Raw genomic sequence first — 235027 nt, 5'->3', positions numbered from 1 at the left:
GCCCCAGCCGAAGCACCACGGGATCTGATAGTCCGCTTTCGGAGCGAAGGGGACGGGAGGGCAGTCCTCGGTGCCCTCAAAGACCGCACACACTACCAGTTTGAAAATATGTCACTTACAGTGTACTCGGACCTCTCGGGAAGCACTCTGGCATGGAGGAAATCCTTACTGCCCTTCACGTCCCTGCTCAGACAACACCACCTCCAATATCGGTGGCGCACGGCACACACCCTCATGGTGCTCAAGGACGAAGAAAGATGGTTCGTACGCGACCTGGAGGAAGCCAAGGCTCTACTGCCGACTTTGAACATACCGCAGAACTCTCAGGCTCCCACGGGAACCCGGGCAAAGGAGCGGGTACCTCATCAGTGGAACCCGGCTACAGCACGACCCTTTGTCCCTCAACGGTCCATACAAGAGCGATCAACAGTGGACTCCACCTGAATACCTCGCCGCACTGCGGCCCACACAGACACATAGTAGTTGCCCACCTTTCTCAACCTTTTTAGTTCTCTTTGGGACTTACTATATTCAGAATTGCGGTTCAGGCAATAAGCCTGATAACACCTATTACCCTCAGCTAGAAAGGTCTTTAAGGCCGTCCACACCCTCCCCTCCACCCCCCGCCTATTGACAACGCTGAATGCCATTATATCTCAACTTAGAGGCGTACAACCGCTATGTCTCCCCCATTATATATTATTGCGACTAGACATCCCAGGTCTCGCTTTGAAACTCCCAACATACCTTACACTGCCCACTAGCATAGAGAACAGGGAGGCCATCGATGCTCCTAATTATCAGGGAAGCACATATCCCCTACCTGCAGAGTATTAATTAAACTTCACACTTTCACATAATGACCCACAAGTTAGAAAAAGACAACACCTACTGAGTCCCCCTTATCCCTAGCTAGCCTCACTGATGTATGTTAATCTGCATGTAAAGTTTCAACATGTTTGTTGAGCAAGATTATCCTATACTCTAGTCAAACGGTGCATGACTTCATAATTCTTTTGACCTCACAATGTACAATGTTGATGTCTATGTAAAATGCCAATCAATGCTATATTAACAATTAAGCACCAAGAAAATAAAGAATTAAAAAAAAACAAAAAAAACTGGTTGAACAGAGAGATCTGCATATCTGTGGTGACTGAATTTTCTTATAGGCAGCAAATAGATAATAAATAACAAACAAATAGGTGAGAGCACACACAATAAGGGGATACTACCTGTTCTGTAGTCAATTATTATAGACAGAGCCACTTAAATAGCTTTGATGCCTTGGATATATAGAACAGGACTTTCACTGGGAACTTCTTCCTCCTTAGGATGTAAATATTCTCCAGGACGCAGAGTGTTCTGGAGTAAAACACACTTTATTCTTCCAATCAAATAGTAAATAAAAACAAATACAAGTAAAAGTCCCAAAAGTAAAGTCCAATCACTGCCAGGTCAAGGCAAAACCTCTTAGGTGAGTCCTGCACTGACCTTCAGCTGCAAGGGAAAAAGCAAGTAGAAAACTAACCAGCCTAGCCAGTCCTAAATAAGACTCAGGGAATATAAACTCACCCCTATTTGGTGAAAAACCCTATATAAAACCTTTTTTTTTTTTTGTTTTTTTTTGTACATAGGCTACCTGAACACACCCAAAGACCACATTTTTTCCCAGGTATAACAAAATTTGGGCAAAATGAGCAAATTTCAAATACATTAGCAATTAGGCAAATTTGAATGAAATTTCTTTATTTAGATCAACAGAGCATAGCTTAGTGGAGCCGCTTGCAGGAGCTTCCGGTTTCAGGGGAGGCCAGAGGGCGCCAAGTACATTGTCAGACTGTTTTCTTTGACTACTTACAGCGGGCTCTATTGATGATGGTGCTTTGTGCGTTCCTTTAAAAATCAATAATTGCTTAAGGAAATCATATAAAAAAAAATATGTAATTTTGTAGATTTTTCAAACAGGAAATTTCAATCAGATTCACTAAAAATCCAAATCCAGTTAAAGGCAAGATTGCAATATAAATGTGCCCGCATTTTGCAGGAGAATCTATTTAAGTCCTATTTGTTCACTAGCAGCCAGTAGATCTATTTGGCAGTGAGAGGATTCAATATGCTATTTGTGGGCTATGGCCCACAAAAGTATGGTACCAGCCGTCCGCTTAACTCTTAATACCACATCCCTGACATATTGAATGGGATATTAAAGTAACATTCCTACCCTATAACAATTTAAACTTATTTAAAAGAACACTCAATTTGATTATTAGAACTATTTAGTATATACACCCCCCAATGAAACTTGCACATCTTTTTCTTTCCTTTGGGGTATGTGTAAAAAGAACTTGCAGGGGGCGTGGCTTGGACGCCGAGGCTAATGGCGGCGTAAACCGGGAGCTCCCCACAGGCTCAGCACAAATCCTCACCCGACAAGCGATAACGACCGCATAAATGGGAAGAAACCATCGGACATCACAGGCCAATCAGCCCTCCAGCACCCCGAAGGGGGCACAACATTCAGCCATGAGGCAATTTCTCGTGCCGCCGGCCGAGCCGCCAGCCCAGGCCTCAAATGACTCCGAGGCCTCAGGCCTCTCCCGCCCGACATCACCACATGTCGACCACCCAGGGGGAAACAACACCCATCACCCCCAGCCTGAATGGATCGAGATGATCCGAAACCTGCCCACCAAAGCCGACCTGAAGGAGGCTAATGCCGCCCTCCATAAGTCCCTCTCAGAGGAACTGCGCACCATGCGGGAAGACATCCAGGGCACCCAACAGAAGGTAGCCCAATTAGAAGCCGACTGCGACCACATGGCAGCGGCACAATCTGCAAATACCTGCAAACTCCAACAACAGGGAGTCCAACTCCGGCAAATGGCGCAGCACATAGAGGACCTTGATAACCGTGGGCGGAGGCAAAACATACGATCAGAGGTATGCCAGAGGAATTAGATCAAACCACCCCTATCAGGGACACGTTGTCGGAGCTATTTAACAACCTCCTCGGCCGACCGCCAACCACCCACATCGAATTCATTAGGGCACATAGAGCCCTCAGGCCGAGAGGACCCCCAGATGCCCCCCCTAGAGACATCATTTGCTGCCTTGCCCACTTCCAGACAAAGGAAGACATCCTACACAGAGCCAGGGATACCAAACAGGTGATCTCTAATGGGGTAGAGGTACAACTGTTCCCCGACCTATCACCAGCGACACTTGCCTACAGGAGAGCGATGCGCCCTCTCACACGGGCACTGCAGACTAACAAGGTCAGATACAGATGGAACTTCCCCACGGGACTACAAGCAACCACACAGAACGGACCTTTCACTGTGAAAAGCGAAGGGGACATGGAAGACCTCCTGAGAGAACTACACCTCACACCGGTCCAAATGACCTGGCCCGACCCTCTGAACTTTTACTCCTTTCCACAGGGGCCGAACCCCCCAGCCCCAAGTCAACAGCAACGAGTGAGGAGACCCCGACAACAAGCCACGAGACCGTCAGGCGCAACGCACTAACGGCCCGAAGCGGCTATTACCCGAGGTTGGACATTGTGAAAGACTTAGCCTAACACTGCACGGCCCTCCTGAACACTCCCGACCACGTGCCCCCCAGAGACACTGCCTGAAATGTTCACCACACGGAACCAATACAGCACTGTGGAACTATTATTGCAAGCGACCCTCCTGACGGGCCGCGCCACCGCACCAGCGGAACCACCGAGAACTGGGGTGGACTGAGACTAATACTGCCGGAGCCGGCATACAGAACTGCTGAGAGCCCTTGCTCGCAAGTACACCAGGGCCGAAAGGGAGGGGGAGGGGGGTGGGGGAGACCTAACTCCCTGGCTGGGGCCTGTCGCCGCCACCCACCCAGCCAGTAACGACCCTCGGCGAGCGGGCCGGGGGGGGGGTGATGCCGACGGGCCACACCTGGGGAGGGGGATCCGGGGAGACCCGGAGCTACTGGAACTCGGGGTAGCCAGATCACAGACTAGACACAACACTGATGAAGTGACGACAAGGACTCACAATGCCAACACACACAGAGGGGTGACGACAATGGGGGAGACCTCAAGATCACTCACTATGCACACCCCGGAGCCAAGACAGAGCGGCCAGACTACTGACGGACAGGGAACACACAACACACACTACCCGCTGAAGTAGAGACCAAAAAGGGGGCCTACACAGAAAAGGGGGGGAACGAGCGGGCGGGGGAGGCGAGGGAGGGATCCGGGATAACGCACAAGGTAATAGGCCTCTACAGGCAAGCTTCACAATAACCACAGCTAGTTAGCCAAACCTCTGTTATCGTTTTGATAGACTCGTTGTCTAATGTACGTAATGTTAATGTTTTAATGATGTTTTCGATGTTATTGCTAAATTCCGATGACTTTACTCCCATACAGGCCACGAGGCCACACAACCTCAGGCGAGGATTACGACACCAACCACATACGAGACGCGCATTGGAGCCGCAGGGGATCGACACGGGTCTGTGACGGCAGTAGGTGACTAAGGAGAGATCCGACGGTTACGGACCGGACTCAGACGTTGCCCGCTAGGTGAGCCTAGACCTCCTTTCACTACCCCACGGGACGGGGCGTCAATCCAAGGTGAGCTGCCCACACGGGTCACAAGTGGAACCGTGCGCCGCAGCTCCCCGACGCCTACACCCAGACGCCACCCCAAGGTGACGAGACCTATATATCCCCCCACCCCCGTTACTTCCCCCTTCACCACACCCCTTCACCCCCCCCCATCCTACACCCCCCCACTACTGACAGAGGGGCCCCACCAGGCCAAACATGGCACTAACCCCCGCCCACCTCACCATCATGACTATTAACGCCAGGGGACTCAACCAGCCCGAAAAACGGACTGGGGCCCTGAGGGACTTCCATGCCCACAGGGCCTCAGTGGTCATGATCCAGGAGACACATTTCAGGAAAGGCGACAGACCGAAACTGACGGACCACCACTACCCTCACGGATACTTTAGCGACTTCCAAGGAGGCAAATCTAGAGGAACAGCCATCCTAATAAACAAACGAGTGCCGTTCCAGGAGGGGGGGTGCCTCACTGACGACGAAGGTAGATACCTCTTCCTCAAGGGCAAGATAGCTGAGCAGACCTACACATTTGCAACCATATACGCCCCTAACAGAAGACAGTGCCGCTTCCTACTCCAGACACTACGCAAACTCCACACGTTCGCTGAGGGGACACTGGTGCTAGGGGGGGACTTTAACATCACACTGGACCCAACCTGGGACTGCTCCTCCGGCACGTCCCATACCCCACTGCAACAGCTGCACTCCCTCAAGTCACTCCTTAGGACATACCGGCTGGTAGACTGCTGGAGAGCTCATCATCCCGACGAAAAAGACTACACGCACTTCTCCCACCCTCACCAGACATACTCCAGAATAGATCACTTCTACACCACACAATACGCACTACCCCTTGTAGAAGAAGCGACGATTGGTGTGGCGACGTGGTCGGACCACGCACCCGTTACCTTACGCTTAAAATCCCCGCTCTACCGACCCTCCATCACTAAATGGAGACTCAACGAGTATCTCCTGACCAGAACAGACCTCACGAACCACATCGGAGAAAAAATCAAGGACTATTTCCTGGACAACCCCCCAACAGAGACGTCCCCGACGCTTAGATGGGAAGCCCACAAATGCGTGATTCGGGGACACTTTATACAACAGGGAGCCCTACTCAAAAAACACTCCGAGGCCCGCCTGACCCAGATCCTGACAGACATCCAACACGAGGAAGACCTAAACAAACACTCACCACACGCCACACACCAAACGAGACTCCTACAGCTAAGGCGCGAGTTAACCTCGCTGCTCCACTCTAAGTTCCACAGGGACGCGATAAGACACAAAGCATTCTTCTCCATACACGGGAATAAGAGCGGAAAACTTTTAGCCAAAATGCTTACCAAAAAGAGACAGCTCACATACATCGACAAAATTAGAGACAAAAGTGGCAAACTCCATCGCCTCCCGACCGACATACTGACCGCAATAAGGACGTACTACGCCGACCTCTACTCCCTACCACAACCACACACAGAGACGGCGAAAACACGATTACGGGACAAAATACGCACATACCTCAACACCCACACATCCCCGACTATAGACGATACAACGGCAGCACTGCTGGACGAACCAATCACATTAACAGAGATGACACGGGCGATTAAACAAACTAAACCGGGCAAGAGCCCGGGCCCTGACGGCCTCCCATTAAAATACTACAAGACCTTCGCGGACAGATTATACCCGCCACTAGTAGACTTCTTTAATGCGGTGAGAGAGGGCCAACCCATCCCCAAACAAGCCCTGACAGCCCACATCACCATAATCCCCAAGGAGGGTAAAGATGGGGAACACTGCGGGAGTTACAGGCCAATCTCCCTCATCAATTGCGATGTCAAACTCCTTGCAAAGATCCTGGCGTCGCGGCTGCAGTCGCACATCCCCAGATTGGTCCACCCAGACCAGGTCGGGTTTGTGGGAGGTCGCGAGGCCAGAGACAACACCACCCGTACACTTACCCTCATGCACGGCAGGGGGGCGGGAGTCGGGGGCCTTCTCCTGCTGTCCACGGACGCGGAGAAGGCCTTCGACAGAGTCGGATGGACATATCTTTTCGACACTCTGGCACACGCGGGCCTGGGAACCCACATGATGCGATGGATCACTGCCCTGTATCACGAACCGACGGCACACGTCCTGGTCAACGTTGCGCTGACCCCCGAACTCACAATACATAACGGCACCAGACAGGGCTGCCCCTTATCCCCCCTCTTTCGTCCTAGCCCTAGAACCGTTCTTGACACACATCAGAAGCAACACTGACATCACAGGCATCACGACGGGCGACGTCCACCATAAAGTGGCCGCCTTCGCAGACGACCTGTTATTCTTCATCACCAACCCAGAAATAACCCTGCCCAACATCCAACAGGCCTTTAAGGAATTCGGAGAGATCTCCAATTTAAAAATAAACTATGCTAAATCCCATATCCTGAACGTCAGTGTCCCCAAAAGACGCGCTGACCCCTTACGCCAGAGCTTCCCATTCCAATGGGCAGACCAAAAGATCAGGTACCTAGGAACCTGGCTGACCAGGGATAGCAAAGACCTCTTCCAAGCCAACTTCGCCACCACACTCACCACCTTCCAAAAAGACATGAAAGAATGGGCGCACCCACATATATCCTGGCTCGGGAGGGTCCAAGTCATCAAGATGAATTTCCTCCCACGCCTGCTATACCTATTTCAAACCATCCCAATTAAACTCCCCGGGGCGTTTTTTGCCACATTAAACACAGCCATGATCAAATACATCTGGGATGGTAGACGTCCCAGGATGAAAACCACCACTCTAATGAAACCAAAAGACATGGGGGGCCTAGCACTGCCGGACTTCCGCTCGTACCACACGGCCACACATCTCCAGAGGGTGATGGAATGGACGAAGAGCGGAGTCCACAAAATGTGGAAAGTGGCGGAGGAATCGGAAGCGAACATGCCGCTCGCAACCATACCCTGGGGCAGGAAGGACCCAGACACCCGAGCCATGTCCCCATACATTAAATCCACTCTGGACATCTGGCGCAAAGCGGCGAAAACACATAGCTTGGCGCCCTACCCATCCCCCCTGACACCTCTGGTACATAACGCAGACTTTAAACCGGGCTTCGACCCGAAAGCATTTCAACACACCCCCCAGACCCCGATTCCGAGACTACACCACATCATCACTAACGGCAAATGCACACCACTAGCAACCATGCTAGGGGGTGAGACACCCACCTTCACACAATGCTTCAAACATGCACAACTTACCGCCTTCATACGCACCCTACCACAAGGAACCGCACTCACCAGAAACCGGACAACATTCGAGACACTGTGCGATAGCCCAGACCCACTACCACACGGAGTCTCCCTCATATACACACTATTACTGACAGGGACACCCACTGCTAAACCTCTATTCATGGGGAAATGGGAAGCGGCACTGAACACAACGTTCACAGACGCAGAATGGGAGCAGATATGCTACCTCACTCACCACTGCTCGACACACAGCAAGACCCAAGAGACAGCATTCAAACTCCTGACAAACTGGTACCGCACCCCACACCTCCTCCACAACATAGACCCAGACCACACCAACCTCTGCTGGAGGTGCGAGAAGGAAACAGGGACCGCAATCCACGTATGGTGGGAATGCGAAACAATTAGACCGTACTGGGAAGACATACACAACATTTTAAAGATGTTCTCGGACGCGCCCCCCCCCCCCCTGGAACCGGCAGCAATGCTCCTTCACCACACCACAGTACCTAGATCCAGATACAAGAGATCCATGACGGTTAGGATACTAAACGTAGCTAAACAGATAGTCCCCCTCTATTGGAAACAAAAGACCGCACCCCCGTTGAGGGTATGGTTTGCCAAGATGGAAGAACTTAGGGCCATAGAAAACCTGATCATGTCAGCCTCAGACAAACCCCAGACCTACGCTGAGACCTGGACAATGTGGCTCCTCGAAACCGCCAAGGACACCTTCCTAGACAAGCTCAAGGACAGGGACATGACCGAACCCCTCCCCTCCCCCCCCCAATACAGCCTAGACTGAACGCGACTCGAGACTGGAACCCAGGACCGAACCACCCTGGAGCTCCAATGCGCACCTCCACTCTACCAAAACAAAGAAACGTTTACTCTACGCTGCTTCCTTCACAGCAGTACCCATCACATCACACTTCTAGACACAGGTTAAAGTATCTACCACAGCGGACACACATAACGCCCAGTTGCGGCACACATAGCCAACAGATCCCGAACGGGAAGGAGACCCACTACCAAGTACTGCAGCACTCCTCCCCAGGAGGTGAATGCCACCATGAGACTCGAACACACACTAGGGACGCAACTAATCCACACGCATTGAATACGATTAACACAATGCTGCATACCCATATGTTACACGGGACCTGCGAGTCCGACACTAAAGGGGGCCTGCGAGCCCAACTGTACATGCAAAGTACTGTCCCTAACAAGGGACATGGCACACAGTATGCTCTCGCTCAAGCACCTGTGAAATTGTATAAACCTGATAACTCACCCGTGAGGGCCTGCGTGCCCGATGCCTTCTCTCAATGTAAGATAAACCTGTCTACATATTCTAATATAATAAGAGACCTGCGAGTCTCAAAACCCTGAACGAAAACAAAATAAAAATTATATTTACAAAAAAAAAAAAAAAAAAAGAACTTGCAAAATCTGCAGACCTGCTGTGCCAGAGAATACACTAATCAGGTGCTTCTCGTTGAGATTGAGGTTTTCCAGTGCTTCTCAAACAGCAGTAGTTTAGATCATTGAGAAGGGGAGAACGTCTGATGTAGCCCAGCTTGCCTGACACTACTGTTAGGCCTGTGGAGCTAAAGGAAGCAGAAGAAACCCTCCCTGGCTGTCAATCAGGTACTTCTGCCCCTAATTATTTCTTTTGGAATCAGCAGCTTTATTAACTTTTTAAAAATGACAGTCTCTAAACACATAAAGCACTTGAACAAGCTGAAGTGCTTTATGTGTCTGTAGTATTTCTTTAATGAGTTTTTCCAAGCACATGAGCACTTCTGTGGTGTCTGTTGTACTTTGTCTTGCATGGAATTGCAGTTAAGCCAGATGCACTAGACATCCAGAATTGACTCGTCTAGACACTAGTCACTTCTGGGTGACGCTCGCCGAACTATGGGCAAAGCAACTTTTAGTATGTTATATTGAAAGCGGCCAAATCCTACTTGACGTCACTTCTGTGTGACCCTGAAACTAGAAGGCCTACAGGAAGCCACTTGTGAAGATCACCAGGATCACATTAATGGATATTAGACTGCCTATATATACCTGGACTTATGATGAACCAAGCACACTTCAGATGAAACCAAGGTGAAACACATTAAGTGTGTTCTGTAGTTTATTTTTGACCATTTCATTTTAGTTTTTGTTTAATTTCCAATAAAGTTTATTTCTTTACCATATTGGAGAGAGATTTATCTTTTTATCTGTCTATCCACCGTCTTCCTCCTTCCAGCATATCCCAGATGGAGATTATATTACCAATTCTTATGTCAATAGAGCATTATATTGCTCATAAAACTGTAAGTAGCATACTTTTATTATTTAGCATTTTTGTTCTTTGGTAATATATATCATTGGATGTCCAGTTTTGTGTATTTACACATCACATTGCAACTGGAAGTGGAGATTACTCACAACTAGAGTTGAGCGAACCCGAACTGTAAAGTTCGGGTTCGTACCGAACATTACGATTTTTGAACCCCGGACCCGAACACGGACATATCACTGTATGTTCAGGTTGGAGTTCGGTGTTAATGACGCTTTTTGAAAGGCTGCAGTGCAGCCAATCAATAAGCGTTTGACTCGTGTGCCCTTAGAAGCCATCACAGCCATGCCTACTAATGGCATGGCTGTGATTGTCCAGTGCAGCATGTGACCCAGCCTCTATATAAGCTGGTTACTTAGTATTATTAAATTATGCCCCTACTCGCTATACCGTGAGTAGTGGCATGTCTATTAAACAGTGAGCAGCCTGTGGCTGCTCACTGTTAAAAAAAAAAACACAACATCCCCCCCTCCTGAGCCCCCACCCGCGATGGGGGCTTTTAAACTAAAGGGGGGACCTATTTCTCCCCCTGGCCCCCACCCCTGAGCAGCGGGTGGGGTCCCTAAATACCAATACGAGGGGGGACCTATTGCCCCCACCCCTGAGCGGTGGGTGGGGGCCCTAAATACCATTAAGGGGGGGACCTATTGTCCTCCTCCCTAGCCCCCACCCCTGAGCGGCGGGTGGGGGCCCTAAATACCAATAAGGGGGGGAACTATTGTCCTCCCCCCTGGCCCCCACCCCTTGAGCGGTGGGTGGGGACCCTAAATATCAACCTATTGTCCTTCATGGCGACCCCACCAGTGATTCAAGTTGCATCACAGGCAACGCTCCCTTGTAAGCCCACCCGCTCATCCCAATTAAATGTACACCGTTGCTTTCAAATGGAAATAGTACATAAAATCACACAACTACATTCACACACAACTCCATACAAAGGCATACTTACTTTCAAACACAGAAACACAGCTCAGTGCTAAATGCAACCCTGCAAGGAAAGACAAAAGGTAGATCCCCAGCCTGCAAAGCATTACTAGGACAGGTGGGAATCTACCTTTTTTACATCTTTGCAATAGGGGGTGTGGAGGGCCCTCTCTACCTCAGTTCGCCACTGACTAAGGCCCTACGTCAGCTTTGTCAAACAGCAGGTTATACCTAAAGAAAATTAGTAAGTACTTTTCCTTAGGTGTAACTTTAACCCCTTGACGACCGATGACGGTTCAGGACCGTCATCGGTAACATACAGTTAAGGACCGGTGACGGTCCTGAACCGTCATAACGGTCACATGTACTTACCCGATCACTTGCTCCCGGTGTGGGGAAACTGCCTGCAGCCCAGACAGTCTCGCCATGAAGAATTAGGACCCCGGGTACCCCGTGGACCATGTGATTGCTCAACGATTGCGTATTTATGTTATATTTTTACATAATTAAGTAATTTTATTGATTCCAATTTGAGGGACCTGCCTGACAACCCAGGCTGAAAGTCCAGAGAATTTAATTTACTAGCACTGTATTTTACCCTGTAACTTTCTATGACACCCTAAATCCTGTACATGGGGGGGTACTGTTTTGCTCGGGAGACCTCACTGAACACAAATATTAGTGATTCAAAACAGTAAAACATATCACAGCGATGATATTGTCAGTGAAAATGACTTGTTTTGCATTTTTCACACACAAAGAGCACTTTTACTGATGATATAATTCTTGTGATATGTTTTACTGTTTTGAAACACTAATATTTGTGTTCAGCAAGGTCTCCTGAGTATAACAGTACCCCCCATATACAGGTTTTATAGCGTTTTTGAAAGTTACAGGGTCAAATATGAGTCAACTATTTTTATATTGAAAATTGCCAGGTTGGTTACATTGCCTTTGAGAGCATATGGTAGCCCAGGAATGAGAATTACCCCCATGATGGCATGCCATTTCCAAAAGAAGACAACCAAAGGTATTGCAAATGGGGTATGTCCAGTCTTTTTTAGTAGCCACTTAGTCACAAACACTGGCCAAAATTAGCATTCAATTTAGATTTTTACTTTTTTCAAACACAAACAAATATGAAGGCTAACTTTGGCCAGTGTTTGTGACTAAGTGGCTACTAAAAAAGACTGGACATACCCCATATTGAATACCCTGGGTTGTCTACTTTAAAAATATATATATACATGTGGGGTGTGATTCAGAGATTTATGGCAGATAATAGTGTTACAAAGTCACTATTGATACATTTTAAAAATATATATTTTGAAACAGCAATTTCCTATTTGTACTTGTAGCCCTATAACTTGCAAAAAAAAAAGCAAAAAAGCACGTAAACACGGGGTGTTTTTAAACTCAGGACAAAATTTTGAATCTATTTAGCAGTTATTTTCATTAGCTTTCGTTGGTAAGTAAAAGATTTTTCAAGCAAAATTAAAATAAATACATTTTTGTTTCAATTTTTCACCATGTTTTATTATTTTTTTTTAAAGTCAATTATATGACACGATACAAATGATGGTATGTGAAGAAAGCCCTTTTTTCCCCTGAAAAAAAAATATAATTTGTATGGGAACAGTAAATGAGAGAGAGAAAAATTACAGCTAAACACAAACACCACTAAAAGAGCCCTGGTCCTTAACGTACAACATCGCAAAAACAGGCTGGTCCTAAACCCCTTAAGGACCAAACTTCTGGAATAAAAGGGAATCATGACATGTCACACATGTCATGTGTTCTTAAGGGGTTGAAGGGTTAAGGGGTTAAAAATAAGCGTTATAAAAATAAATAAACAAAGGTGCTGCTCAGTGAGGTAATTTGAATATCCCCCCCCCCCCCCCCCAAAAAAAAAAAAAAAAAAGCCGCTTTAAAAATACTTTTTTACGTAGTTTAATTGTTTATATTTCATCGCCACAGGGCAGCTTGCCTTCCTCCAGTTCAGACTGTTCTATCGGTGTTCTGTATTGCGGATCTTCACACGGAATAAGAATCTGCACTGTTATAGAGACCTAGAATGACGGGAGAGAATACTGAGAGCGATGGGGACTGGCAGCCCCTGGAGGAGAGCTCGCCTCTCAGGGGTAAGTCCAGCTGGATCCCCCGGTGTCTAAGCCGGATGCTGCCTCCTGGCTTTCTGGATGAAGTGAAGGAGCAGTGTGCGCTGGCGGGTCCTGCGGTAAGTTATGGAAACCGGCTAGTTGTTTGTCTATTTCAGTAAGTAAGGATGCTTGATGCATGTATTTTCTGTAGTTTTATTTATAATGTCCTACCCTCTATCAAATAACATTTAAAAAAAACACCCGTCGGTTTTACCCGGTCATGTTGTAATTACATTTATATATACACAAACTCTCACCGTGACATTCTCACACTCGCTCACTGCCTCATTTATAATTTTGTTTTTTATCGTTGTTTTTTTTAATTGCATCTGTGAAGCATTATAGATCTAACATTCATAAAAATAATCACTATTTTGTTGTCAGTCTAAATTAAAAAAAAAAAAAAGCTGATATTGAAACGATGTGCTATTTGAAAGGTCACATACTTTCTCACTGTACATACCGTACCTCTGTCCGTTCATAACTCGGCTGCCAATTTCAGATCACAATCTTAGACTTGGAACCCTATAGAACTCTCCGCAAGTTTTACAACTCTGAACATTCTCTCATACACTTCAAACCATTCCTGGTATTTCAACAGTTTCTACACTGCAGGGGTAAATGTCAAAAAGCAACCTCACCTGTTGAAAGGAATGGGTAGTCAAATATATTATAGCTGTTATTTTTTTACATAACATATGCATCTGCTGTCAAGTAAAAAAAAAAAAAAAAAATTTTTTTAAAGAATGCCTCATTGAATATTTATGTGCCGTCACTTCTCTGGAAATTATACCATTTAATAAAACATTTTAAAATAAATCATCCTTTTTAATGATGCCATTTTCTTTCAAATTTCTATTAAAATATTTTTTTTGCAAATTACAATATAACCCAGTTTAATCTAGGCACAGACAGAGCACACATTGCAAATGAGGAGGAGAAAGAAAAACACTGTTTCATTTCCCTTTTTCTCCATATGCTTTCTGCCAGGTGCAAAGGGGACCTTTCATTCAAAATGTTTTAAAAAGTGTGGGGGGGGGGGGGGGGGAGAGGGGGGTGGTGGTGGTGGTGGTGGTGGTGGTGGTGGTGGTGGTTGTTGTTGTTGTTGTTGTTGTTGTTGTTGTTGTTGTTGTTGTTGCTGCTGCTGCTGCTGCTGCCCAGGTTCATACACTCCAATCGTGTATATATGAACCTTGAAGGTGTGCACACAGAGTACTAATAAAGGTCTTAACAAATACCGCATGTAGTGCAGGTTATTGAAGTTCCAAGTCAACTTTTCATTCTATTCACAGGACTATTATCAAGATAACAAAAAAAAAACACACCAAAACTGAATAAAAATAGGGGATGTAAGGATGAAGGACTGTAAGCTTGTTTGAACAGGGCCCTCATCTACATATTGTTACTGTGTCATGTAATTGTCTCATTTATTGTAAATCCCTCCCCCCTTTAATAATATTGTAAAGCTCTGCGGAATTACTTGGCGCTAAGAATAATAAAAGAGAGAGTGATAGGATGAAAATAACACTAATGGAATCAATAACACAAAAGATTTATGACACACCATTCTGAATTAACAAAGAAGGTGACTATATACTGGGATATAGCATCAGGACCACACCGAGAGTGTTGGTATTTAAGATATAGACTGATGTGAAAGATGAGACGTAGGATAAAGACAAGCAAAACCCTATACACCGTTTGTACATTAACATTAACAAAGCTAATGAACTCAGGAGAGAACTCAAACATATGATACCTCAGTGGCTACCATAAAAAAAAAAACAAATTGAACATGTCTAATGATGTATAAACTGACAAGCCAGGCAGGCTAACTGACAAGCCAGGCAGGCTGCTGGGCGGGGGGCCGGCGAGGCAGCACTTTCCCCTGAGTGCTCTGCTCAGCTCCCTCGCGCGCTGCCCGACCGCCCAGCAGCCCCACTAGACCCCAGGGAGAGAGAACCCCCCCCCCAGCATTCCCAAAGGTAAGGAGGCTGGGGGGGGTTAAATAATAAAAAAAAGTGTGTGTGTGTGTGTCTGTGTCTGTGTCTGTTAGTGTGTGTGTCTGTTAGTGTATGTGTGTGTCTGTTAGTGTGTGTCTGTTAGTGTATGTGTGTGTCTGTTAGTGAGTGTGTGTGTGTCTGTTAGTGAGTGTGTGTGTGTGTGTCTGTTAGTGTGTGTGTGTGTGGGTGTGTTTGCCTGTTAGTGTGTGTGAGTGTGTGTGTCTGTTAGTGAGTGTGTGTGTGTCTGTTAGTGAGTGTGTGTCTGTTAGTGAGTGTGTGTGTGTTAGTGTTTGTCTGTTAGTGTTTGTCTGTCAGTGAGTGTGTGTGTGTGTGTGTCTGTGAGTGAGTGAGTGTGTGTCTGTTAGTGCGTGTGTGTGTGTCTGTTAGCTAGTGTATGTGTATCTGTCAATGAATGTGTGTGTGTGTGTGTATTTAGAAGGTGGGGCAGGGGGGAAGGGTTGGGGCATTGGGGGGAAGAGGGGCTGTAGCGGAGTGTAATAGTAGAATCCACGATCTCCGCTGGTACCACAGGTAAATCCACAGTCAGCGCTGAAAAGTAAGGCAATATCCCAATCCTCCCAATAACCGGACGAAACACAGTTTGGGAGTCAACTAACTGGCTTTATTTACAGGCTTGTATATTTATACAGTTCCCCATGCAAGGGGTTTCCGGACAGAAGTTTTAGGGGATTTCTCCCATAATGCAGTGTAATTCTCCCAGGGTGCATTGCTACGTCGAACGAAGTACTTGCATGCTGGTAGCTTACGGCTGCCAGCATGCGAATCACCATAGCATAGATACACAGTACATTTACATCTACCACACAGGATACATAGCAAAATACACACAGCACATAGTACGGACAACCTTTCTATATTACAGTCCAGAAGTGGCTATGTTTGCCACAGGGGCGCCTGAGTTTTGTCCTGCCTAGGGCAGCACAAAACCAGGATACACCACTGCTTTCAGGTTTTATGTATTATACACACACATATACATATATACACACACAAGCTTGCAAGGGCACAGCAAACAGAGCACTATGTGAATAGTGGTGCAAGTAATTAGACGCTAGCCATATGGTATATTCTTTCCCTCATTTCGGGTGGTGAATGGATCATGTTATTGCAAGCAGTGCATTTTAGTCATCTGTAACAACTAAGATTGGAATTGAGTCATTGTGCTTGAATATGTGTTTATTGATCCATGTGTACCAGCATTTCTCGTAGGTTCACTCCCCTCTTGTAGCTGAGTAATTTGGGGAGTTTGTGGAATTACTGCAGCAAACTCTTGTTCTTTTGAGGCACTTGCCAATTCTTAAAAAAATGCTTTAGTAAATTCCTGGGATATGGTGTTATATACCTGTTGAAACACAATATGGTTGTAGAGGGCTGGTGTATCGACTTGATCCAGTATTGGTTGAATATCCACGTTGTGCAAATGTTTCAAAATTGTAAAGCTTCAATCAGGAACATTGCATGAAAACCCATGAATAGAAAGGATAATAACTTCGGGACTATACTTTTTATACCTGGTACATTAAATGGAGTAAAATGAATAAAACAAATACAAATTTATTATATTTATTTTTACTTTTTTATTTTACTCCATTGATCCAATATTGTTCAGCTTGGTTTTAATCTATTATTTCTTATTGGTGCACCCTGTACCTATTTGGTTTTTCTCTCTTTCAGCTACTCTTAGGGTTTTTTTGATGGAACCCCTTTCACGGTTTGCACCGTGTCATAAAGACAACCAGGTGTGGCCACCACCCAGTTGGCTCTACGGGGATTTGAACTGTAGTCTTTTTCTAGCTTGGTGCTGCTGTATTGCATATTAGACACACTTCAGCTCATTATTCAGACTGATTTCCAATCACGCCTTGTCCTGCCTTCAGCACTGAGGGCTGGAATCTGGTTATATGCTTAGCCAGACTCACCTGTCTAGATTAGCCAACGGTCTCAGGATTACCTAGAACACCCCGCTTGTTAGCAACTCGTTAACAAGGTATTTAATCTCCACCTTTTCCATTTATCAGCTTTAGTTCATTGTTTCTGGTAGATGTGTTTGGTTCCAGCTATTTTCTCTCCTGATCTTGTATTCTCCAGACTAACCATGGCTTCTGATCTTGGCTCCTATCCTCGTTTATTCTGACCTCTGGTATCCTCTGATCATGGCTACACCTCTACAATACTTTTGCTTGTGCCCTTGCCTGCACTGTGTATTGGAGCACTTTTCTTGTCAAGCTTCCGTGCACAAATTCCCTGCCTGGTCACCTTGGGCTGTGTGTATCTCTAAGGATGAGCGTACATTTCTGCTCAGCTTCTTAAGCACTGGTCCACCTATGTTTTTGTAAAAAAGTTAGAAGCCAGGTTTTTTTTTTAAACTAATAAAGTTTAATTTGCAACGACAAAAATACAATTCTTAAAAGAACACTATAGTCACCAGAACCACTACAGTTTAACATAGTGTTTCTTGTGTCTATATCCTGTCCCTGCAGACTTTTAATGTAAACACTGCCTTTTCAGAGAAAAGGCAGTATTGACATTGCTGCCTAATAATACCTTTAGTGACATTCACTCAGAAGGCCAGTAGAGGTAATTCCTAGTCTCCTAGTCTCCACACTCTGCACTGAATGTTAATTAAATGCATCTCTATGAGGAGATGCTGATTGGTGCAATGTTTTGTTGTGCATGCATGTAATAACCCCCCACAATATTGCCTGGGGACCTTAACCTTTTCCTGCCATCAGTAACATCGCTCCTTTACCTAAGAACAAAGACTGTTCGTGTAATTGACTTCGTTTACTGGATGAACAATAAAAGACTGTTCGAATACCGAATTTTTACCGAACGCCCGACCACCCAGACAGAAGTGTGGCACTCATTTACCTCCCTGACTCTAGTATCAACGTGAAAACCACGAACACTCCATTGGTTTAATTGTTATACAGGGTGGTCGGCGTTCGTTTGCATGAACACGTGGCAGCGGCCATTTTGTTTAGTCGAACGCACTCAGCGGTGTTTGGTCGTCAAACACGTGGAACGATTTACGGCAACACTTTACCGCTGAAACATCCATCCTCCGTGCGTTCGGCTAAATTCATCCGAACAGAGCGCTCTTTCTCCAAAATAAACCCACGAACTAGCTGCATCCAAAGAGACTAAGCACGAATCAATCCGTTTGTGCAAATTGGGATTTTAGTCGAATGAAAGAATAGACCGACCGCACATCCTGAATCAGTGGAACTGTTTTGGGCATACACACAGGCGTGCGGTCGGTCCAAAGAGACTTTTGACTGTGTCCTGAACCCCTAAACGGATTTACACAAATTTTGGATATGTTTGTCCCCAAGTTGCGCTGTTCGTAAAAATATACGTTTTATTCATGCACGATGTAAAACCAGAAAGTTATAAAAATGTATAAAAAGTATGATTTTTTTTAGCTTGGAGATAAATGAGTATCTACTCATTTATCTCCAAGCTAAAAAATCATACTTTTTATACATTTGTATAACTTTCTGGTTTTACATCATGCATGAATAAAACTTATATTTTCTATAGTAAGTAACTCAATTATCCCCTAGGCAGAGGGGAGGGAATATGTGGGTTGTAACCATTGTTTGATTGGTCAATGTATAATTGTCTGTCTGTGGGTGTCTCCCTTGCATGGGAGCACTGCATAAAAGGTGAGTACCTGTCATTAAACTTCAGTTCTACTTTACCCTTCAAAACGTAGCTTTGTCTCGTTATTGAAAGGGAACCTGCCCAGCTAATCACTAGCTCTTTTAAGAGCTCTACCTCTTGGATCCAGCTGATGGAAATAGAGCTACTCCATGACTACACAGCATCTTGCCGGGAAGAAGGACGTCTCCAACGGCTGATACCCCCTCTCCACTGGGGTAGCCGTTACAATGCACAATAGCCTCCCAATGGATTCTTATGGGAAAGCATTGGCTTGACTGAGATCATCAAGATTGAGTATCTCAACCATGGAGGCGAGATTGGCATGACATGGGAAAAAAAGGTGAGTAAAAACACCTTTTCCATGAGATCAAGGCCGGCACCCTAAACAGACACACTGCCATAAAGACACACACACTCATTGACTTTTTCCCACACTCAATATTTTTTTTTTTTAACTTTTAATTTATGTCCACCCAGCCTTTGGAAGAGCTAGAGTAGATTATTTTCCTGGCGTCCAGTGGCTTGTGTAATCTTCACACTCTTCTTGCTCTGCTTCCTCACGTGCGGTTTAGTGATACAGGGGCCTGGTGATGTCATATTCTGGCTCCCGGCATCACCGCAGGGGCCATTTCTTCAGATTGGGCGGCGAAACTCCTCTCCTCCCCTGAGCGATTAATGGCGCTATTTGGTTCGCGCCTTTTCAGCTGATTGGTTTTGGCGCAAAGTTTCAATTCGTCGGACTAAACCAAGCAACTCCATGGAACTAATTTCGGGGATTTGGGGATGTACAGAGCGTTTAGATGTACTTTAGATACTGATATCTTGAGTTGAGTATTTTAACCTCCAGAACTGTGTGTCGTCTGGTCAGGGCCGGATTAAGAGGCCAGTGGGCCTGGTGCTGATAATTATGATGGGCATAATTACAAAATCTTATTGACCAAAAACACTAAAACAGTCCTACCTCCTAAGCGTCATGTATCTGATGGAGATGGTGCTGGAGGGAAACTCATAGGATGCAACTATGAGAAAACACAAACCCTTTGCTAATCTCACGCTTTCATCTTTCAAGTAAACCCATACCCCCTAACAGCAGTGTCCAGTAAAGCAGGAAGTCTATGGATGCGGTAAAAGGGTGGGCCACTGACACAAATCACATAACCAAAACAAACTCAGACTGGAACTGCTGCAAAGCCACTGCCGCAGAGACATACTAGGAATGGCAGATGGATTACTGTAGGATCTGGTAGACTTGGAGTTGTGGATAAAAGGCATATTGCACAGTCTGTTGCTCTACATAATTCATTTTCTGCACTTTCAGAGTGTAGTGGTGTCGTGGAGAGAGGCACTGAGGCTAGTGGTGTTGTGCAGAGAGGCACTGAGGCTAGTGGTGTTATGCAGAGAGGCACTGAGGCTAGTGGTGTTGTGCAGAGAGGCACTGAGGCTAGTGGTGTTGTGCAGAGAGGCACTGAGGCTAGTGGTGTTGTGCAGAGAGGCACTGAGGCTAGTGGTGTTGTGCAGAGAGGCACTGAGGCTAGTGGTGTTGTGAAGAGAGGCACTGAGGCTAGTGGTGTTGTGAAGAGAGGCACTGAGGCTAGTGGTGTTGTGAAGAGAGGCATTGAGGCTAGTGGTGTTGTGAAGAGAGGCATTGAGGCTAGTGGTGTTGTGAAGAGAGGCATTGAGGCTAGTGGTGTTGTGAAGAGAGGCACAGAGGCTAGTGGTGTTGTGCAGAGAGGCAATGAGGCTAGTGGTGTTGTGCAGAGAGGCAATGAGGCTAGTGGTGTTGTGAAGAGAGGCATTGAGGCTAGTGGTGTTGTGAAGAGAGGCATTGAGGCTAGTGGTGTTGTGAAGAGAGGCATTGAGGCTAGTGGTGTTGTGGAGAGAGGCACAGAGGCTAGTGGTGTTGTGGAGAGAGGCACAGAGGCTAGTGGTGTTGTGAAGAGAGGCACTGAGGCTAGTGGTGTTGTGCAGAGAGGCTTGAAGACTATGGTGAGGCCTAATAGAAAGCAGTTGTTGGTGGGGGATTCCATCATAAGAGGTGTGGAGATGGACAATGGTGGTCTTGTGAGGTGTCTTCCCGGAGCTACTGCTCGCAGAGACAGGAGACGTATCTGTAATATTGTTAAGCAAGCAAAGCAGGAAGGGGAATTACATGTACTTGTCCATTTAGGGACAAATGACTTGGCTTGCAATGAGGTTTCAGCGGTTAAGGAAGTTTTTAGTGTTTTTGCCAATGATATACGACAGGTTGCTTCCACATTGTCATTCTCTGAAGTTCTGCCTGTGCATAACACTCAGAATGACAGGCGGATGCGTATTTGGGACTTTAACTTGTGGCTTGGTGAATGGTGTCGGGAGCAAGGATTTGGCTTTATTGCTCATGGTAGCTCTGTTTGGAATGGAAATAAACTGTACAAAAAAGATGGTTTGCATCTTTCTCAAAAGGGAACAAATGTTCTCAGTGAGCAGTTCAGAGGTTTTGCTAGGATGTATTTAAACTAAGAGGGGGGGGCAAAAGGGTGATAAAACATCAATCCAATTGTCCCCCAAAACAAGGACAGAAGGTGCCTGTAGCAAGTGTGTTAAAAAATGATAAGCTTAGAGCCATGTCTACAAATGCTCGCAGTTTAGGGAATAAGATCCATGAACTTGTGGCAATAATGGCAACTGATAGTGTAGATTTAGTCGCTGTTACTGAGACATGGTATAATGAGAAAAATGACTGGGACATAGCAATACCAGGGTACTCTTTATATAGAAAAGACAGGGAAGGCAAGAAAGGGGGAGGGGTGGCCCTGTATGTAAAGAATAGCATAAAATCTAGTCTAATAAAGGTTAGTGAGGCGAACATAGAGTCCGTTTGGGTTACGTTAGAATTTGGTAATCACACAGTAACTCGTGTAGGTGTGATTTATAGGCCCCCAGGACAAATTGAAGAGTTAGATAATCTACTAGTTGAAGAAATCGCTAAAATGACAATGAAGGGGGAAGTTATCATCATGGGTGACTTTAATCTTCCTGATGTAAATTGGAAAACAAAAATAGCTACTTGTGCCAGGAGCACACATATTCTAAACTCCCTACTGGGATTGTCTCTAAAACAAGTCGTTGAGGAGCCAACTCGTAAAGAGGCCATACTAGATTTAGTGTTAACAAATGGAGATTTGGTATCAGATATTACTGTAGGTGAAAGTTTAGGATCCAGTGATCATCAGTCAGTGTGGTTTAATATAAGAACAGTGACTGAGTCACACCACACAAAAACAAAAGTTTTAGACTTTAGAAAAACAGACTTTTCCAAAATTAGAATATGTGTAAAGGAGTCATTATCAGACTGGAGCAATTTAAATGGAGTCCAAAAGAAATGGGATTATTTAAAAGTTGCACTACTGAAGGCAACAGAAAATTGCATTAGGCTTGTCAGTAAAAGCAAAAAATTCAAGAAACCACTGTGGTACTCCACAGATGTAGCCAAAATAGTAAAAAACAAAAAGTTAGCATTTAGTAATTATAAAAAAACCCAGAGTGAGGAAGACAGAATGACCTATAAGATTAGGCAGAAAGAGGCTAAGCAAGTTATAAGAGCTTCCAAATCACACACAGAAGAGAAAATAGCACAGTCAGTAAAAAAGGGGGACAAAACCTTTTTTAGATACATAAATGAGAAAAGAAAAGTAAAACGAGGATTAGTTAGATTAAAAACAAAAGAAGGAAGGTATGTAGATGAGGATAAAGGTCTAGCTGACTGCCTCAATGAATATTTTTGTTCGGTATTTACAGATGAAAATGAAGGAAAGGGACCTCAGTTAAGAAAAAGGATAAATGAGTCATTTATTACACGTGAGTTTACAGAGGAAGAGGTTCTATTTCAACTGTCAAAAGTAAAGACAAATAAGTCAATGGGACCTGATGGAATACACCCAAAGCTATTAAAAGAGCTTAGTGGTGTACTAGCAAAACCATTAACAGATTTATTTAACCAATCATTGATAACAGGAGTAGTCCCAGAAGATTGGAAGTTAGCGAATGTTGTGCCCATTCACAAGAAAGGTAATAGGGAGGAGTCGGGCAACTATAGGCCAGTAAGCCTAACTTCAGTAGTGGGGAAAGTGATGGAAACCATGTTAAAGGATAGGATTGTTGAACATCTAAAAACACATGGATTTCAAGATCAGAGACAACATGGGTTTACTTCAGGGAGATCATGCCAAACTAATCTTATTGATTTTTTTGATTGGGTAACTAAAATTATAGATCAGGGTGGTGCAGTGGACATTGCTTACCTCGATTTCAGTAAGGCTTTTGACACTGTTGCACATAGAAGGCTTATCAACAAACTACAATCTTTGAGTTTGGATTCCAATATTGTTGAATGGGTAAGGCAGTGGCTGAGTGACAGGCAACAGAGGGTTGTAGTCAATGGAGTATATTCGAAGCTTGGGCTTGTCACCAGTGGGGTACCTCAGGGATCTGTACTTGGACCCATTCTCTTTAATATTTTTATTAGTGATATTGCAGAAGGTCTTGATGGTAAGGTGTGTCTTTTTGCGGATGATACTAAGATATGTAACAGGGTTGATGTTCCAGGAGGGATAAGCCAAATGGAAAATGATTTAGGTAAACTAGAAAAATGGTCAGAGTTGTGGCAACTGACATTTAATGTGGATAAGTGCAAGATAATGCATCTTGGACGTAAAAACCCAAGGGCAGAGTACAGAATATTTGATAGAGTCCTAACCTCAACATCTGAGGAAAGGGATTTAGGGGTGATTATTTCTGATGACTTAAAGGTAGGCAGACAATGTAATAGAGCAGCAGGAAATGCTAGCAGAATGCTTGGCTGTATAGGGAGAGGTATTAGCAGTAGAAAGAGGGAAGTGCTCATGCCATTGTACAGAACACTGGTGAGACCTCACTTGGAGTACTGTACACAGTACTGGAGACCCTATCTTCAGAAGGATATTGATACCTTAGAGAGAGTTCAAAGAAGGGCTACTAAACTGGTTCATGGATTGCAGGATAAAACTTACCAGGAAAGGTTAAAGGATCTTAACATGTATAGCATGGAGGAAAGACGAGACAGGGGGGATATGATAGAAACATTTAAATACATAAAGGGAATCAACACAGTAAAGGAGGAGACTATATTTAAAAGAAGAAAAACTACCACAACAAGAGGACATAGTCTTAAATTAGAGGGACAAAGGTTTAAAAATAATATCAGGAAGTATTACTTTACTGAGAGGGTAGTGGATGCATGGAATAGCCTTCCAGCTGAAGTGGTAGAGGTTAACACAGTAAAGGAGTTTAAGCATGCGTGGGATAGGCATAAGGCTATCCTAACTATAAGATAAGGCCAGGGACTAATGAAAGTATTTAGAAAACTGGGCAGACTAGATGGGCCGAATGGTTCTTATCTGCCGTCACATTCTATGTTTCTATGTTTCTATGTAACCAGAACGTCCGAAAGGTCGAACATACACAAAAAGGGCGCATGTCTGTGTCCCCATGTCTCCAAGTCCCTTAGTGTCTGTGTCACCATGTCTCCCAGTGTCCCCATGTCACTAGGACACTAGGGGACATTGAGAGACATTGGGACACTGGGAGACATGGGGACACAGATACTAGGGAACACTGGGAGACCTGGGGACGCTGAGACTCTTGGGGACACTGGGAAACATGGGGACACAGGGTGACAGACACGAGGGGACACTGGGAGACATGTGGCACTGAGACACTGTGATATATGTAGGGGGCACTGGAAACTTGATAAAGACCTGGGTACAGGTCAAAATGTTGCAGTGTACAATAAACCTGCCTAAAGCTATCACAGTGAGTGCCTGAGATTTTTTTATTTTATACTAGGGGACACTGAGACACTACGGGCACTAAAAGACATCGGGCACTGAGAGACATGGGGCACTGAGACACTCTGATACACAGGAGACACTGATACCTAGGGGACATTGGATACTTGATAAAGACCTGGGTACAGGTCGAAACGTTGCGGTGTCCAATACACCTGCCTAAATCTATTACAGTGAGTGCCTGAGATTTTTTCTTTTATACTAGGGGACACTGAGACACTAGGAGACATGGGGACTTTGGGAGACTAGGGGACTTTGGGAGACTAGGAAACACTAGGGACACTGGCACACTACAGACACTGAGAGACACCAGGGACATATGGGGATACTGAGATACTAGGGACACTGGCTGGGACTAGTGGCCACTGCGAGACATGGGGCCACTGTGTCCCTAGTGTCTCAGGGTCCCCATGTTCCCCAGTGTCCCAATGTCTCAGCATCCCCATGTCTCGGAGCTGCTGTCTGGACTCTCTGTGCAGAGCTGCTCCCCCGCGGATAAGAGAATAGAGAGAGGCAGGGAGGAAGATGCCGTAACTTCTTATCGCTGCCTCTATCCACACAAACAGCGACCCCTACTGGCCGGCGCTGGTACTGCAGAATAATCTCTGTTTATACTGAGACATTTGTATTGCTGGTATTACTGCAATACCAGCACTGGCTAGGCAGCCTCAAATACCTGAGAAATACTTCTGAGAAATACCTGGCAACCCTAAGAAATACATGAGAAATACCTGGCAATCCTAAGCGTAGTGTGTAAAAAAAAAAATGTAAAAAGAAAAAAAAAATGTTGTTTTTTTTTTTGTTAAATCAATGGGCCTATTCCCTGGGCCTGGAGCTGCAGCTCCATCAGCCCCTATGTTAATCCGGCCCTGCGTCCGGTTACTGGAGGGATGGAACATTTAACCCCTGTGTCTGCTGTTCTTTCCAGTTGGCAGGGGATGCAACGGGGAAAGTCCTTGTAAGGACTAAGACTTTCCAGGACTGAGTGCCGTTCAGCCCTGGTAGCGCATAGAGGTAAGTCCCCTAACCATGCAAGAGTTCCTGATCGGCTGAAGGAAGGGGACTAGCGGGGATAACCGGTCGGGTTACCAACTGTCCCGCTACAAGAACACTCAGGTTAGAAATTAGGGTCATGTACTTGCATGCTCCGGGGCATACTAACAGAACTTCTATGCTTGATAGAACATGACCAGAAGCGGGGAAGGGTGAGTATTGAGATAAAAAGACAGTTTACAAAGTTAACTTCTGTTGTTATATCCTGGAAAAATTAGGATATAGCACATAGTTTGGTGTATCACAAAAACAGGGAACAGATATGGTATAATCTGCAAGCTGACACGGTAACTACCAGGATGTAATTGTAAAGATATATGCTATACCCTGCATACGTAAAGTCTTGTAAAGAGTTCCAGTAGTTGGGAGGTATGTGATTGCACGATTATATAGACCAAGGTTAGAACGAATTTGGGCATCAACGGAAATATAGTCAAATCTTCTGACTAGTCCCTTTAGAATGCCTTGTCCACTTCGAGGTTTTAGTAAGCAATAGAAAGTCTCTGCCTTCTATGGACGGGGAAGAAAATGTGTTGGTGTAATTGTCACATCCTGTCCCTGCTGCGGATCATTTCTGGCGATGGCTTCTTGTATCCAGTACTCTTTCCAGTACTCTTTCTTGTTTATTTTTTCCTGGTTTTACTGGTTTTCTATTCTCTTGTTTTCTGGGTTCATTCCTTTTATTCCGTTCCTGGAATTCCCAGTCTCTTGGATTCCTTTAAATGTTTGTTTCTTGTTGCCACACCCATTCCTTTACTAGTAATCCTTTTATTTCATACTGGTCCTGCAAGCAGTGGTCTCATTACCTCTGCTCCTTTCTTAGCTGGTAAGTGCTGTGTATGTTTTATTGTTGTTTATTTAGTCATGCATATCTAGGCAGTTAGGACCCACCGTAATTGGAGTACTTGGGTGCAGTGGTGGGCTGCATACATCTTGGCCATTTATGTATGTCTAAATCTCCAATGTTTTACATATATAGTACTTAGTTATGTCTCCTCTTGTTTTGCCTTGTATCTCTTGTCCTGTCCATGCCTTGTTCTGGTTTCCCTCATGTCTTGTGCACATGTTCTGGACTCTGCTTTCTGTCCTGCTCTGGGTTCATCTAGTCTTAGCTTGTTTGGTACCTGTTCTAGTCTTGCCTTGCTTCTAGTACTGGATACATATCTGCTGCAGAGCCATCCTATCCTGATCCTGGGAGGTCTGCATATTTTCTCCTAGTTCCTGGGATCTGCAGAAGCTGCATCAGGGCCCTGGTATGTGGCCGCACAAACCCTGGTGCTCAACACCAAGGGGTGTGTGGTTACCCTGCACCAGGCCCTGATTGTTCATTTCCACGAGGTTGACTCCTATCATCATCAGGCACACAGGGGTCCCGGTCTCCGTACCGACACCCGTGACTGTAATGATGTGAGAAGGGGGAACATGAGTAGGATTGTAACAAGTGATGTTATTGAGAGTTTGGAAGTATGGGGTACAAAGTAGGTACACCCCTTTTCAAGTGAGTTTGCCACAAGTTCTTGGAGGGGCCTGCTTGCCAGCCTCCTGCCCACAGACTATGGGCCCTGCAGGGAATCCTGTAAAAGACTACTGAACTTGACCAACAGTTAGCACTGATTTACCTGGGCAATGGGCCATGCTTGCGGTCGGTCAAAACTAGGACTTCCAGGAAATTCCTGAACCCCTGAACCGATCTGGGTGATTTTTGGATATGTTGTTCACCCAGATCAGGGGATGTGACTTTTATGGTTATTTTTTTTTTTTTTTTTTTTTAATTTACATTTTTTATTAATGCCCAAAAAAATGAAAGCAGGCAGTACATCACATTTTGATTTACATATTATTCATCAGAAGAGAACAAAGGAAATCCCTTTCCTTCAACCCACTTACCCTACATACGTGCTATTCTTTGCAGTACCAAATACCACCTGATTGTCACCTTACAGTACGCCTCCCATAGCGATAAACTACGTGAGGCTTGCTTGGTACTGAGCATAGCTAAGTGCCAGTCTTTCCTTGATGCCCAATTTCATTCTCCCATTGTGTCATATATTTTAATTTATATGGTGCAGCACTTTCCGTCAGTGCATTATAGCACCAGGAAAAGGGTTTAACAGATTTGTGTGACAAAATAAATTCTGGTGTAGGTAAGGTATTTACATGTGCCTTTATTATATTCTTGATCCTTAAATACACAAACAAGTCTTTAGCTTCCAAATGTAATTCTTTTTGAAGATCAGGAAATAGCTTTACTTGTGGCCCATTCATTAAATTGCCTATTTGTCTTACCCCCTTCTCTTGCCACCTTCTCATCTGAAGGTCCAAAGAGAGGGCCGCTAATGCCATTATTGGTGCAGCTCTAAACATCAGATTTAAATTTATTACATATGGACACCATTTTTTCCATAAACTTAGCAAGAGTTTTGTACTTTGTAACAGATTTTAAAGGAGACTGGGGAACCGAACATGTCCATAGATAATATGTTATGTTATTTCCGTCTAAACATGCATTTTCAAATGTTAACCAAATTGGGTATTGAGAGGTTTTCCTCAATCTCAGTAATCTAATCCCTTCTGCTAGGAAAGATGCTGTAACAGACCGTTTTGCATACAAGAGGTTAAAAACCGTTTAGGCGATATTCCCCTTTCCAGATGCACTGACAGCTACTGTAAGCAGCAATCTCCCGAACTGCAAACTACACGAATTCACCAACTCCCGAACAGGAAACACACGAATACTGGAAACAGCAGAACAGGAAAAGCATACAATCAGCTTACACTCCTGGCAATCAGCATACAATCCAATTCCCCCAATAACGAGACGACACTTTGTTTTGAGGGTCAAGCAGGAACTGATTCACTGGGGCTACCTGCCTGACTTTTATGCAGGTCTCCCACCTGGTGGACACTCCCCTAGGGGACCAGATGGGAAACTGGGAAACATATTGGACATTGACCAATCACAGACAGACACCTTTAAACACTCCCACAATGCATCGCAATCCCTCGTCTCTGTCCTGGAGGTAATTAGGAAGTAATCCAATTATCTCCAAGGACAGAGGCAAAACTCCATTAGCCACATGGCAGACAAAGGACAATAAAATACATAAAATTACATACTGTTACATTTATCACATAGAACATACACATTCTACCTATCCCCAGATAGCTTAGATCTGAGCGCACATTATTACCGGATGGCGCTCAGATCACATACATACAGTTCAATCGCCATGGAGCCAAAGTCTTTCATACAGTCTTTCAGTATACGGCTGGGCTCCATGGCATAGCTATCTGGGGTAGCATGGCTTTAACGGTCCGCAGAAAGGCACGAACCAGCCTTTCTGCAGGGAAAAAGAACAGGGGCCATAGTCCAGCGGCAGGAGGCGGGCGACCAGGCTCCTCCAGTGGACAGTGGCGAGGCTGGTTTCGCCACAGATGCCCTATAATATGTTTTAATGTCTGGCAACCACAGACCTCCTTTTACATATGAAAGACCTGAGCTCCCTCGTGCTACTCTAGGGGGTTTAATCTTCCAAATATGAGCATTTATGGTACTCTGAATTTGCTTAAGTAATTTGTTGGAGAGTGCTATAGGTAATGTTCTAAAAAGATATAATATCTGAGGTAATATCATCATTTTAATGAGATTTATGCGTCCCAACCACAAAATCTCCAAACCCTCCCATTTTGCCATTGTATTTTTAATTTGTTGAAGCATTGGATAATGATTTACTTTAGTTAATGTTTTAGCTGCTTTAGTGAGTTTAACTCCCAAATATTTTATAAATGAGGTACGCCAGTCAAAATTATATTGTCACTTCAATTTATCTATTAGGGTTTGTTGTAATTTAATAGGTAGCACCTGTGTTTTAGTTGCATAATTTTTATAGTATTATACCTGCCCATACTCTATTAGCAATTGGATCAATGATGGTAGGGAAGACTCCGGATCTTTAATAAAAAGCAGAATATCATCCGCAAACAGCGCTATTTTTTTAATGCCCCCTGGTGTAATCAAACCTTTAATGCTAGTGTCATGTTTAATAATTCTTACTACAGGTTCCATATATATAATAAAAATAAGAGGGGAAAGGGGACAGCCTTGGCGAGAACCATTACCTATTCTTATTTTATCAGAAAAAAAGCCAGTGTTAAGCACTCTTGCGGACGGATTTAGATCTAATGTTAATATGCTGGCTCGAAAAACTAATGGGAAACCCATTTTAGTAAGCGTAAGTGACATATACGCCCAATGCAGGCGATCAAATGCTTTTTCAGCGTCTAATGCTAAAATTATTCCTTGTTGTGATGAAGTGTTGACCCATTCCACCAAGTTCACAAAATGTCTGGTATTATCCCCTCTCTGTCTCTCAGGTATAAACCCTGCTTGCTCCTCCGAGATAAGATCTGGGAGGAGGTATTTAAGCCGTGAAGCTATTAATTTAGCGTAAAGCTTAATATCCGTATTAAGTAGAGATATCGGTCTCAGATTTTCACTCTGTATGGGTGATTTATTAGGTTTAGGTAAAGCCACAATATGTGCTTCCAACATTTCTTGGGGAATGGCACCAGTATATTTTATATAGTTAAAAAGTTTTGTAAGGATTGGGGTCAATTGTTTTTCTAATTTTATATAATAATAATAATTGAAAACCCATCAGGCCCGGGAGCCTTATGCTTAGAAAGAGAGTTTATTGCTATTACTACCGCTTATTCCTCAAATGATTTTTCGAGGAAGGTACATTGAAATGGTGTTAACCTAGGTAGAGGGACCCTCTCTAGAAAATTCTGTATCTCCTCCTCCGTTGGTTGATGTGTATTAGTATCTTTCTCTAGTTGATACAGCATTGAATAGTAAGTTGCCAATTCATTTGCTATACCCTGAGGATTATATAATGTATCACTCCTTTTAGAGACTATATAAGGGATTTTAACTTGTAATTTTTTTTGTTTAACTTTACTAGCTAAAAGTCTACCAGCTTTATTTCCCATGACATAATGTGATTGGTTTAATAGTCTCATATGTTTCCCTGTTTCCAAAAGTTGTAAATCATGTAAGGCTGACCTAATCATCATCAATTGTGAATGTGAACGTGAGGTAGGAGCAGCTTTATGTATGGCCTCCACTTTAGTCAACTCCTGTTCTAATTTACTCATTTCCTGTAAACATGATCTCTTAACCCGTGCTCCTTGCTGTATTAACATACCTCTTATGACTGCCTTATGGGCTAGCCATTGGGTAGTAACATTAGTCTGCCAGTTAGCATGATGTCTAAAAAAACATCTCTACCTGAGATTGCAACTTTGGGAGGTATTCATTAGCATCTAATAAGCTATCATTTAAATGCCATGCACTTTTCCCCCTTACGGAAAATGGCACCTTTATCTTAATACTTAAAGGCACGTGGTCTGACCACGTTATTGGGCCTATTTGTGCACTAATTGCAGAGGGCAGGGTTTTAATATCCAGCAGACATAGATCTATTCTAGTAAAAGTCTTATGTACAGTTGAGTAATAAGTAAAGTCTCTTTCACTTGGGTAGAGATTGCGCCATAGATCATAATAGTCAAAATCATGCAGTAAAGTCTTCAAATATTGACCGAGGTGGACCGATAGCTGTTTCGGTGGTTTATCCTCTACTCTTTTAATATCAAAAGAAGGGTCTGGAACACAGTTAAAATCACCGCAAATAAATATATGTCCTGCCTTATATTGTTCTATCTTTCGAAAAGCCATAGTGAGAATTTGCTTATCATTTGGTGCATATAATGACACTATAGTTACTGATAATCCATTTAATAATCCAACCAATATCAGCAATCTCCCATCTTTTCTAGCATATTGTTTGTCAGGAATAAAGGACCAATCGCTATGAAAATAAATCGATACCCCTTTAGTTTTAGTCGTGAACATAGAATGATAGCTTTGAGGGTAATGTTTAATATTCAATTTAGGTGGGTTCTTAGCATACAGATGTGTCTCTTGAAGACATACCACGGCTGCTTTTGATTTCAACATTTCATGCTCTAATATTCTGCGTATATGAGGGCTATTTAGACCTTTAACATTTACAGGGAGTGCAGAATTATTAGGCAAATGAGTATTTTGACCACATCATCCTCTTTATGCATGTTGTCTTACTCCAAGCTGTATAGGCTCGAAAGCCTACTACCAATTAAGCATATTAGGTGATGTGCATCTCTGTAATGAGAAGGGGTGTGGTCTAATGACATCAACACCCTATATCAGGTGTGCATAATTATTAGGCAACTTCCTTTCCTTTGGCAAAATGGGTCAAAAGAAGGACTTGACAGGCTCAGAAAAGTAAAAAATAGTGAGATATCTTGCAGAGGGATGCAGCACTCTTAAAATTGCAAAGCTTCTGAAGCGTGATCATCGAACAATCAAGCGTTTCATTCAAAATAGTCAACAGGGTCGCAAGAAGCGTGTGGAGAAACCAAGGTGCAAAATAACTGCCCATGAACTGAGAAAAGTCAAGCGTGCAGCTGCCAAGATGCCACTTGCCACCAGTTTGGCCATATTTCAGAGCTGCAACATCACTGGAGTGCCCAAAAGCACAAGGTGTGCAATACTCAGAGACATGGCCAAGGTAAGAAAGGCTGAAAGACGACCACCACTGAACAAGACACACAAGCTGAAACGTCAAGACTGGGCCAAGAAATATCTCAAGACTGATTTTTCTAAGGTTTTATGGACTGATGAAATGAGAGTGAGTCTTGATGGGCCAGATGGATGGGCCCGTGGCTGGATTGGTAAAGGGCAGAGAGCTCCAGTCCGACTCAGACGCCAGCAAGGTGGAGGTGGAGTACTGGTTTGGGCTGGTATCATCAAAGATGAGCTTGTGGGGCCTTTTCGGGTTGAGGATGGAGTCAAGCTCAACTCCCAGTCCTACTGCCATTTTCTGGAAGACACCTTCTTCAAGCAGTGGTACACGAAGAAGTCTGCATCCTTCAAGAAAAACATGATTTTCATGCAGGCCAATGCTCCATCACACGCGTCCAAGTACTCCACAGCGTGGCTGGCAAGAAAGGGTATAAAAGAAGAAAATCTAATGACATGGCCTCATTGTTCACCTGATCTGAACCCCATTGAGAACCTGTCGTCCATCATCAAATGTGAGATTTACAAGGAGGGAAAACAGTACACCTCTCTGAACAGTGTCTGGGAGGCTGTGGTTGCTGCTGCACGCAATGTTGATGGTGAACAGATCAAAACACTGAGAGAATCCATGGATGGCAGGCTTTTGAGTGTCCTTGCAAAGAAAGGTGGCTATATTGGTCACTGATTTGTTTTTGTTTTGTTTTTGAATGTCAGAAATGTATATTTGTGAATGTTGAGATGTTATATTGGTTTCACTGGTAAAAATAAATCATTGAAATGGGTATATATTTGTTTTTTGTTAAGTTGCCTAATAATTATGCACAGTAATAGTCACCTGCACACACAGATATCCCCCTAAAATAGCTATAACTAAAAACAAACTAAAAACTACTTCCAAAAATATTCAGCTTTGATATTAATGTTTTTTGGGTTCATTGAGAACATGGTTGTTGTTCAATAATAAAATTAATCCTCAAAAATACAACTTGCCTAATAATTCTGCACTCCCTGTAAAGTAAGTATAGTTAAATAATTGTCCATGGTCCCATGCTCTCACACACACATCACACGCAGCCCTCTCACACACACATCACACACAGCCCTCTCACACACAGCACTCACACACACAGCACTCTCACACCCATCACACACATCACCCTCACACCCATAACACACATCACTCACACCCACCACACACAGCACCCTTACACACAGCACAAACAGCACCATCACACACAGCACCCACACACACATCACACACAGCACCACTCAAACATGGCATCCATCACACCCACTGCACCCCTCACACATACACACTGCACCAAACACACACACAATACTTCTGAACATATTCATATTCTATATATAATATACACACTACAGCACCCCTCACACACATACTGCACTCCTAAACACATTACGTTCCAGACACACACTAGATCCCTTACCCAACTCTGGATCATATACACACACTAGATCCCTTTATACACTCTGAATCCGTATATACACACACTCACTAGATCTACATATTCTGGGTCCTTCAAATACACACTAGACTCCTGTATATACACACACTGCACCACCTACACACACACACTACATTCCTAAAATACACACTCTGGATCCCTTATGAACACACTAAATTCATTGTAAACAAACACATACTACACCCCTAAACACACACTCTCTACAACCCCAACAAACACTACATCACCTATATATACACACACTATAGCCTGTATGCACACACTTAGTACATCCCCTACACACACATTCTCTACAGCCCCTAGCCACATATGCATTACATTACAACAAAAACACAACATGACTAAAACCGACCTTATTACACAATACCACACCACAATCAGCTCACTCTACACACACGCAATCCCACAAGCAGGCTCCAAACACATGCACAATACTCTTTCCTGGCCCTTTTGTCTCCTGGTATCCATTTATAGAGACACCAGAGACAAGTTGCAAGGAACCACTGTCCAAGCATGTTATTAAATTTGGATACAAATGCAGAAAGAAAAGTCCTGCGCTCACTCCCATCACTGGGCAGCTGCAATGACACCGGTACACATCAGCCCCAATATATAGTAAAAACCAAAGAAAAACAAGTTACCTGCGCTCTCTCCTTAATCCCTATGTATTTTTAAACAAATGGAGGTTTTTTAGTTACCTCCAATGGCCATGAGAGGATGAGCCCACCTGCCAACGTCAAGGCAGACCCCCCTAGGTGGGTCCTAACTCTAACCATTCACCTTGCTTCCTTGAGCCTCTGGCAAAAATCTCTAATGAGACAGAAAGGGGTATTTTTTATATACACCCCTATACATTATTAACCCTTAATAGGGAGCACATGGGATGGGTGGCTGCATTGTAACAAGGCTTAGTAATACAAAAAATGGATACAAATGCTGAAAGAAAAGTCCTCTGCGCACTCCCATCACTGGGCGGCTGCAATGACTACAGTACACATCAGCCCCAATATATAGTAATCTTAGTAACGTTGATGAATTCTCTTCTTTTATTCATAGTTGATGCTGAGAGATCAGCGTACAGTTGTATGCTGGAATATGGTTCAGGTAAGGCTGATATGTTCCTCGTCGCTTTAAACAGCGCTTCTTTTGATTTATAATATCGAAAATGTGCTATTACATCGCGCGGTATCTCAGAGCCCACTCTTTGTGGTTTTGGTAAGCGATGTATACGATCCCTAAGCCAATCTGACTCAGCGAGTTCTGGAACCAATGACCTGCAGAGTGTCATAACAAATCCTGAAAATTGTTCTTTTGAGACGCTCTCCGGTACTCCACGAAAGCGGACATTCCTCTAAATCCGCCAATTTCCTCTATAACCCCTTAAGGACACATGACATGTGTGACATGTCATGATTCCCTTTTATTCCAGAAGTTTGGTCCTTAAGGGGTTAAGAGCTTACACTCATCGGTAAGAGAGGCTTCAGTCTCTGCCAATTTATTCTGAGCTTGGCAGATTTTATCCAAGCGGTTTTCTAAGCTGTTAGTTCTCTCACCCATCTCAGCCACCTCTTTCTTAATCTCTTTTATGGGGTTTTAAGGTACTTTTTGGGGTTTCATAAAATTGTATGTTTTTTCTTGCTTGGAGATAATTGAGTTAGATTAGTACAGTTCCTGATTCAATTATCTCCCAAGCACAGAGGAGGGATTCTATTGTTTGTGTATGGGAGTGTCTCACTGTATGACTCTGTTTTTATTGGTTTGTTCACTCTGTGTCTCTGTGCCCAACAAGGTCCACCTGGGTGTCACCCTTGTTGGGTAACTTGCATAAAAGGCCAGTGTTCCTCCATTAAAAGCTATTCCAGCTTACACTCCAAAACTGTGTGTCGCCCTGTTATTGGAGGGAAAGAAGATTTACTCCTGTGTCTGCTGTTCCAGCTTGCAGGGGATTCAACGGGGAAAGTCCTTGTAAGGACTAGAGCTAATTCACCATTCGGCTTCAGGAAGGAGCAGTTCTAGGGCCCCAGTCAAGCCACGGCGAATGTGGGCAGTAGTGCTGCGGTTTGTCTCCTGTTCCAGCTAGGAAGCTGTCTTTGGCGGAGATACCCAGCCAGGGTCCAGGGAGCTTCGCTTCAAGGAGATTCTGACTTCTCAAGTCTGTTGTGATTTGTATGAGGGGTGAAAGATGTATGTAGTCACAGTGTGCATTTCTGCCTTGCCATCTACATATTTAGGAGTTGGTAATACATGAATCTATGCTGTAAGTTGTAGCTGTGAATGATATTCCTTTTTATCTGTGAATAGCAGCATTCAGGACTGATCCAGGATATCAAGGGACTGGCCTAGCAATATCTTGTTTATGGTAGAGTGTGCGATATGTTTGTGGAGGGTCTGTCAGGGAGTTCAGGGGGGAAATCCTCCTTGTAACTAGGTGTTAGACGTACTGTGATGCAAGAAATAACACTTAAATGTGTCAGCCGTCAGAGTGATGTATCGATCGTGCATGGCTAGTGTGGTTATGTAGATTTCAGGAGCCGTATGATGGCCAGGGAAAAGGAGAGGGCCATATATAATACCCTCTATATGAACTGGTCTAATATGTAGCGGTGTAGGCAAATAATCAATAATTGCATGGGCTGTTTATGATGTAACGGTGGCCGACTAAAAGGTCGAAGCCAGGTAAATTTAAATGACCGACATTATACATTTAGTATGTGTCGCGATGTAGGTGGCTAGGTTAAAAAAGAAAAATAGAGACTGAAATGGGATTTCCAAAAGGTGCTCCCAAATATCAGGCCATATACCCTTAAATGATGCTGTTCCACTAGTATAAGGTGACAAATTGGCAGTATTGGAACATAAGGAAAACTTATAGAAAATAATTAATTTTTATTGATCCCTCTTGAGGAAAAAATTTGCAAATAATAATAATAAAAGTGTATATACAATAAAGTGAAAAGTGTATATATAAAAATGGTCTACTGTTCTATTAAATAGGCAATATATACATCACACCAGGTAGCTCCTTCTTTTAGCAACTGAGATTTTAGTATAAACTGTTGCTAGTAATTCATTTGCAACAGTGTCTCAGTGGCCAATACAACATTTGTGTGAATCTGAGGAAGTCAAGGTTAACCACTGAAGCAACATGACTTAAATAAAATGCCTCACACTAAGCAATAGTGGACAGTGTTAACACCTCCCTGTCTATAGAACAGCGTAAAGCCATTCTCTTTAAAATAGAGCCGAAGTTGGCCAACCTCGCCCTCACCGAGGCGGGCAAGGACGGCCTGTTGTTTGGGGACTCCTTTATAAAGGACCTGGGGCGCTTTGTGGAAGCTTTTACAGCCCTGGATAAAGCCCAATCCTCCATGAAGAGGGTATTTTAAACGGTGGATCTCTACCAGGGCCAGCAGAATCAGGGGTTGTCTGTCTGGCCGTTCCAACTACCACTCCCGTGGATCGAGACGAGGCTCCTACACCCAGCGAACGCCCTACAAGCAGGTGAGAAACCAGTCCCCCTTCTTCCCTTCTCGAGGAAGACCATGGCGATCCAGAGGCTTCAGAGGGAACTCTGGTTCCAGACACCCTTACGGTAAGCTTGCATCTACCCCATGTTTTTTCCAATATTTGTGTAGGGGGCAGACTCCGTAATTTTTTCCACACTTGGTTAGCCATCACCTCAGATGTTTGGGTTCTGACCACCGTTCAGGGCTTCCACATAGAATTGGTCAACACTCCCTGTCACATTCCTCCTCCTTGCCCTCCTTCACTCCCAGTGAATGACCGCATCTTGATAGACTTGGAATTGTCGGCCCTTCACAAAAAGGGGTGATAGAACTAGCCCCCATGTCCACTGCAGGGGTACTCGGCAACAGCTTCCTGGTGGAAAAGAAGGGCGGTCAGATGAGCCCAGGTATCAATCTCTGTTCCCTCAATGCCTTGGTGCGCTACCGCCATTTCAAGATGGAGGGCATCTACCCCTTCGCGGGGACTGGATGGAGAAATTAGATCTAAAGGACGCATACTTGATGGTCCCAGTGACCGAGACATCCAGGGACTTATTACGCTTCCTCTGGAAAGGCAACACCTGGCGCTTTACATGCCTTCCCTTTGGACTCTCGTCGGCTCCTTGGTGTTTCACAAAATTGATGTGCCCAGCCATGGCTTGGTTGTGCGGTCGAGGAGTTCGGCTTATTGTCTACTTGGACGACATCCTAATCATGGCACAGGATCGTTCAGTCCTCCTGAGGCATCTGCAATGGACGTTGGACCTCCTCTCCCACCTTTGTTTCCTCATCAACTGGGAGAAATCCTGCCTGTCTCCTTCGCAACGCATGGAGTTCCTCGGGTTCACCGTAGACTCCGAAGCGGAATCACTCAGCCTTCCTCTGTCCAAGATTCGGACCATCCGCAAGAAATGGCGCCACGCTATAGCGCGCCCCCAGTTACCGCTACGCCATCTGGCACGGATCATTGGACTACTGGCATCTTCAATCCAGACAGTGTTCCCAGCCCCTCTCCATTACCGTGTCCTCCAATGCCTGAAGATTGCACCTCCGCAACGGGGCATCCTATGCTTGGAATGGCAAGGCCATCTTCGGTTCCCAACCGGAGTTCACAGTGGATTTGGATGCAAGTCTCCATGGTTGGGGTGCCCACTGCAACAGTGTTACTACCGGGGGACGTTGGTCGGACTACAAATCCCGACTCCACATCAATGCTGTAGAACTCCTGGCTGTCTCCTTTGCTATCCGGAGCTTTGCGAATGGGACTGCCAGTGCATGCATCCGGCTGTGCATAGACAACATCTCAGCGGTCCGTCATGTCAATCACATGGACAGCACACAGTCGGAAATGCTGGTCCGCCTAGCGAAGGACTTTTGAGCTTATTGCTTGGCCAGGGATCTGCTTGTCCAGGCAGAATACCTCCCGGGACTCCACAACGTTCATGCGGACTAGCGTTCACAATATCTGTTGGACAGCAGCGATTAAATATTTGTCGTATGGGCGTTCTCTGCTATCTCGTCTCTCTGGGGTCCTTTTGCCATCGACCTCTTCGCATTCTGGCTCAATACCCAGTTACCACGGTTCTAAAGCTGGCGCCCAGATCCGGCCGCGGAGGCAGTGTACGCCTTCCTGCAAGACTGGACCGGCTCACTCCCTTATGCCTTTCCTCCATTTGCCATGATCCCTCGGGTCCTGCTCCAAGTTCACCGCCAACTGGCCGACCTGATTCTGCTGACCCCATTCTGGGGGGACTCAATCATGGTTCCCTCAGCTCCTGGAACTGGCAGTAGATGTGTCCAGACTGCTACCATCCTACCCGGACCTCCCTCTGGACTATGTTGTTATTACAAGCCGTTGTTACATGTTTATCGGGCTACATACCGCAACACTCTCCGACGCCCGACGGAGCAAACCACTACCCATTAGAGGCCTTTGGCCGCCACAGAGTAGGACACTCACACTTAAAGCTGCAGGGGAGTCGAGGGCTCCAGATGAGGTCCGGTTCGGGAGAGATTCGGGAATGAAGGCACTGAGAGCCGCTGAGATCCCGGGCTCCTCGGATAGGACCCGTGCAGAGACTCCCGGCGATATCAAACTGATGGCAAAGATCTTGGCCATGCGCCTACAGCCGCATATCCCCACACTGGTACACCCTGACCAGGTCGGGTTCGTAACAAACCGTGAGGCAAGAGACAACACCATTAGGACTTTTTATAAATGTGGGACTTTTTATAAATGTGTGTTTTTTGTGTTTGGAGATAATTGAGTTTGGTATAGTGCTTCACTCAATTATCTCACAGGCAGAGGGGAGGGATTGTATGTGTGTTATGGGAGTGTCATACAGTTAATTACTGTTCTTATTGGTTTATTCCCTTTGTGTCCCTGTGCCCAGCAAGGTCTACCTGGTGTCACCCTTGTTGGGAATCTTGCATAAAAGGCCAGTGTGCATCCATTAAAATTTAGTTCCTGCTTAACCTTCAACACATAGCTTGGTCTAGTGATTGGAGGGGAACTGCTATATTCAAATTGGGGATTGCTATACTCCTTATACTCCCCTGGGTTCTAATCACTAGCTCTTGTAAGAGCTGTTCCTGCTACGCTCTATGGGGCAGGAGAGATTTTTCCCACATGGTCCTGGATATCCGAGGTTGGTCCAGGGTGGGAGGAAGACAACGAGATCCCAGCTAAGCTACGGCGGTTGTGGAGTCTGCGGTGCTTGTGGTGTCCGGTGCGGTGCTTATAGTCCTCAGTGCCAGCTAGGAAGCATCGCTTGGCAGAGGTGCCCAGTTGGGGTGCCAGGTGATCCGTCACAACGGTTGATTGACATTATTCTCGAGTATCTTCTTAGCCCCCTCTGGGGTGCCATCTCTAATAGGGATAAAATGTGTTATCTTTCCATGTCTCTGGTGAATCGCACTTCAAGTTCATAATTGTTATCTATCGCCCACCCCACCCCTCCCCTGCAGCACCCCCCCCCACCCCACCCCTCCGGTTCACTTTGTCTCTTCCTTAACCATTTATCTGCTTGACTTCCCTACTTCCTTTCTAGTAATATCCCTTCCCTAATTCAGTGTCATCTTTTTCAAAGACACCTTCTCCCCTCATCCTGTCTTGGTTGGAGTCCCCTTCTGTTCTCTCTTTATACTGCCTCTCTCTCTCTCTCTGCAAACTCATTATTGCCTTTGGATTCTGCTACCATCTGTATACCAATGACACCCAAATATATCTCTCCTCCCCTGATCTCTCTCCTGCTATCCTATAACCTGTTACCACTTGCCTTTCATCACTCGCTGCTCAAATGTCCTCCTACTTTCTCCAACTCAATCTCTCTAAAACAGAGCTTCTTATTTTTCCTCCTTATTCGCTGATCCTCCTCATTCGCTTTCCCTGCAAATGAGGAGGATCAGTCCATCCTTGCAAGCTCATATTTATCTTGGTGTTATCTTTGATCCTGGCCTCACCTTTGCACCTCATACCCAGTATGCTGCTAAAACCTGTCGATTCCACCTACAAAACATTGCCCGCACCCGCCCCTTTTCTGACACAAGATACTGCCAAGGAGCTTGTTCATGCTCCAGTAATTTCCCACATGTATTACTGTAATTCTTACTGTTTGGTCCCTCCCAGAAGCCGAACTGCCCCACTACAATATGTAATGATTGCTGCCGCCAGGTTGATCTTTCTCACCTGCTGCTTCTCCAATACCTTGCCCCTCTGTCAATCCATACACTGGCTTTCTGTATCCTATAGCTGTCCATTCAAAATACTAACCCTTACCTATAAGGCCCTTAACAACTCTACCCTGGTTACATTTCCTCACTGATTAGTAGATATGCCCCTTACTGGTCTCTCCACTCTTAAGGTGACCGCTTCCTGTTCGCTGCTCGCACCCTTATTGCTAGCTCGTACTTGCAGGACTTCTCACGGGTGGCTCCTTTCCTTTGGAAAAGCCTGCCTACCCACTCAGACTCTCCTGTAGTCTTAAATTGTTTAAGAATTCCCTCAAAACACATCTGTTCAGAAATGCTTATGGCTTACCAGAGTAATTCCTAAGTCAGATATCTGTCTCTTGCTTTCTCCTACACTCCACTCTCATCTCCAGTTTTGCATCTCTCCTACCTTGTTTGGTTGTCCCCCTTGCTACCTTGCTGTGTTTGGGCAGGGAACTCATGAGCCTATTGCTTCTGTATCATTTTGTAAATGTCTAATTTATTGTTAAATTTCCACCTTTCATAATAATGGGGGCTATTATACAGAATATTAACTCTAGCATATTTATGAGAACTACAGCATTGTTAATCTAACAACTAAAAACTCGTACTCATACAAACACAATGTCATGAGTTGAATGTATTTCAATTAGAGTTTTGCAACTCAATCAGAGGGTTGACCGGTGTAATCGTAAGGTTAACCTCACTGTCAAATAATTATTTTTTTCCTATTAAATTGAACCCTGAAGGTTTTCTACAACAAGGCAAGGAATTAGGTTTTAATGGGGGAGCTGCCACTTCACAGGATTTTTAGTAGTATGTTTACTTAGCCTCTTTATTGAGCAAATATGTGTTTCTAAAGGTCTGAAAAATAGAATTAAATAAAGAACTCAACAGTGCTGTATTTACCTCTTTCCATCTGGCTCTGTCAGTCTTCATTAAATGTTCTTTTCTGCATTTGAACATAATGAAAGAGAAGAAAGTGATTCTTTTTTATTCCTCATTTACATTGTGTGCCCTGGCTGTGCCTAGACTAACGAGAACTGGGCTGATTTTCAATGTTTCATTCACTCAGTGTGATTTTTAGAGAAGCGACTATTTGCTTTTAAAGTATTATAAGAGGGTAATCTGAAAAGTGGTCTATAGAAAATACCTCATTATAGATTAATCAGTGAAAGTGAATATATTCATGCCTGTTTAAAATTGTGATACAAATATGAAATATGTATTTAATATGTCTGTATTTTTTTTTTTTCATTGCAGTTTCTATCTCAGATAATGGTGTTCCTGGTGAATATAGTGAGCTCTATTTTCTGTGGACATTTAGGCAAAATAGAGCTTGATTCTGTACTACTTGCTATTGCTGTATGTATTAAGTATATATTTATTATCCTTAACAATTACTTTTTAAACTTTCCCATTCACACAGTATGTTATGAAATAATGAAAAAATGTGCACAAACCTATTATTTTATTATGGAATGTTAATATTGCTTATTTTTAAACTTGTTACACTCCAAGAAAGGGATTGATTTACTAGTTAGCAGAAGAACACACAAAGCCAGGAAAATGAATGAACACGTTAGAGGAAAACCTCTCGGCTATTTACAAGCATTATCTGCTCGATAAATACCAAATGTAACTTACCATTTCTGGTGTCTGGCTTTTCCAACTGTAAAGGCTGCATAATGATGGAAAAAACACATGGTAGAGGTAATAATTTACAAATGCAAAGATAAGACATCTCTTGCCCAATGCTAGGAACACCTATAATTTGTACATTGTCAGATTCTCACATGGTGCATTCCCAGAGAACTAGTATGTATAAATAATTCCCAGATATGGCTATTTGCCACCATAAATACATGTATAGTATCCTTGACATCCCAGTATTTTCCTTTTGAGAGTCAAGTAAATCTAACCCCCAAACAAATGGATCATTGAAAAAAAAAAAAGTAACTTGGTGTCAAATGCTAACTGTGTGCTCAGAGAATGTCACTCCCTTTTCCACTACATCATGTGGAAGGAAAGCGTAACTTGGGAAGGGATAAAGTATGTGATTTGAAGAAATTCTCCACATTTGAAATGAAATCTTGTTTATTTTAGCTTTAATTTTGCTAAACAGGTGTCAGTTTGTCAGTTTGCTACAGAGTTACTGACTAACCTTGCGTTGTATCCATAACCTGCACTGTATGCAAGGGCTCAAAATTTGCAATCGCAATCAGATGCTGATGAGTGAAAATTCCGCCCTGAATAGTAGAAATGCACCCCTGGAGGGTATACTATGGCTTGCAGGGGCAAGTAGCTTTTAAGGCCTGGCCAGTAGCTGGGGAGTACAAATTGTAAGCCCTGATGCATGCAATCATCTATCTGTAACATTGGGTTTTAGGTATTTTCTACCATGTTATTGGATCAGAAACAAAAAAACATTGCAAACAATTTAAATGATTATACCATTTTTTTCAAACTGAATTTTAATTGAAAATGTGTTAATAGGTTTTAGTGCTGTGTAAATGTCAATAACTTATATTTTTCAGGTTATAAACGTTAGTGGAATTTCTGTTGGAGTAGGCTTGGCCTCTGCATGTGATACTCTCATATCACAGGTACAGTTAAACAATGTAGATGGCATATGTCTAAATGTAGGAATGTATTTATACTATGAGTCTGTGTGTTAATGTAGGTGTGTGTTTGCGATACGTCAGTGAGTGTGTGAATGCAGAGAATTTGTGCAGAAGGTAAGCATGTGAGAATGGATCTTGGCTATAGTGTGTGCAATATGTGGGCAAAACTAGGTAATTGAAGTGTTTGTGATTCTGAACACATTTGTTTTTTCTTTCAATCTTCCACTTCTTCGACCCATGTATACAGGGCCGGCATTAGGCCTTTAGGTGCCTTGTGCGAAAAATCTTCACAGCGCCCCCCCTCCCGTCATCCATGTATGATGTAATGTTTGTGTTGTCTGTGTATGTGATAGTAGGTGTGATGACTGTGTGTGATATGTATGCTGTGTGTGATATTTGTAATGGGTGTATTAACAGTGTGTGATATGCGTGTATTGGTTGTATGTGATATTTGTGCTGGGTTTATTGGCTGTGTGTGATGGTTATTTAATTCAGATAAAAACATGCATTTAGGCCTGTGTGTGAATGCAGGTGTATATTTTTGCAGAGTTATGTGCACACAGTCAGATGCAAACAGTTATACATATACACTGTCAAATCCACCACATGCACACAGTCGCAGGCAGATAGTCACATACACAGGATCAGGCAGAAACACACCGGTTCAGGCAGTAGCACACATGGTAGATAAACACACTCACACACAATTACAGGCAGACAGCCACACACACACACACACAGGCAGCCACAAATACAGTTTTACACACACACAGCCACACATACAGTCTTACACACACATACTTACATGCAGACAGCCACACACACACACAGGCAGACAGCCACACACACACACACACACACACATTCACACACATCCACACAGGCAGACAGCCACACACACACACAGTCAGATGGCCATACACACACAAGAAGACATCCACACACACAGAGGCAGGCAGTCACACACACACAGGCAGACAGCCAAACAAGCACACACAGGCAGACAGTCTCACACACACACACACACACACTCACAGGCAGAAAGTCATACACACACAGGCAGACAGTCACACAGGCTGTCATGCGCACACACACAGACACACACACACACGCAGGCAGTCATAAACACACACACACAAACACACAGGCAGTCATACACACACACACACACACAGGCAGACAGTCATACACACAGACACACACACACACACACACACACACACAGGCAGTCATACACACACACACACACACACAGGCAGACAGTCATACACACACACACACACAGAAAGTCATACACACAGACACACACAGGCAGTCATACACACACAGGCAGACAGTCATACACACAGACACACACACACAGGCAGACAGTCATACACACAGACACACACACAGGCAGTCATACACACACACACACACACACACAGGCAGACAGTCATACACACACACACACACACAGGCAGAAAGTCATACACACAGACACACACAGGCAGTCATACACACACAGGCAGACAGTCATACACACAGACACACACACACACACACACACACAGGCAGTCATACACACACACACATACACACACACAGGCAGACAGTCACACACACACAGGCAGACAGTCACACTCACACTGACAATCACACAGTTACCTGTGAAGTTTATTGTGGAGGCAGTGCAGCTCCTGGAGACTATTTGGTGGGGAAGCAGGGATTCCTTCCTGCTTCCCCTGCAGCAGTTATCCGGCGCTTTTAGCTCCGCCCCTGCCACACTTGATGCTCCATTCCCGTTGCACAGGAAGCTCCGCCCCTGCCACACGGTAAGCTCCGCCCCGCCGCAATTTAAAAAAAAAATTCCAGCCGGTCATTTGTGAGCTGTGTCGGCCACATGGCGCCCCCTTCTCCATGGCACCCTCTGCGACCGCACAGCTCGCACACCCCTAAGGCCAGCCCTGCATGTATATCTCTTAATCTCCCCCACTTGTATTCTTAATCACCTTCTATATCTATTGAGCACCCTTACTTGTGTTGCCCTATCACCACTTACTTTAATTCCAACTCATGTCTTTAGTGATGTCCCGAACGGTTCGCTGGCGAATAGTTTCTTGCGAACATAGCTTGTTCGCATTCGCCACGGACGGCGAACATATGCGATGTTCGGTCCGCCCCTATTCGTCATCATTGAGTAAACTTTGACCCTGTATCTCACAGTCAGCAGACACATTCCAGCCAATCAGCAGCAGACTCTCCCTCCCAGACCCGCCCACCTCCTAGACAGCATACAATTTAAATTAATTCTGAAGCTGCATTCTTTTTTTTTTTTTTTTTACATTTTTTTTTTGGTTGTTTGTGTTTATTATACATTATCCTCCATAGCCAGTAACCTGTGTTTATTATACATTATCCCTCCCATAGCCAGTAACCTGTGTTTATTCTACATTATCCCTCCCATAGCCAGTAACCTGTGTTTATTATACATTATCCTCCCATAGCCAGTAACCTGTGTTTATTATACATTATCCCTCCCATAGCCAGTAACCTGTGTTTATTATACATTATCCCTCCCATAGCCAGTAACCTGCGTTTATTATACATTATCCCCCCCATAGCCAGTAACCTGTGCTTATTATACATTATCCTCCCATAGCCAGTAACCTGTGTTTATTATACATTATCCCTCTCATAGCCAGTAACCTGTGTTTATTATACATTACCCCCCATAGCCAGTAACCTGTGTTTATTATACAGTATCCTCCCATAGCCAGTAATCTGTGTTTATTATACATTATCCCCTCATAGCCAGTAACCTGTGCTTATTATACATTATCCCTCCCATAGCCAGTAACCTGTGCATAGGCGTGCGCATGGGGTGTGCCGGGTGTGCCTGGGCACACCCTAATCCCCGCGGCACGCCTATGTATTGAGACCGGCAGGGGAGATCTCAGGATCTGCGGGGCTAGAGTTCACTCTCCACTGGACCACCAGGGATGGATGGCAGGTAAGAAGGGAGGGGAGATAACTGATCTGCCCCCACCTCCACTGGACCACCAGGGAAGGCAGCAAGGAAGGATCCCCCCTTCCTACATAAAGTAAGAAGGGAGGGGGGGATATTAAGTAATGTACCCCCACCTCCACCCCCCACAATCACCCACACACATACACAGCACACACACACATACACAGCACCCACAGACATACACAGCACCCACAGACATGCACAGCAGCCACACACATACACAGCACCCACAGACATACACAGCACCCACAGACATACACAGCACCCACAGACATACACAGCACCCACAGACATACACAGCACCCACAGACATACACAGCACCCACACACATACACAGCACTCACACACATACACAGCACCCACACACATACAGCACCTACACACATACAGCACCTACACACATACACAGCACCCACACACATACACAGCACCCACACACATACAGCACCTACACACATACACAGCACCCACACACATACACAGCACCAACACACATTCAGCACCCACAGACATACACAGCACCCACACACATACACAGCACCCACACACATACACAGCACCCACACACATACAGCACCTACACACATACAGCACCTACACACATACACAGCACCCACACACATACACATCACCCACACACATACACAGCACCCACACACATACAGCACCCACACACATACACAGCACCAACACACATTCAGCACCCACAGACATACACAGCACCTACACACATACACAGCACCCACACACATACACAGCACCTACACACATACAGCACCCACACACATACACAGCACCAACACACATTCAGCACCCACAGACATACACAGCACCTACACACATACAGCACCCACAGACATACACAGCACCTACACACATACAGCACCCACACACATACAGCACACACATACAGCACCCACAGACATACACAGCACATACACACATACAGCACCCACAGACAAACACAGCACCCACACACATACACATCACCCACACACATACACAGCACCAACACACATACAGCACGCACACACACATACAGCACCCACACACACAGCACCCTCACACACATTACACACATTACACAAATAGCACCCTCACACTCACACAGCACACTAACAGTACCCTCACAAAAACAAACAGGACCCTAAAAAAAACACACACACACACAGCACACTACCAGTACCCTCACACACAAACAGCACCCTCACACACAGTACATTTACAGCACCCTCACAAGTGCACACACACACACACACACACACAAACAGCACCCTGACACACAGTACATTCACAGCACCCTCACAAGCACGCACACACAAACACCCTCACCCACATAGTACACTACCAGCACCCTCACACACACATCACACTAACAGCACCCTCACACAGCACACACACAGCTTTGTGTGTGTGTATATATGTGTATATATACAGGGAGTGCAGAATTATTAGGCAAGTTGTATTTTTGAGGATTAATTTTATTATTGAACAACAACCATGTTCTCAATGAACCCAAAAAACTCATTAATATCAAAGCTGAATATTTTTTAAAGTAGTTTTTAGTTTGATTTTAGTTATAGCTATTTTAGGGGGATATCTGTGTGTGCAGGTGACTATTACTGTGCATAATTATTAGGCAACTTAACAAAAAACAAATATATACCCATTTCAATTATTTATTTTTACCAGTGAAACCAATATAACATCTCAGTATTCACAAATATACATTTCTGACATTCAAAAACAAAACAAAAACAAATCAGTGACCAATATAGCCACCTTTCTTTGCAAGGACACTCAAAAGCCTGCCATCCATGGATTCTGTCAGTGTTTTGATCTGTTCACCATCAACATTGCGTGCAGAAGCAACCACAGCCTCCCAGACACTGTTCAGAGAGGTGTACTGTTTTCCCTCCTTGTAAATCTCACATTTGATGATGGACCACAGGTTCTCAATGGGGTTCAGATCAGGTGAACAAGGAGGCCATGTCATTAGATTTTCTTCTTTTATACCCTTTCTTGCCAGCCACGCTGTGGAGTACTTGGACGCGTGTGATGGAGCATTGTCCTGCATGAAAATCATGTTTTTCTTGAAGGATGCAGACTTCTTCCTGTACCACTGCTTGAAGAAGGTGTCTTCCAGAAACTGGGAGTTGAGCTTGACTCCATCCTCAACCCGAAAAGGCCCCACAAGCTCATCTTTGATGATACCAGCCCAAACCAGTACTCCACCTCCACCTTGCTGGCGTCTGAGTCGGACTGGAGCTCTCTGCCCTTTACCAATCCATCCATCTGGCCCATCAAGACTCACTCTCATTTCATCAGTCCATAAAACCTTAGAAAAATCAGTCTTGAGATATTTCTTGGCCCAGTCTTGACGTTTCAGCTTGTGTGTCTTGTTCAGTGGTGGTCATCTTTCAGCCTTTCTTACCTTGGCCATGTCTCTGTGTATTGCACACCTTGTGCTTTTGGGCACTCCAGTGATGTTGCAGCTCTGAAATATGGCCAAACTGGTGGCAAGTGGCATCTTGGCAGCTGCACGCTTGACTTTTCTCAGTTCATTTTGCGCCTTGGTTTCTCCACACGCTTCTTGCGACCCTGTTGACTATTTTGAATGAAACGCTTGATTGTTTGATGATCACGCTTCAGAAGCTTTGCAATTTTAAGAGTGCTGCATCCCTCTGCAAGATATCTCACTATTTTTAACTTTTCTGAGCCTGTCAAGTCCTTCTTTTGACCCATTTTGCCAAAGGAAAGGAGATTGCCTAATAATTATGCACACCTGATATAGGGTGTTGATGTCATTAGACCACACACCTTCTCATTACAGAGATGCACATCACCTAATATGCTTAATTGGTAGTAGGCTTTCGAGCCTATACAGCTTGGAGTAAGACAACATGCATAAAGAGGATGATGTGGTCAAAATACTCATTTGCCTAATAATTCTGCACGCAGTGTATATATATACATATATACATATACATACATATACATACATATATATAAATATATATATATATATATATACGCCGCGTGTGCTTGTGCTTTAGGGTGCACACCCTAATGCAATAGGCTGCGCACGCCTATGAACCTGTGTTTATTATACATTATCCCTCCCATAGCCAGTAACCTGTGTTTATTATACATTATCCTCCCCCCTGGCCCCTACCCCTCAGCGGCGGGTGGGGGCCCTAAATTGAAATAAGAGGGGGGGGACCTAAAAACCCTGAGCGGCGGGTGGGGGCCCTAAAAACAATCCCCCCAGGTGACTAGGGGTCCCCAAACCCCTAGTCACCCACCCCCCCAATGAAAATTATCCCCCTACCTGCCCCCCTCACCCTAAAAACTAATGAGGGTGGGACCTTTAACTGAGTACCTGTAAAAAAAAAAAAAAAAAAAACTTACCATCAATGTACAAAGGGAGAGAAGTCTGTCCTAAAGATAAAACACAATATGGTGGTATTGGTATCGAAAAGGCACTCCTGATTATGGCACAAAGGTATAGTGTGCTATAGAGGTAAAAGTTAAAAATTGATACTTTAATATATTGGGAAAACACGTTCCTATCGTAAACTGTCACCAATTCATAGTAATTCAGTAATTCATTACTGACATAAGAAAAATGGAGGCGTATATATAGGGGGATGAGAGAGGGAAAAAAAACAGAGGAGGGAAAGAAACAACATAAAAATATATAAACTGAGTTTGTTCAATAATGTGAACAAATATGTCGTTATTCAGTTATTCAGTACAAGAAAGTATATGTGTCAAATGAACAGCTGTTCAAGCTGTTCAAGACAATACTAGATTATTCATATCTGTAGGTCGAGAGGTCTCTAGTGTTTATAGAGCTAGACGTGTATGCCAGTTTGAGCGGGCTCAAAAATGCCATGGCAGAAGACTGCAGGATCCAGCTAAAATGGCGGCACGGACGCGACCTAAGGCCAAGCACCCATGCATCGCACCAAAGCACACAGGGGACTTTCTAAACTTGATATGCTCCTACCTATGGGCAAAGTTCAAAGCCAGAAGGCAACCTCATCGGATGGCAATGAGAGAGATGGTGGCGTGGATCCGCCCGGCCACGCGACGCACCCTGCAATGGCATCCCCCTCGCAAGCACAGAGCGACATCCAAAATCAAGCGGCACCAAAGCTTACGTAAGAGGCGGGAAACAAAGCCGGATCCCTCGATTGCCACAATTCATCGTCCCGGGCCCCGAGACAAGCTTGGATCTACACCTCGCACAGCGGTCCCAGAAACAGAGGACTGGCACAGCACAAGCCTGCACGCTACCATCCACAAAGCCCACGACAACGCAAACCAAAAAGCAGCGAGACAACACCCAGGGAGACGAAACCAGCGGAGAGCCCCTTCACGACCCACTGGGGAAAAGCGTGGACCCCCGTGTGTGCTCGGGACCCAGAAGAACTGCCCGACAGAGCGCCGGCGCTTCCCAGTGTCAGGGGTCGGCTGAACTTTAACCGAACTTACCCGTTCGTGCCAGAGTTTTGCAAACAGATATGTACTTTTACCTATGGTCTACCCTGATTCATAACATGCTCAGAAGCCCTTGCTAGAAATTTTTAATTTGATTTTTCTGTCCCTCTGCAGAATGTTTATCTATGTTTGTCCATGTATAACTGATCAGGCAAGCAACAACACTGCAAAATGTATCTTGCTAGTTAAAAATCTATACCAGCATAAGTACCAATCGATGGGAGCTAGGCCTGTTTAAATAGCCTCCATACTGGCCTATTTAACTACTTATAACAATCTCACTGAAGCCGAACGACTTCTTAACTACAAAGCTTAGCATACTTAATACTCACTACGAGTGTCCTATTCATTACCTTACTAGTAGCATTTACTCTGCTATAACCACGCCAGATGAACAGCTAGTAAATGCTTGTGAATCTTAAAAGGTCTCTAGGACCCACTGTTTAGCAATGTCTGACAATCCTGATGCATAACGTAACCTATTTTTACCTTGTTTCAAGCGTTGAACATTCCTATAAGCTACAGCACATGCAGTTGACCCCTCATGTTAATATATTAAAAATGTGCAAAGTACCTAAATACCCCAATGTTATTAATGTCATTAAAACGTGTGTGGAATGCCGTCGGGGTACCACACACTCACTGTTATACCTTCATGCACTACAAAAATAAAGAATTTAAAAAAAAATTTAAAAAAAATGCCATGGCAAATTACGGGGTAGTAACTGGGAGGCGGTCAGTACAGAATGTTAGCTGACTAAATCATAAGTATGGTGCTGAACCTTCCGATTGATGCGACCAGTGATCTATAGAGGTAATAATGGACGTGGTTAACTGATGATAGCCTACTCCTTTTCCATATATAGGGGGCTGCTCAGTTAATATGTGTCAAAGCAAGAGTTCAAAGAGAATAATGAAGCAAATAAAGAGACAAATTTATCTATGTACATATTCTAGGTAATCTGTATACAAATTAACCACTATCTTGCTCCTGGATATTCTACCGTAATGAGACAGATAGCGGAATAAATACTAAGGTTGGTTCGTATACAAGATGACCTCTATGGTATTATGCCGTACTTAGATAAGTAAAGCGGAATGCCTACTGAGAATAGTCGGTATATAGCCTGTCCACCGGATCGCTTCTAGACATGCTGCTTGGCAATGTAAAGTTAGTAAAACAAGTCATGAAATAGGTACTTAGAGTGATCAGACTTTTATCCACTTACTTCCTCCGAGATATTTAGTTTAGAGCGAAGTGGATGTTAAGACTGATGGGTGTGCAGTGTCACTACTGACTTGCTACTGAAAATCTTGCCGAGCAGTATATAGCGCTATCTCGTCTGAATGGATAGCTCAGTGATTATCGTCAGCTTTTCTACTTTAAATAGCTAGAGACTTTAGAGAAAGGAAAGTGCCTTCGAGGGCACTAGTAATAGTAAAAGAAGAATAATGCATGAAATAAGCCGTGGCAAAAGTAGCTAGGAGGTTAGAAATGAAGACCATCGGTCGGTCAGTTATTCCACACTGCTTGTCGCTGAACTGAATGCCCCAATACCTTGGTCGGTAACTCAGATAAGTATAATTGCTGAAGTTTTCAAAGGGGGCAATCCTGTATTCAGTGTTTCTGGAAAGTGTGCAGAATAATGTCGGAGAACCCGGCGCGCATTTCGCCCTGTTTAGGGGCTCGTCAGGGGGAAATGACTCCCTCCAGTGGTGGAGTTTATAAATCCCGCCCTTGCAGCTGATTGGTCCGATTTCGGCTACCTGGGAATGGTAATCTACGGTGGCTCAGTGGGATCAAAAATGTAATGAACACACAGTAGTTTAGATTGTAAAGTGTATATGCCAGAATTCTTGTATATCTATGGTCCTAATACCTATCCCTGAAATGTTAAAAACTATTTCGGGATGGTGTAATAAAGGAGGTCCTATGTTATACTTTGAGGTGATTGAGTGTGTAGGAAATGTATATAAATACCTACTCAGTTGATAAGACACCTCTTCTTAAAGGCATAGAGTTGAATTCATAGATGTTGTACCCATATATGAGATAAAACAATTAGATTAGATTATAGGAGAAGATCTTTTGATACAGATGTAATTCAAAGATCAATGATGGTTTACTTCCAGTCATTACTGAGATCAATAACAGTAAATCTCACCAATTGCTCATCACAATTTGATGTATAAGGACATGCAGTATATACGAGCACCATTTTGAGTGCAAGGATAATTTTGTAACGAGAGACCAGTGGAGGGAGAGTAGTTATAGTGCTGCTCAATAACCTCTAATTACTGGTGGATAAATGGTGTATAGTTAAAATCTTCGTTTAGACCGTGAGGGGCTAGAGTCTTGAAGGTGAAAATCCAGTGGGATTCTTTTTGTAGTAGAATTTTGTTAAAATCACCTTTCCTTGGGTTAGGCATTAGTTTCAATGGCCTGAAATCGTAAATTATCAACAATGCCATTGTGAAAATTAAGAACGTGTCGTGCTACTGTGGTTGGAGTAACGGTATTCTTGATGGAATTAATGTGCTGCAGAATCCTTCGTCTAAACTGTTGGAAGGTCTTGCCGATATACTGGATTCCACAGCTACAAGTAATAAGATAAATGAGACGAGTGGTGCCACAATTTATCAAAGCGTTGGTAACAATGCTGATCCGCGTTTGGGTGGAAACCGCCGACTTAGTAGGTGAGATATACTGGCAGGCTTTACAATGGCCGCATTTAAAGGTTCCTTTTAGATCAGAGAGCCAGTTTGATGGTGCTGAATGGGAGGAGAGGTGGCTGTGGACCAGTTGATCCTGTAAGTTGGAAGGTCTCCGTGCTGTTAGAGATGGGTGGCTGGGTAATATTTTTTGCAGGATGGGGTCATGTTGGAGGATAGGCCAATTCCTTTTGAAGATGTTAGTCATATGTTCCCAGCCTTGGTCGAAGGTGGCAATGCAGCGGGGAGTCTTGGAATCTTGTACAGGTCTAGTGAAATGAAGGCTGGAGTGTCTATCCGTGCCACTTGCTCGTTGAAATGCCTGTTTTAGAACCCGATTTGGGTATTGTAGTTCTTTGAAACGGGATTTGAGAAGTCTGCATTCTTCATAAAAGGTCTCATCTTTGGAGCAATTCCGTCTTGCCCTTAGATACTGACCATAAGGGATAGAGGATTTAAGCCGATAGGGGTGGTGACTGGTCCAATGTAGGAGAATGTTTGTAGAAGTTTCCTTTCTAAAGAGTTCGGTCTGAATGGTTCCGTCTTCTTCCAAAAGGATCTTGAGGTCCAGGAACACTAGTTGGTGCTCGTCAATCACATGCGTCAATCTAAGATTGATATCGTTGACGTTTAACATCTTGACGAAATCTTCGAACATGGTCATAGAGCCTGTCCAAAAGAGCAACATTTCATCTATATACCTGTGCCAGGTTAAGATGAATTCATGAAACCGGCTGAACCTTGTGGTGGTGACGACATGTTGCTCCCACCATCCCAAGAATAGATTGGCATATGTGGGTGCACACGCTGTCCCCATAGCTGTGCCGGAGATCTGAAGGTAGTAAGAGCCATTGAACAAAAAATAATTGTGCGTCAAAACAAACTCTAATGAAGCCAAGATTAAATCCTTTTGAGAGTCGTTATATGAGGTGTTGTTTAGAAAGAACCTGCAGGCCCTCAGTCCCATCTGGTGGGGTATGTTAGTGTATAGAGAGACCACATCTAAACTGGCCAGTTGTGTGTAAGGGGGGACAGTCATGTTCTGCAACATAAGTAGAGTCGACTTTGTGTCCTGAAGATAGGACGGTAGTTTCAGTACTAGGGGATGCAGGATTCTTTCAATAAATTTAATTAGGTCAGGTTGTTTTTGCAATTCTTTTAAAGCTCTACGTTCAGAGAAACTTAAATTACTTTTTCCGCGATACTGATTCCCATTTGTCTCAAATTCATTGAGTGACATCTGTAAAAATAAGTCCACATGGGGGGTGTCTGAGAAATTGGGGGTAAAATAGCTTGGTGGCTTAAAGTCTGTCAGGGGTCTCATAGGATTGTTTTCTTGCAGAAGACTGTCTAATGTTTTGGACAGTTCATAATCCCGGGTAGTTAAACCTAGTTCATTTGCTGCTGCTTGATCTTTTTTGGCATGCATGATATTGAGAGCTAATTTTCTCCCAAAGAGGTTGAGATCCTTGGCCCAGTTAAACTTATTACAGATGGGTGTCGGTACGAAAGATAATCCCTTGTTCAGCAAACTTCTATGGTGTGCTGAGAGTTGAAAATCGGAGAGATTGATTATTTTCATAGTTGTTACTGTCTTTGGGTCCGATTTTGGGACTTGTATGACCATCGGTCCCTGTCTCTCAGACGACCTCGCAGTTGGTGTGGCTGTACCTGGTCTAAAAAAGGATTTGAGATAGGGACACTGGGTTCAGGGTTATTAGTGTCCCCTGTAATGGGAATGTCAAGAAATGAGACAGTTTTGTCTAAGTTCCTAAGAATGCTCTTATTGGAGTTTGGTTGCGAGCTTGTGTCTCTTGGACGTGACCTGTTCCGTGGATATGGAGGTTTCCGTCTATTTGGTGGTTGTTGGTCCTGGTCTGACCAGTCCGTTTCGCCGGATGATGATCCCCTATAGTTATTTTTGCGTCTAGTGTTGGTTTGCCTGAAAATGTTTCCGTTTTTAAAAATCTTTATAATCTCTTTGGAATTTATTGTGTTTTTTCGTTTTTAAATGCTGTTTGTAAGTGATAATATTTTGTTGTAATTTAATTTCCATAGACGGGTATAGGTCATCCGTCTTGTGGTTTTTAATCTGGGTAATCTCACCCTTCAGTTTGAGGTTACACGCTTCAAAATTACCAGTTTCCAGCTTGACCAAAAAATCCACCAGTTTAAAAGAGCAACCCAGCAAGATAGAATTCCATTCGCTGAGTTGTTCATCGGTTTGAATTTTATCTGGCAATAAGATCTCAGGACGTAAACCTCTTGGCACTAGTTTCTGTTCTAGGTACTGTTTGGCCACGCTAACAAGCTTTTCTTCATAACTGAATGGTGGTTGTTCCCCCTTCCACTCATCTTTCTTCGTTTTCTATCATCCCTAATTTTATCTTCACTAATGACTGACCTCCTTGATAAATTAGGTGACCCTAACTTAGGCCAAGAGGAAATCACGAACGTTTTCTCTACTAACCCTCTATCTCCACATGGAATTAGCAAGGATAACATTAACTCCGCATTTTTTGAAATTCAAAAAACATACCAAGAACAAATAAAAAGTTTTTGGGAACTAACAAGCCTCAAACAGTACCTAGAACAGAAACTAGTGATCTTACTACAGGATGCTCTTAATCAACAGATCATCAACCAGGACGAACTTAAATTTCTATGTCCAAATAGAACCCCCACCATCGCGACATTTTACTGTCTACCGAAAGTACATAAGGGTATTCGACCTCCCCCTGGCAGACCCATCGTCTCCGGAAACAAATGCCTGACCGAATCCTTGAGTAAATTTATTGAAAGAATCCTGCATCCCCTAGTACTGAAACTACCGTCCTATCTTCAGGACACAAATTCGACTCTACTTATGTTGCAGAACATGACTGTCCCCCCTTACACACAACTGGCCAGTTTAGATGAGGTCTCTCTATACACTAAATACCCCACCAGATGGGACTGAGGGCCTGCAGGTTCTTTCTAAACAACACCTCAAATAACGACTCTCAAAAGGATTTCATCTTGGCTTCATTAGAGTTTGTTTTGACGCACAATTATTTTTTGTTCAATGGCTCTTACTACCTTCAGATCTCCGGCACAGCTATGGGGACAGCGTGTGCACCCACATATGCCAATCTATTCTTGGGATGGTGGGAGCAACATGTCGTCACCACCACAAGGTTCAGCCGGTTTCATGAATTCATCTTAACCTGGCACAGGTATATAGATGACATGTTGCTCTTTTGGACAGGCTCTGTGACCATGTTCGAAGATTTCGTCAAGATGTTAAACGTCAACGATATCAATCTTAGATTGACGCATGTGATTGACGAGCACCAACTAGTGTTCCTGGACCTCAAGATCCTTTTGGAAGAAGACGGAACCATTCAGACCGAACTCTTTAGAAAGGAAACTTCTACAAACAGTCTCCTACATTGGACCAGTCACCACCCCTATCGGCTTAAATCCTCTATCCCTTATGGTCAGTGTCTAAGGGCAAGACGGAATTGCTCCAAAGATGAGACCTTTTATGAAGAATGCCGACATCTCAAATCCCGTTTCAAAGAACTACAATACCCAAATCGGGTTCTAAAACAGGCATTTCAACGAGCAAGTGGCACGGATAGACACTCCAGCCTTCATTTCACTAGACCTGTACAAGGTTCCAAGACTCCCCGCTGCATTGCCACCTTCGACCAAGGCTGGGAACATATGACTAACATCTTCAAAAGGAATTGGCCTATCCTCCAACATGACCCCATCCTGCAAAAAATATTACCCAGCCACCCATCTCTAACAGCACGGAGACCTTCCAACTTACAGGATCAACTGGTCCACAGCCACCTCTCCTCCCCTTCAGCACCATCAAACTGGCTCTCTGATCTAAAAGGAACCTTTAAATGCGGCCATTGTAAAGCCTGCCAGTATATCTCACCTACTAAGTCGGCGGTTTCCACCCAAACGCGGATCAGCATTGTTACCAACGCTTTGATAAATTGTGGCACCACTCGTCTCATTTATCTTATTACTTGTAGCTGTGGAATCCAGTATATCGGCAAGACCTTCCAACAGTTTAGACGAAGGATTCTGCAGCACATTAATTCCATCAAGAATACCGTTACTCCAACCACAGTAGCACGACACGTTCTTAATTTTCACAATGGCATTGTTGACAATTTACGATTTCAGGCCATTGAGAAACTAATGCCTAACCCAAGGAAAGGTGATTTTAACAAAATTCTACTACAAAAAGAATCCCACTGGATTTTCACCTTCAAGACTCTAGCCCCTCACGGTCTAAACGAAGATTTTAACTATACACCATTTATCCACCAGTAATTAGAGGTTATTGAGCAGCACTATAACTACTCTCCCTCCACTGGTCTCTCGTTACAAAATTATCCTTGCACTCAAAATGGTGCTCGTATATACTGCATGTCCTTATACATCAAATTGTGATGAGCAATTGGTGAGATTTACTGTTATTGATCTCAGTAATGACTGGAAGTAAACCATCATTGATCTTTGAATTACATCTGTATCAAAAGATCTTCTCCTATAATCTAATCTAATTGTTTTATCTCATATATGGGTACAACATCTATGAATTCAACTCTATGCCTTTAAGAAGAGGTGTCTTATCAACTGAGTAGGTATTTATATACATTTCCTACACACTCAATCACCTCAAAGTATAACATAGGACCTCCTTTATTACACCATCCCGAAATAGTTTTTAACATTTCAGGGATAGGTATTAGGACCATAGATATACAAGAATTCTGGCATATACACTTTACAATCTAAACTACTGTGTGTTCATTACATTTTTGATCCCACTGAGCCACCGTAGATTACCATTCCCAGGTAGCCGAAATCGGACCAATCAGCTGCAAGGGCGGGATTTATAAACTCCACCACTGGAGGGAGTCATTTCCCCCTGACGAGCCCCTAAACAGGGCGAAACGCGCGTCGGGTTCTCCGACATTATTCTGCACACTTTCCAGAAACACTGAATACAGTATTGCCCCCTTTGGAAACTTCAGCAATTATACTTATCTGAGTTACCGACCAAGGTATTGGGGCATTCAGTTCAGCGACAAGCAGTGTGGAATAACTGACCGACCGATGGTCTTCATTTCTAACCTCCTAGCTACTTTTGCCACGGCTTATTTCATGCATTTGCAAAGTCTTCAATATTCTTCCTTTACTATTACTAGTGCCCTCGAAGGCACTTTCCTTTCTCTAAAGTCTCTAGCTATTTAAAGTAGAAAAGCTGACGATAATCACTGAGCTATCCGTTCAGACGAGATAGCGCTATATACTGCTCGGCAAGATTTTCAGTAGCAAGTCAGTAGTGACACTGCACACCCATCAGTCTTAACATCCACTTCGCTCTAAACTAAATATCTCGGAGGAAGTAAGTGGATAAAAGTCTGATCACTCTAAGTACCTATTTCATGACTTGTTTTACTAACTTTACATTGCCAAGCAGCATGTCTAGAAGCGATCCGGTGGACAGGCTATATACCGACTATTCTCAGTAGGCATTCCGCTTTACTTATCTAAGTACGGCATAATACCATAGAGGTCATCTTGTATACGAACCAACCTTAGTATTTATTCCGCTATCTGTCTCATTACGGTAGAATATCCAGGAGCAAGATAGTGGTTAATTTGTATACAGATTACCTAGAATATGTACATAGATAAATTTGTCTCTTTATTTGCTTCATTATTCTCTTTGAACTCTTGCTTTGACACATATTAACTGAGCAGCCCCCTATATATGGAAAAGGAGTAGGCTATCATCAGTTAACCACGTCCATTATTACCTCTATAGATCACTGGTCGCATCAATCGGAAGGTTCAGCACCATACTTATGATTTAGTCAGCTAACATTCTGTACTGACCGCCTCCCAGTTACTACCCCGTGATTTGCCATGGCATTTTTGAGCCCGCTCAAACTGGCATACACGTCTAGCTCTATAAACACTAGAGACCTCTCGACCTACAGATATGAATAATCTAGTATTGTCTTGAACAGCTTTCTACCAGGTCAATCTTTCGTGAATATTGGAGAACAGAGTAGCCACAGCTATTCAGTTACAATTGAATTAAAATTAAAATTAAGATACATATGTTCATTTGACATATATACTTTCTTGTACTGAATAACGACATATTTGTTCACATTATTGAACAAACTCAGTTTATATATTTTTATGTTGTTTCTTTCCCTCCTCTGTTTTTTCTCCCTCTCTCATCCCCCTATGTATACGCCTCCATTTTTCTTATGTCAGTAATTCCGACTGCTAGCTGAGAGCCAGCCGGGATATACTGTACCTATGAATTGGTGACAGTTTACGATAGGAATGTGTTTTCCCAATATATTAAAGTATCAATTTTTAACTTTTACCTCTATAGCACACTATACCTTTGTGCCATAATCAGGAGTGCCTTTTCGATACCAATACCACCATATTGTGTTTTATCTTTAGGACAGACTTCTCTCCCTTTGTACATTATACTTTGAGGGTTACCCCCTCCCTGTCCAGTTACACTTGACAATCTCATGGGCCAATCCACCCTCTATTTAACTTACCATCAATGTTTTCTTTCTTCTCAAATCTTCTTTTTTCAGCCCCAAAAAAGGGCAAACAAAAAAACATAATAACCGACGCAATTATATAAAAAAAAAATGATCGCAAAAAAAAATAATCCTTCTTCACCCGGCGAGGGCTTTGTGCAGACTGAGCTCTGCAGGGCGGGGGAAGGCTTAAAAAGGCCTTGCCCCGCCCTGCAATTAGGCTCAGAGCACTCTGATTGGTGGGTTTGAAATCCACCAATCAGAGTGCTCTGTGTCATTTTACACAGCGTGGGAAAGTTCTTTGGGATTTTCCCACGCTGTGTAATTTGACTCATAACTCTCTGATTGGTGGATTAAGTAACCAATCAGAGAGTTTTTGGCGCTCGTTTTTTATTTTTGTTTTATAATTGCGTCGGTTATTATGGTTTTTTATTTGGCCTTTTTGGGGGCTGAAAAAAGAAGATTTTAGAAGAAAGAAAACATTGAATGGTAAGTTTTTTATTTTTTACAGGTACTTAGTTAAAGTCCTCACCCTCATTAGTTTTTAAGGTGAGGGGGGTAGGTAGGAGGATAATTTTTATTGGGGGGAGGGGGTGACTAGGGGTTTGGGGACCCCTAGTCACCTGGGGGGAACATTTTTTTTAGGGCCCCCACCCGCCGCTCAGGGGTGGGGGCCAGGGGGGAGGACCTTAGGTCCCCCCCATATTAGTATTTAGGGCCCCCACCCACCACTGAGGGGTGGGGTCCAGGGGGGAGGACACTAGGTCCCCCTCCTTATTACAATTTAGGGCCCCCACCCACCGCTCAGGGGTGGGGGCCCTGGGGGAGGACATTAGGTCGCCCCCCTTATTTTACTGTAGGGCCCCCACCCACCGCTCAGGGGTGGGGGCCGGGGGGAGGACATTAGGTCCTCCCCTTATTGTAATTTAGGGCCCCCACCCACAGCTCAGGGGTGAGGGCCAGGGGGGAGGACATTAGGTCCCCCCCTTATTCTGATTTAGGGCCCCCACCCGCCGCTCAGGGGTGGGGGCCAGGGGGGAGGACAATAGGTCCCCCCCATCATTTTACGTTAGGGCCCCCACCCGCCGCTCAGGGGTGAGGGCCAGGGGGAAGGACATTAGGTCCCCCCCTTATTCTGATTTAGGGCCCCTACCCGCCGCTCAGGGGTGGGGGCCAGGGGGGAGGACAATAGGTCCCCCCATCATTTTACGTTAGGGCCCCCACCCGCCGCTCAGGGGTGAGGGCCAGGGGGAAGGACATTAGGTCCCCCCCTTATTCTGATTTAGGGCCCCCACCCACCGCTCAGGGTTGGGGGCCAGGGTCTCGGGAGGGGGGAACTTATTTTTTAGGCTGCTCACTGTTTACTAGACATGCCCCTACTCACGGTATATTAGGGAGTTATCTACCAAGCGGCTCCAAGAGAAGTCCCGAGGTGCCGAAGTCCCAAAATTCCAAAGTGTCGAAGTTGCCTAATTTCCGAAATGTCGAAGTGCCGAAGTTGCCGAAGTCCCAAATAGCGAAAATCCCGAATTTCGGAATTCCGAACCGAAAAGTTTTCCCCATGCACATGCCTAATATGCACCATTCACCTGCCTTTACCTTATAACCCAGACTTTGTTCCTGGTGCTCAATATCCCTTCACTGTGTGAGATTGTCATCCTTCGACCTTTTGTACATCATAATAGGACACTGGAAAGTCAGCACTAATCAACCAGGATAAGAGGCAAGGCAGCAACCCTATACAAGGGTTCACTCTAAACACATTTACTCCATTGATGAAGCCTATTGGTTAAACGCATTTGGATGTATTTAATATTAATAAATAGATTTTGGTCACTACGTTTTTTATTTATGCCATTATCTTTTTAGAGCTAGTTTAAGCTATATTAAATGTGAGTGTAACTTCGTTATTTTATGGTTTTATTCACTAAAATGAACATATTACACTATAAGTTTCTCTGTCTTTTATCGTCCTTTCCTCTCTCTCTCTCTATATATATATATATATATATATATGAGAAGCACAAAGACTACCAGCTTCTGCCTGTAAAGACCCATTTGGTATCCAAGTTTTTTATAAAAGAATTTCCTAATCCGGGACTATATAAGTCATATACCTTTTTATTGCTATATTGTATTACTGTGGCGCAGCCCTACTCCAATTTTGTACTTTTCTCTTTTGTAGATCATGTCAGCAAGAGATTTCTGTCCATTGCTGAGCTATGGGAGCGTTTCCCATGCTTCCCACTTTCATGGTTCGCTTACTTTAAAATATAACACTACTATAATACCATCACTCAACACTTCATGCCTGTTGACTGAGAGAATCTTTTGGATGCCATGTTGTGCTCTTCTGATTCCAATTCCATTTCCAAGCTCTCTATGATATTACGACATATTCCGGACTGGAGCAGCTTACAAACAGGCATAGGCAAGTGGAGGACGCATTTTCTGGATATAAGTCCAGGAGAAATGCTCACTGCACACTCTACTCATAGCCAAACATTACCCATCGTGTATTATAGGGACATGTTCTTTAAAACCCTACACTATGCTTATTATTCCCCCACCAACTCCATCTCATGGCCAGAAGGCAGACTGCGACTTGTTTCAAGTGTACATACACCAAGGCTGGTCTGTATCACTGTCTGTGAGAGTGCACTCTAATCCAATCTTTCTGAGCTGAACTGTTACTTAGCTAGAGGTGGCATGTCCACCTTACTGCTTACCTATGAATTTTTGCTTTTGGGACCCTTACCAGGTCCTCCGTTGCCTAATAAACGATTCCTCCTTATCCTAGCAGCTGTACGACACAAAATCATCCTTCAGATCTGGAACCAGAGGCACACACCCACCTTAAAATTATGTCTATCCAAGCTTGCTTTTATCTTTGAAATGTATTGGTTGGCTCACTAACTAACAAAGAACTCCTTGCCAGAAAATGTATCTTGACCTGGAGTTCATATACTCACCCTAGACAAATCTTTCAAGATCAAAGTTAAAACCACTTTGGCATACACGGCATGGTATTCAGTTGAGGTGGTGGCGGGTCGAGATCCCCTGGCATTTATTACTTGATGGGCTTTCTCACCTTATTCTCGGGCACTTGCTTACAGTGATGTTCGAGGGCAGGGTCTTAGGGAAAACTTGCAATTAGTTTACTTTGTTCTGTTTTATTAAGTTTGGTCTTTCAATTCACACTTTAATAATGACGTAACGGAGCACTTGAACCGTGGACCTCCTTTGGTGTACCTTCTCCTGCTCTCATTCGTTGAAATGCAAACTATTGCATACCCAATGTCATATGTTTCATTGTCCTGAGCAATTGCAGATCGTAGTCCCTGACGCATGCAAGTGGTATCTTTGGAGAGTTGGCAGTAGTTGAACATGTCAGTCACCTTTACTAAATTAATTACTATATTCCTTTGAAATCCTACTGGTAAATGTTAAAGCTCAACCTCTTACTTATTACCAATGACCTATTTGATTTTGTAAAACTTATTTTGTTTATGTTGAGAAAACTACAAAATAGTGAATGTAACTGATTGAATATCACTTTCCAACTTGTAAAGTAGGCCACAATAAAAAATATAGATGCGTAGTGCTCTGGTTAACTAAAGATAGGTCCAAAAGAATCTGATCTGGAAGCAGTAGGGTATACAGTACTGGATACAGAGGTATGAATGGAAGGGTTACAAAGAGAGGATTAGAAATTGGAACATAACCTGTAGAGTAACACTGGACATAAGTTATAAAGGCAGTAGAATCACCAAGCACTGTCTGGAGCTTTCTATGGAATTGTAAAAGCAGGAAATAAGACATTTTACATTAAACATGCTGTAGTTGCTATGGTTCATTGAGTGTTTCTTTAAGGTAAACAAAAGTCAATATTATTAAGTCACACCCTTCTCTCCCAGTGAGATCATGGCCTAGGCAGATGCCCCATTGTTGTATTTATTTCTACCTTCACATTTTCTAGGTATAACCTAACACATCACTTCTAGGGGGTATGAATATAACAATATTTGCTAATGTTATTATTTGGCTGTAAATCCAAATGTGATGTATGTTTTATGTGGCTGCCATTAAGGTCATGCTTGTCGTGCTTTTCCTCCTTTTTGTTTTGTCCATATGTATATTTATTTAGATTTTTTTTGTGAACAAAACAAGGAATTACAACAAAGAAAAGGCATTGCAAGTCCAAACATTATATGACACAAGGTTATGCTATAAAGCTGTACTTCAAGTACCAGTAGGAAAGACACGGAAGCTAAACTTCAGTGTACATTTTGTCTAAAAGGGACACTCCAGGCACCCAGACCACTTCTGCCCATTGGAGTGGTCTGGGTGGCAACTCCCACCACCCTTAACCCTGCAAGTGTAATTATTGCAGTTTTTACCAGTCAGCCACTAGGGGGACTTCTGTGTTCTTAGATCAAGTAAAGTGATCACGTAAAGTGAGCGTGGGCAGAGCCTGACACAGAGCCGAGGGGCTTCGGTGCTGGATTCAGGTAAGTCACTGAAGGGGTTTTAACCCCTACAGAAACAGGAAAATGGATATGTTTTCCTGGCACTGGAGCGTCCCTTTAAGACTTGGTTGTCGCAGCTATAAATAGTTGTGGATTATCAAAATGTGTTTCTCATTAGGAGACTAATGGAAAACAGCTATATAGATGGTATATGGTTCCAACAAGACTAGCCCGTGTCTATCTTGGCTCCATCTCACAATGCTGGCGATGTATCACTGAAAAGACATGATGCTCTTTTTCTTCTTTCCTCATGTCTCTTTTATTGTCTGTGTATATGTGTCATTTGTAGAAAGGCAAAGGACATACTTTGTATTTTAGGATGGAGTTATAGATAGAAATATATATGTTTTCATTGCCACCAGCTTTAGAAAGCAAGTAGCAAGGTGAAAAAGTTTAGGCTTTGTCGAGCTCTCAAACATGTAGTTATTCTTATGCCTAACTATTTTACTTCATTGCTTGAAAGGTGATCAGACTGTATTTTATTTGTGCATGTTTTTATTTTCTCTAAACCCTTTTTTTAGACGTACGGAGGTAAAAATCTGAAACGCGTTGGGACAATCTTACAGAGAGGGATTCTGATCCTGTTACTGTTCTGTTTTCCTTGTTGGGCCATCTTCATTAATACTGAACACATCCTGCTGCTCTTCAGACAGAATCCAGATGTTGCCAGGTTAACCACTCAATAAGCATTTTTATCTGTCAAAAGTAATTATAGAATAATTAACTTAGTGCCACCCCAACCCACTTTACACTCCTCACATTTTTCTACTCCTTGATTGTGCGGCTCTCACACAGATATTATGACGCAGTGCACAGCATCCAGAATGGTTATGTGAGAGCCACAGAGTCATAAATTCCCCACCTGAAGGGCCCCTTCAAAAAGTGCCAGATTTACTTTAACAAAGTAACTAAAACCAAAAACAGTCTTTTAATAAAAATAAAAAAGGGTAAGTTACCAATATACTGACGGACCTTACCTGGTAATAAGCTGCCCCCTTTTATTCCAAGAAATTCCAGGAAATAATTGTATATTATATCCTATAAAAAAAGGTGCTACAATGATCCTGTCCTTAAGAGTGGTAATGAAGTGTGAAAATATCGCAATGTATTACACAGTTGTGGTGCACCCTCAGACTTTATTATTGTTATGGTTATGTGGACCACCAACCATGATTTAGAATAGTTGGTTGAAATAATTCACAGTATTTAACCACTACGTTTTTTTTTTTGTTTTTTTTTAAATAAACCACTGTTTTTAGTTGGAGTAACCATGGATGGTAGGCTCTCCCCTCTTAAAATAAATAATGAACACCATTTTAATAACCTGCTTACACTTTGTTTGCTGGTGGACCGATAAAGAGTGATTTGCATGTATGGGGAACCTGCCAGTGGTGCTGTATGTGTTTGAAAGCTGCTGCGGGATTGTGTGTGTCCAAAAGGGTCTGTTTGTAGTTTACCATGCACTCCTAGAGGCTGCAGCATGTTTGTGGGGGTGCCCACATGTTTAAGAGCTGTTGAGATTGTGTAAATGTCTATGAACTGTAGAGTGTGTATGTATCTAAGGGCTACAGTGTGTGTATATTTGAATAGGGGTTGTAGAGAGAGAGAGTGTGTGTGTGTGTGTGTGTGTGTATGTGTGTTTGTTTTATGAGCTGTAGTGGATTCATATGCATAGGGGCTGTAGTGTGCGAGTGTGTGTATAGAACATGTGTACTGTGTGCATGGAAGTATGGTGTGTGTATAGTGTGAATAGGCAGAATGTGTGTGTACATGGGGTGTGGTGTATACAGGTAGAGGGGGTTTATTGTTTGTATAGGGAATGCATTGTGTGTATAAGGGGTATTCTTATGTAGGGGTTGTAGTATGTATGGATAGTGGTTATAGTTTCTGGGGATGTATAGAGTGTGCATAAGTTGAGTGTGTCTAGAAGCTATATGTGTGAGTGTGTACATGGGATATAGGGGGTGTTGTGTGTAATGAGGGTGTAGTGTGTGTTTAGGGGTGTAGTGTATATGTATACGAAGTATAGTGTGTGCATAGCGAGTCTTAGTATGCTGTCTTGGATTGGGATAGGGGCTTTATAAACCTTTTTTTTTTTTTTTTTTTTTTTAAATAAATTTTCTCCCCCTCCCAGTTGTTAACTTGCTGGTAGGGGGAACATTTAGATCCCTGGTGGTCCAGTGGAGCTTGGTATCAAGCCTTATACCAACTGCATACCATGTGTAACTCTCTTGCGAGCTCCAGCACTTACAGTGCCAAATAGTTGCTGTGGTAATCCACAGCAAGACTCTAACTAGTAAAAGCTTGAGATACAGCTACTCAATGTCCAGCACCAGAAGCTGCTGGGCTCTTTCCTTCCTGCATTACATGGAGCAGATTGAGTGGAGGGGCAACACACTGGCTTAGCCATTGGGTTGTCTTCTAGTGTCAGTGCAGTTCAATGGAGTCAGGAGAGCCTTGGTGTCATCCCATGTAAATAGTAAAACCATTTTAGCATGGTTTCACAATTATCTAGGTCCCACCAGGTGCCTTCAGTCTCTTTGTGCAGGAGAATACAGTTACCTCTACAAAGCAACAGTAGCTGAGAGCTGCTTACCATGGATAGACACAAGGTCACTTCATACATGTATTTTTGTATTTGTAACATTTGTAAAAAAAATGTTTTTTCTTTTAGGTTAACACATACATATCTGATGATTTTTATTCCAGCTCTTCCTGTAAGTTACATGTGGTTTTCATTTGAGGTTTTGTTTTCTGCTCTTCTAAAATGTTAAAGTTAATTCAGTTTGAGCTCTTCTACACAGTGGGAGAGTTAAAGGGAAACTCCAGTGCCAGAAAAACGATCCGTTTTTCTGGCACTGGAGGGTCCCTCTCCCTCCCTCCCACCCACCAATCCCCGTTTACTGAAGGGGTGAAAACCCCTTCAGTCACTTACCTGGGGCAGCGGCGATGTCCCTCACCACTGTCACCGCCTCCGCGACGCTCCTCCTTGTGATTGCATCGGCCGGTGGGCGAGACTGATCTCGCCCACCGGCCGAGGAGACCTAATGTGCATGCGCGGAAATGCCGCGCATTACGTCTCCCCATAGGAAAGCATTGAAAAATAATTTCAATGCTTTCCTATGGGGTTTTGAGCAACGCTGGAGGTCCTCACACATTGAGAATGCTTTCCTATGGACTGCCTGAATGCGTGCGCGGCTCTTGCCGCGCATGTGCATTCAGTCGATGATGTCGGAAGAGGGAGGAGAGTCCCCGGCGCTGGAGAAAGGTAAGTGATTAACCCACTTCCTCCCCCTTCAGCCAGGCGGGAGGGGGACCCTGAGGATGGGGGCACCCTCAGGGCACAATAGTGCCCGGAAAACAAGTTTGTTTTCCTGGCACTATAGTTGTCCTTTAAGTTTCACTGTTCACTTGTCTGGCATTTAGGAGTTAAATCATATTTGCTTCTGTTTATGCAGCCTTAGCCACATCTCACCTCGTTGTGACTCACAGCCTGCATAAAAACAAAATGGTTTGTTTTTCAATCAGGTATAATTACTTTAACCCCTTAGTGACCAGACCACTTTTTGGGACCAGGGCTGTTTTTACATTTCTGCTGTGTTTTTAAATGTTTTAAATTTCTGCTGTGTTTGTGTTTAGCTGTAATTTTCCTCTTACTCATTTACTGTACCCACACATATTATATACTGTTTTTCTTACCATTAAATGGTTTTCCTGAAGATGCCATTATTTTCATCATATCATTTACTATAAAAAAATTATAAAATCTGATGAAAAAATAAAAAAACACACTTTTCCAAACCCCCAAAATGTGTTGCGCATCTACAACCGCCAAAAAAACACCCATGCTAAATAGTTTCTAAATTTTGTTCTGATTTTAGAAATACCCAATGTTAACATGCTGTTAGCTTTTTTTTTTGTGTGTGCAAGTTATAGGACAATAAGTACAAGTAACACTTTGCTATTTCCAAACCATTTTTTTTGTTTTCAAAATTAACGTGTTACATTGTAACACTGATATCCAAGGCTGCCATCAGGGGGTGATAACCATGGCGGTTGTCACGGGCCTGGCGGTCCTGGGGCCCGGACTGCTTTGGCAGTCCAGGCCCCACATTCTCTCTCTGCACATATATATAGCGATGATCGCTATATATATGTGCAGCTTCAGGCCCCCCGCTCCCTGTACTTGCAGAGGGGGCCCTGCAGACTGCAGCTGTACATTACAGCTCTTCCCTCTCTCTAACTCCCGCGAGACCAGGGCTCGAGTCCTGCAGGAACGCATGGGAACGGCATTCCTGCACTTTTTCCAAAGCAGGAACGCCGTTCCCGTTCCCAGTCCTGCAGGACCTGCCCTGCTACCTGCACACAGGGGCCATCACACGCTGTGTTCCCTCTCCGGCTCCAACTCTCGCGAGACCTGCCGTTGTTAGAGCGTTGCCACGGGTTACCATGGCAACGCTCTGCACAGGCGAGTCTCGCGAGAGTTAGAGCTGGAGAGGGAACACAGCGTGTGATGGCCCCTGTGTGCAGCGGCTGCTTCCCTCCACCGGACTACCAGGCGATCTCCCCCCTCCCTGACAAGGTAAGAAGCAGGGAGGGGGGAATAAAGTAAAAAAAAACAACACATAAAGGTTAAAAAGCAAATGCACCCCCCCCCCATCATCCAGCACACACACATAATCCAGCACACACATAATCCAGCACACACACACACATAATCCAGCACACACACACACATAATCCAGCACACACACACATACACATCATCCAGCACACACACACATCATCCAGCACACACACACACACATCATCCAGCACACACACACACACATAATCCAGCACACACACACACATAATCCAGCACACACATAATCCAGCACACACACACACACATAATCCAGCACACACACACACACATCATCCAGCACACACACACACACACATCATCCAGCACACACACACATCATTCAGCACACACACACACACACACACACATAATCCAACACACACACACACACATAATCCAGCACACACACACACATAATCCAGCACACACACACACATAATCCAGCACACACACACACACACACATCATCCAGCACACACACACACATCATCCAGCACACACATCATCCAGAACACACACATAATCCAGCACACACACACACACACACACACATAATCCAGCACACACACACACACATAATCCAGCACACACACACATAATCCAGCACACACACACACATAATCCAGTACGCACACACACACATAATCCAGCACACACACACACATAATCCAGCACACACACACACACATAATCCAGCACACACACACATCATCCAGCACACACACACATAATCCAGTACACACACACACACACATAATCCAGCACACACACACACACACACACACACATAATCCAGCACACACAGACACACACACAATCCAGCACACACACACACACACACACAATCCAGCACACACACACACACATAATCCAGTGCACACACACACACACACATAATCCAGCACACACACACACACATAATCCAGTACACACACACACATGATCCAGCACACACACACACATCATCCAGCACACACACACACACACACATAATCCAGCACACACACACACACACACACACATCATCCAGCACGCACACACACATAATCCAGTACACACACACACCATCCAGCACACACACACATAATCCAGTACACACACACATAATCCAGCACACACACACACATCATCCAGCACACACACACATCATCCAGCACACACACACACATCATCCAGCACACACACACACACACACAATCCAGCACACACACACACACAATCCAGCACACACACACACACATAATCCAGCACACACACACACACATAATCTAGTACACACACAATCCAGCACACACACACATAATCCAGCACACACACACATCATCCAGCACGCACACACATCATCCAGCACACACACACATCATCCAGCACACACACACATCATCCAGCACACACACACTTCATCCAGCACACACACAAACTTCATCCAGCACACACACACTTCATCCAGCACACACACACACACACACACATAATCCAGTGCACACACACACATCATCCAGCACACACACACACACACACACTTCATCCAGCTCACACACACACACACACACACATCATCCAGCACACACACACACATCATCCAGCACGCACACACACACACATCATCCAGCACACACACACACACTTCATTAAGCACACACACACACACACACACAATCACCCAGCACCCACACACACACACACACAATCCAGCACACACACACTGCATTCATTATACACAATCTGCACTTACTACAAATACACTACATTCATTATACACACTCTGCACTCATTACAAACACACTACATTCACTACACACACTCTGCATTCATTATACACACTCTGCACTCACTACAAACATACTACATTCACTACACACACTGCATTCATTATACACACTCTGCACTCATTACAAACACACTAAATTTACTGTACACACTGCACTCACTACACACACTACATTCACTATACACACTCTGCATTCATTATACACACTCTGCATTCACTACACACACACTACATACACTGCATTCATTATACACACTGCATTCATTATACACACTGCATTCATTATACACACTCTGCACTCACTACAAACACACTACATTCACTATACACACTCTGCATTCATTATACACACTCTGCACTCACTACACACTACATTCACTATACACACTCTGCATTCACTACAAACACACTACATACACTGCATTCATTATACACACTCTGCATTCACTACACACTACATTCACTATACACACTCTGCATTCACTATATACACTCTGCATTCACTACAAACACACTACATACACTGCATTCATTATACACACTCTGCACTCACTACAAACACACTGCATTCATTATACACACTTTGCACTCACTACAAATACACTGCATTCATTATACACACTCTGCACTCACTACAAACACACTACATTTATTATTCACACTGCACTCACTAAAAAACACTCTACACTCACTACAAACACACTGCATTCATTATACACACTATGTACTCACTAGAAACACACTGCATTCATTAAACACACTCTGCACTCACTACAAACACACTACATTCATTATACACACTCTGTACTCACTACAAACACACTACATTCATTATACACACGCTGCACTCACTACAAACACACTACATTCACTATACACACTCTGCACTCACTACAAACACACTACATTCACCATACACACTTTGCACTCACTACAAACACACTACATTCACTATACACACTTTGCACTCACTACACACTACATTCATTATACACACTGCATTCACTACACACACTACATTCATTATACACACTCTGCACTCACTACAACCACACTACATTCATTATACACACTTTGCACTCACTACAAACACTGCATTCATTAAACACACTACATTCATTATACACACTCTGCACTCACCACAAACACACTACATTCATTATACGCACTCTGCACTCACTACAAACACACTACATTCACTATACACACTTTGCACTCACTACACACTATATTCATTATACACATTCTGCACTCACTACAAACACACTACATTTATTATACACACTGCACTCACTACACACACACTACATTCATTATACACACTCTACACTTACTACAAACACACTACATTCATTATACACACACTGCACTCACAACAAACACACTACATTCATTATACACACACTCTGCACTCACTACAAACACACTAAATTTATTATACACACTGCACTCACTACAAACACACTACATTCATTATACACACTGCACTCACTACAAACACACTACATTCATTATCCATACTCTGCATTCACTACAAACACACTACATTCATTATACACACCCTTCACTGCACTATATGCATAGGAGTGTAATTTTTTTTTAAGGGGGGGAGGCGGAATCTTGGGTGAGTTCCCACACTTTTTTCCCCAGGACTTGACCCCTGCGCTCCACGTGCGGCCGTCAGAGCGTTGCCACAGCTTACCCTGGCAACGCTCCACGTGGCACACTCGCGGGAGTTAGAGAGAGGGAAGAGCAGTAATGTACAGCTGCAGTCTGCAGGGCCCCCACAATGCCACCGGACCACCAGGGATCATGGAATCTCCCCCATCCCTGAACCAGGTAAGAAGCAGGGAGAGAGGCATAGCTTTTATTACATTTAATGTGGGGGGAGGGGAAAATGCTCCATTTACACAACATACATACACTAGTAAACACACACACTCTGCATTCACTACACTAACACACTGCATCCACTACACTGACACACACTCTGCATCCATTACACTAACACACACTCTGCATCCACCACACTAACACACTCTGCATCCACCACACTAACACACACTCTGCATTCACCACACTAACACACACTCTGCATTCACCACACTAACACACACTCTGCATTCACTACACTGACACACTCTGCATTCACTACACTGACACACTCTGCATTCACTACACTGACACACTCTGCATCCACTACACTAACACACTCTGCATCCACTACACTAACACACTGCATCCACTACACTAACACACTGCATCCACTACACTGGCACACACTCTGCATTCACTACACTAACACACTGCATTCACTACACTAACACACTGCATTCACTACACTGACACACACTCTGCATTCACTACACTGACACACACTCTGCATTCACTACACTAACACACTGCATCCACTAAACTAACACTCTGCATTCACTACACTAACTATACACACAGCATCCAGTACACAAACACTCTGCATTCAGAGACACTGTGTCTAATACACACACTACATCCACTACATACATTGCATCCAGGGCCGGCACGTCCATAAGGCGGCACAGGCGGCCGCCTTAGGGTGCACCGGCTCTGGGGGCGCAAGATTTCAGTGACCGGCAGGAGGGAAGCTCTCCCTCCTGCCAGGCCACCATCTTGACCCCCGGCGCAACTCTGCTGTGATCAGTCGGCGAGGGAGCTCTAATCTCACCACTCTGCTCCCTCGCGCGCTGTCTGCTGATACCGCGGGAGCCGGAATATGACGTCATCTTCCGGCTCCCGCGGTATCAGCAGACAGCGCGCGAGGGAGCAGAGCGGTGAGATTAGAGCTCCCTCGCCGTCTGATCACAGCACAGCCGCATGCCGCCCAGCAGCCACACTGGACCCCAGGGAATGACTCCTCATCCACACCAGCTCTCCAGGTAGGGAGACTGGGTGGAAAATGTTTATTAAAATAATTAGAGTGTATGTGTGTCTGTGAGTGAGTGTATGTGTGTGTGTCTGTGAGTGATTATATGAGTGTGTGTGTGTCTGTGATTGATTGTATGAGTATTGCATGTGAGTGTATGAGTGTGTCAGTGTATGTGTGTGTCTGTCATTGTGTGTGAGTGTCTGTCAAATCAGTGAGAGTATCTTTGTCATTGAGTCTGTGTCTGACTATCAGTGTGTCTGTCATTGAGTGTCAATCAGTGTGTGTGTGTCAATGAATGAGTGTGTGTCAGATCAGTGAGTCTGTGTGTTTGTCATTGAGTGTGTGTGACTGTCAGAAGAACACTAAGGGATAGGGAAGGGAGGGGACCAATAATGGACGGGGAGAGGGGCTGGTTAATAGGCACATAGGTGTAGATGTTATTTGGGGGGGGGGGGGGGAGGGGCGGAAAAATACATCTTCGCCTATGTACCCAAAAATCCTTGCACCGGCCCTGATTGCATCCACTAAACACATTGCATCTAGTACACACAAACACTACATCCACTACACAAACACACACTATATCCACTACTCAAACACACTCTGTTCACTATACACATTGCATCCGCTAAACACACACTCTGCATTCACTGCACAAACAGTATCTAATACACACAAACACTACATCCATTACACACATTATAATTCACTTCCACTATACACACCACATTCAGTCCTGCATCATTGATGCCCTGTTTCCCCTGAATAAAATGATATATAATAAGGGGGGGTGCATTTAATATGAAAGACGTGAATTATGGTTGGACAGACATATAGCGCAAATGCCAGGTTTTGTTTACGTTTTGTTCTGTTCACAACTTGTACATTTGGCTCAGTCCTTAAGGGGTTAAGGAGCAGGGCTATTTTTACATTTCTGCAGTGTTTGTGTTTAGATGTAATTTTCCTCTTACTAATTTACTATACCCACACATATTATATACAGTTTTTCTCACCATTAAATGTTCTTCCTAAAAATACCATTATTTTCATCAAATAATTTACTATAAAAAACATTCTAAAATATGATGACATTTTTTAAAAAAAAACACTTTTTCTAGCTTTGACCACCAAAATCTGTTACGCATCTACAACCGCCAAAAAACACCTGTGCTAAATAGTTTCTAAATTTTGTCCTGAGTTTAGAAATACCCAATGTTAACACGTACTTAGCTTATACTATACTATAAGTAGCACTTTTCTATTTCCAAACCATTTGTTTTCAAGATAAAACACAAGTTTCATTGTAGCACTGATATCTGTCAGGAACCCCTGAATAACCCTTCACATGTATATATTTTTTTAAAAGAAGACAACCTAAGGTATTCAACTTGGGATATTTTGACGCTTTTCATGCAACCATTTTACCACCAATCTATGCCAAAAAAAAATGTTGATTTTTGTGACACAAATGGCAATTTAAGAGTACATGAACTTTAATGGTTACCTAGTACAGCAATACCACCCATGTATAGGTGTGTTGGTTTCTCAGGGGGCTAAAAGACCTTATTTGAAGGGTGCTCATTCCAGTTTTCCGACTTGGAGTTTTCATAGTTGGTCATCATGCACCCTTGTCCTATTTGGGACATTTTTACCCCTATCAAACCATATGTTTTTGAAACACAGACACCCTAGGGCAGGGGTAGGCAACCTACGGCACTAGTGCCGTACATGGCACTCGAGTTGTCTTTGCACGGCACTCAAGGCTGCTAGAGCCAAACAGGCTCTGGCCTATCAGGAGTCCCAGTAAAACTTCAAATATCTGCTAATACGAAAAGATGGTGAAGGACAATCCTCAATTTAAGCATTGCAGCACATAGATCACATAGATCATATCATCTCAGATCACTTCCTCCAAGCACTTATGAATGGGAATCCACACTGTAGTAGAGCAGCCTGCAGCTGCTGTTGCAGCAACTGTCTTTGACCTGTACCAGGCCAGCCTGGTCCCCACTGGAACCCAACCATACTGCTAGATATACACAGATATTGTGGATCAAACCAAGTGTTTATCTGAGTATCTGCTCGTTTCCAAATTGTTAAAATAAACGCTTGCACGCTCTGAAGTAAATCACACTGAGACACAGGTTGGAATGTTTAATCAGGGGGCAGCAAGCCCCTTATAAAGGCAAAAATACTTCATATGCAAAAATGTAGATGACAGAGAGAATCCATCTTTAATTGGTTAGGTGTTAAGTATCTTATCTAATGCACATCCTACGAGGCGTGATGTCACCATCATCCCGGGATTTTACTCCGGATGAAGGCGCCATCTTGTTACACGTGGTAGTTAGTCGGTGGGAGGGGGTGCTCTAGCAGCCATTTTGAGTAGATATTGAATACAGGTATACACAGTAAATAGACATTTTACTATCACTAATTTACATTCATAACACAGAAATGAAGAATAACCCTCCCCTTATACAAATAATACGAACAGCCCACACACAAACACAATCTGCACAAACGTAACCCGCTAACAATCCACATACATGCACACAACCCAACATGCAGCCTCTCACATGCAATACCCCAAACAGCCCAGACACACTACCAAACACACAATGTGACATATCCATCCACACACAATTCCACAAGCAGCCCTCATACACAGCCCACATGCATATGTATCATACACAATACCATAAACTACTAATGAATATATACAATATAATAGCTCATATACGCACAAATACAATGATGCAAAGCAACTGCAGTAAAAATAACACAAGTAGAATACGGTCGCATACACACCTCAATTTTAAAAAAATAGGACCGGCACGCTACGGGACATCACAATCCTATATCGGCACAGTGCTGCTAAAAGGTTGCCTTCCCCTGCCCTAGGGTATTTCAAATGGTGGTATTTTAACACTTTCCATGCACTTATTCCACCACCAGTCTTTGTCAAACTATTGGGTAGTCTTTTTTTTGTTATTGGGGGAGACAGTCTCCCTGTGCCCCAATCCATAGGCATCAAGTGTGTCTATCCTAATATTCATGGTGTTTCCCCTCAGGGATATATCAGGAGGGCTGGTGTCTTCCAATACTCACAGGGTGCGTGACTGTTTCGCTGAAGTGCTGCGGGCGGAGTGTCGGATGTTCAGCAGTGCTTTGAGAAAGTTTTGAGGCCAAAGTCAGAGCCCGGGCAGGAGTCCGGGTAACGCCACAGCTGGGTACTAGGGCTGCAGGGGAAACGCTCACTCCTTTTATTACTTAAGTACTTTATTACTAATATTAGGAATATGTTATGTTACATTAAAAAAGGGAACCAATTGAAGTATTACGTAAATGGTTTGTGTGCTTTATTCCTTTTTGTTTCTTCTATGTAATATTATTTCAGGCGGCGTTTATTTACCAGCTACAAGCACGGTATTTGCAAAATCAGGTAATTATTAATACAAATCTTGTCATGTTATTTTAATAAGGAAACGAACATTGTAGGCACCATAACCATTTCACCAGATTGTGATGAATCGGCATCACAGGTGAATTTTCACCATTTAGTAGAAATGCTCTGTCCCTATCTGCCTGCAGTCTGGCCTTCAAATTTGATTAAAAAAAAAGGAAATCCAGCGCACTCCCATATCCACTAAACAGCAACTTTGGTGCTGACATATTTAGTTCGTTTTTTAAAAAGGCCTAATCTAGGCAAAAATAATGGGGGTTTAGTTGCACTATATGATCATACATTGCATAAGCCTGCCACAACGTCAATGTACCCAATCTTTGACAGGTCCTACTCTAACAGCCTATTGTCTGCTTCATGAGCTACTTACTTTGGGGAAAAAAATCCATCTGGAGTTCTCTGCAGTACAAGGCTGAATAGGGCCCTGTGACACCCCTTACCTGTCATTGTGATTCATTTTTATTTTATTATGAACCATATTTGGTAGATACATTTACAAAACAGAAGCACAAATGTCCTTTTTTAGATAGTAAATATGACAGAATAGTTGAGTAACCCTTTTCAGGGGTCCTCAAACTCCGGCCCCCCAGATGTTGCTGAACTACAACTCCCATGATTCTCTGGCTATCTACGTAATTCAAAGAATCATGGGAGTTGTAGTTCAGCAACATCTGGGGGGCCGGAGTTTGAGAACCCATGCTTTTGAGTAATAACTACACTGAAATAACACATACAGAAGCCATTTCAATGAAAGCATTGCTGTTGTTCATTTGTTTGATTACTTACAGTACCATAAACATTGATTGTCCTAAACAATTTGCTTGGTTGTATTTTAGGGTATAATATGGCCTCAGGTGTTTACTGGTATTGCTGTAAACATTATTAATGCTGGAGCCAATGCCATCCTCCTGATCGTCCTAGAACTGGGAGTTGCGTAAGTTATATTTATATTTTATTCAGTCATAGCTGCACACACTAGTGTCTCCTCTTTTAGACTTAGTGGATTATTTTAAAAACAAAATAAATGATAATATTAAAGAATCCTTTTCATATCTACACCCTGTTCCAAATTATTATGCAAATTATATTTTTCTCATTTAACTAAATAATTGATGTAAAGGAGGACTCTACACCTTGATGTCAGTGTGACTCCAGAGGCACCAGCAGCTTTAAATATCTGTTTGCTGCTATGTAATGGTATTTTAGCAGCTGTTCTCTTGATCCGATGCATGGATCTGGCAGAAATCTTCCTCAATGTGCCTTTATCTGCATGAACCCGTCTGTGCTCTGAATCAGCCACAAATCTCTTAATAGTGCGATGATCACGCCAAGGCATTTAACTATTTCACTCTTTTCGGCAGCAGAGAGATCCTTTTTCTTCCCCATATTGCATGAAAATGGTGCTCTGCTTAATAATGTGGAACACCCTCCTTTAGTAGTTTTTCCTTAAATTGGGCTCACCTGGCAATCTAATTATCACAGGTGTCCGAGATTGTTTTCAGTGATCAAAAGAGCCATGAGACACAATGCCATCCATGAGTTAAACTGAAAAACAAAATATTTAATCTTTGTGACACTTAAATAGAATTTGCATAATAATTTGGAACAGGGTGTAGATTATTACTAATAAATCAATTGCTGCCACCATCAAACATCGAATATAGAATATTCTAGAGACCAAAAGTAATGTAAAAAAGTGGGAGTCACAATAAGATAAAATTCCATTGGGAAAAATATATATTTGTAATCATTTAGTAGATAATATAGGAGAAATTTGCTTGCAATAGCTTGAGATTTAGTGAAGGAGCTGAAGGCTGCCACCCAGGGACGTTTTAGCCGCGAGGCAAACAAGGCATTTGCCTTGGGCGGCATTTTCCAGGGGGGGCAAAAAAAGCCGCCCCCAAATGCCCAGGCTAACTGACATGCCGGTCGGGCGGACGGCTGGCGAGGGAACACTTCCTCTGAGCTGTCTGCTCAGCTCCCTTGCCCGCCGCAGAGTGATACTGGGAGCCGGAATATGACGTCATATTCCGGCTCCCAGCCTCACTCTGTGGCGCGCGAGGGAGCTGAGCAGACAGCTCAGAGGAAATGATCCCTCGCCAGCCGCCCGCCAGCTCCGCCCGCCCTGCAACCAGCCCAGCAGCCCGACCGGCAGCCCCACTAGACCACAGGGAGATAGAGAAATCCCCCCCAGCATTCCCAAATGTAAGGAGGCTGGGGGGGGGGGGGTAAATTAAAAAAAAAAATGTGGTAATGTGAGTGTGTGTGTCAGTCTGTTAGTGTGTGTGTGTGTGTGTGTGTCTGTTAATGAGTGTGAGTGTGTCTGTTAGTGTGTGTGTGTGTGTGTGTGTGTGTCTGCAGTGGTGTATCCTGGTTTTGTGCTGCCCTAGGCAGGACAAAACTCAGGCGCCCCACTGCCACCCCCACCCAACCCTTCCCCCCACCCCGCCTTCTAAATACACACACACACACACACACACACACATTCACTGACAGATAAGCATACATTAGCTAACAGAAACACACACACTCACTAACAGACACACTCACACTCACTGACATACACACACGCACACTCACACACACACTCACACACACACACTAACAGACACACTCACTGACATACTCACACTCACTAACAGACATACACACACACACAGACACACACACACACACACTAACAGACACACTCACTAACAGACACACTCACACTCACTAACAGACTGACACACACTAACAGACACATTCACACTCACTAACAGACAGACATACACACACACACACACTCACATTAACACATTTTTTTTTATTTACCCCCCTAGCCTCCTTACCTTTGGGAATGCTGGGGGGGTTTCTCTATCTCCTTGGGTCTAGTGGGGCTGCCGGTCTTGCTACTGGGCTGGTTGCAGGGCGGGCGACGCTGGCGGCTGGTGAGGGAGCACTTCCTCTGAGTATGACGTCATATTCCGGCTCCCAGTATCACTCTGCGGCACGCGAGGGAGCTGAGCAGACAGCTCAGAGGAAGTGCTGCCTCACCAGCCATCCGCCCGACCGGCATGTCAGTTAGCCGCAAGGCTAACAAGACATTTGCCCTGGGCATTTGGGGGCGGCTTTTTTTGCCGCCCCCTGGAAAATGCCGCCCAAGGCAAATGCCTCGTTTGCCTCGCGGCCAAAACGTCCCTGTGTGTGTGTATGTCTGTTAGTGAGTGTGAGTGTGTGTGTATGTCAGTGAGTGTGTGTGTATGTCAGTGAGTGTGTGTGTCAGTCTGTGAGTGTGTGTGTGTGTGTGTGTGTGTGTGTGTCAGCGTGTGAGTGCGTGTGTGTGTGTCAGTGAGTGTGAGTGTGTCTGTTAGTGTGTGTGAGTGTGTCTGTTAGTGTGTGTGAGTGTGTCTGTTAGTGAGTGTGTGTGTTAGTGAGTGTGTGTGTTTCTGTTAGCTAATGTATGCTTATCTGTCAGTGAATGTGTGTGTGTATTTAGAAGGCGGGGCGGGGGGAAGGGGTGGCAGGGGGGCGCCTGAGTTTTGTCCTGCCTAGGGCAGCACAAAACCAGGATACACCACTGCTGCCACCTCTGCAAGGCCAGTGGAGCAGTAGAAGCAAAATGAGCACAGGAAACTGAAAAAAACCTTAACAGGTGTCTGGCAGCCAGGGAGGTGTCACAGCATTGATTTGTGAAAGCATTCTATTTAAATTGGCACTTCTTTAAATTCAAGAAAAAAAATTACACACTGTGTTTGAAGCATTCATTTTTAACCTAGACTGTTTATTATATTAAAACTGATTAATCATGGGCATATGCAAGACTCCACTAAACACCTGAAATGACAAAAAAGGAATTGGGGGGGCACACTCACAACATGCATTTTGCAGGAATGATGCTGTCGTAGTGACCAAAATTCATACATAATACAGACTAAGGAACAGCGCACAGATAAAATACATTTACAGATTCCTTAAAATCACCTATCTCCGCAAACAAATATGGGGATTCAGTTTCACCATGTGGCCATGTTGCTTAAACCCAAGGGGAATCTGGATTACTGTTCAACTGCCCAGTAATTGCTGCCTAATATTTGATACTACTTGACTGGTGCCATAGTAACAATATAATCTATGTTATATACTTTACATGTCAGTGGTTTTAATGTTGTGGCTGATAAGTGTACAATGCTCTCCTTTCAGCCAATATTTCACTGCTTCATTACTCGATAATATGTTAGACGTAAATTTACATTTTAGTTTTGCATTTTGATTGTTTTATTTTTTGTTGTTCGTTTCAGAGGATCTGCAGCTGCAAATACAATTTCTCAATATGCAATGTGCATTCTACTTTTTACCTATATATGGGTGAAAAAGCTACATGTGGAAACATGGGGAGGTGAGTGACTATTAAACTGTGCCAATTAATGAAAATATATAATTTACATGCAGTTTACACACAATTCATGTTTTTGTCCAAAATATTTTAAATATTTAACTAACAGGGCTATTTTAATATAATTTTAACATTGTTTACGCTTATAAAAAAGCTATGGATGAACAAATTAATTCAGCTCCTGGCTAATAAATCTTTTAATTTAACTCATTATACTTCCTAGAACACTTCCCAGTATGTGTCTGACTGTGCAGCCAGTGCAGATTTCACCTTATACTAAGGTCCACCTTCACTGTGGTGCCACGTCTCTATAACAGTGCAGATGACTAAGCTTCTGTCAAATAGCCTGTTTCCTTTTGCAGTATCTGTGCTTGGAGAAAATGTGTTACACTTTCACATGGAACACACACACAGCTCAGTAGGAGAGAAAGTGTAGTGGAAGAGAACCTAGACCAGCCCGAGCATGCCACTGTAAGCCAGAGCACACTCCTGTCAACCATAGCCAACTACAACTGGATGCCAGGGTAGTCTCTGTATGGGGGCTGTAGTGTATGTTTGAAGATAATGTAGTGTGTGTAGGGAATTTAGTATGTATCTCTGGGCTGTAGAAAGCATGTGTATAGAAGATGTATAGTGTATGTTTGTAGGGAGCTGTAGTGTATGTATTTAGAGGCTGTAGTGTGTGTATATGTAGGATGTGTGTGTGTATAGGGGCTATAGGGTGCGTGTGTTTGCTGTAGTGTATGTATTTAGAGGCCGTAGTGTGTGTATATGTAGGATGTGTGTGTGTATAGGGGCTATAGGGTGCGTGTGTTTGCTGTAGTGTATGTGTGCACGGGATGTAGGGGATATGTGTCTACGGGCTGTAGAGAGTGCGTGAGTATAAGGCCTGTACAGTGTGTGTGTATATATATATATATATATATATATATATATATATGTGTGTGTATATGACAGTGATGGCGATCTTATGGCACGCCGTGCCCTCTCTGTGGGCACGCTGCAGGCGGCGAACATACCGTGGTCGCAGAGGTCGCAGCCCTGTGGACCCCCGCGACCAGGTATCAGCTGCCACATTTTGCGGCCCCGGCCCGTGCGGCAAACCGCCGGGGCCGCATGTTAAGGGGTACATCAGGTGGCCCATGCTGTCAGGGCCACCCGATGGATATAGATTGTCAGGGGGCCCGGTCAGCGCTGGGCGCTTAAACAACGCGACCGGGCCCCCTGTGATTACATCACTGCTGGGAGGAAGTGACTCCTCCCGGTCACTCCTCCCAGCATACAGAGAGCCCGAGCGGGAGGAAGCAGGAAGGAGGAGGGAGTCAGAGTGGGAACTCTGACTCCCATCAGGCTGAGCCCCCACTGGACCCCAGGGAAAGTAACAAAAGTTAGGAAACATTGTGTGTGTGTGTGTGTGTCTGTCTCTGTATGTGTGTGTCTGTGTCTCTGTATGTGTGTATGTATGTGTGTGTCTGTGTCTCTGTATGTGTGTATCTGTATGTATGTGTGTCTGTGTATCTGTATGTATGTGTGTATCTGTGTCTCTGTATGTGTGTGTGTGTCTGTGTCTCTGTATGTGTGTGTGTGTCTCTGTATGTATGTGTGTGTGTGTGTGTCTCTGTGTGTGTCTATGTCTGTATGTGTGTGTCTATGTCTGTATGTGTGTGTGTCTGTGTCTCTGTATGTGTGTGTGTGTATGTATGTATCTGTCGGGGGTGTGTGTTTGTGTCTGTATGTATGTGTCGGGGGGGCCATGGTCAGGGGGGAGAGGGTCAGGGTAAAAGGGGGAGGGAGGAGAGGGGGGGCCCACGGATCAGTTTCGCACCGGGGCCCCATGGATTGTGTGTACGCCACTGCACAAGGCCATAGGTTGCCGGGGGAGGGGGCCGCTGGCTGTCTGCAGTAATGCAGAGTACACACCTGCCTGCCTGAAACGACAGGCACCTACTCTTCTTCCGCGTCCGGAGGCAGGGGGGAGGGATTGAGGAAGCAGCTCTTCCGTCCTCCCGCAAGCAATCTGTGTGGAGCGTTGCCGCGCGTTACCATAGCAACGCTCCACACAGCATTGCGCGGGAGAAAAGGAGAGCTGCTCCTTACAGTACTTACCACCACCGGACCACCAGGGATGGCTGTGTGCCCCCCACCCCCCTCCTTCACCAAAGGTAAGAAGGAGGGAGGGGGTATACAGATCTAATATACCTTTTTTTTATTATTATTAAATGTATCTTTACCATTCCTACACCCCCTCCCACACACACAGTACCCCTATACCCCCACACACAGTACCCCTACCCCCCCACACACAGTAACCCTACCCCCCATACACAGTACCCCTACCCCACACACACACAGACCCCCTACCCCCCCACACACAGTACCCCTACCCCCTCACACACAGCACTCCTCACACAGACACACACAGCACCCCTCACACACAGCACTGCACACACAAACACATACACTGCACCCCTAAATGCAGTATGTGTGTGTATATTCAGCAGTCTGCATGTGTGTGTTCAGCAGTCTGTCTGTATGTGTATTCAGCAGTCTGTGTGTGTGTATTCAGCAGACTGTGTGTGTCTTCAGCGGTTTGTGTGTGTATGTATTCAGCAGTCTGTGTGTATGTATTCAGAAGACTGTGTGTGTGTATTCAGCCGTCTCTGTGTGTGTATGTATTGCATTTGTTGGAAATACTAAGAAAATACAAGCTTAATTTTATCTATTTAATTATTTAAAATTTGTATCATAGAACTCTCTGTTGTTGTGTTCTTCTTTTAAATCAAAAGATGTTAATTAGTTCGGACAACTGTACGAGTTGTGTTTTCTAAACTTAAAGGGACACTATAGTCACCAGTGCAACTACATGTATTTCTGACCCTATAGTGTTAACACAACCATCTAGCTTCCCTGGACCCCTCAAGCCTCCATAAATATAGTAAAAATCTTACTGTATTCAAGCCATAAGCTGTAAATCTGCATGCTGTAGACTCAGGAAAAACAAGCAGTCTGCTGACATGTGATAGCCTGATCCAATCACAGTACTTCCCCATAGGATTGGCTGAGACTGACAAGGAGGCAGATCAGGGGCAGAGCCAGCATGATTAAAACACAGCCCTGGCCAATCAGCATCTCCTCATAGAGATTAATTGAATCAGTGAGTCTCTATGAGGAAAGTTCAGTGTCTGCATGCAGTGGGAGGAGATACTGAATCACAGGATGCTCGTGCACAGCAGATCTGAGTGGATGGAGGCAGCCTCCATCAACTCAGAAGTCCCTCTGGTTCACTCTGAGTGACTGCAACTGGAGATGTTCCTAGCTTTCAATGTAAACACTGTATTGTCTCAGAAAATACAGTGTTTACATGAGAAAGGCTGCAGGGAGCTATAGTTCTCACCTGAACAACCTCATTAAGCTGAAGTTATTCAGGTGACTATAGTGTCCCTTTAAACCTCAGTATTCAGGTTTAATTGCCGTGTTGGCACTTTGAGGAAATAAAAGTTGGCATGTATTGTGGTTTGGGCACTCGGGCTCAAAAAGGTTCGCCATCACTGATATAGGATATAGGGTGTGTGTATATTGGCTGTAGGATGTTTGTGTAGGGGCTGTAGTGAGTGTTTGTAGATGGCTGTAGAGAGTGTGTATGTGTATTTAGAGGCTGTAGTATGTGTGCATAGGGAATGTAGTGTGTGTGTGTGTGCATAGGGAATGTAGTGTGTGTAGGGCCTCTAGGGTTGTGCATATATTGGAGCTGTAGGGTATGTATGTGGAGCATATGTTGTGGGGGAGCTGCTAAACAAATGAGAATGGTGTGGGTATAGGGGATATAGTGTGTGGGACCTTTGTTGGGACCTATAGAGCTGTAATGTATGTGTGTGTGTAGGAGATGTTGATCACTGATCCAAAATTCTTGTAGTTCACCATTTTTAGTTTTCAATCCAGTGTTTAGTGAATTGCACTGTTAGTGTGTTAAATATAAATGCCTTGTTATGTTGTCTGATATAAACTAGCAGGAGGAGGTGGGTGCTTTTTCTCGCTCACTCAAAGTGAAAAAGAGTTCTTCTCATAGAGAAGTAGTCTACTGGCATGCGCCATTGAACTCCAGTGCTTCTCAATGAGAGACATTGGATTCACCTGGGATATACTCGCTAGTGAGGATCTTTTACAGGGTAGAGCAGAGCTGGGGCTGTATTGCTCCTCGTAAGTATCATTTATTTTAAACATTTTAGTGGGTAGGGAGCTTAAATCTGAATCAAAACTTTATTGTAAGTATCTGTAATAAAGGATTGATCAGTAGGTCGCTTGTTTAGTGGATTTTTCATGTATACAGATATACACTACAAGTCATTGTAACATTTTTAGCTTGATAAGTATCACTTCTCAAAAATCATATCTCCTCCAGTCACAGGAATCAAACATACATGTTTTCTGTATGTCTTATTTTTTTTCTTTGTAGGTTGGTCCACAGATTGTCTCCAAGAATGGGGTCAGTTCATTCAACTTGCAATTCCTAGCATGCTAATGATGTGTATAGAATGGTGGAGCTTTGAAATTGGAGGATTCTTAGCAGGTGGGATTACATGTATATTTTTACTTATGTCTGTTCATATAATTGCATGACATTTATATATACATAATGGTAAACTGTGTACTGCGGTAAAATAATGTCATTGAGGTGTTCCAAAGACAACATAGTAAACTGTGGGAACAAAGAGAGGGATTTATAAATTTCTGTCATTATCTTCCCTTTACAAGCCTTCTATATTTTACATGATATTGTTAGGTCAGTGTCAGTGTTAGTGTCAATGTTAGTGTAGTTTAGGGGTTAATGTTTAGTGGTAGTGTACAGGTTAAGGTGTGGACCTTACTGTAAGGGCAGCACTGGAACAAATAAGTCACAGCACGTACCTCCCAATATTTCAAATGGACAGAGTAATGCTTTAATTTTCGGGGTGTGAGTGGCATGTGGCCATGGGCATGACTGTTCTGAAAATTTTAAGTGACTTACTAATTTATACAGCTAATTTACAAGAATAATGTATCTTATCTATACAGATTGATTTATAATCAAATTTATGGTAATTTAAGGATACGTCACTGTGAGTATTATTGCTACAGACCTTGAAATAAATCCAGGCAGGACTGAAATGTGAACCATTGTATTTATGAATTGACATCAATAAAAACAATACTTTGAAATATAAATCCTATGAGTGCGCTCCTTTCCATTTTTTTTATCTGTGACTAGAGTTTCACACCGAGGTACTGACAAGACCTGGGAGATGAAGTGCCGGGAACATGAGGTGCATTTCAATAAGGAGTAAAACTGAAAGGTTTTGTTTTTTTACCAAGTAAACTGAATTATTTTGCATTTATTTTCAGGTCTTATCAGTGTAGTGGAACTTGGAGCTCAAGCCGTCATGCTGGAATTAGTAACTGCGCTTTTTACAGTAAGACATTTTCTGAAGCAGTGTGATGGACTTTTTAAATTATGAAATATAGCATTTAAAAAAAAAAATCTTCTAGACTCTATGGATCTAGCTAGAAAATGGACACCCAGTGATTTGCTTCCTAGACACACCTACAAAGTCTGTGCTTAGTGGCTTCACATTGTAACTCTGACTCATATGGTAATGTTGCATCATAAAAGATCAATACCTTCCAAAATGTTCTTAACCTGACACATTTTGTAACGTGCTACAGCTGTAATCCTTTTACATTTTCTGGTCAGCCAGAAAGCAGGAGAAAGTACCTGATCTAGGGATGTTGAAGAATCTTGTAAATTCTCAAACTTACCTCTTGAGAAAAAGTTTTCTGTGAGAGGAAAGTTGGTTTAATAGAACTTTCAAAACAAATTTTGTTATGTAAATTACATAATCTGTCTGTCCACAAAGCTAAAATATGTGTAGAGTCATGGGCGTAGGAACCGGGGGGGATGGGGGGGACGCATCCCCCCCAGCAAATCATGCGGGGGGGACAGGTATGGGGAAATCCCCCCCAGCTCCGCCGCCCCCCCCCCTGATGCTGCAGCCGCCCGAGCGCTCTGCAGAGAGCCTCAGGCGGCTGCAGCTTTGCCCGGGCTGGTGCGTCCATGAGAGCGCACCGCCCGGGCGCAGCATGAAGAGAGGAGCTGACAGGAGGGAAGCGCTCAGCGCTCCCTCCTGTCACTCCTTCACTGTAGCGTAGCCGAGCGCTGTATAGTCCGCCGGTACAGGGAGCATCTGTCTCCTGTACCCGGCCGGACTAACAGGAAGTGCACACTGAGTGTGCACTTCCTGTTAGTCCGCCGGGTACAGGAAACAAAAGCTACCTGTACCGGCGGACTATACAGCGCTCGGCCACGCTACATCATAGGTAGGGGAGGGAGGGAGAGAAAGAAACAGGAAGGGGGGAAGAGGGAGGGGGGGGGAATAAAGAAACAGGGAGGGAGGGAGGAAGGGGAAATAAAGAAACAGGGAGGGGAGGGGGGGGGAATAAAGAAACAGGGAGGGGGGGGGGGAATAAAGAAACAGGGAGGGGGGGAATAAAGAAACAGGGAGGGAGGGTGGGGAAATAAAGAAACAGGGAGGGGGGGGAAAGAAGCAGGGAGGGGGGAGAAAGAAGCAGGGAGGGGGGGAAAGAAGCAGGGAGGGGGGAAAGAAGCAGGGAGGGGGGGGAGAAAGAAGCAGGGGGGGGGAGAAAGAAGCAGGGAGGGGGGGGGAGAAAGAAGCAGGGAGGGGGGAGAAAGAAGCAGGGAGGGGGGGAGAAAGAAGCAGGGAGGGGGGGAGAAAGAAGCAGGGAGGGGGGGAGAAAGAAGCAGGGAGGGGGGGGGAGAAAGAAGCAGGGAGGGAGGGGGGAGAAAGAAGCAGGGAGGGAGGGGGGGAGAAAGAAGCAGGGAGGGAGGGGGGGAGAAAGAAGCAGGGAGGGGGGGAGAAAGAAGCAGGGAGGGAGGGGGGGAGAAAGAAGCAGGGAGGGAGGGGGGGAGAAAGAAGCAGGGAGGGAGGGGGGGAGAAAGAAGCAGGGAGGGAGGGGGGGAGAAAGAAGCAGGGAGGGAGGGGGGGGGAGAAAGAAGCAGGGAGGGAGGGGGGGGGAGAAAGAAGCAGGGAGGGAGGGGGGGGGAGAAAGAAGCAGGGAGGGAGGGGGGGAGAAGGAAGCAGGGAGGGAGGGGGGAGAAGGAAGCAGGGAGGGAGGGGGGGGAGAAGGAAGCAGGGAGGGAGGGGGGGAGAAGGAAGCAGGGAGGGAGGGGGGGAGAAGGAAGCAGGGAGGGAGGGGGGGAGAAGGAAGCAGGGAGGGAGGGGGGGGAGAAGGAAGCAGGGAGGGAGGGGGGGGAGAAGGAAGCAGGGAGGGAGGGGGGGAGAAAGAAGCAGGGAGGGAGGGGGGGGGAGAAAGAAGCAGGGAGGGAGGGGGGGAGAAAGAAGCAGGGAGGGAGGGGGGGAGAAAGAGGGAGGGAGGGGGGGGAGAAAGAAGCAGGGAGGGGGGGGGAGAAAGAGTGACAAGGGAGGGAGAGAGATTGACATCCACCACACACACACACACACACACACAATCACACAATCATACCACCCTTACACACACAGAAACACACAATTCATCCTTACACACACTCAATGCACCCCGTGCACACACACACACACACTCACACAATCATGCAACCTTACACACTCAATGCACCCCGTACATACACTCAATGCACCCCTTACAGACGCACACACTGCATCCCGTACATACACAGAATCACACCTTGCAGCCCTTACACATACAAACACAGATTCACACAATGCATTCCTTACACACATATCAGGACATCCCCTACACACTCCACCCCCTGTGAACAAACTCATTGGTGGAACATGAAGGTGGACCCTGGGATCCAGACCTTGAGCTGTGTAAAGGACCCCCAAAAAATGGAGCTGCTTCCCGTTCTCACAGAACATTGATTTTTGTGACCACAGTTACAAACAGCCTCCAGAGAGCCTGTTCTACACCAGACCAGTGGAGCCAGACTGCAGCTAGAGCCCATCATCATCCTCATCTGGTTGTAAGTAGGCAATCTAGCATATTATTCGTTGCACTAATCTCTAATTTACCTCACATTAAAGAAACACTATAGTCCCCAGAAGCACTGCAGCTTAGTGTAGTGGTTCTGGTGTCTATAGCCTGTCCCTGCAGGCCTTTTAATGTAGGCACTCCAGCACTGGCGTTAGTTAACATGGCAGAAAAATAATTGGAAAGGGTTAGAGGGGCTACTAATAAGGATAGGGGAGAGGGGTAGGTAGAAAAATAATTGGAAGGGTTTAGGGGGGCTACTAATATGGATGGGAGGAGGGGGTAGGTAGAAAAATTATTGGAAGGGGTTAGGGGAGTACTAATATGAATGGAAGAGGTAGAGTGGGTTCTAATATGCATGGAAGGGGTTAGGGGGGTACTAATATGCATGGAAGGGGTAGGGAGTTAATGTGCGTGGAAGGGGTAGGTGGAGTTCTTTTGTGCATGGAAGGGGTAGGGGTGGTTCTAATATTCATGGGAAGGGTAGGGGTGGTTCTAATCAGGAGGATCCCGGCGCTGTATCCGGGTAAGTAAAACCCCTTCCCTGTGGTGACCCTTTAATGTTGTTATTATTTAATCATTTATATAGCGACTGCAAATTCCGTAGCGCTGTACAATGGGATAAACAACTCCTAGTTTACGGAATAAGAATATACCCGGCGAGTAAAAATGCTATCCCCCCCAGATTTTTTGGGGTTCCTACGCCCATGTGTAGAGTAGGCAAATGTGGTGCCATTTGTAAGAAAAGAAAACAAAAAAGCACATAGTAATTGCTTCTTTCTTGAGATAGTTTTGCTCTCCCCTATGCTATCAAGCAAAAAAAAAAAACACAAAGCACATTTGCACTTTAGATTAATTGGTGTGACCTCATTTGTTTAAAAAGATTTAGTTTACCTTAAAGGATCCTATAGTGCCAGGAAAACAAAGCCATTTTCCTGGCACTATAGGGTTAATAGGTCCTCTCCCCCCTCCCCCTCCCTCGCGCCCCCCCTCCTGCGGGGCTGAAGGGGTTAAAAACCATTCAGCCACTTACCTGAATCCAGCGCTGATGTCCCTCGGGGCTTGACCAGGCTCCGTCCACGCTCATTCCCCACTGAGGTCAGCCAGTTGGGGAGATCTAATGCGCATGCACCGCAATGGCCGCGCACGCATTAGACCTCCCCATAAGAAACCTTCCTATGGGGGAAATCTGACACTGGAGGTACCTTTAAAGGACACAACCTTCCTTAATGAAATAATGCCCTGTCTCTAATTATTTTACAGAGAAGAGTATCTGTGTATGTAAAATGGTGTTGTGGTACACTAATGCTCTCTAAATAAATGTTTCACAGATGAACTCACCTTCCACCTGCACTAAGTGTATGTGTATTTTCTAAAATTACTCCTGTTTCAAAAACAAGATCATGTATTCAAATACCTTAATGTATGGTGACAGAGAACATTCAGCTTTAAAAATGGGAATATACCTAGGCAAAATAGGTTAGGTCCTACAAAAGAGAAACACTGACGGAAAACTTGGATTCAGAAGGATACATGGGATTAAACAATGGGTGAGACTAAGATACAGATTAAGAATGAGTAATGTAATAGGAACAGAGACAGGGCCCTACAACTCAGAAGGAAAGTCTCCAGTGCCAGTCTCGGCACACAAATGAACGTTTGGAAGTACTGTTAGAGCCATCTACTGGCTGTAACTGGTTTTAGCACATTCAATCCACTTTAACAGGGTTCCTCAACGTTTTAAGAAGTACTCTTGTAGGTCTAAAAAAAATCCTATGTACCCCTGCCTTGAGAAAGCAATTTCTATTGATTTAAATTCCAAACGAAACGTGTAGACACTGATATCTACGTAAAACTCATATTGGAGAACAAGCCTAATTAAAGAGAGTAAAGAATATTTTTAAAATAAATATGGCATATGAACATTGTGTATTAACTATTAATCTGAAGTATAAAAGTCACAAAATGGAAATATAATACACACATACTAGTTACACACATTTCCACACAGAGGACATTAACACAGACAGGATACTGGCACACACACATTTACACACAACAGACATTGACACACCTACACACAGAGGACACTGACACACACACATAGGACACCAACACACACGCGCACACACACAGACATACTCTCACTGATTTGACACACTGACAGACAAACGTACTGACACACACACTCACTAAAAAACACACTCACTGATTTGACACACACTGACAGACACACTAACTGGCACTCTCATTATATTAACACATGCTGACACACACACTCACTGACAGACATACACAGTCTCTCACACAGGGGCGTACCTGGAGCATTTGGCACCTGGGGCGGACCCTATATTTGGCACCTTCCCCCCAGCTAAAAAATGTAAAAAAAAAACACCCACAATTTTTTTTAATGTATTTAGCACCGAGCAGTGTTTGTGTGTTTGAATGTTTTTGTATGGAGTATGTGTGAGTGAATGTATGGGTGTGTTTGCACGTATTGGCATTCGAATGCAGGCGTGTATTTTTCTGTAGTGTGGTTTTTAAATATGGTGGTGTGTTTTTATGTAGTGTTGATATTTGGATGCAGGGTTGTATTTGTGTGTAGTGTAGGCAAAATGCTGAGATGTATGCACATTTACACATATACTCACATATACACACACTGGCACACATACCCATAGGTACACATGCAGTTACATAGAAACACAGTCCTACACAGATACAGACAAACACTGACACACACACACATACAGATAGAGACACACGCATACAGATACACATATACCAACACACAAACACATACATACAGATACAGACACACATGTATAAGTGTGTGTCTGTGTGTGTTTGTATAGTGTATGTCGTGTGTTTGTATAGTGAATGCAGTGTGCGTGCTTGTATAGTGGATAATGGTGTGAAGGAGCGGGTGATGGTGAGAGGGAGGGGGGGATGATGAGAGGGTGGGGGGGTGATGGGGAGAGGGGGGAAGAACTAAATACCTTAATTCCCTGGTGGGCTCCCTGGTGGTCCAGTGGCCATAATTTCCGGTCTGCAGCTCCACAGAGCTGCAGACCATGTATCTCACGAGACCCGTCAGAGCATTGCCGTGGGTTACCATCTGATTGCTCAGATCTCGCGAGACACATGGTCTGCAGAGCCCGGTGTCTGTGATGGGCGCAGGAGGGGCATCGCACCCGGCAGCATATCAAGCAAGCCGCCAGGCCCCCTCCTGGTGTCGGGTCAGACCCCTCCCCCCCATTAGTACGCCACTGCTCTCACACACTTACAAATTTAGATTTTTTTAATTATATTTACCTTTTGGAGAGCTGACATGGATCCTCTCCATGAGGTCCATTGGAAATCATTTCCCTGAGGTCTAGTGTGGCTGCTGTCATCTTCATGGTGTTCTTTCTCTGCTCCCTTGCACGCTGTTTAGTGATGCCGGGGCAGGAGTGGCATCATAACCCAGCCCTGGGCATCACCACAGAATGTGCTAGGGAGCAGTACTGGAAGAGCATCAGCACTCCCATTCTCCCCTCCAGACACAGCACATTCAGGCAGAATAGGCACCTGCCATTTGGGTTAGTGCTTGAGCACTTGTAGTGGAGTGTACTGCTTGTAGTGCGCATATCTCCTGGAGATGAGAACCTGTGCACTACAACTTCTGCTGTGAATAGCTAACAATGCTCATATATAACTCTAGCTTTTAAAGACTATTGTCATTTCACAACAACATTTTTTTTGTTAGATTTTTTTATGCATTGACAAAACTACAGAACCATACAATAAGAAAAAAAAAGGTTTGGTGCATATTTGACCTCGATTGTCTCCACATTCCTCAATGTAACATTCCTCTACTTGCAGCAAGGATTAGGCTGTAGGGAGAACTTGGCCTGAGCATTAGATCAGGCTCATGTTTATAACTCCTTTTTTTTGGTAGGATTATGCCAGTAAGGGCTACTCTGACCAAAAGTCCCCAAGAAGCAGCTAATGGCACCTTTTATTCTCCATGGGTGCCGTGAACTGCTACTTATTGACTAATTTCCTTCTGGTTTATAACCCTAATGTTTATGGCTGCTGCTAGTCCATACAAATAAAATAAGTAACATGGCTAAGAGAAAAGTCAAATAAGTGTTTTTGTTTTATTATTTCCTGCCTCTAGGTTCTAAATTCAAGGTAATGGCTTTATCACAGTAACTTAATAGTATTTAATAATTGTAACATTGTGTTTTTCCTATTCTAGATACCATTTGGTTTTTCAGTGGCTGCCTCTATGAGAATAGGAAATGCTTTAGGAGCTGGGAACATTGAACAAGCGAAGCTTTCTACTAAAGTTTCTTTTATATGCACATGTAAGAAACGGATCCATTATTATTCACTCATACCTTACATCAGGGGTGGGGAACCTTTGGCCCTCCATATGTTTTGGACTACATCTCCCATAATGCCAGCAAAGCATTAAGGGAGATGTAGTACAAAACATAGGAGGGCTAAAAGGTTTCCCACCCCTGCCTTACATGAACGCAGCCTTTATCCACCAACTGCAGCTACCAAAAAGTCCACTGTACATTAATAAATTGCATATAGTCATCTGAATAAGGCAATGTGTGTGGTAATCAAAGTTTATTTCTGTAGATTTATGAAGCATTGTCAGTTTGGAACGGGCCATTTGAGGTCCAGCTGTGTTGGCAGCAATGTGTTTGTGTTTGTGTTTGCTGGGAAAGGCACTCACAGACTCTAGGTAACATAACCCCTACACAGTGCTCCTTCAAAGTTCACCTGTCATTCCTAATATACCAACTGTCATTCATAATTAGAAAGAATTTCTTTATGGAATAAAAGTTTTCATCTATAATTATCCTGATATTCTTGGACAATTACAATAACATATTATTCAGCACTCCATTGATTCAATGATACCATGATGTTTATAGAAGGAGAAACCCATCTGATAAGTATTTTTCTGTCTATGCATTTGAAGGTAAGGATTAAATCTATGCCTATCTAAAGGTGAAATTGTTATCTCCATGGTTTGTAGACCACAAACCTCGATGTAATGGGATGCATCTATTAATGCACTCCACTTAGCAAAGAACAGCTGCTTTACATGTGCCAGGCAGACAGTAAGGTTCTTCTGCTGTAGTTAAAGTTTTTGTTTTTGTTTTTTTGGAAATGCATACAAGAGACCAGGTTGGTGAGAGAGCAGCGGAGACATCATTATGACATTAGATCTCATATAACTATAAAACTGTTGCGAACTAATAGAACCTGTGAAGGGATCAGCTCACAGGCATGCATATTAGGACAAGACTGCTAATTAGTAAATTGTAATTGTACATGTTGATACACTGTTGTATGTCATACTGCAAACATGTCAGCTTCAGACGTATAATCATTGCTATTTTATACAGTACTACGATAATCTATTATTACTTGAAATACTAGTAGTAGTATTACAGCTAATGTATTTTCTTTATTTTATTATGTTTCAGTGGTTTTTGCTGTGCCTGCTGGAGTTGTTGTTGCTGCTTTGAAAGATTATATTTCTTACATTTTTACACCAGACAGGTTAGTAAAATATAATTGTAACATTAAGAGTAATTTGAGCCACAGCCACTGAAGGTGTGACTAGGACTGCATTAACAGAAAAAAAAGTAATTTAACTCCTAAATGGCAGAGAATAAAGCAGACAAGTAATCAGTGAGACTGCACAGCACAAATACTGCCTTACCCATAATGAGAAACATCTGAGGAAAGAGATTTAGGAGTAATTATTTCAGATGACTTAAAGGTAAGAAGACAATATAACAGAGCAGCTGGAAATGCTAGCAGAATGCTTGGTTGTATGGGGAGAGGTATTAGCAGTAGAAAGAGGGAAGTGCTCATGCCATGGTACAGAACACTGGTGAGACCTCACTTGGAGTATTGTACGCAGTACTGGAGACCATATCTTCAGAGAAGGGCTGCTAAGTTGGTTCATGGATTGCAGGATAATACTTACCAGGAAAGGTTAAAGGAACTTCGCATGTATAGCTTGGAGGAAAGACAAGACAGGGGGGATATGATCGAAACATTTAAATACATAAATGTAAAGAAGGAGACTATATTTAATAGAAGAAAACCTACCACAACAAGAGGACATAGTCTTAAATTAGACGAGCAAAGGTTTAAAATATCAGGAAGTATTACTTTACTGAGAGGGGAGTGGATGCATGGAATAGCCTTCCAGCTGAAGTGGTAGATGTTAACACAGTGATGTGTGGGATAGGCATAAAGCTATCCTAGACTTAAGATAAGGCCAGGGACTAATTGAAAGTATTTTGAATTATTGGGCAGACTAAATGGTTCTTATCTGCCGTCACATTCTATGTTTCTATGTTTCTATACCCTAAACTACACTGTTCATAATCCTAAAACAGTATTAACCCTAACAAAACATTAAATCTTACCTGAACCTAACACAAACCATAACTCTACAACTTACCATAACCCTACCCCTAAGTCAAACCCTAATCTAAACCATAAGCAGATTGGTTCCCTAGACAAAACAGTAGACAGCTGTGTGTCTCAATATTTTTTTCAGTTTTAAATGTATTTGTGTTTTTTTTGTTTTGTTTTTTTTTAGTTCAGAAAGACAGTTTTATAGTAATATTGTGGCAACACCTATGGATATAATTATATTCTCATCCTGCCCATTAGGACATTTACCTGCATATCTTTAGTTAGAACATTACTGTGGGTTATGCATAGAGCAACATGGGAAGGAGATTTACAGACAATGCTAGTCTGTTGATTATTCTGTTAGTCAGTCACTACTACTTGTATCTTTGTGTACAGACGCAAATCTTTCATTGCTAGAGGTGCACATTTTCCTTTTAGTTTTAAGTGTTAGAAGGAGGAAGTAGATTCAGATGAAGTGGGGGTCTGAATTGATGATAGAGCCAAAATCTTATGGTGGAAAAATGCACTTAGCCAGATCTAGGACAATAACAAACTTCAAATACAGCACTGGCTTTAGGTAGCATTACAACCTCCGTTCAATGTATCTCCCTGTCTGGTGATGTCCATATTCATGCTGTATTAAACTAAAAGTATGACTACATTTAATTGGGTTTCTTTCATTGCAGAGAAATTGGTCTTCTGGTTTCAAAGCTCTTGCTGATTTTTGCTCCTTTCCATATATTTGATGCTCTTTCTGTGAGTATAATGTGATCCCCTTGTTGTGTCTATTAATATATACATGGGTGGGGGCGTGGCTAGCAGCCGACCGGGAAAGGCGCATGGAGTGATAGCTCCAAGGCCGCCGGACCCGAGAACTACAGGCAGACGCTATAAACCCACCAATCCCGACCCTGCAGAGCTCCATCGGGCAGCAAGCGCTCACATGGCGCCCTCCAAGCAGCTGAAAATCACGGACCTGATCAGGTCTTCCAAAAAAGACCGCCTCTGCTCCAGCCATGATGGCGACGGCAGCATGGCGACTGCCTCTTGCGCCGAAGATCAGCCAGACACAGGAGATCCCACGGGCCGTTACACAGACAACCCGGTGAGTGAGAGAAGCCTCTACAATATGCTACAAGAGCCTAGGGTTACCCTGCATGCAGACTTCCAACAAATGATGGCAGACTTCAAACAGGACCTGTCTGAGCTGGGAGACAGAACAGACAGACTAGAAGTCCGCACAGAAGAAATATGTTCAGCTCACAATGATATGGAGGCTAAATTTCAAGCTCTCAGTGAGGAACAAATGCAGCTAAAACGGAAAATGGCGGACATAGAGGATCGCTCTAGGCGCAACAATGTCAGGTTTAGAGGAATCCCTGATAACATCACACATGAGGCTCTGCCCGACTATATCAAAGGCCTGTGTCAAGCCATGCTGCCGGCAAGGGACACCACGGAGTGGCTACTGGACAGAGCGCACCGTTTACCTAGGCCGCAGCGCTTCACAGCAGACACCCCGCGCGATTTGGTAGTCAGGTTCCACTATTATACGGCAAAAGATTCGCTGCTGAATGCCACGTGCAAACTTACAACTCACAATGAGCCGACGCAGAGAATTTATCTCAGTCATGAAGACTCTCCGCAACCATGATGTCCCATACCGCTGGGGTTATCCCACTAAGATTACCGTTTGGAGAAATAACAAAAACCACGTTCTCGAGGAACCAGAGGATGGATTGCGCCTTCTGAGAGAATGGGGACTTTTCCAGTCGACGGACCAGCAAGCGCAGGATCCGAAACCGCAGAGGAGACTCGCAACTGAATGGCACATGGCGGGATCGCCAAGAAGGGACAAATGAACTCTCCCTCCAGAACCCTCCGTCCCACTAAAAAACTGACCACAAGCCTAAATGGAAAGGAAATGGATGCTGAAGCCGACCAGAACGTTGTGTAATGTACATGGCACCAAATTGTATCTGCACCGGGGCACTTATACCTTTCTCACTGGGTCTTATAGCAGATGGGATGGAGGGCACATAAAGGGCAAAAAAAAAAAAGTAAACATAACTACTTAACTGAGAGGGTGGGATGCTCTCACATAAAAGTAACGTACAAACTGGCTGTCTGTACAATGTAAGCTACGTAATATCAAATATAAAAAAGACTAAAGTGAAATTGGGTGTTCCATTACAGTTGGAAAAAATTGGACCCCTGTTTCACTAAAAGATATCTCTAGAAAAATTGAATAAATGTACGGTATAACCTTTATTTGGCCGCTTACGGACAACACAAAAAAACAAAGTGAAGTAATAGTGACACACTCGTGAAAATACAAGTGAATTAAAAACTGAGTAAATGCAATATGGATATTGTCCACAGGTAATGGAAATGGCAGTGATATCTGAATTGTAATTAGAGTATAGAGTACAATATATAGTATGGTATAGATTTAAGTCAGATGTCACATACACCAAATTCCTCTAGAACTAAATATCCACAGTCTGTAAGACTTTATAGGTATCTCGGCTAAAGGGGTGGGATTGCACCGTCAGGCTGAGATGAATTGTGTATCAATACTATTGTTTGTTAAAATCAGTAGTAGTACATAGGAAACTGTTTGGTCAATGAAGACCGTGATAGCAGCACCTATGTATATATACATATACACAACCACACAGAATAGATCAGTGAATACCATCTAATATCCAAAGTTCTCCTCGTAATAGTATACAATAGACGGGAGGTACATTTGATAGTGGATAGATGGTACTTCACTGGGTCAAAACAGTAGTGAGGGGGAGTGTCTCAGAACAACGATAGGGGTATATAATGCATAGGTATAGGTTAAGGGTGAAGGGATTGGTATAGCAAAACGGATCTAAGAGTAAGTTATAGTAACTGGTTAGGCATACAGATCCCATACACAGACTGATACTCGCCAACCACCCCACTATTCCCCAGATATAAAAGCCATTTAAACATATAAACCACCTAGGTAGGTTGTAATTAGCTCAAAAGTAGATTCCTCACACACTGCTGCTTCGAGGCAGCCTAACGCTTATAGAGATAGCTATCTAACTAACTTAAGAGAGTAGCTGTTTCAAAGGCATCCAGTACTGAAAGGGTTGCACTAATACTGCTGTTAAGAGGAGTATCTCGTTCTGTCTCCTATCAGCATTCAGTACTGCTGCTACATCCAGCACTGAAAGGGTATAGACCTGGTGCTGAGCTGGCTCCAAGGCACATCTCGATCTGTCTCCCCTTATCCCTTAGTGCTACTGCTGCATACACTAACGTGCAGGCAGTCTGGTACTGCATATGTCTGAACGTCCAATTGAAAAAGGTTTCTATGTAGTTAAAACCCCCAATCTAGAATAGCCGTTTGCATTACTCAGTATTAAAATAACCGGCAAACGCTCGACGCGCGTTTCGGCGTGGTCACACGCCTTTATCAAGAGCTCCTGGTACAGCTGTAGGGAGGTGAGTATATACCGGGTGAAGGTCCGCCCAGCATTAGTGTACTCCAATCAGCGTTAGCTGAGGAGTGGCTAGGGGCGGGATTACGGCCCGATCAGGTCTGTTCAGAGAAAGTTTATCCGGATGTCAGATAGCTCATTTTTGTTTGGCCATCACCATGGTAATGTAGCCGGTCGTACTATGTGCGCGCGCAGAAGAGATCGTGCGCCTGCGCAGAGACTTAAGTTCAGCGACCCGTTCATTGTACTAGCTACATATGGAAAAACATATATATTAACATAATGTGCATATGCCATAGGTAGGTATTGTTGGTTTTTAAATTTTATATTTTCTTTCTAAATGCAGGGGGTCCGTCTACTTAAAGAGACAGGTAGGTATGTGGGACAAGCATATAGTTTCATACAAAGCCTGGCCATTCTACTAGACCCTCCCTAGTTATTGTCAATTCGTCCACATTCGGACCGATGTTCTAACGTTGAGTTGCATTATGGTGTGGCCACCAGTATTTATATGTTCCATGAAATTAATTGGGTTAAAGGAGACCCAATAGATCACGGATCCATCATATGCAATCTTTAGATAAACCATCCAGACAGACGAATTTCAGTGATAAACAGAAAATTGTACACCTCAATTCTATGGTCATAATCCCCATTGGATTAGACCAGTACCAGGTTAAGGTATGAATACCATAAAGTTATTACAAATAAAGATCAAGATATAATCGTAAATAGATCATGTATGCAGGTCGAAACAGGGAGGGGGTGTATTGATGGAAAGTTATATTCATATATATATATTTACATATTTACATCATTGTTTTTATATACGTTTATATACACGGTCGGAGTCATTGATGTGCCATAGATAGCACATCGATGCCTCGATACAGTTGTATATTCGTTTATATTGATTTACTCAGTCAAAAGTCGTTGCTATGTCTAAGTTATTCAATGAGATCACCCACTGTAGATTTTTCCACCTAGTGGTAGTTAAATGTATGGGTAACCCAGGCCTTTAGGGCTCAGGGTTTTCAGTTTGTATATCCACCTACACTCCTTTTGACGTAGGAGTTTATCGAAATCCCCTCGTCTCTGGTCCCTCTTAACCCATTCTAGGCCGCAGAACCTAATCTCATGAGATATACCATCATGGACGTTTTTTAGGTGTCTGGAGATTGGTGTTTCCATACGGTTTTTTGGGGACCTTACGTGTTCCTTTATTCGTTCCTTGAACGGTCTGAAGGTTTTACCCACGTATAGCATTTTACAGCTGCAGGTAAGGAGGTATACCAAGCCAGCTGTATTGCAGTTGAAAAAGTGGGTAATTTCAAAGGTCTGTTGTCCATCACTATCTTGGACTTTTTTCGAGTCTCTTAGGATGTATTTGCATGCAACACATCTTCCGCACTTAAAGGAGCCACAGGGGGGATTTCGGCCCAGCCAGGTCGTTTTGTTTTGTTTTATTGAGAAATGGCTCGGTACCAACACATCACGGAGGTTCTTACCTCTACGTGCTGTGATGGTTGCTCTAGGGCTAAGGACGTCTTTCAAATGAACGTCCTTCAGGAGTATAGGCCAAAATTTCTCAATTGACTTTTTCACTGTATCCCATCCTGTATCGAAGGTTCCGATCATGCGGATGGATTTATTTGGCAGCATTCTTAAAAAAGGCGTTAATTTTTTAGCCATGGGCCAACAAGACGACATTCCCAACTATCAGACACGCTATCAATCCAGGAATCAGGGAAGGGGGGGAGGGAGAGGGAGAGCACGAAGGAGACGATACTAAACTTGAACCCAATAGCATTGCCTTCCCCTGTACAAAAACCACATGTGATCAATCTATCTACATTTGCCCTAAATGAACATCATATTAAGGTATTGGAAAGGGGACTCTCCTTCGTACCAACACCTGTCTTTGACAAATTCACGTGGATCAAAGACTTACATTTATTTGTACGTAAATTGGCCTTGCACAAGTATCATACTATCAATGAGGAGAAAAAAATCTAGAGCTCTTGGCTTGTCGTGTAAAGATTTAGAACTAGTGAATACACTAGTATCACTCTTGGACGAGAGTGACATCCAAATGCCTATGGAATACACCAAGTTAAAACCCAAAAGCCGGTTTACCCCTAACTTCTCAAGCTTTAGGAATCTGGATTTGTTTCTAGAAGCAGTAAAAAGTGAGATCGAAGGCATAGAGAGTAATTGTTTCAATTCCTTCCCCAATGATAACCTCTCCAGAGCAGAGCAAACAGCTCTGAAGTCACTCAAAGAGAATGAACAGCTGGTTATTAAACCAGCGGACAAGGGGGGCAATGTGGTAGTTATGAATACATCTGACTACGAACATATGGTACAGAGGGTTTTAGGGAATAATGAAACTTATATGCTGTTAAAGACCGACCCTACAAACTTATTTTTAATCAAGTATAAGGAGATACTGGATGAAGGCCGCAGTGGGGGGTTGCTATCCAGAGACGAATACGAATTCATTTTGAACCGGTGTCCCAGGATAGCAACCTTCTACTGCCTGCCGAAAATCCACAAGAACACACAGTATCCTCCTGGGCGGCCTATCGTTTCAGGTGTTGATAACCTAACACAGAATGGCAGTCTGTATATTGAGAAAATACTACGACCTTTTGTTGAACAACTCCCCTCATATATCAGGGATACGAAACAGGCACTGTCACTCTTGTCAAGTCTTCAGTTACCAACGTCAGCAAAGCTATGTAGTTTGGATGTCGAGGCCCTATACTCCTCAATTCCCCACGAAAGAGGCGTTGAACATACAAAATACTTCTTGGACCAGAGAGGTCCAAAACATACTGCCCACACCAAGTTTATACTACAATTACTAGGCTACATTTTGTCTCACAATTATTTCCTATTTCACGACAAATTTTTTCACCAAATAAGGGGGACGGCAATGGGCACTGCGTGTGCGCCCTCCTATGCCAATCTCCATTTAGGCTGGTGGGAGCTACAAGTCATGAAATCCAATACCCTGTCTATCTATATACCGAAAATACATACATGGCTTAGGTATATAGATGACATTTTCATTGTCTGGCTGGGAGTGGAAGAAGAATTCAACGAATTTGTCTCCTTACTAAACGCTAACGAGGAGAACCTCAGATTTACGACAGAATTTGGGGGACAAACGTTTGGATATAACCATCTCTATTAATACGAACGGTTCTTTGAAAACAACTCTGTTTAAGAAGCCAACAGCATCTAATGCACTACTGAGATGGGATAGTTTTCATCCCAGACCATTAAAACAGGGTATACCGGTAGGACAATACCTGAGGGTGCGTAGGAATTGCACAGATCTATCGGATTTTAAGATCAAAGCAGCCTTACTGAGACAACAGTTTCGGGAAAAAGGTTACCCGAATAAATGCCTCAAAAGGGCATATCAAAGAGCCCTTGAAATAGACAGAGACGACCTTATCTCAGATCAACCCAAACTAATGCTGCCAAATAAATCCATCCGCATGATCGGAACCTTCGATACAGGATGGGATACAGTGAAAAAGTCAATTGAGAAATTTTGGCCTATACTCCTGAAGGACGTTCATTTGCAAGATGTCCTTAGCCCTAGAGCAACCATCACAGCACGTAGAGGTAAGAACCTCCGTGATGTGTTGGTACCGAGCCATTTCTCAATAAAACAAAACAAAACGACCTGGCTGGGCCGAAATCCCCCTTGTGGCTCCTTTAAGTGCGGAAGATGTGTTGCATGCAAATACATCCTAAGAGACTCGAAAAAAGTCCAAGATAGTGATGGACAACAGACCTTTGAAATTACCCACTTTTTCAACTGCAATACAGCTGGCTTGGTATACCTCCTTACCTGCAGCTGTAAAATGCTATACGTGGGTAAAACCTTCAGACCGTTCAAGGAACGAATAAAGGAACACGTAAGGTCCCCAAAAAACCGTATGGAAACACCAATCTCCAGACACCTAAAAAACGTCCATGATGGTATATCTCATGAGATTAGGTTCTGCGGCCTAGAATGGGTTAAGAGGGACCAGAGACGAGGGGATTTCGATAAACTCCTACGTCAAAAGGAGTGTAGGTGGATATACAAACTGAAAACCCTGAGCCCTAAAGGCCTGGGTTACCCATACATTTAACTACCACTAGGTGGAAAAATCTACAGTGGGTGATCTCATTGAATAACTTAGACATAGCAACGACTTTTGACTGAGTAAATCAATATAAACGAATATACAACTGTATCGAGGCATCGATGTGCTATCTATGGCACATCAATGACTCCGACCGTGTATATAAACGTATATAAAAACAATGATGTAAATATGTAAATATATATATATGAATATAACTTTCCATCAATACACCCCCTCCCTGTTTCGACCTGCATACATGATCTATTTACGATTATATCTTGATCTTTATTTGTAATAACTTTATGGTATTCATACCTTAACCTGGTACTGGTCTAATCCAATGGGGATTATGACCATAGAATTGAGGTGTACAATTTTCTGTTTATCACTGAAATTCGTCTGTCTGGATGGTTTATCTAAAGATTGCATATGATGGATCCGTGATCTATTGGGTCTCCTTTAACCCAATTAATTTCATGGAACATATAAATACTGGTGGCCACACCATAATGCAACTCAACGTTAGAACATCAGTCCGAATGTGGACGAATTGACAATAACTAGGGAGGGTCTAGTAGAATGGCCAGGCTTTGTATGAAACTATATGCTTGTCCCACATACCTACCTGTCTCTTTAAGTAGACGGACCCCCTGCATTTAGAAAGAAAATATACAATTTAAAAACCAACAGTACCTACCTATGGCATATGCACATTATGTTAATATATATGTTTTTCCATATGTAGCTAGTACAATGAACGGGTCGCTGAACTTAAGTCTCTGCGCAGGCGCACGATCTCTTCTGCGCGCGCACATAGTACGACCGGCTACATTACCATGGTGATGGCCAAACAAAAATGAGCTATCTGACATCCGGATAAACTTTCTCTGAACAGACCTGATCGGGCCGTAATCCCGCCCCTAGCCACTCCTCAGCTAACGCTGATTGGAGTACACTAATGCTGGGCGGACCTTCACCCGGTATATACTCACCTCCCTACAGCTGTACCAGGAGCTCTTGATAAAGGCGTGTGACCACTCCGAAACGCGCGTCGAGCGTTTGCCGGTTATTTTAATACTGAGTAATGCAAACGGCTATTCTAGATTGGGGGTTTTAACTACATAGAAACCTTTTTCAATTGGACGTTCAGACATATGCAGTACCAGACTGCCTGCACGTTAGTGTATGCAGCAGTAGCACTAAGGGATAAGGGGAGACAGATCGAGATGTGCCTTGGAGCCAGCTCAGCACCAGGTCTATACCCTTTCAGTGCTGGATGTAGCAGCAGTACTGAATGCTGATAGGAGACAGAACGAGATACTCCTCTTAACAGCAGTATTAGTGCAACCCTTTCAGTACTGGATGCCTTTGAAACAGCTACTCTCTTAAGTTAGTTAGATAGCTATCTCTATAAGCGTTAGGCTGCCTCGAAGCAGCAGTGTGTGAGGAATCTACTTTTGAGCTAATTACAACCTACCTAGGTGGTTTATATGTTTAAATGGCTTTTATATCTGGGGAATAGTGGGGTGGTTGGCGAGTATCAGTCTGTGTATGGGATCTGTATGCCTAACCAGTTACTATAACTTACTCTTAGATCCGTTTTGCTATACCAATCCCTTCACCCTTAACCTATACCTATGCATTATATACCCCTATCGTTGTTCTGAGACACTCCCCCTCACTACTGTTTTGACCCAGTGAAGTACCATCTATCCACTATCAAATGTACCTCCCGTCTATTGTATACTATTACAAGGAGAACTTTGGATATTAGATGGTATTCACTGATCTATTCTGTGTGGTTGTGTATATGTATATATACATAGGTGCTGCTATCACGGTCTTCATTGACCAAACAGTTTCCTATGTACTACTACTGATTTTAACAAACAATAGTATTGATACACAATTCATCTCAGCCTGACGGTGCAATCCCACCCCTTTAGCCGAGATACCTATAAAGTCTTACAGACTGTGGATATTTAGTTCTAGAGGAATTTGGTGTATGTGACATCTGACTTAAATCTATACCATACTATATATTGTACTCTATACTCTAATTACAATTCAGATATCACTGCCATTTCCATTACCTGTGGACAATATCCATATTTCATTTACTCAGTTTTTAATTCACTTGTATTTTCACGAGTGTGTCACTATTACTTCACTTTGTTTTTTTGTGTTGTCCGTAAGCGGCCAAATAAAGGTTATACCGTACATTTATTCAATTTTTCTAGAGATATCTTTTAGTGAAACAGGGGTCCAATTTTTTCCAACTGTAATGGAACACCCAATTTCACTTTAGTCTTTTTTCGTTTAACACATATGGGGTTCATGCCCTTCTGATATCTCTGTAACCCATTGGGAATTTTTTCGAGATAGACTTGGTCCATCTTGAATATTTCCTTTCTTGTTTCTAATATCATATATAATTAAGGGGTCCCGGTTAAGGCCAAACCACGCAGGTTACCCTTAATCCCCCAGCTGGGCTTGCCTCCCAAGCATTAGGCTGGGTGGTCGCCCCAACAACAATGATTAGCCTATCTATTAGGGAAATGTTGTATATACTTTGTTTGTTTTCTATGTTTATGTTTATTCTGTTATCTGGGATCACTGTATTGAACTATGCTCCACAGGACCACACTATTCGTCAAGAGGGAACACCATTAGACGCAGAGGGGTAAGGGAGACCCCAGACCACCCACACACTATCGCAGGAAGCCTAAACACACCTAATGTCAAAGCAACCCCCACGAGGGACCTCCATTATAGCGGATGCTCACAAATTCTAACAATGGGGACACCAAACACTATGACCCTTTTTTCCCTGAACGTGAAAGGCCTTAATATCCCCCATAAACGGAGGTTGGCAGCACGAGACATCCGAACTTCTGGGGCGGGTATAGCTTGCCTGCAAGAGACACACTTCTGCAGTCGCAACCCCCCAAGATTTGCAGTCCGACACTACTCCCAAGCATATCATGCACACTCCCCAACAAAATCAAAAGGGGTTTCCATATACTTTCATGATGACTGGGCGTTCACACCAAGCCAACAACATACGGGACGAGATGGTCGGCTACTCATTTTAGTAGGCACATTAAATGGCATACTGATAACGATTGCTTCCCTATACGCCCCCAACGAGGACCAAACGGCCTTTCTCACAAAGGCACTAAAGAAGGTAGCAAAATACAAGCAGGTACATGTCATTCTATGTGGAGACTTCAATTGCACCCCAGATCCCCACCTAGACATTCAACGCACACAGAACAAAGGACCAAAAAGGGCATTATTAGCACTGGGGCGACACCTAAGTCAATTACTATTTGAACAAGACCTATACGACTCATGGCGCTGTCTTTATCCAGGAACCAAAGATTACACGTATTACTCCCCGGTGTACATGACACACTCTAGAATTGATCTATGCATCACAGACAAAACCACACTAACACACGTCATGACGTTCGCGATTGGCCCTTTCACATGGTCCGACCACGCACAGCTTATGATGACCCTCCGGGTCCCGTACCCGGCCCGTGGCACGGGATCCTGGCGCCTCAATGAGGCTCTCCTGGACCGCCCCAACACCTACTCCACCATCCTAACCCACCTAACTGACTTTTTCTCACAACACGAATCCTGCACCACACCCATCACAACTCAATGGTTAGCACACAAGGCAGTTATGCGAGGCGTTTTGATACAGGCGGGAGCCACCATAAAAAAACAACACAACAAAACCAAAGCTGAACTCCTCGCAAACTCACCGCATTAGAGTCCCAACACAAAACCACACCACATAAAGCGACCCACAAGCAGGTACAACAAATCAGAACTGACCTACACAATCTTGAAATTGCTACAACAGAGAAGCATATGCGCTACCTTAAACAAACCCATTACACTACAGGGAACAAGGCAGGAAAAGCACTCGCTAAGAAACTAAAGCAGAAATACTTACACACGAAAATACCGTACATAATTTCCAAGTAGGGTGACAAATTATACAACCCACACCACATTGTGTAGGAATTGGCCTCTTTCTACGCCTCCCTATACCAGCTCGACAGGGACCCCCAAAAACACCAACTGTCTGAAGAGGAAATCACCTGCTTCCTGAATACTACCGACATCCCATCCATTACAAGAGCACAACAGGAGCTGTTAGAAGCTCCATTCACTTGCGAAGAAGTAGCCAACACGATAGCTAGTATACCTAAACATAAATCGCCTGGCCCGGATGGGCTGTCCAACTACTACTACCACAAACTAAGCACCATACTACTTCTGCACATCACCAAACTCTTCAATCACATTAAACAAACTGGGCAAATCCCTAAAGAAATGCTGGAAGCGTTTATAGTCACGCTACCCAATCCAAACAAATCCCCCACGATCTGCGCTAACCTAAGGCCTATTTCCCTACTCAACGCAGACATCAAGCTGTATGCTAAACTACTAGCAAACAGACTTAAATCTCTATTCCCAACTTTGATCTCAGAGGAACAGGTAGGATTCGTCCCAGGCAAGCAAGTAGGCGACAACACCAGGCACTTCATTAACCTCATAGAATGGGCCCACTCCACACATCAAGGGGGGAGTCCTGCTAGCGCTCGACGCTGAGAAAGTGTTTGATCACCTAAATTGGAAATATATGCGATTAACACTCGCCCAAATGGGCATTCCCCAAGAGTTCATAACCAACATCCAAGCCCTGTACCAAGAACCTTCGGCTAAAATCTTTAGCACAGGCTTCCGATCGACTCCATTAGCCATACGAAACGGCACACGACAGGGCTGCTTCCTTTCCCCGCTCATCTTTATTCTTTGCCTAGAGCCCTTGATAAGGCACATAAAACAAACAAAAGGAATTCAGGGCATATCTACTCCAAAGGGCGAACAGAAACTAGCATTGTTTGCCGACGATATTCTCCTGTACCTCACAAAACCAGAGCACTCCATCCCACAGCTGCAAAATCTCCTTGCCACATCCAGCGAAGTATCCTTCTATAAAAACAACACTGCAAAAACACAAGCTCTCCCTATTCTGATACCGCACACCCTCATGACACAACTTGAGTGCACATATACATTCGACTGGAGGAAAAAGTCGCTCTCATACTTAGGGATTAAACTCACTAAATCAATAAGCACCCTACAAAAAGAAAACCATTTTCCTCTGATTCAGAAACTCACAACACAATTAACATCATGGGAAGACCTAGAGGTTTCCTGGATAGGCCACATCAACTCAATTAAGATGATGATTCTCCCACACATACTTTACCTGTTCAGAACCATCCCCATAACCTTGCCAGCCCGCCTCCTTAACAGGCTCCAATCTGTTATAAACGTGCACGTCTGGAAACGGAAACCCCCGCAAATTAAAAACAAGACTTTAGGCCTCCACTTCACTAGAGGAGGTCTTGGCCTCCCCGATGTTCGGTTCTACTACCAGGCCTCCTTATTAGCTCAAGGTCTTAGACTACTCAGAGCTTCCGAGAAAGCACCAACCCCAATCTGGCTCTCCTTTGAAGATGCCTGCATACACCCGGCACAAATAACCCAAGCTCCGACCCTCATTAAAAAGCCAATCCTACAATGCACAATGACACTTCTACAGGCCTGGAGAAACTGGGCCTTGAATATACTAGACCCAAAGGAACTGCTAAGGTTGTCTCCAATCACAGCACTACAAACCCACTCTCCGAATCTAGAAATCCACAAGCGGCTGGCAAAAGGTATCCTGAGGGTAGAAAATCTTTTTAACAAAGGTGTAGTAAAACCATTCATAGTTTTACAGGCAGAATTCTCCCTCCCCTCCCGAGACCTATTCCTATACCTAAGGGTCAAGAACATCCTACAGGCCAATACACAAGCCAATGAGACCACTCAAAGACCTATAGCTTACAGCCCAGAACACCTGTTGAACGCCCGCCACATCAAGCCCCTTGCACTGTGCTACAATGCCCTGTGGGAAGCTGCTACCCCACACAAACTCCAATACATGACACAATGGGAGAGGGATATCGGTAGGGAACTCACGGCACAACAATGACACAAGGCCATAACCATCACCAAGAGGGCATCTAGCAGCATCTCTATGTGGGAGGCATATAGCAAAATCACAATGAGATGGTACATGGTGCCTCACAGACTCGCCAAGATGTATAGTACGGTCTCCCCTCTATGCTGGAGGTGCGAGAAATCCCAGGGTACACTGTTACATGTCTTCTGGGAATGCCAAGACATTCAGCCACTATGGTTAAGCGTACAAACACTGATAAACAAGTTAACCCACATAACCCTGCCGCTGTCACCTGAAGGATACTTACTACATGTTGCCAACACTGCACCAGAAGCACCATACCCCTCTTATAGTAAACCTTCTCATGGTCACTAAAATGGCTATAGCATTTCACTGGAAGGACAAAGCGATCCCCTCAATAGAAGAGATCTCAAAGAAATTAGATAATGTCTGTCTATATGAAAACATGGTTCTGAGAATGAAGGGGAAAGCACAACAACATGGGGTGGTATGGCATGACTGGCTCACGCATCGAGGGGCGGGCACTGCATAGCAGGCCAGGTCCGATAATAAAAACATAACCACATAACATAAGTCCCAACCGAGCTGAGCGTATCCAAATGAAGTTCCCTTTGCATTCATTACTGGTCCCAGATCAAGATCAAGTTCAAGTTCAAGTTTAGGTTAAGATGAGTTCACTTCCTTCCCCAGGTTTTCCCATATTCCACACACGCTGACCAATGAGGGACAAGCGATAGATATGCCATGAGCCAAACAAACGCAGGCACCAAGTCATAACTTTTGTGTAGAATTATTCCCAGCAGGCGACCCTGCACATACAATATATTGTAATATAGCGAAATGTGGAGATGTGTAATGACACGGACATAAGTACTAAATATTGTATGCGTAAATGCAAGACCTGCAACGTGTGTTGTCCCAATTGATAGATGTTGTTAACGCAAATTACCATGTAATGTATATTGCAACTGTATGTATATCATAATGTGGAACCCCCTTTTCCTTTTTTTTCGTATAAAACACAATAAACACAAATATGTTAAAAAAATATATATACATGGGTAAGAAACAAATGAATGGGAACTCAAGATAACACCCCACTTACATCATCCTTGTCTTAAATTATATTTTCCCTGGCTAATCATGGCAGCATCACTTATGGGGAGCTCTGCCCCTAACCAGATCAGGACAGGATCAACCAATAAAAAAGAGAGGAAATAGACTGGAGGCATACCTTAGTCTTTTTTCCTGTCCTTAACTGGACAGACAGGTTAAATAAATGTTTTAACAATTTTCTTTTTTATTGGCCACCTTCCTATGTACCATGAGTCTCCCAGGAACAGTTCAGCCTCTTGTGCCTTAAGGACCTAGTAAACAGCCTGAATGAGCAGTACTAACTGGGTCAGATTTATACTAGTGATTTAAATCTACTTTAAGGATTGACTTACAACACGCTAAGGACTAGGCTTCATTGTACTTCAGAATCCTTATATTATTCCCCCTACCGAACCTAGAGGATACTGGGAGATAGACCTCTTCTTTTGGGAAAACTTCCTTTTTTACACCTTTCCTCAGTTCGTGTACTCACAGGTTAATATATTTCCTTCATTTGGGAGTTTGATCTTGTTCCCTTGTGGTAAGCCTCACAATCTGGTAAGTGATTCCCTGTTCGTTCATCTCTTTCAGCCGCACAAATGCTGCGGCGTTCATTTTCCTTTCAAACGAATTCCCTGGCTAACTTCAGTGCGTTTATAGTCTGTTCATATGAATTGGTGCAAGCGGCTCAGCTTTCTAACGAACGATCTGCGCATGCGCGAACAGTTCACCTACAATTACAGGTTTCCATTCGGTTCTCTGTCTCCCATTTTCATTTATATTTTCCTTGAAACAAATTTCTCCCCACTCAGCACTTTTTTATTCCTTTTTTTATAGAGGTCTTCTCTCTCTGCCTCCCAGCACTCCGGTTCAAAGAAACATAGGTCAGCCAAAGGTTATTAGTTTATAAGGGGAATAAAAGAGTGCCATACGGGCCTCATAGTTACTTACATTGCCCTTCTTATTTTTCAGCCCAAACATGTGCCGGGATAGATCCCCCAGGAAACACAATGAAAAAATCTAATCGCTGCTTGAGCTACAATAAAACTGCTCTAGAGGGTAAAATGCTATGTCTCACCTGTATGACAGAAGTGGCAGACATTCAGCCCAGGAAGTGTTCTTCTCAAGAAGAACACCAAACCTGGATATCCCAAGCCATAGCAGAAGGCTTCAAGAAAGCTAAACCATCACCTCCAAAATTAGTTAAAGTGCTGAATCCTCTTCTTCCTCATCTGAGTCTGAGCTGGAATCCTTTGAGGATATTTCTGACGAAGCGGAGGAGGATACAGAGTATGGCCCTAAATCCTTAGACTCAGGGCCGGCGCCACCTGTAAGGCGACCTAGGCAGCCGCCTAGGGCGCAACTTACTAGGGGGCGCCGGATCCCTGTCCCCGGTGCGCCTCCTCATGCTGCGCCGCCTGAGCGCTTTAGCAAGCCCCAGGCGGCGCAGCACTGCTGTGTGAGGGCGGCCGGGTTTGAGTGACCGGCAGGAGGGAAGCGCAGAGCGCTCCCTCCTGCCGGTCTCCATGTAGCGTGGCCGGGCAGCGCGGAACGGGGACAGGAACCTTTGTTTCCTGTACCCGGCCGCCGGCGGAATGACAGGAAGTGCTCACTCAGTGAGCATTTCCTGTAATTCCGCCGGCGGCCGGGTACAGGAAACAATGGTTCCTGTCCCGCGTTCCGCGCTGCCCGGCCACGCTACATGGGCAGGAGGGGAGGGTAAGGACCACTAAGGGGGGGGGGTTAAGGACTACTAAGGGGGGGGGGGGTGTTAAGGACCACTAAGGGAGGGAGGGAGGGTTTAAGGACCACTAAGGGAGGGGGGGGAGGGTATAAGGACCACTAAGGGAGGGGGGAGGGTATAAGGACCACTAAGGGAGGGGAGGGGGTGTATAAGGACCACTAAGGGAGGGGGGGTATAAGGACCACTAAGGGAGGGGGGGTATAAGGACCACTAAGGGAGGGGGGGAGGGTATAAGGACCACTAAGGGAGGGGGGGAGGGTATAAGGACCACTAAGGGGGGGGGTATAAGGACCACTAAGGGGGGGGGGTATAAGGACCACTAAGGGAGGGGGGGTATAAGGACCACTAAGGGAGGGGGGGTATAAGGACCACTAAGGGGGGGGGGGGTATAAGGACCACTAAGGGAGGGGGGAGGGTATAAGGACCACTAAGGGAGGGGGGAGGGTATAAGGACCACTAAGGGAGGGGGGGTATAAGGACCACTAAGGGAGGGGGGGAGGGTATAAGGACCACTAAGGGAGGGGGGGTATAAGGACCACTAAGGGGGGGGTATAAGGACCACTAAGGGAGGGGGGGTATAAGGACCACTAAGGGAGGGGGGGTATAAGGACCACTAAGGGAGGGGGGTATAAGGACCACTAGGGGAGGGGGGGTATAAGGACCACTAGGGGAGGGGGGGTATAAGGACCACTAGGGGGGGTATAAGGACCACTAGGGGAGGGATGGGGGGGTATAAGGACCACTAGGGGAGGGATGGTTGGGATAAGGACCACTATGGGAGGGGGGGATAAGGAGCACTATGGGAGGAGGGGGATAAGGAGCACTATGGGAGGGGGGGGGATAAGGAGCACTATGGGAGGGGGGGATAAGGAGCACTATAGGAGGGAGGGTGGGATAAGGACCCTATCCTACCCCACAAACCCTCTCTTTTACACTACACACATACACAATGCATCCCCCCACACACACAGAAACAAACAATGCATTCCTACTCACACACAGACACACCCGAAACACACAATTCATCCCTTACGTTCTCTTACATAATTAATGCACCCCTTACAGACACACACTGCATTCAATTACATACACAGAAACAAACCTTGCACCCCTTACACACACACACACACACACACACCCAGAAACATACAATGCATTCCTTACAAGCAAAAACACACTACATCCCCTATAAACACACTACATCCCTTACACAAATTGCACACATAAAACATCCCCAACTCACGGATGGGCCATGTAGGTGGATTTATGGGTGGGCATTGTAGGCGTATGCCCCCTGGGGGCCCAGACCTTGAGCTGTGTAAGGGGCCCTAAAAAATTGAGCTGCTTCCTGTTCGTTAATTGTTGTGAGCACTGTTAAAAACAGTCTCTAGAGAGCCTCTTCTACACCAGACCTGTGGAGCCAGACTGAGCCCATCATCAGCCTCTTGTCCTCATCTGGTGGTAAGTAGGCAATCCAATATATTATTAGTGGCACTAATCTCTAATTTACCTCACATTAAATGGATACTATAGTCACCAGAAGCACTACAGCATATTGTAGTGGTTCTGGTGTCTATAGCCTGTGCCTGTAGGCTTTCTAATGTAAACACACTGTCTTTTCAGATAAGACACTTTGTGAAGACTGGCGTTGGCCCATATGGCAGAGCATATGGGCGGGGCATTGTGATGTCACATGGTGGGCTGGACATATGGGGGGGCGGCAAATTTTTTTTGCCTAGGGCGGCAAAAATCCTTGCACCGGCCCTGCTTAGACTCCAAATCTGTCGAAAAACGTATCTTCCCCATAACAAATACTCTAAATTTACAGGAAGAAAAGATGGAATCCCTAGAATCCGGCAAATATTTTGAAGACCTCAGATCTTCAAAAACCCTTGTTTAATGTGCATCCTTCTATCAAGGAAATGATCCTTAATTAATGGGCCAGGCCAGAGAAAAAAGTTACCCTCAAAAATAAAAATACTAGGATCTACCCCTTCGCCTCCAAGGATTGCAAGTTTTGGTCTGCTATTCCAAAAATTGATGCAGCTGTGATAAAGATTGCAAAACGTACTACGCTTCCCATTTACTCCATGGCATATTTATAGGAACCTATGGAGAAGAGACTGGATGCCAATCTAATTAAAGCTTATCTGTCTCTTGGCTCAGCCTTACACCCAGCTATAGCTCTTACCATTCTGTCCAGAGCTATGAAAGTATGGTTAGACAACCTGGAAGAAGATATCCAAAGAGGAAATGAGAGAACATAATCTGTCCTGGTTGGGTCCTAAATAACCTAGACGCATAAAATCTACCATTTAATAGATGTACTTAAAAAAGGTTAAGTAACCTTAGAACACAGGGATACAGGGGATTTGAAGAATATGTACAAGAGGTAAAGATGTATGCAAACAAGGGGTAGTACAAAGTGATAAGCACATTATCCAATGCCAGTAAGGCAAATAGATACTTTGTAATAAGGTTAGTAGCTGAGAAAAAGTAACTATCTGAAAGTTTATATGTAGTCACAATAGTAGGAAAGGTAAGAAGTTTCTTATAGCTTTGTCACCCTTTTTTGTCAAGATATCCAAAGAGGTGTGAGAAGAGAACACCTTCTGGACAGCCTTAGGGATTTTTTGAAACTCTCAGCAGACTTCAGCTCCGAAGCAACCCTGGATATCTACAAGATGATTGCTAAAAGCATAGCATTATCTCTCAGCCAGAAGAGCCCTGTGGTTACTCTCTTGGGGAGCTGACTATTCTTCAAAATCCTCTTCCCTTCCAGGGTGATCTCCTTTTTGGAAAAGTCCTTGATGAGGCTATCCTAAAAGCTGCAGACAGCAAGAGACAACAGAGCATATCGACCAGTTAAAGAATAGATATGCATCTTGGAGATCCTATCTGCCTCCCTAATCTTCCTCTAAATCCAACAGAGGGAGGGGATTGAAAGTCCCTTCTAAAAACTTCTGAAGTTTTAAAGGCCCATACAGACTGCCTAGGAGGAAGACTTCATAATTTCCCTTCTGTTTGGGCCACGAATATATCAGACCCATGGGTCATGTCCATCCTCGACCAGGGCTACAGAATAAAATTCGACTCTTTTCCTCCAATGAACTTCTTCATAAGGTCAAGAAAACCCTCAGGGAAAAAAAGGAGAAGCCATGATCTCTGGGGTCAAAAATCTACTTCTCCAAGGTGTCATAAAAGAGTATTCTTGGCGACAAAACCCAATGGGAAATGGAGGCTGATAATAGATCTGAAGAAAACCAACAAATTCCTGAAGTGCCTCTCTTTCAAGATGGAATCTATATCTACTATTATTTCCAACATCAACAGAGGGGATTAGCAAACTTCCATAGACCTGAGGGATGCATATTACCACGTTCTCATCTACCCTCTTCATCGCAAGTTCCTCCGATTCCATATTATGGGACAGCATTTCCAATTCAGAGGCCTCCCTTTCAGCTTAAGTCTTGCTCCAAGGACCTTCTCAAAAATCTTAGTGGTCCTTATAGCACATCTGAGGAAACAAGGACTGGTCATATTTCACTACCTGGATGACATTTTAATAGTTGCTCCATCTCTTCAAGAAGCCTCTTGTCACACGTTACGGGCCCTAAACTGTCTACAAGAACACAGTTGGATTATCAACAAGGAGAAGAGTGCTCTAATTCCATCCAGCAAGCAATATTCCATGGTGCCTATATCGACACCATAAAAGCAAAGGTCTTCCTGTCACAAGAAAGGATAAACAGACTGTAAAACAAGATTCTCTCGGTCCTTACCAAATATTCCATCACGGCCAAGATGTACATGAACATTCCAGACTCACTAACCTCAACCATAGTATTAGTCCGATGGGCGCAATGGAACTCAAGAACTATCCAAATTAACTTCCTGAATCAGTTCAACCACTATCGCAACAACTGGCTACAAATGATTCAAATTCCTCAAGCGGGGAAAGATCAATTGGAGAGGAGAGGTTTTACTTTAGAAGATCCTTCTTGGCAAATTATCAACACAGATGGGTGCATGATGGGGTGCTTACACAGAATCGATTTGCATTCAAGGCACTTGAAATCCCTCAGAACGGTGCCTTCACTCAAACCTGCAGGAATTGAGGATCATATACATTGCCCTCCAGAGTCCTTGGCTTTCTATACAGATGGACAACAGAGCAGTGGCTGCGTATATAAATCACCAAGGAGGCACAAGAAGCAAACTTCTCCTACAAGAAATAACTCCGCTGATGTCCTGGGCGCAAGTACATATCAAGGGGATGAAAACAATCTACCTCCCGGGGAAAGAAAATATTCTGGCAGATTTCCTCAGCAGAACTAGCATATTACCAGGTGAATGGAGCTTGAACCCCAGAGTTCTTTGGGTTCTGACGAAAAGGTGAGGCATACCCCAGGTGGACCAGATGGCCAACAGATGGAATGCTCAGATGACTAAGGGCACTCTATCCAAGGACACTCTAGCTTTGGGTCAAGATGCCCTTTCCCATCCTTGGGACTTCGACCTGGGGTATGTATTCCCTCCCCTGCCTCTGATTTTCCCAGATAGTGAGAAAAGTCTGGAAAGAAGGTGATTTTCATTATTCCGATCTGGCTCAGGAACCCTGGTATTTCCTTCTCATGAAAATGTCTCTAATTGGTTCCTTCCAATCTCCCCGGACCTTCTAATCCAAGGTCCAGCAACTCACCCCAACACTTCCAGCTGGAACCTGGGGGCCTAGCTGTTGAAAGGAGATCCCTCCTTAACGAGGACCAGTCCAAAGCAGTGATTGATACTTTTTCCTGCTACTACAGAATTTGGGAAACCTTTCAAAAATGGGCAGTGGCAAAGTCCTTTGATTCTCAACACCCTACTCACCTCCATATACTTCTAGCACTTAACCCAGGATTGAGAGGAGGGGACTGTAATGCTCATGTGGTAGTGTTTATACATGTATGTATTCTGATTGGTTATTACAGAAACTTTTCCCAGTTTTCCACCAGGTCCCCTAGGGGAATGTCCCCTGGTGGAAGACCTGCATAATAGCCGGGCATGTAGCCCACATTAAACAGATTCCTGCTTGACCCTCAATACAGAGCCTCATCTCGTACTTGGGGGGATTATTCGTGTATTTTCCTATTCGGCGGTTTGGAATGTTCGGTAGCTGACTTCTCATTCGGGAAGGGAACGTCTTTGGCGGCTTTAACCCCTCTATACCCGGGGAGCCGTTAGACTTAGTTCTTCTATTTAACTGTAACTTCCTAACTTTGAACAACTCCTATGTGTAGAAATAACCCCCTTAACATTGATTGACGCATGTGAGGGTATGTGTCTGGAAATCTATTCATAAACTATACATGGGACACAAGGACACACATTTAGATTAGAAGAAAGGAGATTTAGTATAAGGCGAGAGAAAGGGCCTTTTTAAAGTAAGAACACTGACCTCTAGAGGCTGCCTGAGTTACTGTGACTGGCAGTAGTGTAAATACCTATTTTTTCTCAAAAGGCAGTATTTACATTAAAATCATGCAGTGACAGACTATACATTAAACTGTAGTTGTTCTGGCGACTATAGCGTCCCTTTAAATTCACACCTAATCCTAAATCCCAATCTAATCCTAACACACCACTAATGCTAATCCTACTAAACACCACTAGCCAAAGTTTTACTTTACAACTCTGCATCCCTTCCCTGTCAGACACCCAAAGTTACCTTCCCCAACACCAGAGTTATTTTTTTATTTTTTTTTTACCACTGTTGTATTCCCTGTCAACCAGGGTTTAAGGCAAATAGGAAACTGAGAAAAGTGCATTTGCATAACTAAACAGTAAATATTACAGACAGAATAATAAACATTTGATATTATGATTGTGAATTTCTTTTAGATCACCAGTGGCGGAGTGATACGGGGAGCAGGAAAACAAATGATTGGTGCTGTTGTGAACATACTTGGGTTTTACCTCATTGGTTTACCAATTGGAATATCCTTGATGTTTGCTGTGAAACTTGGTGTAATCGGTAAATAGCACAACCTCTGCATAACACTTGATAAGGTCTAGATTAGCTATATTACCATCTCAATAAGAAATTGTAAATTTCCTTTAATAATTTATCAGTACCTAAGAAGATAGAACTGAAAATAAAAATTTTAGTGTGTGTATATATATATATATATATATATATATATATATATATATATATATAGTCATTATAAGTGTATTTTGATATGGATACATATTATATTATTCACTAACATAATTATATAATTAATAACAGCCCAGCAGAATTACCAGAGAATTTAATTTGCAAGCCCTATATTTGACCCTAACTTGCTAAAGCCCCATAAAACTTGTACATGGTACTGTTGAATTTGTGAGTAGAGTTGAGTGAACCAGAACTGAAAAGTTTAGGTTCATACCGAACATTACGTTTTTTGGAACCCAGACCCGAACACGGACATATCACTGTATGTTCAGGTTGGAGTTCGGAGTTTGGCGATTTAATGACGCATTTTGAAAGGCTGCAGGGCAGCCAATCAACAAGCGTTTGACTCGTGTGCCCTTAGAAGCCATCACAGCCATGCCTACTAATGGCATGGCTGTGATTGGCCAGTGCAGCAAGTGACCCAGCCTCTTTAGAAGCTGGTAACTTAGTATTAGTAAATTATGCCCCTACTCGCTATACCGCCCCATACAATATTCCCCCCTCCTGAACCCACACCCGCAATGCGCGAGTGGGGGCTTTTAAACTAAAGGGGGCGCTGAAAAAAGAAGATTTTAGAAGAAAGAAAACATCAAATGGTAAGTTTTATTTTATCTTTTTTAACAGGTACTTAGTTAATGCCCCCCTCATTATTTTTAGGGGTTAGTTGTTTTTTTGGGGGGAGGGGTGACTAGGGGTTTGGGGACCGCTCAGGGGTGGGGGCCGGGGGGAGGTCATTGGTCCCCCCTTATTGTTATTTAGGGCCCCCACGCACGACGCATGGGTGGGGGCCAGTGGGGAGGACCTTAGGTCCCCACCCTTATTGTTATTTAGGGCCCCCATCTGCCGCGCAGGGGTGGGGGCCGGGGGGAGGACATTAGGTCCCCCATTATTGTTATTTAGGGCCCCCACCTGCCACGCAGGGGTGGGGGCCGGGTGGGAGGACATTAGGTGTCTTTCCATTTTTATTTATGGCCCCCACCCACCCAGCCGGGGGGAGGACATTAGGTGTCCCCCCCATTTTTTATTTATGGCCCCCCACCCACCGCGCAGGGTTGGGGGCCGGGTGGGAGGACATTAGGTCCACCCCCAATTTTTATTTATGGCCCCCACCCAACGCTCAGGGGTGGGGGCAGGGGGGAGGACATTAGGGCACTTGTCCTACTCTTACCTCATTTTACTTTTTACTTTTGTAGCCCTCTAGCCCTTTCCAGGAGTTTTTTAGAGCCATTTTTGTGGCCAAATGTTCAAGTCCCCATTGACTTCAATGGGGTTCGGGTTTGTGGTCAAGTTCGGGGTCAAGTTCGAGCCCGACCCCGGACTTTTTTTCAAAGTTCGGCCGAACTTGCCGGACCCGAACATCCAGGTGTCCGCTCAACTCTATTCGTGAGACATCGCTAAACATAAATGAGTTTTTTAGAGCAGTAAAATGTATAATGATGATGATATCATCAGTGAAAGTGCAGTTTATGTGTGAAAAATGCAAAATCAAATATGAACACTAAATTCTGCCAGGGTTTGTTACTGAGTGGCAACCCTGGGTTGTCTACTTTTGCAAATAGTAAACATAGTATAGTATAAAATAATATCTGGGCTGCCATAAACTACATAGTCCCAGCAAATTATTCTAGCAGATTTCAATGTGTAAAAACTGAAATGGGCAAGCCATATATACTTTACCCCTTAACTTTCCAAAATACCATTAATCTGTACATAGGGGCCATCGTTCTACTTGTAGGATATTACAACATACAAATATGTGTATTGTACTGCAGTAAAAGCCAACAGTGTTATGACATTCACAGTTAAAAAGTCATGCAGAACTTGGAAAATATATTTCTTACATGTTTGTAGATTTTATTTATATTAATTTATGTTTCATATATACATATGTGATGTGAAATAAAAGCCCTATTTCTCCTGAACAAAAATCATATATAAGTGTAGGTGCAGTTAATATGATGTGGCTGAACAGACGTATAGCTCAAATGATCAGTTTGGTTCAGGACTTGTACAATTGCCTCAGTCCTTAGTAGTAACACATTTTTCAGATTTTCAGAGCTCACCATTCCTTAAATTAAATGTAGATGGAGAATTTACCTCTTGAACTAAAGGACATGATATTTTTCTCTTTTGAAGGGCTGTGGTGTGGACTTATTATCTGTGTCTTTCTTCAAGGATCCCTTTGTATTATTTATATCACATGCTTCAGTTGGGACAAAGCATGTGAAGAGGTAATGTTTATCCTTATTTCTTCCAGGTAGTAGTTTTTTTGTTTTTGTTTGTTTTTATAGAAGAAATCCATGTGAAAGTAAAGCCAATGCTGAAGGGTGCTGTGTGTGCGTATGTGTTAAGGGGGGCAGTGTGTATGTGTGTGGGGGGTGGGAGGGAGGTGTGAGGGCAGTCCACTTAAGCCTGCAGCTCCTCTGGCTGTAGACTGACTGTCCTGTTCTCCTGCGAGCACAGCACTGTATCGGAGCATTGCCATGGTAACGCACAGCAACACTCCGACCAGCATGCTTGCGGAAGGAACACAGAACCTCCCAGGCCCTTCCCTCTTCTGCTAAAACTAAGTGCCAGCGGACCGGTGAAGGAGACAGCTTACAGCAAAGCTGACTCTGCATGGGCCGGCAGGGGAGATGAAAGGATCTCCCCTGCCGGCCTTGGTCCACAACTATCGAGCCACACCAGGCATTTTCTGCAGAACCCACCACCGTCCACCTGAAATCTCAAACCGCCCATTAGTAGGTGGTAGGGACCAGGTTGACTATCAATGGTTTAGATAGAGGTGGGGAATGTATATTTTTGAGGCCGAGTAGGGGAAAGGTTTATGAAGCGCAATACACGATAGCATTAAGGTAAGCAAGATGGCAGATTATGGTGAAAAATACATTGTAATGAAAGGGACAGGATGGCAAATGCTAGAAAGAAAGTGAAGGGAAATAAAGGTGAGGCAAATTGTTTCCAAAATACTTAAACTTGCCTTGTGTTAAGGTTAAATTGTCAGTCATCGGAAAAAAACATACTGATTACAACGTCAATGACAGGCAGCTAAATCCATATTAATTACTAAAATAAAAAATTTAATTGTCAGCAAATCTGTTTGTTTATTTTTGCCTCCTCACAGATGCCTCCTTCTACTCTCCCAACTAAATCCTTATATTTCATGTTTATTTTAGCTATTTAATATTGCCTTTTTAATTTTAGTTTGTTAAAGAAACACTATAGGGTCAGGAACACAAACCTGTATAAATCTAACATATAAACACTGCATTTTCTCTGAATAGACGTTACATTAACCCCTTAACGGCGTTCCATGCCGTCGCGCTTTAAATGGGCTTTAAAGCCGTTGCGGCGGCATGGAACGCCGTAACGGCTGCAGCCCCCAGGAGCCAGAAACTACTCACCTCCGCCGCGATCCTCTTATGGGGGGCTGCCTGACAGCCCAGGCAGCCCCCCTCCGGCAAATGAGGCCCCCGGGGGCCATGTGATCGCTCTCAAAGAGCGATCACATGGCCCCCTATAGCTGGCTATGGATCTGCCAGCAGGGGGGCTGTCTGAAATATCAGACAGTCCCCCTGCTGGTAGGTAGTGTAAAAATATTAAACATATTATAAAATAAATTAAATGCATTTTTATATATATAATATATGTATATATATTATATATTATATATATAATATATATACATATTATATATATGTAACGTCATACAAAGTGTATTTTAATACTAATATAAGTATATATATTAGTATTAAAATACACTTAGAATGATGTTACATATATATAATATGTATATATATATTATATATATAATAGATCTACATATATATACGTATGATTAAAATAATAAATAAATAAAATAATAAAATAAATAAATTACATTTTGAAACAAAATTTAATATAAATTATATATCCATATGTAATTTCATTCTAACTGTATTTTGTTATTAATATATATATATTGGTAACAAAATACACTTAGAATGACATTCTATATATATCTATCTATATATAAAATACAAATAACCGCAAATATATATATATATATATATATATATATATATATATATATATATACAGGGTGCGCTGGATAAAATAAACGGAAATGAAAACACGGAAAGGGAAGTCTCTATAGGTACAGTGTAGACCTTGAGTAACTGTTCTTTTCTTCTCGCTTTGGAATCGCAGTAGTTGGATATGAAACACAAAAGCAGAGAAGGGGGGGACCAATAGTGCAAAACCGTATTGTAGAGAGGATCACCAACAACACAGACGTAGAAAAATGCCAACTTACAATTGTTAGAGCTAAGCCCAGCTCTAGGTAAAACAGCTTACAGTGGTATTTGATACTCCCCACATGTAGGATATAACTGGGCAATTGGAGTCTCCACACGATTCTTAAAAACTTCTGAGACAGACGTCAGCATATAAAATATATAAAAGGAAAAAACTCAATGGTGCAATAACTTTGGTAGTACTGCAACGAACAGACAACACAGAGGTCCTAAGAGTGCCAACTTACAATCTAAAGAGCTATATCCAGCTCTGAGTAAAACAGCATACAGTGGTATTTGAACTCCCCACGTGTAGGATATTCCTCTAGTGATGCTTGTAGTGCCGGTCTTATGAAAAATAAAATCACAAGACAAGGCCCATAGTGTTTTCCATATATAAAAAAGACAAAGAAATAAAAAGAAACGTACTTACAGTGTTCAGAGCAGCCACACTGCTCTATGAACCAGGCGTAGGTGGAATAATCCCCACCAGGGATTTCTTTTGCAGTACTGGATCTCGTTAAAAATGATGATAAAAAATCAGCCAGGATAAAACAGCAGCATATAAAGTAAATGAACTAACCCAAAGTAAAAGGTAGTAACAAAATACTTTAATATAAAATAGAGTAAAAATACACAACGCGTTTCGCCAAACAGTAGGCTTTTTCAAGTGTAAAGATAATAATCCTGGCTTAATCACATTATATAGGCAGCTATATGGCATAAATTAAAAAAATTTGCGCCAAAATGGCGTCATTACCATGTGACCGCTGGTCACATGACTTAAAATTATACATATGGTAGGTTAATGTGTTGGAACATTGAAAAAGAATCGTTTTAAATAATAAACATATTGGGCTAATTCTTAACCCACTTGGGACCTATTAGGTAGTTGCAGAGAATCAATTTTGTGAAGTGGGGGGAGAGAAATAACGAAAGGAAGAGACAGGGGAAAGGTCACGGGGGGCGTGGCCATTTTGGACCAATGAAACGGGCGGATCGCCGAAAACGGCAAAATGCCGTGTGATGGTGCACGGCATGCAGGGAAATGTAGTCCGGATCGTGTCTCTGCTAGTGGCATGATCGGACCCGAAATTAGAACGAAAAATGGGGTAGGGGGAGTCCCAATTAGTGAGGGGAAAGGGGATGTTAAGCAGCCATAGTGGTAAAGGGCAGGAGTAGAAAGGGGCAGAGGGGTGACATATAAAAGAAGGACAATAAATAAGGGGGGAAGCATAAAATAATAATACTAATACAATGTCTTCAAATACATATACATATAATGGAGAAAATACATAATAAAATAAAAAAATAGGAATAAAAATAAATAAATAAAAAGAATAAAAAATGTACAAAGACTAAATCAAAAAAATTATCCACCTTGTCTTACGTTAAAGGTTTTTTTAAATGCAGAAAATGCATTGTTTGTAAGACTACCCAGACGTCAGTCCCAAATAAAACCACAACATTTAAATCCAATATTACCAACAAAAGTTATAATATCAAACAGTTCATTATGTGCTGTACGAAAAATGTTATATACCTACTGGAGTGCCCTTGTGGCCTCCAATACGTGGGTATGACGTCTAGATGACTAAAAATTAGGATATCAGAACACTGTCGGAACATTAAGAATGGATTTGAGAATCATACAGTGTCTAAACATTTCCTAACACACCATCAAAAAAACCCTAATGTTCTTAAGTTTACCCCTATTCAAATATGCAATATTCCATGGAGAGGGGGCGATATAAGAAACATTCTGTGAAAAGCCGAAATGGAATGGGTTTTTAATCTTAAAACACTAACCCCAGAAGGCTTAAATGCAGAATTTGATCTTTTTAATTTCTTGTAGGATTTTAACTTTATGCATAGATTATCAGCTCCAGCACTGTTATTATTCTTATTTTATTTTTATTTTATTTTATTGCTATAATTCAATAATCACATATTAAGACCAGCATTTCATATCTTATTGATTACTTTTATTTTTATTCTTTTTATTTATTTATTTTTATTCCTATTTATTTATTTATTTTATTATGTATTTCTCCATTATATGTATATGTATTTGAAGACATTGTATTAGTATTATTATTTTATGCTTCCCCCCTTATTTATTGTCCTTCTTTTATATGTCACCCCTCTGCCCCTTTCTCCTCCTGCCCTTTACCACTATGGCTGCTTAACATCCCCTTTCCCCTCACTAATTGGGACTCCCCCTACCCCATTTTTCGTTCTAATTTCGGGTCCGATCATGCCGCTAGCAGAGACACGATCCGGACTACATTTCCCTGCATGCCGTGCACCATCACACGGCATTTTGCCGTTTTCGGCGATCCGCCCGTTTCATTGGTCCAAAATGGCCACGCCCCCGTGACCTTTCCCCTGTCTCTTCCTTTCGTTATTTCTCTCCCCCCACTTCCCAAAATTGATTCTCTGCAACTACCTAATAGGTCCCAAGTGGGTTAAGAATTAGCCCAATATGTTTATTATTTAAAACGATTCTTTTTCAATGTTCCAACACATTAACCTACCATATGTATAATTTTAAGTCATGTGACCAGCGGTCACATGGTAATGACGCCATTTTGGCGCAAATTTTTTTAATTTATGCCATATAGCTGCCTATATAATGTGATTAAGCCAGGATTATTATCTTTACACTTGAAAAAGCCTACTGTTTGGCGAAACGCGTTGTGTATTTTTACTCTATTTTATATTAAAGTATTTTGTTACTACCTTTTACTTTGGGTTAGTTCATTTACTTTATATGCTGCTGTTTTATCCTGGCTGATTTTTTATCATCATTTTTAACGAGATCCAGTACTGCAAAAGAAATCCCTGGTGGGGATTATTCCACCTACGCCTGGTTCATAGAGCAGTGTGGCTGCTCTGAACACTGTAAGTACGTTTCTTTTTATTTCTTTGTCTTTTTTATCTATGGAAAACACTATGGGCCTTGTCTTGTGATTTTATTTTTCATAAGACCGGCACTACAAGCATCACTAGAGGAATATCCTACACGTGGGGAGTTCAAATACCACTGTATGCTGTTTTACTCAGAGCTGGATATAGCTCTTTAGATTGTAAGTTGGCACTCTTAGGACCTCTGTGTTGTCTGTTCGTTGCAGTACTACCAAAGTTATTGCACCATTGGGTTTTTTCCTTTTATATATTTTATATGCTGACGTCTGTCTCAGAAGTTTTTAAGAATCGTGTGGAGACTCCAATTGCCCAGTTATATCCTACATGAGGGGAGTATCAAATACCACTGTAAGCTGTTTTACCTAGAGCTGGGCTTAGCTCTAACAATTGTAAGTTGGCATTTTTCTACGTCTGTGTTGTTGGTGATCCTCTCTACAATACGGTTTTGCACTATTGGTCCCCCCCTTCTCTGCTTTTGTGTTTCATATCCAACTACTGCGATTCCAAAGCGAGAAGAAAAGAACAGTTACTCAAGGTCTACACTGTACCTATAGAGACTTCCCTTTCCGTGTTTTCATTTCCGTTTATTTTATCCAGCGCACCCTGTATTTGTTGTCTTTTGTTTTCTCCATTTCCTGAAGGGTTTGAGGGTTGCCCTTCCTCTCAGGTGTGCAGCTTTATTCCCCCCTTGTGATCAGTACTATAGCGCTGTTCCCTTCCCACCTTTTCTCAATATATATATATATATATATATATATATATATATATATATATATATATAGATAAATACATATAATTACATAAAAGATTACATTAGTATACACGTAGAATTTAAATACATATATATGTATATTTATTAAAATTCTACATGTATATTTAAAGGGACTCTATAGTCACCATATAAAAGCAAGAAAGACAGGTCCCCCAGCCTTCCTTCTTGCTTTTATATGAACTTTCATTCATTAAAAAAAAAAAAATCGGTGTTTTTATATTAAAAACTTACCTCCGTTCCAGCGCCGAGCTCCCCGCTAGGCCGCGCCCCCTTTTTCGTCAAAATGACGAAATCGCGGGGCCCAATGGGACGGCTTCGCGCTGGACCAATCGCGTTCTTCATAGAGCGGCATTGAATGCCGCCCTATGAAGAACCTGAGCGCTTTACCGCGCATGTGCGCGGAATGCGCGTTCGCGAGCTGAGCTGTCTGACTGACAGCTCAGCTCGCTTTCTAAAATTATCAATAATAATTTAGGGCCCCCACCCGCCCTGTGCGGCGGGTGGGGGCCCTAAAATTATCAATGAGGGGGGGGGACCTACTGTCCCCCCCCCGGCCCCCACCCCTGTGCGGCGGGTGGGGGCCCTAAAATTATCAATGAGGGGGGGGACCTACTGTCCCCCCCCCGGCCCCCACCCCTGTGCGGCGGGTGGGGGCCCTAAAATTATCAATGAGGGGGGGGACCTACTGTCCCCCCCCCGGCCCCCACCCCTGTGCGGCGGGTGGGGGCCCTAGAATTATCAATGAGGGGGGGACCTACTGTCCCCCCCCGGCCCCCACCCCTGTGCGGCGGGTGGGGGCCCTAAAATTATCAATGAGGGGGGGACCTACTGTCCCCCCCCGGCCCCCACCCCTGAGCGGCGGGTGGGGGCCCTACAATTATCAATGAGGGGGGGGACCTACTGCCCCCCCCCCGGCCCCCACCCCTGAGCGGCGGGTGGGGGCCCTAAAATTATCAATAAGGGGGGGGGACCTACTGTCCTCTCCCCGGCCCCCACCCCTGAGCGGCGGGTGGGGGCCCTAAAATTATCAATAAGGGGGGGGGACCTACTGTCCCCCCCCCCCGGCCCCCACCCCTGAGCGGCGGGTGGGGGCCCTAAAATTATCAATAAGGGGGGGGGACCTATTGTCCCCCCCCCGGCCCCCACCCCTGAGCGGTGGGTGGGGGCCCTAAATACAAAGGGGGGGGGGACCCTAGTTAACCCTCCCCCCCCCAAAAAAAAATATCTCCCTACCTACCCCCCTCACCCTAAAAATAATGAGGGGGGACCATTAACTAAAAACCTGTAAAAAAATGAGATAAAATCAACTTACCATTCGATGTTTTCTTTCTTCTAAAATCTTCTTTCTTCAGCCCCCAAAAAGGCCAAATAAAAATCCATAATAACCGACGCAATTAAAAAAAAAAAAAAAAAAACCGAGCGCAAAAAAAAATAATCCATCTTCACCCAAGGAGGGCTCCGCGCAGACTGAGCTCCGCAGGGCGGGGGAAGGCTTATAAAGCCTTGCCCCGCCCTGCAATTAGGCTAAGAACACTCTGATTGGTGGGTTTAAGCCAATCAGAGTGCTCTTTGTCATTTTACAAGCGTGGGAAAGTTCTTTGGAATTTTCCCACGCTTGTAAAATGACACAGAGCACTGTGATTGGATGGATTTCAAGCCATCCAATCACAGTGCTCTGTGTCATTTTACAAGCGTGGGAAAGTTCTTTGGAATTTTCCCACGCTTGTAAAATGACAAAGAGCACTGTGATTGGATGGATTTCAAGCCATCCAATCACCGTGCTCTGTGTCATTTTACAAGCGTGGGAAAGTTCTTTGGAATTTTCCCACGCTTGTAAAATGACACAGAGCAATGTGATTGGATGGCTTGAAATCCATCCAATCACAGTGCTCTGTGTCATTTTACAAGCGTGGGAAAATTCCAAAGAACTTTCCCACGCTTGTAAAATGACAAAGAGCACTGTGATTGGATGGATTTCAAGCCATCCAATCACATTGCTCTGTGTCATTTTACAAGCGTGGGAAAATTCCAAAGAACTTTCCCACGCTTGTAAAATGACAAAGAGCACTCTGATTGGCTTAAACCCACCAATCAGAGTGTTCTTAGCCTAATTGCAGGGCGGGGCAAGGCTTTATAAGCCTTCCCCCGCCCTGCGGAGCTCAGTCTGCGCGGAGCCCTCCATGGGTGAAGATGGATTATTTTTTTTGCGCTCGGGTTTTTTTTTTTTTTTTTTTATTGCGTCGGTTATTATGGATTTTTATTTGGCCTTTTTTGGGGCTGAAGAAAGAAGATTTTAGAAGAAAGAAAACATCGAATGGTAAGTTGTTTTTATCTTATTTTTTTTTTTCTTTACAGGTTTTTAGTTAAAGGGTCCCCCCTCATTATTTTTAGGGTGAGGGGGTAGGTAGGGAGATAAGTTTTTTTTTTTTGGGGGGGGGGGGGGGAGAGGGTTAACTAGGGTCCCCACCCCCTTTGTATTTAGGGCCCCCACCCACCGCTCAGGGGTGGGGGCCGGGGGGGGACAATAGGTCCCCCCCTATTGATAATTTTAGGGCCCCCACCCACCGCTCAGGGGTGGGGGCCGGGGGGGGGCAGTAGGTCCCCCCCCTTATTGTGAATTTTAGGGCCCCCACCCGCCGCACAGGGGTGGGGGCCGGGGGGGGACAGTAGGTCCCCCCCCTATTGTGAATTTTAGGGCCCCCACCCACCGCTCAGGGGTGGGGGCCGGGGGGGGGGGGCAGTAGGTCCCCCCCCTTATTGTGAATTTTAGGGCCCCCACCCGCCGCACAGGGGTGGGGGCCGGGGGGGGACAGTAGGTCCCCCCCCTATTGTGAATTTTAGGGCCCCCACCCACCGCTCAGGGGTGGGGGCCGGGGGGGGGGGGCAGTAGGTCCCCCCCCTTATTGTGAATTTTAGGGCCCCCACCCACCGCTCAGGGGTGGGGGCCGGGGGGGGGCAGTAGGCCCCCCCCTTATTGTGAATTTTAGGGCCCCCACCCGCCGCACAGGGGTGGGGGTGGGGGCCGGGGGGGGGGCAGTATGTCCCCCCCTTATTTTTTATTTTAAGGCCCCCACCCACCGCACAGGGGTGGGGGCCGGGGGGGGACAATAGGTCCCCCCTTATTGATAATTTTAGTGCCCCCACCCGCCGCACAGGGGTGGGGGCCGGGGGGGCAGTATGTGCCACCCTTATTTTTAGGGCCCCCACTCACCGCTCAGGGGTGGGGGCCGGGGGGGGGGGGGGGAGGAGAGTAGGTCCGTCCCCCCCCTCCCTTCAACCACTATTGTGGCCAGACAGCATCCCTGTGGGTTCGGGCTTCAGCTGTCAGCTGAAGCCACGCCCACAGCAGTGCTGACAGGCTGTCAGCACACAAAGCGCGTTCACAGTGCTTTGTGTGCTGATAGCCCGTCTGATGCATTCACCCAGAATGCATCGGACGAGAGGCCTTTTTAGGGCCTCTGAACTCGGAAGTCCCTCTGGTGGCCGTCTGATTGACTGCAACAAGAGGTGTTCCAAGCTTCCAATGTAAACACTGCATTTTCTCAGAAAATACAGTGCTTACAAGAAAAAGGCTCCGGGTAGCTGTAGCACTCACCTAAACAACCTCATTAAGCTGAAGTTGTTCAGGTGACTATAGTGTCCCTTTAAGTAATCTTTTAACATAATTATGTGATTTGATTAATTAAAATTTGATTGACATGCCTGCTGTTGTGGCATGGCACACGTACATGTGAATGTTAATCTTCCTCATGCACTCAAAAATAAAGAATTAAAAAAAAAAAAAAATTTGATTGACATGCCTGACAACACAGGGAGAAAGTGCAGAGAATTTAATTCGCAAGCACTATATTTGACCCTCTAACTCTCCAAGACACCATAAAACCTGTACATAGGGGGTACTGTTTTATTCGGGAGACTTCGCTGAACTCAAATATTAGTGTTTCAAACTGGTAAATTGTATTACAACGATGATATTTTAAGTAAAAGTGAAGTTTTTTGCATTTTTTACAAACGAACGGCACTTTTATGGACTATATTATTGTTGTAATATGTTTTACTGTTTTAAAACACTAATATTTGTGTTTAGTGAAGTCTCCCGAGAATAACAGTACCCCCAATGTACAGGTTTTATGGTGTTTTGGAAAGTTAGAGAGTCACATATAAGGCTTGCATTTCATTTTTTTCACATTGAAATTTGCCAGATTAGTTATGTTGCCTTTGAGAGCATATGGTAGCCCAGGAATGAGAATTACCCCCATGATGGCATACCACTGGCAAAAGTAGACAACCCGAGGTATTGCAAGTGGGGTATGTCCAGTCTTTCTTAGTAGCCACTTAGTCACAAACACTGGCCAAATATTCGTTTTTTGCTTTTTTCACACAAAAACAAATATGATTGCTAACTTCGGCCAGTGTTTGTGACTAAGTGGCTACTAAAAAAGACTAAACATACCCCACTTTCAATACCTTGGCTTGTCTACTTTTTCAAATGGTATGCCATTATGGGGGTAATTCTCTTTCCTGGGCTACCACACCGTCTCAAAGGTAACATTACTAATCTGGCAAATTTCAATTTGAAAATGGAACATTCTATATTTGACCCTGTAACTTTCCAAAACACCATATAACCTGTTAATGGGGGGTACTGTTGTACTCGTGAGACATCGCTGATTACAAATATGTGCATTTTTTTTGCAGTAAAACCTAACAGAATTATGACATTCACAGCTAAAATGGCAGACGGAAATACAAATTTTAAAAAAAATCTTATTTTCTCACATTTTTTTACATTTTATTCATAAAAAAATTATGTTCCATATATGAATAGTTATTGATAAATTAAAGCCCTGTTTCTCCTGAACAAAATGATATATAATAAGTGTGGGTGCACTTAATGTGACAGCGGTGAATTACGGTTTAACAGACATATAGCGCAAATTCCAGTTTTTGTTTACGTTTTGTTTTGATCAGAACGTGCACTATTGACTCCGTCCTGAAGGGGTTAAAAAGCCAGCAGGGACTGACTATACTCACCAGAACAACTACAATAAGCTGTAGTCGTTCTGGTGACCATAGTGTCCCTTTAATATTAAAAACTATTTAACTGCCATTGATTATTAAAATATGCATTCTGGCTTCTGTTTAGGCTCAGCATCGGGCAGGAGCGAAACTAGAGCAAAAGGACCAATATCCTGACATTTCATTGACTGAGACTGCGACTGAAAATGGTGGGTTGGTAAAAATGCTAAGATACAGAACCGAATTTACATGTCGGGTGCCTGTAGGTACAGAACTGTAAGATGTCCAGTGCTTCAATCCTGCCCCCACTCCCCCCAAAAAGAGGCTAATAAATTTGTTAAAAAGGGCCGGGGTCTATATTCCCAGCGCGCGCGTGTGTGTGTGTATGCTGGGATATGTATGTCTTGAATAGTGAAGGGGGCACAAGAAACTCCAGCTTCCACTTCCGGCAGTTTCTCTGGTTGATGATTCCCAGCTGTCAGAGCATTGTCACATCAATGATCCAACATTGTAGATTGCCGGGACTTGCAATAGAGGGAGAGAACTGCTGCCTTCTGGAATCTCCTGGGGACGGTATTTACTATGCAAGCCAGCAAGCTGCTGTCTGTCTGCACAATGCCACTCGACCACCAGAAAATGTAGTGTCTTCCCGGCCACAGGTAAGGAATAGGGAAGCGGAAAAATACATATAACTTTTTTTTTTCCAATTGCTTAATCCGACAACCCCTATCCGTCCCAGAAATGTACACACACACAATGCACCTTCTACACAAACATACTCTTTTTCCACTAAACACACATGCTGCATCCACTACACACACAGTGCCGCAGCTACACACACTGCGTACATAATACACACTGCATCCACTATATGCACACACTCTGCACCCACTACACACATTCTGCATCTACTACACACACTTACACTCTGCATCCTTGTTGGCGGACTCTGGGCCTAGGCTTTGAGCTGCGTAAGACGTCCCAAAACTACTGATGGCAGCCCTGAACAAATATATTTATATGTTCCCTGCTTGTAAAGTATTGTTTGAATCACTGTGAGTGTATAGAGCTGTATAAATTCATACAGTGCAGGGTTAAAGAAATTAGAAATTGATAGGGTAAACGAAGGTGCTAATTTCAGAGTAAGATTACATAGGGTCTAAAATTGATTAAAAGCTTGAGGGGGTTTACAGTTGTGATAAAAGGGGAGTTTAGGATTAGGGGTATTTTAGGATTAGGATCAGTGTTGGAGTGGAATTTAAGGATCACTATAGGGTCAGGAACACAAACATATATTCCTGATCCTATAGTGTTAAAACCACCATCTAGCCCCCCTGGGCTCATCATGCCTCCATAAATATAGCCACATCTTACTGTATTCAAACCAGAAGATGTAACTCTGCCTGCTGTTTGCCTAAAAAAGAACAAGCTGTCTGCTGACCTCATCAGAAGTGGTGGCCTGATCCAATCACAGTGCTTCCCCACAGGATTGGCTGTGACTGACAAAGAGAGAGATCAGGGGCAGAGCCAGCATGATTCAAACACAGCCCTGGCCAATCAGCATCTCCTCATAGAGATGAATTGAATTGAATCAATGAATCTCTATGAGGAAAGTTCAGTGTCTGCATGCAGAGGGAGGAGACACTAAATGTTTGGATGCATTTTAGGCAGCCATGACCCAGGAAGGATCTCTAACAGCCATCTAAGGAGAGGCCAGTGAAGTTATCACTAGGCTGTAATGTAAACACTGCATTTTCTCTGAAAAAACAGTGTTTACAGCAAAAAGCTGTAAAGGTAATGATTCTACTCACCAGAACAAATTCAATAAGCTGTAGTTGTTCTGATGACTATTGTGTCCCTTTAAATATAGTATTGGGGTGTTTAACCTACAAATAAGGTAAACAGGCTTGTTACGAAATTAGACATTGACATTGGGATTAGACAGGATTATTTAGGTTTTGTGATGAGTTTAATTTAGGGTTAGTGAAAAGGATGTTTTTTAGGGAATGTAGAGGTTGAAAGGTTATTTGCAAAGTACTTACTGTTCTATGTCCTCTGTAGTCCAGCCCGCCTCCCACAATTGGTAGCAGAGCTGTAGTATCTCTCATACAGTGTGCATCACTCAGTCCTGTCCCTGTTCCCACGGGCGTAGGAACCAGGGGGGATGGGGGGACGCATCCCCCCCAGGAAATCATCCCGGGGGGGGACAGATAATGCAAAAATCCCCCCCCAGGTCCGCTGGGCTGGTGCGTCCATGAGGGCGCACCGCCCGGGAGCAGCATGAGGAGAGGGGCTGACAGGAGGGAAGCGCTCAGCGCTCCCTCCTGTCACTCCCTCACTGTAGCGTGGCCGAGCCCTGTATGGTCCGCGGGTACAGGGAGCATCTGTCTCCTGTACCCGGCCGGACTAACAAGAAGTGCACACTGAGTGTGCACTTCCTTTTCGTCCGGCCGGGTACAGGAAACAAAAGCTCCCTGTACCCGCGGATCATACAGAGCTTGGCCACGCTACAACAGAGGTAGGGGAGGGGGGGGAGAATGAAATTGGCAGGGGAGGGGGAGAAGGAAATTGGCAGGGGAGGGGTAAGACGGATAAATAAATTGGTAGGGGAGGGGGGGGGGAGGGAGAAAGAAATTGGTAGGGGAGGGGGGGAGAAAGAAATTGACAGGGGGGTGAGAGTGACATCCATCACACATATCAGGACATCCCCTACACACTCCACCCCCTATGAACAAACTCATTGGTGGAACATGAAGGTGGACCCTGGGACCCAGACCTTGAGCTGTGTAAAGGGCCTCAAAAAATGGAGCTGCTTCCCGTTCTCCCAGAACATTGAATTTGTGACCACAGTTACAAACAGCCTCCAGACAGCCTGTTCTACAACAGACCAGTGGAGCAAGACTGCAGCTAGAGCCCATCATCATCCTCATCTGGTTTTAAGTAGGCAATCTAGTATATTATTCGTGGCACTAATCTCTAATTTACCTCACATTAAAGAAACACTATAGTCCCCAGAACCACTGCAGCTTAATGTAGTGGTTCTGGTGTCTGTAGCCTGTCCCTGCATGACTTTTAATGTAAACAGGGTGGCACTGCAGGACTGGCGTTAGTTAACATGGCAGATCATAGGGGTGGGGTATTGGGATGTCACATGGGGGGGGGCGGCAAACTTTACTTTTGCCTAGGGCGGCAAAAATCCTTCCACCGGCCCTGGCCCCGGTCTCCTACAACTGCAGAGCAGCGCCTCACGCTTTCAGCCCTGAACCCTGAGCCCAGAGCACTGCTGGTGTCTTCAGTTCTGTAAGTACAAGAAGATATATTACTTGTTTTATGGGGGTTAGGAGGCTAGGTGGTTGGAGGGGAGACGATTAGGGATGGGTGAATAGAGGGGTTAACCAGGGATATCATACTGATCACATGGAATGCTCACATCTAGACAGGGATATCATTCTGAGCACATGGAATGCTCACATCTAGCCAGGGATACCATACTGAGCACATGGAATGCTCACATCCGGCCAGGTATATCATACTGAGCACATGGAATGCTCACATCTAGCCAGGGATGCCATACTGAGGACATGGAATGCTCACATCTGGATAGGGATGCCATACTGAGCACATGGAATGCTCACATCTAACACTATAGTCACCAGAACCACAACGGCTAAACGTAGTAGTTTTGGTGTTTATAGCATGTCTCTGCAGGCTTTTTAATGTAAGCGCACTGCCTTTTCAGAAAAAGGCAGAATTTACATTACTGCCGAGGAATACCTTATCAGGCGGCCACTAGAGGTGCTTCCTAGTCCAGTGTTGCACAACGTGCAGCACTAGCATTCACGCTGAACACTCCTCATAGAAATGCATTGATTCAACACATCTCTGTGAGGAGATGCTGATTGGTGCAGCGAAGTGTTTTGCCATTGGGTTGACTGATATATATTCAAACACTGTACATTCCTGTGCATTGTATTGATGAGGTGATCTGTAATACGCTCACAAACTGCACGTTCCTGTGAGTTATTTTGCTGTAGAGCTTGTGATACACTCACACACTGCACTTTCCCATGCATTTTATTGCTGAGGTGTTCTGTGATGTACTTGCACCTCACACATTACTGTCAGTTGTATTGCTGTGGAACTATGCGATACACTGATATGCTTCACATTATATTATTTCACACACACACACACACTTAAAATGTAACATTATTATTATTATTTTATTATTTACATAGCGCCATAAAATTCCGTAGCGCTGTACAATGTTTACTGAATACGAATATACCCGGCGATTAAGAATGCTATCCCCCCCAGATTTGTGGGGGTTCCTCCGCCCATGCCTGTTCCTCCTGCAAGGTATTTCCTGTGTGAGAGGCTGTTAATGGTCAAATGAAATTATGTCTTCCACTTTTTGTCCAGCCTTACACACAGACAGTGGCAGAACTACAGGGGTTGCTAAGGTCCTTAGTGCAACTGGGCCCTCTGTGTTCTGACTACCAGGGGGCCCATTAGCTGATCAACAGATCCTTTAGGAAGCAACCAGTTGTGTGCTAAGGCAAAGTAGGCTTATTCTGCTGAAATACTGTGTCTGGGGAGGACTGAACATGGACTGCAAGGGAGCTATAATCTTTCTACTATTCCCACACAGCTTCCTCGCCCTGTCTGTGGTGATGCAGGTACTGGGGATATGACGTTGCTCCGTCATCACTAACTACTTCTCAGTGGTCTTACGTGCTCCCAACTTGCGCTGTCACAGTCCATAATGAATGTGCCGGCAAGGCTCATCTTCCTGTCCGCCTGCACCACCTACGCCTCACCCTTCTGTCAGTCCCAACATTGGCTTACTGTAAGATATAGGGCTCAATTTAAAATTCTGGTTCTTGCTTTCAAATCTTGCTTTAAAAAAATAGCTCCTGGCTGATTCCTCTCTTGCAACTGTCAGTAGTCTAATACTATTTACCCCACTTCCTCTAGCATGTAAGCTCATTGAGCAGGGCCCTCAACCCTCTATTTCTGTGTGTCCAACTTGTCTGGTTACAACTACATGTTTGTTCATCCACCCACTGTAAAGCGCTGCGGAATTTGTTGGCGCTATATAAATAATAACATAATAATAATTACAAGGAGAAAGCTCTGCTCCCTGCCATTTCCTTGAATTAACTCTACAAGCTTTGTTCAGGAGTGATATCGCCTGAACTAAGTGTGAAATGAAACACTATGGGAGTGTTTTTGACCCACATATAATTTTAAGAGAGGTTTACACCTCCCTCACCTCCTTCATGCCCCCTCCCACTGTTTTGCAGGTAGGGACAAGTAAAGTCAGTGGCTGCTTGCTGTGGGTAGCTATTTCTGCCAAGTCACTAATACAATAATGGGGGGACCCGATTACAGGTCTCCCAGTTACCATGGTTGGTCTACAAATAAACTGCATCGGGACATAGTGGCTTACCCATGGCTAGTGCTTATGGGAGGAAATTATTAGAGCCCTCATCCTCTGTTCATGACAGTAGGTGTCCCCCTATTCACTTTATTTAATAGCCCCACCTTCAGGCAGAGGTTGTGGTACGGGTGGATACTATGCTCCCCCTTGGTGTATTATTTATTCGCAGCAATACCTTGGGTTCTGAGAGACTGCTGCCACACTCTGACAGCTACAAAATATAATGCTGGTGGTGGCAAAACTGGCCACCACAATGTAAACACATACAGTCAGACTAGTCCCAGGCTACGGTTGTCCAGTCAAAAAGACCAGGCTTATGATGAGCCTGGATCTCCCACCTTCAATATATATATATTTTTTTTTTATAAATTTAGACCACCTGTTAAGTTATAATGCAAATATTGGTAGGCTGGTCTGTCTCATACCATCACCCCTTTTTCCTATGTCAAAGAAGCAGACATTATGCTAATACTGTGAATTCCACAAGTTATAAACAATTATTTTTTTATTGCATGTTTTTACAATTATGTACAAAAATATAATTTTCCTCCACATTTGTTACTTTGTCTTTAAAAATATTGACCTAAATGTTGACATTTCAAACAAAAAAAAATCTAAATATTTGTGGTGACAATATATTGTAAATGCATCGAAAAGACCGCAAAACCATTATACCGTTACACCATTTATAATAATAAGCTCCATTGCGAAGTTGGGCACATTGTTGTTCCCAGGGCACAACTGTTATTATAGCTGAATTAGGGGAATTCAGTTTAGGGTAGAATTATGGTTGTGGGGCTAAAAAAAATGGGTCTTGGGCTGTATTCTAGATATCATGGACTATAACTGGTATCACTGTTTGAGTGGCTGAGAATGATGTGATTAACAGTTCATAGCATCTTAAATGCAGGCAGCTCTCATTCTAAATTCCTCAATAACCATAGCTCATCCGCTAACTGTAAGACCCCGTCCAAGCTTGTTTAACCTTAAAGAGAAATTGTAACAAGGGTGTCTCCACTGAGTGGAAACGGAGCCTCCCTGGATATACAACCAGTATCCTGAATGGATAGAGATAAGATACAGTATAGTGATATTAGGAAGTAACAACACCAAAACAAAAATAATGACTTATATCTAGTTGTATAGTAAAAGTATATAACCAGCCTTATAAGGCTAACCGCTCCTGTAATATAGTCCAAAAATAAAAATACAGATTAATGCAAATGATCAGCGTATATCTGGCTTTATTATAAGTGGCCAACCTAGGCCAAAAATATAATTTTCCTCCACATTTGTTACTTTGTAATATTGGATTTGGATATATTAAAGGGACTCTCCAGTGCCAGGAAAACAAATCTGTTTTCCGGGTACTGCAGGTTCCAGCGGTGTCCCCATCCCATGTTGCTGAAGGGGTTAAAACCCCTTGAGTGACTTACCTGAATCCAGCGCCGATGTACCTTGGTGCAGGGTCAGGCTCTGCGCATGCATTAGACCACCCCATAGGAAAGTATTATTCAATTATTCAATGTTTTCCTATGGGGATTCTGGCAATGCTGGATGTCCTCAAGAACACGGACGTCCCTCTAGTGGCTGTCTGATAGAGATACAGATACTTTTTTTTTCTGATAGACAGCCACTAGAGGAGGACTTAACCCTGCAAGTAATTATTGCAGTTTATAAAAACTGCAACAATTACACCTGCAGGGTTAAGAGTGATGGGAGTTGGTACCCAGACCACTCCAATGGGCAAAAGTGGTCTGGGTACTTGGAGTTTCCCTTTAAGTATTAGCAAGGATATGGAGGGGGGCTGAACTGAATTATGATTCTCTATGGATATAGTGACCAGCACAGGATATATACGTGTCTCTTAGATGGTATAGAAAAGGAGCTAATGAGATATCCACTAAATCACTACTGAATAGATATTTACACCTAACATGCACAGAGCAATCAGCCCTGTTAATCATTGCAGTCACTGGGGACCTTAAAGTATTAAAATGAGTAAAGAAATAGAACAGCCTCTCTCCCTGGTAAAACTGCTAGACAGGTAGAGGAAAGGAAAAATTTATAAAAAAGATAATTAAGTCATCATGTCGTTGGACATGTTGGAATTAACCTTAAAGGACCACTATTGGCACCCAGACCACTTCAGCTCAATGAAGTGGTCTGGGTGGCAGGTCCCTCTAGTTTTAACCTTGCAGCTGAAAACAACTGCTATGTTTACATCTGAAGGGTTAAAACCTGGGGGATCTGGCACCCAGACCACTTCATTGAGCTGAAGTGGTCTGGGTGACTATAGTGTCCCTTTAACCCTTTAAGTCCGGCGGACGTATATTTACGTCCTTTTAAAAGCGGCTCTGAACGCCGCAGGACGTAAATATACGCCCGCCGTTTTTTTTTAACTTACCCGGTCGCCGGTGGTCCCACGCCGGCGATCGCGGTTGGGGGGACTCCCAGGGAGCCCCCCCGCGGCAGATCTTCCTCCTCCGGTCCCTCCCGGTCATGTGAGAGTGAGGTCCTTGCGAGGACCTCACAATCACATGGCCGGTATAGCTGGCTCAGGCATTGCCAGCAGGGGGACCAACTGTAATGACAGTTGGTCCCCTGCTGGCTGAAAATAAAATTAAATAATGTTAAAAGTGTAAAAAAAAAAATATATATATACTTAGATCATATATATATATATATATATATATTAAATATATATATGATCTAAGTATATATATACACATATACACACACACACATACACCGTCTAGGTGTATTTTAATATTAATATATATATAATTATATATATGTATTAATATCAAATTACACGTAGACTGATACTGATTAAATATATATATAATTATTGTTATATATATATTTATAAATAATATAAAAAAAAATATGTAAATACGTAAAAAAAATTCAATAAAAAAAATAATTAAAAATAAAATATTAAAAAATATATAGATGTGTTTTATTTCGTTCTAACTGTATTGTGATATTAATATATATATATTTATATCAAAATACACGTAGAACGAAATAATATATATATCTATATACATAAATATATACGTATATATCACTATATATATACCTATATATAAATAAAAATATAAAAAAAATATATATATATATATATATATACGTATATATACACATATGTATATATATACATATATTAATTCTACACATATATTTATGTAATAATTTTACATAATTAGGTATCCTAATTAATTACAATTAGCGGGACCTGCCTGACAACCCATGCCGAAAGTATAAGGAATTTAATTTGCTAGCACTATATTTAACCCTATAACTTTCCAAGACACCATAAAACCTGTACATGGGGGGTACTGTTTTACTCGGGAGACTTCGCTGAACACAAATATTAGTGTTTCAAAACAGTAAAATGTATTACAACGATGATATCGCCAGTAAAAGTGACGTTTTTTGCATTTTTCACGCACAAACAGCACTTACAGGGACGATATTACTGCTGCAATACTTTTTACTGTTTTGAAACACAAATATTTGTGTTCAGCGAAGTCTCCCGAGTACAACAGTACCCCTCATGTACAGGTTTTATGGTGTTTTCAAAAATTACAGCATCAAATATAAGGCTTGTGTTTCATTGATTTCACATTAAAATTCGCCAGATTGCTTACGTTGCCTTTATGACCCTATGGTAGCCCAAGAATGAAAATTACCCCTATGATGGCAAAATATTTGCAATAGTAGACAACCCAAGGTATTGCAAATGGGGTATGTCCAGTCTTTTTTAGTAGCCACTTAGTCACAAACACTGGCCAAAATTGGCGTTTTTTGCATTTTTCACACACAAACAAATACTAACGCTAACTTTGGCCAGTGTTTGTGACCAAATGGCTACTAAAAAAGACTGGACATACCCCATTTGCAATACCTTGGGTCGTCTACTATTGCAAACGGTATGCCATTATGGGTGTAAATTTATTTCCTGGGCTACTATACAGTCTCAAAGGCAACGTAACCAATCTGACGAATTTCAATTTCAAATGTAACACGCTATATTTGACCCTGTAACTTCCCAAAACACCATAAAACCTGTGCATAGGGGGTACTGTTTTACACGTGAGACTTTGCTGAATACAAATATGTGTATTTTATTGCAGTAAAAGCAAACAGTATTATGACATTGACAGTTAAAATGTCATGTAGAACTAAAAAAATAAAAAAAAATCTTATTTTCTCCCATGTTTTTCATATTAAATTATGTTTCATAGCTAAATATTTGACATTAAATGAAAGCCCTGTTTCCCCTGAATAAAATGATATATAATAAGGGGGGGTGCATTTAATATGAAAGAGGTGAATTACGGTTGGACAGACATATAGCGCGCAAATGCCAGGTTTTGTTTACATTTTGTTTCGTTCACAACTTATACATTTGGCTGCGGTGTTAAGGGGTTAAATCAAAACAAAAATGGCAAAACTGATTGTTTGTTTGCTAGTTCACATTACATTTATGATTTATAATTACAATGTATTGATAAAAGCTGAAACAGAACATTCATTCAGAAGTGTAGCTCATGTCTGCAGAATTGTGTGCAGATTATTGAAAGAAGTCTATTTCTTGCTTTACTACAGAAACCATTCAATCTATCCATCCTGAGCATGATGACCTCGATCAAGCATTTTCATATGAAAATAGCAGTTTACCATATATCAGTAGTGATGAAAAAATTCCACATCCCATCAATGAAACTACAAATGTTGTAGGAGAAGTCCTCTCTATGAAGCAGATTATTGTTCGTCGTGGCCTGGCTGTGGTTTCAGCCGTTACTACACTGATTATTGGAATATTGGTGAAATATCTGGTGAACAGTAGATAAAACAAAAATGACCTTAATTTCATATTGAGATTATTGTGGTAATATATTGCACAATTTTAATCAAGATGGTTTCTGATGTAATTTGAAAAATGTTTGCTTTTTTAAAGCTAACGATTCCATCTGATGAATACAGATGGAAGATAGTGCTTACATTATATGTGGCTATTCTATATATAAATATATTTTTTCATTTTTAATTGTTAAATATTCTTCATTTAAAAATGTTCTATACACCTCAAAAAAGATGTTATGTACAACAATATTTTATCTTTCTCTATTGTTAAAATGCTGTTGAAATACAATGTAACCTCCATGTTATTACACTTTTTTTTAAACAAAATATGTAAAAAAAGAAAAAAAATCTTTAAGATTATACATTAAGAAAATCAATATGAAATAAAGCAAAGTACACATGTATACCAATCACCACATGTCTTAAATGAATTTGTGACAACACAGGTGCCAAATGTTATAATTGTTGGTCACATTATTATAGAACATATTGACTATCATTCCCGCCATCACCAGCTTCCTTTGGATCTGAGATAGATTCATATTATTACAAATTTTTATTCTTTTTCGTTATGAATATTATACTTACAAACTTGGGTTTCATTTATACTCAGGGTTAAATGGTGGACAATTACAACATACGGGATTGGTATCTCAGCAATTCATTTATCTAAGTTTAATTCATAGCTTAGAAAAAATATTCACTGCGGCACTACACATATATTAAGCATATAAAGTATTAATAATAGCAATTGAGCAAAGCCCTACCCACAGCTCCTACTAATTTACCCATTGGCTAATGAATATCCAATCAATGATAGAGGCGCCCTATCTGAACCTCTATCTCCCCAGACTCTGTTCCCCTGGAAGCGCCTTAACGACAAAACGCGCATTGGGACTTTTACAAAGTATGATGCTGGTCCAAGAGACATGGGGCAACTTCAACAAAGATCTTTATTGACAGCTCCAGCCATACTTTAACTAACTTTAATAATTTTTTTTATCCTTATGTTTATACACAAGTTATTTTTCTTATTTAATTCTTAGTTTGGTTTACACCACAGCCGTACAGCACAATAACTTAACAGAAGGAGGGGGGGCGGGGGATCAGAATTTTTTAAGGGGTGCCCTGGAAGGCACAACAGAGTAGGGAAACTAGAAATATATTTCACTATCTGCAGGGCTTCCCGCTCTATTTCTGCAACATTATATCTCTCCACCCCTGATTAATACGGAATGTAACAATTGCAATTCTTAAAATCCTGTTGCACTCCGTTTAACATTGCAACAATACGGAGAAATTTCTAAACTTTCCAACCTTTTTTGTTAAACCATTATTTTTTTCATTTAGATTACTTATTTTCATGCAATTCCTTTTTCTTTTGACTATATTTATTAATTATATTATATATTTTTTTTCTTTACAGCAATTTGAATATTTTCATTTAATTTATTTTTTCATTATGATCTGATAGGGGCGTTTTCCTATCACAGATACTATTTTTACTTATGATAAGTTCTGCTAATATTTTAAATAATCATATGAAAAGTTACGTTTTATAACTTTATTTATTTTTTGGTTACTCTTTTCACAAAGGGGCTATCGCCTAAACTGTTCCCCCTTGTGATTTGTTCCTATTGTTGCAAACTCTGTCTGGGAGTTACCCCCACTTCCCTTATTAGAGTAACCTGACACTTTTCTCCCTAGAAGGTTACTCTCGTTTAGTATTCAATACAAATTGTACATTAAAAAAAAATCAATATGAAATAAAGCAAAGTACACAATGGTCAACAATACAGGGGGGTAAAAACAAGAGAACAAGTGAAAATAAAATTAAATAAAAAATAAATAATGCTTCTAAGAAATGTCAAATGTTTTACAGCTTCCAAGATGGTCAACATCAAAGTCATCAGCTGCAGACCCTGAATGGCTGCTTCTGTATGGCAATGCTTGGATTCCCCCCTCCCCCCCCCCAAAAAAACACAATATCAATGATGTTGCTTAGAACAGCACGGCCCTGAAGTACCTGGCTGTGCCTCATAGAAAGCTGGTCTACTATAAGTTTGTGCTTGATCGATTTGCCTTTAATATTGACCATAGCAAGTTTATGGCACTGGGACTGCTCATGCTCGGCGAGTCTTGTTGTACTATGTCTCCATTCATTACAACCCTGTAATCATTACAATGAGTATGATGGTATTTTTCTCCATAAGTACATAAGGCAAATTGAACAGTGTAGGGTGTTCTTTAGTATACTGCTGAACTTTAGTATACTGCTCCACAAATGACAGCTAGAAAGCCAATATTTTTGGCAATTACAGGTGCCCTTGAAGGCACAGATTAGTTTAATTAGGAGCAGTATGACTCATGACCCAATTTTTCACTTTATTCATTCGCAAACTGCTTTAATAGTGTGAGTTGTGTGAGTTAGATATTGTTTACTTTAGGTAAACAGGTGCCCTTGAAGGCACAGATTACTAAAGACATCAAGCAGTTTAATCGCTAGCATTTTGGTATTATGATGGGAACTAGGGCTGCAGATCTGAGATAACTAGCATCAGTCCTATAGACTCTAGCACAGACACCCATTTAAGCACAGATCAGATAACAGACTGTTTACTAACCCCTTCATTATTACCTCTGCTAGCGATATAGTACTTGTACCAGTGGTTACTTTGCTTAGTCCTCCTTCAGACCTTTCTCTATATATCCGAGAATTTGTTATACAGAGACTGAGCACTGTTTAGCCGAGGGGCTCCCCTGGCACAGCATAGCAATGGTGACACTACGCTGTATCCTATAGATATTAGTGAGAAATTACACTCTATCTCTTACAGCATATACATTACCGATTAGTGTTTTCACTTAGCTCTGGTAACTACCAGTATTTGTAAATATGTGTATATTTTGTGTTTAATTTGTTAGCACTTGCACTACAATTTAGTAGCATTGTGTTTGGTTATTACATTTCCTGTGTGGTTATACTTTACTGCCACCTAGTGGTCATAAGAACCATTTTTTTTACCAGTTGACACATTAAAAGTTACGTTTTATAATCTGACCAATTATATTTGGGCTAAAATATTTTCTCTCTCTCCTCTTCGTTTACAAATTGGGTTCATGCTCCACCACTTTAGCCCAGAGATTCTATAATCATTCTCCCCCCCCCCCCCCCCCCCTTTTCTTCTTAGATTACAATAATGTATTCCTTAGTACATGAACAGTCTCCCAACACACACCTGGACAATGTAGATGCAGAGTACACTGTACCACTCATCACTGAGAAAAGGACGAGTGCTCAATCCTGGGGAAGAGAGCTTGCAAGACCCATGAAATAAGTACACTATGTGTACCAAGAGCAAAAGTGTTCGTTTCATCCAAATTTGTTGCCTGACACTCTCAGCCAGTTAGAGCCAACCAAATCTGAAAATGCAAAAGTGTACCAATATATGAAGAGGGACAGGCTGCATGCAAATGTATGTGTCAAACCACAGTGCAGCGAGTCTTCCTTTAACCCCTTAGTGACCAGAACGTTTTTCAATTTTCTTACCTTTAAGGAGCAGGGCTCTTTTTACATTTCTGCAGTGTTTGTGTTTAGATGTAATTCTCCTCTTACTCATTTACTATACCCACACATATTATATACAGTTTTTCTCACCATTCAATGTTCTTCCTAAAAATACCATTATTTTCATCATAATTTGCTATAAAAAAACATTCTAAAATATGATGAAAAAATTAAAAAAAAAAACTTTTTCTAACTTTGACTGCCAAAATCTGTTACGCATCTACAACCGCCAAAAAACATCTGTGCTAAATAGTTTCTAAATTTTGTCCTGAGTTTAGAAATACCCAATGTTAACACGTACTTAGCTTATACTATACTATAAGTATAAGTAGCACTTTGCTATTTCCAAACCATTTTTTTTTCAAAGTGAACATAAGTTACATTGTAGCACTGATATCTGTCAGGAATCCCTGAATAACCCTTCACATGTATATATTTTTTAAAAGAAGACAACCTAAGGTAATAAACTTGGGGTATTTTGACTCTTTTCATGCAACCATTTTACCACCAATCTATGCCAAATTAAAAAGAAATAAAAAAAAAATAATTGGTGATTTTTTTTAACACACATAGCAATTTAAAAATACATGTACGGAGAACTTTAAGGGTTACTGCCAAAGAACAACCCAATATGTGTTCAGCAACATCTCCTGAGTACAATGATACTACCCATGTATAGGTGTGTCGGGTTCTCTGGGGCTAAAAGACCTTATTTGGAGGGTGCGCATTCTAGTTTTCCAACTTGAAATTTTCACAGATGGCCATCATGCACCCATGTCCTATTTGGGACATTTTTGAAGCCAGACAATGTAATTTACCCCCATCAAACCATATATATATATATATATATATATATATATATATATGAAAAGTAGACAACCTAGGGTATTTCAAATGGTGGTATTTTAACACTAGTGATGTACCGAACTGTTCGCCGGCGCTGCTTCCTTTGCTGAGTTGTCAGATACAAGTGAAGCGGTTGATGATGATGACGATTCGTCCATGGATGTCACGTGGGTGCCCGCTTGGCAAGAAGAAGAACAGGGCGAAAGTTCAGATGGGGAGACAGAGAGGAGGAGGAGGAGACGAGTTGGAAGCAGGGGGAGGTCGTCGCAAGGAGCTAGTGGCACAGTCAAACAGCATGCATCGGCACCCGGGGTCAGCCCGACAGCACGCCAATCAACGCATGCTGTGTCCACCACCAGAATGCCGTCATTGCAGAGCTCAGCAGTTTGGCATTTCTTTTGTGTGTCTGCCTCTGACAACAGCGATGCCATTTGCAACCTGTGCCAAAAGAAACTGAGTCGTGGGAAGTCCAACACCCACCTAGGTACAACTGCTTTGCGTAGGCACATGATCGCACATCACAAACGCCTATGGGATCAACACATGAGTACAAGCAGCACACAAACTCAAAGCCACCATCCTCCTCCTGGTCCAGCATCTTCAGCCACGTCAACCACTGCTGTCCCCCTCTCAACCATCCGCCACTCCGTCTCTCGCCTTGAGCAGTTCCCGCTCATCTGCCCACAGTCAGGTGTCTGTCAAGGACATTTTTGAGCGTAAGAAGCCAATGTCAGAAAGTCACCCCCTTGCCCAGCGTCTGACAGCTGGCTTGTCTGAACTATTAGCCCGCCAGCTTTTACCATACAAGCTGGTGGAGTCTGAGGCGTTCAAAAAATTTGTGGCTATTGGGATACCGCAGTGGAAGGTACCCGGACGAAATTTCTTTGCACAAAAGGCAATCCCCAACCTGTACTCGATTGTGCAAAAGGAAGTAATGGCATGTCTGGCACACAGTGTTGGGACAAGGGTCCATCTGACCACTGATACCTGGTCTGCAAAGCATGGTCAGGGCAGGTATATCACCTACACTGTGCATTGGGTAAACCTGCTGACGGCTGCCAAGCATGGAATGCGTGGCTCTGTAGAGAAGTTGGTGACACCGCCACGACTTGCAGGCAGGCCTGCTGCCACCTCCTCTACTCCTCCTACTCCATCCCCTTCCATAACCTCCTCGGCTGAGTCCTCTTCTGCTGCTGCGTCTTGCTCCACATCAACGGCACCCCCCCAGCTCCCCAGGTACTATTCCACATCCCGGATACGGCAGTGTCACGGCGTCTTGGGCTTGACTTGCTTGAAAGCAGAGAGTCACACCGGACAAGCACTCCTGTCCGCCCTGAACGCACAGGTGGAAAAGTGGCTGACTCCGCAGCAACTGGATATCGGCAAAGTGATTTGTGACAACGGAACAAATTTGTTGACGGCATTGAAGTTGGGCAAGTAGACACATGTGCTGTGCATGGCACATGTGTGTAATCTGATCGTACAACGCTTTGTGCATAAGTACACTGGCTTACAGGACGTCCTGAAGCAGGCCAGGAAGGTGTGTGACCATTTCAGGCGTTCCTACACGGCCATGGCGCACTTTGCAGATATCCAGTGGCGAAACAACATGCCAGTGAAGCGCTTGATTTGCGACAGCCCGACACGTTGGAATTCAACACTGCTAATGTTCGACCGCCTGCTCCAACAAGAAAAAGCCGTTAATGAATATTTGTATGACCGGGGTGCTAGGACAGCCTCTGGGGAGCTGGGAATTGTTTTGCCACGTTACTGGACGCTCATGCGCAATGCCTGTAGGCTCATGCGTCCTTTTGAGGAGGTGACAAACCTAGTCAGTCACACCGAAGGCACCATCAGCGACATCATACCATTTGTTTTCTTCCTGGAGCGTGCCCTGCGAAGAGTGCTGGATCAGGCCATAGATGAGCGTGAAGAGGAAGAGTTGTGGTCACTAGTGATGTACCGAACGGTTCGCTGGCGAATAGTTCCTGGCGAACATAGTGTGTTCGCGTTCGCCACGGCGGGGGAACACATGCGCGGTTCAATCCACCCCCTATTCGCCATCATTGAGTAAACTTTGACCCTGTACCTCACAGTCAGCAGACACATTCCAGCCAATCAGCAGCACACCCTCCCTAGCAGACCCTCCCACCTCCTGGACAGCATCCATTTTAGATTAATTTGGAAGCTGCATACATTTTTTTTTAATATATATATTTTTTATTTATTTATTTTAAATTCTTTATTTTTGTAGTGCATGGAGGTATAACAAATGAGCATGTGGTACCCCAACGGCATTCCTCATGCTTTTCAAGTAACAACTGTAACATTAGGGTATATGTTAATACCCTAGTCTGCGCGGAGCCCTCCATGGGTGAAGATGGATTTTTTTTCTTTTGCGCTTGGGTTTTTTATTTTATTTTTAAGTTCGACGGGTATGATGGCTTTTTATTTGCCCTTTTTTGGGGGCTGAAAAATGAAGATTTTAGAAAAAAGAAGACGTTGAATAGTAAGTTGAATTTTACTTTACAGGGTAGTAATTTTATTCCCCCCTCACTATTTTTTAGGGTGAGGGGGGTAGGTAGGGGCTTTTTTATTGGGGACCCCTAGTCACCTTTGATGGGGGAGGGATTTTCATTTAGGGCCCCCACCCACCGCTCAGGGGTGGGGGCTGCGGGGGGGAGGACAGTATGTCCCCCCCTTATTGTAACTTAGGGCCCCACCCGCCGCGCAGGGGTGGGGGCCGGGGGGAGGACAGTAGGTCCCCCCCTCTTATTGTAACTTAGGACCCCCACCCACCACTCAGGGGTGGGGGCCGGGGGAGGACAGTAGGTCCCCCCATTATTCTTTTATAGGGCCCCCACCTGCAGCTCAGGGGTGGGGGCCGGGGGGAGGACAGTAGGTCCCCCCCTCTTATTGTAACTTAGGACCCCCACCCACCACTCAGGGGTGGGGGCGGGGGGGGACAGTAGGTCTTCCCCATTATTCTTTTATAGGGCCCCCACCTGCAGCTCAGGAGCCATGTTACTCTGTATATAGAGGGAGCCATGTTTACACTGTATATAGAGGGAGCCATGCTACTCTGTATATAGAGGGGAGCCATGTTACTCTGTATATAGAGAGGAGCCATGTTTTTACTGTATATAGAGGGAGCCATGTTACTCTGTATATAGACAGGAGCCATGTTTACACTGTATATAGAGGGGAGCCATGTTACACTGTATATAGAGGGAGCCATGTTATTCTGTATATAGAGGGAGCCATGTTTACACGGTATATAGAGGGAGCCATGTTACTCTGTATATAGAGGCAGTGGCGTACTAAGGGGGGGGCGGGGCGAACTTTCGAAGGGGCGGCGAAATGCCGCCCTGTGTCTTGTGTAAAGGGACCGGCCGCTAATAAGACTATCTACCAGAGTTTCCCATCCAGCAGCAGCAGGGTCTTCTGTTCTCGCGAACCGCGAGAGCGTTGCCGTGGGTTGCCATAGCAACGCTCTCGCGGATCGCGAGAACAGAGGACCCTGCTGCTGCTGGATGGGAAACTCTGGTAGATAGTCTTATTAACGAGCATGGAGAATACTGGGCCCCTCTAAACTGCCCAGTGATGCTGTGCCACCGGACCACCAGTCGAGGAGGACGGGAGGGACAGGTAAGTGGCAGCACTTATTCCACACAACATACACACTGCATCTGCATACACTCTACACACACTCTACACACACTGCATGCACTGCATACACTCTTCACACACTGCATACACTCCACACACTCTACATACACTGAATACACACTGCATACACTCTACACACACTGCATACACTGCACACACACTGCATACACTGCACACACACTATACACACACTGCATACACTCTACACACACTGCATACACTCTACACACATTATACACACTCTACAGACACTGCATACACTCTACACACACTGCACACACACTATGCACACACTGCACACACTCTACACACACTGTACACACTATACACACACTGCACACACTATACACACACTGAATACACTCTACACACACTGCATACACTGCACACACACTGCATACACTGCACACACACTACACACACTATACACACACTGCATACACTCTACACACACTGCATACACTCTACACACATTATACACACTCTACAGACACTGCATACACTCTACACACACTGCAAACACTGCACACACACTATGCACACACTGCACACACTCTACACACACTGTACACACTATACACACACTGCACACACTATACACACTGCATATACTATACACACTCTACACACACTGCATACACACTGCACACACTGCATACACACTGTTACTCTGTATATAGAGGGATCCATGTTACTCTGTATATAGATAGGAGCCATGTTTACACTGTATATAGAGGGAGCCATGTTACTCTGTATATAGAGAGGAGCCATGTTTACACTGTATATAGAGGGGAGCCATGTTATTCTGTATATAGAGGGAGCCATGTTACTCTGTATATAGAGAGGAGCCATGTTACTCTGTATATAGAGGGAGCCATGTTACTCTGTATATAGAGAGGAGCCATGTTACTCTGTATATAGAGGGAGCCATGTTACTCTGTATATAGAGATGAGCCATGTTCACACTGTATATAGAGGGAGCCATGTTACTCTGTATATAGAGGGAGCCATGTCATTCTGTATATAGAGGGAGCCATGTTTACACGGTATATAGAGGGAAGCCATGTTACTCTGTATATAGAGGGAGCCATGTTATTCTGTATATAGAGGGAGCCATGTTTACACGGTATATAGAGGGAAGCCATGTTACTCTGTATATAGAGGGAGCCATGTTTATACTGTATATAGAGGGAGCCATGTTTACACGGTATATAGAGGGAAGCCATGTTACTCTGTATATAGAGGGAGCCATGTTACTCTGTATATAGAGGGAGCCATGTTACTCTGTATATAGAGGGAGCCATGTTACTCTGTATATAGAGGGAGCCATGTTTACACGGTATATAGAGGGAAGCCATGTTACTCTGTATATAGAGGGAGCCATGTTACTCTGTATATAGAGGGAGCCATGTTACACTGTATATAGAGGGAGCCATGTTTACACGGTATATAGAGGGAGCCATGTTACTCTGTATATAGAGAGGAGCCATGTTACTCTGTATATAGAGGGGAGCCATGTTTACACGGTATATAGAGGGAAGCCATGTTACTCTGTATATAGAGGGAGCCATGTCTACACACACTGCATGCACTGCATACACTCTTCACACACTGCATACACTCCACACACTCTACATACACTGAATACACACTGCATACACTCTACACACACTGCATACACTGCACACACACTGCATACACTGCACACACACTATACACACACTGCATACACTCTACACACACTGCATACACTCTACACACATTATACACACTCTACAGACACTGCATACACTCTACACACACTGCACACACACTATGCACACACTGCACACACTCTACACACACTGTACACACTATACACACACTGCACACACTATACACACACTGCATACACTCTACACACACTGCATACACTGCACACACACTGCATACACTGCACACACACTACACACACTATACACACACTGCATACACTCTACACACACTGCATACACTCTACACACATTATACACACTCTACAGACACTGCATACACTCTACACACACTGCAAACACTGCACACACACTATACACACACTACACACACTCTACACACACTGTACACACTATACACACACTGCACACACTATACACACACTGCATACACTATACACACTCTACACACACTGCATACACACTGCACACACTGCATACACACTGTTACTCTGTATATAGAGGGATCCATGTTACTCTGTATATAGATAGGAGCCATGTTTACACTGTATATAGAGGGAGCCATGTTACTCTGTATATAGAGAGGAGCCATGTTTACACTGTATATAGAGGGGAGCCATGTTACTCTGTATATAGAGGGAGCCATGTTACTCTGTATATAGAGAGGAGCCATGTTACTCTGTATATAGAGAGGAGCCATGTTACTCTGTATATAGAGGGAGCCATGTTACTCTGTATATAGAGAGGAGCCATGTTCACACTGTATATAGAGGGAGCCATGTTACTCTGTATATAGAGAGGAGCCATGTTTACACTGTATATAGAAGGGAGCCATGTTACTCTGTATATAGAGGGAGCCATGTCATTCTGTATATAGAGGGAGCCATGTTTACACGGTATATAGAGGGAAGCCATGTTACTCTGTATATAGAGGGAGCCATGTTATTCTGTATATAGAGGGAGCCATGTTTACACGGTATATAGAGGGAAGCCATGTTACTCTGTATATAGAGGGAGCCATGTTTATACTGTATATAGAGGGAGCCATGTTTACACGGTATATAGAGGGAAGCCATGTTACTCTGTATATAGAGGGAGCCATGTTACTCTGTATATAGAGGGAGCCATGTTACTCTGTATATAGAGGGAGCCATGTTACTCTGTATATAGAGGGAGCCATGTTTACACGGTATATAGAGGGAAGCCATGTTACTCTGTATATAGAGGGAGCCATGTTACTCTGTATATAGAGGGAGCCATGTTACACTGTATATAGAGGGAGCCATGTTTACACGGTATATAGAGGGAGCCATGTTACTCTGTATATAGAGAGGAGCCATGTTACTCTGTATATAGAGGGGAGCCATGTTACTCTGTATATAGAGGGGAGCCATGTTACACTGTATATAGAGGGAGCCATGTTACTCTGTATATAGAGGGAGCCATGTTTACTCTGTATATAGAGGGAGCCATATTACTATCTGAGGTGGTTAACTATGATTGGCCCTGGCATGTGTGTTAGTCTGGCCTGAATGGTTGTCTGGCATGAATAAAAGTAGCATGTTTCAACTATATTAGTAGTTAGAGTAGTTTGCACTAAAACGTGTGCAAATGGGGAGTTTGCGTTTGTGCAAATGGACTGTTTGCGGTTGTTTGCGGTGCGTTAAACAGGGAGTTTGGTCTGTCACTGTGAAGCGGGCGTAACCCTTACACTACCTGATCGATACAACATCATACCTGATGTTTTAAAGCACGTTATTCCAAACAATTTAGGAATGTTAGGTGATTTCTGCCCTTTATGGATTAAAACCAGACTCTGCATCAACTATGTAATTTTCCATGGGAGTTTTGCCATGGATCCCCCTCCGGCATGCCACAGTCAAGGTGTTAGTCCCCTTGAAACAACTTTTCCATCACTTTTGTGGCCAGAAAGAGTCCCTGTGGGTTTTAAAATTCGCCTGCCCATTGGGGCAGTCAATGGCGGTTCGCCCGGTTCGCGAATCAAAAATTTCGTGTTCGCGACATCACTAGTTGTGAATACCAGGAATATGTGCACAATATAGCCAAATCAAGCGTCTAAGGAAACTCATGACAACTACAGAAGGGGAGCGGCCTTTATTAATGATATGACAAGTCGCCTGATTGTCAGAAAAATATTGAACAGTTTGTCCAGACCAGGAGCGACCCCAGGTCGCTGCCGCGTCCACAATAAGATAAACGTCAAATAATGTAGAGGCCCGATAAAAGGCCTCCAATGCTTTGGTTTAGCCAATGGTCTCCACAAATTGCTGCAAAGCTGATGGAAGCTGCGGCATTTGACCAGAGCATTGGGGAATTGTCAGAAAATGGAGGAAAGAACATGGATTTTTCATTCCATTGACATAGACATTTCTGCCACATCCGCAAATCTGCTGTGGCCTGGCCATCAAGAGAAACCCTACTGTCCTCGGAGGGAAGACCCAGTAATAAATAGAGAAGCTTGGAAATGAATGACCGGCCCTGAGGGATGATCATCATTGCAAAATTCAATAAACCCAGCAATGACTGTAATTCCTTATGACTACAGTGACCCAGTCGCAAGTAATTATCAATACATGCTAGGATACGTTCACTTTTGTCCCTCGGCAAGCTGGATTCCATAGCCACTGAGTCAAGTTGAATACCCAGAAATCTATGGCGTCAGGACCCTCTGTTTTGGAAGGAGAAACTGGGACACCCAAACTTTCAAATAGTTGTAAGGCATCTTGTAGACTATGTGGTGGACTAGAATTACTCTCTATGGTGAGACAATTGTTAAGATAGTGAAGTACTGATGTACATCTACATGAGTTAAGGAGTAACAAGCATAAGGCCTCAGCGAAAGTGTCCAAAAATGTTGGGCTACTTTTGGAACTAAATGTTAGCCTATTGAAAAATTAATACGGGTTTCTCCACTTAATACCATGGAGATGCCATAATGAAGGGTGAATCGGGAGTAACTTAAAGGCATTGACAATAATTAGTCTCTTTTTTCCCCATGACAATACCTATTGGGTTTATACGCCAAATAGAAAAGGGGGATGTGGGAAAGGGGCCAAGGATAAACCCTTGAGTGAGCTCGTGTAATAACAGTGTATCAACAGAACCTGGGTCATTAATAGCCAACTGTAAGTTTTTACATTCCAAAATTCTGGTCGGTAAGACTAAGATACCAGTGTGGAACCCATCAGCAAGCCCTGAAACCAAGGAATCCACTAATTTTGGAGATGAGTGTGCTAACAGTTGAGACAACTTAATGTTAACAGATGTGAAATACTGTTTGGAATGTACTTTATTGGGGCACATTGTTTTGGAATGTGCTCATAAACATAGCGTACAGATATGCAATAACCTACAGGCATTGAACCACAAGCACCCGCATTAATATTATTACATATTTGGGATTTGCCAAGGAACACAATTGGTCTGCCAAGTTTATCCTTTATGACTTTCTCTGACCTGGCTGGTAAACCAGGGTTTTGTTGGCCCGAAACATAGGCGTCATTAGGACAGAGATTTGTCTCATGGGAGGTTGAGGAACACGAAGTACAGGCTGGAGTCTTGAGGTCAGCGAAATGCCTACAGAACAACTCTATCCAGTTTACTCCAGTTAACGACCATATTAAACTGGGCCAGAGTTGCTGCTGATATAGCCTGGAAATGACCTAGGACAGTCATAGGAGGCATATCTGCTGTATTTGTGCCCCAGGTCAACCAGCTTATGCATATAAGTATCAAATTCCTCTCTCATCTTTGGCAAGTTGGTACATGTCACATCTCTATAGATCCCAAACACCAGTACAAATTCAAAATGGTCAGTTTCTTACTGAGTCTGGGGTCTCTGGCCTTGAGGGCTATCGATAGGTCCCTATAAGCATACATTTTATTCTCTACTATATCCTGGAAAGCAATCAGAAGTGAGACCAAATTCACATACTTGCCTTCCAGGATATCTTTGCGGATTTAAGGAGGCACCTTGTGTGCCGGTGTAATCATGAGTGTATCAATTGGGGATATAGGGACAGCTATATTACCCTGTAAAATAGCTGTAGCAGCTGCTAGAGATGTAGCATCACACAATGTCGGATTTGTTGCCAAGTGGCCAGATTCTAGACCCATCCCCTGCGCCAGAGTTGTCGGTGTGTGTCTGCATTAATCTAAATAATCCTGCTTTCCTGGCAGTAGCCGGGAATGGAATGCTTCTTCTTCTAAGTTAAGCTTGAATACGTGGTATAGTCCAAGATCTGATAGATGAAGGACTGGCCGATTCACGTCTCCCAGATGGTGAACCCGACCTAGCTGGGGAGCTAGGGAGTGAAAGCTCATCTCCCCCTTCCGGAACTTGTGACATACTAAAATGAGAATTGGAAATTAGGATCTCGTCTCCAGGATTCTGGGTGCTAATTAATGCCAAGTGAGGCCCTACTAATGCTAAGCGGCTTGAGAGGTTCTATCTATAAGTGCGACTGAGGGCCTATTTACCACAGAACGTAGTGGCGGCATGTTGGCCTCTCGGTGACAATTAAGAGAAAGATAGAAATGTGTGTGACAAGTGAGGCCCTCGCTATGTAACTTGCGAGGTGGCTAGCTATGCGTTGGACCCAGGGCCAAATACCTCCAAGTATGAGGATGGGTGTTGGCTTCGCAGGACAACTAGTATGAGGCATAGGAGGCCTTAGAAAGCTAAATATGGAACCTATTTCCCTGACAGCCAGTAATTTTTTTAGTCTAAAGACTGATATAAACAGGGAAGTATGAATATAAGCTAATTGGGGCAATGTACCTGTATGAACTGAATTTTAATTTGTATGCTAAAGGTTTGAAGGTTCAGTAGTTAGTAGTGCACCTAGGGTATGTGGAAAGGAGAATCATGTCTGAGTCAAAATGAACCGTAACACAACAGTATCTCAAAGGAGTAACGTGCATACCTGGTAATAGACAGAACACCAATATGGAAGCTTTGGATTCTCAGGACAAGGCGAATGTTGTGCCAATTCACAAGAAAGGTAATAGGGAGGAGTCGGGCAACTATAGGCCAGTAAGCCTTACTTCAGTAGTGGGGAAAGTGATAGAAACCATGTTAAAGGATAGGATTGTTCAACATCTAAAAACACATGGATTTCAAGATCAGAGACAACATGGATTTACTTCAGGGAGATCATGCCAAACTAATCTTATTGATTTTTTTGATTGGGTAGCTAAAATTATCGATCAGGGTGGTGCAGTAGACATTGCTTACTTAGATTTCAGTAAGGCTTTTGACACTGTTGCACATATAAGGCTTATCAATAAACTTCAATATTTAAGTTTGGATTCCAATATTGTTGAATGGCAGTGGCTGAGTGACAGGCAACAGAGGGTTGTAGTCAATGGAGTATATTCGAAGCTTGGGCTTGTCACCAGTGGGGTACCTCAGGGATCTGTACTTGGACCCATTCTCTTTAATATTTGTATTAGTTATATTGCAGAATGGTGGTAAGGTATGTCTTTTTGCTGATGATACTAAGATATGTAACAGGGTTGATGTTCCAAGAGGGATACGCCAAATGGCTAATGATTTAGTTAAATTAGAAAAATGGTCAGAGTTGTGGCAACTGACATTTAATGTGGATAAGTGCAAGATAATGCATCTTGGACGTAAAAACCCAAGGGCAGAGTACAGAATATTTGATAGAGTCCTAACCTCAACATCTGAGGAAAGGGATTTAGGGGTGAATATTTCTGATGACTTAAAGGTAGGCAGACAATGTAATAGAGCAGCAGGAAATGCTAGCATAATGCTTGGTTGTATAGGGAGAGGCATTAGCAGTAGAAAGAGGGAAGTGCTCATGCCATTGTACAGAACACTGGTGAGACCTCACTTGGAGTATTGTACGCAGTACTGGAGACCGTATCTTCAGAAGGATACTGATACCTTAGAGAGAGTTCAGAGAAGGGCTACTAAACTGGTTCATGGATTGCAGGATAAAACTTACCAGGAAAGGTTAAAGGATCTTAACATGTATAGCTTGGAGAAAAGACGAGGGGGGATATGATAGAAACATTTAAATACATAAAGGGAATCAACACAGTAAAGGAGGAGACTATATTTAAAAGAAGAAAAACTACCACAACAAGAGGACATAGTCTTAAATTAGAGGGACAAAGGTTTAAAAATAATATCAGGAAGTATTACTTTACTGAGAGGGTAGTGGATGCATGGAATAGCCTTCCAGCTGAAGTGGTAGAGGTTAACACAGTAAAGGAGTTTAAGCATGCGTGGGATAGGCATAAGGCTATCCTAACTATAAATGGCAAATGTAAAAGAACAAGAAATAAGCGCTCACTACTTGGGGGTGAGCAGCAGTTCACCAACAAGGTGTTCCCTCAACCTTGTGATAAATGGACAGATAGAATAGAAAGGTGAACAGAGCTAAAACTTAGAAAATGTACATACGTTTAGTAGAGATACTGGCCAATGGGGTAGCTTGAAAAAAAGAGAACAGAAATACAATAATGGTACAGTATGTATGAGCAATATAATTCAGTAAGCCAGAGGAGTTATATTCACACTCACACTTTAAAGAGCTATATCAGCTCGGTGTTAAGAGCCTGGACGGAATAATCCCCGTCTATGGATTTCTTGAGGTTCAGAACCGTTGGTGAATATGTAGGTGTGAATTTTCGTTATATGAAAAACAGAAGTAGAATGCACCACATGGTATAGTATGTAACTGTAAAATAGTATAAAAAAGTGGATAATCCTACTTACATATACTAGAGCAACAACCTGCTCTAGTTTGAAGGGTTTCAGGTGGAACAATCCCCACCTTGGGATATAATGAACCCAGGTACCTGGTGGGGATTGTTCCACCTGAAACCCTTCAAACTAGAGCAGGTCGTTGCTCTAGTATATGTAAGTAGGATTATGCACTTTTTTATACTATTTTACAGTTACATACTATACCATGTGGTGCATTCTACTTCTGTTTTTCATATAACGAAAATTCACACCTACATATTCACCAACGGTTCTGGACCTCAAGAAATCCATAGACGAGGATTATTCCGTCCAGGCTCTTAACACCGAGCTGATATAGCTCTTTAAAGTGTGAGTGTGAATATAACTCCTCTGGCTTACTGAATTATATTGTTCATACATACTGTACCATTATTGTATTTCTGTTCTCTTTTTTTCAAGCTACCCCATTGGCCAGTATCTCTACTAAACGTATGTACATTTTCTAAGTTTTAGCGCTGTTCACCTTTCTATTCTATCTATCCTAACTATAAGATAAGACCAGGGACTAATGAAAGTATTTAGAAAATTGGGCAGACTAGATGGGCCGAGTGGTTCTTATCTGCCGTCACATTCTATGTTTCTATGTTTCTATCTATCAATTGTAGTATCAGATATGTGAGCAACTTCAGTGTGACAACGAGAGTCTACAAATATCATAACGAGACATTCTATAAAACATTGTATGCAAGTCTGAGTAGTGAAAACAGATGACATGACTTATGCCCAGACCCCCAAGGTGGTCCAAAATCAATTTGGGTATCAGTATAATTGCATTTAATATGTAACAAATCAAAATCACATGCCTTCAAATGGGACTAGTTAGGCTCAGAATAACCCGCAACCTAATTGTTTAAAGACTGTAGTGCCATTGCGAAGTGTTACAACCAGGGCCGGTGCAAGGATTTTTGCCGCCCTAGGCAAAAGTAAAGTTTGCCGCCCCCCCCCCTCCCTGTGACATCACAATGCCCCACCCATATGACCTGCCATGTTAACTAACGCTAGTGCTGCAGTGCCACCATGTTTACATTAAAAGGCCTGCAGGGACAGGCTATAGACACCAGAACAACTACATTAAGCTGCAGTGGTTCTGGGGACTATAGTGTTTCTTTAATGTGAGGTAAATTAGAGATTAGTGCCACAAATAATATACTAGATTGCCTACTTACAACCAGATGAGGATGATGATGGGCTCTAGCTGCAGTCTGGCTCCACTGGTCTGGTGTAAAACAGGATCTATGGAGGCTGTTTGTAACTGTGGTCACAAAAATCAATGTTCTGGGAGAACGGGAAGCAGCTCCATTTTTTTTGGGCCCTTTACACAGCTCAAGGTCTGGGTCCCAGGGTCCACCAATGAGTTTGTTCACAGGGGGTGGAGTGTTTAAGGGATGTCCTGATTTGTGTGTAAGGAATGCATTGTGTGAATTTGTGTTTGTATGTGTAAGGGCTGCAAGGTGTGTTTCTGTGTATGTAAGGGATGAAGTGTGTGAGTCTGTAAGGGGTGCTTTGAGTGTGTGTAAGGGGCGCATTGAGTGTGTGTAAGGAATGTTTCTGTGTGTGTAAGGGATGCATTGTGTGTAAGGGTTGCATTGCGTGTGTGTGTGTAATGCATTGTGTGTGTAATGCATTGTGTGTTTTTCTGTGTGCAAGGGGTGCATTGTCTTTGTGTGTAAGGGGTGCATTGTGTATGATTGTGTGTGTGTGCTGAATGTCAATCTCTCCCCCCTTACTCTCATTCCCCCTCCCTCCCCTGTCACTCCTCCCTCCCTGTCAATTTCTCCCCCCCTGTCAGTTTCTTTCTCCCCCCCCTCCCTGTCAGTTTCTTTCTCCCCCCCCCCGTCAGTTTCTTTCTCCCCCCCTCCCTGTCAGTTTCTTCCCCCCGTCAGTTTCTTTCTCCCCCTCCCTGTCAGTTTCTTTCTCCCCCCTCCCTGTTTCTTTCTCCCCCTCCCTCTTTCTCCCCCCCTCTTTCTCCCCCTCCCTCTTTCCTTCCCCCCCTCCCTCCCTGTTTCTTTCTCCCCCTCCCTCCCTGTTTCTTTCTCCCCCTCCCTGTTTCTTTCTCCCCCTCCCTCCCTCCCTGTTTCTTCCCCCCCTCCCTCCTTCCCTGTTTCTTTCTCCCCCCTCCCTCCCTGTTTCTTTCTCCCTTCCCTCCCTCCCTCCCTGTTTCTTTCTCCCCCCCTCCCTCCCTCCCTGTTTCCTTCTCCCCCCCTCCCTCCCTGTTTCTTTCTCCCTCCCCCTGACCTGTTTCTTTCTCCCCTCCCTCCCTGTTTCTTTCTCCCCCCTCCCTCCCTCCCTGTTTCCTTCTCCCCCCCCTCCCTCCCTGTTTCCTTCTCCCCCCTCCCTCCCTGTTTCTTTCTCCCTTCCCTCCCTCCCTCCCTGTTTCTTTCTCCCCCCCTCCCTCCCTCCCTGTTTCCTTCTCCCCCCCTCCCTCCCTGTTTCCTTCTCCCCCCCTCCCTCCCTGTTTCCTTCTCCCCCCCTCCCTCCCTGTTTCTTTCTCCCTCCCCCTCCCTGTTTCTTTCTCCCCTCCCTCCCTGTTTCTTTCTCCCCCCTCCCTCCCTCCCTGTTTCCTTCTCCCCCCTCCCTCCCTGTTTCCTTCTCCCCCCTCCCTCCCTGTTTCTTTCTCCCTCCCTCCTCCCTGTTTCTTTCTCCCCTCCCTCCCTGTTTCTTTCTCCCCTCCCTCCCTCCCTCCCTGTTTCTTTCTCCCCAAATTTTTTCCCCCTGGTCCAGCCCTGTATGTATGTCTAGAAGTGTGTTTGTGTGTAGCAGGTTGTGTATGTGTACAGTAATTAAAGCGCATGTAGTGTATGTGTAGCAGTGCATTTATGTATTATTGTGTAGTAGTGTATGTTTGTCGCAAAGTGTGTGTAATTATCAGTATGGTGGTTGCACTTATGCAGAGTGTGTGCAGGGTCAGTGCCACCGTTAGGCGAACTCGGCATCTGCCTAGGGCGCCGGCCTGCTGGGGGCGCCCACCGGGATATTTCCTGGTGGGCTCGCTCTGTCTTGGGCCGCACCGCTGAGCGAGCGGCTCTAGAGCCGCCCCCCCTCTATATGTCTGTCAGTGAGTGTGTGTGTGTGAGTGTCTGTCAGTGAGTGAGTATATGTCTGTCAGATTTTTGCCAGAGGCTCAAGGAAGCAAGATTGCAACAGAATTTGTAGAACAAACATTTCCCTTGCAAGAGATATCTGTATAATGTAGGAAAAAGCTCCAGCTCTACAAACGTGGCCGTGACCACTGCACCCCAGCACTTTCATCACCTTGCACTTTGAACTGCACTTTGCCCAGGCGGGGAAGACCGCGGGCATCACTGCCTTCATCTTCACAAGCCACCTATTTCACCACTTTGGCGGCCATCTTGATTTGACAGCACCACTGTGGGCGGAGCCTACCCTGTTACCAGGAGGAGGGGCTTGGCATCCCCTTATTTGCCGCCGCGCGCTGCGCGTGAACAAAAGCTCCAGCTCTACAAACGTGGCCGTGACCACTGCACCCCAGCACTTTCATCACCTTGCACTTTGAACTGCACTTTGCCCAGGCGGGGAAGACCGCGGGCATCACTGCCTTCATCTTCAAAAGCCACCTATTTCACCACTTTGGCGGCCATCTTGATTTGACAGCACCACTGTGGGCGGAGCCTACCCTGTTACCAGGAGGAGGGGCTTGGCATCCCCTTATTTGCCGCCGCGCGCTGCGCGTGAACAAAAGCTCCAGCTCTACAAACGTGGCCGTGACCACTGCACCCCAGCACTTTCATCACCTTGCACTTTGAACTGCACTTTGCCCAGGCGGGGAAGACCGCGGGCATCACTGCCTTCATCTTCACAAGCCACATATTTCACCACTTTGGCGGCCATCTTGATTTGACAGCACCACTGTGGGCGGAGCCTACCCTGTTACCAGGAGGAGGGGCTTGGCATCCCCTTATTTGCCGCCGCGCGCTGCGCAGAGCGCAGCGGGCTCCGGCGGCGCTCCGGCAGGGCACCGGAGGCGCGCCAGAGGGAAGCCCGTCTGTGCCCGTCCGTGCCCCGGACGGGCGGACCAACAACAACTTATATATCTCTCACTTTGTTTTTATTAATCTTCCCCCCCATCTTTATTAATCCTCCCCCCTATTGTTTACCTATTCATTTCTTTTAACGCTGTTATTCTTGAAACTTCATCCAGTTTCCAAACTGTAAGTGTTACTCTGCGCATTCTTTATCGCTATCGATCATTTTTATGCTAAATGTTAAGATCATATATCTCTGACAATTGGTAAAACTTGTCGTTATCTGTTATTGTTATATATAATTGATTGTGCCTCAGCTGTTGAAACCTTGTAGCATCATGAGTAACCTGAATTATTCTGCTTCTTATTTAAAGGCTTTAAATACTCATGGCCCAATAAGTATTCGCACTGTCCTCAAATTAAAGAAAAATAAAATATTATCTCACTATGGAAGCTCCCAAATTAAAACCATTCTTGATAGCAGAATCAATAGAACTTTTAGCCCCCATGAAAAAAACTTGTCTAGTAAGACAAGTAGATAAAAACCCTCCCTGGTTTAATCAGGTGACCAGGGAGATGAAATGGCGATGTCGAGCAGCTGAAAAACGGTGGAGAAAAGATTATAATGCCGACCTCAAATTGGAATATTTAAAATCCTTAAAATTATATAAATCTAGTATTAAAAATACGAAAAAACAATATTTTACAGATAAGATTACAAAAGCGAAGAACTCAGCGGCAGAGCTTTTTCGCACAACAAACCTCCTAGCAAATCCTAACTGTTCGCTTCCCCAAGAAGAAACATCTCAAAAGTTTTGCGAATCCCTCTCTCACTTTTTTAAACAAAAAATTGACCTAATTAGGAGCAACATAGTGGTGGAACCTGATACAGAAACTTTTTCACCCTATGATGGCTCGATGTTCTCGAATTTTAAACCCGTTAGTACGCCTGAGATTTTGATCATCCTCAAGTCTCTCAGGGCATCGTCCTCATCGCTTGATCCCTGCACTGCACAGCTGGTGAAGGATGCCGCTGATGTGTTGGCCCCCTATATTGCAGACATTGTTAGTATGTCATTTGCCACCGGAGTTGTTCCTGGCATTCTGAAGCAGGCTGTGGTTATCCCACTGCTGAAGAAACCAACTGTGCCACGCTCCGAGTTGAGCAACAATCGACCTATTTCAACCTTGCCTTTTTTGGCCAAGATCATCGAGAGAGCGGCGGTTTGGCAAATTCAGCCTCACCTGGAGTCTAATCACATTCTGGATGACTTCCAATCGGGATTTCGACCTGGTAGAGGGACAGAGACTGCCCTGGTTAAAGTCCACGACGATCTCCTGTGGCCTTGGACAGAGGGGAGGAAATTGCCCTGGTACTCCTGGATTTATCGGCGGCCTTTGACACCATCGACCATGATAGATTGATAGAGAGGCTACTCACTGTGGCTGGTGTGGATGACAGGGCCCTGGCTTGGGTGACCTCATTTCTCCACGACAGGGTTCAAAGGGTAAAATTGGGAACATTTTACTCCTCTAACATCGCCCTGACGTGTGGAGTTCCCCAGGGTTCGGCTTTATCTCCAATCCTGTTTAACATCTATATGAGGCCACTGACCCATATCATCCGCCGCCACATGCTTCCCTATCATATCTATGCCGACGATACCCAGTTGTACTTTCGCCTGGCCAAGAAAAAGAAAAAGGAGGATCAAATCAATCTTTCCTCCTGCCTACAGGATATCCAGTCGTGGATGGGAGCCAATTATCTAAAACTCAATGGCTCCAAAACTGAATGTATCATCTTCAGTAACCAGGAGGTGAATAGTATCTTTCCCTCATGGCCGGACTCGTTTTCTCCATCTCTGAGTCCTGCCGTCAAGGTCAGAGATCTGGGAGTCATCCTCGACTCCAGGTTGACACTGAAGCCCCAGATTAATCAGGTGATAAGTTCTTGCCACTACCACCTGAAACTTCTGAGGTCTACTTTTAGATTTATTGCCCCCTCCGATCAAATCTCGGTGGTCAACGCCATCATCGGTAGTCGATTGGACTACTGCAATGCTCTGTACCTTGGACTGCCCCAGAACATCATACACAAGCTCCAATTGATACAGAACGCAGCTGCAAGGCTACTTACGGGTGTGGCCCGCAATGACCATATCACTCCATCATTAAGAGCCTTGCACTGGCTGCCCGTTCGTGAACGGGTTCTGTTTAAAACTGGTTGTTTGGTATACAAGGCTATCCATGGCATGGGACCAGACTATCTGAAGAATAAATTCACACGCTATGCTCCCAGTCGATCCTTGAGATCGGCTGATTTGGACTTATTGAAGATTCCAATATTCAAAAAGAAAAAGTGCGGAGGGAGGACGAGTGATGTTCAGGGAGCGCAACTTTGGAACTCCCTGCCCCTGACATTAAGACTTGAGAATGATCTACTGAAGTTCCGCCGGAGCTTAAAAACAGTCTTATTTGCTCAGGCGTACGGGATTACATGAAAATTTTAACCCTGGTTTAAATGCACTTGATTTTAATGCTGTTGTTTGCTGGATATTGTTTTATCTGTTTTTATTGCTGGTATGCGCATCGAGACCCTATGGGTAACAAGACTGCGTTTCTTAAGAATTTTTTAATAATAATAATAATAAGTTAGTGTGTGTGTGTGTGTGTGTGTGTCTGTCTGTCATTGAGTGTATGTCTGCCAGTGAGTGTGTGTGTCTGTCAGTAACTGTCTGTGTATGTGTGTGTCAGTGAGTGAGTGTGTGTGTCAGTGAGTGAATGTCTGTCAGTGAGTTTCTGTGTGTGTGTGTGTGTGTGTGTGTGTCAGTGAGTGAGAGTATGTCTGTCAGTGTGTGTTTGTGTATGTCTACCAGTTAGTGTCTGTGTGTGTATATGTCCGTCAGTGGTGAGTTTACGTCTGTCAGTGAGTTTCTGTGTGTGTGTCAGTGAGTGAGTGAGTGTGTGTGTGTGTGTGTGTGTGTGTGTCAGCGTGTGTGTCTTGTCAGTTAGTGTGTGACATGAAGGGGAGGCAAAATGGATCTTTGCCTAGGGCGGCAGAAATCCGTGCACCCATGAGTGTGTTTCTTCAGCATTGTGTGTGCACTCTCTCTGGAAGTGTGCACATGTTTGAGTGTGTCAGGGGGCTTGGTCAATTGGTTTGTTTTGGCCCCCAAAACCTTTGATAATGAACCCTGCCAATTATAACTACTTTTGTCTAACAAATAAAAGCAATAACTTTATCCACAGTAAAAATGAAAGAAGTGCGTCTTATTTCAGCGCTTGGCACTTGTCTATTGCCCCTGCAGTGGTACCTGCTGCTGTTATCGTTCTAAAGAATAGAACCCCAAGAAACTGTATGAAGGATAGAATGTTACGAGGAATACATTGGCTGTAATAATACCCAGTACAGTGTTCATGACATGTCATTCCACTCACAGAACTTACTCCCTCCGGCTCCCTGCACTCGGCCCGAGCCTGCCTCGTAGTGGGCGTGTCCCCAGTGCTAGAACATGGACCGGTAATAAATGACACATGCCCAGACAGAGACGGGTGTGCAGAGCTGGGCCTGCTGACTTCTACACAATGAGCGGAATGGAGATGAGCGATGGGAACCGGACAATGGAGTGTTCGCTTCTCAGGGATCAGTTCGGCAGGCTCCATCTGTGTATCAGGAGACATGTCCGCCGACTGCTGCCTGCTGGATTCACAGGAGAATTAAAGAAACAGGGAGCTCTGGCCGGACCGGTGGTAAGGGATGTTTACAGTTACATTGCACATACATGTTATATGGGACCGTCCTCGGCTTCTGTAATAAGTGACATTAATTATGTAAATATTAAATAGTCATATGTAGTAGATTTCTTTAGTGTGCTGAGTGAAATTTCCAAATAAATGTTTAGTATAAATCTATCTCCTGTCTGTTTGTCTTCCTGTCTGTCTATCTATGTATTATAAAGGTTTGAATGTTGCAATCAAAGTGATACATAAATAAACACAAGTAAACTTTTTTTTTTCTTTTCATCAAAATATTTTATTTAATAACTTTAATAATGCACCTTGGAGAATGGCCATAAACCTTTATTACGGATTTCATAATTTCAATTAAACAATAACCAATAATAATCAACCATAACTTTAAACCAAACCAACATATTAACCATAACCACTTTCTAAGGCTCCACACCCCTCAAAGCCAAGAACCATAAATGTATCTTAAACCAAATCAACCCTCCAGTGATGACCAGGAGGGTGACTTATATCCCATAATAAGGTCACGTCCTAAAATAAAAAAGGGGGAGGGTGGGTGGGAACAGCAGCTCATATATTTCAATATAGCCAACCTTCAGATTTGTCTGACACAAGCTGAGGTAATTAATTTTGGCGCCTTTACATTTATACCCCTTATTTTCCCTCCACTGTGGTCCTCGCGCTATCTACCAATCAGGGCTCATGCCCTGGTCGTGAGCTTGCCGCCTTTCTATCAGTGCGAGCTGCCCTGCCATTAACCCTAGCCCTGCATTTAACCCCTAGTGCGAGCGCTATACTTACCCCCCACTTCGCTCCATCAAACCTCATGAGGCTACTCCTTATGCAGTCCGCGTGCCCGACATTAACCCCCCTTTCACTGTTTAAGAAATACAAACATGTATTCCAAACATAATGTCGCCTCATTACTTAGATTAGAGATTTTAAGTACCTTATTTTCCAGCACCGAGACTCACTCATTGCTGCCTGCTCCTGCAATGTCATCTAGCAGGTGTCTCGTCATTGCCTTCTTCTCCATTACAATGCTTCTCATATTGAATTGTTGAGATGAGAAGCACATGCATGGCAAGCTTCGCATTGCGCTTCCAATCAAATGATTTGGACGTCCCATAAGAGAGTCAGGCATGGTTATGAGTGTAGAAGCACCTCTGCTGGCTGTCAGCAAGATGTCCACTTGAAGTGTTTTTAGCCCTGCATTCAAAACATTTACATATCTAGTAAACCTCAATGTTTTAAATTGCAGGGATAAAATACCAAGGGTACTGCACCAAGTGCATTGAGATTAAGTGGTCTGGGTTCCTTTAGTGTTCCTTTCAAGCGGCAGTCTAAACACCATAACCACTAAATACCATTGTTAATCTTCCAAAGGTAAATTTAGGACAAATTGGCTAGTTCGGGAGTAGATAACAAGGCATTTGTTTTGTTGATACCAGCTGAACAACATTTGAGCACAAACCTAGTGGGTATTTCACCTACAGGCATTAGGTGTCTCCCCCAATTTTGGGTGTCAAACTATTTTTGAGAGATACACTGCGGGGTCTCCTGGGCATGGTCGCTTGCCATATTTCAAATAAGGAAGTTAAAGGAACACTTCGGGCACGAAAAAATGTTATCAGAATTAAGTTGTCATGATGCGAAGAGGTCCCGGGTTCAGGTTTACTTCAAGTGGTCAAACCATTTGTACCTTATTTTTGCTCCTTTGTATGAATGAGGAGATACAGATAAGCTAAAAACATCAGCTGACACTCTTAAGTGTATCAGCAATGCTCAGTCCTGGTTAAAACCTCGGACCGGAAGGGGCAGAGCAATACAATGCCGGAATGAAGATTTTGAGGGTAAACTGTTTGATAAGTTTAACCCATTGAGGTGAGCCGGTGCCTGGGACTTCTTCGCACAATAACAACTTCATTTTTCTGAAGTTGCTATATTGCCAATTGTGTCCCTTTAAACTTTCACATTATCAATATTAACTTCATTAATATTTGGATGTCAGTGACCGGTTAAAGCATGTAAATTCCACATTGGCAATACTGCAAGTGAGGGGGCATTCTCTATGTGTATTAGGCAATCCAATCCCTGATTTTCCTGAAATCTCTCCGAAAATAGTTTGATTCCTAACCGTGGAACACCACCCATAGCTTACTAGCACTAGAAGTATGATGGTCTGTAGTGATTATTGTAACGGATCGACGGGCACCCCGACTGGGTACCTCCGTTGAAGGATGCTCATAGCGCTTTCTGAGGACTCCAAGCACTGCAGTGACACCACAACCACCGAACCGGAGAAGCATACGAATGCTCTCAAGCATATGAATTCTGTAAACAGCTGAACAGGAAAAGCATACAATCAGCTTACACTCCTGGCAATCAGCATACAATCCAATTCCCCCAATAACGAGACGACACTTCGTTTTGAGGTCAAGCAGAACTGACTGTACTGGCACATACAGCCTCTTTTATTCACAATCCACAAACATAGTACTGCCCACAGGGTTTTGAAATACAACCAATCAATCCGTACAATACACACAGACACTCCCACACAAAATCCTCCCCTCTGCCTGTGATATGATTACTGAACACAATGGGTAATATAATTATCACAGGCAGAGAATTACAGTTTTATAAAACATATCACAGGGACCCCAAAACATGCAATAACCCCATAAAATTCACCCAGATCCGTTCAGTAGTTTGGAAGATATAGTTTAATGCAGATTCCGCAGAACATATACAGGCTATATGAAAAATAATAACTGTATAATGTGTCCCCTGTTGTATAGTTTAAAACTACTGCATGATGTCTTTGTGCACCAAATACCGGTGAGATGGCACCGTGTAGAAAAGTCCAAACAGTGTCTGTGAGTTAAAATGTCCGCCATCCATTGTTCTCACCATGTGCTTCATCCATTGTTCTCACCATGTGCCTCTGATACATTAAATGGTGGCCACCTAGTAACTCCACAGTATGTCCCCAGATGGTTCTTAAAGGCCCAGCAGCAGCATAATAAAATACAATATGCCCAAATACTGTATTTAAAGGGCCATATCTCCCAGGGGCCATAGTCAGCAGGCAGGATGCGGGCAAACAGGCTTCTCCAATGCCCAGTGGCGAGGTTGGTTTCGCCACATTTATTTTGCCTGCATGTATATCTATCTGTGGGTCGGGGGCCCAGAGAAAAAATAAATGACAAAGCCGCTTTAAAGGAACACTTAAAGGACCACTATAGGCACCCAGACCACTTCAGCTCAATTAAGTGGTCTGGGTGCCAGGTCCCTCTAGTTTTAACCCTAGAAACTGCTATGTTTACACTGCAGGGTTAAGCCAGCCTCTAGTGGCTATCTCACTGACAGCCACTAGAGGCCGCTTCTGTGATTCTCACTGTGAAAATCACAGTGAGAAGACGCTGACGTCCATAGGAAATATTGAGTAATGCTTTCCTATGGGCGTTTTTAATGCGCGCGTGGCTCTTGCCGCGCATGCGCATTCTGCTCCACTCGGGAGCCAACGTCGGAGGGAGAGGAGAGGTCACCACTGCCGAGGGAGCCCAGCGCTGGATAAAGGTAAGTGGTGATGGCGGTCTGCCTGATCTCCCAGACAGACCCCGGGATCATGAAAGCCGTCAGGGAAACAGCGGGGACCCGGTAAGCACCCTGGATGGCGGGGTTGTCCTATGCCGCCCGCCGGCGTTTAGGACCGCCCCAAAAAGGACAGCATACAACACCCTCGTCCTTAAGGGGTTAATGTGATATTTCAGTCTTTTCTTTTTACTACATTTCCAATATTTTCAAAAATATGTTGTTGTTTTTCTGCGTTACTATGACAGGGCTCAACAAATCCCAGGCACCTGGTCGCCATGGCGACTAGGAATTGTGCATGTTACAATTCTTAAAGTGACACTCTAGTCACTTAATGTAGTTGTTCTGGTGTCTATAGCCTGTCCCTGCAAACTTTTCAATGTAAACACTGCCTTTTTACTCTAGACACCCCCAGGCACTGGACGACACTCAGTCCTGGGAGCTCTAGTCCTTACCAGGACTTTCCCCATTGAATCCTCCACACTGGAACAGTGATTAAAGAATAGCCCGTTCCCCTCCCAGTAACCAGACGACACATAGTTCTGGGAGTACAAGCTGGAATACCTTTATTGGCAGCCACCACTGACCTTATATGCAGGTCCCCATGCAAGGGACACTACCCCCTGGACCTGAGAGTAAACTACAGTAAAAACATACACATGATTACATTGGCTCTCAGGTCCAGGGCACTCCCATACAAAACAAGATAATCCCTCCCCTGTGCCTGGGAGATAATTGAGTCATCACTGTATTAAACTCCATTATCTCCAAGCACAAAAAAAAAACACATTTCCCAAACACCCCAAAAGTACCTTAAAAAATACATAAAACCCCACAAAAGTTGATAGCCCCGATCTGGGTGACCAACATATCCAAAAATCACCCAGATCGGTTCAGAGGTTAAGGAATTTCCTGGAAGTCAAAATTTGACCGACCGCACACATGGTCACCTAGCCGAAAATAGTTCCATAGAATCGCGACTAAGTGCTGACCGGGAACCACAAAGTCTTCATGCCGAAAATAGTACCAGGGCTTTCGTGGAAAGTGCCAAACCAGGGGAACTAGGGGGAATAAAATATGGGTAATTACAGTCACTGACGTGGCCCATAGTCGGTGGGCAGGAGGCTGGCAAGCAGGCTCCTCCAGGAGCTCCTGGCAAACTCAGAGTTTGTCACAATATCTCAGCCATAGAGGCAGTACCAGTCGAGGGGAGACCAGCACAGTGTAGGGAAAAAAGGTGAGTAAAAACACCATTCCTTTGCGAACAGAAGGGGTCTGGTCACCTAAACTCCTACATAATGACAGACATACTCAAACACACACCATGACAGACATATACACACACACACACGACAGACATACATACATACACACAAACACACACACCATGACAGATAGACATACACACACACACCATGACTGACAGACATACACATACACACACACACACACACCATGACAGACAGACATACACACACAATGACAGACTCATACTCACACACACAATGACAGACTCATACTCACACACACCATGACAGACTCACACTCACATACACCATGACAGACCCCCCCCACACACACACACACACCGTGACAGACAGACATACACACACAATGACAGACTCATACTCACACACACAAGGACAGACTCATACTCACACACACCATGACAGACTCACACTCACACACACCATGACAGACCCACACACTCACACTATGACAGACATACACTCACACTATGACAGACCCACACACTGAAACTGACAGACATACACTCACACATTATTGCTTGATTCAGTACCTGGGGTCCAGTGGGTGACATGCTGGGTGGTCGTGGAGGCGGGCGGCATGCTGGGTGGTCGTGGAGGCGGACGGCATGCTGGGTGGTCATGGAGGCGGACAGCATGCTGGGTGGTCGTGGAGGCGGGCGGCATGCTGGGTGGTCGTGGAGGCGAGGGGCATGCTGGGTGGTTGTGGAGGAGGGCGGCATGCTGGCTGGTTGTGGAGGAGGGCGGCATGCTGGGTGGTCGTGGAGGTGGGCGGCATACTGGGGGTTCATGAAGGTGGGCGGCTGGCTGCGTGTATTGTTGCCGACAGCGAGGAAGCTGTGATGTCCCTGCTCTGCTCCCCCGCTTGCCGCTTAGTGAGACCAGGGCAGAATATGACGTCATATCCTGGTCTCATTAAGGGAGTAGAGCAGCGACATCCCAGCTCCCTTACCGCCCTGCTTCTATTCGCGCAGCTAGCCACCCGCCTCCACGACCACCCAACATGCCACCTTCATACAAAATCCCCCAGCTTGCCGCTGCCCGGCTGCCTTGGAGTTAACAGGTTTGCATATCTCAGGCGCCAAGTCAAAATTTCTAGGCGCCATGGTGCCTGGGATTTGTCGAGCCCTGCTATCTGCTATAGACACCAGAACCACTACATTTAGCTAACTATAGGGTCTCTTTAAGAATTGTACTATTGTCATTGAAAATAAAGCTTTGTTAGGTAAAAAAAGCATGTGTAACACATAGCGAATTCTACGTATTCCCCCGAAACCCTAGAGTTAGTCGCCCACGATGGCACACTCATGTAGTTAACCACTTAGATGAGCTATAAGGAACCTGGGTGCCCTTACCAGACCGGGTCCACCTGACCGCAGAGGAATACCGGTGGAATTCTACATAACCGGGATCCACACTAGATCCGTACTTCAGAGATATGCAAGTTGCTCATGTCGTATTTTGATACAGCTACTAAGATTCATAACCTAACAAGTTGATATGTTCTAGCATTTTATGATTTGCATTACCATTCCACTGCTTTAAGACCTGCGAGTCACACATTCGCCCATATCGCATCGTTATACTACTGTTACTCTATATACTGACCTTAAAGCTTTGAAACAAAAAAACAAAGCTGGTTTCTAACTTTTTTAGCTGGTTCCTAGATTAAAAGCAGATTTGTCAAACCCTGCAATGTGAGGTATTGAGTGTAGATTTATGTGGAAAAAAACGTAAACACTTTTACCATAAGGCTGCAACACAAAAAAAGTGAAAAAAAATAAGGGGTCTGAATGCACTGTATGTGACTGCTTCTTTAGAAGTTCAGCCTAAACTTTAGAGTTCAGCACAGTATGTGACCCACAATACTCAAACTTTGAGCACTACAAACAGAGCATCTGACAGTCTCACGCAATAGAAAGGGTCCCATCTTATAGAGAGGTGCCCCAGGTATTGATTGATACCAGGGACTCCCTGGTGTGAGCAGGAATTTGGTTGAACACTATTCACGACAAAACGTTAAGATGTGTCATTACATCCTAACAGAATTAAATCAAGATACAGTTGGGACATAATAACATATCCTAATGTTGTGAAGTGGTTAATTAGCCATACTCTTACACATACCTAATTTAACCACACTCCAAACATGCCTGACCAACCAATACGATAGTGTTACAACCTGGAATTACAGTTGATTGTAATGGGATTTTACCATTTGATTTAAACAACATACCTAACAGCTGAAATGAACTATATGTATATACAGTCATGGGAAAAAGAAAGCACACCTTGATTGAATTCAATGGTTTTACATATCAGGACATAATAATCTGTTCTTAGTAGATCTTAAAATTAGGCAAACACAACCTCAGACGAACAACACATGACATATTACGCTGTGTCATTATTTATTTAACAAAAATAAAGCCAAAATGGGGAAGCAGTGTGTGAAAAACTAGGAAGAGGCTAAGTAGCAGACATGTGCTGCTAATCAAATGCCCTTGAATAATGAATCATCAGCAAGTGTGACCACCTCTATAAAAGGCATAGTTTTAGCAGTTTGCTGGCCTGGAACATCAAGATGTGTGTTAACACAATGCCAAGGAGGAAAGACATCAGCAATGATTGTTTCTGCACATCATACTGGGAAGAATTATAAAGCCATTTCCAGACAAGTTAAAGTTCTTTGGAAAGGTGTAGGCAAAGGTAAGTTCTACTTGCCTGAACCTATCACTTGTGGGCTCTGCCATCCTTTTCCTCTTCTGCTCCTGGCGTTTCACGTGGTCATGTGAAATGACGTAAGTGCTTACGCGATAAGGAAGTATAGGAAGATTTCAATTGGATCAAAGCTTTTAACGAGTGCCGATTATTCGAGGAGACTGAGAGCCACAAAAGAACAGTTATGCAAATGTACCTTGGTGGAGGTATATAAAGGGGAATTACACTTTATCTGCATATGCACCTTGAAGAAGACTAACGTCGAAATGCGTTGTGCTTATGTGGCTGATTTTAAACCCACATTATTATTTTTAATAAACATTGTAACTTAAAAATAGCAGTGTAATCGGTAAAGCATAATAATTAAGAATAATACTATGTACAAATGTCCATTTTGAAGAAGCGTACATTGCAACATCCATATGAAAATTAATAAGCAATTTATTATAAATAAATATATATATTTATAAAGCTGGACTGTTGTAAAGGGTATTTAGATTACCGTACCTACCTTCCTTTAAAAATAGCGGTTATTTAATCTGATTTAGCAGCCAAATGGCCTCCTTTTTTCCCCTCCACCTTGACCCAGGATATCGTGGATATGATAATTAGGGATGATCTCGCCACCAATCCAATGCTTCCCATAGCAATGTATTGGGAGACTGTACAAGCACAGCAGTTATTATGCTGTGCCAGCATTACTTCTCGTAGTAAAGTCTCACATCCTCAACTCAAACTCAACTCAACGTATGAAAAGAAAATCCACTTCCTGGCAGTTTGATTGACAGTCTGGAGGATGAAATCTAGGAGCTTTTAAAAAAAGTGATTTTTGATTTTGTGTTTCTGTCCCCCTGTCCTGGGTTTTTCATGGATGTCCCATTACATATACTGAAGATCTTAGATGGATAATTTGTATATTAATTCATTCTTGTAATATGTAATCTTCTTTTTGAACAATGATGTAAATTAATGTGCCCTGAGTCGCTAAAATGCACTGCATATTTCACCCGTTTCTTTTTTTTTTTTTAGTTCCTATCTCAGACCATGGTAATTCTCCTAAATTTAGTAAGTTCTGTTTTTTGTGGACATTTGGGAAAGATTGAGCTGGACTCAGTGATACTCGCTGTTGCTGTAAGTATTATTAATCTAAATTAATACTTAAAAAAATGCTGCTTTTGATATCTGAACCAGTATTTTGTTAGTTGGAAAACTGCATATCATCCATATTTTTATATCAGTATTTAACCCCTTAAGGACACACGACATGTGTGACATGTCATGATTCCCTTTTATTCCAGAAGCTTGGTCCTTAAGGGGTTAAGGGAACACTGTAGTGTCCGGAATATAAACATGTATTCCTGACACTATAGTGCCTGTGTGGCTGTTTTGGTGGGCAGCTTCCTTAAATCAGCTCATCTTTTTATTTTAACGCAATGCCAGTGTGCAGTTTGGGCATTTTAGACAAATAAAAAGCAGAAATATGTTCATGTTAAATGACACAGACAACTAAAAATGATAAATTAATAATTACCCATATTTTAACTGCTGCCAAACTAGTTATAGGCAGACACTGGAAGAAATGTAGTGTACCAACCTGGGAAGAAGTCAATGTACAATTCCTATATCAATGGAAGATGGAATTTTTTATAAATAAAAATTCACTGCCAACTTTATCAACTCATAAAATATGGGAAAAAATATTAGAGAAATTGAATGAAAAGTTACATATGAAGTCTGGGAATATACACAAGCAGAAAAGAGTTAGGACTCATTGGGTCTCCCAAATGTCTTTTCTATAATGCATATTGGATGAGAAGCTGTGCCGATTACCCATGCGTTCAACTTGAATGTTTTATGTTTTAGTGGTATTGTATGTAGTGAGTCTTAGCAGCTAAATAATAAGAGAAACAACAAGGGATTAAAGTGCTAATACCCAATTGTACTATGTATAAATGTATATCGTATTGTCTTTTATAAGAAATCAACAAAGAATACATTTTTTTTTTTAAAGCAGAAAGATGTTAAGTGCAACTACAGCTGTATCCTGTGTTAGTCATTTCAAATTACACTCAAACTAAAAAGAAATGTGTGTGTGTGTGTGTGTATTTAGAGATATTGAGACTTGTACTGTTATGCATCACCTGCATATCTCAAATTTTGATGTATAGATCAGGCTTCGTACTGCATTTCTGCAGATACTCTTGTATTGTACACTGTTTTAAAAACAGCCTGTTTTTTTACTTTTTTTTTTTAAACCAAAGCTTGGGCTAAGATCCACAAATCAACCCACAATGAGCTACGATCCACGCATCAACCCACAATTTTAATATACCACCAAGGGAAGTACTAGAGAAACACCAGTGAGGCTTTATACAGCAGTATCTAAAGCTTAAAACATCCCATAGAGCACTCTTAAATCATGTAAAGGAACATTCCGACATTATAAATAAATACATATATTTATAACTCTGGAGTGTTTTTTTGTTTTATTTATTAATTACTCCAAAACAAGCACAATATATTTTAATATTCCTGCCACAGAAGTTAAAAAACTTTTGGATTTGATGTACCTTCCTATTATTTTTTTGACAATTTCTTTTTTATTAGTTTTTTTTTTTTTTTTGAGAGAGAGGTGAGAAAAGTAACAGTTTACAGTAGTTATACAGAAGTACAGGGGTTTTAAAATATGTGGAGAGGACATGACTGATGTATTGCCACCTTCTGTAAGTAGCTTGTTTCTGAACAATGGAGGGCCAGGTACATAATCCCGATAAGAGCACTACAGTGAGCAACCCTGCTTCTGAGCTGTTCCATTGTGCTATCTATCATTACTGTGTTTATTGTGTGTTGACGTCAGCTGCAGGCCAAGTAGTTCGGGTATCGGGACTTTTACTTTCGTTTTACCTTTCCTTTTCCTATTTTCCCCTGTTTTTCCCACTTTTTTCTGGGGTTACATTTGTATTATATGTGGTTAGAGAAAGCCATAAAACGTCTTTACATACAGTCTGCTCATCTATTTTAAATTCTTTATATATCTGAGTAGTGATGTCCCGAACTGTTCGCCGAACTGTTCGCGAACTGTCCGCCGGCGAACAATAGCGAGTTCGCGTTGGGCAAACATATGCGATTTCCGGTCCGCCCCCTATTCGTCATCATTGAGTAAACTTTGACCCGGAACCGCACAGTCAGCAGACACATTCTGGGAGGGAGGGTCTGCTGCTGATTGGCTGTAATGTGTCTGCTGACTGTGAGGTTCCGGGCCAAAGTTTACTCAATGATGTCGAATAGGGGGCGGACTGGAAATCGCATATGTTCGCCCAACGCGAACACGCTATTGTTCGCTGGCGAACAGTTCGGCGAACAGTTCGGGACATCACTATATCTAAGATAAGTTAAAAACTAAATTTGAGTTGGCACATTCCCCATCTCCAATTACTTCAATTTTCTGCAATAAACGAATTACCCCGGGAATGAGACCACATGGTTTTGGAGGTATTAGGGAGGCAGGTGTCTTGTTATATTTACACCTTTGGCCAGAGGGAACAGAGGCGGGACACACACTTGGAAACTCATGATTTCTTCCTTTATCTTCAGTTAAAACATTTTGCACTTCCTGCAGGAATCTAAGAAACGTTGCCTCTTACGTCTTTTGAATTATTATGTAATAAAAGAATTTACAAAAAGGGCCTAATCTCTTTCTTATATAGGCATCTGAGTGAAGAACCCTAAATATGGGGAAACTAAGAATTAATGAATGGAAATCAGACTTGGGTGAAACTCTTAAAGGGGGGAAAGTGGGGGGAAATTTGGCAGGCTACGGCAAAAAAAGTGTCCTGTCTCAGGAGAAAATGTATGACATTTTATTCAGATGGCATGTAACCCCAGTCTGGTTACATAAATAGGTATAAATCTGATTGACCTTTATTGGCGACTATGTGGTCTTAGAGGTACATAACTACACATGTGGTGGGATTGCTGAAAACGACATAACTTTTGGATAAGAATAAGGGACATATTAAGTGGAGTTTTATAGAGACCAATTGATTTGTCTCCTTGGACCTTCCTTTTATTTTGCACGATTGAGGGACTTTCCCAACAAAATAAAAAAACTTTTCAATTCAATCACATTAGCAGCTCGTAGAGTCATTGCAGCAGGTTGGCTCAAAATGGGTCCCCCAAGATTACAATATGTTATTACAAAAATTGAAGATAATGTGGTTATGGAAGAATTGACCTCTAAAGTCATACATTCACAGGATACATTTTCAAAAGGCTGTAATCCCTGGAGAGAATTTACATCCAACGGTCTTTAAGTTTTTTATAATTGACAATTTTGATGGGATACGCACAGTGCTATGTCCTCTCCTCTACCCTATCCCCATCTTTTTCTTTAATTATTTCTATTATTTTCTTTATTTTTTAAAATAATAAGAGCAGATCCTAGATATTAGAAATATAAAATTTATTATTTCAGCAACAGATATAATAAAGAGAGGGAATTTACTTTATATCCTAGATACTCTAAACTCTAATGCAAAATATATTAACATATTTAATTGTTAACATCAATCTTATTTTTTCCCTTTGTCCATGATGTACTATTTATTTATTATATGTAATGCTTTTTTTTTCAAATTGACAATTATGTTATGCACTGTAATCTTATATGATTGCTTACCTTAAAGAATTTAGAATAACTCTGGAGTGTTGTAAAGTGTATTTAGATTACTAGTGTTGCATTGTTAAAGCAAAATACATTATTTAGTGGAAATGTGGATGCCATCATAGCCACTGCATTAGCCATCTTGGAAGAGGTAAAGCATTTCTAACCATATCACGTGTTCTTGGATCTTGGTCACATATTAATTGTAAGCAACTGTCATAGAGTTTACGAATAAAGTTCTGTGCTTTTCATTCAGGGACTTTATGATAAGCTATCAGCAATATGTTGTAAAATTGTGCATAGATAAAGATATGGATATGTCATCAGTAGAGATGATTACTGTACTTTAACCATACAGGTGCAGCAATCAAATGAAACATAAGTGCAGACGAGTACAATGTACCTATAAATATAAAGCTTCAATCCTCAAATTCCCCAGATACACTTGTATTTCAACTAATGCCTAGCACCTTGCACAAGCAAGATTTCGTAGATGTAAGTTGTTAAGTAAAAGACACGCTAAAATTAATTTTAAAAATGGTCTTAGAGGACCAAGTAAAGTTTCATCATTTTGGCACGCACATTATGAAGGATTTCAGAAGTTTACCGGGAAAACAAATATCTATTTTGGGTTTCAATAAATCATCATAGTGTAGCATAGTTAAAGTATGATATATCTTTAGTAGAATATTTCAAATATCTGAAAACAGTAGGTAGAGCCTGACAGCTGTTTCTTTCAGCCACCTCTCTTGCAACATTTACAGGACCAGACAGGGAATAAAAAATAGCCCTAAAAATTAAATAAAAAACATTAGTTGCATGTCGAGTCTTTAAAGTGGGCACATGAAATGACCAGACAAAATCACTATATTGCCCTTGTGCACTGGGAGGACGCACCTGCCACGAGGCATCTCGGTCCTCTACACCAATCTCATTAGGGCTACACGGCCGCCGCCGGCCCCCTACCAGTCACAGTGGGAACAAGCACGGGGACCGTCCTGACGGACGCCGAATGGGAGAAGAACAACGCTCTGACACACCAGGGAACAGTTAACACCAAAATTCGGGAGCTTAATTACAAGCTCCTGACCTGTTGGTATAGGACGCCCGCCAGACTATGCCGCATGGGCCTCACACCGACAGCCCGGTGCTGGAGATGTGGGCCGGCGGATGGTACGGACTTGCACAATTGGTGGACGTGCCCACCCATAGCCGCCTTCTGGCAACAAATGCACGGAAAACTGAGGGAGATCTTGGAGTCGGATGTTCCGCTGCAGCCCCTCCCGATGTTGCTCCACCACACCAAGATACCGCTTGGCAGATACAAAATGTCCCTAACGAAACACTTCCTGAACGCGGCTAAGAGCCTGATCCCTACCAAATGGAAATCGCAGCTGGTACCGACGGTGTCGGAATGGACAGTGAAGGTAGAAGAAATCTTTAACATGGAAAGCCTCACGGCAGACCTACACGGCACAGGAGAGCAATGCGCGCGATTGACTACATGGCACGCATGGTCCTCAGGAGCCGAATCGAGCGTTGCACGCCCGAGTTACTCGTCACGGGCCGCAGGCCGGAGGGCGGCAGCGGGCCCCCTGCTCTTGACCGAGCCCCTTCGCCCTCCCCCCGTCCCTCCCGTCTACCCCCACCCCTACCCTTCCACCGCTAACCCTTACACGCTCTCCGCCTTGAATAGGTAATTGCCCCCCGAACCCACCACAGGAAAGACGGATATACAGGGTGCAACCGACTCCCCCCCCCTACCCACCTTCGGACAAAGAGACAGGAGACTAGTTAGGGTGGCGGATCAGTTGAGGACAGACCCACTGACCGCCGCGCTGTCCATGCTTTTCTCTAGCGAGATACTGAAAGTTGGTGTACGCACACAAATACAGTCACCTTCAGAACCCTGAAATAGGGACAGCCTGACAGGTCGGTCCATATAAGACGTACCCTACATCACACTCCATGACTGTAACGAGTATATACCCCTACACGCAGGATCCAGCCAAACAGAAGACAGCACAGAGGAGGGATACGTCTACCGGACCTTAGAGTGGCCGGACTCGACGTAAAGGAGAAGTACAGAGTCAGGAGCGATCCGAGGTCAAGGGCACAAAGAGACAGCGTAAACGAGAACTAGCTGGGGTCTGGTACACAGGAATCAGCAAGCCGGCAAACAGTACAGACAAGGATAAAGCGAAAACGAAGTCAGAATACAAAGCCAAGGTCAAGTACGGAGAAACACAACTGAATACAACAAGCACTAAAGGGAACTGTAGCAGAAACCACGATAGGGCAAGGAACTAAGGGAAAAGGGTAAGTATAAGTAGCCTTCAAACTAACGTGATTGGCTCCTGTCACTTCCACTCCCCCAACAGGTAAGTGTATGGGGTGATTGGCATGACAGGAGCCAATGGGAGCCTTTTTGCAATTTAGGCTCCCACTGTCTCTTTAAGAGCGCGCCCGAGATTCGCGGCGCGCTCTTAGCTGCAGGCGGGACACGTGACCGCTTCTCGCGGTCACTGCCCGCCTTCCTGTTTGAGCAGTCGGATGAGCCGCAGGACCGCGCGCGTCTTGAAGAGAGGACCGCGGCCGGCCCCCCGATAAGGTAAGTACCGCTACAGTACCCCCCCCTGAGGACACGCCCTCCGGGCGGGCAGGACCAGGTCTGGCAGGAAAACGCGAATGGAAAGAACGTACAAGGCGGGGAGCATGAACAGCATCCGCAGAAATCCAACTGCGCTCCTCAGGCCCATAACCCTTCCAATGTACCAAGTACTGAAGCCGACCCCTGAGGAAACGAGAGTCAATAACAGCAGACACTTCGAACTCCTCATGACCCTCCACAGAGACAGGAGGGGGAGGGGTTGTATGCCGGGTATAGCGGTTGCGTACGTAAGGCTTCAACAACGAGGTGTGAAATACATTGGGTATACGCAGATTCTTAGGCAGACCCAAGGCATAAGAAACGGGATTAACCTTATGTATAATGCGATAAGGACCAATGAAGCGGGGAGCCAATTTCATAGAAGGCACCCGGAGGCGAATATTCCGTGTGGAAAGCAAAACCCTGTCCCCCACAACATAGGAAGGAGCCGCTCTGCGATGCTTGTCAGCCTGAGCCTTCTGGCGGGCAGCAGAGTCCACCAAAGAACGCTGAACCTGCTCCCAAGTATTACGCAAACCAGCCAAATGCTCATCCAGAACTGGCATGCCCTGTGAGGAGAATGCAGCCGGAAGAACAACGGGATGCTGGCCATAGACAACGTAAAAAGGGCTTTGGCCGGAAGAATCATGAGTGGCATTATTCCGAGCAAATTCAGCCCAAGGAAGCAGGTCAGACCAATTGTCCTGATGGTGAGACACAAAACAACGGAGGTACTGCTCCAGAGACTGGTTGGCACGTTCAGCAGCTCCATTAGACTGGGGATGGTAAGCGGAAGAAAATGAGAGGGAAATACCCATCTCCGAACAAAAGGCTTTCCAGAACCTGGAAATAAATTGGCTACCCCTATCGGATACAATAGATAAGGGAATACCATGTAATCTAAACACTTCTTTAGCGAAGATAAGAGCCAGTTCCTTGGAAGTGGGCAACTTGCGAAGAGACACAAAGTGAGCCATTTTGGAAAACCGATCTACTATCATTAGGATGACTGTGTTACCATTCGAAGGGGGTAATTCAACAATAAAATCCATTGATAGATTAGACCAAGGTCTCTCGGGAACGGGTAACGGATGCAACAGCCCACAAGGAACTCTACGAGAGGTTTTCATACATGCACAAGTAGAACAAGCACTTATATAGTCAGTAACATCCTTACGTAAGGTATCCCACCAGAAATACCGAGAAACGGCTGACACTGTTTTGGAAATACCAGGATGTCCAGCAGTCTTAGTATCGTGATACAGTGACAGAATATCCCGTCTCTCGGGAACGTCAACGAACAATTTATCATTAGGCCTCTCGCTAGGTGCCATGCTCTGTTTCGCTTGTATGGCCTGCAAGAGGGACGAGGAAATAGACAATATAGTAGTTGCTATTATCCTGTCTGGGGGAATGACAGGAGTGACATCAATCTCCTGTTTGTCAATAGTCTCGAATTGTCTGGACAGAGCGTCCGCTTTAGTGTTCCGGTCACCTGGCCTATAGGTTATTATATAATTAAAATGAGACAAGAACAGTGACCACCTAGCCTGCCTGGAAGACAATCTTTTAGCTTCGCTAAGGTAGGACAGGTTCTTATGATCCGTAAATATGAGGATGGGATCCTTAGTGCCTTCTAACAAATGTCTCCATTCTTTGAGTGCTAAAATGATAGCAAGGAGTTCGCGATTACCCACATCATAATTCCTTTCTGCTTTGGACATTTGTTTAGAAAAGAAGCCACAAGGATGCAATGGCTTGTCAGGAGACTCTCTTTGGGATAAGACAGCACCTACCCCTATATCGGAAGCATCAACCTCAAGTATATATGGCAATGAGGGGACAGGATGCTGTAAAATAGGGGCAGAGGCGAACGTAGTCTTAAGAAAGTCAAAAGCCTGAAGTGCCTCAGTAGACCAGACACGTGTATTGCCATCCTTTTTAGTCATACGAGTAATAGGCGCTACTATAGACGAAAAACCTTTGATAAAACGTCTATAATAATTAGAGAAACCCAGAAAACGCTGGATGGCTTTCAGACCTTGCGGCAGAGGCCATTCTATGACCGCAGCGAGCTTCTGGGGATCCATCCGAAAACCCTCAGCGGAAATCAAATACCCTAAAAACTGGACCTCGGATTGGTCGAATAGACATTTTTCTAATTTGCAATAAAGACCATTAGCAAGAAGGGTCTTCAGAACTGTCGTAACATGTCTGTGATGAGTGTGAATGTCTGTAGAATATATTAAAATGTCATCCAAGTACACAATAACAAATGAGTGAATAAAGTCCCTTAAGACATCATTAATAAATTCTTGGAACACTGCTGGGGCATTGCAAAGCCCAAATGGCATGACGGTATACTCATAATGACCTGACCGAGTGTTAAAGGCTGTCTTCCATTCGTGGTCCTTTTTTATACGTATCAAATTGTATGCTCCTCTAAGATCTAATTTGGTGAATACCGTAGCATGTTTGAGCCTGTCAAACAATTCTGTTATTAATGGTATAGGGTAAGCATTTTTGATGGTGATTTTATTAAGACCTCTATAATCAATGCAAGGTCTTAAATCACCTTCTTTCTTCGATACAAAGAAGAACCCCGCTCCAGCCGGAGAAGAGGATCTCCTAATAAATCCCTTTTCTAATGATTCTTTAATGTACTCCTCCATGACACGGTTTTCTTGAACCGATAAGGGGTACACCCTGCCCTTGGGAGGTATAGTACCAGGCAACAAATCAATAGCACAATCGTAGGGTCTGTGAGGCGGTAATTTGTCAGCCTCTCTTTTATCAAAGACAGTCTTTAAAGTTAAATACTGAGAGGGTATAGCCGTAGATAAAGGAGGAACAGTAGGAACGTTAATAGAATTCACAGGCGTGACTTCAATAGTACATGACTCATGGCAGGCTTCACTCCATGATTCTATCTGCCCTGTCTCCCAGTCAAAAATGGGATTGTGGGCACGTAACCATGGATACCCTAACACCAACTGTGAAGAGGGAGAGGTGATGACCTGGAACCGAATGGTTTCATAGTGTAGAACCCCTGTGTACATGTGTAGCGGTGCAGTCTCGTGAGTAACAACTGGAGATATCAATGGTCTACCATCTATGGCCTCAACGGCCAAGGGTATCTCCTTCTCCCTGATGGGAATATTGTTTTTCTTTACAAAACCAGAGTCTATAAAATTCTCAGCTGCCCCAGAGTCAACCAGGGCGTATATGTTTTCAACTATACAACTCTCTCCCATATGTAAAGAAACAGGGAGAAGCAGTCGGTTAGGAGGCAATGTAGGAGACTTAGAAATCACACCCAAGGCCAGTCCCCTATAAGGTCTTAGGTGCGAGAGTTTTCCGGGAGCAGAGGACACTCCTTTACCATATGTTCTCTCCTACCACAATATAGGCAGAGTCCCTCCCTTCTCCTATGTAATTTTTCATTATCAGAGAGTTTGGCAACCCCTAATTGCATTGGCTCCTCTTCAGATACTTTTACACTCTCCGGTGGATTAACTCTGGGGTGAATAGGCGTAACAAAACGTCTATTCCTGTTCTTGGTATAGAGCCTGTCCCGAATCCTATTATCTGTATCGATGAGGTAGTCAATAAGGTCCTCTAAGGCAACAGGAAGTTCCTTAGCCGCTACCTCATCCAATATAGAATCTGATAAGCCTTCCATGAAGGCAGTAGTTAACCCATTATTGGTCCAATCGACCTGTGAGGCAAGGGTACGAAACTGTATAGCGTAATCAGCCACAGACCTAGAACCCTGTTTAACCCTCATTAATGCTCTAGCGGCATTCTTAGACCTTTTCATAGTGTCAAAAGTTCTGCGAAAAGCTGTTAGGAAACTGTGAAAGTTATGCACCATAGGTCCATTAGCCTCCCAAATAGGGTTTGCCCATTCAAGTGCTTTGTCGGTAAGTTGGTGCATAAAGAACCCAACTTTGGACCTCTCTGTGGGAAATGAACGTGGATACATTTCAAAATGAAACTCTATTTGGTTAATGAACCCTCTGCATGTCTTAGAATCCCCTCCATACCTAGGAGGAGGCGTTAAATGTGCTGCAGCATTAGGCATAGTCGATACTTCAGGAAGCAGGGGTGTAGGAGGGTTAGGTGCGGTTGCTGGAATGGTTCTAGCTAAGAGCGTCTGGAGAGCCTGAGCTATTTGATCCATACGGTGATCCTGCTCTACAAATCTAGCCTCATGGGTCGCCATCTGTTGAGCTAAATCTGCGGGGTCCATGGCCCTATCGAAATGTAACGAGTATATACCCCTACACGCAGGATCCAGCCAAACAGAAGACAGCACAGAGGAGGGAAACGTCTACCGGACCTTAGAGTGGCCGGACTCGACGTAAAGGAGAAGTACAGAGTCAGGAGCGATCCGAGGTCAAGGGCACAAAGAGACAGCGTAAACGAGAACTAGCCGGGGTCTGGTACACAGGAATCAGCAAGCCGGCAAACAGTACAGACAAGGATAAAGCGAAAATGAAGTCAGAATACAAAGCCAAGGTCAAGTACGGAGAAACACAACTGAATACAACAAGCACTAAAGGGAACTGTAGCAGAAACCACGATAGGGCAAGGAACTAAGGGAAAAGGGTAAGTATAAGTAGCCTTCAAACTAACGTGATTGGCTCCTGTCACTTCCACTCCCCCAACAGGTAAGTGTATGGGGTGATTGGCATGACAGGAGCCAATGGGAGCCTTTTTGCAATTTAGGCTCCCACTGTCTCTTTAAGAGCGCGCCCGAGATTCGCGGCGCGCTCTTAGCTGCAGGCGGGACACGTGACCGCTTCTCGCGGTCACTGCCCGCCTTCCTGTTTGAGCAGTCGGATGAGCCGCGCGCGGCTCGTGCAGCCGCAGGACCGCGCGCGGCTTGAAGAGAGGACCGCGGCCGGCCCCCCGATAAGGTAAGTACCGCTACAATGACATAACCAGAGGGATGACTACAAGACCATCCGCTAAACCATACCCCCAGATAGACTCGAGGGCCCACACCAAACCTGACGTCTAGCCCTGAGCTGGAGCTTTGCGCGCTGAGCCCGGGTGGGGCCTGCAGAACTGCAGGAGACCGGTACACTGGGACCCCGCCGGGCCACCATGCTGGCCCTGCGGTACAGAGTGCAGAGCTTATGACCGACACAAGTAGTCGTCAATGCCTAATCCGGAACCCACTTAAGACACCCCCCCCCCCCCAGCGCACTCCCTATAATTGCAGGGTTTACGAACAGTACCATGGGTCATGTTGGCCTTGCTGGTGCGTACCCGATAGACGCCCGCTGCCAGACCTTGACCGGTTCATTTCCTTACTACAAGTCCGACAGACTACCTTACCTCTTAAGGTCTACATTGTACAAGTGTGGGAGTCACACTCATCACCAAAGATCCCCCCATCACGCAAAGTAGGCCAATGGGTGTGCTTCTTCAGCACATTGGTTTGACGATCTGACATGAGCGGCCAACACGTTTATTGAGTTATACTGCTAGACTTTCAGAGGTCTTAAAATCCAGTGTCAATGCATTAAATGTCTCCTGACAACTCTTGGTCAATGGAATTGAATTGAGGCCATAGGTATTTCCTTGCTAAAACACTGCAGGTAAGATAATAGCTACCCATAGAAAGGTCAAGGTCTAAAAACAAGTCACTAAAGATTCAACATGACACCTTGCAGCTCTGTCGGGAATTAAGTAGGTTCCCACGTGAGACTAGCCACACTTCTGCACCACCCAACATCGCAATGTATGATTACCCATTTATAGAAGTTGATAATTCTGTTCGAACTCGCACTCTCAGTGCCTACTTGTATCTTCTCATGGTTTGAGTGTGAACATTGGTGTACTGCTCTTAGTGTTGTAATATCACAATAACTTTCTTCGATATCGTTGTTCTGAATCTTTGCTCTCTAACGTTTATGTACAACATAAAATGTGAAGGGATATAAAGAATGACATCCACCATTTACTTATCTCTGTTAAGTTACAAAAAAAATATCAAATACATTGTTTTGTACAAATATAAAGACGGATCCCATGCAATATATAGTCAGTGAATAGCCCACCCTCTCTGGGAAAAAAATAGAAAATGTGCTTAAGTTCTAAAATGGTCTTATCATTTACATTTTCATTTGTTAATTACTACAACTTCTGTAACACCCACCTCTGGTCTGCCTACGTTCCTCCTTTAGGTTTCATTGATTTGCCATGCTTGGTTACACTTCCTCAAGCAGGGCAAACCTCCATGACGCCGACACGCTGACTTTGTTGCTGGCATCTGAACAGAGTGATGTCACTTCACTTTATTCCTTTACACCCTAGCTGGCGTTATAAGTGCCAACTAGGGAGTTGCCATAGCAACCACTGTGCATTTGTTGTGGTTGCTATGGGTGGAGAGCAGAGGGACATCATCGACTATCTGCCCAGAAATTGGGAGTCAGTGGGAGAAAACCTGATTTTTAAATAGTTTTTTTTTCTCCAAATCTATACATTTCCTAGCACAGTGTTTAGATGGAATTTTAAGCTCTTGTAAAAGCTAAAGTCAAGAGACACATGACATGTTCCCTTTACATTTCTGACAATTCTCGGTATAGTGACTAGGAATAATTGAATACAGACAATTTTCACTTATATTACAGTGCTTTTCTGTGAGTCAGACTTTACAGCTAGAAAATACTTTGGAATGCTGTGTAACCTTCTTTTATCTTCCTTTTCTTTGCAGGTCATAAATGTTACTGGAATATCTATAGGTGCGGGCTTATCCTCTGCTTGTGACACACTCATATCTCAGGTATGGTTAAAACTTACAGTGAGATCTATAGTAAGGGAAAATGTCTATTGTCTGTAATTCCTGAACATCTTAGCGTTTGGAATACACATGTGCATCCCTAATGCTATAAATATAAAATGTTTGTTAGGCTCTTCAGGGATGACAAAAAGGAAAATAAGGTAAATAATAATCTTTCTGGAGGTGTACATGCCACTCCTCTCCCTAGTGTCCTCACAACAGTCACCAAATATTACAATGAAATAAAAAATAAATATGCAAGGTGCACATAGTGCCAAATGTATGTATGTATATATATGTACAGTCATGGGAAAAAGAAAGCACACCTCTTTGAATTCTTTGGTTTTACATATCAGGGCATAAGAGCAATCATCTGTTCATTAGGTAACTATAACCTCAGAGGAACAACACATGACTTATTACAGCGTGTCTTGATTTAACAAAAATGGAGAAGCCATGTGTGACAAACTAAGTACACTTGTCGGGTTCACTGTTTAGTAGACGGAACCCAAGATGCAGAGGAGCGCTGAAGACAATGGACCAAGTTTGCAGTACAAAAGGATTAGACGAAGAGAGTAGTTGGGGATGCCAAAGGTCAGGACAGGTGGCACAGGTTTAGAAGCGATGACACAGGCAAGGTTCAAAATCAGAATACAACAGGACAGTCACTGAATGTCTTTACACGATCAGGAGCACAGTACAACTCAGCGAGGAATCAAGGGTGTGTGAGGTTTAACCCCTTAAGGACACATGACATGTGTGACATGTCATGATTCCCTTTTATTCCAGAATTTTGGTCCTTAAGGGGTTAAATAGGGAGAGTGGGTGGTCTTGTCTATTGTAGTTCCTCCCTGGTGTCCACCTCCTGTACCTTTAAAAGGCTCTGTTTTGGTGCACATGCGCCCATTGATTCTCCCAAAGCTCTACCTCCTGTGTGGTTGCATGTGGAAGTGGCGGCATTCTCACGAACAGTTGTCTTGTTGTCTTGACATGTTGTCTTGACATGTTCGGTAATCGGCATCCTTACAAGTTCTGCCTTCTGTATTGCAGTGTTAGGCAGGTGGTGTTCGCAGCGAACAGAGGTGGCATTTGTATGAATGTAATCGGTCAGCGTGGGTAATTAAGCCGACCGCGCTGTCTGGAGAGTCACGCTCCAACGCGGCTTCCTTGAGAGATGCGGCGTGGGAGCATGAGGTAGGTGAGTGTTGGAGCGAGGTCCTGCTATCACTATCTCATTTAATAGCTTGTAGAACCGCCTTTAGCAGCAATAACGTAAAGTATTTCATTTTTTGTATGACTTTATCAGTCTTTTACATCGTGGAGGAATTTTGACATACTCTTCTTTACAACATTCATTTACGTTTCATTTATGCACATCTCTTAAGGTACTGCCACAGCATTTAATTAAGGTTGAGGTAATCCTTCCCAGTTTCATGGGCAGCAACAGCTGATTTTCTAAGATCATTGCTAATGTCTTTCCTCCTTGGTATTGTGTTAACACACACCTGAATGCTCCAGACCAGCAAACTGTGGTTGTTGTATTCACCTAATTTTAAGACCTGCTAAAGAACAAATTATGTTATGTCCTCATAAAACTATAGAATTCAAAGTGTGTGTACTTTTTTCCCCCCATGACTGTAGATATATACTGTCAGTCTAATGTTTGTTTGCTTTTTAATACCTTTCTAGACATATGGCGGTAAAAATCTGAAACGCGTTGGGACAATCTTACAAAGAGGGGTTCTGATCCTATTACTGTTCTGTTTCCCTTGCTGGGCAATTTTCATTAATACAGAACACATCCTGCTTCTCTTCAGACAGAATCCGGATGTTGCCAGGTTAACACAACATTAATACTGTTAACAATGTTATAAGTACTGTGTGTTTGTTTGTTTGTTTGTTTCTTTGTTCGTTTGTTTGGTTTTCCAAGATCTTTATTTAAAAAGTACAAAGATTTAAAGATTTCAAAAAATGGGTGCACTTTTTATATGAATAGCTATTGATAACACTTTCATGAGGATGATCCAGAGCAAGTCTCTGTTGAAGAAATATATCATCAGAGAGCAGAAAGTTACAGGATAGTAAGATAGGGCACCCTGCAATCCTTATGAATAGGTATAGCAGGAAGTGAGATTACTGGCACTTGTTCCTTATGTGTACAGCAGCTAAAACTCTCCCAAACCAGAGTCTCTTCTTTCTGGTTGTTGATGCAAGTAAAACGGGAGATGTAGGGAAGCAGTGCTTAACAATTAAAGTCATTGTGTGGAGTCCAATGGAGCCAATATATGGGAGAAAACAAAATGGGACAGGAATACTAATATAGTATAGTATGTCTATAACAGCAGAGGCAGAATATAAAGAAAAGTTATATTGCACTCACACTTTTCTGGAGGTCAAGATCAGCGTTTGATTTCCTCTGGTATCGGATTCATGTGCCAATAATCCACGTGGTGTATTCCAGATGATGCTCCAGTGATATATATATATATATATATATATATATATATATATAGGATATAAGAGAACAGGAATAGCGTTCTCTGTATTAATAAAACAAATAAAATAAAGAGAGAAATATACTCACAATGGATGAGCAAATAGGGATTGCTCAGTCTTTTACAGCATAGATGGTTTGTCCCCCTCCCGGGAATGTGAGATACAGCTTCTCCAATAAATGATGTCCAATGAAGGTCCAGGGGTACAATGCAGATTCATTTTATTAAATAAATAAAAAGTAAGTAACACACCAACGCGTTTCACCTATACAGAAGACTTCTGTGTAGGTGAAACGCATTAGTCAAAACCAGTCATATCTACCCCCAATTCCTTTAACCAATCAGTCATTTCTGCATGCGTGTTCCTAATATAGTCTTGTATTTCACTCAAGACTTGAAGCTCGAGATGGATTTGGCCTGTGTTATTGTCAATGTATACACAGTATGATGTACCTAACTTGTGGCATACCTTTTCTTCGGATGCCAATAAGTAATCTAGGGCCATTCTGTTTTGTAAGAATACTGTGCGTATCTGCTCTTGTTCTGCAGCAAGTAGGCTTAGTATATTTTTTAGTATGATTAAATTCAAGGTCTATAGCGTCAACTAGGTTATTGATCGAGTGCCATATTTTCCATATTTCTGCGCTTGGCAAGATAACTGACCAAAAACTTACAGATTCAGATACCTTTACAGCTTTTATCTTGTTGGAAGTCCCTTGTCTTCACCTACGCATTAATGTTAGTTTATTCGGCTTCGAGAGTTTATCTTTCATGTATAGATCAGGTGCTATGTATCCCAAGACACAGGGTTCATTATGATTGCATGGTATAAACTTAGTAGCCCATCTCCCACATAACCAATACAACCCTTTAGGTAAGAGGAGAATGGGAGAGCATGTTGTGGAGGTAAAGAGCGCTGAGAGCTTTAGGTGTGTCAGGGCACCGCACTCACCCTCAGTCCTTCGCCGCCGGCTGCGGTCTCCCCTTCCCCTACCTGTCGGCGAGCGGCGTCCTCTCAGCACCAGGCGCCGCTCGCGTCCTCCTCCTTGCCTCCCAGCGGCAGCATGTATAACGCTGCACGCTGGGAGCCCGCACGTTTTTACGAACGCCAGGGTCGGTCACGTGACCCGGCATTAAAGTCACAGTACCATAATCACAGTGGGAGGTGTAAATATCTCCCACGTGTGATTGTTAATTCTGATTGGAAGTTATCCAATCAGAATTAACCATTGGATTTATATACTTACCTTTCCTGTCTCTCAGTGCCCTGTTGTGGTCTTGTGATACCTGTATTGCAGTCTGCTCGTGCGTCTCTCTGGTTACTGATTATTTGGCTTGTTATTCCGATTCTCCTGTATTCTCCATTCCTTTGACCTCGGCTTGTTTCTCGTTCTCCTGTTATCTGGCTCCCTTTACTTGGCTTGTCTCCTGACTATTCTTAGTGTGCTTAACCCGGCCATTCTAAGGACCGGTATTGCACCCTTTACTTTCTGTGACCTGTTAGCGTGTTAGGTTCCCGAATCGTGACAAGTTGTATTTATGTTATGACTATTTGGACATATGGCAGTGTCCTGGAATCTCAGATCTTTTTTTGTAAGCACGTGCATAGTGTTAGACAGCATACTATGGAGTAGGGTATTATACCACCAGCGATACCGAGCGGCCTTGGATGTTAGATTATGGTGTAGGGCCATAGCTACAGACTTGCATTCTTCTAGAATTAGAGGTGGGTACCAGGAATGTATAGCCATAAAACCTTTCAGGCCCTCCGGTCTACCCCATGTCTCAGGGGCATTATAAATAAAGGAAAATACTATATTTTCAGGAGGGTCTGCTTCCTTCCCTCCCATAAGGTTTACTTGCATTATGGCACTGCTCATAGGCTGGTTATCTAAGTGTACATTTTCTTGTGAGTTTACTATCCTCTTCTTTCTAGGTGCCTTCCCACTATCAAATGACCAAAGTTGTCCCTGTCTCAGTAGGTCTAGTATACCTATGAAGGCTTCGCCATATTTATTGCTTTGGGGTTTGTATGCACATATCCAGCAAGAATCATTTCTTCCACTCATTACATACGCTCCCTTGCATGCTTTCACAAATGTATTATGTTTTTCCCATGAAGAATCTTGCAACTCTCGCTTCTGTCTATTGTGGCTGGTAAAATTGTTATCAAGCAAGGGCTGGTGTGGATAGACAAACAAAGAGAAAAAACATATTATGCATATCAATATTCCTATTACTAAACTTGGCATGCCAAGGAGGAATCTCCGGTCTGGCTTGTATTCAGGATTCCTGCTTTTTACTCAAATTAGCTTCACTCCATCTCTTTCTCTGTATTCGACTCTTTGTCCGAAAGGCCAGGGGCTAATTTTACTCTGCTGCGGTGTATACATGCTGGTTCTTGGTCTGTTATGACAGCCGTCCATGTAACAGATATCACATTGAATGGAGGCTTAAATGGTGATTCAATGGTTTTCTGCCTCTTGATTTTCTTTATCAAATCTCTGTCTCCTGGTTTAAAAGGATGTGTGGGTTCTGTAACTGGGAGAGGGAGAGACTGCGATAAATCACCATAGATGCCATTCAACTTGTTGATTAGATTGCCAACATATTCAAGTCTTGCTACCTCAACCTCCTCTGTTGTACCCTTTGTTAGCCCAGGGCGTATGGAATGGTCTATCCATCAATATCTCAAAAGGGGACAATCAGCTAAGACTGCAGGGAGATGATTGGGCCAGTTCTCTTTTCTTAACTTGTCTTTTATAGTTCTGTTTGTTCTTTCTACCTGCCCTGAAGACTGCAGATGGCAGGGGACATGGAATTTTCAATCAACACAAAGCAATCTGCTTATGTGTTGAGTGAGCTTGCTTGTAAACGGAATTCCTTTGTCGCTATTCATTTGCAGAGGGCAGCCATATCTACAAATGATATCCTTACATATTATTTGTGCTATCTGTTTTGTGTCTTCCTTTCTGCAGGGAAAGGGTTCGGGCCATTTACTGAACTGATCAACTGTGACCAGTAGGTACTGATAACCGCTTTTTGCCCTTGGCATGTGTGTGAAATCAATTTGTAGTTGTTGCATTAGGCCCTCAGGTGGGGGAAGGTGTTCATGTGTTCGCCTCAGCAGACCATTTGAATTATTCATTGTACTTGTTAAACATCTACTTATTTGAGACTCAACCATTTCTTTTAGGTCCCTGAAAACAAATATTGTCTTTAACTCCTGGTTTGTCATTTCCTTACCCTTATGTCCAAATCCATAAAAGTGTAATATGAACAGGTGTGGAGTTGCCTTTGGGAGCCCTACCCTACCCTCCTTGTCAGATCATAGGCCATGAGGGCCTCTGGTCAGACCATTTCCTTCCCAGAACAAAGTGTCTCTGGGATCGGCGTGTTTCTGTAGTGTCTGCAAGTTGGCAATTCCCGCAAATGAGGGAATAATTACCATCACTTGTGGGGTCTCTGGGTCTTGGGGAAAGGAAGGGTCTAGGCATTCTGAGCCCTCCCTAACTATGAATCCGGCAGTTCTGTCTGCTAAAACATTTCCCAATGATATTGGATCGTTACCATGTGTGTGTGCCTGACATTTGACAATGACGATTTCTGATGGCAGAAGAATTGCATCCAACAATTGGGCCACTAATTCATCAAATGAAATGCCCTTTCCACCAGCTGTTATAAAGCCTCTCTGTCACCTTATCCATCCGTGGATCATGCCGAAAGCGTACCTAGAGTTAGTATATATGGTGAGTGGTTTGTCTTGGAATAGTTTACATGCCTCAGTTAAAGCTTATGCAGAGGAAACGGGCAGTGTATGGCCTTTCAATATTAAATCCGGTAATTGGACGACTGCATATCCTGTCAGATATACCCCGTCTGAGGGTCTAGTGCATGAGCCGTCTACAACTACTACATCTCCTTGGTCCAGAGATGTCTTGTAAGTCAGATCTGGGTCTGGTGTCCAAAGTAATAGTCTGTGTGCAATCATATCTCATTTCTACTACAGGTAAGTGAGTAGACAATAGCCTGGTGAGAAGAAAGGCTGGGCCTGTTTTACTAATAGACAATGACATCTGTAATTTTGACATAAGATCCCTTCCAAGCAGGCTAACTGGGCATGTAAACTATTCCAGGACAAACCAACCAGCACATATACTGACTCTAGGTACACTTTCTGCGTGACCCATGACTTCGGACGCATATGGCGACAGAGATGCATTATAACAACCGACTCCCCTAGAACAGCCTTAACGGTGAAATGCGCGTTGGGACGTTATTTGTATGGCGTGGCTTCTATGATGAGGGAAGACATGCTTTAATATATTCAGATTATACCACCCATCCAAGATTTATTATTTTATTTTATATTTATTTATTTATTTCATTTGCACCTTTTTTTTTTTTCTTCTTCTATTCTTTATTCCAGTTTTCGTTCTGTGATTTCTAAATATACTACATTTACTCTACTTAGAGGAGGGGAGGTGGTTACTAGTATTTTGTAAGGGGTGCCCTCGAGGGCACAGTAGAGTAGGGAAGCTAGTCTCTCCACTTTTAGCTTTCTCTCCTGCCTATATATACAATCTTCTGCAGTGCTTGCCGTTCTGCTAGTATTCAAACCGCATTTATCTTTTTCCCTCCTCTCTATTTATTAGACTACCAACATTTGTTACTTTTGCTAGCAGTTACATTTGCTGTTATTCTGTATCTACTCTTTGCAGTATTTCCTCTTCTAACTACCACTGACTCACAGAGTGATATTATGGAATTCTTATTATTTCTTTTTTTCTGTTATCTTTTTATGTTATCCAAACAATAGGGCTATATTTCTTTATTACTTTTATTTACTCCCATCTAAGCATAAGTTATATTTACTCTGCTTATTCTTATTTTTTATTATATCAATGTTTTACACTATATTAATTAAAAGTTACGTTTTATCTGGGTTACTCGTATTTCAGAAGGGTTCACCTACTAAATGGTTCACCCTTTTGTTTCTTCTCTCTATTCTTTAGTTCATACTTTTAGTCCTTACTCAGAATTTGTGCCCCCCTATGAGTATAGATGAAAGGCAGCAAATACCTTCAAGAAAGTTTAGAAATAAAACATTTTGACAAGACAGGCTTTCAGTATGCAGTCAGTTGTGGACTGGGGTAATGAAAGAGCCAGATAACTGTTCCTAATTAAGCACTGTCATACCTAAAGGGACACTATAGGCATCCAGGAAAAGAAGGATGTGAGTCCAAAATAGCTACTGTCCCTTATGGACAGTATGAACGGTAATATAACAGTAAATTTGTGGCACAGAAATAGTGAAATGCAACTAATATTTGCCACATGAGGACTGTTAAATCAGCTTTTGCCTAGTGTTTGTGTTTATACAAATAGTATTAATGTGGGCCAAGTTTTGCATGCCATATTAGGCTGCTGACTTATTATTTCATATTATTTATTTACAACCCTAATATCTAATCCCCAAGGCTGGGAAAAACATTCACATGCATATTATTTTATTGCCTTTTAATTTCTAATTTATTGAGACGTTTTGGAACAGATAATATACTGAAATAACTACGAAAAGTCATTGAAGTTAATTATTTCTAAAATTCTAGAATAATGCGTCACAGATGTTAATTAATCTGTCTTTTACATCATTAGGCATGCCTAAACTTTATGCCTGTCTTTTGCTTTCAGCTTTGCATGTTACAAAAATATTTTATTAATGAAACACAGAATCTTGGTTTAACAAAGTAATGCTTAACCATGTGCAACAATTTTATTCTCTTGCAGGTTAACACAGCTGTATGTGATGATTTTTATCCCAGCCCTTCCCGTAAGTTTTTTTTTTGCAGATTTTCTTTTCATGTATGTTTTAATCTAAAATCAGCGTGATTTGGACATAAATTCATATCGTAGCCCATGTTTATGGGGAATTCATTGTTAACCTCTTTACACAAGGCATTAAAGGGACGCTATAGTCACCAAAAAAACTGCAGCTTAATAAAATTGCTCTGGTGTGTATAGTATGTCCCTGCTGACTTTTTAATGTGAACACTGCTTTTTTGGAGTCGCGATAGCCTCCCAATGTTTTCCTATGGGAAAGTATTGGATTGGTTGAGATCGTCAAGTTTAGCTGGGCCAATTGCGAAGAGACACATGTGGCGCTGGAAATAAGGTGAGTAAATCACCTTTACTTTACTGACAGGTAAGCGACCACTAAATTAGCGCTAGTAGAACTAACACACTCTTTTTGTTTTTAACTTTCATATCTGGGAATGGGCAGTCATGTAGTTGGTGGTCTATGGTCACTTCGACAGTACTTAGATAGAGTTAGTTTTTCTCTAACAGGGAATAGCATTTAGCAAGATGAGTTAGAAGTGATAATCTCTTCTCTTTTATCTGTGAGTTGTGCTTTTGGATATTCTCTACCTCCTTTACTAACCTACTCTCCCTCTGACAGAATCTAGAAAAGCTGGTATTTTTCTACTAGGAGGTGAGGGGGGATTTACATTCAGGTGTCTAATGTCTAATTCTTTGGATCCAACACTGATTAAATGAAGAGATGCATTTAGTGCAATTTCTAACTCCTCAAAACTACTAACTCTATATAATACTAATATCCTTTAGTGACTGGTTTAATAGTGTATGTCTTGTATATAAGACCTCTGCTTTTTTCTAATAGGTCTAATTATTCAATGACATTTCTAATTGTTTAAACTCTACATTGTCTTTCTAGACATGTGTATCCCCATTTTATATATGGAGACAAATGGCTGTTAGATACATTGTCTAATTTTGAGAAGTTCAGAAACCTACACCAACTACATTTACTCTAAGAGGAATACTTGATACAACTTGGATATATTTAATACCTTTACTGAGATCCTCTTTAAATCCCATTACTTTTTAAAAACTTTACCAAACTCTTCGGTTATTTCACTTTAGGTAGCACATTTTCCTGTTTGTACGTGTTTCATTTTTGTGTGTTGACATTATTAATAAAATGATTACCAATAATGATATTTTAATTGGAAGTAATTTCAGTGGGGTACGGGCTTTCCACCCTTGCAGGTGAAACCCTAACCTCATTCAGTAGTTTTCTTCATGTCAGTAATACATGTTTGTATTCCTGACACTATGGTGTTCATTTAAGTTCTGAGGGTTAATGGCACCTATTAGTTGTGGCAGAGTTTCAAATCAGTTGTAAAGTATTGGATAGCTTTGAGATGAGTCAGCCAGTAACTCCATGTCTCTAATAGTAAAATTTTGTAGTCGGCAAGCAGCCACTTGCTAATAGTAGCAACAGGCACTTTAGGAAGTAGCAACAAGATTGAAAATAAGCCCTTAAAGGGACACTATAGTCACAAAAACAATTTTAGCTTAATGAAACAGTTTTGGTGTATAGATCATGCCCCTGCAGTCTCACTGCTCAATTCTCTGCCATTTACGAGTTAAATCACTTTGTTTATGAACCCTAGTCACACCTCACTACATGTGACTTGCACAGCCTTCCTAAACACTTCCTGTAAAGAGTCATCTAAAGTTTATCCTTTCTTTATTGCATGTTCTGTTTAATTTAGATTTTCTTATCCCCTGCTATGTTAATAGCTTGCTAGACCCTGCAAGAGCCTCCTTTATGTGATTAAAGTTCAATTTACATAGCAAGAGATACAATTGTTTAAGGTAAATTACATCTGATTGAAAGTGAAATCAGATTGTTTTTCATGCATGCTGTGTCAATCATAGCCAAGGGAGGTGTGGCAAAGGCTGCATAAACAGAAACAAAGTGATTTAACTCCTAAATGGCAGTGAAATGAGCAGTAAAACCTGAGATGCATGATCTAAAAAGTAAAACTGCTTCATTAAGCTAAAGTTGTTTAGGTAACTATAGTGTTCCTTTAAGTGTTTCTACTCCTAGATCAACACAAATTAACAAAAAAATGAAGTTGAGCTCTTAAATGGCACATGTCATGTCATGGTGGATCTATTTATACCAATTTCAAGTTCTATTTTCTGTCATTTCTGCTAGGGATCGGCCTATACTGTTTTTTTAGAGCCGATACCGATAATCTGTGAACTTTCAGGCTGATAGCCGATAACTTGACAATATTCTGTACATTTACCATTTTGAAAAAATAAACTATTTCTAAAGGCAAATGCACAAAATATACATGCCACATGTAGTGGATGCAGTGTGTTTAGACAGGGGAGCTGTGTGTGTGTGTGTGTAGTGGATGAAGTGTGTGTGTGTGTAGTGTGTATAGTGAATGCAGTGAGTGTTTGTGTAGTGTGTATAGTGAAGGCAGAGTGTGTGTTTGTGTAGTGTGTGTATAGTGAATGTAGTGTGTAGTGTGTGTATAGTGAATGCAGAGTGTGTTTGTGTAGTGTGTATAGTGTGTGTAGTGTGTGTATAGTGAATGCAGTGTGTATATAGCGTGCGTAAAGTGAATGCAGTGTGTGTGTGTAGTGAATGCAGTGTGTTTGTGTAGTGTGTGTGTATATAATGAATGCAGAGTGTGTGTTTGTATAGTGTGTGTGTATATAATGAATGCAGAGTGTGTGTTTGTATAGTGTGTGTGTATATAATGAATGCAGAGTGTGTGTGTAGCGGACTGGGTCCTATAACAGAGTACGCTCCAGTTTCCTGGAGGGGGCTGATGGCTCACCTCCTGCCCAGTGATTATGGTCTCAGAAAGATGGGACCCTTTAAGTACAATGGCTGGGATTCATTTAATGTTGAATGGCACTACTGGCCCTTTAAGAACCATCTGGGGACATACTGTGGAGTTACTGGGTGGCCACCATTTCATGTATCAGAGGCACATGGTGAGAACAATGGATGAAGCACATGGTTAGAATAATGGATGGCGGCCATTTTAACTCACAGACACTGTTGTGACTTTTCTACACGGTGCCATCTCGCCGGTATTTGGTGCACAAAGACATTGTGTAGTAGTTTTAAACTATACAACAGGGGACACATTATTTTTTATATAATTCTGTATATGTTCTGCGGAATCTGCATTAAGCTGTATCTTCCAAACTACTGAACGGATCTGGGTGAATTTTGGATATGTGGTTCACCCAGATCCCCCGGTTCTGAGGATATATATGGGGTTATTGGGGTTATTGCATGTTTTGGGGTCCCTGTGATATGTTTTATAAGACTGTATTTCTCTGTCTGTGATAATTATATTACCCATTGTGTTCAGTAATTATATCTCAGGCAGAGGGGAGGATTTTGTGTGGGAGTGTCTGTGTGTATTGTACATATTGATTGGTTGCTCTGTAAAACCCTGTGGGCAGTACTATGTTTGTGGATTGGGAATAAAAGAGGCTGTATGTGCCAGTACAGTCATTTCTACTCCTGATACTGTGTGTCGTCCAGTGATTGGGAAAGGTGATGGGATACTATGGGACTGTATTGCTGATTGTGCTGGATATTCTCTTGGATTTATTACTTGTTCCTGCATCCTCTGGATATATTGGTGGAGTTTAGCTGTGAGAAATCAGCTCTCCGCTACAGTGTGTGTGTATATAATGAATGCAGAGTGTGTGTTTGTGTAGTGTGTGTGTATATAATGAATGCAGAGTGTGTGTGTTTGTATAGTGTGTGTATATAATGAATGCAGAGTGTGTGTTTGTGTAGTGTGTGTATATAATGCAGAGTATGTGTAGTGTATGTGTATATAATGAATGCAGAGTGTGTGTGTTTGTGTAGTGTGTGTATATAATGCAGAGTGTGTGTAGTGTATGTGTATATAATGAATGCAGAGTGTGTGTGTTTGTGTAGTATGTACATAATGCAGTGTGTGTAGTGTGTGTATATAATGCAGAGTGTGTGTGTGTGTGTAGTGTGTACATAATGCAGTGTGTGTGTGTAGTGTGTGTGTATATAATGCAGAGTGTGTGTGTGTGTGTGTGTGTGTGTTTGTATAGTGTGTGTGTATATAATGAATGCAGAGTGTGTGTGTAGCGGACTGGGTCCTATAACAGAGTACGCTCCAGTTTCCTGGAGGGGGCTGATGGCTCACCTCCTGCCCAGTGATTATGGTCTCAGAAAGATGGGACCCTTTAAGTACAATGGCTGGGATTCATTTAATGTTGAATGGCACTACTGGCCCTTTAAGAACCATCTGGGGACATACTGTGGAGTTACTGGGTGGCCACCATTTCATGTATCAGAGGCACATGGTGAGAACAATGGATGAAGCACATGGTTAGAATAATGGATGGCGGCCATTTTAACTCACAGACACTGTTGTGACTTTTCTACACGGTGCCATCTCGCCGGTATTTGGTGCACAAAGACATTGTGTAGTAGTTTTAAACTATACAACAGGGGACACATTATTTTTTATATAATTCTGTATATGTTCTGCGGAATCTGCATTAAGCTGTATCTTCCAAACTACTGAACGGATCTGGGTGAATTTTGGATATGTGGTTCACCCAGATCCCCCGGTTCTGAGGATATATATGGGGTTATTGGGGTTATTGCATGTTTTGGGGTCCCTGTGATATGTTTTATAAGACTGTATTTCTCTGTCTGTGATAATTATATTACCCATTGTGTTCAGTAATTATATCTCAGGCAGAGGGGAGGATTTTGTGTGGGAGTGTCTGTGTGTATTGTACATATTGATTGGTTGCTCTGTAAAACCCTGTGGGCAGTACTATGTTTGTGGATTGGGAATAAAAGAGGCTGTATGTGCCAGTACAGTCATTTCTACTCCTGATACTGTGTGTCGTCCAGTGATTGGGAAAGGTGATGGGATACTATGGGACTGTATTGCTGATTGTGCTGGATATTCTCTTGGATTTATTACTTGTTCCTGCATCCTCTGGATATATTGGTGGAGTTTAGCTGTGAGAAATCAGCTCTCCGCTACAGTGTGTGTGTATATAATGAATGCAGAGTGTGTGTTTGTGTAGTGTGTGTGTATATAATGAATGCAGAGTGTGTGTGTTTGTATAGTGTGTGTATATAATGAATGCAGAGTGTGTGTTTGTGTAGTGTGTGTATATAATGCAGAGTATGTGTAGTGTATGTGTATATAATGAATGCAGAGTGTGTGTGTTTGTGTAGTGTGTGTATATAATGCAGAGTGTGTGTAGTGTATGTGTATATAATGAATGCAGAGTGTGTGTGTTTGTGTAGTATGTACATAATGCAGTGTGTGTAGTGTGTGTATATAATGCAGAGTGTGTGTGTGTGTGTAGTGTGTACATAATGCAGTGTGTGTGTGTAGTGTGTGTGTATATAATGCAGAGTGTGTGTGTGTGTGTGTGTGTTTGTTTGTGTAGTGTGTGTATATAATGAATGCAGTGTGTGTGTGTGTGTTTGTGAAGGGATGTAATTTGTGTAAAATGGGCGGGGGGGGGGCACTTTTTATTTTATTTTTAATATTTTTACTTTATTATAATTCTTTATTCTTGTAGTGCATTTGCGGGAACAACTCACATGGGGTACCCCGACGGCAATCCACATGCTTTTTCACACAATTATAACAGTAAGGGTATGTTAGAACTTGCACAATTTTATAGTTAGTATGCGATTTGTCTAGAGCATTCACATTTTAGTTTCTATTAAGCGTAAAGTCGAGATATTACATGGGTATGTCAGGGAAAATAGGCATAACATTAATAGGCTTGCTTAGGTATTAAGTAAGTAACGAGTACTATGCTAGACAATACATGACTGTCGTTACTTGTGTAATTTCCGTTCGGTTACATGCTAAGTACAGTATAGTAGGTATTATTAAACTAATATTTGGTTGATTACATGTTAGACCATTAAGATTGTCAAGAGTTATAACGTAGAGAACAGACTTAATCGGCTGGTTCTCCTAGGAGTGGTTGGGGACAGAAGTCCAGCAATGCGAGTGCGGGTGAGTCTTAGGTCAGAGAGTTCAGTTTGCCCCGCAGCATCTGGGATCTTAGTGCGTTCTCAGCCGATTCCCAGCTTGGGAGGGGATTTCAGGGCTCTCCACATTCGTGTCCTCGCTGGTGGCGTGTTGCCATTTCGGAGTGCTGCTTGGGTGTATGCACCATATTGCGACCTGTACTGTGGTTGTTGGGAGTTGCTGTCTCTGAGCACTTTTGGGGTCGCCGCCCCTGTATCTTGGACCTTATTCCGGGTTTCCGCTGTGGTCTTTCCCCGGCGCCTCAGGTGACCAGCTCCTTGGTGCTTTCTTGGCATCCGCCTTGTATGTGAAAGGACTCGTAGTAGGCCTCCCAGCCGCTGTCTCCCACGATCATGGCTCCGGGCTTGAAAGGGGGCCAGTGCCCTGTGTACATTGGCCCGTCTACTGCCCGTGGTAAGACCTCTTGCCCCCAGGGGTCCTATTACTCCGGTGCCCCCTAGGGTGTATGGACGGCTACCTGGTGTGTGTTCCAGGAGGGACCCCGGCCCAGGAGAGTGGTGGGAAGCTGGCATAGCTGTGGGCATTGGAGCGGTAGTACCTGGAGGGGTGAGTATCTGTTTCGTCCCTGCACCGGTGCAGTGGGTCATCGCGGTGGCTCTTAGTGTTACAGCGTTCCCAGGCTGCGTTAAGTGGCTGTTCTCCGCCAGTGCGATGGGGACATACCGCCATTTTGGGCCCTTCATCCGTGTTGGGACTGCATGCATCCGTCGTTTGGTTAGCAGCGGCGGTGGGGGAGAGCGTTCGTTTACTTGCTGTTGGGCAGAGAGCTGCATTTTCTCCTCCAGGTTGCGCCAGAATGTTGCAAAGGCTCTGTCCAGTCTGATCTCGATGTCTGCCATTACTGCTGCATTGTCAGGTTGCCTCGTGGCATCCGCCATGTTGGCTGAGTCAGTAGATGTGCCCATAAGTGTAGCCCCTCCGTCCCCCCTATGCTGTGGGTCGGAGAGTTCTCCCAGGGCTGGACCGGGATCACCCCCGCCGGTCCAAAGGGGGGGGTAACGGGTTGCCTGCTCCACCATGTATGTCCCTGTGCCTCTCAGAGCTGGGAGGTCGGCCGTCCCTCCCGCCCGGTGGTCAGAGGGCCGCATGGCTCGGTGTGTGCCGCTCGTCGGTTTCGGTCAAGCTTCTGCCCTTGGTGGTTCCTTGCTGTTCGGTTCCGAGGCAGGGAAGGTTGTAGCAGGGTTTGTCTCCGATTTATTTAGGCTAAAAATCGCTTTTTTGCCAAATGCTATGAGGAGCTCATGTAAGTCACTTCTTTACAGCTCGGCGGTCAGGCCCCGCCCCCCTATTTTTAATATTTTTATGTTTTATATTTATTTATTTTTAGTCCCCCCTCCCTGCTTGTTACCTGGCCAGGGATGGGGGATATAGCATTCCCTGGTGGTCCAGTGGCATTGGCTGAGCAGTGAGGGGGCCGGCAGAAAGCTGTTACTTACCTCCCAGCAGCTCCTCTCCTCCCTCACCCACCAGAACCGCCGGGCTTGTAATGAGCCCGGCGGTCATAGTATGTATTATTGGCAATATCGGTATCTATATTGGCCGATACCGATATTGCCGAAAATACCGAATATCGGCCGATAATATCGGTATAAACTGATAATCGGTCGATCCCTAATTTCTGCTCTAAGGGGAGCTAACCCATGAGTAAATGCTGCCATGTTTGATCACGAAAACAATTTTTATTCTAATTTAAAAGATCCTCATTGGGTCAAAATAACATAAAAATACAAATATAAAATCCTACTGCATCCTTCATAAAATCAAAAGTCCACTCTGAAAAGCATTTTACATGCCTAAGGAGCTTCTTCAATTGGGTAAATGTGTTTCACAGAAGAATTTCTGTTTTGACAATGCATTTTTTTTTTTTTTTTTATACTGCACTTTTTGTCTCGCTGAAAAATAATCAAGCACACAAACTTAAAGGGTTACTCCAAGTAACAATCTGTGTTTTTATAAAACACTAGTTTTGGTTGGAATTACTATTTCTGTGCTGGAGCGCTACCCCCAACGTAACAACAACAAAAAAAAAAAAGTAACACCGTGCCAAATTCTCCAGCAGTCTGATCCTACTGACTGAGGGGAGTACAGGAGTAGCACAATGGGGTGCCACCATTGGCTGTAAGATGGCAATTTTGTACAGAACAGACATTAGCCAGCCCAGACTTTGTTTTGGGCAGACTAGTGACACTGCTGGACGTATCCTCCAGGAAGTATTAATCTCTGCATTTGCAGCATTCAAAGTGTAACTCTGCATGTACAGTCTCTACGCACCATGATCACTTCAAATCAGTGAAGTGGTCATGGTGCTTGGATTAATCCTTTAACCCCTTAAGGACCAAACTTCTAGAATAAAAGAGAATCATGACATGTCACACGTCATGTGTCCTTAAGGGGTTAAGTAAATGTTTCTCTTTCCTATAGTTTGAGGTGGATTTACACACTGCACATTGTCACTTATGTTTTAAGTGTATTTCAGTCCTTTGTGTTTTAGAGTATTTATATATTGTGAATGAATCACAATCCTATGTCGTGATAGCAACACTAATACTGGTATATCCAAACTAATCTGACAAAGATTTCTAGTGTGTTCTAGTTGTGGCATTTGTCTTTGGACTTTGTTACTCTTATATTTAAACTTCAGAAGCACAGAAGCAACAAAGTGTCAATGACATAACATCTTGCTATCAGATTAAGTAGGTAAGACACACAGCCAAAACATTAAGCACCATAACCCAGCTCAGGCAGCAGTCTTGGGTGCCAATTGCCATCACACTGTTTGAGAGCGGTTTGACAAAAACTAGAGCTTGCTCAGGCACTCAGAGACTGCGCCCTCTCTTGCTGCCTTCATACTGCCGATTTACACTCCTGCATTATCAACATTAATGCAATCCAATGCTATGTTAACCTCCTACCCAGCATTTTCAGCTTAGTATTGCCATTGTCAGTGCAGCTAAAGAAGAGAAGGTGTATGGGTGCAAGGAAGCGTAGACAAAAAATAGGAATGGCATCCACAGAAGCGTATCCACTGCATTGAGCTGTAGTGGTTTTGGTGCTTATAGTGCTTGTTTGAAAATAAATAAACTCAACAGAGTCTGATTCCCACCTGAAGTCTTCTAAGATTTTGTTCTTATAATGCCACCGTAGATAAGCAACATTTTAATCCTAGGTTTGGCTGTATTTGGAGTCTTGAGAAGTGCTGATGTTGTTTATGTATTACCAAACTGAGGCAAGACAAGATATTTTTACATGTGCCTCTTGCCCAAACCATACTAGCTATGTGTCTCATCTTTGTTGTCTATTGTTCATTATTATGGTATTTTCAATTTTGGGTGAAATCATTCTCTGATTTAGTTTAGTAGTGAAGCTGTTTTAATATAGTTATCAGGCAGGCGAATAGCTGACTCGCTAGTAAGTCTGGGTAATTTTGTTTAAGTGATACTCAGCAACAAAACAACTTTACTTTAATGAATTGGTTTTGATGTACAGACAATGCTCCTCCAGTCTTCCTGCCATTTATCTGCCATTTAAGAGGTAGATCACTTTTTATTCTGTGTATGCAGCTGAGCAATGTCTTTCCTGGCTGTTACTCACACAGCAGCCATGTAGAATTTTGTTTTTATTTTAATCAGATCGTACAACACAGTATGTTTACTTTAGAAGCTCTTATCTCCTGCTCTGTTAATAGAACCTTAATCACACACAGGAGTCTACTGTGGGCTCTAGCAGGCAATTAACAGACCAGAAGATAAGGAATTCCGAATTAAACACGCTGTGTAATAATGGGAGCATAATAATTTAGGCTCTTGGTCAGGAAGAGTGTAGGATGACTGTGTGAGCCACAGACAGGAAATGTGTGGCAAGGGCTGCATAAACAAAGTAATGAATTGAATGGACACTATTGGCACCCAGACAACCTTATCTCATTTAAGTGGTCTGGGTGCAGTGTCCCTGTCCCCCTTTGTCCTGCAATGTAAAACATTGCAGTTTTAGAGAAACTGCAATTTTTACATTGCAGTACTAAGACTGCCTCTTGTGGCTGTCTCCCAGAAAGCAACTCGTTTCGAGTTTGATTCCGTGAAACAACACTGGACGTCCTCACGCTTTGCTTGAGGACATTCAGCATCAGTGAAAATCCCATAGGAAAGCATTGCATTTCTATGAGCAATGCTACATGGTAGTCTGGCTTCTCTGTTTAAGTTCCTGATTTTTCTTACTATGTTGGTTGTCTATTTACTTGCTATTGAAAATAACTTAAGAGCATATATGTTCCCACAGCTGTCTGAGATCAATGACACCTTTATTCCCTTTACATTTTGCCTTTAGCTTCAACTCTGTTAATTTCCTCAGGCCATCACTTCATAATTCCCCCTGCTACCCCTTGTCTGAAATTCCTGTTATATCCTTTAGATTGTAAGCTCACGGGCTGTCTAATTAAGCATTGTGTATAAAAGAGCTTCAATACCTAGTTCTTAGCTCACGGGCAGGGCCTTCTTTACCTTTTGTATTGGTCTGTGCATACTGTATGTTTTACCCTAATTGTACAACGCTGCAGAATATGTTGTCGTTTTATAAATGCCAGTAATAAATAAATAAATAAGCATATACACGCTCAGTTTACCAGTTGCATGGAATTTTTTATCAAGCCTGTTAAAAATCACTAAAGAATGTGTTGGCACGTTTTGGATTCAATTTATCTATTGGAGTATGAAATATTGTTGCAATATATCCATCTGACAATAGAACAGTATGAACAAGACAATGAGTAAGCGCTAGATAACACAATATGGCAGCAACTCTATAAGGGAATCCTTCAAAGACCCTTAGACACAACACAGAAAGAAGAAAATAAAAATAAGGGCTGCGCCAGATAAAACTAGGTAAAATAGTCCAGATAAAATAAATGGATAAAAAGAGAAAGTCTATCTAAAGACGTCTGTTGAAGTTGTATTGAATGGCAGTATTCAGTCCGGAATAATTGTCCTTATTATGTTCTTCCTTATGGATCAGCTCATATGCAAGAGACAAGAAGATATATAGGAAGCCAAATAGTGTAGTATGTTTGATAGTAGAGGAAGTGAAAATATAAAAATCTTGAATGCAAACTCACATTTAAAAGAGCTAAAATCCGCTCTGGTGTGAAGGGCGTACAGCGGTTTGATCCCCGCTTATGGGATATGAGGTGAAGTTCCTTCGTCTGTGTTTCCTCCGTTCGTGGTATGATAAACACTCGAGTAGAGAGAAACAGCCAATAGTGATCACTGTGTAAGTGTTCACTTTTTTTCCCCATTATTGATAACGCCTTTTGGCGAAACGCGTTTATGGTTATATAATTGTGTATTTTTAATATTAAAGTATATTTGGTTACTTTTTATTGTACTATTTATCTTTTAATACACATTAATCTACTTTTTACCTGGCATCCTTTTATCACACCGGACTCCAAGTAATCCTAGGTGGGGATTATACCACCAGCGCTATCAACAAGGAGCAGTTGATCTGCTCCTATCTTGTGAGTACCCATTTTATTTTATTATTTTATTTAATAGTTTCTTACACAGTGAACACTATTGGCTGTTTCTCTCTACCCGAGTGTTTATCATACCACGAACGGAGGAAACACAGACAAAGGAAATTCACCTCATATCCCATAAGCGGGGATCAAACCGCTGTATGCCCTTCACACCAGAGCGGGTTTTAGCTCTTTTAAATGTGAGTTTGCATTCAAGATTTTTATATTTTCACTTCCTCTATTATCAAACATACTACACTATTTGGCTTCCTATATATCTTCTTGTCTCTTGCATATCAGCTGATCCATAAGGAAGAACAAAATAAGGACAATTGTTCCGGACTGAATACTGCCATTCAATACAACATAAACAGACGTCTTTAGATAAGACTTTCTCTTTTTATGCATTTATTTTATCTGGACTATTTTACCTAGTTTTATCTGGTGCAGCCCTTATTTTTATTTTCTCCTTTCAATAGAACAGTATGTACTGTTTTCCTGTTGAAATATGCGATTCATTCCCATTTAATCTCTCATGATTTGCTATTTCAGGCTGTGTTCCTTTATCAACTACAGACGCGCTATTTACAAAATCAGGTAATTAATTGTCAGGATGAGTAGAACTACATTCTTGTCACTTTTGTCATCATTACCATGTAATTTTAAAATATTCTAAGGATATATAACTAGTGTGCTTATCAGTTTAACATTAAACGTGTTTTATGATGACATGAGCAAAAACCTTGCTACAGTAGCATTACACAGACATTTTATACATAGAGTACCTGGGTCAACCTTTGTTCAGTCAAAAGAAAAAAGCTGTTTGACATGTTGCCTCAGTTATACACTAAAGTGAAATTGTCTGCAACTCCAAACATAGAGGATATAATGACCTGTCTGAGTTCAATATTAAAACCTAGCTTCTTAATCTGAACCTGTGAAATGGGGACTCTGTTGAACACAGCCATGTCTGGGCCACATTTGTTTCAATTTTTTTCAGAATTGTAGTTGCCTCAATTGGTGTTAAAGGAACAAATCTGTATTCCTAGCATTATTCCTGTCTCTATTAATATTAGGTCCCCACATTTTTCAGCATAGAAATGGTTAAAAACCCTGCTTTTACTTGCCTTGTTTCCAGTGCTGAGGCTCCCTCTGCGCTTCTCACCTCTTCTCCCCAGCAGTGTTCTTTTGTCGACTAACCATTTTAGTCGATTAAAATGTTTGAGATTTAGTCAACTAAAACAATTAAGATGACTAAAATATGAATAAAACTAAAAAGGCATTTTAGTCAAAAGACTATAACTAAAACCAAATTGAAATTTGCGCCCCAAATTAACACTGCTCCCCAGGCGCAGTCACATAGGAAGCAGAGCCTCCTTCGTTGTGGTTCATTTCAATGCTCCTTTTAGTAAGTGGCACGCGCACATTCATACTTGTGCTTGAGCTTACTAAAAGATCCCTACAGCCATTCTAGGCCTATTTCCATTCAACTCAGAGATTTTAAAGAGACCATGTGTAGACTGTGACATATTGGTGTAATTTGCACTGCATAGCAAACTTGTGTTGTTGAATTTACTTGTATGTCTTGTATATCTATTTTACAGTGCTGCACGAAATGGTGACCCTTTATAAAAAATAATAATATGAGTTTGTACAAATTAAGAATTAATATAACTACATGTTTTGTTTTTTGTTTTTTTTCTTGTTTTACAACAAGCAAGTATTTGTGTATTTATGTGCGCTTTTAGGGTATAATATGGCCTCAGGTTCTTACTGGAATTGCTGTAAACATCATCAATGCTTCAATCAATGCCATCCTTCTGTATGTCCTAAAGCTTGGAGTAGTGTAAGTCTATTTACATATCTATATCTTTAAATAAATAGATAAATAAACCGTATAATAGTATGTGGGCATTTCTGTTCACCAGACTGATGGGAGCATTTTAGTTTATGCAATTTTCAGTGCAAAGTCACCAAGAGAATGAAGCAGTGAAATCTAGCAATCTTCTGTATGACAATTTCATAACAGTGCACATAGATGCTTAGATAATGATTGTCTCCATCAGCTAATTAAAGGATCACTATAGTGTCAGGAAAACAAAGCGGTTTTCCTGACACTATAGTGCCCTGAGGGTGCCCCCACCCTCAGGGTCCCCCTCCCGCTGGGCTGAAGGGGTTAAAACCCCTTCAGCCACTTACCTAAATCTAGCGCCGGCGCTGGTGACCTCTCCTCCCTGTCCGACGTCAGCTTCCCCGTCCGACGTCAGCTCACCCATCCAATGTCACGCGCATGCGGGGCAGGTGCCGCGCGCGCATTTAAAGTGTCCATAGGAAAGCATTTCTCATTGCTTTCCTGTGGACGCTCTGTGCGATGGAGGCAAAATTCGCCTCTAGTGGCTGTCCGGAAGACAGCCACTAGAGGTTTGATTAACCTCTGAAACTGGTATGTTTACATGTGAAGGGTTAAAACCTGAGGGTTGACGTGGTCTGGGTGACTATAGTGTCCCTTTAAATTCAATCACAATATCTGTTGTTATATAGTGACTTATTATGTTGCCTTACAGGGGTTCAGCTGTAGCAAATGCAATTTCTCAAACTGCGATGTCTGCTCTGCTCTTCACCTACATAGTTATGAAAAAGCTGCATGTAGAGACATGGGATGGTAAGTGGTCATTAAATATTATTATTTCTAAAGTGATTATTAAACATAAGCCATGCAAAGACGTGAATGGTCTGCTACATGTTCTGCAATAGGAATTAGAAAAATGTAAAAAGCCAGACACGTAAAGACGCAGCAGAACATCTCTTTCTTTCATGAAACTATAGGCAAAGCATTCAAGCCGCTGGTTTGTAAGACTAATGGCTGTCTAAAATATTTTTTTCCAGTTGTATGTGGTAGGAATGATCTAAGTTGTATCAACCCCCTCTGTTCCTGTACATCCAGTGGTCTGATCTTAATTATGTGTCTGTTAGTCCACCCATTGTACAGCGCCATGGAATTTGTTGGGGCTATATAAATAATAAAATAATAATAATAATGATATAAACATTTTCACTTGCCACAAATCTTTACAGTCCTATGAATTAACATTTCTGGTTGTTCCTGCAGCCTTTCGTTATCAGTAAAATATAAGGCTTTTTCCTATGAGCCTTTAGAATGCACTATAATATTTGTATTCCTTTTTGTCAACGTGTGCTCTTATATGGCTTTACTTGGGAATTAGTGACTCCACATGTGAGTTAATTAGTAGATGCTGTGACTGTTATTGCATGGTTGAGGATTTTTGTTGGATTTGTCTGTTTGTGGGTGTTGCAATGAGGGAGGGGTGGGGTACAAACCCCAAGTTTACATCCAGAATGGCTAGTTGCAAATCATGATATACGTTGGGAACATTACTTTAAAATTATATTTGTGAAAGATAAAACAACTCAGTCGACAGGTCAGCCTATTACTTTCTTTCCAGGTTGGTCCAAAGCCTGCCTCCAGGAATGGGGTCCTTTTATACGACTTGCTATACCTAGCATGCTTATGATGTGCATAGAGTGGTGGAGCTTTGAACTTGGAGGATTCTTAGCAGGTCAGTATTCATCAGTCTCTTTAAAAATAGATTTGTAATTTTTAGCTTTACAAAAATGTTCATGAATTATTTTTTCTGTGTTAGTTTTTATATATGTATATCAGAATAGGACTAATATATTTCCAAGTGTTGCAGTAATTCCATTAATTGTAATTGTAACTATACTTTGGTTATGTATTTATTTGTGTTTATATCTGTTTAGGTCTTATCAGCGTGGTAGAACTTGGGGCACAAGCCATAATGCTGGAATTGGCAACTGCAGCTTACATGGCAAGTTCTTCATTTAATATGTTCGGATGAAGAGATTGGATGAAAGACACCGGTTTTAAGCCAGTCACTAACAGTTTTTGTCAATTTGAGATCTAGGGATTCTGAAAATGTGCTACAAAATAACTATTGGTATATTCTAAAATATACGCATAGGGCTAATAACTAAACCAACTAAGCACATTTTCACAAATTAAGTTTTAAAAACTGAAAACACTGAGGCAAAAAAAGTTGATCTGAAAAAACTCAGCCATAGCAGCAACTTGGCTATTTTGAGTTTAGTGAATAATCTTTACAGGTAATGGTGAGTTCGCAATAATTAATAGGCCAAAATGTAAAGCACATTCCATTAAAAAAATTGAAAAAACAAGAGACAAAAAAAGAGGCATCTAGCGCTAAACAGATAATATACACATATATACACTGAATATCTCTACTTCATCACTATATATCTATATATATATAGATATATAGATATATAGTGATGTAAACCAAATCCGGAGTTTCTCTTTTCCAGTAGACAGAGATATGTTCAAATAATGAATGCAAGTAGCACCTGGGGATGTCCGCAGGTTGTAGAGATATGGAATGATAACAACATACAAAGGTAGAAGTACATAGTGTAGTTAGTTATTGAGACCAAAACATAGAAAAAGAGAGGTGAATCTATTGGTCCAATTTTAGTGCTCCACAGGATATAGAATAAATCAAAACAGAAGGAGAAACAAGTTCCAATATAGTGTAGTATGTAGAGTGGTTAATATATGGATCAGTGGCTCCATACTACACTGTCTACCTCTACTTTTTTCCTTTCTTATTGTTCCATATCTCTACCACCTGAAAAATAAAACAATCACTGTTTAGTAAATAAACCCCAAATGAAAACATGCATGCATTTAATTTAGCATTTTAATTTCATTGGGGTATATCTAACAACAGCTTGCAAAATCTGTAGATCTCCTTCTTCCCCAGTCCAGACTTTCTGTAGCTCTGGGCAATTGCCTGCCTCTTGAATTTAGCTCAACAAACCTAAATAAACCAGGAAGTACCACTTTTTGTTAAAGGGGATACACTCTTTGCACATAAAACACTTCAGCAAGGGTCTGGAGTGTCCCTTTAAGCCAAAATAGCAAACTTAGGGGGGAACAAAATCTGAAACTTGACTGTGCTTGTAAATGCTGTCTACTAACCCCATCTTACTGTTAAGTGAATAAACCTGTATGTTTCTATGTTAGACCAAGTATCAGTATTAGTATTAACAAATGTGTTGTTTTCCTTTATCAGATACCTGTTGGTTTTTCCGTGGCAGCCAGTGTCAGAGTGGGAAATGCTTTAGGAGCTGGGGATGTTAAGCAAGCCAAGCTTTCTGCTAAAGTTTCTATTATGTGTACAGGTACAGGAGTGTGGTGGCGTTGCTGCTAACCCTATCCTATGTTTTGAACTACATACATTTTACCAACCTCAATTTGCATATGAATAATCATATTTCTTGCATTATGTATTTTATATGTTTACAATGTGGAACTCTTCAGTCATCTCTGCTTTTTCCATTGCTGCTAATCAGACACGATTGTGTGATGATAAGAATACATGGGCCTGCAAGCCTTATGCAGTTATTGTAGATAGGAATGGATTGTAAAAGTGGGTTTGCTGTTTAGTTTATTGTGACGTCAGTCAGTAAAGGGGACTGCTTGTTTATGATGTAAATATTAAATATACATATGTAGTAGATTTTTTAGTATGCAGAGTGAAATGTTCAAATAAATGTTTAGTATAAATTTTGCTCATGTCTTTCATTCTGTCTGTCTATCTATCTATCTATATATCTCCTAGGGTGAGTGGTAACCAATCACCACAGATAGGTTTAAGATTATCTTATATACTGTAAAAGCAAAAAAAAAAAAATACATTTATCCAATTTCATCTAACAGGACAGATTTAATTTTTTTGACAGCCATTTTTATATTTCATATGAGTCAAATAGATAAGAATATAAGGTTCCACCATCTTAAAACTTCATCCAACAAATGTCAGTGTGCTTGTATGTTTGTTTTCTTTATTCACTTTTGTGTTACAATAAGCTTTTTTGCACATTTATGCATTTAAGTATTGAAATACTTACTAAAATGGCACTTCAGGAACCAAAGCTGGTTGGTTCACTGTGCATGCGCCCTCTCCTTTTTTTATGCTGAAAAAGTACTGCTTAAATGATGACTTTGATAACGGCTTAGTATATCCACTCCTTTAAATGAGGGATCGCAAGCCCCCCAAACATAGGTGGAAAAAAAGACCCATAATAGGCCTTCATCCCCCATGTCCAGATTCCCAATGATGTAGGTGATCACCAGCATCATAGGAGAGCTAGAAACACCTAAGGTTCTGTCCTATCATTTGATGGGTATCCACGATCCCTTAAGTTTAAAAGAGTAGGAGCAGTCTAACCATCTCCTAAAGGCTACTTCTAGCATGGTTTGCTCCTTATTTTAAAGCACACATCATCTCAAGCTGGTTAGGCTGACCTGATAAAGAGTTCATTGTTCTCCAATGACCTCCACAAGTGCTAGATTTCTATCCATTTAATCACCTGTGGGATATGATGAAACGGGAGATTTGTCGAATGAATATGTAGTTGACGAATCAGCAGAAATGAATGTTCTTCTCTATTTATTTTCTTGTACCATTGATATTAATTTGGTTTCTTATTTTGTTTTTGCATGTAATTTTATTGCACATGGTTATATATTGCTTTAAAATGGTTGTTGGAAAAGGAATGGAAAAGAATGTGGTTCTACTCAGCATTGGAAAGGTGCACCTAATAAAGCGGTCACTGAGTGTATACTCGCATATCAGTACTGAAAACGAACTGCTCTATTATTAATGTAATGTGTGATTCATTTTTTTGATTGTATGCTTATAATTATTGCTGTATTTTTTATGCATTCTATGAACAAATATGACAATTAGTTGTGCTAAATAGTTCACACCTAATCTGGCATTCTTTTCTCACAGGTTTTTTTGCCCTGGCGTGTGGTGTTTTCATGGCCGGGTTGAAAGATCACGTCGCATACATTTTTACCTCGGACAGGTTGGTGTCCCTTAAAGAATAATTCCTTGTGTAATGCAAGTAGGGTAAAAACCAAAGCAAAAGAAGGTCACAAATCTATAGACCCATGCAGTGGGTTACCTCACACCGTAAACTACCACAGTCTTGTTCCAAATGGAAAGACATGCTATTTCTGACCGGCTTAGTGCGTAGGGCAGATGCTTCCAACTGGCATACCACACTTTACTAGTATGGAATTAAAAGAAACACACTTCTCACTTGCAGGAGCTAAGTGATCTGTGCCATGGGTATATACCACAGGCAGTTTTACAATCCCATAAGTTCTTTGCCAATTCCCGCTCCAAACCACCATATTCATGGTGGCTAAAACAATTGCTATCTACTCTGCCCAATTGCTAAAGGCCCCATCTCCCTAATATCTGTGGATAAGAGGAATGGACAGTGACATGTCAACGCCTTCCCATTTATTAAATATCTACTTCCCCAACCGATACCCATGGGTGGAAGAGTAAGGGGGGTGGAAAATTGGCATATCATCCCCCTTATTAGATTAACACCCCGCACTCAATGTCCATGGGTGGCTGAATATTAATATAATATTATTGTATTATTTCATTCCACTCTTTGTAGAATATAATTAGGTTAGTTTGACATTACCTATATTTCATAAAACCATGCTGATTATTACTATTAACAATGTTCTTCCAGGAGAGACTGATTCCCCTCTGCGTAGGCTTTATGTAGCTCCCTAATTAATGCTCTAGGGCAGCCTGATTTGTAAACCCCTCTAGTCAGGGAACATTGCTGGGGCTAATATAGCAGTGTTTCCTCACACTGCCACACTAGCTGACTTATATCTTATATAGGATGCCTCTGATTTGTCCAATTTAAATTCTTTAAATGCCCTTTTCTTATGTTTAATCTCTAGGTTTACTTTCCCACTAAGCCCCATTGGTTTAAATGTGTTTCTTATTTATTACCCAATGGTACATACTGAGAAATGCACCTTTATAACACTTATTTGAAGATATTCCATTTATCCTCAGTGCTTTTTTCAATAAAGAGTTTATGCGAGTCAATATGTTGTAAAGCTTCTCTTACTTATTGAAAGTGTCTTTTTTTAAATTATATGTGTACCCGTATAGACACCATATTGTGGCCACTATTTCCCAAGTGCTCCCCTACTTAAATGTTGGTCAAAAGGTGAACATTGTTTGTTATAACTAGATCCAGACAAGTGTCCTTTCTAGTTGGTGCTTGTATCGTGGTATATTTTAACACATTCAAAAACTGATTCCCTTTGCTGAACTACTAGTCCCATTATTGAAATTTATGTCCGGGTAATTAAAATCTTCAATAAGTAGCATGTTAGCCAGATGTGCAGCTTTCCCAATTTGCTCTAACAGCTTTTCTTCCACATCAACATTAACATTAGGTGGTTTATAACATATCCAAACCAATAATTGATTTCCCTTCTTTTGCCCCAAGCATATGTCTATCCATAAAGTTTCCATGTTTTCCTCTTCACATTCCACTTGCTTGAGATTTGAATTTAACTCATGGTTGACATACTAACATACCTAACCATCTTTCCTGTTTTTCTCTTCTTCCTAAATAATGTGTACCCATTTAAGTTAAATGTCCTGATGTTTCTCATCCCACCATATTTATGTTATGCCTATTATGTCATATTGCTTAGTGTATGATATTGCCTCTAGTTTTTCCATTTTTGTTATTTAGGCTTCTTTCATTAGTATGCATACATTTAATATTATCATTAGTCACTTTTACTCTATGTGAATTTTTATTACTATTACATACCTTCTCTTTTCTGATATTCCTCCTCCCTCTATCTCCATCCCTCTTGGAGATACAGAATACATAAATATACATGTAGAATTAAAGTAAATAAATATATTTCAATAGAAGTGGGCATCTACCACATCAGACAAGACCCAAGGTGCAGACTGTGCAAAGAGATCTCTGAGAAAATTCAACACATAGTAACCGGTTGCAAGATGTTAGTGTCAGAATTACTAATTGATCCAGCACGTAGGATTGTGTCACACTGAGGACTAATAGGTAACGTATTACCGGGATTTAGAATGGTCGGACTTAACGCACCAAAGAATAGTCAGGATACTTGCTGAGGTCCGGGGACACAGAATGGGACACAACGATAAGGGAAAGCCAGGAGTCAGGGATACCAGAATACAGGGAAGTCAAATGAAGCCAAAGTCAATAACCTAAAAATAAACGCTCAGGAACATACTCTAGGACAACCACTAAGGGAAACCACGACAGGGCAATGAGGAAAAGTAAATTTGAGTTTAAATAAGTGCTTTACAGTTTTGATTGGCTGAAAATAGCCTTTGACCCCAAAACGTGTGCACGTGTCTCCCATGTGACATCACGCACACGCCGACGTCGTTATTAGCTTGGGCGGACGTGGGGGTTTAATTTGGCGTGGATCCGCAGCGGCCGGCATCCATCAACATGTTGCAAGAGTCAGTTATAGAGACGCACGGCCGCTGGGCACAAATACCACAAGGTGAGGAGGTATACAGATGCACGGCCGCTGGGCGCAAATACTGCAAAGTGAGGAGGAATATGTTACAGTTAGCATTGACAGCATACACTGAGAGGCACAACCAAGTTGCTGGAATTGTGAACCAAACTACCTGCATAAAATATAGGCTGGAGCTGTCTAAGTCCTGATAGGAGATACCACAAAGGGTAGTTGAGAATGATAGGGCTAAGATCCTGTGGGACATTCAGATCCAGACAGACAAGCAAGTACTGGCCAACCAAGCTGACATTGTGGTGGTAGACAAGGAACAGAAGACTGCATTGGGAGTGGATGTGGCACTACCCAGTGACTATAACATCAGAAAGAAGGAACATGAGAAGGTAGCTAAATACCAAGGACTGAAAGAGGAGCCAGAAAGGATGTGGAAAGGGAAGACAGTGGTAGCCCCAGTTGTGAATGGAGCACTTGGGGCTGTGACTCCCAAGTTGGGGGAATAGCTTCAACAGATTCCAGGTGTGACATCTGAGATCGCTATCCAGAAGAGTGCAGTTCTAGGAACAGCTAAGATACTGCGCAAACCTCTCAGGCTCCCAGGCCTCTAGTAGAGGACCCGAGAGTGAGTATACACAAAAAATATATACCACCAAGGAGAGTTGAGAATATATATATGTCTATATATAGTCAATATTTTATCATATATGTATATTTATGTATTATTTTTACATAATTATGTGATTTTATTAAAGGGTCACTATAGCCACCAGAACAACTACAGCTTATTGAATTTGTTCTGGTGAGTAGAATCATTGCCTTCAGGCTTTTTGCTGTAAACACTGTCTTTTCAGAGAAAATGCAGTGTTTACATTACAGCCTAGTGATAACTTAACTGGCCACTCCTCAGATAGCTGTTAGAGATCCTTCCTGGGTCATGGCTTCCAAAAATGCACCCAAACATTCAGTATCTCCTCCCTCTGTATACAGACACTGAACTTTCCTCATAGAGATGCATTGATTCAATTCATCTATATGAGGAGATGCTGATTGGTCAGGACTGGTGTTTGAATTGTGCTGGCTCTGCCCCTGATCTGCCTCCTTGTCAGTCTCAGCCAATCCTATGGGGAAGCATTGTATTGTGATTGGATCAGGCTACCAATTCTGCTGATGTCAGAGGCAGTGGGCAGGTCTAAAGGAAATGTGACAAAGCATGCGGCTCCAAACTTGAATACAAGCAAGATTTTACTATTTGTAGGGATGCAAGAGGGGAACAGGGTGGCTAGATGGTGGTTTTAACTCTATAGGGTCAGGAATACATGTTTGTGTTCTTGACCCTATAGTGCTCCTTTAATTATACTTTGAGAGACCTGCCTGACAATCTAGGCAGAAAGTCCAGAGAATTTAATTTGCAAGCCCTATATTTGACTCTTTAACCTTCCAAATCACCATAAAAAGTGTAAATTGAGGGTACTGTTGTACTAGTGAGACTTTACTGAACACAAATATGAGTGTTTAAAAGCAGTAAAACATATAAGGACGATGATACTATTAGTGAAAATGCAGTTTTTGTGTGAAAAATGCACGAAAACGATATGAACACTAACTTTGGCCAGAGTTTGTGACTGAGTATCTAGTAAAGACTGGGCATACTCCATGTTGAATACCCTGGGTTGTCTACTTTTGCAAATGGTAAGCTATGATAGGAGTAATTATCATTCCTCGGCTGCCATACCATCTCAAATTCAGCAAACTAATCTGGCAAGTTTCAACGTGTAAAAACTGAAATGGGCAAGCTAGCTCTTTATTTGAGCCTGCAACTTTCCAAAACATCATGAAACCTGTACAAGCTGGGCATCATTGTACCCATGGGACGTCACAGCACACATATTTGTGTTTTTATTGCAGTAAAAGCTACCAGTATTGTGACATTAACATTTAAAGTGTCGTCCAGAAGTTGGGAAGAAAATTATATATAATACATGTGTTTGCACTTAATATGAAATAGGTTGATTATGTGTGAGCAGACATAATTCTAGGTTTTGTTTTGGTCAGAACTGTACAATTGCCTCTGTCCTTAAGGGAATAATAAACATTATGTTTATAAATGAAGTGTGTTGGTATACAATTTAAAAGTCAATAGATTCAATGAAAATGTTTTTTTATCATTAGTGTTTCTTGATTGTGGTCAACTGTGAGATTTCAAAAAGTAAAATCTGACATAAAAATAAATTTGAAAGAGGAACGTTGGTCATAAGACATTTTCTCATAGAAAAGAGGAACACTGACAATAAGATATTCTCTGAGTGGTCAGTGATATGGAGAGCAGAAAATATATTTTTCTAAGAAATACAGTTCAGAGCAAGTTCATAAGTTTAGAGCTTTAACCCTTTCATATCTATTCTAAGTGGGGACTCTGGTATTTTAGCTTATTACACATGAGCACACATTGCAATAACCCACACTTCTATTTCTCCTCTTAAGCACCAGGCTTCCCTCTGCAGCTAACCTTTTTGCAAAAATAAAAGATGTTAATGAAAAGCTGAAGTTCTTGTAAAGTCTCTCAACAAAGTCTCTTAAAAAGAATCAGAAAAGCAGATTATAGGATGGCAGTCACTGAACAAAATGCAAAAAACACCAGGCCACTAGAGGATTCCATGTCATCAAGTGCTTTGGTCCAAAAGGGTTTGGGGACCATTGTGCTAGAGAACCCAGCTCATTCACTCACTGCCATTATAACTGACTCGCCATTAGCAAAACAAGAATTATGCTTAACTTTCACTGTATAACTTGTGCTTTACTTTCTTTCGGCAAGATTGATGTAAGAATATAATTGAAATTATCTTTTATTTTACCTGCAGGGAAATTGTTGCCCTGGTGTCACGGCTTATGCTTATTTTTGCTCCATTCCATGCACTTGATGCAATGGCTGTAAGTATTAACTTATCTATTTTAAGGATTTCTAATATCAGGATAATTTTATTTTGGGGAGAAAATGAAAATGTATACTTACCCACTTGGAAAAGATTGCAAAACATGATTGGTCTGAGATTATCAATGTAGATTCTCAATTGCTTATAGTAATACAAATTATGCATATATAACATATTAGATACTGTCACTGTTATTTATTAAAGTGAGAATTCAAAGTGAATTCTAAGTAAATTTCAAATTATTATTAATTTGGGTTTTTTCGGGTGTTACAATACATCTAGAGTGGATAAACATTACAATATGTAAATAGTGTTCAACTAATCACCCATTTTACATTACATAGGCTTTTTGTTCACAAGCAAAAAAAAAATTGGAGAAGAAGAAAGGTGCACTTGACGAATGGTATATATAACTAAGTACTAATATGTGTAATTAACATCGGAGATTTAGACATACATAAATGGCCAAAATGTATCCAGCCCACCACTGCGCCAAAGTACTCCAATTACGGTGGGTCCTAACTGCCTAGATATGGATGACTAAATAAACAATAATAAAACACAAACAGCACTTACCTGCAAAGAAATGAGCAGAGGAAATGAAACCACTGCATGCAGGACAAGACTGAAACAAAAAGGATTAATGGCAAAGGAATGGTTGTGACAACTTGTGTTCTAAGCACTTAAAGCAATAGGATTAACAATTGCTTATACAGCTCCAAGGTGTTCAAGTACCTCTAACCAAGGGGCATAGGGAATTGTGTTATAAATGCAATGTGACTAGTTGTACCAACACAGACAGTTAGAGTGGGTTAGGGTCATAACCTCTACTTGGAGCCTCAAAACTAGATATAAGAAAAAGAGGAAAACAGAAATTTAAGATAACAGATAGCTAAGGTACATGCACTCATGTATCTTGTTTTGCGGGCATTAACATCCCGATATTTTGGGCAACCATTACTACATCCACCAGTATGGAGGTGTCCATGCCTGAATGTAGGCATTCTATCATATTGGCAACCACTGTCCAGTGGCGGACTAAGGGGGGGCGGAGGGGGCGGTCCCGGGTGCCACCTGGTAGGGGGGGCCATGACCCTGGTCTGAGGACTAATGGGGGATGTGTGAGCTGTGCCCCATGGCAGCCGGGGTGTTGCACAGCTCACACGGAGACCAGCAAGCTGGCCGCACGGGAGGAAGAAGGGGCGAAGCTACGGCCAATTAAGGGCGGAGCTTAACCGCGAGCAGGGGCGGGGCTTAACATGGCCCTTACAAGCTGCTGTTACTGCTGCAGCAAGAAGAAATCCTTGCTCCTCCACCCAACAGGTTCCAGCCAGGGAAGGACTTCAGGCCAGGGAATCCACTCCTCCAGCCCACACTGTCTGTAAGTAAGAGTGTGTGTCTGTGTGTGTAAATGTCTGTCTGTAACTGTGTGTGTGTGTGTGTGTGACTGTCTGTGTGTGTGTGAATGTCTCTGTAACTGTGTGTGTGTGACTGTCTGTCTTTAACTGTGTGTGTCTGTAACTGTGTGTGTGTGTATAACTGTCTGCCTGTAAATATGTGTGTGTGTAACTGTCTGCCTGTGTAACTGTGTGTGTGTGTGTAACTGTCTGCCTGTGTAACTGTGTGTACGTGTGTGTAACTGTCTGCCTGTAACAGTGTGTGTGTGTGTGTGTGTGTGTAACGGTCTGCCTGTAACTGTGTGTGTGCGTAACTACCTGTAACTGTGTGTGTGTGCGTAACTGTGGGGGGGGGGTTGGAGAGGGGGGCGGGGGGGTGCCAGACTTGGCTTAAAATGACTGTGGCAAACCACCAATATATCGCCGCCACGGAATCCCTGTCCCCCAATATCGTAGCTCCAATACTCCTAAAAATAAATATCGCTGGTATTGCCTCCCCCCCGCTGGGGTGGTACTCGTTCGGTGCTGGGGTGGTACTCGTTCGGGAACCAAACCAGGTGGGTTTGAACAAATAAACTAACATAAAGGAAACTAAATGTGCCAAGTCAAGTGATGGGATATTCCTTCACAATGACAGCCCCACATAATATGATCAAAGTATGCAGCAGATTATTTCCTCTACCAAAAGCATATGTTATGCAGGGCAAGTGAATTAATTCATGATTTTTTTTTAAATAGATTTGAACTATATTGTGCTAGCATTGTGCTAAGGCATAGAAAAAAATACATCTAACAACCACTTCTTTATTACAAACATGTATTTCTGACACTATCGGTTTAAGAAACTATTTTAGACCACTGACCACCCATAAAAAACTCATAAGAACTCACCTTATTCCAGCGCCAAGTGGGTAGGATCGCATTTTCCTTGGCAGGCAGTCCTGCCAACCCGAGTCATGTGATGGCAATAACACAGCAATCACATGACTTGAATCAGTGTGATTAACGGATTGGCTGCAAGGGGGCTGCCTGAGTTGTCAGGCAGATCCCCCAGCATATAATGAATAATTTATATATATATATATATACCAATATATATATATATATATTTTAAATTATTATTTATCCTAAGTGTATTTATATATTATTTACATATAATTTAAATTATTTTATTAATTATATATTGGGGGCATGCCTGACAACCCAGGCAGAAATACCAGACAATTGAATTTGCAAGCCCTATATTTTGATCTGTAACTTTTGGAAACCCCATAAAATCTGTACATGGTGGGTACTGTTGTACTTGTGCTACATCGTTGATCACAAATATTAGTGTTTTGGAGCAGTGAAACATATAATGAAGATGATATTATCAGTGAAAGTGTGTTGTTTTTTTCGTGAAAAATGCAAAAAATTAATATGAACAATAACTTTGACCAATGTTTGTCACTACAAAAAAAAGACTGTCAACCAATTTTGAACACCATGGGTTGTCTACATTTGCAAATGGGATGCCATGATGTAGGTAATTTTCATTCCTGGGCTGCCATACAGTCTCAAAATAACATGGGTCCAGCAAACCAATCTGGCAATTTTTCATGTTTAAAAACTGAAATGGGCAAACCGCATATTTGACCCTTTAATTTTTCAAACCACCCTAAAACCTGTATAAGGGGCATTGTGCGACATTGCTGAACACAAATTGTAAATTCTATTGCTGTTAACAGTAACATTATTTTGACATTCACAGTTAAAATACTGTGCAGAACTAAAAAAAACACAATTTCTTCATTTCTCACACTTTTTAGATTTTATGCATATTAAATTGTTTCATATATATAAATATTTTATGCAATATAAAGCCCTGTTTCTCCTGAACAAAATTATACATTTAAAGTGTGGGTGCACTTAATATGAAAGAGGTAAATTATGGTTATTTCAATTCCCTCATAACCACACTCTCCTGCGAACCCAAACGACTATTTCACACATTTAGCTCTCTTCTTTGCCCTATTGTTCCTCCTCCACCTACTAACTTGACCGCCTCAGACTTTGAAACTCACTTCACTGACAAGATCTCTACAATCAGCGAAGAGATCTCTCATCTTTCTTCTTCCTCTTACAATACTTCCCCTAACCTCACTCCCTCTGCTGTTTTCTTTGTTCATTCGCACCCACTACAGCGGAAGAGGTTTCTGCTCTGTTCCAGTCCTCTTGCCCCACCACCTGCTCCATAGATCCAATTCCCACGCATCTCATCTGTACTGTCTTTTCTTTCTCTACCTCTCACTAAAATTCTCAATCTCTCTCTCTCTCCTCTGGTATATTTCCATCGCCCTTCAAACATGCAACTATAACCCCAATTCTAAAGAAGCCCAACCTTGACACTAACTCCCATCCAACTACCGTCCTATCTCGCTACTGCCTTTTGCATCCAAGATCCTTGAAAGAGTTGTGTATGCGGGATTGATAGACTTCCTCAAGTCCAACTCTCTGCTAGACCCGCTTCAGTCTGGTTTCCGCGCTAAGCACTCTGTGGAATCTTTTGTCCGTACTCCCACCTCTGTTGCTCGCCTTCAAAACTTCTCAAGGGCTGCACCATTCCTGTGGAACTCACTATCCTCTTTCATTTGATGCTCACCCAGTCTCCCCCCCTTAAAAATCATTAAAAACCCACTTCTTCATAAAAGCGTATCTATTAAACTGTTAAAAGCTCCAGACTGATTCCTCTCTTGCAACTGTCATTAGTCTAATACTATCCTTACCTTTTGTGTCACTTTACCCCACTCCCTCTAGCATGTAAGCTCATTGAGCAGGGCCCTCAACCCCACTGTTCCTGTGTGTCCAACTTGTCTGAATACAACTACATGTTTGTTCGTCCACCCACTGTAAAGCGCTGCGGAATTTGTTCGCGCTATATAAATAATAACATAATAATAATGGTTGAAAAGACATATAGCTCAAATTCTAGGTTTTATTTTGGTTCAGAACTTTGACAATTGCCTCCGTCCTTAAGGGTTTAATCCCAATTATTGATAACCTCATTACATATTTCATGATTAATGTTTCATTACAGGGCACATGCGGCGGAGTGTTACGTGGAACAGGAAAGCAAAAGATTGGTGCTATTATGAATGCAGTTGGGTATTACATTTTTGGTTTGCCAATTGGAATATCATTGATGTTTGCTGCAAAACTTGGTGTAGTAGGTAAGAACAGACACTTTATAATGTGTTTAATATCTGTTTAACATATTTTTTAATTTTTATTATATTTCGCATTGACATATTTTAACCATGCCCTCTCTTTTCTAGGGTTATGGACTGGAATGATCACTTGTGTCTTCCTGCAAGCCTCATTATATTTAGCATTTGTTTTACGGTTGAATTGGAACAAGGCAGCTGAAGAGGTATTTTTTTTCTCTCGCTACATTCAAGACCACATTCACTCTAGATAAAGCCACCAGTGGTGCATTTTATCAAACCATGCCGAACCACACTTCTGAGTAGTGTATAATTTAATTATTTCTTTAAGGCTCAGGTGCGAGCAGGAGTCAAATTGGAGAAACCAGAATCTGCCCCAAATATTCCACAGAACGAGAGCAACTGTGATGACATGGATGTGAATGGTAAATGAATAGTACAAAATACTCTTATCTTTCCTTAATATCACAGTTCTTGCAGTTATTTTGATAAAGAGAATTAGCAATGTATTCATTTGAAACATGCATTTATAATATATAAAAAATTATTGAAAGCAGTTTTGTGTATGGATAGCTGTTTAAAGTTACATAAAACATCTGACAATCAACACGTTTTTCCCCCATCTTTAAAAGAAATGTTGAGGGTCTAAAAGGAATTATAGATCTTATCCTTCGAGACCTGAAATGTTAGCACAGAAACAAAAATACTGTTACTGTTATTAATAGTATTGAGCAGACGCGTAGAGGCAAAATATAGTGCCTAGCAGAGAGGTCTAATTCTCTGCAGGGTGAATAGCAGTGCTGGAGCAAGGGTGATAGTAAACTGTAGTTTATATTCTAAAATTGTTTTATATTCTTTGTACTGATTGTTGGGAGGGAAGACATTAAGGGGAAATGTTATGCATTGTTCTTAAAGGCACCCTCTTGTACTAAGGAACAAAACCACTACAGATCATACTGATTATGTTGCACATAGTCTCTTGGCACTCTCTAACTTGGACCTCAATTTAATTTGTTTGAATGAGAATTAAAAAAAATATTCCAATCTTTAAAAAAAAAAACAACAAAAAAATAAACTTTTAAATGATTAATGTACATTGATATCAATAGGAATTTTTGGAGATAAATCATAATTTTTTTTCTAACCGAATGGAATAATTTCTAATTGTGATTCGAATAATTCAAATAAAGGCGTTGGAATGCAGTGATTGGCTGAGAATGCTGTGGACATAAATGGATCCATCAGCAACATAACCTCTACACTGAGCTGTAATAATTATGTTACCTAGAGTGCTCATGTGAGATGTGTATTTTGTAATTGCTATAAAACCATAGCTTATGCACAAGTATAATTTTGTCACACATACGTTGGTGTTATCTACTAAATGATGAATTGCAGCAAAAACAAAACAAGGTATTGTAAAATTGCACCCAAAAAATAGAGGAAAACAAAAAGCAAAAATGTAGTGTAAAGATTCCATAAACTAGAAGAATTCACTGATAAGCAAAATAAACAAAACAAAAAAAAAACTCATTTGTTCCTGAATTTTTTTTTTTAGCAGTGAATAACCTCTCGTTCCGTTAATCTGCATTTTACTTCCAATATAGTTTGCAGTCCCATACTTTCATGGCAGAAACACTGTGATATCCACGTTTAATTTTTTTTATCTTTCAAATTAGACTTTACATTTACATATTTTTCTATTTCATTTCTTTCTGTATGCAAATTTCTCTAAAAACAAAACACATTATTTAAGAGAAGATAACTCTTTTTTGCCTGCTCATCCCACAACCATTTCCTTTTTTTTTGCTTGTCCACTGTTTGAACAAGGCATTCGTTGTCACCCTGAAGCATGGTCTGATGGGTTATCTGAGTGGTCTGTTCAGAGTGAGCACTAACGGATCATGCATTAACACTGAAGCATGATCAGATTGGATTGAGGTTAAAGTTATCAGATGGAGTGCACTTTCCACTCGTATTTGGTGGATTTATTTTTTTATTTTTTATTTTTTCTACAACAATCTCCTTCCTCCCCCTTTTTTTTTTTATCTCCTACTCCACTAATTCTCTTCCCACTTTCTTTTAAAATGTATATGATGTATGCATTATTTAATCATGTAGTTTTCCATAGGTTTAGAATGATTTCAGTCCTTTGCTTTCAGATTTTTGTGCATAAATAACCTATTTATTTAAAAGTGTATATAAATAACCGGTATGTTCTATATTCTGCTCTACTACAGGAGGCATGCCACCTTCTGATCCTAAGTATGTTGAAGGGCATCAAGACATTGGATATATTATTTTACCAGATACTGATAATACTGACAAACACACAGATGAGCTTGTACAGCAAGATGATTCCGTCATGAATGCTACAAATGTTGTAGGTGAAATCCTATCTGTGAAGCAGTTGATTATTTGGCGTGGGATGGCAGTGGTTGCAGCTGTGGCTTCACTGATTATTGGTATAATGATTAAATGTCTTATAGGCGATGGATAAATTATTAAACTTTAACAAATTAGCATTAAAATAGCTTTGCAAGCTCTGCACCATAACAGATGTCACTATAACAATGTGGTGTAGTCAGGTTATTGTGGTGAGAAGATTAAATATTAAAGGACCACTATAGGCACCCAGACCACTTCAGCTTAAAGGACCACTATAGTGCCAGGAAAACATACTAGTTTTCCTGGCACTATAGTGCCCTGAGGGTGCCCCCACCCTCAGGGACCCCCTCCCGCCGGGCTCTGGGGAGAGGAAAGGGGTTAAAACGTACCTTTCTCCAGAGCCGTGCGGGGAGCTCTCCTCCTCCAATCCTCCTCCTCTCCTCCCATTCGGCTGAATGCGCACGCATTCAGCCGGTCTCATAGGAAAGCATTATCAATGCTTTCCTATGGACGCTTGCGTGCTCTCACTGTGATTTTCACAGTGAGAATCACGCAAGCGCCTCTAGCGGCTCTCAGTGAGACAGCCACTAGAGATTTGAGGGCTGGATTAACCAATTTATAAACATAGCAGTTTCTCTGAAACTGCTATGTTTATAAAAAAAAAATGGGTTAACCGTAGAGGGACCTGGCACCCAGACCACTTCATTAAGCTGAACTGGTCTGGGTGCCTATAGTGGTCCTTTAATGAGGTGGTCTGGGTGCCTGGTCCCTCTAGGATTAACCCTTTTTCTATAAACATAGCAGTTTCAGAGAAACTGCTATGTTTATATTAGGGTTAATCCAGCCTCTAGTGGCTCTCATTGACAGTCGTTAGAGGCGCTTGCGTGCTTCTCACTGTGAAAATCACAGTGAGAAGACGCTAGCGTCCATAGGAAAGCATTGTAAATGCTTTCCTATGAGACTGGCTGAATGCGCGCACGGCTCTTGCCGCGCATGCGCATTCAGCCGAAGAGGAGGAGAGGAGGCACGGCGCGTGGGGGCACCCTCAGGGCACTATAGTACCAGGAAAACAAGTATGTTTTCCTGGCACTATAGTGGTCCTTTAAGTTGCTATCAAAAGAAGAGAAGCATATTTAATACAATATACCTCAAACAGATATTGCTGTCCAGCAACTAAAATGTGTATGTGTGTGGCTTTTATAAATCATGCAATCATGGCTTCAAAAAAGTAAATTCACACTTTGTTGAGATGGTTTTTCTTTACAGAATAATCAGCAGACACCCATATAGTTTGCATGACAAATAAGAGTAACTAGTAACAAATAGTAATAGTAATAATAGATAACTTTGAGAAAGAAACTAATGCCAGTAAAAACATTAATGTTGGATATGTAATAAAAAACACACATTTATAGATAGTTGATTATTATGTAACCAGCAATGCAGGTTTACTGGATCGCATCATGTGAGAATAGTTCACTTGTTGCACAATCTAGGTCATAAAGCAGAGTTTGAAGATTAACAGAGTTCAACTAGGCTGCATTGACCTAAATTTCGTAAGTCGCAAGCTAACCTTGCCCCTTGTCCTGCCATTTGTGTTGATGAAAGAAACCTGTCTGTGTTCTCATAAGGAGAACCTTTAAGCCAGCACTTACGTCAAGGTCATGGGACCTTCAGTATGTTGTACTTCAGAATGCTGGAGAATACTTATGTGTTGTATAGCGCATTCTTGTTATTGGTGCTGTAAAATATTAAGAGCAAAGCATTTATTTTATGATGGAAAAAGCAAACTTTATAGATGATTTCAAATGAAGATACTGACAATAATTTTGACCAATACTACCTCTGTTCCTAGGTGTTATGGAGTACCGGTATTTTCTGCATCTTATGTATGTTATGCATATTATGTTGAGATGTGTGCGATTTCTTTACTGTTTTTGAACCTTGTGCCTTAAAGGGACACTATAGTCACCTGAACAACTTTAGCTTAATGAAGCAGTTTTGGTGTATAGAACATGCCCCTGCAGCCTCACTGCTCAATCCTCTGCCATTTAGGAGTTAAATCCCTTTGTTTATGAACCCTAGTCACACCTCCCTGCATGTGACTTGCGCAGCCTTCCATAAACACTTCCTGTAAAGAGAGCCCTATTTAGGCTTTCTTTTTTGCAAGTTCTGTTTAATTAAGATTTTCTTATCCCCTGCTATGTTAATAGCTTGCTAGACCCTGCAAGAGCCTCCTGTATGTGATTAAAGTTCAATTTAGAGATTGAGATACAATTATTTAAGGTAAATTACATCTGTTTGAAAGTGAAACCAGTTTTTTTTTTTCATGCAGGCTCTGTCACTCATAGCCAGTGGAGGTGTGGCAAGGGCTATATAAACAGAAACAAAGTGATTTAACTCCTAAATGGCAGTGAATTGAGCAGTGAAATTGCAGAGGAATGATCTATACACTAAAACTGCTTTATTTAGCTAAAGTAATGTAGGTGACTATAGTCTTCCTTTAAGTTCAAGAGCAATAGCTGGCACACTTTAAAATTAAAAGTTATTTTATAATAAAAAATAAAATTTGTGAAATTGTCTTGTTTTTGTTCATGAATATAAACATATAGAATGTAGTCCGTGATTTGTTTCTTATTTGTGCTTCCCTCTCAGATCAAATCTTCAACCACGTACCTTTCACCTGTTATATTTTTTCTATGAAAGGATCACAGAAATAGATAGTGATATAATATATAGTAATAATTGAAGTAAAACTTCCTTGGAAACACCGGAGATATTTTGGAATCTGGGCAGAAGTCCCCCTGCAGCAGCTCCGGCCACCCCAGCCCTCCAGGCCCATGTGATCACCATGATCACATCGCCGCAATAGGATTCTAGGAGCTGCCAGCAGGGGGACTGTCTGAGCTGTCAGGCAGTCCCCCAGGCTGCTAGAAAGTAAAAACAATAATAATAAAATAAATATATTATACATATACAGGTGGTCCTCATTTAGCGACCTACCTGTTTTACGATGGCTCGCACTTATGACCAGGCGTAAGTGCGAACCGCCGAGGGGGATTTTTTGCTCTGGTGCGCATGTCTATGTTCGGGGAAACTTACCAGGAACGGAACCCGGTCGGTAAGTGAGGAGTGTCTGTATTATATATGTATAATATATTCTAAAATAATTAAAGCATTTTATAATATATTATACATATATTATGCATATATATGATTTCATTATAAGTGTACTTTGAGATATATACACATATATCTCAAAATACTCTGATAATGAAATCATATATATGCATTAAATATGTATAATATATTATAAAATGCTTTAATTATAATATATTATACATGTATAGGAAATAAAAGTGTGTGTGTGTGTGTGTGTATATATATAAATATATATATATATATATATATATATATATACATATATATATACACCGTATATACTCGAGTATAAGCCGACCCGAATACAAGCCGAGGCCCTTCATTTTACCCCCAAAAAATGGGAAAACTTATTGACCCGAGTATAAGACTAGGGTGGGAAATGCAGAAGCTACTGGTAAATTTCTAAATAAAATTAGATCCTAAAAAAAATATATTAATTTAATATTTATTTACAGTGTGTGTATATAATGAATGCAGTGTGTGTGTATGAATGCAGTGTGTGTGTATGAGTGCAGTGTGTGTGTGTATGAGTGCAGTGTGTGTGTGTGTGTTGCAGAGCCTTGGTGGGGGGTGGGCTTTTTTTTTTATTATTTTAATTTTTTATTATTATTTTTTTAAGTATTTTATTTTGTATTAGTAATTTTTTTTATTATTTTTCTTATTATTAATATTTTATTATTTTATTATTATTTTTATTTATTTTTTCGTCCCCGCTCCCTGCTTGATACATGGCAGGGAGGGTGGCTCTCACTCCCTGGTGGTCCAGTGGCATTGGCAGTTCAGTGGAGGGTGCTGGCAGAGAGCGCTTACCTCTCCTGCAGCTCCTGTCAGCTCCCTCCTCCCCCGTGCCAGTCCGGTCAGCTCCCCTGTCAGCTCACAGTGTAAGTCTCGCGAGAGCCGCACTATGACCCCACGGCTCTAGCGAGACTTACACTGGGAGTTGACAGGGGAGCTGACCGGACCGGCGCGGAGGAGAAGGGAGCTGCAGGAGAGGTAAGAGCTCTCTGCCAGCCCCCTGTCTGTATTGTGGCAATGTAAATTGCCATAATACAGACATTGACTCGAGTATAAGTCGAGTTGGGGTTTTTCAGCACAAAAAATGTGCTTATACTCGAGTATATACGGTATATATATATATGTGTGTATATATATATGTGTGTATATATATATGTGTGTGTATATATATATATATATATATATATATATATATATATATATTGTGACAAAAGTACTCCTTTCCCTTGGTACCTTGTCCTGGGATTGGGGTGTTACACACAGTCTTTTCAGGCTTTAGAGACACTTCACACGCTGGATGAGGTAAAATGACTTGCTCTTTTATTGTGGTTCCAAAATAAATGCACAGTAAGGTATAAAACGTTGTAACAAAATATATAAAACAAAATCCTTGCTCTTCTGAGCACTAACTAAACAAAATAATTAGCTGGGTTGGATGGCTTGTCCATTTCCCAACATAAACATAAACATAAACAACCTTACTGTTTCAGGGTGTTCAGCTCTCTGTTTCCACTCACAGAAATCAAACACAATCTCCCTCCTTCCTTGGCAGGGGAGTACTTAATAGCACCGGTAATTGACAATCCTTTTCAAGTGAGTTAAATTAGGATTCAAATTCTGGAACTGGACTTCTCACCTGTAGGTTACAAGCAACTTCCAAAATGTGGAGTGGAGCACTGGCCCACCCTACTCTCCAAGTGCTCCACCCCAGGGCCCAAATATACACATATTTAAAGTGCAACATGCATTATAACATAACACATTTCCCTGGGGCTAATTACACAAAGTAGGAACCTTGCAAAATGTGGGGAGGGATATAGATTCCCTCCAGCACAATTCCTTGCTTTCGGTCACAATATGTATACACACACACTTTTATTTCCTATACATTTATAATATATTATAATTAAAGCATTTTATAATATATTATACATATATAATGCATATATATGATGTATATGTGTGTTTATATATATATATATATATATATATATATACACACAAACGTATTATATATATATATATATATATATATACACATATATATATATATATATATATAAATTATAAATTGAAAAAAAATATTTATAAAAAAACAAATAAAAAACGTAACTTTGGCCAGTGTTTGTGACTAAGTGGCTACTACAAAAGACTGGACATACCCTATTTTGAATTTTTTTTGGGTTGTCTATTTTTACAAATGGTGTGCCATGATGGGGTTCATTTTCATTCCTGGGCTGCTATGTGGTCTCAAAGGCAACATAGGCCCAGCAAACCAATCTGGCAAATTTCAATGTGCAAACATGGAATGGGAGAAAGCCCTGCATTTGACCCCTGTAAGTTTTCAAAAACCCATAAAACCTGTACATTGTTGTTTTCGGGTGATATTGCTGAACACATATTGGGGTGTTCTTTGTCAGTAACACATAACAGGAATGGAGAGTCCATGCCTAAAGTACAATGTGAGAGAAAAATAACAAACTACTACCTAAATGTTTGACAAAGACTGGTGGTAGAATAAGTGCATAGTGTAAAGTGTTAAAATGCATCCCTACTTTTCAAAAATATATGGTTTGATGGGGGTAAATTACATTGGCCAACTTCAAAAATGTCCCAAATAGAACATGGGTGCATGATGGCCAGCTGTGAAAATTCCAAGTTGGGAAAACTGGAATGAGCATCCTCCAAATAAGGTATTTTATCACTGTACTCAGGAGATGTTGCTGAACACACATTGGGGTGTTCTTTGACAGTAATCCATAAAGTTCTCCTTACATGTATTTTTAAATTGCTATGTGTGTCAAAAAAAAATCACCAATTATTTTTATTTTTAAAAAATTTGGTATAGACTGGTGGTAAAATGGTTGCATGAAAAGAGTCAAAATACCCCAAGTTAATACCTTAGGTTGTCTTCTATTAAAAAAATATATACATGTAAAGGGTTATTCAGGGATTTCTGACAGATATCAGTGTTACAATGTAACTTGCGTTAATTTGGGGGGAAAAAATGGTTTGTAAACAGCAAGTGCTACTTGTACTTATTACGATATAACTTTTCAAAAAGCTAAGAACATGTTAACATTGTACTTATTACGATATAACTTTTCAAAAAGCTAAGAACATGTTAACATTGGGTATTTCTAAACACAGGACAAAATTTAGAAACTATTTAGCATGGGTGCTTTTTGGCGGTTGTAGATGCGTAACAGATTATGGGGTCAAAGTTAGAAAAGTTGTGTTTTTTACATTATTTCATCATATTTTATAATTTTTATAGTAAATTATATGATATGAAAATAATAGTATCTTTAGTAAGATAATTTAATGGTGAGAAAACGGTATATAATATGTGCAGGTACAGTAATTGAGTAAGAGGAAAATTACAGCTAAACACAAACACCGCAGAAATGTAAAAAGAGCCCTGGTCCTTAACGGTAAGAAAATTGAAAAACTATTTCATATGCACCAACAACCCTGGAAGAACGCTATAACAACACCTCCGAAAAAAAAACTCTGTACCCCCTCACCCCAAAGAAATTCCCTAGCAGGAATAACAAATATCCTACCAAGTCCCCACAGAGAACACAAATAGCCCAAAACTCGCTGGTCTGACAATAAACACAAGAGCCGGACGAACCGCCGCTAGGTAGATAAAAAAAAAAAAACTGTTCCTGAC

At 42.7% G+C, this 235027-nt stretch overlaps 2 protein-coding genes across 2 annotated transcripts; both read left to right on the top strand.

Moving 5' to 3' along the window:
- The first annotated feature begins 13148 nt into the window (after positions 1–13148).
- LOC134612718 (multidrug and toxin extrusion protein 2-like) lies at positions 13149–142945 on the top strand. Its single transcript, XM_063457144.1, has 17 exons — positions 13149–13401; positions 42521–42622; positions 43795–43863; positions 65748–65896; positions 67901–67943; positions 77930–77974; positions 78832–78929; positions 82276–82373; positions 86824–86937; positions 87750–87817; positions 94636–94744; positions 95885–95960; positions 97520–97589; positions 119244–119376; positions 121699–121793; positions 132683–132764; positions 142616–142945. Exons 1-17 carry the CDS (start codon positions 13240–13242, stop codon positions 142858–142860), a joined length of 1758 nt encoding a protein of 585 aa, XP_063313214.1. The 5' UTR covers positions 13149–13239; the 3' UTR covers positions 142861–142945.
- A 24001-nt stretch (positions 142946–166946) lies between these two features.
- On the top strand, positions 166947–228530 carry LOC134612674 (multidrug and toxin extrusion protein 2-like). The gene is made up of 17 exons (XM_063457097.1): positions 166947–167200; positions 175816–175917; positions 188827–188895; positions 190582–190730; positions 197178–197220; positions 209376–209420; positions 210572–210669; positions 211388–211485; positions 212288–212401; positions 212604–212671; positions 213953–214061; positions 215678–215753; positions 221115–221184; positions 225660–225792; positions 225898–225992; positions 226118–226211; positions 228027–228530. Exons 1-17 carry the CDS (start codon positions 166985–166987, stop codon positions 228284–228286), a joined length of 1839 nt encoding a protein of 612 aa, XP_063313167.1. The 5' UTR covers positions 166947–166984; the 3' UTR covers positions 228287–228530.
- Positions 228531–235027: the final 6497 nt, after the last annotated feature.

This window comes from Pelobates fuscus, chromosome 1 (assembly GCF_036172605.1).
Source record: "Pelobates fuscus isolate aPelFus1 chromosome 1, aPelFus1.pri, whole genome shotgun sequence".
Classification (NCBI taxonomy): Eukaryota; Metazoa; Chordata; class Amphibia; order Anura; family Pelobatidae; genus Pelobates; species Pelobates fuscus.
The sequence above is the reverse complement of the archived record's forward strand: the minus strand, read 5'-3'. Positions and strand labels throughout refer to the sequence as shown.

Bases quoted from the DNA above. Each gene is read 5' to 3' on its own strand.
- LOC134612718 (XM_063457144.1), top strand. From the start codon at position 13,240: ATGACGGGAGAGAATACTGAGAGCGATGGGGACTGGCAGCCCCTGGAG. The intron at 43,864-65,747 runs GTACAGTTAAAC...CCCTTTTTTTAG, and splicing joins GTGATACTCTCATATCACAG to ACGTACGGAGGTAAAAATCT. The intron at 86,938-87,749 runs GTGGGATTACAT...ATTTATTTTCAG, and splicing joins AATTGGAGGATTCTTAGCAG to GTCTTATCAGTGTAGTGGAA.
- LOC134612674 (XM_063457097.1), top strand. From the start codon at position 166,985: ATGCCCAGACAGAGACGGGTGTGCAGAGCTGGGCCTGCTGACTTCTAC. The intron at 210,670-211,387 runs GTAAGTCTATTT...GTTGCCTTACAG, and splicing joins GTCCTAAAGCTTGGAGTAGT to GGGTTCAGCTGTAGCAAATG. The intron at 212,402-212,603 runs GTCAGTATTCAT...ATATCTGTTTAG, and splicing joins ACTTGGAGGATTCTTAGCAG to GTCTTATCAGCGTGGTAGAA.